Source organism: Carassius gibelio, chromosome A3 (genome assembly GCF_023724105.1).
Source record: "Carassius gibelio isolate Cgi1373 ecotype wild population from Czech Republic chromosome A3, carGib1.2-hapl.c, whole genome shotgun sequence".
Taxonomy (NCBI): Eukaryota; Metazoa; Chordata; class Actinopteri; order Cypriniformes; family Cyprinidae; genus Carassius; species Carassius gibelio.
The window spans coordinates 12,752,143-12,987,880 of NC_068373.1; the positions used below are offsets into that span (position 1 = coordinate 12,752,143).

Here is a 235,738-nt window from a genome sequence, read left to right on the forward strand (position 1 = left end):
TCTTAAAAATTTTACACAACAGAGGACCATTCAGATTAACTTTCATCAAATGAAAACCCTCAAAATAGTGAAGAAAAAAATAAAATATATACTCGCTATCATAAATTCATTTAAATTTTAGCCTATCATTTTGATACAAACAAGTTAACATTCATGTTATTTATCACATTATGCAAAGTTGTTGCTTTTCATGGAGTTATGTGCTAAACAGTGAAGTATTACAGTAATCTAGATGGGAATGAGAGCATGTTTAAGTCGATTAACATTTTTCAATTCTTTCTTTCTTTCTTGTATTTGATATTTACTTTATCTACTAACGAATGCAACATCGGCAGGAAATTTAACATCACATTTATCTATGCTTGTTTGTTTGTTTTCAGGGATTTATAATGAAAATCTCTTATACCAGGAACCTAGGCAACATGCCACAAAGTGCAACTGGCTTTAGAAACTATAAAGAAATAACGGCTGAAAGAAATTGTGAATACAGTAGGCTACAGCTATGCAGTTATACGGTCATAAACCCATTGTGTGAAAGTAAACATTTATGGACAGCAGGAATGAGGTAACCTCGTGTGGTTAGTAATGGACCTTTTCCTCTAGTTTCTAAAATATATTGTGACTACAAAATAATATATTTATGTTTCGGTGACAACAACCCAATGCTAAATAAAACAACATGAAATGCTTTTCTAACGTGACAAGTGCTTGTCTCGTGGTGTTTGTCTCCCTCTGCTGGTAACGGCGGGCAGCGCTTGATGGTGTGGCTGTTCAATAGAACTGTCTGCGGATGATGGTTGTCAGTAAAGGTTGGGTTTAGGACGTGAACTGAATGCCTGAACGCAATACAGAATGTAGAAGTACGATTTCAGTTCCTGGGCAAAACTGAATCAAATTTTACTATAATCTGTTTTTTTTAAATACCATTTTAAAAGTTGTCTAAAGACCACATATCTAGCTTAAAACACAATATAGCCCATATAAAGAAGCTGAGAACTCACAATGACTATTAAAACGAATCAAAATAATTACTGCATTCTTGTAAACGATAAACAATAAACGATGTCCCCTCTTCAATCTGATTTAATTCTATAACCAAATAAACAAAGTGAGTAGATGTCCACACCACTCAAAAAAATGTAAATAAAAAAAATAAAATAAAAAAATTCAAGATTCAACAGCAGATGGCGGCATTACATTTATAATGAATGCAAAAAATTAAAATTAAAACAGCCTTGTAGACAGTCTTGCACTGAAAACTTGTTTGGCAGAAACATAAATGTGTAATTAAGGCTAAACCAGTAACTTGTTTAACATGATGTTGAAAATATGTAAAATAATACAATATTTATCTAATATTTAATATTTTTAATTAGATCTATATATATGCATGTATAATTTCTAGTGTAAACTGATAGATGATTAGATGTTTTGCTTTTTGCTATTACACCCTGGAATATATATTGCTGCTGCTGTGTGTCCTGTTTCAGGATCTTTAGAACCATCTGTGTATATATATATATATATACACTCACCTAAAGGATTATTAGGAACACCTGTTCAATTTCTCATTAATGCAATTATCTAATCAACCAATCACATGGCAGTTGCTTCAATGCATTTAGGGGTGTGGTCCTGGTCAAAACAATCTCCTGAACTCCAAACTGAATGTCAGAATGGGAAAGAAAGGTGATTTAAGCAATTTTGAGTGTTGCATGATTGTTGGTGCCAGACGGGCCGGTCTGAGTATTTCACAGTCTGCTCAGTTACTGGGATTTTCACACGCAACCATTTCTAGGGTTTACAAAGAATGGTGTGAAAAGGGAAAAACATCCAGTATGCAGCAGTCCTGTGGGCGAAAATGCCTTGTTGATGCTAGAGGTCAGAGGAGAATGGATCAACTGATTCAAGCTGATAGAAGAGCAACTTTGACTGAAATAACCACTCGTTACAATCGAGGTATGCAGCAAAGCATTAGTGAAGCCAAAACACACACAACCTTGAGGCGGATGGGCTACAACAGCAGAAGACCCCACTGGGTACCACTTATCTCCACTACAAATAGGAAAAAGAGGCTACAATTTGCACAAGCTCAACAAAATTGGACAGTTGAAGACTGGAAAAATGTTGCCTGGTCTGATGAGTCTCGATTTCTGTTGAGACATTCAGATGGTAGAATCAGAATTTGACTCTTTAATATTAGAATTGAATCTAGCTAATATAGGCTACAGACATATTTTTGGTTTATAATTGTAACCTGAACTTTCTCAACACTCTGTAGCTAACACATTAATATTTAGAGACAGAAATATAATTTTAATGCAAAATACGAATTTATAATTAACAGAGATCGCACTCACAACGAGCAATGGAAACGAGCAACTCACAACGAGCAATTCTTTCCAAATTAAATATTTTAGATAGTATAGAAATTGTGACTTTTTGACTGGTATTGATAAATTGCACTAATGTTCCAATTGCGTGTATTTAATGCAAATTTCTTGATATTTTTAATGACCTTGGGAACCCTGGATGGGCGACTAAGTGATGTGTAAAATCGCATCGTTAAAACAATTTCCATTCACGAGCCAGAGGGGTCGCTTAATTTACACCATGCCCAGAGCACAGCAGGAAGGCAACCTCCCCGCATCGTGTCATTAGAACTCAAGAGAAGTGAGTCAAGAGGCAGCAGCACGACCCGCACGCCCGGCTCATGACGCGAGACTCACTCGAGAGCGCGTGGTGTCACCGTGGGAACCGGGAGACTGACTGGCGGACAGGGGAGGGGCGCGCGCCGGTGTGTGAGTGGACGCACGCTCGCTCTGGCACATCGCCGTTCACTCAGAGAATCATTCATTCAGCGCTATAGAGAAGCGTCATCAGGCAGCGGATGGTGCTCGTGCTGATAGTGAAGATGATGATGATGATGATGGAGGGACAGTGCAGCCGCTGCAAGATCGTGGTGGTCGGGGACACTCAGTGTGGAAAAACGGCGCTGCTGCATGTGTTCGCCAAGGACAGCTTCCCAGAGGTGAACGGATCTTAATACTTTTCTTTCTATCTAAAAAAATAAAATAATAATAAATAAAATAAGTTATTAAATATGACGAATGCAGCGATGAGAAAAGTCAGAGTATGTGTGAAAGTAGTATGACCGTTTCAAACCAGTGAACTGTAAGTTGCATTAAATGTAGTGTTTTTTTTTTTTTAGTTCATAATATGTTATGAGTTAAATCATCTGCATGATGTCTCGTGCTTGTGTATTAACGGACTGGTCACAGTAGAGTGCATGTGGATAGAAAGATGAGCAAGAGGCTCGTTTTTAACTTGGCACCGAGGCGTTCACTGCACGAGACGCAGAAGTGAGACCGCTAATAACCAGGGTGCGAATTGAGTTCGTCGCACGTTTTATTTTTACATTTGCATTTTAATCACTGACGAAAAAAAAAAAAAATATATATATATATATATATATATATATTATTATCATCATTATTATCATCATTATTTTACAAGTTAGAGCCAGGTGGACATCGAATATGTTTTTAAGAAATTGTCTGACAACTCTAAGTTAGCCAAGAGACAATTCGTTCTCAAATAAGAGATTTTTTCCCCAACTGTCTGAAGTAAGAAAAGAAAATAATAAATAACTTGTAATAATAACCAGCGAAATATAACAGAAATCGAGTTTGACGAGTGGGTAACCATAGCAACTAGGCTGCGCCATGATTTGAATGAAAAAATCACTATTTATTGGTTTATTATTTAAACAGCATTTTTCTTTCTTTCCTTTTTTTTTTTTTTTTTTTTTTTTTTTTTTTTTTGCAGAATTATGTGCCCACAGTGTTTGAGAACTACACGGCGAGCTTTGAGATCGACAAGCACCGCATCGAGCTGAACATGTGGGACACATCAGGTGAGATCTGGCTTGGCATCAAAATCGCATTCATTTTTGGAAAATCGTATTTTTACCAAATGCTGGGTATACAGCAGGGCACTGTATACTGTATCACTTGACATAAACTAGAAGTAATGTCAATGTGAAGTTTTATCTGGTTGACTCCTTATCAGTTCACACAGTCAAAACAGATTTGGATTTAAACATTAAATGTGCATGATAATTACACGACACTTAGTTAAATAAACATGCTTGTAATGCAGTCAACTATAATGACAATGTACTCATTCTCTCTCTCTCTCACTCTCTCTCTCTCTCTCTCTCTCTCTCTCTCTCTCTATATATATATATATAAGATCCATATGAAATTAGGCAGTCTGCTAAAGGTAGTATACTAGTATTCCAGTCCAAACATAGCCAGTGATGTACTGTGACTCGAGCATTAAGAAATCTTTGCATGGATAAACAGATAGCAATAGCAAAAGCTGTACTGTAACAAATCCTGGTGCCTGTCTCTTCTATGCCTGGACATGGTTCATTCCTGTCCCTCCCATGGCTTGGCTGACCCCTTGTGAACTTGTATGGGAACGACTGAACATGGCTTTTTTTTTGTCTTTGGTCATTTTCAAAAAAATGTGACGTCTGAACTACAAAGTGTCAGGAAACAGAACTTTTGCTGCTTTGATTTAACAATACACAATAGACAATGCAGGGTTTTTGTATACGGAGTAGGATATGATCCTGTTATATTGCTATTGAGCAATATAATATTGCTATTGAGTCCTGGACCCTATCTGTGGGTGAGATCTATAATATAAATGGCTTTGTGTGGTAAGCCAGAACTCCAGTAATATGTTCAGGGCTGTGAGTAAGTGTTTGTACAGTACTGTCAGTGTGGATTTAAGCACACTTGGTGTTAAGCTACATCATTGCTGACACACACTCATCCTGACGCACACTTCAGGGGGTTTCTCAGCAAGTGTGACCCATAAATCCCCCGCTCTAGGCCTCTGCATGTTCCCCACCCTGCTATAAAAGTCCTTTATGGGAATTTCTTTTCTTGTCATCTCCATTTTTAAGTTCCTGTGGGAATGTTTTCCTCTCTTGCTGTTGTTATTGGTCTGTAGGGCTGTGCTGGGTCAGACTGTAACCCTGTCGAGAATAAATCTTTGCTTAACTGCAAGCGCTCTCATACCACAATCTGGGACACAAGAGTGTTTCAATGTGGACTGTGTCAGCCGGTTTTGATCTCTATCACTGTTTAAAAATGTTGTCAGTAAGCCCTCTTGACAACAGCAGGGCACCCATTGGCTTTGTGTGCAAAAGTATATGTATATGTATTCACGTCTGTTTTATTGGCTGATACATCTTACCAAAGTGACCTAAAATAATTCAAAATTTCAGAAAAATTTGAAGCAAACAGAAATAAAAAAAAAGTGCTAAATTGAAGCTTTTCCCAATGTATGGCCCCATACATTAAATGTGCTTCTGTATCACTTGTGCCACCAAATGCATTTAAAAAACAATGGCTATATTTGGAAAAGCATGGCATACTACTCTTGCTATTTCTGTAGTATGTATACTGTGCAAATCTTTGCAGGAATGGAATACCCAGATGACCTTCTACATTTGAGAACATGTGCAGTATACAACAGAGCTCACTGCATGAAATATTGTATCCCACAATTCAATGAACTTGACTTGATCTTTCAAATCCAGCGTGATGAACGAGCCAGACATAGAATCAGCTACAAAATCTTTTTCTTGACAAATGTTAGTATGTGTTGTTGATTTGTTTCCTAATTAGCAACTGCTTATTGTTGTCTCTTCACATAAAAGAGATAGTTCACCCAAAAATGAAAATGTGATGTTTCTCTGCTTACTCCCAAGGCATCCACGATGTGGGATTGACTTTGTTTCTTTAGTAGAACACAAACAGAGATTCTTAAAACAAACCGTTGCAGTCTGTTAGTCATATAATGCAAGTGGATGGGAATCACGGTTAAAACATACAATAAAAAAACAAAAAACATACACAAACAAACCAAATTAAACCCTGTCACTCATGGCAATACATTGATGTGTAGATAGACATAAAAACGATCAGTCTGTGCAAAAAACTGAATAGTATTTATATAATTTTTTTCCTCTGATGCACTGCAATGCATGAACTTTGACACTCCTAATTGAGTTTGTAGATAGAGTGTCAATGGTCCATTTATGAGATAGGTGGTGGTTATGCACTTATATCTGCGATCCACCATAAAGCAAGAAGAAGATGCCTCACATGCAGGCCGTGAGTAAATTAGAGATAAAAGGGTTAATTAACAAAAAGCATTAAAAGATATGTGGCAAAGTAAATGGGATGGTGAGAATATAGGACTACATTTATATAAAATAAAAATGAAAATAGTTGGAAATGAGAGCACTTAATCAATCATTATATATAATAGGAAAACATGAGTCTGGTCTTTATGTTAAATATGATCTTTCTGAAACAGTTATTTTGATATCATGAAAAGGATATGATAACGAAAGATTACAATTTACAGAAGCACTTCATATAGGAATTAATCAGAACTCACTTCAGAAATTGTTAAATAAAGATGCAACTATACATTTGTTTCACATACCATTTAAGTATCTCAAAGATACAGAGTTAATGAAAAGGATTTAAATAATTATGTTTTTTTTCTTTCTTTCCTTAAGTTTTCCCTTAATTTCACTCTCCATCCTAGCAGGTGGTGGTATATGTACCTAAAGCTGGTTTGCCAAACGCAATAAAATATTAAAGAAGAAGAAGAAAAAATTCCATTCTTTGACGATTAAGCTAAATAAAGATGGTGTCTGACAAGCTGCGCAAAAACACGGTCATATTTTGCTCATGTTTTGGTGGCATCTAATGGTGGCAGTGTAACTTAAATCACCACAAACACCATTTCCCAATACTAAATAGGCATACTATTTTAAATACTACCATTTTATTTACATAAAATATTATTAATGGAATAATAATATTTAATGAACAGTAACAGCCATCATAAAAGTTGCTAAGCAATTCAGTATAAGGGGCAGCGCTCTAATATAGCCTAAAGTTACATAAAATATAAAGTTATGAGGCTGTGCCCTCAGCCAAAACTATTTGCTCTGGAACAAATAATATATCAATGAGACCAAAGAATGCCTGTTAGAGTTACCCAAAACAAATTATATCTCATGTTTAAGCACTATAGAGACACCAGAGCTAGCTGCAGATCTGACCGAGCTGAGGCGGCTGTCAGCGGGTTCAGAAGCGCTTGAACAGCTGCTTTAGCCCTGGAGTTCACATCTCCAAAAATGTCTAAGCAAATAATCGTTATTAACAAACCACATATTTTAAGTCTAAACAACAATATTCTCACCTACAAAAATTAAAATAACATCCTGTGACACAAAAACAGTTTTGTTTATAAAATAGTGGATTTGGTACATTTAGAAACTAATATGCATCTTTTTAGGGCTAAATAAGGGTCCCGCACAGGTACCATTTTTGTGGGAGTGTAGGATAAAAATATTTTGACATGAAAGTGATTCACTTTAAGTGTTCCAAAATGATGTAACTATGTGGATACATCTGAATTTGTCACTTGATTTGTTAGGGATGAATGTGTGTGAAAAGTGAATTTGCAGTTGTAAAATCGAGAGCTGGATGAGTGTTTTGGCCCGGCCATCTGGAGAACTAGGGCAACTAATGATTTGATGACTAATGAGAAATGAGTAATGAGAACGTTGAATGGTAATGAGAGGCTCCCTTTGTTTAACTGCGTGTGATTTGTTTTTCTGTTATATGCTGTGTATGCTTTCTTCAGCTTTTGCCTCAGTATTTTCAGTCATTTTGAACCATCCCCTCAGTTTATATAACCAAACAAACTACATGCTGACAGACATCAACTTACAAAGAAGTCTATAGGACTGTAAACATACAACTTCCATTCTATTATTCGCATATCTGTCAAGGCAGTTTTTATTTGTTTTGAGATACTGAGAGCTGAGATGAAAATGGTAATCGACAGCATGCTGTATATGTTGTTGATAGAGTTTAATGGGAAATTTAAAATGATAATTTACTCATGTCATTCCAGAGCTGATAACGATTTTTTTTTAATGTCGTCAACACTTTTTTTGACAGTCCACTTTCTGACATTCTAACTATATGTAATTTTGCAAGTACATGTCATCTTCCCAGTCATTAGAGCATTAGTAGATTGTCTGCTTAAAATCTGCTAGAGCTTTATTTTGATGGTCCCCCAACAGACATTTTACTGACTATAATTAAACTTTGCAAGTACATCAACTTATTCTATTAACCCTAACCTAACAGTCTACTAATACTCTAATTTATTAGTTGACATGTAGTTGCAAAGTTACTTATATATATCAGAATATGTCTAAAGTGGAAGATATATTATCAAAATGTCCACACAGTGCACTTTCATTGTAAATGCAAAAACGCTTCAAACATTCTTCAAAATATCAAACAGGTCATATGGGTTTGCAATGACATGAAAGTCAGTAAATGATGAAAATTTTGATGAACTATCCCTTTAGGTACTTTCCTAAATTTAGGAATTTAGATCACTTGAATTCTGCTAAAATAGTCAAACATAGGCCATGTACACATCACACTGTCAGTCTTCAAACATAATGAGGTTTTTTTTGCCATAAGTTTGCTCATAGGTCAAAATAGCAAATACCAAATGCACAAGATGGTAAAATGCTGCTTTGGTTACCACTGTGTCAGTCATCAATGATAAATCCTGCACACTGGAAATTAAATGTTAATGCAACATTTCAGTCATACAACCTTCATCAGGCATTGTTTCTGCTGGCATAACATCCTTCTTTTCAGTTTAACCTTTTCATGCATTACCCTTAGGCCTGTTTAGAGCTTCCAAAATGCAAACATAAACACACATTCACACAGGTAATCACGCTGTGTCTCTGATGCTTCTTAATGAGGTGTCTGTCGATGTCTGTGTGAGCATATGTGTGCTGCTACTGAGCTAACTGACACTCTTGTGCTCAGGGCTACATCTTCAACAATTACATTCCATAGAGTTCTGCTTCATGCGCACACACACACACACACACACACACACACGCATCAGCACAGCTGGCGAGAGGTGAATCTAGGGACTGGAAGAGGAGAATGTTTACTGGCAAACATTCAGGTCAGCGTTTCATGCGGACACGCTGTTCTTAACAAGACACAAATTATGTCTAGCACTACAGACATACTCATAGTAATAATGTCTCAAAAATAAAACAAAAAGAAAACAACCGGCCGAGATTTCTGTGGAGACATTTAATAACCACTGCAAACAAGACAGGAAATTAATGTTTTTTTTTTACCATGAATACGTGAATGTTTTTGGATTGGCGGAGGAGAGTGATCATAAATTATATAAATTATAAAGACTTCAAATTATAAAATAGAAAAACAGATAAAAAAAAAGACAACAGGAGTGTTAAGAAATAAGCACACACACATACAAAAGCAAACAGGCTGAGATAAGGAGCAGCTGTACAATAAACACTGTTTCTGTGTGTGTGTGATGTGTGTGTGTGTGTGTGTGTGTGTGTGTGTGTGTGTGTGTGTGTGTGTGTGTGTGGCGGGGGGGGGGGGGTTAATTAAACTATACTTTGGGGACAACTAAATGATCACATACATTTCATGAAATTTGATAAATATTATTTGGCCATTTGTTGTTGTTATTATTATTACTCTGTTGTTGTTAAAGAGACCCCCCCCCCCCCTCAAATGCGTAAATTAATAATAATAAAAAATAAAAAAAAACCAGAATCACTGAGTTGGAAAAAGGATCGCCCTCTCCTAAAATGACTTGTGTAAACTCAATCAGGTGTAGCTAACCACCTTCTCAGTGGCGCATAAAAAGCCATTTGACTTTCAGCTGTGATCAGCTGTGGTCAGTTTGATCAGCTCAGCATAAAAAGAGCTTTCCTGGAGCATTTCAGTCCTTGGTAGTGCAACTGAAGCAAATTATGTGTGGCAAGGAACTGTCAGAAGATCTCCGGGATAAAGCTGTGGAGAGTCCCAAGTCAGGAGATAGATGCAAAAAAAAATGTTTTAACGGCTTTATCAATGCCTAGAAGCAGAGTGAAGTCTATTATTAAGAAGTGTGAGGTATTTGGTACAACACAGACCCTCACTGGATCAGGACGTCACTCCATACAGAATGAAAAAGCCAAGAGGAAACTGCTCAGAGATGCCACCAAAAGACCTACTGCAACTCTGAAGCAGCTGCAGGAATTTATGACAAAGAGTGGTGATTGTGTGCAAGTGACAACAATATCACAGATTCTGCACAAATGTGATTTGTATGGGAGGGTTGAAAAAAAAAAAAAAGCCACTCCTCAAGAAAGGCCTCATGCAGTCTTGACAAAACACATCTTGAAGATTCTGAGGCAGATGAGACTAAAATTGTATTATTTGTCCTCAACAGCAAACAAAATGTCTGACAGAAATCTGATCCAGCTCACAGTCCAGATAACAGCATTCCTCCAGTAAAGCATGGAGGTGGTAGGATCCTGTTCTGAGTGTTTCTCTGCAGCAGGGACTGGAGCACTTGTCAGGATTGAAGAAAAAAATAAATGGGGCAAAATACCGTCTAATTCTTGTAGAAAACCTTCTCCCCTCTGCCAGAAAGATGTCAATGGGAAAAAGTTTCACCTTCCAACATGACAATGACCCAAAGCACACAGCAGAACTGAGCACACAGAGGTTGAAGGAGTAAAAGGTGAATGTCCTTGCATGGCCCAGTCAGAGTTCAGACTTAAACCCCACTGAAAATCTGTGCAACGACTTGAAGACTGCAGTCCACAAGCGCTCACCATCAAATTCACCTGAGCTTGAGCAGTCCTGCAAAGAATAGTGGGCAAATATTGCAAAGTCTAGAGGGCCTATCATACACCTGGTGCAAGTGTCTTTGCTAGTTTCAGCCCGACGCAGTTCTCATTTTCCCATCCTGCGTCGCGTTGTTTAAATAGCAAATGCATTTGCACTCATTTGTGCGCTCATGGTCATTTTTCAATATAAAACAACAAAAGATTAAAATGTAATAGATTATTATTGTGTAGACTACATGAATCTAAAATGCTCTTATATATCGTTAAAATAGGGCCCTACATGTGCAAAGACTACAGGATGTTATTAAAGCAAAAGGTGGTTCAAAAAAATACTGTCACAAAGGGGATCCTTTTTCCAACTCATTGATTTAGTTTTTTGGGGGGGGTTAGTTGTTGTTGTTTTTTGTGACATTGGAGTTGTATCTTGAACTTGGATGTTTTAAGTTTCATTGAGTAAATACAGCAGGATAAAACAAAATCTGTTCGTCTTCATTTCAGGATTCAAAGCAACAAAATATGATCATTTTAAAGGGGGGGATGATTCTTTTCTAAACCCACTGTATATGTAAGGAATGAAAGGAAAATAATTCATACATAAAATAAATGATAAATGTATATATATATATATATATATATATATATATATATATATATATACATACACTCAACAGCCACTTTATTAGATACACCTGTTCAATTGCTTGGTAACACAAATTGCTAATCAGCCAATCACATGGCAGCAACTCAATGCATTTAAGCATCTAGATGTGGTGAAGACGACTTGCTGAAGTTCAAACCGAGCATCAGAATGTGGAAGAAAGCAGATTCAAGTGACTTTGAACGTGGAATGGTTGTTGGTGCCAGACAGGCTGGTATGAGTATTTTAAAAACTGCTGATCTACAGGGATTTTCACACACAACTATCTCTGGGGTTTACAAAGAATGGTCCGAAAAAGAGAAAATATCTAGTGAGCGGCAGTTGTTTGGACGAAAATGCCTTGTTGATATCAGAGGTTGATATCAGACTGGTTAGAGATGATAGAAAGGCAACAATAACTCAAATAACCACTCATTACAACCAAGGTATGCAGAATACCATCTCTGAATGCACAACACGTCGAACCCTGAAGCAGATGGGCTACAGCAGCAGAAGACCACACCAGGAGCTGCTCCTGTCAGCTAAGAACAGGAAACTGAGGCTACAGTTCACACAGGGTCACCAAAATTGGACAACAGAAGACTGAAAAAATGTTGCCTGGTCTGATGAGTCTCGATTTGTCGGGACATTCAGATGGTAGGGTCAGAATTTGGCGTAAAGAACATGAAAGCATGAATCAATCCTGACTTGTCTCAATGTTTCAGGCTGGTGCTGGTGGTGTAATGGTGTGGGGGATATATTCTTGGTACACTTTGGGCCGCTTACTACCAATTGTAAGCCCTGTACCCTGCACAGCCTACCTGAGTATTGCTGCTGACCATGTCCATCCCTTTATGACTACAGTGTACTAGTGATGGGTCGTTCTTGAACGATTGGTTCATTTTGACTTTAATGTGACTCGGGAAGAACAAGTCGTCTCGGGAGTGATTCGTTCAGTCGCGCATGTGCAAAATTCTATAGGCTCTGTACTGGAATTAGTCAAAATCACCTGTTTCAGTCGATGCAGTCTGAGCCATAAAGAGAATGGATTAGTTCATCTATTGAGTATTCAGGTTTTTCGAGTCATTCATTCAACACGTGACAGACCCATAAGCTTTACCCTATACAGTCTGAGCCTAAAAGAGATTTAATAATAATAATAACCAACTCTTTATTACCTTTGTTACAACATTCAGTGAATGGAAAATAACTTTCATGACAGAAATTCATGCATTTATAAACTGTAAGAAGTAAAAAGTTCACTTTACTCACATGGTTTCCACAGTCTCCAGATCTCAATCCAACAGAGCATCTTTGGGATGTGGTGAAACAGGAGATTCACATCATGGATGTGCAGCCGAAAAATCTGCAGCAACTGTGTGATGGTATTATGTCATTATGGACCAAAATCTCTGAGAAATATTTCCAACACCTTGTTGAATCTATGCCACAAAGAATAAAGGCAGTTCTGGAAGTAAAAGGGGGTCCAACCTGGTACTAGCAAGGTGTACCTAATAAAGTGGCCAGTGTGTGTGTGTGTGTGTGTGTGTGTGTAATGCAAAAATATTACTTCGAGTAGGGTTTGGGTGATTATTAATGGGTTTATATAAAAATAGACAATAGAAGTATATTGAATATTCTCATTTAAATAGGTAAGTAAACAAGTTTATTTCCCTATAAAGCTGTTTATAGGGAGAACAAAAAACAAAATCTTCTGTGTCCGTGTGGACTAGGACACTCAACCTTGCGACAAATAACAATGACTTGAATATGACGACAGAAATCACCTGTTTTTCATTCCAGTGTGTCTCTCTGAACACTTTTATTAGTTTCTTCTTATCCTTATTTGCACTCTCATCTAGGAAATTTGATTGGACCATCTTTCCCTGTGGTTAACAGACCTGCCGGAGGGAACTGTGGGACATGCGGCTCAGGGTGGCTCCTGAGGCCAGCCCATAATAACTGATCGCTTTGATCAGCGCTTCAAACACTCATTGTCACTCTCACACTTCCTCTCTCTCTGTCCCTCTCTCTGTCTATGTCTGGATCTGTGTCCTCACTCGAGGGAAGGACAGCAGAGTGAGAGATGGTTTCTCTGTCAGGAAAGACAGAGGCAGTTCACAAGCCCATTCAAAGTACTGAGCATTATGTGCATTTTCTGAATGTGTCCCACTATCCCATGAGCTCTACTTTATCCATCACAAATGAACTGGAAGCAATATAACTGATTTATTTTATTTTATGCTTGTTTACTTTTGATCACACTGCTAAACAAATTAGTCACTATTACACAAAATCGAATTAATAATAGTTATTGTTTTCTGTAATTATAACTGGTCGGTTTAAATGTAATTTGTTGAGGTCACGTGACAACAATAACATAATTCTGGCTACCTGAAATAAATAGGAGGATGTTAGATTGATAAAAGATGATACAAATATAGGTTAACTAAAATAAAATAAAAATAGAATACAAAAACCTGTTTTATTTTAGCTAGTTGCCCAGAAAATATTTCTCTGTTTCATATAGTTGACTTAATGTATTAAATGAACTCAAACTAAACTATATATATATATATATATATATATATATATATATATATATATATATATATATATATATATGAAAAAGAAACTAACAGAAATGGCAAATCACAATACAATTACTAAAGCTGTAACTAAAATTATAAGGGAAAATCTTAACATAAAGACTAATTCAAAATAATAATAACAATAATAATATCTCAATGATACTAAAATATCACTGGTGATAACCTCATCACATTGCATTAATAATGTCCAACTTTTATCTTGGAAATAGAACCATTTATTTTGCAGTTATAATTTTTGGTTTGTTTGTTTGTTTGTTTTGTTTAGTTTTTTAAGATATCTCTGCTGTATAACTTTTGGTTCCTTCAATACATTGGAAATGGAGTAGGAGGTTGGGCACAATGCATTGTGGGAAACAGCGGGTAAACCATGAACACTGACCTGAGCTATGAGTTATGATATTATTGTCAGAATTTGGATTTGTCTAAAATATTTTGACTGTCATGAAAACAATATCATGGCGACTTGACTTGACTCGACTGAGCCCTGGGACAACGGTGGCTTAGAAAATTCATATAATGTGCACAGTATACAGAATACATTATTCTGCAGAAATAGTATGGAGACTAATGTTGAAAATCTTATTCTGAGCACAGCCAAATAGAAATAATTGACTGTGCTGGAATTAAACTGACCTCTCCTTCCGGTTCAGGCACTCACCACTGTAGAAAGATCAGTCTTTTATATCTTCTGCCCTGCTGTATGACCCACTGTACATCATTTGTACATGCCACAGCATTTGCAAATGCCATTAGCAGTGTTTCCTCTTTGATTTGAACATCACCTTTATCGTAATGAAGTGTTTTCATCCTGGCTTGTGTTCTGCAGGGTCCTCGTACTATGATAATGTGCGGCCCCTGGCGTATCCAGACTGTGATGCTGTGCTCATCTGTTTTGATATCAGCAGACCAGAGACGCTGGACAGCATCCCTAAGAAGGTCAGAACTTCCTCTTATTTCCTTTTTCTCTCCTCTTATCCTAAAAAAGAAAAATGTAAGTATAAACTTGCTGAGTGCGTTTTGGAATGACATTATAAGCTCTAGTGGTAAACACACACATACTTGCAGCATTAGTCTCTCGCTGTGAAACACAATGTAATTGTCCACTAAGAGAAGTTTTTGTTTGTGGGTGTTTAGCAGTGGGGGAGTATTACGGCATTGTGGATTTACACAAAAACACAAGCTTTACCTAAACACAGATGCCAACAATTATGTGGTGATGAGGGTGTGAGCCTAGCGCTGAATGTGTTTTTCCATTCTAAGTATTTTTTTTATTATATGTTGGGTGAGAAAAAGATATTCAGATGAAAAGAGTGGGCAATAATATGACACATTGCATGTATACACTGCCATTTAGAAGTTTGAGGTCTGCAAGTTTTTTTGTTTTGTTTTATCTTTCAAAAAATGAATGCTTTTATTGAAAAAGGATGCATTAAACTGAGAGGAAAAAAAATGACAGTGATTTTGTTTTGATAATTTTATTTCCATTTTAAATGAATGCTGTTGTTTTGAACTTTCTATTCACTAAAGAATCATGAAAACATGTACAGGTATCGCAGTCAGGAACTAGTTAGAGTAATAATATTACTTTTTTTCTGTAGTGTAACTAATTAGTAATAAGATTTCAATAATAATATTACAGTTACCATCCGTAAAACAGCTTGCTATTATATTATCAATATAAATCATGTTACTACAATTAAAAATCTTATTACCTTCTGTGATTTCTTTTGATAAAATACTGTCGACAATGTAGCTACAAATAATAGCTACAATTAGCTTCAAGCTACGCATGAAAATGAATACAAAACTTTTACATAACAGTCACTATCAGTAACCATTGAGTATTTGGCAATAACTTCTGACTGCGATACAAGGTAGATTTTGGTCAAATGATGAGGCAGAAGTATATTGTTAGAAACATTTTGGGGGGGGTATTTTATGGGGAAGATTGATAAGAAATGTGACACTGCACACTGGAGTAAAGACGCTGAAAATTTATCTTTGCATAAATTGTATTTTAAAATATCTAAAAAAATAAAATATATTTTCTGGTTCTGTTATTTTGAATAGTAATAACATTTAAAGGTATTACTGTTCATATTGTATTTTTGATCACATAAATGTAGACTTTGTGAGCGTAAGAGACTTTTTTCAAAAACATGGAAAAGTCAAAAGTCAAAAACAGACCCTATATATTTGAACAATATAACTTTTTTTAATTAGAAAAAAGTGATTGTATTTGTAATTATCCCAACATTTCTCCAAAAGCCTTTCATTCTCTAAACCATCACTGTTGTTCTTCTAAATGCTGTTTTATAACAAAGTTCGGGAGGAACAGTCGCAGTTCATTAACCTGATTAACACAAGTGGAGACCAATCAGTAATCAACTCATGACAAGGTATAAATAACAGCAGAACCTATCTCTGTTCATTGACAGTTTTCAGCATCCCTCCTCCACCCCATTTCTCCTCACTTATAGATCCATCTACTCTTACCACAACCGGGGGGAGTACTCTGGGTTCGGGCCACATCCCGAGCTCGGAGCCCTCCACCCGGACAGCACGCCAAATACGCATAAACTTACGGTATTAATATACGTAGATGTGAACTCGTGAACCCTGTCACAGCAGACACACTGAATGTCTTTACACCAGAGACCTCAGCATCTCACCTCTGAGGCCACAGAGGCGGAGCTAAAGGCTGTTGTGGAATGTTGAGAGGCAGGCGGTGACCTCCGATTGGCCAGTTAACAGTGGCATTTAAGGTTAAAGATCACAGCATTGTTTGATGGATGGTTGAACACATTCAGAACTTGTGGAATGGTTCCATAGCTGAGATAGCTGAACCTTTGCAGGGGCTGGTGAACAACACACGCACACACACACAAATACACCATGCATGCTGACACACACAAGCTGTCTGTATAACTGGATTTAGATGGTTCTGCATTAGCAGGAATGTTCCTGAAACAGGTCTTGTTGGGATCATTTTAAGCTACATTGATGTAAAAGTATATTTAAAACCAATGTTGTTTACCATGCTGTGGTTTAATTAGTTAAAAACTGGTGTAAATATTGTGCGATTTGATTGTGAAAGTAATCAATGTGAAAGTAGTCAGATTGCTTCCCTAACTCTCTGGTATGTATGCACAACTACATTATGCACTCATTATGTGCATATAAACTAGCTGAAGTAATGTACCACAGGCTCACTGTATCACAGTGGAAACAACTATTGCAAGTACTGGCCATAAAATGAAATCAAATATTTAAAATGTTACTCCTAAAGCTGTTAATAGCTGTGTAAGAAAGAAAGGTAGTTAAAACAGTTAAAATATTATTATAATTGTAAAATTGTAGTTTTCTATTTGAATTGATATTGAAGTGTAATTTATCCCTGTGATGCAAAGCTGAATTTTCATCATCATTACTCCAGTCTTCAGTGTCACATGATCCTTCAGAAATCATTCTAATATGCTGATTTGCTGCTCAAGAAACATTTATCATTATTCATGTTGAAAACAGTTATGCTGCTTCATATTTTTGTGAGGATTCTTTGATTAGGAAGAATTTATTTGAAATAGAAACTTGTTTGTAACAATGTAAATCAGTTTGGTCAATTTTGTGTGTCCCTGCCGAATACAAGTATTAATAAAAATAATAAATAAATGTGAGCACAAACTTTTGAACAGTAGTGTAGATCAGTACCTAGGTAAGTAGATGGGTCGGTCAGTAGATGGATAGATGCTTTTATCTAAAGATTCTTTCTATCCCTCTCTCAGTGGCAGGTGGAGGCTCAAGAGTATTGTCCTAATGCAAAGTTGGTGGTGGTTGGATGTAAGATGGATATGAGAACAGATGTCAGCACCTTACTGGAACTGTCCAAACAGAGACTCATACCTGTCACTCATGAACAGGTGAGCGTACACACACTCACACACACAGAGGACAAGAACATGATGAGAAAAGAGAGATTGTTTTAGGACATTAGTGTTTATTCAACTGATGCTGCACAAACATAAGAACAAAGATGCATGGTACTACACAAACATGCCTTTACATAGTCTGGAAGTCTGCTAGCAAGTTAACAGAACAGATATACCTTGTAGACTGTCAATTCAAGATTGAAAAAAGATGTGTGCGAACTGTGAAATGTATTGAAGAGCATGTGTGTGAATAAAAAAGTCCCATTTAAAAAAATCTAAAACGAATCTGTTTTAAGGTTAAGCCCCGCCTTCCTCACTGACTACATGAAAATATTGTTTCAAATACTTTTAGATGGAAGTATAGTATCACACTCTGCAGTTGACTAATGTCACAGCTTGAAATGTCATGTCATCCACGTCCCCAGGTTGCGTTTGAAACTGTTTCTTAAGCACGCACAGACACTAAATGAAAGCTCTATAATTACACACAGAAACTGAAGTCCAGAGACAGAAGTAGAAAATGTTTCCTTTATTACGTCAATGCTCTGAGCTGGTCAACTTGCTGTAGCAATATTTCATTATAAAACACCTAGCTCTCTCTGTATTTCTACTCTGTACTGAGAATTAGATATGGCACTTCACATGAAAATGGTGCAATTCTGTGTCCCACAGCTTTCAGTTTAAAAGGATCAGAGGCACAAAGTGTATGTTTTTGTTGTGAGGCCTATTAGACATGTTCATGTACTTTCACTGACCTTTTGTTGGAGAAATAAATGACATTTTAGAAGAGCTTCAGGTCTTATTTATGCACCCTATTTGTGGAAAGTATATGAGAAAAAAAAATAAAATTAGCTGACGTGAACAAAAAGTGCGAGAAGGGAGGGGATGAAAAAACGGTTGAGTGGCATGTTTATTTTTGCTTTGACATTTGGTTCAGCTTTTGCTGTAATTCATACGAACACCAAAAAAGGGTTTCCATTAAAGAGCGTGAGAGAGAGGAGTGACAAGCAAATTGAGAAAAGATAATGTAAATTCACTTGGATGTTTCTGACATGGTACAATTAAGCTGACTTGTTTCTTTCCGTCTATCAGGGGAGCTCACGAGCACGCGAGCTGGGCGCAGTGGCGTATGTGGAATGTTCGTCCCGAATGTGCGTGAACAGTGTCCGAGACGTCTTTCACATCGCCACGCTGGTGTCTGTCAGACGTGAGGCCATCCCGAGCCTCAAGAGAAGCTCCTCGCGCCACGCTCTCAAGCGCATATCTAATCAGCCTCTACTGCCAGTCAGCTCACAAGCCACGCCCCTTGAACCCAACCCGGCCCTCAGGGAGGACAGAGCCAAGAGCTGCACAATCATGTAGACTAATGCACACACAGTCACAGTGTGTGAATGAAGAGATCTGCACAAAAAGAGACAGATTCTCTGTATTTATAGGAGAGTCATATTGTCCCATATATGGCCCATATGGGATTGTACAGCTGTGTGAATACATTATACAGAGGAGCTCTATTTATTAACTTCAAGTTTGCTTTTATTTTTTATCATTGTGGTATTGCTTCGCAGACGTAAGTGTCGCAAACTGTGTAAAGCAGATGCAAAAGAATAATAAAAAAAAGGTTTGGAATTTTTTGTGTGGACAATTTCAATGATTGTCTCTCTTTGGACACACTTTTTCAGAAATCGAAGATCTGTAGCAAGCTCACTTGTGTGGAACTAAATCCCTGGAATTCTGGAGTTCTGAGAATCTTTCCCCAGCATTAGCCATGATTAGCATTAGCGTTAGCAGAACAAAGACATCTGTGACTTCTGCTGTTCGCTCCTTTACATGTGTGACAGCACCATCAGTCATGCTTCATGACATTACAAAGACTTCATTCACACATCACACTATAGTGAAACACCAACGCAAATGCTGTGTAAGAAAAGAGTTACTTTGTGAGCCAGAATTTCTGTAATTACTGTGCGACGTTTGGGTTTTCTAGGTTACATACAAGAAAAGTCCACTCAAAAATTTAATTCCTTCATTGTTTAATCACATTGTTCATTGTTTAAAAACCTGTAAGACTTTTACTGTACAGATTTAAAAACACTGGGACATTTTTCGGAATATTTACTTCAGTGACACATTTAACTCTGTTGATTTCAACAGAAAATGTCATTCAGTTTGTAAAAACACTTTACAGCAAACCACTGCAACGTAGAAACACAACACACTCGGTTTCAAAAATCTAGTGTCACTTCTCAGTGCAAAATTGTGATCTAATTTCGACAGAACAGAAATGTACACACACACTACAAATCAAAAGTCTAGAGTATTAAAAAAAGATCAGTACAGATATTATATTTATACAAAAGATTTCTATTTCAAATAAATGCTGTTCGTTTACACTTTCTATTGATCAAAGAATCCTGAATAGAAGTGTCACATTTTCGACAAAAATATTAAGCACAACTGTTTTTGAGCACCAAGATATAATAATATTTCATAATATTACTGTTTTTACTGTACTTTTGAAAAAAAAAAGAACAAAATCTATGTAGTACAAAATAATTAATATGACTTTTAAAAAAAGTGCTTTGTACATTACCAAAAATATGAACTGGTGTTGCTTGCCCCATAGATTTCCATTGAAAGTTTGATTCTGCAGAATTTATCAAAAGTAAACAATTGTTCCCAGTGGGCTTTACAAAAGTGTGCAGGAACAATTCTACATTTGTTTCAATGTATTTCACTCTAATTTATATTGTAGAGGCCATGGGAATAGGGAATATTGTGCTTTATATGTCTATTCCAATTTGGAATAAAACCATAATCCAACCTCAAAGAGAAGCAACTCAAGAATTCTGGCTTTGTGCTGCATTACAGTGTTCTGGAGACAACAAGCTGTGGTTATTTCTGTATGCAAATTCTCTTGGAGCCAGTTAGATGCACGAAGAAACCACTAGGGCTTCATATCAGAAATATGCAGTCATTGCCAAGGCAACTGTGAACAGCCCTTTGTGACATCACAACACAGTCTAGCATGAGGATATGCTGTTGCCGTGGTTTCTGGAGGCTCTATGGAGAAGTCCATCTATTTGAACAAACAGAGAAATACGTTCAAACACCTGTGCATTCACACACACACAGGTCATGCATCCAGCCCCAAGTGACGGATGTGAAAGAATTAGTCATGTTTGATTAATTTTACATGTTCCGTATTATTGGACATTGCACACAATCATGTTCACTCACCATCTAATGCCTCAGAGACACACACACACACACACACACACACACACAGAAACGTGGCATGATGAGCTCCTGACAGTAGCAGGTAGCTGAGGCTGCTAGCAACAGTCATGACCAGCCAAGCCCTACAGCTCAGGCTGAGTGTAAGAGGATTAGTGTGTGTTTGTGTTTGTGTGTGTGTGTGTGTGTGTGTGTGTGTGTGTGTGTGTGTGTGTGTGTGTGTGTGTGTGCGTGTGCGTGTGCGTGTGTGTGTGTGTGTGTGACAGTTAGTCATCATGTTCACTCTGAATATTCAAAGACACATTCTTCCTTTCAAAGTCCTAACACTGTTTTGACTCTAGAATATGAAATTACCCATCTGCTGAGCAAAACAGTCATGACATGAGGATTTAAAAAGAAGCATGCAATAATGCACACAGTCCTAAAATGATTTGTTAGCCAAAGAATTTGATCAAGTGTGTCTCTAGAGTGTGTTTATGAGTGTATCCAACAGGTTTTGGCTATACTACAGGGACCAAATGTCCGCAAGAGGATAGTAAAACTAAAAATCACTTCATAAACATATTAAACATTTTTAATGACCATATAAAAATGCCGAGTGAATTGCATCAGGGTTAGGAAATGAAAAATATCATTAGATTTGTATACAACAGTGGGAGTCAATGGAAAGACCTGACTATGATATGAAACCAAATGTGTGAGTGTGTGTTGCTGGCAGGTCTTGTTGAATGGCAAAATGCCCTTTTGTCTGCGGGTAACCAAATGAACAGACAACAGCAGTGAATTAGCATTCGCATTAGTATTCCAGACTTAAATTCACTATTTCAACTGAGAGTTCACAGGTGCGACGGAAGGCAAAAAAAACACAGAGCTAAATATTACAAAATCCTCTTTGACAAGGTGACGTTTCTGTTTATTCACTGTGCTTTGTTTATGAGCGTTTGTTTTGCCACCACATGATTTAAGATATTCCAACAACTCTAACCATTCTTATAAAACAGTAATAACAAAAAGTAATCTGCAAGCTGTTTCACTGAAAACAATACATTAATAAAAATGGTATTAATACAAAGCACCTAGATTAAAATGACAGACTGACTAATAAGTTCATAATAAGCAATATCACAAAAGAGTGCTGTTTGAAAGCAGCATGACACGCTTATTTCCAGACCAACAGTGAGTGTGCATTCAGTCTGTTCAACAAACATTATTGAGTAACTTACATGTTAGACACAAAATCATCAGTAAGTTTGGATATTGGTGCTCTGCTCTACCAACAAATATAGTTCCAATTGAATCAAGCAACGGGTCTCCAAGAAACACAGTAGCAGTGTTCATGAATGAATCAGTGTGATTGAATAAATCTGTTGCACGAATGATTAAATGACTCACTCTCTTACAAAGGTCACTTGTTTGGTTCCTGAAGACTTTGTTGTTTTTTAATGAACTAAATGGCTGAATGAGTGAATATATGACCCAGTCTACATTTACATTTATCAGACACTTTTATCTAAAGCAACTTACAGTGCATTCAGGCTATACATTTTTTGACCAGTATCTTCCCTGGGAATCGAACCCACAACCTTTTGCACTAAGCCACAGGAACCCAAGTGACACAAATGACTCTATCAACAACACTTGCCCACACCTGATATAACTAATATGAAAATAAAATAACTTACTGTGTTCACATTTGATTGTTCACGCTAACTTCAAATAACAATGTGCAATCAACTTCTTAGCCAGCAAACAATCAGCTTATTAGCATTCTAGTGAATTTCAATGGCTACAAAGACTTTTGATTTACTACTTAAAATTGGAGTCACATGTACTGTACCATTGTATTATTGTTTGTGTGTGTGTGTGTGTGTGTGTGTGTCGGGGAAATCCAGTCATTTCATAAGAAATCCAAACAATCATGAATTTTTTGTTGAACAACATAAATTAGCTTGTTTTGAAAATGACTGAAGCTGTGCTTCATCCATCACAACACTATTGAAAATAGACCATTTTTGTGCTGAAATTTTACTAAAATGTAACCACACCCCCTATAAAGCGAACAAAACAGACAATAAAAGGCTGGTCTTGGCTGTTTTCAGCAGAGTTTGTATGTGTGCACTCGTGACTGATTATGTCAGCGCAGTCTGATTGTGTTTTGGCTGACCGACACACACACAGAACTTGTGGAACACCCACTGTTCAGACTGAGCTTCATTGACACTAAGTGAGTCTCCAAGCGAACTTTGCTCTCTGCATGTGTCCACAAAAACACACAAACACACTTACAGAGTAAATAAATACTGATGAAACACTTGCTTTCTGTCTGTAGTACTTTGTGTGTGCATGCCTTGACATTGGAGTTCAGATGCCAAATGACGGATGAGAATGTTGATGTATTTTCCAGATGCATTTAGCTGATTCTGCTTTTTAAGTATGCAAACAAGGTCTACTGGTGTCACTCAGGCAAGAGGCCAAAACTGCTGTAGAAAGAGACAAAACAAAAGGAGAAAAAAAGACATGAGAGAGATGAAAATAAAGTCTTTGAAGAGTGACATGGACGCTTGACAGAAACAGCGTCAACATACACAAACACTCATCCTCAGTTGTGGCACTGATTGGTTCAAAAGTTAAAGGTGAAGGCTCAGTGAGATTCTTTTTAGTCTGTCACCAGTCTGTCTGACTCCTGAGACCAGTTGGAAACGAGTCAAGGGTTAAAATGCTGTTTTGTTTTGTCTTTTGACACCAGAGAGGTTTATAATACATGGGAGTTAGTATTACAATTCATCTCGAAAGCAGATCTTTATGAAAGCCAAAAGGTATAGAAGGCATTTAGTCAATATCCATTCTGAATCAAATGTAGCATCCCATTCATTTTTAACCATATACACATTCACTGCGCCATCTAGAAATTCAGCTGGCTTACAAACTCTACATTTCAGTCAAACAAATGCTGTTTTCGCTGGATGCAAACAATATGCATCAAATGGTTATTTATATTTGTAAATATACTTAACTATAATGGCAGGAGAAAGCAATGTAAATGTTGGTGGAAAACTGAATGCAACTTTACAGCACTACAGTTATGTTTCTCTTCTCCGCCAGGTTCAAAGTTTATGGCCACCTAACTTGGAAAATCGGTTAAGCCTATCAAAATGATCTCAGAGTTTCCCAGTTGCAAATATGTCCTTCAAAGCCTTTCATCTCCAATTTCTGACTAGGAGACTTGCATTTACGTTACGTTGCATTGACGTTAATTTGAAGCAAAGGTCAAAATTAAAGAAAAGATTAAACATATACATGGAAAGATCATTCACTATAAATAACATGCATTTCTAAAATATATACTTGAAGTGTAAGTCACTCACTCGGCAGTCATCTTTGAAACATCCCCATTCAGATAAGCAAAGGGCTTGCAAGAGCTGTCTACTTGAATATGGAAATAACAAAATCTCCAAAACTGTTTACTAATCAATATTGTTTTCATATATAAAGTCAGCAATAAAATCTGACAACTGTATAAGACGTTTTGCTTCCTTACCCCAAAAGACTCAAAACAAAACCAAGCTTGTCCTGTGTGTTTGGGAATCCATAAAAAAACAGACTAATATTAATACTTTTGGTACTTTCATGAACATGTTTCAAAGATTGAATAAAGTGGGGGTTTTTTGCACACAAAAAGTTTTCTCGTAGTTTCATAAAATTCATAGACTTCATCTTCATTTGTGTCACTAAGATGAACGAAGGTTTTTCGGGTTTGGAATGACATGAGGGTGACTAAACACACACACACACACACACACACACACACTTTAGTAAAAAAAAAAAAAGACTGCACATTGTTGATTGTATAATAATTGGGGTTGATGCTAATGTTAGTCATAATTAACATTTTACATTTTATTGCTGCTATGGTTTGCTTTTGCTGACATGAATAGTTCATCCAGAAGTGAAAATTTAGTCATCATTTACACATTTTGTTCCAAACCCATATGACTTTTTTTCCTCTGTGGGACACAAGAGTTCTGCTCTTTTCTGAACAATGAGAATGAAAGTTAAAGGTGAATGTGAACTAAACAAGCTCCAAAATTGATTAAAAAAAAAGTAATCTTATTTTGCAACAAAAACTAAACTCTCATTTCTGGGTTACAAGTTATCATAAGCGTTCCTGTAGCTCATCTCGTATAGCATAGTGACAACAGCACGACGGTAAGTGGTTTTGGGTAAAATCATTTCTGCCTGAGACTGAGACAGGTTGAATATATTTGGGCAGAACACCCCGTCCGTCATGGCTTTCAGCCAATCAGATTCCCTCTGCTAGGGGATTGACGCAGCAGGAGTGCAGACACGGCCCCATATCGGCTGACACCGGCTGCTTTACAATATGTCATCCTGTTCCTCCGAGAGCACAACAAATCATTCATTCACACTTCAGACCTTCCTCTCATATTATGATCACTCTACGCTGTTTTCTCACCTCCTGTTTTTCTCTCTCTCTGCATAAGCACACACACATATGCCTGTAAATCTCACAGTGGCAAAACACCAGGGAAATTAAAGCAAATCAGTCAGCCTTCACACCTATGCTTGAACACAGCCTAAATCAACCATATCACTGTCTTTCTAAACACACACGCACATTCTCCTTCAAACCTGCACACACAATCAGATTTACCCTGTGCAAACCTCTTATTCAACCACTCTGCCTCATTTATGTTTGACTTCGATTACACCCTTGAGACAAACAGAAGGAGACACATACAGTGTGCAGTAATGTGCGCCAAGGCTTTGGGGCTGAGTTGACAACCACAACTGCAGTCAGTGGGCAGCAGCTGCAAAAATACAAACTTTCATCTGCTTTAGGACTTTATAAAACTTTATAAAAAATTACTGATATCACCCTAAAAAGCCGAACAGCTCTTTTTCTTTCCTTTTTCCCCTCGATCTTTGCTGAGACACAGGAGATGTCCTCAGTGAAATGCAGTGGTGTAGTATAAGGCAGCTTATGTTGACAGAGCATCTAATCTAACTTTAGTCTTTACTCATACACTTTCACTTATTAAAGTTTCCAACTATACAAAGCAGGAGAAGGTATAAATATATATGACCTGAACCCTAAAGTGGGGTGAACTGAAGAGTCTGGATACTTCAGGAATCTGAAGGATCTGGAGTGATTCTATATGAAGGAATGGTCTCTGATCTCTTGTCAGCTGTTCTCCAAACTCTTTAGGCATCATAAGAGAAAACTCAGAGCTGTTATCTTCAGAAAAGGATGTTGCAATAATTGTGGCCAATGTGAACTAGAGGAAAAACACAAAAGGAGCTAACATTGTTATGTCTATCCAAGTCTGTTTGGTGCCACTAATAGTGCAGAACTGTATACGTCACCTTTAAAGACTTAAGGTCAAAAAGGGGTGAACAATAGTTATATCAAAGCAGTTTGTTGCGGGAAAGAGACTAGAGCTGATCAAGCATCGTCTCTCTATCCTTCTCAACACAAGTCTCTATTTACACTCATAAGCTCTCAGCTGGGCTGTTGTTCATCACTTCACTTGATGAATTCTATTCACTTCTGTTCAGCAGTTCTCTCTCCTCATCCTATCTCCTTGTTGTTCACCATTCATTGTCCAGGTCTCTGTGGATGTGTGTTGGCACACATATATGTAATTAGTTATGATCAGCTGACTTTCTCAGACCACATTGCTAAAACTGTCAGATCCTGCAGATTTTCTTTATTAAACATCAAGAAGATCAAGCGCTTTCTTTCAGAACATGCTGCTTGTTAAAGCTCTTGTTCTGTCCAGGCTGGACTATTGCAATGCCCTCTTGGCAGGTCTTCCAGACAGTTCTATCAAACCTTTACAATTAATCCAGATTAATTTTTAATGAACCAAAAATAATGCATGTCACACCTCTGTTCAGCAATTTTCCAATATCTGCTCGAATAAAATTCAAGGCATTAATGTTTGCCTACAAAACTACCACTGGCTCTGCACCCATTTACCTCAATTCATTACTTCAGACTTATGTGCCTCTAGAAGCTTGTGTTCTGCAAGTGAACATCGCCAAATAGTGCCATCCCAAAGAAGCACAGAATCACTTTCACAGACTTTTAAATTAAATGTTCCCTCCTCTCTATTCTAATTCTATTCTTTAAAAAAAACATGGCACTTTTAGACTCTATTTATCTACTGACAGTTTGTTTTCTTAAAAAAAAAAAAAAACTAGCTTATCTAATCTATTTGTTTTATTTTTTATGTATTAAACAATTAACAAAAGCAACATCTTGCTCTATTCTTTTCCTGTTCTATCTTTTTATTTTATTTTTTTTCATTTTATTTTTATTTATTATATCATTTAAAAAACCTTCCTACTGTACCTGTACTGTGTTAAGCTGACTGAGACTTGTTATAGCACTTGTATATCATTGCTCTTTTGCTGATTTTGATTGCATCCATTGTCCTCATTTGTAAGTCTCTTTGGATAAAAGCGTCTGCTTAATGACTAAATGTAATCATAACTATATAGAGTGTTAATGAGCTTATTGGAGCACAGCAAACACACAGCATACTCTGACACACACACACACACACTCTCGCACACACACTCCTCAGGGGCCGCCACAGGGAAGGGTGAAATTAACATAATCTATCCTATTCATGCTCACATTCTCCTCTTTGTTTTCCGTAAATGAACTCTAACCCTTAACACCATGACTGTAAAACACCCCCATATACCATTCCCGCTTTACAAAGAACAATCAGATATGAAACTTTCACTAAACTGACAGAAGAGCAACAATGACGTGACACCAGTGATATATCATATCAGCAAGACCAACTGAGCCATTGATATTTGGCTAATTTGAGTGTATCAGCTAATAACCTTGTCTGCTTCACAGATTCACCAGTTGGTCAAGGTTTGGCTGGTTAGCGCAGCCCTAGCTAGATGCCATAGGCTAATTATTACACATTTTGGCAATTCATCCACAGGTGCAGGAAACGACCAATAAAGAGAGAGCCCTCTTTAATGTGTCCTTTTCCTTACAGTGTCCCTACTGTTCAAAGCTCCACTGATGTTCCCAGTGCACTCTGGGTAATCTATAATTCTCTGGATAAAAAACATCTGCCAAATGACAGAGAATAAAGGAAGCTCAGCACTTTTTTCTGGGGACCTACACAGTGCTGAAACAGGCACTTCTGTTTGATTGGTTCAGAGATTTGGGAATATAGCACGCACACACACACACACACACACACATATATATATACAGAGGAAGACAAATCTGAAATTAACTGTCACTCATGTGAGATGATGTATCTTGTCACACAAAACATGTCTATATATATTTATATATATATATATTTATATATATATATATATATATATATATATATATATATATATATATATATATATATATATATATAGCAGTCAACATTTGAAATGGATCCAAAAAGTTAATCAAAGTTGTCATAAGACAAGAACGCATTTTGGTTTTAGTTATTTGGACAACTTGGACAAAGGTTTTGATAAATACAGTAAAACTGACAAGATACACATGAAATATATTTTAAAGTTTAATTTATTCCTGTGATGCAGTTTCAGCATCCATAATATGCTGATTTGCTGCTCACAAAATGTTTATTATTATCAATGTATAAAACAGTGCAGATTGTTTTTTTCTTTCGTGATTCTTTGTTCAACTTCAAAGTTCAAAAGAACAGCATTTATTTGAAATGGAAATCTTTTGTAACATTATAAATGTCTTTACTGTCAGTTTTAATCAATTTAATGAACACTTTCTGAATAAAAGTTTTCATTTCGTTAAAAAAATCTTAGTGACCACAAACGTTTGACCAACCGTGAATATTTAAAAGCCAATCCTGCCCCCTAGCGACACATACTATTTAGTGCAATCGCTCAAACAGATAGTGAGCTCCATATTCCAACAATGTAAAGTTTCGAAGTATCCTTATATTTTCTGAATAACTTAAAGGCATAACTCTAGATACTGTCAAGACAAGCATTTTTTTTTATAGCAGTCACATAGTAAACATATTTTTATTTTATGTTTAAAGCAATTTCATAAAACAAAATGTTCAAAACAAACATAAAAATGACAAATTTTCATTGTTTTTAGACGGTCTGAAGTTGATTCATTTCTTTCCATAGTTCAGTCCACTGTTCTGTATTTTGTCTAATTCAATCTGAGGCGCTCATACAAAGTCTTTCACAAATTAGAATGATTGTTTCATAATCGCATGACCATGTGCAATGCCATGGCGGCCGTGTCCGATATCACAGCCTATGTATTTGGTGAAGTCACATAATATAATGCTCTGCATGATCTTTATGGTCATAGTCAAACATGTCATTTCAAAGTTGAGAAACAACTGTTGTTGCACTGCATTTTCAGACCATATGTTGCATTACTCTTTACTTCTGTTCAAATTAACCGCATGGTCAGATAATTTTTTTATAATGATATTAAAGGCCATCTCTATTGTCATAAATAAAACTTAAATACTATGCAAAATGGTGTTTTAACAGTAAGCAAGAAAGTTTAAAGAGAAGAATTGTTTATAAGTGCTGAACTGGTGCCACCTAGTTGTGTAAAAAGCAATGGCATGTGAGTAAAGTTAGTATGGATATATGGAAGCACTGGTTATGGGTTATCAGTGGTGTGTGCTAAAAACAAGAATCTCTATTACTATTCCTCATACTTAGGGATCTGAAACTCCTGAACCCAAATATTACACTTAAAAACTTTGAGGTGAGATCTTTTGAGTAAGCAATTGCATAAAAATGAACTAAAAACACATAGTAACATCCTATCAACCACCGTCGAACCCGGTATGTGATGAGTTTTGCACTGGCAAGCACTATTTACTTTCTTACATAATAGTTCACCCAAAACTGAAACATTTACTGAAAAGTTTGTTACTGAAAATTAACTCATCCGCAAGCCATCCAAGATGATGATGAATTTGTTTCTACATTGGAACAAATTTGGAGAAATTTAGCATCACATCACTTGCTCACCAATGGATTCTCTTCAGTGAATCTCCAGTCTATAAAAACATAATCTCCTGTGGAGTGAAAATCTGTATGTTCGTAAGAAACAAATTCACCATTAAAATGCTTTTAATTGATTTCTTCATTTCACATGTTGTTAAATGATGGACTGGAGTCGTTACTTGTGGGTTATTGTCATGTTTTTATCAGCTGTTTGGACTCTCATTCTGATGGCACCCATTCACTGCAGAGTAACTATTTGTAATATGATGTTACATTTCTGTTGCGATGTTCATCTATATCTTGCATGGCCTGAGGATGAGTGAACTATTCCTTTAAAGGCAATATACCAAATATATACTGTTCCTTAAAACTCTAAGAAATACATGTATAAAGAATGTAATGGCAGCCATTTATACAACCAGATCCATTTGTGATCACATTTTGAGGTGAATTATTTGGCCAACCCATCCACAACACTAAGAATAAGCACAGATAATCGAACCAAGTTTATGTTTCATTCCTTGTACTGTTTGGATTCAGATTTTACGTGAGCTCATCATAGCGGCTGAGATCAAGAAAACAGTTACAGTGAGGTCAGACTTCCTGTTGGGCAGCTCTGTGTTCAACATGTGATTGTTCAACATGTGAGAGAGAGATACTGCGCTGCTTGTGACAGGCTCATTCTCATGCACTTTCATCTGTCTATTTCTGTCCACAGTCTTTTTTTTCTTTTTTTTTTGGTCCTGCATCACTGAACTTCAAACATAGAATCGTTTCATTTGATGTGTAATTATTATGATTATCATTTTCAGATTTATCCATGAGGGACCTGAATTCTGACCCAGAGAACATCAATTTCAGCTGCACAAAAAAAAATAAAAAATAAAAAACAGTCACAGCAAATAACTTCAAAAGTGACAGTGCATTCTCATAGTCCGGAAGTTTTAAGTCAATGTGATTTTTTTTTTTGGGGGGGGGGGCACTTTGTTCCCTTTTCTTTAAGCATAAATTCTCTCAGTCAGTTGTTGCCATAGCAGATTTGCTTTCCTAGGTGCTTTGAATCAGTTTGAACATATCCAGCATTATTGGCCCTGTTCGTTTAACTCCAGGTCTGAAACAAGACCTGCTTCTTCGGAGGGGGCGGAGTTAGTGCGGCTGTACCGAGCGCTGTCATAAGCGCCCGTGGAGCCGAAGCTCCACCTACGATACAGATAAATCCCTCCCACCACCAGAGCAATCAGAACGAGTGCTGCAACCAGGACCTGTGTTAATACATGGAGATGATCGACCGCAGCTGGAAGAAAGAGATATATTCAAACAAAACCTTCAAACCAACTTTTTGTTTTTCATGTTTTTCAACTTTGTCTAAATATTTAAGGTAAATAAATATGAGGTTAAAAATTATTATAACTTACACTGAACTTCAAGCTCTGCTGTGGATCCTATAAAAAAAAAGGTCAACTTAGACAGGATTTTTTGGACAGTTCTCATCAGGCCATTTTCACCTGCTTAGAGCAATACTGTGCTTTTATTGCTGTGCCTTTCAGATTTCTATGCAAACCAGTTACTTTAAAATGATTTATGTGCTATTATTGTACTCATTCATTTTGAACACTGAACAACATTTTGACAGTTTCATGCTCCTAGTCACCCTGGTGTGCTAAAATAATAATAATAATAATATTAATAATATGAACTCATAATTTTACTCATAAGAATTTCTAGGGGTGCCAGTAATTGTGGCAAACTTGCATTTGAAAAAAATATATATATTTTTCCCCCACATGCAATTGTTTTATTTAATTGAAAGGTTTTTTGATGAAAGATTAAAAAGATTAAATATGCAAAATTATTTTCACAGCCACCTTTGCCAATTTTAGTGGAGGGCTCTTCATGTGACTTTCCATACCTCGTGGGCGTTTACAGATGACTCCATGTGTGCCATTTTTGCAGGAGCCGGGGCTCCAGAGGCCTGTGTTGCTCTGAACCCAGAAGCAGCTGTTGGCTGTCAGCATGCTCAGATTAGTGTCCTGCTGCTCCCAGTTACTGTAGTCTAATACTTGACTCTCTGACCACTCCAGACTGCCTTCTGTGGAATCAAACACATACACACCGGTCTAGATAAATGAGATCCAAATTGCAGGTTAATAAAAGAAACAAGTGTTATTCATTTAACTTGCCTTTGGTGTTAAAGATCATTCCAAGCCAAGCTCCGTGGACCTGTTGTTGAAAACTCTGCATGTGCTCCCATACAAAACTGTTCTCATTTTCATCTAATATTGACAACAGTTTAGCACCCACTGAGAAAGGAAAAAACATGATTACTTAAGTATAATGTGTGTAATATGTTCCTCTGCCTGTATGTGATGTTACCTTTGTTACACATGCGTATGGCCTCGTGTTTAAATTTTAGTTCGTGGAGGATGAACGAGTAGCAGTGATTTCTGAAAGGAACCCAGGACCAATTACCTACAGGCTCTGGGCAAAAACCTGGATATATCCACCTGTGGTCTATCCTTCTCTCTGACACAGGGACAGAACAAGCACAACATTCTATTACAACACCCCTGCAAAATTTTTTTGCAAAAATAACTCCTCAGACAGATCCAAGCATACGCAGGTTATCTAAAATAGAATACGGAGCATAATGCACTGTATACACCATTGCAGTTATTGTTAACTTCAACTAAAACTTCTAAAAATAATTTGTGGTCATTTAAGTTGAAATAAAATAAATATGAACATTAGATGAAAGACTTGAACTTAAAAAGAAAATTAGATGTTCTTATAATGTATGAGAATGTTATAATAATATATAAATAATTCTAAAATAAATCTGGTATACACTGAATATTACCTGTTATTATTTAAAACGGCATAGAAAACCTGTGTCCCAATTAAATAATTAGTGAACCTTGGATGACTACTGCAAATTTCAACTAGTGTTGCAGGCTACTTGGTTTGGAAATTCAATGCAAACACAAAACGTACATACTGCATGCCACACAAACAGAAGCATACTCTAACATTTTCCTACCCGTGTTAATTTCACAGATGGCGTTTAATTTGGTATTGCAAGCAGCTGTGGCCCACTGGCCCTCAACGGTCATGTGACCACATCCATACATTTGATTAGGCTCTCCATCCCGCCAGTCACTGAATGTGAGCTCCTCTTCACCCAGCCATGTGTAGCTCTGAGCCTGGAAATACAAGAAGCTTTTGCTGAAGCTCTGACATGTCAGATGAAGAGACGTCCAACACACACACAATGTCTCACCCCGTCGTTGTGTAGTCCGATCCAGGAGGGTTTGCGGAGCGTGCTGAGGACGAGTGTGAGGTAGGCGTGCTGCCGAGGATCCCGCACCACTGCCAGTGTGCCATTAATGGAGTCACACAAATACAGTGCTCCACGCCAGTCCAGAGGCTTCTGCAAAATCCGGTACTGCATGCCATCAAATACTAATGCACCATCTAATGATGGGGGAAGAAGGTCCACATCAGGGGGCAAGGTAGGGTCTGGAAACACATGCACATGGGCTATTTTAGTGGTTCAGGGTATATTATAACAATGCATATTTTTGTGAGCCTGTGAATTTGAGATATCCCTGTACCTTTATCTTTCATGCAGACGAAGCCGTGTTTCTCTGCATCACACCTGCGAGACGCCCACATGCCCATCATTTGGGGAGGACTTCCATGGAGAAGCACTATGCAGTTACCCTAAGGGCACACACATACACACACACTGACTGGTGGATGGCTGGATTTATAAATGATAGATATGTAGACAGACAGATCCAGTACCGGGCTTTTCATTTGTCTGTTGTCCACTGGTTCTCCGGGGGCCCAGTTAGTGTAGCTAAGCAAACCAGGTTCAAGCCACATGAACTGAGCCTGTGATCCTGAAGTGAGCCCCACCCACACATGGAAACTGCTGTTGGGCAGCAGAGTCACCATGAACGCTGAAGAGAGAGAAAGAAATAGATCAAATGCATACAGTAGCTTAGTCAGTTTCCATTCACACAAGATAATGCAACACAAAACAAACTGAGGGCAGTACGTGCCACACACATTGGAGCATGTCAGTCCCAATATTCATGAAAGTTGTCTCTTAATCTTATACTTTCACATTTTTGGTTATTTTTCTTTTTTGAAGTGTGAACTCTCAATTTAATGTAACTTAGCTTCCCTTCTGTGGTGTGTGTGTCATGAGTTTGATTTACCCTGAACTCTGTGGTTGGGCACTGTCACTAGCGTGGCTCTATGTGTCAGACACATGTTGGATGCAGATTCCCAAGTGCTACGACTCGACAGCTCCTCTCCAAACACCTTATAACACTGTTAGAACGGAAAATTCAGAGATTACTGTCATAAGAAATTGTGCAACATGAACATTTCTGAAAGAAAGTCATTATTTTTTTTATTTTTATTTTTTGCTAGAACTGTATTTTCTAACAAAGTTTCCCTTTAGTCTGCCATTACCAATCAATCAGATTTTTACACCTCTCCAAAAAATCTGTCAAATATAGATAACTTTTCTTGATCTAATTAATTTCTGACAAAATCAAGCATATGTATCAATGAATATCCCATTTAACATAGAAATATGTTACATTACAAACGTAAAATGAAATGTGTGACTTTAAAAGACATATGACTGGAATTACTTTAAGTCAATGTAATCTTAAATGTCTTAAAAATATATATTTACAGTTTGTAAAGTTTATACACCGTATGCAAAAAACTGATTATCTAAAAAGGTTCAAATTATCAGCAAAACTAAAATTTTTGCAAAAAAACAGTAGAAAAGGAAAACTTTGTTCCAGCCTTGCAAGTGTAATAATGTATACAAGCGGATGGCGGTAGGAGTGAATTTTCACCTTGTGTAGTAAAGGACTCCAGCCCCGGGAGCAGCCAGCAGGCATGAGAGGAGGAGCAGGTGTGGGAGCGATGGTACCCATCACATTGACCCTTTTACACACATATGGCAGATCGATGTGACAGCTCTGGTCTGACCAGTCACCTGAAAGAACATTAAAGTAATTCACTAAACTCACTGCAGATCAATCACATATCATTCCCCAAAATAACTTCAAAATGCCTGAACATTAAATCTGTGCACTCTCTTTAAGTTTATTTAAAATGTGCAGTCAAAACCGGTGCATGTCAAATTCAAAGTGCCGATGACATATTTTCTGATTCTATATGTGTGTGTAAAAGTAACCAAACCTTTTGAAGCGGAGATTTGGGCACATTTGGGCTCTTTGGTGATTGGTTGAGGCTCTCCTAGTCCCCAGGACACATAATTGAGCACAGAATGATCAGACCACCTTAATCTCCCGTCGTTCTTAAAACTGTGTAAACCAATCCACCACAGGTCATTTTCTTTGCGGGACATCTGGACACAGTAAACATGCAATTCTTGGTTAGTACTGCAAAGACATTTAATACAGCATTAAGATTAAGTGCATATAGCCTTAAAGGGGTCATATGATGATGCCAAACAAAGGAGTTTCACTTTCACACTGAAACACAGAGCTTCTCCACGAAATGGCGCCGGCGGCAACAGATAGAATAAAAGGTACTCGTTCATTCTTTGTGTGAACGTGGGCAGCGTTATGCAAATCTTTCCACAGTGATGTAGACATGTGGGGGTGTGTTTAACCAAGGTGTTTTAGGGGGGTGTAGACAAGTCTTAATTTTGATAAAGAATATCTCTTTGGATTTGAGACTGTAGTCTTTGCAACTTTAAAGATATTCTTTATGCATGTAACGTATGAGCAGTTCATTCATTCGTTGGTTCTGAATTAATGAATCATGGCTCGTTGAATCTAAAACAATGCACTTTCCTTGGCTAAAACCCAAAGCTTTTAGCCTCTGAACTCATGCATATAAACCAAACTCTCTAAAGCTAAATGACTGGCCTGGCGCCAGCATGGCTGGATTTAAATTGTTTATGACCCCCTTGAATGTTAACAGACATTCAACAGTCACTTTTGAGGAGCTTTCTGCACCTTTACACACACACACACACACACACACACACACACACACACAAACGTTTCTTTACACTCATCATGTAAGTCATTACTAAGATGTGTTTGATAGGTTTGTGCTTTGCATAACTGGCTACACCTGTTAAGCGTTTCTCCTAATTAATGTTCTCAAATAGAGTCATGATTTTGTAACACTACCGCTGACCAGGTCATAAAACTTTATGACCCAACTGGGAGAAACAGGAAAGCCCAGCTCGCTGGAATTCTTGTAAGAAAAGAGAAAAGTACCTTATTAAAATGTATTAACTGTATTTCCTTTTTATGCTTAGATGGATATCAAATTGGAGTATCTGCAATTTTATCGTGTGTTAATCAAACTTTAAATGTGTGTAATTCTGCATATGAATGTAAAATTATGTTTCTCCCACCTGCCATTCTTGGTACCTGTTTAACCGTTTTGACTGAACAATTCATACATAGGAAATGTATGTAAAATGTATTATTCTGGAATTACCATCTTACTGGAATATAACTGCTGAATTCTGACAACACCATAATTTACGCGAGTGGGTGTTTCCCCAGAGACAAAATAACTTTTTCCCGAACCAGGAAGCTCTCATCGGCTTTTTCGTCTGAGCACTTGGTCCGAGCATTTCATCTGAGAGAACGTCTGTTTCGAGGGTTCCTTAGGAAGCTCTCATCTCCATTTTTCTTTTATTTCTTTACTAAGTTTATTCGGTAACACTTAAGAATACTGTTTCTTACTTAATACATAACTAATAAGGAATTATTAAAGAACTAACAGGTGATTATTCAGTAACACTTAACTCACTACTGTTAACTACTAAGAAAGATGTGTTAACTAGTCAGTATGTAATATAATTTTATGATTGTGTTAAGTAACAGTTAGCTAATCAGTAACTAATATATTCTGTGATACCTCCTGAAGAACTACTATTAATTATCTACTATTTAGGGTTCAAGAAAAATAACTATGAAGTAACTACTAATGAACAGTTATACGCAAATAATTACTATAATAATCAGGCTGTGGCCCACAAATCAAGTACTTGAGTAAAAGTACAGATACCCCAATAAAATATTACTCCAGTAAAATTATAAGTAGGCCTATTCATTTTCAAAATTACTTGAGTACAAAGTACTACTACAGTAGCAACTTTGTTAAAGTCCACTTATTAGCCTATAATGGAAATGAAATATGGATTTTGTTTGCTTCTAAATGTTTAACTTTTGATTATGAAAGGTTTGTTTAAATAGTTAAAATGTGGGCAGTATACATGTTAAAATAGGAATAAAATATGCTGTATTAAGAAATGTTCTCATCTAAAATAAAAATTGTAAACCAGTTGTGTCGTGTATTTTACAAAGTTTATGATTACTTTTATAGGTTTTTTTTTTTGTCAAAATGATGTAGTTTATTATTATTTACTAATAGGTTCACTTTAGAATACTGGTTCAGGTTCTAAGTAATTCCTGCAGAATTATCTGATAATTCTTTATTAATTGCTTATGGGTTCCCTATGTTTTCACTTTAGAATAGGCCTAATGTTTCAGGTTTGAAATAAGTCCTTCAGAATTATTTGATAATTCTTTATTTATTACTAATTGGTTACCTGTATTTTCACTTTTCCTCAGGCTTTGCCTTACATACAGAAATTGAATTAATGGTAATGTGGTATATGCTGAGGAGGCACACATACAGTACAATATATAAAATATAAAAACTAAAGGTGAGTTATCGCAAGGCACTGGAGTCATGGTGGGGTTCCTATTGGAAATTTATTGCATTTATTAATACTTCATTTTCATATTACTACTACTACTATTGCTAATAACATTTATATGAAAGGGTCACAATTAAATGAAATTGCGTATAACTGTTAATTAGTAGTTACTTCATATAAATTTTTCTTGAACCCTAACTAGTAGATAATTAATAGTAGTTCTTCAGGAGGTATCACAGAATATATTAGTTACTGATTAGCTAACTGTTACTTAACATAATCATAAAATTGTATAACATACTGATTAATTAAGACATCTTCCTTAGTAGTTAACAGTAGTGAGTTAAGTGTTAATGAATAATCCCCTGTAAGTGCTTCAATAAATCCTTATTAGTTATCTAGTAAGTAAGAAACAGTATTCTAAAGTGTTACCGTTTATTCTCCTATTCGCCTCTCCCTACAAGAGGGAGACGAACTCTGAATAAATTTCTTTGGTAGCTTCACGTTCGGTGAACATTTGAAACTTTGCGCCAGTCTGCTATCCCCGGAAGACACTGGGTGATCATTCTGTGATATCACCTATTCTCTAACTGACTTTGGCCATCTGAGCTCCAGAGAGAGCAGCGCACAACTCTAGGTGGGGCATAGATAGACATTTTCGAGGGGCCACTTTAGATCGAGCTAGGACAAAGGTGACATGGACTTCACACTCGTCGGTGACCTGAAGGTAGGCGATTGAACCATATACCCTCTCTGAAGCTTTACAAAAGACATGTAACTCCCTGACAGTGGATGGAGTGTCAGATTTGCCAGTAGAATAAGGTTGAGGGAATTTTAGTTTGGTGATACTTGAAAGCTCTGCAATCCAGGTGGACCATTTCTCTTGCAGATCCAAGGGTTCAATAGGGTCATCCCAGTTTAGGTTGTGTTTCCAGTGGTCCTGAATCAGAGTCTTTGCCCTCGTGGTGAAGGGTAGGATGAACCCCAAGTGGTCGTATTGGCTTGCCAAATTCTTATACAGGTTCCTCATGGTGGGCTGAGCATGCTCTATTACACAGTTTCTATATCCAAGGATGTCGTCGAGGCAATTCCATTGTAAGCCAAGTGTAAGTTCTTGCAGGTCAGTGCTATTCTGAGACAACAAGCACTCACGACTAGCTGATCTGGCTTCTGATGGGAGGTGTCTGAGAATGGATGGCATATTGGATGCCAATTGTTGGATCTCAAACCTTCCTGCAGCAAGGACTGACACAATCAATCTATTATGGCCTTGGTTCATGTTCCTCCAGATAAATCGCAGGACTGATTTGTCACCAGGTAATAAATGTACTTGGTGGAACATGCCTGTTATGTCCCCGCTCACTGCAATTGCATGTTGCCGGAACCTCAATATCACACCCAACAGAGATGGCCCAAGTGTTGGCCCAGGAAGGAGTTGTTTGTTCAAGCACTGACCACAGTACTGGAAGGAACAGTTGAAGACAATTCGATCCTTTCCATTGTGGTGCACTATGTGGTGCGGAATGAACCACAACTTGTCTACCTCGTCTGGTGCTTTCTTAGCAATGTAGCCTGCCGATTCAAGCTTTTGAATATCAGAACGGTAAACTTGTGCTTGCTCAGGATTCTTTGCCAGTTTTCTCTCAATGTTTCTTAGACTGTGGAGCATTGACTTCATGCCTGCGCTAAGCAAAGTGATAGGAGTGTGCCTCAGAGGAGTAGCATACCACTGGACACCGTCCACATTCACTCTGACAGTGGCAGTCTTGAAAAGGTTTTAAAACTGTTGGTCTTGTTTCGATCTTGTGATCACCTTCTCATTGTATGGAACAGTGTCAACTTGTCACAAGCGCTCAACATGCTGATACAGCTCATCACATGTTGGGGCTGTCATAATATGCAAACATTGTTGCAAACCTTTAGGGGGCTGAATTAGAAGCATTGCAATACCCAACCAAGCTTGGTACATATGATAATGGGGCTGCTCTCTGTTCCTTGCACTGGCTGAAATGGCATCAGGAGGTTTGGCATATCAGACCCTATGAGGAGTAAGGGTTTGACGTTATCAACAGGCTGTAAGGGTAGACCTCACATGTGGCAATATGCTTTCTGGATTGCTGCCACAGGCTAAGTATGTTGCATGATGTCACTGGGTGACTAATCCGGGCGGAACTGTAGTGTGGGAAATATTTCCGCCTGGACCAATTTAAGTGAAACATAAGTTCTGTTCCGGTTGGCCCAAGGTGGGGAAATTATCCAAAATACATGTCAGGTGTGGGAAGAGGACGTGTTGGATACCGATTGGAGGATCAGGAAGGATGCAGTGATATAAAAGGGGCTGGTTTATGAACAGGAGGAGGTTTTTTTTGTTCTGCTGTTGTTCCACGGGATACGGAAGTGGCTGGTGTGGCGTGGATGTTGCGATTTACGGGCTGCAACGGAGAATCCAAGGAAAATGGATATTGGAAGTGCGGAGGAAGTTAAGTGATCGACCTTTTGTATGTTGTGTTTACCTCTTATTGTGGATTGAGTTGAAGGAGCGATCCTACGTTCGGAAGGCCCCTGAGTGAAGGAGATCATTGAATTCGTGTTGGGAGAGGACAACACTGTGCACTGGTGGGTGAAGACTTTACGAACATTTCTTGTATATTGTGGAGAGTGAATGACGGATGTGGAGGGAGACTAACCGCCTTTAAGAAAGGATTCCGACTGCATATCTCTCCGTAGCAGTGGAAAATCCCCCCTCCCCTCTTGTGTTGATCTGATAATCCTCAGTGCTTGTGTGTTTACTCAGTGTTGATAGTAGTGCCTTGCGTTGGAGATCGCTGGGAAAGACGGAGAGACTCCGGTGTACGATATATCTGCCTGCTGTGGTCTGCCCTCCTGCCTTTGTCCATCTGACCCGCCCTGTCAGGACTCTGAGCCCGAAACGGGAATACACCACCGATCTTCTTTCACTGAGTGTGTGGAGTGCGGTGAGTGCTGCTATATTGAAGTGTACACACGAGAAGAATTGTAGTGCCTTTGTGGTGTGTGGTGTTTGTCCGTGGTTGTGTCCCTGGTCGTAGGAAGAGGCCTGACGGAGAGGAGTAGTGTATTGGTGGCAACCACAGTCTTTACCTTAAGTAAGCTGGAGCTCGGACGTGTTGGAGGCGCCTCTGGAGGAGGTTGGATGTCGTTGCCCACGCAGCAATCCCTGTAAGCTTTTAAATCAAAGCCTTATCCTTTTTTTTATCCATGTGACGTTGTGTCCTTGGCCCTGTCGGCAACCACCGGCCTTGTGCGTGTCGTCTGTGCTGTTTATTTGACGAGGGAAGCGAAGGACAACAGCCGATCCTCCCCCGTGTGCCCACTTGTCAAGCTGGGCGGGAAGCCTAGTATTGTTTGCAGTTTCATCTGTAAGGCCCACCAGCCGTCAGTCATCGACTAAACCCGTATCTGCTTGGAATACAGACCTCTGAATATCTTCAGTGGTGAGTAGCGCATTAACAGCCCAGCCCTGTGAATACTCGCCTGTGTATTGAACACTGTACTTACTTGAGAGCTAGAACCCCTGCCCGCTAACAGCTCAGCCCTGCGAATACCCACCTGTGTATGGAACACTGTACTTACATTGAGAGCTAGAACCCCTGCCCGCTAACAGCTCAGCCCTGCGAATACCCACCTGTGTATGGAACACTGTACTTACATTGAGAGCTAGAACCCCTGCACGCTAACAGCTCAGCCCTGTGAATACTTACCTGTGTATGGAACACTGTACTTACATTGAGAGCTAGAACCCCTGCACGCTAACAGCTCAGCCCTGTGAATACCCACCTGTGTATGGAACACTGTACTTACATTGAGAGCTAGAACCCCTGCACGCTAACAGCTCAGCCCTGTGAATACTTACCTGTGTATGGAACACTGTACTTACATTGAGAGCTAGAACCCCTGCACGCTAACAGCTCAGCCCTGTGAATACTTACCTGTGTATCGAACACTGTACTTACCTGAGAGCTAGAACCCCTGCACGCTAACAGCCCAGCCCTGTGAATACCCACCTGTGTATCGAACACTGTATTTACCTGAGAGCTAGAACCCCTGTACATTAACAGCCCAGCCCTGTGAATACTTACCTGTGTATTGAATGCTGTACTTACCTGAGAGCTAGAACCTCTGCACATTAACAGCCCAGCCCTGTGAATATCCACCTGTGTATCGAACACTGTACTTACCTGAGAGCTAGAACCCCTGCACGCTAACAGCTCAGCCCTGTGAATACCCACCTGTGTATCGAACACTGTATTTACCTGAGAGCTAGAACCCCTGTACATTAACAGCCCAGCCCTGTGAATACTTACCTGTGTATTGAATGCTGTACTTACCTGAGAGCTAGAACCTCTGCACATTAACAGCCCAGCCCTGTGAATATCCACCTGTGTATTGAACACTGTACTTCCCTGAGAGCTGGAACCTCTGCACGCCAACAGCCCAGCCCTGTGAATACTTACCTGTGTATTGAACACTGTACTTACTTGAGAGCTAGAACCCCTGCACGCTAACAGCTTAGCCCTGTGAATACTCACCTGTGTATTGAACTCTGTATTTACCTGAGAGCTAGAACCCCTGCACGGTAACTGCCTAGCTCTTGCTTTAAACTTACCTGGAATGGAGTCGGCGGGAAATTAAGGGCTGAAGAGGAGTGTTCTTGTGACTGGAATCCGTATTTGTGGATAAAGAATAGTTCGAGTCATCATTAGTTTTAAAGTTTCCTTACCCCTTTCCCCAAACTTTTAAACAAATAAAATTGTTACATTTTAATCTTGGTTGTCCGTCCATTCATTGGGGTGTTGTGGGACCTCCTCGAGGTGGAAGTTAGAGGGAGGAGCGAGACCCGTTGAATTGGTGGTCCGCTCCGGCCTGTGACAATATTGTTTGCTGTTGCTGTATATATATATATATATTCAATGCAAATTACCTCACTAAATATCAAAAAATGATTAAATTAGTCATCACAAAAGAATATACAACTGCCATATAATATATGAATATTATATAACAAAGTAAACTCCAATACACAGCATAACGCAGCATGTAATACAACAACAAGTGTGAGTTCAACGTGATCAGACTAACAAGGTTAATGGGATTAGCGCCTATCCTCCATCACATCACAATCGTCATTACACGTCTCAAAACATTTCATAGATCCCCAGACATTCACAATTATAACTACTAAGTATTAACTAAACAATATTTACATGATTACTCACATTTGTTTGCCTGAACGCACAACACTGAACAATAATGGAGAGCGCATGTTTGGAGCTGGCTATTGCATCAATCTGCTGGTAGTAGCAAGTACAATATCGGTCCGCCAGAAACAGTTGCTTAATTTCCATTCTGGGTGGTCTTTCTGACAGAGACTATTGATTAAAGGCGGTGTACACGGTGCAATTTTTGCTGTCGTACGAGTTCGCATGCGATTTTTTTCAATTGTGTGGAAATCGCGTATGCTCATATGGTCGCCGCTCGTTTCATTTGCGATGAATTACGAGCCGAGCAAGAGTGGCTTACGAGCACTTCCCGACCTCACGATCATTTTTATACATGTCTAAAAAGTTCAAGAGCTATCGGTTTGAATTCGTGACATGTGTGCGGTTGAACGAGCCGATTTGTTGATTTATCTGAAGTTGACCAATCACGAACTAGGAAAACCACAGAAGAAGAAAGACGAAGACGGCAGTGCCATGGCGAACCAGGAGGATAAACTCGCTAGAGTCTGACAGGAACAGTGTGCACTGTATGAGGTTTGTAGCAAAGTGTTCCAATGCCTTTTTAGTTCTCTCTCGCTCTCTCGCTCACACACGCATATGTAGTTTACAGGGACTCTCCATAGACGTAACGGTATTCTATACTGTATATCCCCATACACTATACCTCTATCAATCACAGAAAATGCATGTTTCTAATTTCTAATAAACACTGTATAGTATTTTTTTAATCCATTTGGTTACGAGGGCACAGGATTGTCCTCACAAACCATGTTTACATTGTAATACCTATTTCAGATATTAATAAACCATATACAAGAACACACACACACAGGGTGACCAAACGTCCCTGTTTCCTATTGCTGAAAAATAAACTGTACAGATAGGAAAAATCACGACTTGTATCAATATTTAATATGTAGTTATGAGGGAGGGAGTGCAGTTATATTAGGCGCGTTCGACTTGAAGCAGCGCTGCACAGAATGATCACCTGTATGACATCAAAGTACCGCGAGAGCAATTCGAATGCATTGGATATGTGTGCTCTCTTATCGCCCTCGCTGTACTTTAATGTCATACAGTGATCCTTTTGTGCGTGCAGCGGTGCTTCAAGTTGAACGCGTCTATCAACTTCGTGCGATTGTTTCTGGAATTCGCAGGTTGTAAAATCATGTTGTATATCATCTTGTCTGTACGATTTTCAGATAAACTCACTCGTGTCGTGTGCGTGGACATACGATCTTCCGACCATCCGAATTCGCACCGTGTACGCCCGCCTTTAAGTAGCTGGTTACTTGCGCGCTGTGCTCGGTGCGCAAGAGAGAGAGAGATGCGTTTCATAGACAGCGACACTGAACCGAGCTCTCATTTGTGAAGTTCTCCTTTAAGTTCCTCCTACACATCAACGAACAAAAACAAATTGCAGTTTAAACAAACAGAAAAGGATGTGTAAGACCCCACTTCAGCACCGCGGTGTTCTGGTGTTCAGGGCTCACGCAGAGAGAGACGTCTCAAAACACTTGAACACCAAATTTGTCTGTTTTTGCTCTTGTACCCACAAATACACAAAAAAAATGTGAAAATACCCGTCTTGGATAGTATATCCGAAAAAACGGTCAGTTATGTCTTAAGTTAAAGTAAACGGTTGAGAAAAAAAATCGCATGTGTATTATATTGGATGCATTCATTGTCTCTTAAAAGTGACCACACCTTATTTAGCTACTATAGCTTCTGTAATGTTAATCCGATGAAAGAAAAATGAAAAAATTTAAATGAAAGAAATATAGATTTTTTTACTAGTACATGCATTACACTATTCATTAATGTATGTAAGTGAGTATAGCAAAATAAGAGGGGCAGCTGTGGCCTAATGATTAGAGATTTGGAGTTGTAACCCAAAGGTTGCAGGTTTGAGTCTCAGTGCTGGCAGGCAGAGCAAAAGTGGGTGTTTATCGCCATGTGGGTGTTTTCAAACTGCTGGGTGTTTCTAAATCATGCAATCTAAATGATCCCCCTTACCCAACCTCAGCCCTAAACCTAACGTCACTATGACGTCAACCAATCAGGTATCATGGTGTAAAAACACCCTGACCCGGTAACTCCCATTACTTTCCTGCCAGGACTTGTAAGCTGGAGGGAGTGAATAAGCAGTGCTCTCTTCCACCCTCAATACCCATGGCTGAAGTGCCCTTGAGTAATGCACTGAACCCCAGTTGCTCCCCGGGTGCTGGATATATAGCTGCCCACTGCTCTGTGCGTGTGTGTGAAACTCTGTGAGTTCTTGTAATATTTTATTACCATTTTCTAAACTATAGCAATATTGTTATAAATATATAAACTGATGATGTGAGAAATGTTGAAGGTTTCTGAATAAATTTCTGGTTTGACTCTATATTTAATTTTTACAGTGCTATTTTCCATGTAATTATTCGGTTTCTGTACCTGGAAATTTACAAACTTTAAAAACTTAAACATTGTGTAAATAGCACAAACAAATAAACAGAACGAACATACAAATTAAACACTTTCAGACAGGGCCCACTGGTACAACCTGCACCGGGGCCCCGCAAACCCCTGCTACGGCCCTTGCTAGATTCCTTACCAGGTCAAGATAATATGATCATATTACCCCAATTTTACAGTCTCCGCACTGGCTACCTAACTTCGTATCAGTTACAAATGATCATTACTTTCCTATAAGGCCCTAGATGGTTTAGCTCCTGTATACCTTACTAGCCTTCTACCACGCTACAATCACGCTCCCTAAGGTCACAAAACGCTGGACTTTTGGTAGTTTCTAGGATAGCAAAGTCCACTAAAGGAGGTAGAGCTTTTTCACATTTGGCTCCCAGACTCTGGAATAGCCTTCCTGATAATGTTCGGGGTTCAGACGCACTCTCTCTGTTCAAATCTAGATTAAAAAAAACATCTCTTTCACCAAGCATTCGATTAAAAACACATCCATTTTGCCAAGCATATATATCTTGAATTGTGACTACAGTTGTATCTGATCAAATGCGCATTCTTGTTCTTTAACTTGGGTTAAACTAATACATTTTACTTTGTTGGAACAGCAGCTATGCTAATGATGTCTGTTTGTTTCTCTGATTTACATCCCGTGGTAAATAGGCTTTACACAAGCCTGAGAAGAAATGATGCTGACCATCAGAGGACCTCAGATGATGCTAACCCTGAATCAACAAACAGAACTAACAAATATTGCTACATGTGTGACTGCATCATATAATAATTGCTGTTAATAATGTTCATCGTCTGGCTGACTACGTCTTGTATTAATTTTTCTGAAAAATCCTGTCATATACACACAAACTTATAGTCACCACTTATAAGCTACTACTAAATATTGTAGAAACTTAATTTTCTGTAAAGTTGCTTTGTAATGATTTGTATTGTAAAAAGCGCTATACAAATAAACTTGAATTGAAAAAATAAAGCAGACAACACAAAGTATTAATAACCAATAGCATTTAATGATCGCTCCAAGTTCTGCCCTGTACCCCTTGAATGAGCTCCATCCTCTTCTTTTCCACAAAAAGTTAAACAGGATCAGGCAATTAGCTGTAACACCAGACCTAAACATATACAACTGTGTCATTTTTGAACATATTTATGTCTGTGGGGTTCGATGCGAGGCACAAGACTTTTAGTAAATGAAAAATAAAATCTAAGTTCATCTCCATTTTCAACATTAGATTCTTTCCAAAGACAGGATGTGAAACCAGAACATTCTCTGGGGATGGGTGTCGCCAAAAAAATTATTCATAACATCATAAAGCAAAAAAAAAAAAAAAAGGAATAAAAAAAATAATAAAGAAAAAAAAAATTGAAGTCAAACAGCACCACCTACTGGTAGAGCTCAGCTTTGGTCATAGAATGGGGTGAAAGTGAGCAGGACATAAAGACAAACACCTCCAGAGACAAACATCTGGGCTAGACCTGTCCATTACATCTCTCACACAGTTCAAACATCTGATTCCCAGCATAGAAGATCAGCTAACCTAGAGGTTCGGATGCTGATTTAGCCTCAGCAATTATTATGTGATCTGACGGCAGTTCAGAAAGGCGTTTAACTAGTGTTAACTATTGTCGAAATGAACCCACTGACAGTATTGCTTCCAAAAGTTCATAGATCTGTTCCAGATGCAAAAATAAACAAAAAGGGATAGGAAAAAGAGACCGCGAGAAAGGAAGATGGGCCAGGACGGGCTCTTTGTCAGCAGAGAGCATCTCCAGATTCTTTAGGGATATTGTACACTTGAATGCACATTAGTATGAGTGGGCTTGTCCCATCAACGGTGTTGTCATGTAAGAAAAATCACACTGACCTCGTTATAAATGTGTGTTTATGTGTGTATGCATTTATTTGTGTGTTGTGGGGTGCAGGGCATATACTGGTCTCTTTCACCGGTCTGAGCCGTTGCAGTCCGGTCCTTCTCACAGGTTATACTCCCTCTCGCTCTGGAGCACTCACAGGGCGCTTTTTAGTCCTCTCTCATCCAAAAAATACAATAAAATAAAACAACCCTCCAGATGCCTGGGAGAGGAAGAAGGGTGGAAGGGGATGCTTTGTGTCTCCATCCCTCTTACCCTTTTCCTACTGCTCCCTTGCTTGGCAGGTAAGGGGTTTGAGACCCCTTCCAGTGCATTGCAGAGAGGGGCGGGGCAAAATGCAATTGCCCCACACCGCCTGCTCCGGTTGAAACTAGCAAGGATGGATGGGGCTCTCAATTTGAGGCGCTGCTGTTGGAGGAGCTGGAGGTGGAGGCGACAGCCATGCTGGAGTTACCGGTGGCAGCCACTGACTTCCGTATGTGCGGGAGGAGGTAGGGATCACTGGCCAACTGGTGAACATCGATGCGATCCTCCTTACGGTACACCAAACATCTGCGGATGAAGGCCTGAAGTAGACAAGAAATTCATTAGAAAGTGTTCAGTTTATCTTAACAAGTTCAAGTAGAAAAGCATCAACACCCATGTGTGGAAGTGGTTTAGCTGAAGGCAGGTTTGTGCGATTAATCTAAAAATCAAACAGAATCTACATTTCTAAATAATAAGAGTCAGAAAATAAACATTACTGTTCCAAAGATATGAGCAAACGTTAACCAATCTGACTCACTAAGCGAATAGTCATTATTATAACAAGTCTCCTAGCAACCACATTAATGACAGAATCCCACAACCTTCCTTGTGCCACTGAAGTGACCACAGCATTTGCTGTTGACCAAGGATAACATGGGACAAACAGAGCATCAGAAAGCAAGAGAAAAACACTGAGCAAGACATGCTTTTTTTTTCAGAAATACAATTACATTTCAAATAATAATCAAAATATTTGACCCATTATAAAAAAAATCAGCTGCAGCCCTAATTATTACTCTTACTGCTTTCCCCTTAATGTTTTTTTAAAGTCTATTATACACACTAAGTCTGCATTTTTTCTGCAAAAAGGAGTCAATCCCATAGACTCCTCATGTTAAAATGCCCAACTTTACAGCAGAAAAAAAACATGTTTACAGTCTGGTTCCCAAAATTATTTTGGTATATATAGGTAATTTTGCCCTTCTTGACAACTTTGAGGGGGGTGAACTTTTTTATAACTTATCTGTTTAGATTATATCAAGCCTTAAAGTTCTGTATAATTAGGGGCACAGCCACTTGAGTGACAGGTGGATTGCCACTGCTGTCACCGCTGTTGAGCTAGGTGGGCGTGGTTTCAGCAACCAGCTCCTGCCTTCTTGCCCATTTTCGATTATCCGGGAGTAATGTGTAGCCAAGAAGGCGACGGCCGCCTACGCCCACTTTTGGCTTCAAAAACATTTTTCGGAAACCTATGAGTGACGTCACAGACACTACGTCCATTCCTTGTGAAGTTCACTCAAATTCTTGAATCGATTTTGTTTGACAATCCTCCTAAGGCTGTGGTTCTCTCAGTTGGTTGTGCATCTTTTTCTTTCATACTACTTTGTTAACATGCTTTGATACAGCACTTTGTGAAAAGCCAGCTTCTGTGGCTAAGAATGTTTGTGGCTAACTCTCCTTGTGAAGGGTTTCACTGATTGTCTTCTGGACAACTGTCAGATCAGCAGTCTTCTTCATGATTGTGTAGCCCAGTGAACCAAACTGAGAGACCATTTTGAAGGCTCAGGAAGACTTTGCAGGTGTTTTGAGATGATTGGCAAGTCACCATATTCTAATTTCCTCTGGGTTTTTGTTAAATATGAGCCAAAATCATCACAATTAAAAGAAGTAAAGACTTAAGCTACTTCAGTCTTTGTGCATTGAATTTATTTAATACATGAGTTTCACAATTTTAGTTGAATTACTGAAATAAATTAACTTTTCCACAACATTCCAATTTATTGAGATGCACATGTGTATATATATATTACTGAGCCCAAACATCTGTATGGTACTATTGTAATTATTAATTCAATGAAGGAACTTTCATTTTCTGTGAAGCTGCTTAGCAACAATAAGTATTTGCTATAAAAAAGTGCTACACAAAAATAAATGCTATACAAATGGATGTGAAATGATTTGAACTATTCCAATAAATATGAATAAATATCATAAATTTAAAGAATTTGGGATTAATAATTTGTCAAATGTGGAAGTAAAAAAAAGGTTCTAAATCTTTAGAGATTTGTTAATGGGGCAATGTAAAAAGGAGTGATGGAACCCCAGTAACCCTTGTTTCATGATACTTCACAATCCTGAGACTAAACCTCTGCTCTGAGATCACACCATGTAAGAAAGAAAAAAAGTGAAGTACCTTAGCCTCAGGTGAGACTCCTGGTTTAGGAGGAAACTGCACCTCTGTGGCTTTGAGAATAGTGTTCTCCTGGAGGATGTCCTGCTGGGATTGATTATGACCGAACGGCTGTGTGGTGAAGAAATTTATTTTTTTAAATGAGGAAAGAAAGGTACTAAAATCTCAGTGGACAGTGACTAAACAGCAAGTGTTTGAAACAGTATGTGTGTACGTGTCTCTTTTACCTTCTTCCCATAGAGGCACTGGTAAAAGATGACTCCAACAGACCAAACGTCCACTTTGTTGGAGATCTTAGGTGGCTCTTTACCAACCACAAAGCATTCTGGGGGAAGATACCTGGAGCACAATAAGGCGAGAGATTTGCATTTGGGGCTCAGCTGTATATCCAAACATTCAGACCATAAACTATGTAATACTTCCTTAAAACAAGAGTCCGTTTTAAGTGTTTTAAGATTAATTCAAGAAGCATACAAATCCCAGTCGCAGCAGACCACTCACCAGTATGTCCCTGCCCCCTGTGATGTCAGCTCCATGCCGTCTACCCCATAGTTGTCATCGTCCATAATCTTGGATAGCCCGAAGTCTGTGATTTTTATTTCTCCACATGCTGTGCCATTCACCAGCAGGATGTTACCTAGCCAAACAAGGATCAGTGTTCAACAGTATCATCTTGCACCCCTTTTCATTAAAATGGTGCATATTCTCATGCTTGGCCCGGTACAGAAGAGTTGACTGGTCTGTGCATGTCACACCTGGTTTGAGGTCGTAATGGATGATTGGCGGCCGGATCTCATTTAAGTACTTGAGGGCATTGACGACCTGCATTATGATGGATCGGGCCTCTTTCTCTGACATTAGCTTGTGCTGCTTCAGGTAGAAATCTAGATCGTTCCCCTCACAGTACTCCAGGACAGTGCAGAATCTAGAAACAATGCCACAGAAAACAAGGCCTCTTTCATCTCTCCACTTTAAGGAGTGAAATAATGGAAAACTATTGCAAAACTGTCAAATTAACAACAAAATTAGTGAAAATGACTTAAAGCTTGAAACAGTCTTCAAATCAGAGACAATAATTTGTAAACTGTCCACATTTCAACAGGACAAGTGCAAGTTTACTCACGAGTCAGTGTCCAGAGAGAAGTAGTCATACAGTTTGACTATTCTAGGATGGTCCAACTCCTTATGGATCCTATATTCTCGACAGGCATGCCTAGAAAGCATATCATGACCATATTAATCCAACAAGCAGTTAAAAACAAGCCCCGAATTATCTTTTCATTGACAGAAGACTTTAAATATGTTTGAATAAAATAATGGGTCATATGTAAGTCTTCAAACATTAGAACAAAAAATATAAATATATTAGGGATGACCAATTTTGGTCAAATTCATACATAAAACTCATAAAATTCAATCACAAGAGTTGTTCTTATCAGAGCAAATGAATGTTAATTGTAAAATACAGCAGTCCGGACAACACCATTTAACTCTCCACCCAGTTCCTTTCAATCTGTAGTCAAACCCAAATATCAGGGGCCTCATGTATAAAAAGTGCAGAGCAAATCAGGATTTATAAGGGCAAAAACTGACAGGAAAAAAATTAGGTGTACACCAAATGAAAAGAATGCGTGCAAACATTTTGCACTCACTTGTACCAGAGATTAATCCAACATTGTTGATTGAAATTTAAAGGTAAATAGAGAGTCCCAGTTTGCATTAATATTTTATTACATGCAAATGTAATTTAGACATTTTATAAACCGTTCTAACAAACATTTACAATAAGGATTATTTTAAGCACATCTTTATGAATGAGGCCCCAGCTTCCCACAGTCTGGTTCAGGAAGAACAGCGCGTTCTGGGAAACCAACCACACTTGGCTCCTAATGCTGAATTAAAATGAGCATCAGCTTTTAACTGTTTCCCCACCAGTATTTTTGGAAAAAGTTGCCAGCCACTGCCAGCGATTTTGATGATTTTCACTCAACTTTGATGGCCTCCAGTACGTTTTGCTATATGAATATTTTAATATGCAGTACACCAAAATAAAGATCAGAGCCTCTACTTTATTAAAAATATATATATATATCTGTTTTATTTTAGCTTAAAGTGTTATTTCTTTTCTTTTTTTTAAATCAACACTTGAATATAGGTAGGCTTCATAAAAATGCATAATTTTGAGCAAATCGCATTTTTATCAAAAACTACATCTGGATAATATTTAGCATGATTATCAAAGCATAAATCCAGTAAATTGCTTCCATCAATACCTCGAAAGCTTGCACAGACATGCACCACTTCCTTGATCAACTTTTTACCCCGCAACATTATGCAGTTTTCATTTATATGCTGTCTATTGCTGATGATCGCATTATTTTTCATATCGGTTTACATAAGAGATCACTTGTTTCTCTGTCCTGTTCATGTGTGTTTTTGTTCAGGAGGTTTTGTACTCGTTCAGAAAATGTGTAATAGCACCCCCCCCCCCAAGTGTAAACAGTAAAATCACGAAAAGCTGTAAAAACTCGTCATTGGCCGGGAAGGGTTGTCTTCTAAATGACGAGATAGCGAGATAGCTTGTCAATGGCAGGGAAAGAGTTAAGAAGCAAGGCTGGAAAAGGTGTTTGTGCTTACTTGTGATAGTTTTCCTTCTTCTCATCTCTCCAGTTCTTATTAAGCTGGTGAATCTTCACAGCCACGTACCTCTGCTCCATCAAATCAAAGGCCTGGAGAAACAGAAAAGAACAGGAAGAAAAAGTCAGACTTGAAACAGCAACAATTAATCTAGCAAACCCCTCAGAATGGATGATTTTTTCATTTTATCAAGCTCCCTCCAGCTGATTTTGAAAACAAAAACATCCCATGTGAACCTCCCATGATTTTACAGGTCTTAAAGTCAACCCACAGACTACTTGATTATGAAAATATGTAGATTTGTAAATCCGATTGTTTCCAATCACAGATCTGTTACCTTGTAGACCTCGCTGAAGCCTCCTCTACCCAGCAGATGCAAGAGCAGGTAACGGTCATTTAGCGTGGGGTGATCTTTAAACCTGACAATCGGAGAGACAATTACACCATCATTTAAATCCACCAGAATTTAAACTCAGAAAATTCTCAAAAGCGCTCTAAAAAATAAACGCTGTGCTGAAACCAAAAATGGCAAAAGTGTGGAAATAAACTTTGAAAGTGCATACTGGGAGTTATCTTCATTGTGGATTCTTTTGAGCTCTCGGATGTGAAGATTACGCACACGCTCCAACCGTTCCAGCTCCACTTGAATCTCTGCTTCCTCCTGACACACACACACAACACCAAAACATTAAGACTTATCTCCATGACAACACAAATTTAACCACACCTGTAAAATTAATGTGATGATATGAATACCTTCTTCAGGTGTCCGAGTCTCAGTTTGAAAATTTCTTCCTGTTCATGGTATTCTGCTAAAGATAACCTGTGAGGACACAAATGCACACTTGTTCAGGAAGTAAAGTATCCTGCGCATGTGTAACACTGTCGATATCATTGTTTCCTCAACACACGAGAGCCCAGCAAGCAAACGAGCCCAGTGTAAAAGCCATCTAGGGCTGCACGATTAATCGCATGCGTTTATGAACGTGATATTGCGTAGCTTGTCAGCGAACTGCAGCTCTGTCTATTAAGTGCCACTCCATTTGAAAGCAGTTGATGGACATTTACCGCTAATCACAGAACCGGCTTTACTAACGAGACACGCATTACAGTCGCATGCGATTAATCGTGCAGCCCTAAACTACTCCAAGCCTGACATGCCAGAAAAACATACATCTCGTTCTCTGCGCCATTGCTCTTGCTCTTGCGTTTGTTGGGTTCCAGGTTGGGAGGCGGAGTCTGACTGGCATTGGGTGGTTTTTTCTTCAGCAGCAGTTTCCTCTGTCTTTCTATGTCCTCTCTCTGCCCATTGACTCTCTCCTGTTGTCTACACAAAGACAAAGACAAAGTCATGTTTATTTTACATAACACGTTTCACATTTTTCTTTTCATTTAGTTTCAGTTTCGTCATTCATAGAGTTCTACACATTCTCTGTGTGTGTGTGTGTGTGTTTTTTTTTAAATACTTTAATACTTTCATATACCAATAAAGACCTGTTAAACATTTCAACTGGAATGAATGGGTGCCAATGTGTCTATTCAGATTGACACAAACATTCGCATGCAGTAAATGCCACAGATTTTTATTTCTGTAATGGTGAGGTGTTCCAATCTCTTTTCCATCCGACGATTTGAAGATCTGAGTATTTTGCTAAGCAGAAGAAAAAAAAGCAGAGGAAGAATCCGGAACAGGCTATCTTGTCTTTGCAATGCTGTTGGTGTTGTTAGATAGACACCACAGATCACACAAAAATCTGAATGACTATTTGAAAACACGAGGTTACTTGATGTTAGGGGCTGGGCGATCGTCCCAAAGTATCATCTCTCATCTAAATCGCGTTCTTCACAATTTTGAGATGTACTATTGAGAATATCCAAGCCTATATGACTTACCTTTTTGAACTATTTAAAACACAGAATAGCATTAAACAACCAAAATGGACTTTAAAGCACGTTTTCACTGTGAAGAACAAGTTAACAAGCGAAGTTAAAATACAAAAAAAGTTAGCCATGAGAGTATGCATACAATGTCCATATTAGGGTTGGTCGACTCCCAACCCCTAGCATTGTGGTTTCGAATCTGGAGCCAGCAATACCACGACTTAGGGCAAGGCATCGAACCCCCAACTGCTCCCCAGGCGCCACAGCAAAAATGGCTGCCCACTTCTCCGTGTGTTTGTGTTCACTGCTCTGTGTGTGTGCACTTTGGACTTAGTACATCTCATCTCATGTACAGTTTGTAAAATCTATTTTTTCATTTGAAACAAATCTTGTTTGTGTATCAAGTCCATGTCATAAGGCTCTGTAGGTCAGAGCATATCCTGAAAGCAGCACATTCATTCATCGTCAGACCTGAACAATGTCCTGAATAAGCTTTCAGTGGCGAGCTCTCCACACGCACATGAGTGGAGGGAAACTGACCACATTCTGTCAGCACATGTGAAGTGTGAGTGTATGCAACATCTGACTAGCCTCTGAAGTTCGAGAGTGTGTGCATTTGCAACTCACGTACTTGACTAGATTCTGAAAGGCGTAGCCATCTGTCCACTGCTCGGTAAATGATGCTCCATGACGGACGGTGGTGAAATGGCCCAGACGTAGCCGGTCCTGCATGCTCTTTTCTCTGCATGCAATTTTCTCCTGCTTAGACTGAAACATGCCCACAATTAAGCAATAACAGAGAACACTACCATGTACATGCAATGCACTGTTTAAACTGGATTAAAACTAAATATCCATAATCATAACAAAAACATACATACAGAACCCCACCACACATTAACCATTACATACATTTACCTTTTCAATAAGCAGTTTCTTACTCATGGTAACACATTTATTGAGTCGCTCTTTACATCGTTCCAGCATCTTCTGCTGCTCATCGATCTGTCTGCGCAGGTCACAGTTTACCTGCAGCACATAAAAACCCCAACATAAGCACTGTATTCTCAGCAGTACATCTCATTCATGTAAAAATCTTACTGACTCCAAGTGAAAAGATTCATATTACAGTCACAGCTTTGGACATCAAAAGTGAGGGGTAGGATTTTTTTTTTTTTATTATCATCATCATCGTTTATGATCACCAAGTCTGTAGTCTTTATTGTCACATGAGCCTTCAAAAATCATTCTAATATGCTGATTTGCCACTCTGCATTTACTTGTGCTTTTGTAAATTGAACAGCACCACTTTTTCCACATGCTACATTCTCAAAAAGGGTTTGCAAAATTTCAAGATTTTAATATCGATGCTGTCTGTGACCAAAGCCATACCCTAAGCAAGTCGTCAATACGGCCCTCTTTCTTCTCCAGATCTGAGCTCTTACTGCTCTCCAGCGCTGCTAACTTCTCCATTGTCAACTCAGACTGAGAAAGAGCAAATGAAGGAGGATGTCAAAGTGAGGATCTCAAAGCGTCTGTGAAGGTGAGTGTGTTTTTGGTAGTGTGTTACCTGTGTGGCTTGGTGCTGAGTGTGTGTAGGAGCTGGCTTGTGGGAACAAGAGGAGTGGGAGTGGTCTAGATTTAATGAGCCGATTGAGGAGGGGCTTCCTTGCTGCACCTGTCAGTCAAAACCAAAAACCTATTTCCATCAACACAAAATGCAACCAAAAAGGCTCATTGTTAATGAGACCACCACTCTGCACTAATCATGTTTTTTTATATGCATAATAATAATTACTGCTACTATGACAGTATATGAACAGAAATGTAATTATAACTTCTGTGATTATAATGCTTGTTCTGAACTGCTTCTACACAGCTACAGCAATCACCTGTCATCTTACACCTAAGCATCAGCTACAGCATGTAAAATGTGTAACGTACACTATATTTATCCCTGACTTCTGTTTCATTTAATTTAAATTGTCACGAGAAACAAGAGGTTTGGCAGTAAGAAAGAGACTCACGGCAACCGGAGGGTTTGAGAGAGAGTGCTGTGGAGAGGACCAAGCCACTGGAGGTATGCCACGCGCTGGACTGGTACCAGTAGCACTACCCCCTGCAAACTGTGCACACAAACAAATTATTTAGAAGTTTAAATCAGAGAAAATGAGCATGAAAACTACTTTTTAATATCAGAATGCATTAACTACATGCCCCTACCTCAAAATAATCACTAATTTTGTGTCCTCTCCCTCCTCCTTTGCCTAGAGAAAAAAAGAAAAACAAATCTGAGCCATAGTCATTATAAGAAACAACACTCTAAAAGATAAAAGGTAACATCCACTTGCTAGAGAATCAGTGCATTCACCATCCATTACATCAACAGCATTACTCAAACTCACCCTGGTTGTCAAAAGGGTCTCCTTTCCTTTTACGCGTTCTCTGGTCATTAGATTTCTTTTCTGGTGTCTGAGAGAGGGAGGGAAAGAAAGAGAAAGCGAGACAGAATTTGTAAGCTGCCAGGCAAATGCAAGAAACCATGACATCATCTCATTCCACAAGCCCATTCATTCCAGAAGTTCCCAATGAAATGTTTGAGGCTACAATCTCATACAACCAGAAAGACTGGACAACAGCATCCAAATACAGCAGAGACACAACAATCTCTGCATGTCTGCCTGTTTTTAAATTAACTGCATCTGTTTTAGTTTGCGATGTCTGGTAATGCAGTTTTTAAACAACATGGTTTAGCGTTCTTGATATTCTTTTCCATTTCATTATTTTAAAAACTATTGGTTGATTTATCTGTATTGACCAGTGTGTTCCAACCTAGCTATCGGTAAAATCCACTATCCGCCAACCTCTAATCATGATGTACTAACTGTTTGGCTGACCAATGGCAGACAGGGTCATTATTTCTGAAATTTCATTCATTGTCACTATCTTCCCAGAAATGACACTAGTAACCTTTGCCTGACTGCAACACACTTAAGCATGACAGATGTGCGTTTCACTGATTAACAAATTACAGATGCTAAATATTAAATAAAAGGAGCAACTAAATCCAGAAGTCAAAAAACATAAGAAACAAAGTATTTTCCAACCAGCTGCCCTGGGTGATATCAGTGAGTGAAATAAAACATGGCACCAAATACAACATTTGAACACCGAGCTGGACCTCCCTCACTGTCAACGTGAAACACATCAGTGGACAACTGCATCACACACTCCGGACAGAAACAGAGATACTTGTGACTTAACAACTGTTTGAGCTTCAGATGTGTACTAACCTCCAGCTCTTTGTCACTGAGGGAGCCCACGCTACATAAGCTCTGGTTAGACGACTCGTTTTGTCCAGAACCCTGCGGTGAGGAAGACAACAGATAATAGGATTTGCATTTCCTAAAGGAAAGATCATTGCTAGGACAAAACAACAGCAAAATGTTCAAGTCTTCAGTTCCTGTGAAAATTAGACTAAAACATTTTGATGTTATTACAGTTTTTGGTGATTGTAATAAAAGTATAATAGTAAATAAAGCAAAAGATAAATAATACGCAATAAATAATTGCAGGAGATTGCCGGAAATAAACTTTTTATCATTTCATTTCAGCCATTACTTTTTAGCTAGTGGATTTTCACCAACAATCAGCACAAAAGAAGGGCACAGACTGGGACTTTTCCCTGATCAGTCAGTGCCTTAAACTTGATGTCGGTCTCATTTTCCTATTTCAAACACTAATTCCTTCCCAAATCTGCCTCTAATTCTCTCTCCTCTTTGTGCGTTGACCTAGAGGTAAATTAATTATCTAAAACTGAAAAGTGTTTCATCATTTGGGTGAAGAAATTAACAAAAAATACCCACTAAAGTAGCTCTAGTTCTGTGAGAAAAGGTTCCATATATGCGCAGAGTGGCTTTTGAATCATTATCTCAGTTTTAAATGAATGTTATTAATGAGCCTTTGGTAATTCAAATACGCTTGTGTAAATAAAGCCTTCCTGCTCTGAAAGTGTGACACATGCTGGTCATTCTGGTCAGTTCAGGCTAAAACCCTCCACAATCCAATAACACAGCGATAAACATCCCAGAGCTGCGCACCTACTGACGCTTTTCAATCAGCTCAGTTGTTGAAATTTCTCAGGGCATTTAAATATAGTTTTGTGTTTGCACAAAACAGATACACAAAAATATTAATTCATAATTAATAATAATAAAAAAAAAAGATTTTTAGTTTTAGCTGAAGTTTTTGAAACAGTATACATGCACCAATTTTTGTGAAATAATCCATTTCGGATTCTGAAAGGTCTGTTTATGTGAACAATGAACTTTGCAATTTAGCATTTATGTATTTTGAACAGAACTCTAGAGCAAGTGCCCCAGTCACCACGTTCAGCCATTGCTATAACGTCTCAAGAGCTACTGTGAGTATAATTATAATTATTCACCTTGCCTTAAAGGAAAGCTGATTAATGTGTCTGAAAAGTTTTATTTTTTGGCAAATATTCAGTCTCTTCCACTGACCAGTTCATAATACGTAAATAAATCACATGCATATTTGTTCAGTAAGAAGGTAAAAGTAGTAAGTAAACAAAGATTATTTCAGGTCACATTGATTGAGGGGTTTACATTAAGGCTTTTCAATCCCAGTACTAATAAATTGTTTGGGTGCATGGGAATGTAGATAAAGATGTTAATTACCTTGTCTACAACATATAACTTAATGCGTGAAGCAATCCCAGGGCTTAGACAAAGACACAAATGAGTGAAGATGATGTACCGATGGATGCGGTTTACCATGATGGGGAAGGTATGTGCAGGAATGACTAATTATCATAAACAAATAGAAATAGGAGCAAAAAAAATATCAGTTTGAGACCATGCAGACCTTGGAAACACCGACTCCTGTGAAACGGGCCTCCAGCAGCTCCTGCCTGCGAGGATCCAAGCTGTGCAATTCCTCCATCATGGCTGTGAGAGAGAGGAAGAGAGTGTGCATGACATTATGTAGCCATAGTGATGCTGACAGATTGATGGGACAGTAATGTGTGTGACATGTTGAGTCACGTGTCCTCAATACATGTTTTCCAGAGCTTTCTGAGATTCATGACTCAGCCTCCCTAGCACTATTCCGTCATTAACTCACTTCCACCTAAAGCCATCTCCTATAGATAGCATACGAGGGAAAAAAAAAACCATGATCATGCAAGATCTTCAGATCAATTCATGTCAAACCACATGCAACACGTGGCCTGCGGTGCATTTAAGAAACATTGATTTTTAATCATTCGTACTTTTTTCGACCAGGAAACAAATGCAATCAGTGCAAAATCATACACTATAAATAACATGATCTGAGAAGGTGGCTGACGAGTAAGAAAAACGTTACACAATGAACCCTAAACAACTCTATATAACTTACTTTCTAACCAACCAACCAAATTATACAACGTTAGAGCACCCACCGATTTACATTTTAATTAAATCTCAGCCGTTGCACGTATAACATGGTTTAAACACCTAATTCTACTGAATTTGTTTCCACTTATTCCAGCATATTGCATATCATTTCAAGATAACATGATGAATTGGCATGGTTAATAAGTAATAATACTGGCTCCATCATGTGTGCGATTGATGTAAAGAACGGATAACACACAGAAAAATAGAAAAAAAGGACAAAGAGGTTCGCAAAGGATCAAAACAAAAGAAACTGCATCTAAATACCGTCTCAGTATATCTTTACCCCTGGGTTTTGCTTCTATTGTCTGTTGTTTCTACACTGCCCTGCAAATTATTCTACTAGTCTACTTAAACCGCCACATTTGCCTTTGTACCTGTTTTATTTGGGGTTCTTTTCTCCTTCTTGCCGTTTTATTTGACCTCTTTTCTTCGACCGTTCTCCTCCTCTGGTCTCCCGTCTCGCCCTTCCCGTCTCAGCCCGACATCTCAGCGCTAGGCCTTGGCCGAATCCCCGACGCTCGCCTGCGCTCGGTGCGTGCTGTGTCGCTAGGGGACGCCAGCTCCGCGTCCTACCGTAGTCCGAGGACTGCGAGACCTCCGAGGCCTTGATCTCCGAACCCGCCTTTCTCCACTGGCCTTCTGTGATATCTATGTTCTACCAGATCTGTGGCATGTGGTATCTCTCTGCAGATCCACACCTAATGATTTCCAATCAAAAACGAGGCGATTCGCTTCGAAGTTAGTTAATCGTTGTCTCGTTTAAGATATTTTGTTTCTCGTTTGTCTTCGCAGCTCTGGGTCAGCACCGAACCGGGATCATGTCTTGGATTGACAAATCGACTCTTTAAACTCAGTTCCACCCTAACATCTCTTTTTACAAATATTAGTTGATGCAGATGAAATTATCATTTTCCAAATAAGATTAGCGAAATCAGAATCGGTTCGGTTCTCATTTTTTGCAATGTAAACAATAATCGGTAAATCTCATATTTTCTCGTGAGATTGTGCAAGACATTTCTACCTTTCAACCACGCCCATTTACATTAGCAAACACTTAATGAAATAAAAATAAATAAAATAATTCTGTGCTTTTATTAAAGGATTTTAAGCAGTGCACTTGCAGCTTATATATATATATATATATATATATATATATATATATATATATATATATAGCCAACTATACTGTGGAGAAGTTTTCTGCCCAGCTTTTCAGTCAGAAATTATGAAAGAAGACCTATAAAACCTGAAGTGGAAAACGGTGTATAGTTGAAGCTCATTGGACAGTGACCCAAATTCTCCTGTATTATTGTGATAATTTAGAAGAAAGGACACATCAATGATTGTTATAATGATTAATTACTATTGGTATCATATCTCAAAGCATGTGCAAAATGTAAATAAAAGTTAAATGAGAATTTATTTACTACAATCAAGTGTCAGGAAAATAGTCTGATGAATGAAAAAATGTGGAAGTTCACATTCAATTAATTCATAATCCCTAATATTCATAATATTAATCCCTGATATTTCTAGCTTTTCCATATATGCGAGAATCCAATTTCATTTAGTGACCTCAAAACAAACCATAATAATTGAAGAGCCCATGAAATAAAACATTGGGAGTTTTGTGGCTTTTAGCCATATATTAGCTATGTAACTGGTAAATAAGAAAATAGAAAAGAACAAAAAATAAAAAACAAGAAGCTGATAGTCAGAGAGAAGCTTTGATTTAATACATCATGTAGTTTATTCATAAGATAAAAAAAGTCTTTAAAACATGTGATGTACAAAATGTATTGTCCTCAGGTGCAGCCCAAGTAGGCTGCATAAGATTGAGTCTCATACCAGTCAGTGTGCTCAGCATGTTCCATCCTCCATGCTGTTGCAACCTGTCCATCATCTTTAAAACCACCAGATCACAATATTCTCACGGTCCAGCCTGGATGTTCTCGATCTCTCCAAATAAGCAGTCTTGATTCTAAGGGAGCACCAGGACCTTGCGATACTTGCACTGTACCCAGACTCTGTACATTGTCAGCTGTTTTCCTCTGTTCACCTGTAAGCGTCGATCCACTAAGTTCTGCACCTTCTCCAGGCCGGCACTGGAGAACAGATCATGCAGCTCATCTACAGGAAAAAAAAACAAAGTGTATTCATCAAACAGAGGTTATCAAGTGTGCAATGCAAGTCTGAACAAGCGTTTACCTTGTGTGAAAAAGAAGACACGTGTTCCATCCCCTCTAACGTAGAAATTGTCAGACAAGCACCTCCCTGATAAACAAATGAACAAGCAATTAGAGTTTTGTTGTATTTAAGATTATTGCCATTAAATTTAATAAAAAAATATATATATGACTGAACCAATTTACACATACTTAACTATATTAAACTTGTGATAAAAATTATAAAAGCTTCTCTGGGTTCATCTTACAAAGGAACTAATTAATTAATTAAAAGATAATTTTGTCTTAAGAGAATAAAAGTGCAATATTGACAATATTTTGGCCTGTAAAATATGTAAACGCAGACATTTTACTTGGTGCATTTTCAAGGCATAGACTTTTCATATGGACGTATCATCTACCTTTTTTGAAACGAAGCTGTGCCATGTCATAGCGGCCATAGTCTCTCAATAACAACACTCCTCCAGGTTTCAGCAATCGTGCTAATCTATTAATAGAGTTCTGCATCCTGAAAGAGACAGATTAAAAAGTTAATGCATGGTTATGGTTGACATTGCGAGGGCAGACAATAATATGCAAGTGATGATGCAGACAGATTAATCCGTTATGTTTATTTTGTGATAATGTACTATATATTACCCTACTTATTACATGGTTACACTTGGAATAAATAGACACAAAATAGTTTCTTGAGTTAAACATTTTCAAGAGTGATGCAAGAGATATGAAATTATCACAGCAGTTTAAGAAAGTCCGTTCAAACTAGAAATGATAAATATAATAAAGTTCTGTTCTAATTCTATGATTATAATGAAGTCCCCATCACAACTATAATGATAACAACACAGAAGAACATTATCATTGAAATCACTTTCAGAATGTTTTTCTTTTCTTGCTGATAAACAAATCACAATATTGACAGTCAATCAGAACCCATCTGACTTTAAAGAGCTCAAGCATAATATTGTCAGTTATTGTTCTTTGTGTGAATGGCCTTAACAGTCACTAAGCAAAAAATAAATTACAAAAGAATGCCATGATGGACCAATCAAAATGATATAACGCCCACCACCAGTTTTGATCACTTTCAAGCTGTGGCTTTCATCCTTTTTGACTCCAAGCCTTCCTTTTGTCCAGGGCAATATTTAAATGCCTTCCTATCTAAGGTGAAATGTACTACTGGTGTTTGTGCATTAATAAAAATTAATACATTCAAAAATATGTCAGGTTATCTTCTACCAGTTTTTTTTTTCTTCATTTTAATTAAGATTATGTTAATATAAATACATTTAAATGAGTAAACTCAAACGATTAAGCGCATCGAAAATAAAAGTTTTTGTTTACGTGATACATGCGTGTATACATAGTATATATTATGCATATATAAATACAAACACATGCATGCATATATTTAAGAAAAATATGGTTATTTATTAAATATATTTAGATATAATAAGAATACAAATATATAAATGTATATACACATGTAAATATTTTCAAAATATATAATGTTTGCGTATTTATACATGCATAATAAATATGCACAGTACACACATATATATTACGTAAACACAAACTTTTATACTGGAATGTCCTCCTAGTTGAGGACCACTGCTTTAAAGGTTACGTTCTTGATGAAAACAGATTTCAGCATTGTTCATTTTATTTCTCATTCACGGTGTCATGGACACTCACTTGTGGGGATGCAGGGCAGACAGCACGAATATGAGCACAATGACGTCCAGACTGTGGTCTGGTATTGGATAGTCTGCAGACGCATCACTCATATCATGGACGAACGCATGACAGCGCGACGCGTCATATTCAGGATTTGACTGCCAAAAAATTAATCAAAACATGCTTAAGATCATCTATAAATGCAGAATGCAGATTTCTTAAATAATAATAAAAAAAGATGAATAAAGCTTACTTTGACAAGGTCAACAGCCGTGCTGGAGAAATCACAACAGTAAACGAAGAGTCCTGGATCACTGTAAAGCAAAAATAATTATTTAAGTTATTAAGGTATTTAATCTGTGTAGGTGACAAACACAGGACAGGTTGGGTTGGTCTGTATCTGGACTTACTTGTTAGTTTTTAAGATGGGAAAGACTGTGTTGCCTACTCCACAGCCTACCTAAAGACCCCAAACACACACACACATACACAGGTGAAAATGAGACTGGGGCTTGCTACTGGCAAGGCATTCATTTTCATCACAGAATAGTTGACCCAAAATTAAAACCATCATCCTTTGCGCACTCTGAACATAATGAAAGCTGCCACTGGTCCACATTCATTTTCATTTTATTAAAAAGAGCTTGGACATTCTCCAAAATGTCTCTTTTTGTGGTCCATGTCAGAATTAAAATGTGTCAGGATTTTGGGGTGAACAAACCCTTTAAATGTATCTACCATGTAAAAAAAAAAAAAAAAAAATCACCTCCAGGATGCGATAGGATGCAGAAGCTCCAGGAAATTCGGTGTCATTGTGAGTAGAGGAAACATCTTCACTATTTATCCGTTTCTCCTCAGCGTCTTGTGCAGGCTTCTGTTGAGGGGCCAGCTCAGGAAACTCTGTGAACAGCCAGTGGCGATCCTTGAAGAAGCGGTTCTCATGAATGGTGTAGAAATCGTTCCAGTACTCATTGGCCCTGTTGTCAAACTCCTCTGAAGGAGATACAAACAAAGAGCATGTTTAGGAGAGAGGGGGGGAAAAAAAGATTAAATTAAATAAAAATGGAAATATTAGAATTTAATTAAAAATGTTGGCATTGCAAAAAAACTGAAGTTAAACAAAAATAAATTAAAGTTAAACAGACAACATATCAAAAGCACATCAAATTTTAAATTAAAAGTGAAAGTATAAACATAAAAGCTAATTTTATTTATTTATAGCACATTAATAATACTAAAATAACACTGGATAAGGAGTTCCATCATGAAGAAATGTCTATTTATGGTTTAATGTACTTGTGTTTAAATAGCTTTATATTTTTTCTAAAGCTAACATGAGCAGGTGATGGATGAACCTTGTTTTTCTGCTGGGAGAGGTTGACTGTTTTCCTGCACTTTTTTCTGGGCGGCCAGCTCCTGTTCTGCTGACCACTCCACATTATCCCTACAGGAGGAGAAACACCATTACAGTTAGTGACACAGGACACTAAACAGGTCTTTTAGACAGATGCACAAATATAACAGAACACAACTAGAGCAGCACACAGTTCTGTTATAGATCACATACTGAAGCTACAGCTAATAAATGCTATTCTGTATTCTGTGCTCTGATAATGCAAGTAGAGTAAATATGCAAGTACTTCAGTTAAAACACTCCATAGTACATAATATTAAAAGCTACAAGCTTTTATTTTTGTGATTTAAAATAATAATAATAATTTGATAGACATTCTATATAAAAATTAGAAATAAAACTAATAGCAAATTAGATATTTTATTGAGCATAACTAAAGAATATATTTCTTTTTCATAAGATTTTTCAATGATTAATTTACAATTAAAAATACAAATCTAAAAGTTAAGATACCCTGATAGTTTCAGGTAGGTAACGTTTCTGCTACACGAACATGTCCTCCTCTAGTGTTAGGAGAAAGACTCCTCTAAAAATCTAATTCGCAAAGTGAATATAGTTTGGAAACACCTTATAAGGTTTAAAATAAAACTAATAATTCTATCGAAATGTCAAGAAAAAACCAATGTGAAACTGAGAGCATGTTCAGACAGTGTGAGTGTGAATGAGCCAGACATCCAGTCTAACACACCAGGCGTTGTGCTGAAACACCTGTCGCGGGTCTGTGAGGAAGCGAGTGCCGAACTGCGGTCGTTTCTGGGCTTCAGCGGATTTCTCCGTGGGTCCATTAGCAGTTTCTGGCATGTTTTCTGCGGAGAGAGGTCCAGCAGCTACAGCAGGAGCCGCCATGTTCATGTGAACCGGACGCACATGATGGTCGGTCAGTGTCGCAGTTCCGCAGCTCGCCAGGAAACATCGCCACCTATCGACCATTCTGAACTCATCCGCACAGACATTGCGTGAGTGTTTTTGCATATTTACCTAACCCCACAGTAGCCCTTGGGAGAACCCATAACAAAACCCCCCCCAACAAAAAAATATATAGCATGACCCATAAACATAAGCATCTATTTTTTTATTTAATTTAAATGTAATATTGTATAACTTATCAAACCAATAAATCTTAAAAAGACAGAATTATATAAGAACTAATTTATAATTTTTCCTTTTTTCACAATGCCACTGTTAAGTTAACTTATGGGGTAAACTTATCTTATTATTCATGCCATTTAGATTTTAGTGGAGCTGTTTGGCAACTGGTTTCTAGGGATTTATCAATATGTTTTTTTTTTTCTTTTTTCTTTTTTTTTCTAACTCTAAAAAAAAAAAAAAAAAAAAAAATTTAACCCAAATTGTAATATCTGGTATTCATTTTATTTCTCTTCTTTATTTCTCCAGAAACTATTTTTTTTAAATTGGAAAACAACAGCAGAAACATGCTTAGTAATAGAGTTGATTAATTCTGTGAGGTTTACCTTTTAAATATACCTGCTGAGTAGCTATAAGTTTTTCAGTATAATAAAACTATAATTTAGAAAGCTTATAAGTGCCAGAGCTTGACCAGAACATATTTTTGAAAGTTTAGAAGGCCTATTTTTAAAGAATACATTTGTTTAAGTAAGTGATAATGTACATCCAGGCAGCATTTGTTTTTTTCCACTTCAAGCACTACTTTAAACAAACCTTTTACTGAACATTAATTGCATTCATATTCATTGTTCCTTAAAATGTTTACAAATACATTAAGGATACACACATATTTGCATTTGTGGCTTACATGGACTCTCCATATAGGCATAAACCTACCCATCACAGAAAACTATGGTTAGTGTAAGGGGATAAAATATACAATTTGTGGAATTTTAAGGAACACTTAATACTAATGCAGTTAATGTAAATGTTGTCAAATTGCAAACATGTCAAAGTAAAGAGATGTTTAAAGCACTTAATTAATGACATTTTCAGATTTGACCTAATCTAAAGTGAGAACTATTTATTGTTAAGTTGTTAACCAAGCATTATCTAACTCTTTACATATGAGCTAATTAAGCCATAATAATTTGTTAATTACAGTGTCAATGAATGAAGATCTCACTATTTGTTTAGAGTCCATTAAAGCATTGTACAGTTTAGAACACTATAAATTAACAATGACTAACAGTTTGCAAATTATTTGTAAGTAGTTATATACTGTGTAATGTGTTATGTAGTTATAGTTATAGACAGTTTGGTATATTTGTACCTCTATACACTATAGTGTAACTGCTGCCATGGAAACAACAGTTCCAGAAGAGTTCAGTGAAACTCCAGAAGCAAGTGCATGTCTTGTATCCATGGCAACAAAACTTTCAGAGGCAGCTGCAGTCTATGCAAGAATGTGTCAAACCAAGCCTGGAAGCGATGTGAAAGCGTTTACCTTTTTCTGTCTTGCTTTGTACATTGTGCTGACACTTCATGCATTAAGGTGGTCATTCTGCATATTCATGCATGCAGAAGAGCGTTCCTATTAGAACAATCTTTTCTTTACATATATTTTCTCTGTGGGCTTTGGCACTTCATGCATTAATGTGACAGAGACATGGAATGGAGTTGATATGATCATTATCGGTGACTGACTGGAATATGACAGTCCCCACTTCAAAACACTTCAAACTTGGCATATTCACAGCAGTCTGTAACATTCCCTGTGAGTGAAAGCAGCAACGGGATAGCACAAGTAATAGAGAGACCACCATAACATCAGCATCCTTAGGACAAAACATAGACCAGCAATGACAGGTTAGGATGTATATAGCAGTTCATACGAGGGTCTTAGATGTGAATGAGCAGAGCATTCCTGAAAAATATCTGACAACTTCATGCAACACGACCTGCATCTCCCTCACTGACTTCCTCCCTCTCGCCTGGTTCTTTTTATAGTGTAGGGAAAGGATTATCACTAAAATCATGTAGGGCATCTTCATTTCCTCTTTATTATTTAGATAATTTATTAAGTAAAAAGCTGCACGTTTATAATAAATTAAATTAAATTTATGCATTTAGCAGACGCTTTTATCCAAAGCGACTTACAGTGCATGAATACTTAATATAATAAAGACATCCGTCATTAAGGAACTTAGTATTAAACCACTGCTTCTGGCCAAAATTCTAGTCCATAATACATAATAACTCTTCCTCCAGTGAAAATGTCTGTCTACTGTTGTCCTCTCACATCAAAATCCACTTATACATTCTGTTCTGGACTAGTTTTCGCTTGTAAATGGTGCGTGATTTGTGCATATTTCTCTCTTGATTCAGCTGAGACAACTTTTACACTGGAGAAAGCAATTGTTGATAGGACTCATATTTTATTTGTTGAGGTATTTGTTTCTTACGAACACAGTTTTTCGCCTCACAAGATGTTAAATGATGGACTGTAGTGGTGTGCATTACTTGTGGATTATTGCTGTTTTTATCAGCAAGTAATGTAATGCTCAATTTGTCCAAATCTGTTCTGATGAAGAAACAAACTCATCTATATCTTGGATGGTAAATCTTCACCAAATGTATATTTTTGGTTGAACTACTCCTTTAATAAATGAAAAACATTTATCAAAAAGGAGTTAAAAGAATAGTTATTATTATTAAAGGGATACCCCACCCCAAAATGAACCCCCCAGCTCTTCTGTGTCAGCCGCTACACGGATGCGCTGTTTTCGTTCAAATCAAAGCGTAAATACACGTAGAAAATGTATCCTTTTATCGTGGCTGACACCGAATAGTTTACATAGTTTCATGCTAACCTAACAGAGGCATGGGAAACCAAATCTCCTGAAGCCTTCAGCGTATGTCACAGCTGAGAACCATGATTTGCATTTGCTTTTCAGAGGCAGGTGGGCTTCAGATCTGACAGACACACACAAAAAACCTTATTAATAACATTACGTCTGAAGCAAATTTGATGTGCAACCACAGCAGGGTCTTACACAAGTGTATCTCCTGTGAGTCACTTACAGGTGTGTTTGTTTGTGAATGTGGATGAAACTGTGTTTATTACCTCCTGAAAGATCCAGGCACAGATGGATCGACAATCTCTACAGTCACTCAGTCACATGGGATGTGTTAGACAGATAAACAAACTGGAGGTAGAATCTGCTGCTGTTTCTACACAGAGAAGTGAAATCTTATGTATGCAATCCAGAATTTCACATACCCGTTTCATCAGGACTCAAGGAAATGGATTTATAAATTGTCACTGGGAAAGACATTATCTGCTTTGCAGGGATAGAGTCAGTGGTACGTCCCTCTATTTGTTCTTTTCACATTGTACAGGAAGTAGCAAAACGATTCCCATTATCTAAAATATTGTTGCAGACGAGTTTATTTTTCCACACTCCTTATGATCATTATGAGCCACAGTGAGGGACATGATATTTTTGTCTCTATATATTAATGAGGGGATACAAGAAAGTATTTCTTGAACACTGGAAAAAGTTATATACATCCCTTAAAAAAATTAAATGATAACATGAGAATCCAAGTTTAAAAGACACTTTAATACACAACAAATGAATACCAGCAGTGCTACTCAAAGTGATTAGTGCAGAAATGCACAGTAAGAATGGAAAAGTCACACCAACCTCAAAACAGCATTACATCATTGTCAAGATTCATAATGAATAAAATAAAACAGCAACTGTTTATGTAACACATATAACCCTAAAACCGTATTCTGGACAAATGTGGGCAAAATAATTTTGATTTATTAAAAAAAAATACTTCCCCTGATCTGAGCGGTACAAGACTTGGTTACTTTTCCTAAGTTTGCCTCCTGAACACACACACATTTTTTTGATTCAATTCTACAATGTTAAGTGGGTGAAAAAAAAAAACTCCTTAATCTTGTATTTGGGTCAAAAATGGGCACCCATAGAAATGAATGGGAAAAACTGTAATTTAGAGCATTCTTCTTGATTTTTTGGTAAAAATAAATTAATAGATCCATTACAATGCATATTTAACATACACTCAAATGAAGGGCTGATCCTGTACAACATTCTCATCATGGCAAAAACTCACACTCATACACACACACACACACAAACAATGCATTCAATGAGCCTGTGACAGAGCTGGGCTAATGTCTGACCATGTTTTTTGGTATGATCCAATCATCCACCTGGCTCATCACCCTCTCTCTCTCTCTCACACACACTCACACACACACACTCATACACACTCACACAGACACAGACACAGACACACACACACACAATGCATTCAATGAGCCTGTGACAGAGCTGGGCTAATGTATGACCATGTTTTTTGGTATGATCCAATCATCCACCTGGCTCATCACCCTCTCTCTCTCACACACACACACTCACACACACACACTCATACACACTCACACAGACACAGACACACACACACAATGCATTCAATGAGCCTATGACAGAGCTGGGCTATTTTTATTTATTTTTTTCAAATAAAAACTGAATTGAATGAGCCAATGTCTGACCATGTTTTTTGGTATGATCCAATCAACCACCTGGCACCTCACACCTTCAGAGTCAGATCAAACTGCTACTGCAAGGTTTGCTGTTACTTCCAAACAAAACGTTTATGTAGCATATGCTACCTAAACCTGCAGTGGCAGTTATTTTCTCAGTTCACTGCAAGCAGCACAATGAGAAGGTTTAGTGCAGCAGAAACCCTGGATATTCTCCTGGAATCCAGTGGGGAAGAAGGAGACCAGGCAAACTGTGGTTTGGAGTCAGCAGAGGATCAAGGATCTGAACAGTGATACAGTGGTTCATAGAGTTCAGCCTATATATGCAGCCATTAAGTACTATAGCCATCTAGTGGCTATTGATATTATTGTTTTTTGTTAATTTAATACCAAAATGAGACACCAGGTGACAGCAAAGTCACTTCATCTTTAGGTTGTAGCTCTAAGAACTTATTGAAATGATATTTTAATGTAGTTAAAAAATTTAAAAACATAAAAATAAGCATAATTTACATAGAAAATATGGTACTTTTTGAGGTAAATAAATTCAAAAATAAATGGATAGACAAAACTTTAGGCTATAGAAGACAGTGATATAACATTTATAATAAATAAAAAAATAGGATCACACCTGAGTCCTCTGTGCCCACATTTGTCCACAATTACAGGATTAAGGGCTATAAAGTAAATACGGTTTGAGGGATAAAAGAACATTTGTTGTTTTTATTATTAAATAATTCTATCATCAGGAAAATGTAGAAAAATAACTGTGCTATAAAGAGGGGAAAAAAGACTTCTGTTATTAATTAAAAATTGTAACTGAGGTCTCACTGAACATGTTCACACTCTATAATTGCCAATCCTATTAATATATAATTGCCAATCCTATTAATCCTGTTCGGGATTTATCATCTTATAAAATGAAAGAATATTCTTATTACAATATTTACACTACAGCAATGGAGAAATAACAGGTAAAATAGGTTTCAAATGGCCAAAATACACATTGCCATTCAAAAGTTTGGGGTCAGAGAGGGTTGTTTTTATGTAAGTCTCATATGCTTTCCAAGATTTGTTCCATTTGTTCAATCCAAGAAAAAAAGTAAATGTTTTGTAATTTAATAATAAAATAAAAAATCAGCAGCCATAACTCTAGTCTTCAGTGTCACATGATCCTTCAGAAATCATTCTTATAGGCTGATTTGATGCTCAATAATCATTTCTTATTACTCTGATGTTGAAATGTTTCTGGTGCTTAATGTTTTTGTGGAAACCATGATCGCTTTTTTACATTTTCTATGATTAATAGAAATGTTAAAAGAACAGCATACACTTGAATTGTAAAAATGTTATTTCTTTACCATTATAACAATTTTTAACACATCATTGCTGTATAGTACTCATGTCTTTAAAAAAAAAAAATCATACTGACCCCAAACTTTTGAACAGTAGTGTGTTCAAATTATCTAATGATATTTCTAAAAACATTGTGGTACATTCTGCATTAGTCGCCACAGTTCTAGTCCCATGGCTGTGTGAACCCAGCTGTGATTGGCTGAGATGATCAGTGGCTGTGCTTGACAGAGGAAAAGTGGCGTCTTTCTTACCTGCCACGATATGCTACATTTGGGAAGGTGCTGGCGGGTCCTTCGTAGAGTGGATTATTATCCTAAAAGATGAAAGAGATTTTTATTGATAACCAGGGAAGCAAATATATATACACATGTAAATAATAATGAGATCACCAGCACATCTGTAATTCCCACTTTGACCACTTGGTGTCGAGATTGCGTTCTATCCAGAATGTTGATCATAATCTTTTCACATATCTGTGATTCTGAGTTATTTTGCCTGAGATAAAAATGTGTTGACTTTGCATGTTAAACAGTTTGAGAGGAAGTAAGACTAACCTACAGAAAATGCTGATAAAACTCGACAGGATGTGGTTGGTTTAGCACCTTCCAAATACAGCCTTACCGCTTCCCATCTAGCTCTGGCTTTCTCCTCCTCAAATTTGGCAAATTCATGACGGTCGTGAATAGTGATCAGAAGCTTCCAGACCAGGAGCGCAGCCAGTCCCAACAGCAGGATCGCACCAGCAACCGAAAGAGTGACCACCAAGACATCAGGACCCCTAGGACACTCTGAACATAAATCAGCCATGATCAAAGATTCATTCTTATAGAAAAGATCATATTATATGTTTAGTTTCTATTTCAATTGATCTTTTTAGTATCTATTATTCCGTCCAGTAATTCTAAAAGAATTAGAGACAAAGAGAGTTTATCAGCATGAGTGAAATTTGACAACTACGTGTCACATGTTGTCTCTCTCTGCCCTGTCTTTCCTCTCACCCGGTTCTTTTACAAGATAGAGGAAGGATTTTCCACTGGCATCTTCATAATACTGGAAGTTCTGAATGCAGTCATCCTCATCCTTGTAGCTGCAGTTCTTTTTATGAAAGACTGGAGAGAACCGATGATAATTAAATGAACAAAATATACTGCATGAAGAACTATAGTCACATGCAAATAATAAAACCTATGGTAAATAATGGATAGACTGCAATTATAGAGACATAAAGAGATGTATCTATGTATTATGGATTGGTTGGAGGAAGAGATTACCCAGCTTGTCCACCAGCTCAATCTCATCTCTGCAGACGTGATTGCAGTTCTTCTCATACAGATCCCCTCTCTTATAATGTTTACACTCCACACACTCCCTGCAGAAACACACAGCTCTTAAACATACTTACTGGCTATATATTATATATATATATATATATATATATATATAAATATATAAATATAAATATATATAAATTATGTTGAAAACACCATTTTTGCATATCATTGTAAATGACTAAAAGTGAATCATGGCATTATTTCATTTGTTTTTCCGGTTCTGCAATTATTTTAATATCAGAACTTTCATTCTCACCAATACAGAAAAACATGCCAGCACACACTCACTTTTTGATGGAGCAGGCATCTGGGCAGGTGGGACACTTCTCACAGGTTGGTCCATAGGCTCCTGGTTGTGTGCACTCACAGACGCCACACAGACAGTGGCCACGATCACTACACAGCATTCCTCCACTTCCCATGCAGGCGTCTGTGTGGGTCGAACAGTCACAGCTCTCGCCGGACCACCCGGAGCTACAGTGACAGATCCCACAGATGCACTCGCCATTGCCTAACAGACACAACAAACTGGCTGTTAATGACCTATGGGAAAATAAGGTGATCATGGGGTTCAGTCAAAATGAACATTTGAAAAATTTATGTATGCTGTACATTTTTCAATGGAACACAGAAGTAGAATTGTTGAAGAAGCATCACACAGCTCTTGCAATTAAACAGCCATTTATATCGACTATGGATACAAAAATAAAAAATAAATCAAATTCTATATCCCACAACTTCTCAATTCATAAAATAGCTTTGCATGACCAAAATGTATTTTCACTGTTAACGTTTAGATATGCATCAGAGAACATTTAATTTGAGAGCTGGCAGCCAGAGGAGGGAAAGTTTTGGCACAAAATGAGGCTAAGTAAACATTCACTGCCATTCAACAGTTTGGTGGTGGTTAAGATCATTTAATGTTTTTAAAAGAAGTCTCTTATGAATACACCTAAGCTGCATTTATTTAGTCAATACGGGAAAACAGTAATATTGTGAAATAATATTACAATTTATAATAACTTTTCTATTTTCATATACTGTTAAATTCTATTGTAATATATGTAAAATCTATAAATAAAGCCGAATGTTTAGCAGACATTAATATCACATGATCCTTCAGAAATAAATCAAGAATGATTTCTTATTTTAATAAAGTTTGAAAACAGTTATGCCACTTAATATTTTAGAAGGAAATGTGACAGTTTGTTTTAGGATTCTCTGGTGAATATAATACTAAAAAAACAGAATTTATTTGAATTGTAAAATCATCGATGTTTTTACTGTCACTTGTGGTCAATTTAATGCATCAAAAGTAATTAAACAAATCAGTTTCTTTAAAAAAAAAAGAGAACAAAATCTTATACTGACACCAAATTTTTCAGCTGTATTGTATGAAAATATTTACTCCACAATTCGTTCCCCAATAAGTGTGTCATTTCTGATGAATTATGAAACATGGTGTCACGTAATGCTCACGTAATGTTTGTTACTGAAGCAACATCAATTTCCCCAGCCAACACATTCATTTCAACACAGAGCATACATAAAACCAGAAGCTTTTTTTTATCTATTACATGCCTGTTTGTGTGTTTTACTGTGTGTATTTTTTAAGTTATTTATACCCAGGGGCTTTACTTGCTGACTCTGATTCTTCATGTAGCTTAAACACCCACCTATAAACTCAAAGATAATAAGCTATTGTGTGAGAAAACAATTGTTCACAAGGCAGTTAAACAGCAAAACCTATCCTGCATACTACTGAAATCTCACTTTTCAAATGAACATATCATTTTATGCATTCAACTTGTTGTTTAACTGAACAGAAAATAAGACGCAAACAATCTGAATCATGAAACAGGCTTGAGGGCCAGGCTAAGCAGGTAATGCACACAGACATGCAAAACTGAAGATCATTCATCTATCAGATCCAGCACATCTGAGTCAGACGGAGTAAGTTTGGCTCTAAATGTGGACTGAATTGCCTAATAAGGTGAAACACTGTCTCTGTGATGAGCCAAGAACAAAAAGCAGTGTGTAATTCTCACAAACACACAATGTTACATCTACTGTAACACCTGTTTTTCTTTTTCTTCAAGGCCAAGTCATGTCTAAACTCACCTGAACACATTTGTTCTTTGGAATGGAGGCAGCTGAAGTCATCACATTCACAGTACGGCCCCCAAACCTTCCCAAAATCAGTCGAGCGACAGACACACTGGCCGCACACACAGTCTCCGCGCCCACTACACACCAGCGCAGCTGTGTCGGGACTACAGCTGTCTTGTTGGGTGGGTTTATATTCATCCTCAGAGCACTCGCATCGAGCCCCCAGTCGGCCAGGATTGCACAGGCACATGCCACACTCCAGGGTACCATTGCCGTGGTGACAGGAGGGGCTGGCGGGTATGGAAGACTGCTGACAGTCACATCCACAAGCAAAGTCCACAGTCACCTGAAGGATGTCTTTAAAGCCTATTGGCTTCACCTTGAAGGTCCGGCTCTTCTCTTTGGGGCAGCTGTGAAGTTTTGCCTCGATGCTAAATGAAACCTATGGAAGAGTAATACAATGGAAAGATAAAAAGAAAAAGGTCATGGTTTCAATTCCCAGAGAATGCATGAACTTATAAAATTTATAGCTGGAACGCTATAAATGCAAATAAATTCCTTTTTTAACAAAATAAACAGTATTTAGACATAACATTTAATCTCATAGGAGCATTATTTACCAATAGGTACACAAAATATTTAGTAGAAAACTTTCTACACTATAAATAAATAAAAACAAGTTTATTGTAGTATGTTTTACCAAAACAAAAACAAAAATAACTTTTCAGTCGCTTTCCTTTAAAATGTCATGTTTAATTCAATGTGTTATTTGTCATTCCTTACTTAAATATTTTTTTTTATTCATTGAGTTACCTTTTCATTTGATGAGACTGACAAGATCTGCTCTTAAGCACAATGTTAATCACAAAAATCTTTAATAACAAATTATTTATATTAAACCTTTAAATATATAAGTGGACTGAACCCAATACAATTTTGATAAAATGCTTAGCAATTGTGTTGCTTTAGCTTATTTTAATTAAGTTAACTGAACAACAAGCAAAAACAATTTTTCCAGTGTATGAATCAGATGCTGACCATATCTCCGATTTTGAGTCCAGCACATGACCGGACCCCTGCAATTTCCTTTCCATCCAGGCATGTTGCATTGATAAACAGAGATAACTCATCCGGCACACCCAGCAGCTCCAGCTCAACCTTAGACCTGATCTTCTACAAAGACAAATCATGCAGAGATCAAAGGTCAACCTGTCTGAATTTTCTCTTTATTTCATTTTAACCCCTACTGGCTTGAAATGGTCAAAGATATCAAAAAAAATATTCAAACGCAAACCAACAAATTCTCACAACTCAGAGGGCCCTATTTTAACGATCTAAACGCAAAGTGTAAAGCGCACGACGCAGGTGCAACTCAGGGCGTGTCCAAATCCACTTTTACTATTTTAACGTTCAATACACCAATCAGAGTGTCATCTCCCATTCCCTTTAAGAGCGAGATGCCCTCGCGCCATGGCAGATCGCTATTTAAATGGCGGAGTTTTTAAGCGGAAAAGCTGAACGCTTCTCAAGCGAAGGAACCGATCTGCTCGTGCGCAAAGTTAAAGCGCCCTAGCAGATCAAGCAGAAATCCACCAAAGCTTCCCGAGGTGAAAAAGGCGTGGAATGATGCGTTGGATGCAGGCTTTCAAATAGCTCCACGCGATGAGTCAGTTAATATACACTCACCTAAAGGATTATTAGGAACACCATACTAACACTGTGTTTGACCCCCTTTCACCTTCAGAACTGCCTTAATTCTACGTGGCATTGATTCAACAAGGTGCTGAAAGCATTCTTTAGAAATGTTGGCTCATATTGATAGGATAGCATCTTGCAGTTGATGGAGATTTGTGGGATGCACATCCAGGGTATGAAGCTCCCATTCCACCACATCCCAAAGATGCTCTAATGGGTTGAGATCTGGTGACTGTGGAGGCCATTTTAGTACAGTGAACTCATTGTCATGTTCAAGAAACCAATTTGAAATGATTCGAGCTTTGTGACATGGTGCATTATCCTGCTGGAAGTAGCCATCAGAGGATGGGTACATGGTGGTCATAAAGAGATGTACATGGTCAGAAACAATGCTCAGGTAGGCCGTGGAAATTAAACGATGCCCAAATAGCACAAAAGGGCCTAAAGTGTGCCAAGAAAACATCCCCCACACCATTACACCTCCACCAGCCTGCACAGTGGTAACACTGTAGAGTTCAGGAGATTGTCTTGACCAGGACCACACCCCTAAATGCATTGGAGCAACTGCCATATGATTGGTTGATTAGATAATTGCATTAATGAGAAATTGAACAAGCATTCCTAATAATCCTTTTGGTGAGTGTATATGTGTGCGTATTGGCACGACTGTTCAATTAATTAGTAAATTAATTCATCATTATAAGTAGTAATAGGCTGAACTGCAAATAGGTAGCCTAATTCTAATACACGCAATGAGTATCCATCATTAAATTTTTATATTTATGTAGCCTACACAATAATATTCTTTTACACTTTAATCCTTTTGTTTTTAATATTTGGCCTGTTTGTGTGTTGCGCATCCCTGTGTGAAATACGCAAAGTCAACGCACACTGTGGACCCGCCCAGAGGCGCATTTTCTACTAGCACGCTCTTTAAATAACAAAAATATATAGAACTTTAAACCAGGTTTGAGTTGGTCTATAGTGCAGTCTATTTTCAGCTCCTTAAAATAGCAATGCGCCAGGACTGCCCCTGAACACACCTCTTTTTTTAGACCAGCACAAATGGGCGCACAAATGGGCGCAAATGCATTTGCTAATTAAATGACGTGGCACTCGCCCACATCACTATGATGTCAGCCAATCAAGTATCATGGTGTAAAAACACCCTGATCTGGTAACTACCATTACTTTCCTGCAGAGACCTATACTTGGGACTGAAACTAGCAAACACACATGTGCTGCGCCTTGCATTGTATTGTGCCGGGTGTATGATAGGGCCCAGAAGTTGTATGAAATCCTGGCAAAGTGAGCTACCGCATATGCATCCAGGATGAGATGCACAACATTTCCAGAGTCTCTGGAGAGCGTTCCGACTGCAGAGCCAGGAATCAGCTCGCTGTAGTTCTGTGAGGATAGAGGAAACATGATAACATCCCATAAACATGTAGAAATGTGTGCATGAAAGACACAGAGACATATTGTTCATATGTGTTTGACAAAAATATAGAAACTCACACTATATAACGGTATCATATACTTGGCTACAGCAAAGATGAGGTTGATGTCATTCTCAGATAATTTGTCCGTGATCATACCAAGTGAAGGATAGTCCTACAAAAAAACACAAAAAAATCAACGTTTTGTCAATTAGCCAACTCTCTCTATCTCTCTCTCTCTCTCTCTCTCTCTCATTTGTTATTTTACTAGAATGCTCATCAAGGCTGCATTCATGAGATATTTGCCCAGTAAATGTTTGGCTGACCAGTATAGTGGACTTGTCATATTCATTGTTGTTGTTGATGTGGCACTCTCCATCATGGGGCTGGACGATTCCAGCCAGCCTGGCATCCAAAGCTAAATGACTTTTGCCATCACTTGTGAAGATCAGCAAATGAGATGCATCAGGCCTCCATCCAATTTTGTCCTGGGAAAAAAGAGAAAGGAGGTCATTCACAAATGTATAAAGAACCAACACAGAAGGCTCTCCGGAAGGGTTCTCTCAGGAATATCCTAGGGTTAATTAAAAATTGAATTAAAAAAGAGACTTTGGGACTATTAACAGAACTTTGTATTTTGTGTCACCTTGCATACAACTGCTTGCATGATAGCATCAAATCCACCCTCAGGGTCATCTCTGTTTCTGGACACTTTCTGTTTCTTCACTTCCTCCGTGAACCGCTCTACCTGCTCCGTCAGAGACAGAACATTACGGTAGCCGAATTGTGGTGGGCAGGATTCAGGAGACCTACACCAGTCCGAACACAGCAGGGAGACAGGAATCACTAAACTTACTCACTCTGTCTGTCAGGTGCTTTTCTATTGTGAAATGAAGGTGAGCTTACTTATAACAAGGATTCTGGATGGCTTTTTCAGGGTAAGTGTACATGTAAGGTGCGAGCGGTTTGTCTACAAAAGCTCCAAATCCCATGCGCAGATTACTGGTGACGACCCGTAAAGCACTGACCAGATCTTTGCCCAGTGTTTGAAGCTTATGCAGGTCGTCCCTCATGGTATTGGTCATGTCCATCAGGTAGTACAGGTCCACTGGGTAATCAGCCGTTTGCTTCACAGTGACAGTGAATTTCTTTGAATCGTCTTAAAGAGAAATGGGACAGAGGAAAAGGTTAAAAGGTTTTTATAGGATTTCAGTTTGAAGACAACATCATTCTCTTACATATTTTAGCAGAAATGAACATAAATGTTTTTAATAACAGGACCTGTTTGGGATCAGAGAGGCCCCCATGCCCATTTACTAACTCAAGAAACACTTACTGATTTCACCTCATGACTTCTCCTACTTGTATGATTTCATAAACAGTTCATAGACGGATCTTGAAATTTAAAACCAGTCATAACATGCTGTAAAAAATACTCTGATGATAGATTTGTTTATGAAATCATACAAGTAGGAAAAGTTCAAATTTAAAAAGCTAATAATGATAATAATAATAATAAAAGGAATTATTTTTTTTACTATTAAAATACATTTTTATAAGTTAGTATGCGAATGTGGCGTATTCCTCTTCTTGTTCTTCTTCTTCCTATCAAAAAAACATTTATGCATGTTTTTTAAAAAAAATGTAATTATTATTTTATTTTATTATTAGTTATTAAACATGATCATATGGAACCTGAATTCAAGAACATATAACATTTATTTGGACATGAATAATGTCTAATTGTTTAGAAAAAGAAAGAAAAAGAAAAAAAAAGAAATGTATTCAAAACTATGCAATGAGAAACATGTAATTGGATTGCACTGGGAAATATGACTTCATATATTCAGGAGGTATGTATCTGTTATGAACATATATCATGTTTTGTTGTAACAGCATACCTGGCCTGAGGGTCAGGTGGATTTTTTGTGGTTGGATCTGAGTGATTTCATCTGAACCCCCTGCCCTGTCACTCAGGGGTACGTTCTCCAGTATCCTCATGCTGCTAACTGGAAACTCAATAAACTTCACGCCACAACCAGACTGAAGGAGACCGTCTCGGGGACCACAACGGAACAAACTCGAGCCTCCCTTTCCAAAGACCTGACAGATCCACATACATATATTGAAAACAATCAGAGGGAAGCATTTCCAGCAGCCTTCTGAGTGTCTGTGCAGGACTGTTCATTCTAATGTGGAGGGAATGTAGTCTCTTACCTCCTGAGAGCACCAGGCACAGCTCGGATGTATCGACAAACATTCTCTGCAGGTTCTCACTCCTCTGGAAGTGCAAATGTTTGAGCCTAGAAACAAGACCATCATTCATTTTAAGTGGCTTCTTTCTGTTTAGAAATCTCTTAAAGGTCACATATTTACAGATTCTTGACTGTGTTGAAACAAGCGAAACAATAATCAAATGCAAGAAAAAAATAATCACAGCAGCAGCAGCACACACATTCTCTTATTTTTGACTCATTAACTAAAGAGACAATAACAAAAAAGCAAACTTACAGGCAGCTATGGAAATTAGAAGTAAAATTGGCATCCAAACTTCCAACAAATTTAGTCTCATTTTAATAGATCCAAACTATTGAAGGCCTCCAGCTGTAGTAGCTCTGTTTCCCCTCTGATGTACCACCTGGGAGTTTAAAACATATATGAACACATGACCTAATGTGTTTTTTAACATTTATCACACGCAATCTGTTTCATCAAGACGCAAGGAAATGTGTAACCACAGGCAAGTTAATACTCAACAAATAAACATGGAATGACAGCTTGGAGGCTCTACATTTTACGTGCACATACAGATAAAGGTGCAGGATGGAATTCAATGAGTTCTTTTAGATTAAGTCACTGCTTTACATAGAATCATCAAAACAAATCATTCGTTTTGATGAAAGAATCAAATGTATTCTATTTGTTTGTTTTAATGATTCATCCATTTATTATGTATTAAAGATGAACCAACGGTTTGGTACCATCTAGTGGTCATATTCATGTTGCAGAAAAGCGTTCCAAACATTCACCTCCACTACAGCAAACTTCTGCATTTCTCTCCTGCATCAGGTGAAAATGTTACTCGTAGATTTGACTGAAAATCACATCCTTACATGATTATAGCTCAAAACTTGTCAGGTAAAGCAGTAAATAAAAGCATTTAAAAAGTATAGGGTCATGTATAATGAAATATGTAGAAGGGTAAAACAGTAAAAACAGAATAATAATTTGGCTGTATACTGTTTAAAAATTAATTCACAGTGAAAAAAACTAATTCATACTTGAAAAAAAAGTATAGATATATTATTATTATTAATTATACATATTCTTTTTGGAGTATTTGATTTTTGCATTGTGAGTTATATATAAGATAGACAGATGTTTTTAATTGTGCATTAATTCATGTGTGCATGTTCCTGAATTTTTTATTTGGCAAATTATTTTATATAACCATCCAGCGCTGACACTGCTAAGCTGATTCACTGCTTGCACAATTTAATATTTTATGAAACAGGTTTGCTCTGTGAATCTCGTTATTTTCCTCTCTGTCTTTACATCCCTCTACTTATCACCATTTTTAAAGTCCATTAAAAGAAGTGGAAATGGAGGAAAGGATAAGAGGGCAGTAAAAATCATATCTCAGCGCAGAGCAGGAGACAGAAGTCTGTGACAGTGCTCAGATCTCCTCTACAGAAGTATAATGCCATACGCCTTCCTCGCACTTCTCCCTTCCTGTTTTCTTTCCTTCACCTTTGCTGGTTTAACATTTGTTGATATTGCTTTATGTTTATGATGTATAATGTTGTTTATTACTCATTCTGTGGCCCTCATGATACTTATGCTGGTGTGTATGTTACGCCATATGAATCTTAGAATAATTCAGACTGCTCTTTAAAATGCAAATGTTTCAAATGATCACTATACTAAAATGTTGTTATATTTACTTAGTGGCTTACATCTCTTACATCTCTTGTGAAAGGAACATTAAGTCTGGCTTAGATGGTGAGATGCTTTTGCATGCAGCATAATTATTATTATTTTAAATCAGTTATGATCAAAGAATATTTTTTCTCATTTTTCTCATCAAAGCCGAGTGAATAAGCCTTGCTATTTGCTTTAGAGAGTTAAAAGGAAAAATTAGGCAACATAATTATTGCTTTTGACTCTGTCTAAACACAGCCCTTCTGTGAACATTTCAAAGTTGCGTCATACTCCACAACTCGCTCAAGTGAAGGTCTTTTTTTAATATAATGCATAAAATACCTACATTTTGCCTGCACCTCAGGAAAATAGACTATCATTTTGTATAATGCTAAAAAAAAATCATTTATTTTCTCTGACTTCTAAAATGTAAACTGTTTTTTCATGTTTCATGTTTACTTTCATGCTATTCTTTTCTAAAATCACAGTTTTCTTAATGTCAATGTGTTCAATTCATAAATAAAAAATTAAAAGAAAAAAAAGGATTCCCACAAATAAAATGCATCACTGAATGACAAAAACTTATTAAAGAAGATGAATGAAGCAAATAAGCAAGATATGCATTTAACCATGCTTTCGTATGCAACCTTCTTAAGGATTTTATTATATATATATATATATATATATATATATATATATATATATATATATATATATATATATATATATATATATATATATTAAATATAAAAAATGTACTACCTTAATCTTTTTGTATTCTATCCATTTGTTTTTCATTTATTATACAATTATGAAAAGTACACTAGCTTGATCTATTCTTTTTTCTATTTTATCGGTTTTCTTATTATTTATTATATTATTTTTATTTTAAAGCCCTTGCTACGTTTAAGCTAACTGAGACTTGTTATAACACTTATATCACACTTGTATCACTGTTCTTTTGTTATATTTGATTGCTTCTATTGTCCTCATTTGTAAGTAGCTTCGGATAAAAGTGTCTGCTGAATGACTGAATGTAAATATAAAGAAATACAATTAATTGTTTTAAACAGCTTTATTCAATTCAGCATGCTGCACAACTTCAAGTTTGCAAGTCAATAAAGTTCATAAAATACTCCATGCAGCATTGATATCTTTACCTAGAAAGTGACACCTCACACACCGAGCACGCGCATGCGATCGGGGAAGTGCAAGTGCGCCACCAAATGAGCATCTCCCCCCTCACGTGCTCTCGGCCACAAGTTAAAACTGAAGAAAAATATACGATTACATCTTCAAAATCAAAACAATTCAAGCTGCAATTCAAGGTGCAAAAGTCACCGTTCACAAAGCAACATGCTTTTGAAAGTGATTGTCTAGCTACAAACCAGGACGGTGGGATTGGGGAAGTCTGAATATTTCCAGTAATGGCTTAAACCCCTCACCACCAAAAGTGAGTCAAATATAAGATTGTTAGAGTTTTAGTAAATTAACTTTTTTAATGCAATCATATAGGTTTCAATAGGGTTTTCAGTAATAATAAAAGTTACACCGTTGGTAATGTGCTATATTCCGCTCACCAAATGAAGTCACCAAGACAACATGTCTCTTATGTGCTTTCCATTACGACTAATTTTGTGCGGGTCCTTCGGACGTTTATTACTTGTTAAAAGTATTTTAGATAACCAACTTTTAGAATTGTTGCACCAAAGTAGGCTACAATTTGCGTTTCGCAAGAACAACCCCCTCGATCCCGGCCTATAATTTGCTAACTAGGTATAACAAACAAAATACAATAAATATGCCTACATAATTAGATTTTTTTTTTCCTGAGGTAAAAACGTGTAAACACTTAAAATCACAAGCAAAATTACCTCAAATACAAAAAGCTACGTTAACATTGATAATACATTCTTATTTCGTAAACGTGCAGCCATATGTCATCTTTGCTTCAGTTCATCCACCTCGCCTTTTCTATTCCAGAACGCAAAGGGAGTGAAAATGTAAGTTGCATATCTTCGGATCCCAGTCTGAGGACAGCCGGGTGTCACGCGCCCCTGCAGCCCGGTTACAGGTGACACCCGTGACTAACTCAGTCCGATCATCACCGCCTCCACGTCTCTGGATGGTCTCCGGTCCTTGACCAGGAAGTTGATCATACTTTCGGACTTGATCATGAGGTTGCAACCGAGAAAGAAGATCCCGAACATCACCGTGAGGGAAAGAACGCACAGCACCGCGATCTGCACCACGCGCGTAACGAACAGCTTGCGTTCCTCCTGAGCGAGAACTAAAGACCCGCCGCCGTCGTTTGCGGTTACCTCGCTCCCGTTCCCCGTGCAGCAATCAACTAGTGTCCCCGCGAGCTCTTGACTGCGGTTGAGCAGAGCGCTGTGCGTAAACACCGTGTGGTTAAAAAACGTTCCGTTCATCCTGAGCGGAGACGCAGAAAACTGAAGCTGAAGACAATCGTGTCTTATGGCATCAGTTCACTTTCTGCAGCTGCCTGTTGAATCGAGTAAGTTTCATGAGGAGAAAAAGTGATAAAAGTATCTCCTAAAATCAGTTGAAGGTTCATACCATTAAACTACATGCAAACTGGACAAAACGGTGCTTGATTCTCTCACAACTAGCAGTCAATAAGATGTCTTAACGAACATGATGAGCGCTCAAGGCACTTCTAAAGCAAATGCTACTGAGCCGAGACCTGCGCGCAGGTTTGGTGCGCGCTTGTGTTCCATGTGGAGGAGGGGGGCTCGGGAGAGTGAGCGCGCGCCATCAGCCTGGATGTCGCCACGGAGACCGTTCTCTGGCAGCAGAGCTCGAGAGGGTTTTCTAATCAATGGGATTTGATCCAGTGGTCAAAAATTTAAACCCAAATCACCAGAAGCCTACGCCTTGAGCTGGACGCAACTCTGATTTTTAAAGTAAAGCACTTTTGGAAGAGATTCCAAACTAATTTAGACCTTGTCAGACCCAGCGTTTATTTCCAAAGGACCTCTTGTAGCGTTTCTGAAGTGAAGCAAAAAACATTTATTTTTATTTTATTATTATTATTATATTTTTTTTTTGTGAATATCGTATTCTTAACATACATCCTGCTATACATGCTTTTATGGCTCATATAGCATAAGTTTATCATACTCCAAAAGGATTTAAAAAAAAAAAACTTATTCAGAGGCCAAAACTAATCAAACTTATGCACTCTGGTGCTGATATTTATTTATAGCAGACTACTTACATAAAATGCATAATAATATAATTTGTCACTGTATCTCCCAATAATATGTCCTAAGATGATATTTAAATGCTTAGTTTTATGAATAAAACTCTGTAGTTTTTATTGTGGAGGTAATGCAATACAAGACAATGCAGATTGAGAGATTTTGATTCAGATTTAAAAAATCTGTAAAAATTTCACAACAAAAAACGTGTGTACCACGACAAGGCCTTTTATTTGTTAAAGGGGTCCATATGATGCTTTAAAGCTTATTATTTTGTGTATTTGGTGTAATAGAATATGTTGACATGCTTTAATGTTTAAAAAACACAATATTTTTTAAATACTGTAAATAATTTTTAGGTCCTCTATGCCCCGCCTCTCTCAAACACAAATTTTCTACAAAGTCCCTCCTTCCGACAAGCGCAGTCTGCTCTGATTGGCCAGCTGACCCAGTGCATTGTGATTGGCCGAACACCGCAGCTCGTATGCTTCAACACTAACCTCAGTTACTGAAACAACACCTTCTTTCCTTGCGTGAACATTTGGCGACATTACACAAATATTTCCACATAGTGACGTAAACATGTGGGGGCGTGTTTAACCGAGGTGTTTCAGAGGGCGTGGCGGAGTCTTAACTTTGATAAAGAATATCTCTTTAGTTTGAGACTTTAGTCTCTGCAACTTTACAGATCTTCTTTATGCACCTTTGTTTGATCATGATTCATGTCTGTCGTGCTTTAAAGCCATTTTAGTTTAAATTTCTGCTATAGGGTTTTCTGAGCAAACACATCCAAAGCACTGCAAACTGGTAGATGTGGTACACCGTTGTCCCTGTAAAAACACAATGGCGGCACCTAGGTGGAAATGTGCATATTAAGGGGTGGTGGTATTATTATAAGATCCCTTTGCCACGTTGTCAAAATCTGACTCGCTCGTTTTTCAAAAGCTTAGGTTAACCTTTTTCACATATCCTGGGTTGGTTGATGCACCAGGGACCCATTTACTGCACTTAAACAAGAAAAAAAGGTCAGATTTTCATGATATGTATCCTTTAAAGTGTAAAAACTCAATCAGACAACATAAAGCATGTAGGAGATTGCATACAACAGGATTTTGATCATGTTGATCATTAAGATGCCTTAGAAATTCATGTAATAAATGTGATACAGTAGCCTTTATAGGGTTAAAGTACTCCAAAATAATACTAACAGTTGTAAAACAAAAGTGCAAACAATAGCAACGGGTCTTACTGTTGAGTTCAATTTTTTACACAGGACATATACACTTTAAAATGGTGTTCATTGTGATAGATGGTGGGTTTTAATTTATGTAAAAGAGGTACAAAAAAAATTAATTTTCATATAACATCTAGCTATATTAACTGCTTTAATCAAATAAAAATATAATGTAATATTGCAGAATATATTTACTTAATATTTATGTAACCTTATGCCATCAAAAGCTATGTTCAGGTTCAAATCAAGCTATTTGTCAGTTTTGCAGCGTACATCTTAAAGGGATAATTCACCCAAACCTAAATTATTTACTCTCCCTCTTGTCCTTCAAAATATTGTACTTCTTTTTTTTTCTTTTTTTCAAAACAAAAAGATTATGTTTTGAATAATGCTGTAGTATTCCCATGGATATAAGTGAGGTCCACAACATTGGACAACACTGATTTTGTTTTGTACAGACAAGCAATTTTCTTCAATGAATATAATTTATGGTTGCATATAGAGGAGAAATAAAGCACGGTAGGATAGATTGTAAAAAAAAAAATCTATTTTTATATACGGCCAGCTTGAACATAATTAGGGTCTGAGCAGATAAAGTTGACATCTGGTTTCGCAAGAGATAAGGCCAGTGCCAAATATCACAAAAATTATTAAACAAACATTGATTTAGACAGAGTACAGTATTGTCCATTTAAACAGTGACAATAATTAGAAAAAGTGAGGACAGCGCATGAGATGTGAGTTGAGAGCGTGCGAGCGGCTGGCAAATGTCACAGTGACAGAGAAAACCGTGGGAGAGAAGAGACGGGGATGAATTAAGAAACAAAAGAAAGTGTCGATAAAACCAGAGTAAACTTTTCTGCGAAAGTCGAGCTGTTCTGTGCACACTATTGATTCTTCACTTTCTTTACCAAAAAGGGAGAAAAAAGCCTCTTTTAGTTAATTGAGGCACTGAAATATAATAGCAGGATTATAGTATTATTTTACTTTCAAGCAAATATCTGCTTTCTACCTGTCAGGAAGCCTGCCTGAAAAAAAATATGATTTGCTGTTTAAACAAAAGTGTTTAATTTGTACAAATGTCACTTACAGACAGACCTTAATCCCCAAATCATTCAGCTTTATGATGTGGTCAAATTAGATTATTGTTTAGAATGCAATTAGCCCAGCTGTTGCTATAAATAAGACGGCAGTCCCACGTTTTGTGCTTTTCATCATTTATTGCATGGATTAACATGAGAAAAGCTAAAGAGCGTAAATCTACTTGCTGCTTATATCCCACACAGTTTCACTGGACTTCACACATTACAAACCTCCTTTGTGCCTTCTCTTGCATTTCACAACGCACAATTATTCATCATCCTGAGACACGCAGACTAATCTAACATTGCTATTCCTAGGAGTCCAGCGTACGACCAAAATACTTAGATATTGATGGATCTTCACACTCCTTAGCAACAGGCAACCTTCATGCATGGCGACAGATGGTTAGTTATTTTGGCTGGAAAAACAGAAAGAGGAAAGGAATGAGACGCATGGATAGAAGCAGAGATGGCTGCAGGGGGAATGGTCAGAAAAGTGGGGAAATGTTTCCACCTAACTGAGGGGAATTGGCAGCCTAGCAACAAAATTTAAGTTAAGATGTCCCCCAGCAACCTAGCTTCACTCCCTTTTTTCTTTTTTCTACCGCTCACACACTTGCACACAGAAAGAGATGAAGTTCAACATTGCAACCAGACACACAGAACTGCACACACATGACATGCAAACAAATATACACACTGTTTTCTATGCATTCTTTTATCAATTATTGCAGTTGATTCTGAAGAAAACAACGGTTTAATCTTCCTTTGCTACATCGTTACAACTGTTTGTTGTCTGTGGGGGGTTCAAACCTCCTCTCTATCTAAATAGCACTTAGCCAAGATCACCCAGCGAGTGTGTTAGCAGTCTAGTGCTCACTAGAGCACCCAGAGATTAGTTTCTGACTTTATTACAGTTTGTGTGAGAGACTTAACATCGCTGACTTCAATTGTTTATTAAAATTTATAAGAATCATATATTTTCAAAGTTTATTTACATTTTAGCACCATATCAGCATTAATAGCTATAATCATGGCAACATTTTCCCAGAGCTTGTAGTGCAAACACACACAAGCAAGCTTTATAGAATATTTTGTCTCCAATCAGCCCTCTACCTCTACTACACATCTCACACACTCGCTTCATGTGGCGAAAGATCAGTTTCTCCAGCAGAGCTCAATCCAAACACACATTATGTGTGATTAGCCCATGCTGACCCTCGGATCAGGTCTGGAGTTCAGGGGATCTGTCCTAAACACAAAGTGCATGAATTGAAGTGGAGTCACAGGTGAGCAATGGAGATTGCTGAGGAAGTATTGTCAGGAGAACTGAAACGCAAACATCTGTGCGCACACAATGGCACAGATCAAGCATGTGTACTGTGGCGTATCCCTCTACCTCTCTATCTCAAACACAATTCCAGCACACTAGGCAGTAACTAAGCAACAGGCCAGAGATGGGGAAAGAGAGAAAAGAGACACGGAAGGGATGGGGTGGCAGAGTTACTGGGTCCATTGGTCTCTGCGGTTTCTTTAGCATTGATCTAATCAGGACCCATTGGTCTACCTTTTATTTTTTTTCTCCTAACCTCTATCCTTCATAATAGAATTATTGAGATCTCATGATAGGGACTGTTCTGTCTGATAGTCTGCAGGTATGTGTCTCAGCTAGACAAAGATTGAACGATTGCTTTATAATACAGTAGGAGAGACTGCTAGTTGTCACACGTTTTACTCCAGTGAATACTACTGTTCAAAATTTGGGGTCGATAATATTCTTTAATGCTTTGAAAGATGTCTCTTATTATCATAAAGGCTGTTTTTATCAGATCACAAATACTGTAAAAAATGTGTTTATAACATATTTAAAATCGTAGTTTATTCCTGTGATGGCAAAGCTGAATTTTCAGCATCATTACTCCAGTCATTCTAATATGCTGATTTGCTGCCCAAGAAACATTTCTTATTATTAAATGTTAAGAATGTAATATGTAAAATATTATATCTTTTGTAATATTGCAAATATCGTTATTATCACATTGGAACAATTTAATGTATCCTTGCAGAAAAAAAGTCTTAATTTCTTTCGAGCTATTAAATACTGACCCCTAACTTTTCAATAGCGGCACATTTCACTGGCACACATTACATAATCAAGTTGGAAAGGTCACGAGTGGTTAGCTCTTCGTCTGCGTGCTTCAGAAAGGTGTGGTAGGTATCGTACGACATTGCTGTTTTACCTTGTTTTGTAAGGGGCGTTTGACTTTCTTTGCACGTTCGCTTTATAAACACTGGGTCAGTACTTCCGCCTACAACCTCCGCGTGACCTTTTCAACGTGACCAAAACCTGACGACAGAAAGACATGAACAACTTGGATGACATGGTGGTGAGTAAATTATCAGGAAATGTTTAATCTTGAAGTGAACTTATCCTTTAAGGTCTTGGCTACAGAAATCTATTGAACATTTCTACACATATTGCACAGACAAAAAGATACGGTTCTTAAAACACAAAATGAAAAAATAAGTTAATTTATGTAATATAGCCATTTAAAAAAAAAATTATACAGAAACAGAACAGTTCACAAAACAGCAAAATAAAATGTATAAATGTATAATAACATATTTTCTCTTTATTCATAATATTTTGCAGCAATACTGTAAACTGTAATGTAGAAAGAGAGAGGAAAGTCAATCAGAATATCATCATTTATATGATTTGAGAGGATGACTGGTGTTGGCTTTGGTTTCTTGCCCTTTGACTCCATTTAAGATGTATAATTCAGTTTCAAGCACTGAGTCTTTTCTGTTTCTCCAGCATCAAAACATTTGACCAGCAAGTGCCATTTGATTGTAATTCATCACATCAAGCTGTTATTTTCCTGCTAGAACAATTTAATGCAAAAAGAGCTGCAATGTTTTAAAAGTGATCTGAAAGATGCCCATTCTCTTGCTTGGACTGGAAAATTGCTTCCACAGGGTTTTCAAGGTCCTTTGACTGAAAAATCAGTCACAGATTATATAATGTGAATCAAAAGCTCTTCATGCTATTGAACAGTCAAAGACATTAATCATGGTTAACAGGGTACAGAAGAGGGTTGTACTTCTCTAATATGAGTGCTCAAAGAATCAGGATGTGACGAGTGGTGTGGGGCCGAGAGCCGCGGGAAAGGACTGAGGCGTAAATGATAATGAGCGACACCAGCGACAGAAACCAGTCTCGAGTCCCACGGAGGAGCTCCGGAAGGACAAAAGGAGGACTGACGATGGTGCACGATGAGAGCTGGACTTTATGTTATGTGTGGTTTATATTTGTACGTGGCAGTTGTTTGTGAGGGGCTGCTGCGTTACTTTCATTTGGTTGATTATTTTCTAATTAAATGAATGCTCACTAGTTCCTGGCGTCTTCTTCCCTGAACATTTAAACCTGGTTACATAGGACTAATGGGTTCCTTGAATAGACAACTAGTAATCAAAGTGTCAGTGCTTCCAGGATGTGTTGTAAGGGAATTTTAGCCATCCAAAAACATAAAGATCACTTTTAGTCCGTCTAAACCTGAACCACTGAAAACCAGTCACAGGCAGTGTCTCCATCGTTCAAGTACTCTGAATACTCTCTGTCAGGCACAGTAACGTCTCTAAACAGACAATGTAAGACAGTGAGCTTAAAAAAAATCGAACTTACAATGAACTAATTCATAAGGAGTTCCAGTTCCTGGGGGCAATTTAAATTGGTTTTCTCCTTAAAAAACATCCTTAAAGGATTTACAGTAGCTTGCACGATGTTCACATGAGGTAAAATAAAGTCATGGATGAATTCAGTCCTTGTTATTCCTAATAAATCAATTGTGATTGACTGTATGTGCAAAAAACAAACAAACATGTATTTTCATGTTTACATCTTTACAAAGAAGAGAAGAGAACACCGACATCCATGTCAGCCACAGCTGACTGCTTTAACAAGCGTGTGTTCAAGTGAGAAACTGATATTATGATAGTGGATTATGTGTGTGTGTTTTTTATATTTATGCATGCTAAGTGTGTGGGTTGTCTCATTTTTGAAGGCACATGAGTGACATCATGTCTTTTCAAAATAGTAACTGCAAGTGAACTCAGTGTTCTTATACCAACATATAAGCACACACACACACACACACACACACACACACACACACACACATAGTATCATCACCACCTAAAGCCTGCATTGGCAGGCTAGGGTTACCATAGCAACCAAAAGAGATAATGGCCAAATATTTGGGCACATGCTGAAGGGTGTGTGTGCGAGTGTGTGTGTCAGAAAGAGATGTCTGTGTCAAAATGTCACTGACACTAAGTGGATGATGGCTAGTAATACATAAACCTGTTTAGACCTCAGCACTGATCTGAACAGTGAATGAGTGAATAATGGGTTTTCATGGTAATTATTTTATAAATACTGATAAGGAATAGAACGGTGACATCCATATTTTGGCATGAATCTAAAGCTTTATATAGAAATCTGTAAATATAATTTAATGTTGTCACTGACTTGCATTGATCTACCATCATACACAGTCAAACTGACTAGTGTTGAGTTAAACACACACTAATACTAACACCGTGTGATAGTGATTAAAGTTGACATCAGTCTCTAACATGAGATTCTGCTGGGACGCATGATGAAAAGCTTAGGCTTAAAAAATGTAGAAAATTAGAAATGTTGCATTGGAAATTATCATAAATGAGTTAAAGTACTAAATAATATTATTAGTAAAAATTAAATTTGTTTTAAATTAATCACAAAATAGTAAAACTTTTTTTTTTAAAGTGTAAAAAAAAATTTAGTTGACATCATTAAATAGTTGACCCAACTACTTATTTCAAGTAACATGCATTTGCAAAGTTTAGTTGAAATAGGTTCAAATTTAAAATGTCAAGTTAAATGAACAAATTAAAAAAACAGCAAGTTGTATCAACTTAAAAAAAAAAATTGAAACAATTAAACTGCACAAAAAAAATATAATAATAATAATTTACGGTGTGGTTTGTGCTGACCCAAAAGTGTTTTGCATCGTAAGTTAATGGCTGCTGAAAGCATGAAACGGATATCAAACACTCAAACTTTAAACACTTGTAGATCATAATTTTTTAATTTAAATGGTAACAAAGTGTACAGTAGGCTAAATAATGGATCTGGGGATCAAACGATCAAAAAAACATACTCTGTACGGTAACAATTACAGGTTAAAAACTACTGCATTTACTGCTTTAAGTTTTCAAGGCAATTGTGTTTGTGAAAGAGTGAAGACTGTCTCTCTGGAGATATCATAAAAAGGGATAAAGAGCAAGAAAAAGAGGGAGAAAAGACTATGTATCTCATGTATCTAGATTCCTCTTATCACCACCTTTCATTGATTTTTTTTTTTCTCATCCAGAATTTAATAGAAGTGTGAAGACATAAGCAGCTCAAATGGAAACACTGAGCTAAATGTTTAACTTGATATCTCAGAGCCAAATGCACTCATAATAAATGAATCTGTCTTGTTTTTCCTCTCTCTCTTTCTCTCATCTTGTTTCTCAATGCCCCCACAGTGACAGGGCTTTTAAAAATAGCCGCTCTTCCTCCTGATTACGATTACGTCTTGATTAATTACAGTGTTTGAGGTGTTACTGTGGGGAGGGTGTGATTGTTGTGGGAGATGAGCATTGAAATGAGTGAGAGAACAGGAGTGTGGGAGCACACCGAAGGGAATATGCAGCTCTTTATTGAACACTCATGCCTCCAAAAGTTTGCTGCAAAGCACTCACTGATTCAATGACTGGCCCTTGGGTCCAAAAGTTTGACAATCAATCATTCAAAATCAAATTTAATCCTGGAAATAAATAAATAAATATTTTAGGAAAAACATTAAGATGAAAATCATTTTCAGAGTCTGTACCCTTTCTACTTTATTAATCCGATAAATAAATGTGTGCCACTGACAATGTGACTCTCAAGATACTCTTTGGATCCTAAATCATGCTGGCGATCACCAGGTGTACCATAAATCGTGGAGTTCATCCAGTTTGATTGCTGCTGTCATAAAAGCAAAATACATGACAATCAAATACTAAGGCATTCTGTAATTCAAGTTTTTTTTTTTTTATGTTTGTAATGACAAAAATATGAATGGTTAAGTCAAATGGTAGGAAATATTACTTATTTAACAACAAAAATATGAATATGCCTTGTGCCAATAATTAAAATGTAAATGACACTTTGAATCAGCTGGATGACTGACTCTCCTGTATCAGAAATTATTTAGATTTTCAATTAAAGCAAGGGTGTCAAACTCAGCTCCTGGAGGGCCACAGCTTCAACCCTAATTAAATACACCTGATCCAGCTAATCCAGTCCTCCAGGCTTATTTGAAAACCACATGTTATGTGTGGTGCAGCAGGGTTGGAACTGAACCTCCAGGAACTGAGTTTGACACCCCTGTATTAAAGGAATATTTCAACCAAAAAATGAAAATTTCTTGAAAATTTGCTCACCCTTAGGTGACGGTTTGAAGTTTAAATCATCTTGATTAATTTGTTTTGTTGTTGTTGTTGTTGTTTATATATGCAGCTTTTTACTTCACTTCAGTTATTAATTGATGGACTGGGCTGTGTGGGTTACTTGTGAATTACTGTTATGTTCTTATCAGCTGTTTGGAGTCTCATTCTGATGGCACCCATTCACTGCAGAGGATCCATTGTCGAGTAAGTAAGGTATTGTTAAATTTCCCCAAATCTGTTTTGGATGGCCTGAATACATTTTCAGCAAATTTTCATTTTTGGGTGAACTTTTCCTTTAAATCATGAACACCAGAAATCAAGGTCTATTACATGACTATTACATATTTATTTCTCTTGGCTTTGAGCTCTTAGCTTTTCATGTTTAAAACTATACACACAATCTTTCCACGAAATTGTGCTAAACAATGCCTAATTGTGTGGGTTCTCAATTTAAAATTGCATACAGTGCCCTCCATTAATATTGCCCCCCTTGGTAAATATATGAGCAAAGTTGGCTGTGAAAATTAATCTGCATTGTTTATCTTTAGATCTTTTATTTTTCTAAAAATCACAAAATTCTAACCTATCATTGATCATCACTTTTCAAACAATGGAAAGTGGAAAGAAATCTCATTATGAAATGTTTTTCTCTAGTACACAATAGCCACAATGACTGGCACCCTATTATTGCAACGTCTTTTACCCAAAATAACAACTCTGAGTTTTACATTTACATTTAAAATGTCATTTTGGAGACACTTTTATCGAAAGCAACTTACAATTCAGGGATACATAAAGTGATTCTTCTTAAAGAGGCAAACAGACACAGGAAGTGCTTGTAATACCGAGTTTTAGACATTGTTCAATAAGTACAAGCTAGAAAAAAAGGGAATAAATAAATAAATAAATATTTTTTTATGATGGTTAAATCGAGTAGCGTCTCAAGAGATGCTGTTGCTTTAAAATTGTGAGGGATTCAGTATTCCAGATAGGGGTGGGAAGATCATTCCACCAGTCAGGAGCAGTGAAGGAGAATGTTCTGGAAAGTGATTTTGATCCTCTCTGTGAAAGTACCTCGAGACCTCACTCACTAGAGGATCTCAGACTTCGGCCGCAACTGATAGCCAGTGCAAGGAGATAAAGAGAGGTGTTACATGGGCTCTTCTGGGTTCATTGAAGACACATTCTGAATAAATTGTAGAGGTTTGATTGTGCTTGATGGAAGTCCAGCCAGAAGAGAATTTCAGTAGTTCAGCCTAGAAATGACAAGGGCCTGGACAAGAAGTTGTGTGGTCAGAAATGTTGTGCTCAGTGACACGTATTTGTGTTGATTTTGATGTTTGTTTTGGATCATTGTCCTGATGGAAGATCAAACCAAGGCCCATTATACGATTTCTAACAGAGGGAGTTAGGTCAAGATTTTTTATCTGTTGGTATTTGATAGAATCCATGATGCGATATATCTGAACAAGATGTCCTGGGAAAATAACCTCACACCATTAAAGGTCCAGCGGTATATATAACTTTATACTTATACAGGGGTACTTTTTATCCCTGTTTGCACCAAACACATCTTCTGACCATAGAAGCCAGTCCCGTTTGAAGTTCCAGTCATGTCTGACAACTGAATATGCTGGAGTATGTTTTTGGATGAACGAGAATGATTTTTCTCAAAACCCTCCCAAACAACATGAGCTGATGTAGGGGCAGTTAGATTTTTTTTTCGTTTTATTTTTAGGCTTTCTGACCCCAAGACTCAACTAATCTCTGCAATTCTCCAGCTGTGATCTTTGGAGAGTCTCCGGCCACTCCGGTGCATTATGACCATATAGACACACCTCCTCTCCAAGGCAGATTTGTAACATATTTAGTTGATTGGAACTCCTTAATTATTGCACTGAAGGTGGAAATTTGATTTCCATTGCTTTAGCTCTTTTCTTACAGCCACTTTATATTTTGTGATGTTCAAAAATCTTGTTCTGCACATCAGAATATATTAGTTGGTTTTACCCCTTGTGATGGATGATGAAGGGAATTCATTCTTTGTGTTCCTCATATTTTTAATCATGTGGAACAGGAGGTCGTGGATGGACAATTAGTCACCCTGGTGAACTAAAAAAAAAAAAAAAATATATATATATATATATATATATATATATATATATATATATATATATATATATATATATATAAATATATAAATATATATATATATATATATATATATATATATATATATATATATATATATGAATGAGAATATACTCCAGCCAAGGTTAGGATCCAAATGCAGAAGTTTAACCTCTTCACACTCAAAAGCAGAAATAAACCTTATATCGGCAGAGGTAAAAAGGTAATGAGGAACAGGTGTGTTCAATCGGGCGTAAGTCCAGGTAGTGGCTTGTGGAGAAATAAAGTCCATTACACGAGGAATTTGTTTGCTTTTACTTTATTACAATGTGATACTGTGAATAGTTTATTTCCTTAATTCCAGTCGAATTCATTTCTTCTTTAGCCTTCCACAGAAGAATAATAAATTAAGTGAGTTATGACAGATATTCATATTTGAGTGAACTGAAAATGTAAATCTGTCATAAAAATTTACTGTTGCTTTATGTGCAGCATTTGTACAAGTTCACTAAACACTTCTGAGACATCAGGCGTCCACTGGTCTTTTATTTTGTCAAAAATAATTCTATTGTGTCACCTAGTGGCATACTTTTAGTATTTCAGAGCACTAATATTTATTGATGAATGAATGAATGAGGATGTATGCAGGTAATGATAAAGTGAAAAGTGTAACGTGTCAAGTAGTGATGAAATGGCAGTGTAGATGAAAATGTAGTGTTTAGAATGTCACAGCAGGCATAGACAAAATAAGAATTTCATTGTACTATAGTTCAGATAATAAGGTCTTGACTCTCTTGAAAAATATATTCCTTTTGAATTGTGATTAGTTGCTTAAATATTGGCATAGCATTATAGTGATTCATCAAAGTTCATGTGACTTTACCCATGTCAATCACAACCAGCTCTTTACAGATCGGCTCAAAGGGTGAATGCATCACAAAACAAGCAGCATCGTGATGTTTTACAGCAATGTACACAGGAATTATTATTCTAGTGAATATAAGAATAGTACAAAAAATATATAGTTCACAATGTAGAAGTTATCAGAGTGAGTTAATTTCTTCACTTTCACACAGTATGCATGCAGCATCTTTTCTTTAAGACTGATTCACAGGAATTTGATGGTTATGGCTCTTTGATGAAGAAAGAGCTGTTTTTGCTTGCATTAAAATACTTTTTCTTTTAAACTTTAAAATTGATTTGCAGTTAGAATCTGGAATCATCACTGGGGTTGTAATAAACCATTGATTTATAAAGTTTAAACCATTCTATTTAACAATAATTTGATGTGTTAAGTGCTTTATGTATTTACATTAGGCTATTTAAAATTATTACACTTTATACATTGTGTTTTTACTTCAATTTTATTTTGGCACACCTTTCTTTCTGAAGAAAATTTACTTTTTACAATGTACTTCTACACTTTCAAGTTTACAACCAAGCTGTTCTCTGCTATATAATCAGTTGTTTTCCTTGAAAACATGTACTAATCATTTACTATGCTGGAACCACTCAAAATAAAATAAAATAAAAAGCAAGTTAGTTTTGAGAATGCACTCCGTCTACATTGTAAAATCAACACACTACAGCCATTTACATCAAGTCTTAAGTCATTTCTGGGACAAGGAGGAGAAAATGTAAAACAAATTCAATATACATTATTTTATTTTCAAAGCTACATGAAACATCATTTTACACATTTGAGACATTTAAATATAAAGTACAAACTAACAATTGTAAAACACAGAAATAGAGAGAACAAACTTACTAGAAAGAAATCCGAAGACATCCAACAATAACAAGATGTAGACATAAAATTCTTGCCAACGTACCAACTGGTTCATTTGAGCAGGTTTAACTTTTTTTTGTTTTTACAGTTCATTGTGAATTAGAAAAAGGGTGAACTTAAAGACTGCACCGTGTAATGATGAAACAGATCATAGGGACAGGCGCTTGGGGTCTAGTCACTCTCTCCATCATCACTGATGATCCCCTGCAGGTTGGCCCAGGCTGCTCCTCTCTTGCACCCTGTGTTTGTGTGGCTGTCTCCACTATCTGAGTCGGAGTCCACAACACGTTTATAGGCAGAAGGCGGAGGAGAGACATTCTGTGTGGGAGGCCATGCCGCCACCGCTGCTCTCCTTTTGGGACGTCCTGAAGAACAACGTGACATATCATGAGTTTAAGGGGCGAACAAGATAAAAATCACAATTTTACAATTCCCTGATTTCCAGGGACTCATGTGTGTCGGAATACTTTAGCCCTTGATTTTAAATGTATCTTAAGAAATCCAGCATCAAGCATCATTACCCTGAGTGGTGATGATGTTGCTGACATCCAGCTCAGCCAGTTCCTGTGCTTCTTCTCTCTTTAGTCGAGCTCTCTTACACTTCTCTATTGAGGGATTACCTGGGACAGACCAATTCCACAAGTAATAAGAGTGTGTTTTTGAGAGTTTTTTTAACATATGCATCATATAAATCTCTCAGTGTACAAAGGAAAATACACAGGTTATATATATAAGTGCATTGCATCGACATGATTAGTTTTTTTTCCATTAACACACAAGAACTCATATAGCCAGAGTTGAAAATGCATTGAAAGGTACCCAAAATACTCCACTGACACGATGAAAAACAGGATTACAAATCTGCAAGTGTACATTTTCTCATAGGGACACTAACCTTCCACACCCAGCTCCTCCAGCTCTTTCTTCAGCACAGCCACCTTTGCCTTTACTGATCGGCAGCCGTCTAACAGCTTCTTGTAGTTCCGTCTCACACCACAGAGGGCGATGTAGCGCTTCAGCCTGGACACAGCCTTGTGTTCTTCATCCTTATGGTCAAAAATGATAATAATCAGTTCTTATAAACAATGCGTCTCCAAGTAAAATACAAAAAATTGGGTTTGATAAGAGGCATGGACAGCATGTCGTCCATTTATGTCAGAAACTATTGAAATTTTCACTCTGAGCAATTCTGAGTCCATTACAATAAGTACATGTAAAAATAGCCCACAAAATATCACTTTACTTTAAATCTTTACTGTCACTTTTGATCAATTTAATGGGTCCTTGCTGAATAAAATAATTAATAAAATACTTTAGTGCTCAAGTCTTTCATACTCAATCAAAAAAAAAAAAAAAAGGCCTGACCCCCAAACTTTTGGACAGTAATGACCGTATGGTTGAATCACGGCCATGCTGATACTTAGAATTGTTTTTTTTTTTACATTACTTGAATATAACACACAGCAGTGAAAAGAAGTAGTTTGTGTGCTGTTGAGCCGTTCTCAAACTCATCTTGCCTTTCCTTTGCTTGTAATCTCCTTCTCCTCGCTGCGCTTTTTCTTTGCCAGGCTTTTCTTTCCCTCCTTCTTGTCCTTCTCTGGTTCCTCCTCGTCCTCCAGTGAGGGAAGAGACGAGGAGTCGGAGTCCTCTGCTGCCTCCTCCTGACGGTCCCGTACGTTCCCATCTGTCAGGGAAAGGCAAGATGAACAATATAAGGAGAAAGGTTTAAGTGAGCACCCGCTTTGACCTCGGAGGGATTCTTACCATTTTTCTCCATCTCTTTGGAGGATAATTTAGCAGCATCCTCTTTTTGATCTTTTTCCTCCTCACTGTCTTTCTCAGAGTTGCTGCTGTTTTTTACTTTAGCGCTCTCGTCATTCTCCTCTTCGCTCTCAGAGCTGCTCCCGAACACTTGCCTCTCTACTTCTTTCACAACATCCCTCTCTACTTGATTCTTTTTAATGACATCTTTTCTTTTGCTCTGCGTCTTCACTTTTTCATCCTCAGAATCACTCGCGGACAGTTCATCACTGATTTCCTCCTCACTGACTGAATCTTTTTTCTTTTTCTTCTCTTTCGATGGTTGTTTTTGCCTTGACTCCTGCTCATCATCAGAATCCTCTGACTCCTCGTCTTTGTCACTGTCTTTCATCTTCCCTTTTTTCTTTGATTTCTTTTTCTTCTCACTGTCCTCGTCCTCTTTGCTTGGTTTGCCCCGTCTCTTATTCTGTGGTTTTCTCTTAATTACTTTTTTCTCTTGCTCCTCGTCACTGTCTTCACCCGTGTCTTTATCACTTTTAGCTTCTTCCTCTTTTTGATCTCTCTCATTCATGGCCTTCTCTATTCCAGAGTCGGGGGAATCTGGTAAAGTGAGATCATAAAGTTACTTGCGTATCACCCAATGAGAAAATGAAACAAGGACAAACTCAGTAAATACTTCAGTTACCGGGAGAAGACTCCTCCAGTCGTGATCTTTTTGTCTTTCCCACCACATTATTCTCTTCATCTCCATCATCATCCACCCTTTTCCTTTTGCTCTGGCTCTTCGATGGATTCACGCTCTTAATAAGAGGCTCGTCATCACTGCTGCCCTGGAAATTGACAGAGGTTTTGACATGAGCCTTGACTTAAAAATGTTACAAACAAATCACATTACTCTTCACCATATTCTCAGACAAGCTTTCGCTCTATTCTATTGTGCATGTTTGTAAGATTTCCAACAAAATTGTGTTAAAATGTTGCACTTGAGACTAAATAGTGTATAGCGACTAAATGTTTTTAACTAAATTTCGAGAAGTGCATGCTGTAAATTAAACAGTTTCCATTGTTATTCCCAAATAAACGCAACTGTCCAAAACTTAATGTTTAATATGTACATTCATTTAGATTACAGTAAAGATGTTCACAATACCAAAATAAGTTTGCAGAACAGTTACAATTCATTTAAATCCATGTAGTAGTAATTTCTAATCAATTTTAATCACTCTGAGTACATTCACAAAAATATGCTCTGTTAAAAAAAAAAGCTCTAAGAGAAAAAGTGCTTCACTTCGTTACAGTGTTAACCCCCGCATTGCTGTGCCAAAGATCCACAGTCTGAAAAAATGCCGTGTTAGAATGTTACGACTAGATGCCAAACAACAGACCATGTACCTCAAATTCACGTGCTTTGGACAGTCACAGAAACACGGGAAAGTGTATAAAAAGTGAAAAATTACTCATTTAATTTACTCTACAGATACTTTCTGTGTTTAAACCAGTAACCAAAGGGCCGGACTTAAGCATCGAGTTACTTTTTTGACACATGAATGTTAAAATCACATTTAAAGGCACAATATGTAATTTTTCGTAGCTAGAGGGCACATATTTAAAATAAAAAATGAGTGTTGAATCATGGGAGTTGTGGTCTTCATCACCACAGCTGACGCAATCTTGATGAGACTCGGGCAGAAATCATGTTCATGGATAGTAGAATGAAGCTGGGTGAAACGAGACCGCTGAAAGAGCGTAACACACGGTTTGAAAGCAGTGGAGCTTTTATTATGCCACAGTGGAGCGCTTACGCTGTTTCCGGTCGTGAGTATGTGTGGTAAAGCGATGCTGTTTTATCATACTAGATACATTTGAAAGCTCTGTTATAATGCTACTCTGTGCGGCCGTCACCCGTCTAATAAAACGTACCACATATTAAAGCGTCTTTAGTGTTTCCAGGTTTTCTAAAAAAATTTAATAAAAAGTCGAAGGGTTATGATGTCATTGGCAGGCAACACAATGACACAATTGACACGGTCCGTATCACTAGTTAAAATTGCTTATTTCTCTGAATTTAAACATTCTACAAAACAATTGGGATATCGTAAGTACACAGGTCAGCAAAATATATAACACTATTCTAGTGGGTTTTGGATATTTTAATTAAATAAAATCTTACATATTGTGCCTTTAAGGTATCTTCCTCACCTGCATCTTCAAAAGTTCCTCCTCTACAATTGTCTTCATCAGCTGTCGGTCCTTGATGCTGAGCGACTCTCTCCTCACCTTCTCCAGGTATCTCCTCCGCAGAATGCCTAAAGTCAGAGCACTGACAGGTGGCAAAGGAACAGGAAATTAAACATGCAAATAACTGCACATTCTGGTTGAAGATATAAATCAATGAAAATGTCACATCGCTTAACACAACGCATGTTTCGTACAAAGCAAACAGTTACAAAACGCATGCATACTTTCACTTTATGAGGCTAGTGCATGGACACGAGTGTTGTGATGCAGACACATTTTGTGCTGTCTATCTGTCAAACCGCTCCAGCATACTACTGAACTACAGTAACTGTTATTTGAACTACAGTAATTTAACAGTAAGCTCTTTTAGGTAAGCTGCGTCACACATCACTGTAGTGTCTCTCCACCACATTTATTTACGATAGAGTAACGTTAACTGCAAAACAAAAACTGCATCTCATGATCTGACCGGCTTCATGCAACAATCTTACACTGAACACCATTACTCACTAGCTATTTAGGAGCCGACGTGAGACCTTTTTTTTTAGTTTGATTCAGCCCGAACTTACTAACAGCGTTCTTCTCTGATATGTAACGTTAATGATGCTAACATCAGTTTTGAGAGCACTTCTCGACACTGCCGTTTACTATAGTTTACCTGAGGTCCGAACACGTGTGCAGTTCTCTCACAACGAACTTTCGGATCGCGTCCTCTTCTTTAGCCATGTTTTTTTTAACACATTTGCGCCACTCTTTGCAAAACTGCATGCTGTGTGCGCATACTAAGCGCGCCACCCTACCTTGGCGCGCTTTGCTGCTGTGCACGGCTACGTTGCTTTACGTCATCGCGCAGAATTTGCGATTGACGTGTTCACGTCATAGATATTAACATAAAGTTGGTCAGAACGCTTCTTATGTCCGATTATTAAAACCGACCTTGTTCTAACGTTATCGTTTTCTTTCATGAATTCACCTATAAATATGATTATATTTGGACAAGTCTTATACAGCCACTTTATATGCTCGATTTTTAAGTTATTTATTATTCTCATATTTACTGTTTCTGGTATCTGGTATCAATGTCATTTTGAAACTTTATTATGACCTACTGTATTTTTAAGATAAGTTCCCTTGTTTTGGAACAGGTTTTCTTTGCTATTTTTAAAGAAGAAAATAAAATAACTTGACAAAAAACTATACCAAAAAGCATGTTTATTGAAAATGTTAATGTAATATATTAATAATACAATATCTGGACGGAATTCAATGTATACTAGCTTAATTGGCAGAATTAAAGGGGTGTTTTTGGTCTAGGACAGTAATAACATACATTTATGGTTTACAATGGTCAATAAAACAATATTGTGAAGAGGTTTTTCGCCTATTAGCAATGTGATTCAAATGAGCCAACTTTGTCTAGAAATGATCCTTTTCTTTCACTGTGGCAAGAAGTCTAACAACATTAAACACTACATTTTTCTTTTAGAATGTATTTACATCATTTAAAAAACTAATGTGATCTTTTTCTTTTTAAACTAAAACAACATTAGTTTTAGAAATACTGTTTAACACACCCATCAACCATGTACGTCTCAAGTCAAGCGTACATCACAGTTTACCACAAAAAAACGAAAGATAAACTTTCACACGGCCCATACAAACAAATCAAAGCAAAAAAAAAAAACACTTATTTCACATTGAATCTTGAAAAAGTGAAAATTCTGGACAATAATTTAACGCAATAATAAATAAAATTTAACAAAAATTAAAAAAGGTAAATGTATCTCATAGAAAGATTCAAATTGTACCACACTGTGGCAACTTCAGTATTGTTTATAAACTAGTCTATAATTACCCCCCAGCCCTCCCATTTCAGTGCAGCATTGAACATACCAAAGTTGTCTTTCTTTCCTCAACCAATCGTTCTATTGTTCACATGCATATTGCTAGTACAATGTATTTGTACCATTCTGATTCAGTCTTTGTAGACAGTCTGCTGTCCGTGACCCCTCTCATCATGCATAATATGTCTCCGCACATGGATACGTCTCACCCGCCTATCCCCGCCTCCCACACCTGCCCCTTCCTCCTCCGACTGGCCAACACCTGGCGACAGGACGCCCCCTGTCTCCAGCAGGGCCATGCCTCCCAAACCTCGTCCGTTTTCATAGATCAAAATGTTGAGCGTCTCCTCGAAGATACGAGCCTCTGGGAACTCAACCTGTGTGAACACATGAAAAATAATGTTAGCAAACAAACATATCACAGACGAGAGTTCAAGTCCTTTTTGCTCACTTTGGTCTGTTTCTTCTCAGTGGCATAAACAATAGACGTGCAGCAGACTTCAGCAATCTTGCGTCCCTCGCCGTAAAAAGACCAGCAGCATATCTCATCACCCAACACATCTTTAATGAACAGCACTCTGCCGTTAAAGCGCAGCCCCAGCTTATCGAACAGCTCAATGTTCTTCAGAAGGTTATCATCAGAGTTGCTGAGGAAACAAATTGTACATTTTATTGAACAAACGGCACCTCCCACACACATTTGGCACACATTTCAAACTCATTTTCTTACTGCTTCCTACAGTAACCAGGTATAATTAAAAGGTGTCATTGAGATACATAGCTTTTGCCAAAACGTGAGGTGTGTGTATGACTAAAATTATTAATTTAGATTCAAAACAGTATTTGAATAAGTCACATTATGTTTCAGCGAGGCTGAATGTACCTGGTATAGGAGTATTTATTGTTCCCTCTGTTATTCTGCAGTTTCACCACTGGCTGTATTGAGGAAAAGATTACATATGAAACAAAGACCACTAAAATCTTATCACTATTATTAATATCAATGTCATTTTCCTCAGTTCCATACTACATGCCCATATAAAGCAGCAGAACGTTTAATTTGGGTCCTTAAAGGTTGGAATACGCTACATGACTTTTAAGGCAAGACACCACCGATGAATAGAGTTGAAAATTTAAAATAAAAGATACCACCTAATGGATATAATTATAATAGATAACTAATAGATATCACCATACTTCCCCAGCTGATTAATCATGGGACATTTAATTCTGTTCATTATCTAAATATTGTTCATTATCTGGCTCTGCGTTCATCTCTCTCTTCACAGCAGTTCAGTCAGTGTACTGTTTGAGTAAATTAATTACTCCGGGATATTGGTTTATTTTAACTCAGAGGGAGTGTCAGCCACATTAAAAAAGTTAACAGCTTAAGTCATTTGTGGATTAATGCGTATTGGAGACGCAAACCATTTAAAATGATTCAGTTCAATTTGGTGAACTGGTTCAAAAAGATCCGGTTACATCGAATGATTCGTTTGTGAACCGGATATCATACACTGCTTTGTTTTGATCTCTCTCTCACAACAGACACGGAAGAGAAGACAATGATGAATAAAGTTGTAGTTTTTGCTATTTTTGGACCAAAATGTATTTTGTAATAAAATGTTATATAAATCTGGAGAAATATATAAAAGCAAACCATGTTGGTTTAATTACAGAAACAGCTTTCACCTCATACAGCATGCCAGAGTTAAAATTCTATCTTTATGGGCAAACGTGTTGCCCTCGCATTGTGGTGGTTGGAGTTGGGGGGAATCAGATATGTATATTTAGACGTAGGTTGGATGTCCAGATATCGGATGTGTTTCTGATTTAAAACCACATTTGGATTTGGCTCAGATCGAATCTAAAAAAAAATCAGATATTGTGTGGATTTTTGTCTTTACAGGTGTGCAAATTCCGATCTGTGTCAGATGTGAGCAAAATAAATAAATTAAATCAGTGCAAACAGCCATAGAAACTTACACCACATTGCTAGGTGATGCATGTAAAAATCAACAAAATACAAATTCTAGTCTCAGCCTCGCACACAGACTGTTGGCTAAACATCTGATGCATATGGGACACAAAAGTAGAAACACCTCAGGAATGTCGAAGTCATCATCGGATTTCTAGGAGACGTGTGTGTCACGTTTTTTAACGTTCCACCTGGAAACAAAGATACCATGACACCAAAGCCCCTCACAAATAAGAAAGCTGTCATGTTTAAAACTGTGATGATGAGCGCTTATCCGGATCAACTTAGAGCTGGATTCTCAAAAGTATGTAAAATATTTAAATTTTGCAGCATAGAATCTTTAAAATACATCCGAGAGCTTTACACACCGGGCTGTTATTGTGGTGACATTTCTACGCCCCGAAACATGACAATGAAGGAAATGAACAGTGATTGGTTTGACAAGTCGGTCAAACGGCCTCATGTGCGGGCCTTGGCCAATGAAATCTGCCATGACGCGAGACTAGATATCTTCTGACTCCCACTGTACACTACATGATTTTCACAACCGACCAATATCTTCAGACTGGCTCTGACTTCTGGCAACAAGAGCGGACTTCTCCAGTCTGTGAATCAGGGAAAATCTCTGGGCAAAAGTTGTGTATTCCAGCCTAAAGAGATCTCATTTTTCTTGTTGTTTTGGTCTAAGGGGGAAGTAAATATTCCATTCTGTTATCTCACCTTCCTACAGGTGGCTATCATCCTCTGTTCCTCTTTGGCTGAAGTGATCATAGGAATGTGACATCCCCTGCAGACATCCCTCTGTTTCTGCATCAACACCAAACAAGCCATTAGCAAGAGACAGACAAACCCTCAAACACTTTCCTTGGCTCAAAGAAGCAATCCACTTCTCTACAGACATGCTATTTTAGTCCAACACTGATGGTACAGAAACACGCTCCAATGGATCCTCTGACCTGTAATGTGCTGAGGCAGTGCTGCACAAGACCCTGGAGCCTGTAGTACTGCGCCTCCTTCAGTACCTCCTCTAGCTCCCGTGTGCTTTCTGGCAAAGGAACCGTCCCGTCCCGCAGGAAGTTCAGCACCAGGGAAAAGTGTCTCCCACATCTGTCCAGTACCATCCAGCCTTAAAAAGCAAGAGTTATTTAAAAAACAGTTATATTATATTGCAGTAATATTTATTCATATTTACTATGCTTTTGATCAAATAAATGCAACCTTGAGGCATTAAACCCTACCAACACCAAACGTTTCAAAGGTATCGTCTAACATCACATTCTCATGCTTTTTCTTACCCTCAGAGTCTATGGTGACCTCTGTGCTCCCGTCACAAATACTCCTGAGCAGACTGTCCTCCTTGCTGAGCGTCTGGACCGTGGTGTAGTGGAGAGTTCCCCCCACATTGAGCTTCACATACTTACTCCCCGCCAGGCTCCTGCCAGCCTTTTCTTGCCCAACATGGCTGGAGGAAGATGCGGCAGAACCGGACACAGTCACCACATTCCCACAAGATGAACCGGATGCATGGGCAGACATCAGGGGAGTAGAACTCAAATACTACTTATCTGCTGCATAAAAATATAAAGCACAGAAATACAGAGAAGACAGAATTTCAGTCTAGTTGTTATGCACAGTACTACTGAATCATTCTGAAATACAGTGGTTAAGGAATCGTTCATCCAAACTTGAATACTTCATAAATGTTTACTCACTCTCGTGCCATTCCAAACCTCTATCATTATCTTTCTTCTATTGAACACAAAAGGAGAGTTTCTAAAGGATATTATACTTGTTTTCATTCAAAAAGCAGCATAAAAGCATAACAAAAATGGTCCACATTAATTATGCACTATTTTCCAAGTATATATTCTACAGTCATACAATAGCTTTGTGTGGGATCAAAATTTCAGTCAGTTATTGACTAAAAATCAGCCCTAGCTCTCTTTGGTGTGTTCACAAAAGTTCATGAAAGAAGTCCATGTCCAATCTGTGAACAAAATTGTTTTTTCGTGTTTCTTGTCAGATCTTTTAAATCAGTTGATACAGTTAATAAAACTATTTTTATCATTTAGGATGCCTGACAGCCCCAGTCCTGTCCAGAATATTTTCAAAAACGCATCTTTTGTGTTCTACTTTGGAGATCAAGGCGTGCAGTTTTGAATATAATAGCAAATAATATCAGAATGTTATTTTCTGCCTGAACTAATAATGTTATACACAGTCATAAACTGTGCACAGCTTATGTGACAACCACTGTAACTTTTTCCAAAAACATAAAAGACAACATCCAAAAAGCACGAAACATAACATATAAAATATAAAGCAATGCTTTTAGCATCTGTCATTGAGCATCCTTTTTCATTAGTCTTCTCCACTTGATGTCATCCTTTTATTTACCTTGTGCAATGTCACAACAGAAAGCCTGTCACTCATTCAGTGTTTATCATGGCGGAGATACTGTTGACAAGAACCAAGAACAAAGCATGATTTCCAATGCTCAGGTGAAATTCTATAGTAACACTACAAATCTGTGGAAGCTTTTGACATCACGCGTAAAGGCACCATCATTTCCACAATGAATGAATGAATAATGAAAGGTTTTGTTTACACAAACGTGGATGACGCTTGCGCGTTGTTTTCAGCTTCTGTCGTCTCACTATGATGATATGAATACAAATTTCATTTCCAGCTGCTTTGAGAGTCACTTCATTAGCATTTTATTGTTTAATTTGACAAAACTACCATCATATCACATACACAGCAGCTGCAAGGTCCTCAAAATAAAAGTTTACTTAAACTTGAAGAAACTGCCAAAAATATATTACTGTTCAGCAGTCTTATTCTTTATTTTTAAAGGAATAATCACATTTGTTTTCTTTTTTAATTTTAACAGTAAGCAGCACTTGGTTTGCCAAAAAAATAAATAAATAAAAGGGTTTTCATTTGATTAGGTTAAATAAAATTGCCTTCATCTGATGACCAGAAAAATTGTAAATAACATTTTATATGGCCCTATTATTATTTAATAAATTCACCATTTGTAAATTGATGTTTATTGGGTTTTTTAGTTTTTTTAGAAATGTCACTAGCATTTGTATAAAAACTATATTCACTGCATGCAACACTATATATATAGAGAGATAGAGAGAGAGAATCGAACCGGGACATCTGAATCGATATCAAGACCTAGAAATATAACACCCCTTTAGTAGTACCCTGAGACTTCTGAATATCTGTCCAGTCAACTGGGGAAGCCTAAAACTGTGCTTCTGTACTGATATCAGAGGAAATGGACAGAATTAGGTCAACCCATTCAGTATGATTTTAACTCCAGTTGAGCGATCTCGCTAATCCTCGTCTAGACCATTCCAGATTAATTTCCCAACATTCACTAGTCATTTACTTGACAACTGGCGATTAAAGGGAAACACATCTACATAACGTGTCAAATGAATATGATGTCTGTGTCTTATATTGAAAAGCTCATTAGCCCCTGAGCAAGCTCTTGATAACATTAGTGTGACTGTCAATGAGCAAACACTCACCGAGCTGGGTCCCCGCGATAAGGTGCACAAAATACACAGTATTCGAGGCGGACTGTTACATCTATTACACTAAACTTGCCGTGATTTTTAACCAAATCATATTTTCCTCTGTTGTGATACAGCGCGACTGTCTTCTTCCTCTTTCTTGCTTGTTGTTGTGGATTGATGGCTGCTTCTCCTCTCGCGAGAAGTGTCTTTCGTTGACTGATTGGTCCACATCAACGTCAGTCAAGAGAGTTAGTCCCGCCCCCAATAACAGAACAGAAGCGCCGCGTAAAAAGCGCTGTTTCTTTAGGTCAGTGTATTTTCTTCTAACACAAAATATCATGTCAATTTTAAAGCTATTTCTCCTGTCTTGGGAACGTGAAATACGTAAATTAGGGGACCATGTGATTGTTTATACAATCATGCAAATGTGTGTATGTGTAATTTATCTATATTGTGTGTATTTATGCACACACACACACACATACAGTACTTATATACGTTGAACAATGTATACATACAGACAAATATATACTTTTGCTGATGGCAAGAAATACCAGTATGTATTATCCATTAAGTTTTCATTTATGAAAGACACATTCACCATCCAACAGAGAATTTTATTTAATCTTAAATCTTAGCAAATAAATGTCTTTGTGACAAGTATATTATGTTGATAAATAAATAACAATCAAGTAATACTATAATGCAACAAAGCCCTCCACAACATGGGCTCTGGTAATGGCACAATGGAAAAGACGAAACTCACTGCATGTTAACAAGAAACCATGAGATAAATAAATAAAAAATGCAATTCATAAAAAGCATTTCAATTTGATTACTGCATCACAGCAAACAGTTTTTTTTCTCCTGTATATATTTTTCCTCAACATAGTGCATATGCGACAACATCAACTCTGATAACAATGACAGTAAGTATAATTGATCATGAATCCTAAGCTGAAGCGGTAAAATATACAATCGTTGCGTGCTGTAAGCGAGAGGACATTCTGCGCCTCTGAAACATGGTCATTCAACATCAAGCAGAAATAGATTCTTAAGAAACAGCAAAGAACAATATGAAATGCTGGCATTGTCCTCATTATTACATTATGATGTGAGAAATACTATGGCAACCAGTGAAACGTGAAGTGATGTCACATTATAGGATGTATTTTGGCACCGAATCTGTTTTATACTCCATATTCAATCAAAATATTTACATTCAGTATGTTCCTGTCATCATGTATATGTGTTTGTAAATGTGTGGCCATGTGTCTGTATACAAATATGGTAACATGAGAGTATAGTTTTCATATTTCAGATTATATACGTGCAGTATGTGTACTTATCTTTGTCTCACTTGTGTCAAAGTCTCTCTCTTTCTCTCTCCCCATTCAATTTCTTTCTTTCTTTCTGTCTTTGACTCCATCACTTTACAGTTCCTAGAAAACATGCTTGACTGTGGGAGTCATACTCACAATATGTACTTACAACTATTTTGTTGTTATTTTCTGTATTTCTGATGTACATATACAGCCAATAACATACAAACACGTAAACACACACCAAGGCTACGTTCACACTGCAGGGCTTAATGCTCAATTCCGATTTTTTGAAAAAATTTGATTTTTTTGCAAGGCCATTCACATTTCCAATTAAATGCGACCTTTTGTGATCTCCTGTGTGAACGTGAATTGACCCAGAAGTGACCCGCATGTACAGAAGAGTACTCAACGGTGATCGACGTCACTCGTTGTTTGCGGAAGTAGCTAACGATAAACATTGATGTCCAACAACAGTGTGGTCAACAGCGGAGCTCTTTTTGCAATATTAAAGTACACAATTACAATCTTCTCGTTTTAAGAAGAAAATTAAAAAGAAGTAGGAGAGCAAGGTTTTTGGCCATGGCGTTTTGTGGAGCAGAGTGTTAGCAACGTCGGTACAGAGAAACGTGTGGGTGCAGAGTCGCCAGGAGTGGTGGGATACTGATGTGAGTGGCTCTTCTCTTTCCCGCCTATTTCAACGCAGAATTATGACGTTTGTAGCGTATCAATGACGTACGGGTCGGATACATGTGGCCTGGCCATTCAGACGGAGGTCGCATTTCAAAAGATCGGATACGTATCGGATTCAGGACCACATACCCAAGTAGCCTGGGTCACATTTGAAAACATCGGATCTGTGTCGTTCAGACTGTCATGAAAAGACCAGATACAGGTTGCATAGGGGCAAAAATATCGGAATTGGGTCGTTTCAGCCTGCAGTGTGAACGTAGCCTAACATACTACACAGGCACCTGCATAGACTCATGAGTAAACGCACTTGATTTGTACATACATCAGTGAATCGACAGAGACGGAGGAGAGAGAGACTGTGTAGAGTGAGATTTATGTGTTGTAATTAATTGAATAAAACAAATGAATGTCTTGCAGAGAGAAAAAATAACAGTATCCTTCCTTTTCTTCTCCTTTTCAGTCACCCAACATTAGGATTCATTTGCCGACTCCTGTCTCAGATGGACACTTCATACTCTCGTGTGTCCTACAGTGAGAGAGGGAAACAAAACGCACTTTACTAGCAAATACAAAAAAATCATCATCTAAAGCATAGCAGTGTTGCTTGGTTTTTGCTTTTTTTATTAATATATTGTAATACAGATAAACTGACACTAAATAAAACAAAAAAGATTGAAAAGACCCTTTTTTAAATGTATATGATGATACAGCATCATCTGCACTACAGTTTAAAAGTCTGGAGTCAGTATGAACTTATTGCTTTAAAAAAGAAACAGTTTTATTCAGCAAAGATGCATTATATTGAGTAAAAGTAAAAAATAAAAAAGTAAAAAAAATTAAGCTGCACAACTGTTTCTTGAGCAGCAAAGCATCATATCAGAATGATTTCTGAAGGATCATGTCACACTGAAGACTGGAGCAATGATTCTTTGTCAAATAAATAATAAAGTAAATAAAAATAATAATTTGAAATGTAATATTTCTTTTTGATCAAATAACTGTAGCATTGGTGAGCATAAGAGACTTCCAAAAACATTAAACCCAAACTTTTGAATTGTAGTGTAACTATTTCTACAAATAAAATAATGCTGAGCTGGAAGATCTGCACGATCGAAGATAGCAAACAGACTATGATTCCCTAAAGAGAAAATACATGGGCGGACATGGCTTTGTTTTATTGGTGTTCAGGTTCATATTTGTAAGTATATTTTGTAAGTACAAATTCTGCTAGGATGTGAGCATCTTACCCCTGCTTCATAGAGAGGGTTGTTAAAGTCAGACTCCACTGTTATGGGACTGTAGGAGTGAGTGTGAGAGAGAGACTTCCAGAACAACGGTTTCCACTGCCACCTACACACACTGAGAGAGACAGGAAGAGACGACCACAGAGGGGTGAAGAAGGGTTTGACAATCGGGGAAAATCACAGTTTTTTTAAAGTCAACAAGAAATTGTACTAGCAAACCATTCTGCTTTATTACTTGTATAAATTTCAGAGTCAAATTAAAAGCAGGATTTATTTTATCCATAGGAAACTGGATTAGCAAAATGTGTAAAGTGGCCACTCCATGCCATGACTTCCAAAAAGTCAGAGAGCCACACCTTTCTTTCTTTCCAATTTCCAGACCAAGAAGCAACAAAAAAATGTTTTCTGAAATAAGGTGTTTTAATAAATTATGCAAAATAAGAAAAAAAAATCCAAAGTTGATTCTTTTAATTATTTACTAACAATTTCTCAGTGAAAACTGTTTAAATAAAGCAATTTATTCAAACAATTTTCCCAAATGTTTGTTCAGTGTATTTAGTTTGATTCCATGTTAACTTTTAACACAAATGAAAAGCAATGAGAAACCCAAGCATTCCAAACTTACTTGGTATAGTACATGTAGATACCACCAATCAGAAGGATGACCAGAATGATTGGCAGGATGATAGCCAATGCAATGTTCTCACTCAGCATTTGATGAGAGGCTTCTAATGACTGAGAAACTGCAAAGAGTGGAAGTTAATAAAATGGACATCATAATGTGACACAGTGGGCCAAATTATCAAATATAAATAGTACTTAACATTCATAATCAAAGTTACCCTCCAATTTATGATCATCCAGTAGCCCTTCATAGGCCACTGCAAATAAATAAAACATGACATTTACAGACAGACTCTTCAATCAGAAATGCTTACTCTCTATGTATTAGACTAGTTCACATCCACATACCTTTACAGAAGGGTGGTGGGCTATTCCACTGAGAGGGGTGTCCTGGGACACAGTTGATGATGACTTCCCCAATTAGCTCATAACCCTCATAGCAGAAGAAACGCAGCGTCTCGCCTGCCTGGTAACTGTGCTTGTACAGAGTCTGGTAACCATTGTCAGGCACGCCAGGGTTTGGGCATGGATCATATTTCACTGTTTAGCAGGAAAATAAAGGGTAACACATTAATACATTAGAGAGAACTCCTCACTGGTACTTGGGAAAAAATATTTAGCTGTATTTGTAATGTTTTATCCTGCATATACTAGCATTCACAAGTTTGGGGTCAGTAAGAGTAAGAGTGGTCAAAAGTGTTTTTTAAAAATCACTTAGTGCACCTTTAAATCCATACAGAATCTTTTCTCCCACCAGACACAATCTCCCACATACCTCATCATGTGCACAAATATAACGTGTACTCACAGACACACTTTGGGCTGCGGTCACTCCATTTGGGCATGCCGGTGTCTCTTCCATGGCAGGAGATCTGGTTCGGGCCTTCCAGCTGATAACCTTGGTTACATGTGAAGCGTACCACTGTCCCCACAGCAAAACCAGACTCCGGATGTACTGAGCGTGCTCCATTGACCACTTCTCCTGGATCAGGGCACTGTTGGACTAAAGAGATATCAAAGCCAGGAGAAAAAGTGTTTGTACATTATTAATCAAATAGTCAAATGATGAATCTACTAAAGCAAGTTTTCCACTGCGTGGTACGACTCGGCTCAGTACAGGGTTATTAGATTGGGCATGATTAGAGTGGGCGGGATTATTAAAATGTTGCTATAAAAACTTTTTAATTCTATGTCACCCCATGAAGCTTTCACTGGATCTGCTCTTCAGCTGTCAACAAAAGAAATGTCTACTTCCTCAACAGAGAATGAAACAGACATTTTTTGATTGTTAAAAAAAGGTGCACTCATTCAAATTAGTTCGATCCTTGTGAAGCAGTTAGTGATGATTCTCTCCAGCCAATCAGTGATCAGCAGAGTTTACACGTCATGTTTTGGTAACAGTATGGTTCACTTGGATCTGGAGGTGGTACTGAAAAAAAAGTACTAGGTACCAGGAACTGTAACCAGTGGAACCCCCCCACCCCCCACCCCCCTAAAAGTGTACCGTACCATGCAGTGGAAAAGCGCCATAAACGTTCAAAAGATGAACCGTTAAACACCTCAATGTGTTCTAAAGTTAAACATAACTCAGCTCACTTTTCACACAGGTGGGTGGGTTGTTGCTCCAGGAGAGATCCCACTGGCAGGTGATGATGTCAGAGCCAACGATGTCATAACCAGGCTGACACTGATAGGTTAACACACTGCCTCTCACCAGAGATGGGTGGGAGGAGCTGCTCCAGCCAAACTCAATTTGTGGAAGCACAGGACATGTGTCATTTGGTTCCACCTCTGCAAGAAATAAAAGGAAGCGGCTTCACTGTAAGCTACAGCACAAAAGATACAGGAAAAGGACAAGCCCTTTGACATTTACCTCTGTAGTGAATGAGGAAACCTTGGCTCAGTATAAATGTAGAGTCATCGGGATCACTCTGAAACTGAATGGTGACCTCTGAACCTCCTGATACAGCCCTGAACCTTTCTCTTGAGCCCAGGTACTGGCCAATCACATGTGACGTCAGATCATGGCCATCAAACAGAGTTAGAATGTCATTATGGCGGATGTTAAGTCTGCAAGCAAAAGACAGGAAAATATAGAATTAAACCAAAACCTGAATTGAGCACAAACAGTTTCAATCGAATAGATTTACTTACATTTTTTAGATACAAATTTAGATACTTACATTTGTACATCCAGCTCAATGCGCTTGTCCTCGCTGACATGTATTTGCCACACACAGTCCTGCCCCTTAGAGTAGCTCTGTGGCCAGTCAGGAGACAACACAGTTCCCACTGAGTCCGTGAGCTCCCCGCCGCACAAAGCTGAGAAGAAAAGAAAGAGATGGAATCATATTACAACAGCTTCATATTATTAGGCCAGAGTGATTACTTAAGTTGAATGCCTAGTAGATACATTTTAAGACTGTTGTGAAATTTGCTTTAGGACAGAAGGATTAACCTATTCTTTATAATTCACACTAAATGAAATGAATGAAGTAAATTGATGGTAAATTGACTAGGATCAGTAGATGACTTAACACCACCTTTACATGGCATAACACCACCTTTCATAAGTTTGAAGTCGGTAAGATTTTTAGACAAAAATAAGTTTTGTCTACCAAGGTTGCATTTATTTGATTACAAAAACAGTACATATTGTAAAATAGTGAAATAACAACAAAGTTTACATTATTTTCAGCATTCTTTGATGAAGTACAGCATTTATTTGAAATAAAATATTTTTGTAACAATGTAAAAGACTTTACTGTCACTTTTGATCAAATATGTGCTTGATGAATTGAAGTATTATTTTCTTTAATGAAAAAATATTTAAAATTTGACTGATCCCAAACTTATGAATGGTAGTGTACAGATATTGTAAATATGTAATATATGGCTACCTCTGCAGACAGGTTCACTCTCATTCCAGTGAGGGTCATTGGGGTCAACACACTCCATAACTCCTGAGCCTTGCTCCATGACGAAACCAGGAGAGCATGAGAAGGTTACTATAGTACCCAATGGGAAGGTGATGTCACTGCTGCTGAAATTCCCATGAGGCAAGTAAGGTTCATAACAGTGTTCCCCATCAAAGGCTGAAAGAGAGAGAAGAGGAAGTAGGTTAAGTTATTAAGTAAGAGAGCGGAAGTATTCTGCATTCCGGTAACATTTTACTGTTGTTTACTGTTAAATGTAAAAATAATGACAAAGTTTATAGTACTGAAATCTATTTTGTTGAATGTGTACCATGTTATCTTACCCTCATAGCGGAGTGCCAGCAGTAGTGGGATGGAGGAAGAATCTGCTGTGAGCTCCACATAGAGAGACATTCCCTCGCTCACGAAGCCTCGTTCTGGAATGTCATCCAGATCCGAGTCGAAGAGGAGCGGAGCTGTAGTGCTATTCCCACTACGCACAATCAGCCTAGGAAAGGGATGAAGGGGAATGGAAAAGAACATTAAGAAAATTGTGACATTAAAAGAAAGTAAGGATCCACAAAGTTGTACTGGAAGTATTAGTAGATCTCATTTGGTGTTCATTCATCAACAGAAAATTCTGTTATACAGTATTGCAACTACATGAGCGGAGACAATAATCAAAATAAGTAACCTAATACACAAGATTAAGGAAGACATGAACTCTTACTTGTCATTGTCTTCATCAAGAGCCACCCTCTCAAAATGGAGGTGGAGCCTGTGACCTTCCTTGGCTTCCAGCAGCCAATGACAGCTCAGGTTGCTCCCGCTGCTATGGTTACTTGCAGAGGGGAGGGTTGGGGACAGAATGCGTCCAACAGTAGCATTTCTAATCCACCCTCCACAAGATACAGCTTTAATTTACAAAAACACATGTGAATGCTTATACACATGGCAATAAACAGAATTGTCTTCAAGCAACTGTAGATAAAAATAATAATAATAATAATTAAATAACTGAACGTAAATCACAACCCACCCACACACTGGGGTTCTGGGGTGCTCCATTTGGGTCGGGTGGAATTCAAACAGGTTGCAACCTCATGACCTCTGACCTCAAATCCAGGATCACAATGGAAGTGAGCCTGACCCCCAGGATGAATATCAGTTACAGTCACTCCACCGCCCTCAGGGGAGAGAGGAAACGAGCAGGACAGGAGGAACGCTGGAATGGGTTATTAACAGAACAAGACAACTCTGTCATTCCTCTCATGTCAAAACAGAGAAACTACACTTCGCTTACAGTACAGGTTAAAAGTTTTGGGGTCAGTTAGTTATTAAGAAATAAAGTAATTAAGAAATTAATCTTTTTATTTGGCAAGGATGCATTGATTGATCAAAAGTGACAGTAAAGACACTTATAATGATGAAAGATTGCTAATCCAAATACATACTGTTCTCACTCATACTGCAGCACCACTATTTTTGACATTGATAATAATAAGAAGCGTGTATTGAGCACCAAATCAGCAAATTAGACTGATTTCTGAAGGATTAAGTGACATTGAAACAGTTATTTTAAATTGCATTAATATTTCACAACATTGCTGTTTTAATGTGGCTTGGTGAGTTTTTTTTATTATTATAAAAAAATCTTACAACCCCAAACTTTTTAACGGTAGTCTGAATCTTTGTTACAAGATAAATACCTTGATAGTGAAAGCTGAAAACACCATGGTTGGCTTGCTTCAGGCTCTTATAGTGGATCTGCACTTGGTTGGTTGAGCTACGAATCACCTGACCTTCACTCATTAGTGTCTCATTGGCCAAAAGCTCAGGCGCTGTCCCACCCAGCTCCAGAATGGTAAGTGACTCCTCCTTGGACAAGTTTACTTTCTTCACCTTTAAAACAGACAGACAGGTGTTACCCTAACAACAGTTAATGATGTTGTTCAAGATTGTATCAAGGGCAAAGATTTCAGAACTCATTAGTGTGATATCACCCATGCAAATGCCAACAAGAAGCATCAGCTGTGGTTAACGGCTAGTAACCATGCTGAGGTAGAGAGAGGCTATCTGAGGTTATAACAGAAACCGTGGTAACAGTGAGGTTATCTCACCTGTATTTCCACACCATATCCAAGATACACGGAGATGCTGTAGGTACACTCCAACGGGGAAAAGGGTGATGAGGAGGAGAGGGGATCAGGGGACTCGACTATTCCCTCCATTCCTGACAGACTGGCATTGCACTGAACTGGAGAGACAGTTTCATAGTTTTAAAGACAAGTTTAGTTTTTTTTTAACAATCACTAGGACCAGTTTCTTAATAAGTGTGCCACTTTTTCAAAACTTTTCAAACAGTGAGAACAAGAGCAGTCTGTGTGGGCCAAACTGTGGCTCATTTAACATTTTCCATACAATTAATGACTACATCTTTAAAATTACACTAATTATTTTATCAATAAGACATAAGTACCTACTGGACAATTTGCATCTTTATAATCTGCATTTTTTCAAAACCTTTCATCATAATACATTACTGACAGCAATTGCTTAGTTTCTACAGTACTACCATTTTAAAGTACATTCCAAATCTTAAAAATTAAATACTATCAAAACAAGTTCATACAGCTGAACACCTAACAAGTGTTAGCCTTTCAGTTTAATTAACATCTATACAAAAGGGGACAATACGAATATTTTTGTATTGTAAACATAGCCCATGTAAAGGTCCCCTTCTTCGTGATTCCATGTTTTAAACTTTAGTTAGTGTGTAATGTTGTTGTTAGAGTATAAATAATATCTGTAAAATTCTAAAGCTCAAATTTCAATGCCAAGCGAGATATTTGATTTAACAGAATTCGCCTACAAAAAACGACCTGTTTGGACTACAGCCCTCTAGTTCCTTCAGTAATGACATCACTAAAACAGTTTTTTTGACTAACCACCGCCCACATGAATTCACAAACAGGGGGCGTGGCCTTGTTGCGCTCCGAAGGAGAAGAAGGAAGAGCTGTTTGTTTTTGTCGCCATGTCTTTGAAACGCTGTTTTTTTTTTTCATCTCTGAGTCCAATCACCTTTGTTTGGGCTTCCCAGGAACGCTGTACATTGAGATTAATGGTTACAATTTATGTTTAACTTGGTTCCCGAGTTAAATATGCACATTTAAAACTATGTGCAGCTCATTTTGCTGAGGACAGCTTGCTGAGGACAACTTTCTCAATCTCAATCAATTTAATGCCGGATTTGCACAAAGATTATTCTTGAAAGATGGAGCAGTTCCCTATTTGTCTGGACCACAACTGGTAAGTGTATTTTATTATTTAAGTGCGTTTAACAGTTTCTGTAACTTATTACACAAAGGGCAACGCTGTTTAGCTTTGTTAACTAGATGTTAGGGCTGTGCAAAAAAAACAAATCCGGGTTTTCATGCGCATCTCGTCAGTAAAAAGGCTCCTGTGACTATAAATACATCTCCAGCACGTGCGTTCTAGCCCAATCGTGTTACCAGGAGGGCAGCTTGCTCTCAGCTGCTGTCGAATCACAGCACAGGACCCGCTCGCCCAATCAGAACCCGTTACGTATTTCTGAAGAAGAGGCTTCATAGAACAAGGAAGTCATCAGCCCGTTTTTGTGACAGTGGAATAAGCAGTATACAGATAGGTGAATTGTGTGAAAAATACTGTGTTTTTTTAAAACGCGAAGCTTGAACACATGTTATATTGCACATTGTAAACACAATCAAAGCTTCAAAAAAACGCGTAAAACGGGACCTTTAATATATACTGCATAGAATACTAAAAAGAAAGATCTCAAAACAAATCACTGTACAGTGCTACCTGTTATTACCATTTTTAGGTCACTGTGTTATTATTAGTGACAAGGTGTACTTGTTGGGTGACAATCTTTGATAGTGTTGCAACATATATGAAGAGTTTTGGTGCATTTTGGATGTAAAATTTTACAGCTGTGCCAAGCTAAAAGTTGGTTAGGGTTGAAGAGATTGAACAAGTGACTTTAGTGTTAAGAAATGTGTCCTGGCAATTGTAAAAAACAGTAAAATATTACTTAAAATCATATAAATGGCCTGAGGCCCATTAAAGGACGTAATCTGTAGCATTACTTGATGTCTCCAACTGTTATGTGCTTTGTTGGTTATGATACCTGGTGTGTGCACCGTTGTTATTGTTGTTGTAGTGATAAGAGTGGTTGTGGTCTCTTCTTCAGCTGGTGGTGATGTCACAGCACTCCCAAAAACTGATTGACCTGCTTGAGGTGCAGCCGATGAGGTCACTGCGGTGGTGAGGATTCCGGGTGACATCACTGTGGAGGCAGGATCTGATTCTCTGATGGACGGGACGGCCTGGGTCGGGTTAGTAGTTGTACCTGTGAGTTAAATCCCAGATTTAGATCATGGTAAATAGTGATGACATAGAACTGCTTAAATTATGCAGTTTACTGTGTTCTCTTTAGGAGGGACTGACCTCTGCTACCAGGGGTGTGTCCCAGGTACTCCTTACTGAGAAGTGCAGCATGGATGAGTTCTCCCAAGGGGCGGGGACTGGAGGTCGTGGTGGGAGGAGCCTCAGGATCTGACGTCCCTAAAGATAAACCTAAAAAGCATGCACCAAGGAACTGTCAAACTTAGTTTCTTTCAACTAAATAGGTTCTGTAAAGTAATCTACATATATGATGTGCATTCACCTCATGTGAACAGTTAAACATACAAAAGCACACTCACACAAGTATGTGCACATTACCTGAAGCCAGGTGCAGCAGTGTGACAGACAGTGTCACAGCAAAAACTGTGGACACCATTTTTTTAAATGAAAGGATAGCCTGGGTGCAAGCAAACAAGAGAAAAAAGAAGTAGTAAGAGGGAAAGAAGGATAAAAATGGAAAGAATAAAGTTAAGGGAGATAGTAAGTCATAGGTTCTTGAATCTTGAAGAACCCATGAAATCAAAACAAGAGTTTTGAGACTTTTATTTCACATGTTAGATCAAGTCAAATGTATGCTCATAAAAGTTGATATATACATAACATACATTCAAAATAAGTCTTTGACTTTCTATGAAAATGCATCAAACGTTTTGACATAATTTATTAAAGATTCCAAAAAAAATTTAATCATTGAATAATACTGAAAAAATGTCACATCAGCATATTGCAATGATTTCTGAAGGATCATGTGACACTGAACACTGGAGTAATGATTACTGAAAATACTATAATGTGTAATAAACTAACATTGTGTTATTATAAATTGTAATAATGTGTCACATTATTATGGTTTTTACAGTAATAATGCAGCTTTGGTGAGCATAAGGGACTTTCAAAAACATTTTAAAAAGACTTTTCAACGTCAGTGTAAGTCATCACATACTAGTGCATTCTGTCCAAACAAAAGCTCTCTAGAATGAGAATGTCCCTCTCTCATACCTAAAACTCACTAGTAAGTAATAAACACATGTATATGCAGCTTATTAGCTATTGTTTTAAAGCATGGAGTACTTTGATGTGACCCGCCTAAACTTTCTATTTCAACAAATAGGAAAATACGGGGACAATAGAAAGAAAGACAAAAATGATGGGGTCTTGAGCTAAAGTTCGTTAAATGAGTTAGTTTGGTGAAAGTTAGGTTTTTACCACTTCTATTATAAGTCATGATGATATCTGGCTGAAAACAATGCAGTTCCTTAATTCAGAAGTTCAAAGAAAAAAAAATAAACTGCAGAAATGCGTCATCTCGTAAAATATTACATAAATGTGACTGGGTCTCTAGTCGTCTATCAGATCTTATGGGCCCGCTGTGGCCCTCCATGCCTGGCAGTGCACGAGACATATGCCCCTGATGTGCCCACGTTCAGTGATCAGTGATGTCACCGATAACACGAGAGACAGTCAGGTAACTGAGAGAAGGTCTGGGCTGCTAGTGGCCCAGTCACCACCTAAAGCCTCATTTAGTATTTACCGCACACGCCGATGCTGATAAAACAAACAAACAAACAAAAAAGGTTTCGTGATACGAATTAAAAAGATGAAATCATACTGAGGCTCGTTAATTTATAATAGCAACACTGACGATAACCACGACAGAATATGCGGGCAGATGAAGCTGCTGACACTGCGGGCAGAGCCTTCAGATCATTTATTCAGACGCTCTTCTCCTCGTCTGCTTCAGAAAACATTGCTATGACGCAAGAAGCCCATTCCCCCCAAAACGCATTAACAAGCCGTCTAGACTGAATAAACCTGTATTTCTTTCTACAGTAAAGCAATATTGGATTTACAATACAAGTGATTTACAATGATTTCATGAACGCATCCATTGCATGTTTATGCAGGTGGATGTCGCGCGAGGTACCAAGCTCGCGAAAACACCAGTCTGTCGGAGGGAAACAGAACACATACGCACCCGCAATACCCCGTCTCTCTTTTTTATTCGTCACAGTGTGTCCTCTTGGTTTCCTCCAGCGTCCTGTTGATTATTGTAATATTTCGTGCGTGTTTTTCTGTAGCACCACTCTCGCTGTTTCTAGCGCGATCTCCACCACCCTCCAAAATACCACGACAGGCGCTGCGCGTCAAACGGATTCTACAAAATTATTTGAACGCTTCCGGCCCAGTTATTGTCGAATACGAGCGTTCCATTCGAACGCAAGGAGAAGATGGCATAACGGTTTCGAGTCCAAGGAAAAAATCAGTTTGCGTCCGTTCTTGGTTTTATATTTAATTCGTTTATTTTTGTCGGTTTAGGCCTGTGGCAGGCTAGCAGTTGAGTGTGGAACAGGCATAGATAGCAGCTCCTACCGTGGTTGGCGCGTTTACTGTCAATAGATCGTTTTGTGAGTCGAATCTTTTTAATGAACAGACTCATGAAACAGACTGAGCCTGGTCCGAGCACTTCTCGAGTCAACAACAGACTCACAGACAAAAACAACAACAAACAGATTTAAAAAAATAAAAAAAAATAAAAAATAACTTCGGAAACAATCCGTTGTTGTTTTTGTCTGTTTAGGTTTAGGCCGTCGGCAGGCTAAGAGGAGATCGAATCGTTTTTTGAGTCGGATCTTTCTAATGAATCGATGCACAAAACAGGTCAATGCACGAATCGGACTGAACAAATTTTTTACGAAGCGAACTGAATTTTCAGCATACTGAAAACGAGTTTTACCAACACACATATGAAACAGTTTTTTTCATAAAAAAGTTTAACAAAGTCTTTTGATGCTTTTTTGTAAATTACATTTAGATTCTAAATGATGTTTTATGAGCGAACTCATTGCTGCAAACTAAAACAGTAACACTGTAAACAACTGTATGTGCACATGACTTTACCTTAACGTTTTAAATCACGCAAATATTTCACGCAGTGATGTCAGTTCCCAGAACTAGTTCATCAAAACCAACTGAAAGAACTGATTCACCAAATGCCTCGGACTACCCATCAGTACAGACTGGTGCTTGGTTGGTTTAATTGTATTTTGTGTCCATCTCACTTGCGCCGCACAGTGGTTGAACTGCAGTAGTGCAACGCTCTGCATAGGAGCTGTCCAGTGTCTCGGTGCTGAAACTTGTCCAGTCGGCTTTTGGCTAAGAGGGGTGATAAAATTATAGAATAGGGCTTCACAACCCAGCAACGCGTCATTCAGATGCGTCAGTATATGGACAAAGGTAATAAAAACGCATCTTTGGTCTGTTCTGTAAAGAAGGAGGAGTCGTTCTTCCAGCCTCACGGAAGCGCTGAATGCGGAATCTACTGTATTTACAGGGCTGCAGATAAACAGAGGAAGGGACGTGGTGACAACGACGGGGGAAAGAGAGACTGATTAAGACGTGGAGAAGTTGGTAAGAGAACACACATATACAGAATAACCTTAAATTTAAGAAATTTGCTCTGCAAGTGTCTGACTGATAACTTGTAATGTTCGGTAAAAATCGGATCTTTCCGTCGTCACGTTCTCTCCGGACATCCGTTTCAGCAACGTGAATACTGTCTGAGAATGAAAGCGACCACACAAACTGACTACAGCATGAGTCATTATGCAATACAGCGTGAGATATTTCACTGAGTGAAGCCCTTACCTCAAATCGATCAATATTCATCATCTGTGGTCAGCTGATGAATGAACTATAAACAGGGATGAAGGGAAATAAGTCAGAGAGTGTATAGCCAAAGTGTATTGATTTTACACACTGAAAAAAAATTCTCATGTAACAAACACTTACGAAGTTCATGAAGATCATGATTATTGAATCATTTCTTTATTTCTTTCTTACTTTCTTTCTTTCACCATAAGCTCATTATGCCCTGGTCTCTGGACTCGGTGCTGCTTCCCCCATGTGCGTTGCTGGGTGGTCCTCCCCTCAGCGGGCTGCTCTGGACCTTTCTCCTCCTCTTCCTCTGGTACTGCTACCGAGTGGGTTCTGACCCACCATCCCATTCTGGCATGCTGAAAAGTGGCTCCGGCCGATCATCATTCTCTCGGTCATCCAGCTGTTCACCGGTTGACCCCAGACACTCAGTGCCTAAAGCATCTGCGGCTATTACCATGGAGATGGTGGAGGAAGAGGAGGGCACAGAGAGCTACCTGACACCAGTGTTGAGCCACGCCCCTTTCCCCACCGAGGCTGCAGCGGAAAGCAAGAAGCTGTATAGAGCACTACAAGAGTATGCCAAGCGCTACAGTTGGGCTGGCATGGGGCGAATTCACAAGGGCCTGCGCAATCAGGTCAGAGATGAGAAAAGTAGGATAACTTGAGGCACTTTTCTAAATATTTGTGTTGTATCACAACATTTATGTCACTGTTTGTCCCTCGACTTCTTCCTCGCTGATGTCTAGGCCAGGATCAATGATCGGCCATCCATTCAGAAGCCTCATCTCTTCTACCTCCCAGATGTTCCCAGCATACCTTTCTTTCCCAGGGATGCTCATCGTCATGACATTGAGGTTCTGGAGGCCAGTTATCCCATAATCCTTGCTGAGTTCCAAGCAATGTACCAGAGGGGGATTGATACAAAGCTAGGGTGGAGCTACCAAGGACCAAAGGTGACTAAACATACTAGGCTCAGGTGTTTCAGCTATTTCAATGGGTCAAATAGACTATTGTAAAAATCACAGTAAAATCTGTTTATTTTATTTTTATACATCTTCACAAACTATACATTCACAGCTCACAAGAATAGATAGACAGTCAGAGAGACAGACAGATAGATAGATCCTCTACTTCATTCAGCACACACATTCACCAAGACTCTTTCATTCTCTGGCTGTCCTTGTCACCCTCTCTTAATGTCTTGCAGTCATAATCTGTACTGCACTGCTGTTAGGAATCTGTTTGGATCCAATTCATCATTCTCGTATAATAATCAGGCTATAAAAATTCAAGTTATACACATACAACCTCACAGCTGAGCCTGAGAAAAGAGAGAGAATGTGTTATGTGCATATGCATGTATGATGATGAGCTCATGTGTTGATCTCTCAGGGCCAGACTGTGTTCCCGCTCTATAACGCTGGAGTGTGTGTGGCCAGAAACTGCCGTGCGTGTCCGTGTACGTACCGAACTCTCCTCTCTCTCAGAACCTTCATCAGCAGTAACTCTCTGGGATCTGCTGGCTTCTGTCTCCTGGGTCCTGGGGCCACACTGGGAGGGGCCTATGGCCCTACAAACACACGTCTGCGCTGCCATCTGGGTAAGTCACAATGCTGAAAGCACAGAAAACTGTTCTACACAGAAAAGCATTTGTAAGTTCGGGGTCATTAAGATATTTTAATGTTTTTGAAAGATATGTCTTTTGAGCAACATGACTGCATTAAAAATACAGTAAAAACAGCAAAACTGTGAAATATTCTTACAGTTTAAAGTAACTAGTTTCTGATTTACTATATTTTCCAATGTAATTTTAAACTTCAGTGTCACTTCCTTCAGAAATCATTCTAATGTGCTGATTTGCTGCTGAAGAAATATTTCTTATTATTATCAATGTTGAAAAGTGTTGTGCTGCTTAACATTATTGTGGAGACCATGATACATAGTTTTTTCAGGATTCTTTGATGAACAGAAAATTCAAAACAATAGCATTTACTTGAAATATACTTTTTTTTTAAAAAACAATGTAAAAGTTTTTAATGTCACTTTTGATCCATTTAATGCATCCTTATATATAAATGTACTGACCCCCAAATACTTTTAATGAAAGCTGCTAAATTATTTGAAGTAATGTATGGGAAAATACTGTACAAAATTTTACACATGCAAATGCAAGTGTTTGCATACAATTGGGGAAAAATAATTCGAGATTATATTATTTTTGTCATTCTTATGTAAGTTATGTGTTTCTGTGTGTCAGGTCTGCAAACTCCTGCTCAGTGTGAGCTGGTGGTGGGTGGGGAGCCTCAGTGTTGGTCAGAGGGACACTGCCTCCTTGTGGATGACTCCTTCCTGCATACCATCTCGCACAATGGTCAGAGAATCGCATCTTACAAACCTCATTAATCATAATCAAAATACGACTAAATGACTGAGACTCACTGATAAGAGCTGTTACAGATCAACAATCAGCTCACCAAACTTTATCAATACCTTACATATGTGTAAGACATGATTAACTGAGACAAAAATTGCACATGGATCATTTTTATCAAGTATGATGCTTCTTATTTGTGTCAACTGGTTCAGAGATGTCTCTTTTGAAATCCTTTTAAATAACACAACTTGTTATTGACATATACTTTTGATTCACTTTTGATTAATATAATGCATCCTTGCTAAATAAAAGTATATACCCCTAAACTTATGTTAGTGTAAAAAAAATTATATGGATATTTTACAATTACATGGGAAATGTCTGCATTCATATCAAGATCTTTTTATTTCTATTGGATTTTGAGACATTGTTGAGACTGGGATAGTATAATCTTATAAAAAATGGTTCATTATTTGGTTCCATGAAGAACCTTTAACATCCATGGAAACTTTCCATTCCACAAAAAGTTCTTCACGCAAAGGAAAACATCAGTTCTTTGAGGAGCCCAAATGGTTCTTTTATGGAATCACTGCCAAAACTTCCTTATTTTTAAGAGCGTAGACTCTTCTGACACTCTGTAGGGCACACATTACCACAGTAGAGACAAACTGAGACAAAGAAATCTATGCAGAGATCTCAATTATTTATTCATAATAATTGTTAAAAAAAAGAGATACTACAGTACAGAGGTCTCCTGTGTAAGCAGCATCTTTACGTCTGTCCTCTAGGGGGAGCTGAAGATGGTCCCAGAGTTATCTTCAGTGTGGACCTGTGGCATCCTAACGTTGCTGCAGCAGAGAGACAGGCTCTAGACTACATCTTTGCCCCTGAACAGTAATTCCAGCTGCATTTCCCAGGACGCACTAGTCAAACCCACTTCATGTGGGTTCAATGCAGAAAATGTTGTTTTAAAGTTTGCAAAACATCTTTTGGTTTAGTTAAAGTTCATAGTGAGGATATTTATCATTTAACTACTAGATACTTTCATGTCTGACTCTGTTCAGCCGAGACCTTTGAAATGTTTCAGACAAATGACTTCAGTCAGAACTGCAGATTATCATACAGATCAGACGACAGATCATACTGTGACGACACGCGAACAATTTTCGAAGTTCATATCTATGTTTGACTTGTGCCTGTCTTGAGAATCCCGCGCTCCTGTTCTATGGTTTTTGTGCCTGATTTCTCCTCCTTACCTCTCTGATGTATACTGTGATACATGGTTCACCGTAAATACTGTAGATGTGACTCACGGTTATGCTGTATATTTTGTTTTATTTAATCAGATGGCAATTTAATTTCAGACCTGTGAAGCACACACCGAAGACAAAATACTGTATATGAACAGATTACTTGCATGTGTTCTGATTTTCGATATTGTTGCCAACAATGCACTTGATGACTGTCCTGCAAATCAAGTATGTATTCAGCGGAGTTCAATTCAAAAATAAAAGATTTTGTCAAATTTAATCCCTCTAGTCGCTTCAATGGCATTGAAGGTGGAGGAAATATCAGTTTCCACTCACCTTCACACACTCATAGTGGGACAGATACACTCAGCACCCAAACAGACAGCTGGGGTCGGAGGGCTCCTCTGTCAGAAATTCTATCTTCCTGCATTGAACCCTGTGTGAGCAGAACAGAAAATAAAAAGGATAGAATATCACAAAGGGGTTCAGGGGCCTGAATACTATCAAAAATGCACGAGAGACCACATAAGATGAAGAGGCAGCTAGAAAGAGATGACTAGGACAGTGTGTTTAGAAACAATCTGTTTAGTACTGGCATAATACAGTGGAATTACAAAATGCTGCTATACATATATATATATATATATATATATATATATATATATATATATATATATATATATATATATATATATATATATATATATATATATATATATATATATATACACACACACACACTGGACACACACAAAACATAGTAGTATTTATTTGAATAAGCGTTTCAAAAGTATGAGGTCGGAAAAACTGCTTTTTGTTTAGAAAGAAATTAATATTTATAGTCATCAAGCATGTCTTAAGTTGATCAAAACTGCCAGTAAAGACTTTAACATATTTCGGTTTCAAATGCTGTTCTTCGAAATTTTCTATTTATCAAAGGATCCTGACAAAAATGTATCACGATTTCCACAAAAATGTTTTCAACATTGATCATAAAAGAAATGTCACTTGAGCACTTGAGCATCAAATCAACATATTTAGAATGAATAAAAAATTAGCTTTGTCATCACAGAAATAAATTGCTCTTTAAAATATATTACATTACATTTACATTTAATAATTTAGCAGACGCTTTTATCCAAAGCGACTTACAAATGAGAACAATAGAAGCAGTCAGGTCAACAAGAGAACAACAACAGAATACAAGTGCCATGACAGGTCTCAGTTAGTCTATAGAACGCATAGCCAGGTTTTTTTTTTTTTTTTTTTTTTTATAAATGAAAATACAAGAAAAGAAAAAGTGCTAGTGTTAGTTGGTTAAGTGCAGGCGAAAAAGATAAGTCTTTATATGTTTCTTGAAACATATATTATAGGAATCAGTTATTTGAAATTTTACACAACATTAGTGTTTCGACTGTTTTGGTCAAATAAATGCAGACGTGGTGAGCAGGACTCAAAACACTTAACAGTAGTGTAATTATAATTATATTTACAAAATATATGTTTAGCATTATAGCTATATTATATGTACAGTATAGATATATTATAACTATATTCATAATTTAATATAGAATAATTATATAGTAATAAAATAACCATTTATAATGATTAGAGATTGCCCTTACCCTAAAACACAACTTTTCAGTTGAAAAAAAAAATAATAATAATGATAAAATATGATAATATATGTTTTTGTTAATCTTGATTGTTTTCCTTCCCATTTAAAGATGTATCCAGATAGTTTTCTTTGCCTTGTTGTCTTATTTTGTTTGCACACTTTTGATACCAAAGAGATGTTTCTGGTGTCCTCTTATTCTTATCCATAAATTATTCATATTCATATTTGGTCCTGTTCGGTAAGTTTGATTCAACAGAAAACAGACTGTGACGAATACGTTTCAAGATGTCAAAACATTGTGATCGCAGTTTCACCATCAATCGCCATAGTAACAGTGAGGTTTTTCCTGTTTATCTATGCATTTCACATCTCTGTCTAACTAGTAGTTATTCCTCCACATCCTCTCCGAAAATCATTCCTTCTGCTCCTGCTTGTCGATATACCTCATTCTATCATTTGATCATTTGATTTTTTGCTATCCAACTATTCTAATCCTCTTTTCTGATTAGACCAGTTTACCCCCACCATCTCTCTCTGTCTGTTGAGCAGTAATCTTAGCAGACAGTACTAGTAATGTTGGGGAGTGCAGAGAGCTCCGGGATTACTGGGCTACTCTTATGCAAACACAGCAGGATTCAAGAAAATGCTGTGCATTATCATTTTACGTAACAAATAATTCATGCATGCATGCGAGCATAACATACTGACATGGACAAACATGATGACGGTGTAATACGTCATTATATTCAGTCCTTTTATAAAACACATACACATTTGGGTTATGATACATTTACATCTGCAGCAAAAAAAGGGACACAGCTGCATTAATCAGCATTTAAGGTAACCTTGTTTTGCATTTTTAGCCAAATGAATTAAAAAAAATATTTATCTTATTAATTTAAAAAGATTTTCAATGCATCAGATTTTGAAATTTGTTCATTATAATAAATTATAAATGAATGCAGATGTTTTTTTGGACACTTTTTTTGTAACATGCAGACTAAAGAAAAATCAGTGGGGGAATATAAATCAGATGCATGTCAGCCATTTGCAGTCACAGGAACTTGTTTTGTCTGGTTCTGTTTAAGAAGCTGGATTTGATCTCTCAGACTCTGTTTCTCTCTCACTCTTGCTCTCGCACACATGGGCTTCTTCTCTGACTTTATTCCCTCTCTCTGTATCAATGAATCATTCAGGAGCCGTTGACTGACAGTGAGAAAGGTTTGTTCTTGCTCTGAATTGAGGAGCAGGGGGAAAGAAGAGTTGGCTGACAGAAGCACCACGAAGCAGAACAAAACTTGGGAGGACTGCTCTTCCTTCACTGCTTCCTGTGAACAGAGGAGCTGACAACTGAACAGGTCAGAAACTTCACCTCGGAATTCCAATATATATATATAAAATAAAATTATAAATACACAGGTTTACTGTACTATTATCTTACTACATATTTTACACATATTTATTCTGTTAGTGGCCCTTTACAAAAAGGTTTCATTTGTTAACATTATTAACTATATAAGTTAACGCAAACTAAAAATGAACAACAATTCTACAACATTATGCTAAACTTAACTTACTTTTGTCACTTACTAATTCATTTTTAAAATTAAAAGCTGCATATGTTAACTTTAGTGAACAAACAATTAACAAATTATTTTAATTATCTTAATATAATTATAACATATATTGCTCACTGTTTGTTAATTTTAGTTAATACAATAACTAATGTTTACTAATATGACCTTATTGTAAAGTGTTACAATTCTAAAATATTTCTACCAAAGACTAAAATGTTATTTGGAATGTATTCTTTTTTAAACCGATGTATTTATTTTGTACATTTGTTCTCTGTTTTATTCAAGAAATGTCTCCGAAGGATATGTTGGAGTGTAAATCATATTCATAATCAATAAATAAAATGTGATGGCATGTGTATACAATTTGGTGTTATATTCAGAAGTTGCAGATTTTAGTTTAAGTAATGTTCACATTACAGTATGTTAAATATTTGAACATTTTTAGAGACACACAGAAGAAGCTGTCAGATATGAGTCTGGGGCCTGCGTGCATTTTCCTGAGAGGAGCTAAAAACATCGTAAGTCTATTGACTTTTATCGATTGTTTTATTTATGTTTTCTGTTTGTCCTGTACTATACTGGAGTGATACAGATTACACTGCTACATTACAAAATCCAGCAATTCCAAGCAGAACTCATACGAAAGCAATCAGTTAAGTTATACATATCTGAACTGCTCTATCTAGCAGAAAAATGTCTCTTCATGCCAGTGGATATGAGTGATTAATGAGCACCTGCAGGAAACATAATGATACATATCTGAGAGATTGATTTTAAAATATATTTTGTAAAAGTTATGTAAAGGTCATGCAGTTCTGCTGAAGACAAAAATGCAGGTAAATGTGTAAAACTGATGCACACATATACAAAGAGATCCTTACTGCAGCTGTTTTACAGGAGCGTCCGCTGGCTGATGAGGAGATAGATGGTAAGCCATTTGTTTTACTCTGTTTACCCCGAAATAAAATACAAATTAAACCATATTTAAAACCAACCATTACAAACAGATCTAGTATAAATATAAGAGAGTAACTGTTTTAAATGATTGTAAATGAACTAATCACTTATTTTGTTAATGCACAGCCCCCTTTTCTGGTTCATTTATATAACCAGATTAACTTTACAGAATAAAATGCAAACCAGATGTGAAATGCCAGATGCCAATGCAGTTCTGTGAAGTCAGCGATCAGAATCTATTACTGAAACTGCTTCTATTTGATAAACTTTTTCAATTTATGATAACATTTGTTGATGCATTAAATTATATTATCATCAGTTTAAGTGAAAAGCTGAATTGAGAAATTGGAGCTGCGTGACCTCCACAAGTTTGATTTGAGAATGATTAAAATCTGAATAAATAGTCACATGATCATAGTCACAGATTTACTTGTTTGATTAGTGACCTAGACATTTGGACCTTTTTTTATAATAATAATAATAATAATAATACAAACTTTCTTTTAAGAAGTTTTTAAAAAGTTGGTTATTTAGAGGCCTGTTGATTCAGTGTTAAATCTGTGTGTGTTGCAGAGCTGCGCGAGGCGTTTGCCGAGTTTGATAAGGATAAGGATGGTCTGATCAGCTGTAAAGATCTGGGCAACCTGATGAGGACAATGGGCTACATGCCCACTGAGATGGAACTGATTGAACTCAGCCAGAACATCAACATGAACCGTGAGACAATGTTTTGTGATTTGATGCTCCAGTCAGTGCACTTTGTGCTAACGTCTGTTCATCATGCTGGCTGAAACACTGTGGATTAATCTTAATCCATGGAAGTTTCATTTATTTATTTATCTTTTATCTGTCTCTTTGTCAGTTGGAGGAAGTGTTGATTTCGAGGATTTTGTTGACCTCATGGCCCCAAAGCTGCTGGCGGAAACTGCTGGAATGATCGGACTGAAAGAGTTAAAAGATGCATTTAGAGAGGTAAGAAAATGTGCCTTTTTCTTTCAATTTCAAAAACATATTTCAAATAAAACCTACAACTTGCTGTAATATTTAACTGTAATGTGTTCATATTTGTGTGTAGTTTGACATGGATGGCGACGGCACTATCACCACTGAAGAACTGAAGCATGCCATGCTCAAACTGCTGGGTGAAAATACAAACAAGAAAGAAATAGAAGCAGTGGTCCGAGAAGCAGACAACAATGGAGACGGAACCGTTGATTTTGAGGGTAACGTAGATTCATATTTAATCGAATAATGTAGGCAGCATACTTTTGTTGACCCATTGTCATAATTTACTCACTGTCATGTTGTTCCAAACCTGAATGAGATTTTTCATTTGCTGAACACAACAGAAGATATTTCAAAGAATGCTGGTAACCTAATAGTCTCTGATTTCATATTTTTCTCCTTCTACTATGGAAGCGGATAGCTACCAACAACTGTTTGCTTACCAGCATTCTTCACAGTATCTTCTTTTATGTTCCACACAGGTTTGGTACAACTGTAGGATGAGTAATTGATGACAGAATTTTCATTTTGCTGTGAACTGTCTCTTTAAAGTTTAAACATAGGATCATCTTGTCAGGAATCACTCGACAGAATCCAGTAGCGAGTAGAAATAAGGTTTATTTCAACAGTCAGTAGACCAAACAATTGCTTGCAGACAACGGGCACCAAGCAGGTCCTAGGGAACACAACAGCTGTAGTGTAGACTCCAAGCAGGGCAGACCAGAAATGTGACGTGCTGAGACGATCCTCAAACATAAGCAGACCACAGATCAAGCAGACATATAAGCTGGAACTCCGAGCAATCCAAGAGCGTGACCAGAACTGCACAGAACAGAGATCAGAACACAGACAGCAACCCAAACGATCTGACACTGAACCTGACTGACACAGCCCTACATATAGGACTAGTAAACGAGACACACCTGCGACTGATCTGATTGCTCGTCAGCGCAGCTGGCGCTGATAGGCAATCAGATCAGTGCAGTACACACAAAATGAGCAAGCAAACCTGCGAACCGTGACACATCTTCACACTCTGTTCTAGTTTAGCACTGCCACACATCTGTAACACTGACAGATCTAAAGTACTTTTCCATATGTGAAAATGCACGGAAAGGGATTTTTAGACACCATCCTGCTAGACTGACCTTATTTAGTAATTATTTCTTTAAATTTTTTAATATATTAATGTCAGAGCAGTGGAGGTGTTTCAGTGATTAAACAACACCCATTCACCTGCGCTGCTTTATCTACAGTTGGCCCAGAGGAAACAACGGGTCATGTCTGTATAGAGTGATCAGTTTAGCTCAAACGTGCCATGAGCGTGAGAATCGACTGAGAAGTCAAGAAGATGCGCATTCTGAACCCTGATACTAGAAAAAATACACATTTTAAATTTGCCCACACTTTTTTTATATAAATTAATTTGATAAAAAAAAAACTTAATTACATAAAATATTAAGCAGATATATTTTTCATACCATGTTAGTATTGTTTATTTTTTACAGATGTATTCTTAAAAAAGGAACAAATTTTAATAAATTCCTAATAGCGTAAGAACAATCTATTCAATTCAAGATATATTCTCTGAAAACGTGAATTTATTTTTTTACTTTACAATGTTTTACAAAAATATGCATGTTTCCACATATCAGAAACCATTTTCTAGATTCATATTTTGGTCAGCTGTCTCATGGACAAGAAATCTGAATTACTCAAAACGAATAAAGGAAATATTTAAAAAATATAGAAAATAATAGGAATTCATAACAAACATTCAAATAATAATCATTCAGAATAATAATTCTTCTAAAATGTTCACATGATGCTGACTGTTTGGAATTGAGAACTAAAGATAAAAATAATAGATTTTAGAAACATCTGTTAGTTATGGACTGTATACTAAGACTTAATCTGACAGTATCAGCTTTGACTCTCCAGTTAAAACTTTGGTCTTTTTCATCTTTCTTCTTCAGAGTTTGTCAAAATGATGTCAAAAAATTGAGAACAACCCGAGATATTGAAGAAGACCTGAAAATCCCTGCAAAGAACAAACCATCTGACTCTGTTAAAAATTCAATAAAATCACTGGAGACGGTATTATGCATATGGAAACATTATTTTACACTTCTTTGTTTGTGTATATTAATACTCTTTGAGGGACACTTTGTTTTGCTTTACTGTTACATGACATCAAACACTGAATCTTCCTTAAACTCTGTAAATTATAATATTGTCATATATCAGTATTATGTAACAATATTTCAGTACATGTCTGATATATGTTCGGAAATGAATTGTGTCTTTCATTGGACATGCATACTTGAACTTTTGGCATAAAACCAAGTTAAAACCCCTCTTGGACTGTTATTAATTTTACATCAGTGTGTGTGTGTGTGTGTGTGTGTGTGTGTGTGTGTGTGTGTGTGTGTGTGTGTGTGTGTGTGTGTGTGTGTGGCCTGATATTGCTGTAATTTGATCATCTAGGCTTTAGTTAAGCTCATCAGTGAAAAATGTCATCAGAGGATTGCTGTAGTGCATCAGTGTGTGTCTGTACATACCCATAAAAAGACATTTCAAATTGAAAGCACACTGCATGAGTAAATGTTATGAAAGAAATAGTCTGCCATAATCTGCCTCTCATTTCCCCATGCAAGTTCAATCAAGATTTACATGAATTCATTTAGCGGCAACTTTTACCAAAGTTACTAACAAATAAGAGTAATAGAAAAGGATGTGTTTTTTAAATAAATAATAATTTTAAATAAATGATATCAGTAATGCTAATATGAACATTTTAACTTAATGTGTGTGTGTGTCTGTGTGTGTGTGTGTGTGTGTGTGTGTTGGTGTGCGTACACAAAAACCATTTTTGAAATATCTTATGAGGATAAAGACGTGTGATGTTCCATCCATGACTTTTCAGTTTAATAGAAAGTGTAAAGTATAAAATAAAAAGTGAAACATCTGTTTAAGTGGACTGGAGGACATTCTGCATTAGACCAATAATCTCAATATTGACACAGATTATTGGCACTTGGATATTGCACTATATGGCCTGAAAATGGCATTAAAGGCAGAGGTCACTGGGGGAAAAAAAATATAATAATAAATATAATCAGATCCTGCAGTCCACTAATCCCTTTAACCTCATCAGCTGATCACGCATTTCCACGAACTCCACAGCAAATCTGCTTAACTCACGCTTCTCAAACTGATCTGCTAAACCTGTGCTGCTCTTAAGAAACATCTGCTCCATGATGAACCTCTGTGCAGTCACCATGCTGACTCCTCTACCTTAACTATCCAAAACCCTGCTCCCTTTTAATACAGTGAACAACACATATCTTCTGACCTGTAATTAAATTCTTCTATTGTTTCAGATCTGGCCAGGCAGCAGCCCAGATAAACCTCTGTGCCAGATGTGCTGAATGACCTCACTAAGCCATTAATGATATCCGCTCTGTCAACGATCTGTTTCTCTTGGAACGCAACAAGGAGAATGCATACACACGCACAGATTTACACAATATTACATCATAACCTGTGCATTTGTTCCAGGGTTCCTAGTAAATCATATGAGGCTTATTTGCGCTGCTGATTATTTTCAATGTTTATGAACAGGGTATTTAGGATTATGTATGGATGTCTTATGGAGTCAGTACATAAAGATTATAGCCTTAATGTTATCATCTGAAATAAACAAATTAGAATTAAAGCTGCAAGCAGTGTTGAAAGGACCCTTGCACCGGAGCCAGTGAAAACAGTGAAAGGTTGGCAATATGCATTTAAAGTGGTTTATATTGGAGGAAAATGTCAAAGTAATTTCTATATGCCAAATTTCCTGCTGCCAGCTGCTGACGTTATGAACTGAATATGGGCATGTAGATATCTTCAGGCCAGGACTCTTATCAAACAAGAAATTTAGGGCAGATCAGACATTTCGTGTTCAAGTTAGTGTAAAACAAGTAGTTTCCAGTAGCCAGCAAGTGGCTGTGATTGTGTTCAGGCCAGCACTCTTATCAAACATGTGTTTTTTGGTGCAGATTGGACATTGTATGGCTGAGTAACAACAACTTGCTTTTCCATGGCAAAACATTGAAATTTGGCAGGCTACCACAGACATGCCCTTTCGTGAAAGTTCAAGATCTTTATAAACTTAACATTGCAAGGGGCTTTAGATTAGACTGACCAAATCTGGTGTCAATCTGATTAAATCTCTAGGAGTTCGTTAAAATACAATGCCTGAAAATGGCAAAAAAGGAACATATTTTGCATAAAATTAAAATTTGAATTTTGCATCAGACTTTTTTGTAGGTTTTGGTATGTTACATGTGTGTACTGAATTTCGTACATCTACATAAAACGTAGCTGGAGGGGCACTTCATTGAAAGTGTATAAGTGGTGCTATCAAGCTATTTTGCCACACCTAAATCTGAAACTTATACGTACATTTTAGCCATTTCCAGCGTGTGTGCATGTGCGCGTGTGTGCAAGGTTTCATGAGTTTTTGAGCATGTTCACACTCAAAAAAATACGATTTCATTATTTCATTTCAAATATTCTGGACTAGTTCACTAATCAAATAAACAAACGCATATGGACGTATACTATGATATATACGGTCTAATGTGTAATGGGGAAAAAAACTATTATGCAAAATAATGCATAAATGCAATAATAATATGATAATAATTATTATAATAAAAGCATTTACACTAGTCTCTGACTTTTGGCACTCATTCTAATTTTTATTTGTTTCTTTTTAATATTTTTTTTTTATGTAGAGAACATACAAGGTCAGTTGTTAAAAAAGGCAACAATTTATTTTAAGGACCAATTCTGACTATTAACTGGCATGCATATTACTTATTGGCTGTTTGTTAGTTATTATAGTAGTTATCATTATAGTTATTAGTAATAATAAAGCACATATTCTGCATGCCTTATTCTGCATGACCATATTTTAGATCTTTTAATTCTACTCCATACCTAAACTTAAGACTTAGTATTAATATACAGCAAATTAGGAGTTTATTGAGGCAAAAGTTGTAATCAATAGTTAACAGAAATTAAAGTGAAAAATTAAACCTTAAATTAAAGTGAGACCAAATTTTATCTGTGATTTCATAATGTGATTTATTATATATCACATACATTCACAAATATACGGTGCCCTGTAAAAATGGGTGTAGAGAAACCTTTCACTACACAGAAATTACTAGTAAATTTTTTTATGGGTTATGACAAGTAAAATTGTGTGCAAAGAAAATTTGTTCATTGTTTTTGTTGTTGTACAACTTGTTATTCAAAATCAGTAAATGTAAACTTCTATTAACCTGAAAATCATATTAAAGTATTATAAATGCAAATATTACATGTATTATTAAACATTAATATGTATCAAATTTATTACATTTAGCAAAGAAACAAAAATATTTAAGATTTTCACCCTTATTAATGTTTCCTATCAATCAAGTAAAGGAAGATGTCATGGCCAAACCCCAAACATCAAGAATAGTCCAAAATGTTTTCTTTACGAGACTCCAGGACTTAAAACTATAGCATATATGATTTCAGAGCAAGTCACTGCATGGATGCCATATCGAAAATGAAAATGAATAACTGGGTCCTATCATAATAGATGAACATAATGGGTCCCTCTGGCTGGAGCAGAGACAATGACAGACATGGAGTCAGAGCAAGACTGAGAGAATTTGTAAAGATAAATTACATAATGCTAACCTACTTTCTTGTTTGTTTATTTGTATTGTTTAATCCCACTATAGGCATTTTTTGTGCTCTGATGCTACATAATCCTTTATTTTTATGTGACATTCTCCTTCTGTCTTCCACTCATTGTATGCATCTAATCCAGTGTTAAAGTATTTAAAGCGGGATGATTTCAGCTTCTTCAAATCTTTATGATATAACAGGTTTGGTGTTCTGCTCAGTCTCTTCACCTCAGCATGTTCGGTGTGTCACATTTTCAGGAAAGAAGTTTTGTTTATAAAAAAAGTCTAACTTTTTTAATATAACATATAAAATGCACCCAAATGATAAACTGATTAACAATTTTTCCAAAAATATGTGATAAGTGCTAACCTTTCCCAACACAAACGGTCCATCCATTAATAACACTAACAACCATTAATGCTAAATCTGCTACTTGTCTCTGTTTAGTCTTCTCCACTCTTTTCTCTCACTATAGTCCTCTTTTGCTTTCGTCCTTTACATGAACAAACTTGATTGCTAATGTTTGTGCATTAACCAGTCAGCACTTGCAATTTTTACGCAGGCTCAAGATATATGGGGTGGAGAACAGTATTGTTACTGTCAGATCAGATATTGAATCTATTATATGTTATAATTTTACAATATGGTTTGGTAATTTAGGTCACAACTACAAAATGTGGTTAGGAGAGCCAGTGCTCCTAACTTCCCTTCAGAAGATTTTTGAGAGGTCTGTGAACCAAGTCATATTCTCCATTAATAAGGAGAAGCCTATGAGCTGATGCCCTCTGGTAGGAGATATACTTGTAAGATAAATATGAACAAATTCTCCTTAATTACATTATAAATTACATTATTAAATAATACCAAATGATCTCTCTGCGTGGGTATATGGGAAATGGGTATTGTGAAATGTATTTAGTGTAATATTAATATTGTGAAGTAGAAAATTTGTAAAGCTGACCTGCTTTCTTGACTGCTCAAGACAAATTTCTCTTTATGGAGACAACAAAGGATGCTAAACGAGTTTTGCCCTAGTTTGCCATTCAATAGCTTACCTTTACATCCTTAACCATGTTCATTGCCTCAATATAATGACTTCAAATTATCTAATGATTGGTTTACGAGCAAACAAATCACCCCAAGATCATCTCAAATGTTGCTATAAAACATTTAAAACTTACTTTTGTTTTATGTTTCACTGGTGCACAGAACTTTCATGAACACCTGGTCGAAATATTTAAGGCGTTTCACATAATTAGGTTACAAGGACCTATGCTTTGTAAATGTAAACGATTCTGTAGTGAAACATGTCACTGTCGACGATTTAACATGTATATATATATTTTCTGCAGTGTTTTTCAGATTTAAAAATAAGAAATTGAAGGCGGACTACACGAAGACCTAAAGGACGTCAGTACCAAAGCAACCCACGAGAGGACGCTGTTGGTCACGTGGTGATAGGACGAGGTCACGTGGTGCCACACAAGCGCGTTCACGAACCTGCAGATTATGAATCTAAATGAAGGATTTAATCTGAGATCACATAAACGGCAACATGCTTTATTTATATCTTAGCTTTTTTACCCGCTAAAATAATATAATATATTAAAAACAAATGTAATTTCGAATAAGTCAGGGCATTAATAATGCTTGTTAAATCAATGTTTTTACAGAAATCTACAGAAAAAGATACAAGGAAAAGCTTACAATTTAAAAAGGCCAAAATCTGACACCTAAAAACAACAGTGCAGAAGAATCAATGGATGCACACAGCTCATGGTAGTCAATGATGTTTTCTTTTATTTGTTGTTACAGTATTGTAAATTGTACTTAACTCTCCAAAAATTCAGACCGTTCCCACCCGAGCGGAGGGGCGTGGCCTGTGGCATGTCAGTCAAAGGTGGGAGGGGCTTCAAGGCTCTTCCACTCAGTTTAAAAATGAAACCATATCCATCCACTGCTCTCAAGGACATCCGCACTGCAACCAGTGCAGAATCAAACAAGTAAACCAGAAAACCGTAATGCTTGAAGTCGCATGAGTTTCACAAGCCTTTCATCTCAACTTATCTTTAACCTGACATCAATGATCCTACCTCTCGAGGCATTTACAAGCTCTACCAATATTTCCTGAACAACGTGACAAATTCAACAGAATTAAGAAGTAAATTACTTAGTCATTTATTTATGTTCAAAATACATGTAGTGAAATGTTTCCTCAGACTCTCTGCGGAACGGGCTTGGGATTCGTTACTCCACTGGTGCACTCTGTAAAAAGCTGATGGTTGCAAAATGAACCAAAAACCATTAAACAGTTATAATATTTAATTATAAAAAGAAATGCTGGTATCACTTAACATATCTTAAGTGAATCCAAAAGAATTTGGCAGCAAATGATGAGGTTTAAAGTCAGACTGCACAAACCACGGATACACATGCATACTGTGCACATTCACGCTCATGGAAATGGACATGTCCTGGGTAAGGGATGACAGTATCCTGTTTGGAAGGGCTTGATGATGTGGCAGGTTGTGATTGGCCACCAGGGCTGAAGGAGGTAAAATAAAAAGTAGCCTCTATTGTGTTTCTTCTATTCTTATGGCTCTCCCTAGTCCTCGCCTGCTTTCATCCCTCGCACAGACCCTTGGCTACGCATCTGAAAATTAAAACAAATAGATTTAATAATCTGTCACATGCAAGTTTTTTTAAAGAAAGAAATGAAACTTTTAGTTAGGACAGATTAATCAAAAGTGATTGTATGATTTTTAAAAATGCTTTAGAATTTTGTTTTCATCAAAGGAAATTTTTTTTATCTTGATTTCCCACAAAAATATTAATCAGCACATCTGTTTTTAAAATTAATAATAAGAAGAAAATATTCGCTAACACTTTACAATAAGGTCTCATTAGTTCATGTTAGTTAATGCATTAATAAAACAAAAAAATAACAATGAACAATACGTTTGTTAAAGTATTTATTAATCTTCATTTAAAAATAAGTTTATAAAAATGCAACTCTTCATTGTCAGTTCATGTTAGCTTAGGTCTATTGAAAAATATTAATGTCCAACTTTTGATTTGAATAATGCATTAGTAAATGTTTCAATTAAGTAATTTAGTTTGCATGAACTAACAATGAAAAATTCTAGTTATTTAAAGTTAAATAACAAAACATTATTGCAAAGTGTTAAATTATTATTACTGTATTTTTGATCAAACACAATGCAGCGTTGGTGAGCATAAGAGACTTTCCAAAATTGACCGAAAATAATGATTAAAATACCTTTGGAACAACAAAGTCCAGCTTTATGTCACATAAAACTGATAAGAGTGTAACTGCAGGTATAAATCATCTCCATTAATCCGGATATCTTGCAGTCATTCTGTCGATGTGAGCAGAACTGTGTTGCATGGTTTCTACAGAAACACAAACCTGGTCCAACTCCCTCTGTGTTTCTTCCTCCATCCTACGAATGTCATCCATAGTGAGGTCCACCCAGCGGTCCAGCCAACAGAAGAGCTGCCGATGGAAATTAGTGAAAAGCCTTTTCTCCTGCTACTCAAACAGAGAGAGAGAGAGATGGGGATGATATTAGTACAACAGGATTAACAAAGACTTATTAACACCTCACAAGAGCGGTCACCAAAAATATTGTCACATTGGTCTGAAAAGTTATAGGAACAACTCCCAACATCAGGGCTGATTTCATGTAGTTTGCTCATACTTCACAGTATATTCCACTCTGTTTTCCATTTGTTATTAATAAAGGAATTAATTAGTAGCTTTAGTTCTATAGGAGTTATTGTGCAAATTTTGAGGTCTGCTGATAATGCCTTTTTTGCAGCAGTCTGCTTTCTCATTTGCTGCAATTCCACAGAGCCCAGGTATCCAACCAGCACAAATAAGTAACAAGTAAGTAAGTTAAGTGTTTTTGTGCTGGTGCCATATTGAATTCTTTAGTACTGATGGATCACCTTATGAATGAAGTTCTCCACACGTCCCTGCAGACCCCACCAGCGAAAGTGAACCGTCACCAACTTGTACGCTGTCATATAGGGACAGTTACCATTATGAAGCTCTTTCTGCAAGAGACAGACATGGGTGGGTGCATGAGGAGCAGATATTGCAGATAATCACTCACTTTGATAGCTAAATACAATCAATGTGAACAGAAGCTGTGCATTCAAGACTGAATGAGAATATCAATGACAGCATTAGCTCAGTTCTCAGAAAAGAATAAATCCAAAATGGCAGACAAGGCAAGAGAAATATGTCGATATCAAATAAACCTATTTCAGTACTTAAAAGTATCAATAAAAAAGTAGCTTACTGTAATTTAAACTGTTTAACTCTCATGTCATGCCAGCTACAATAGATATACTAAAGGCAAATTATTTGCAGTTATTTCAATAGAAATCCACACAATCTGAAATCGTGCGGGAGGACAAAAGATTTCCCCACGTGGATTTGGTGTGAAAGTGAATTCTGTGTGTGTGCTGTGCATTATGTATCACTACATTATTGACAATAAGCAATGAACCTGTAAAAGGCAGCTTTCTATGTAGGGAGTACTCATCAAGGAAGCTCACTAGGGGTTTGTTCTTATATGCATATATGAATATGGCCTTTTGTGTACCTTCCATTCAGGTCCCAGAGGTCCTCTCCCAGTTTTCTCCGAGTGGTAGATGGCAGGGTCCTCTTCTGGTTTATAATCCTGAGAGATGAATGAAACAGAGATGGAGGGATGAGGAAGGAAGATGAGAAATATAAAAGCAAAATGGCAGGTCAACAGAGAATTCTGTGCTTATGTATGGATTTGATTTAAATCTGTAGGATTTTAATGAACTCGACATGAAGTAGAATAAGATTAAGACCTGGAGCGTCTTTAGCACTAATACAAATTCTGGACCTATAATTTGACAAACACAGAAATGCACTTGTCTATTTCAACTCACCACATCATCCACCTGAGAGCGATCAGCTATATCGATCGGCACAATCTCAATGTCCTCCCACTCCTCAGGAGGAAGACCATGAGGCTGCACGAGAGGAAGAATACAACATTTCAGTGGAATTACTTATAGACGTATGGGGGTAGAATTTTGTATTATTCCAAATTAATAGATTATGATCCACAAAAAACGTAGAGAGATTTACAAAAAATTAACATATTGACGAATAAATAAAATAGGATCCACAGATAAATCTCAGAGTTTCACAACAATTAATTAAATTCAATGTTAATAAACAGGTTAATAAATAACATGATTGACAATAGCGAGAATGTGCTATGATTGGTCAGTGAAGTGTGGCCGTTATCTGATTGGCTCGAGTAGACGGTGGGAGGAGTTTATACTTTTGTGGACTCTCAGCATCTTGACATTAGAAATGTTTGAAATATAGCTTTTATTTTCAAATCTCATTTTATTAATTTGTTTAATTCTTTGTAAATCTCCTGACATTTGTTTGTGGTTTATCCATTTATGTGGAATAATGCAACAATTCTTTCCCCATATAGATTTAGACTTTCAAATGGACCTATTCATCGTATGAACAAACAGCTTAAGTCAGATCTCTTTTCTATTCTCAACTGTGAATAAGCCTGTAACAAAAATGACATCTGCTAAATAAATTTTTAAAAAAGAAGACATAATACAGGAAATTCTTATCAAAATTAACATTATATTTACGGTAATAAATCTGAGGCGAAAGTTTGTTAATCAACCATCCATCTTAACCAACAGCAGCTTCTAATGCTTTTTATTAATTTTTTTATAATGTCTGCATTTGCAGTTGAATAATGTCTCCATTTGCATTGCACGCAGACTAAAAAAATATTAGTGAAAGACTCTCTGGTTGAAAGACTCCACCTGTAGCATCTGTCGCAGAGTTATTTGGCACGTAAAGTTGCTGATAAACTGTGAATTAACACTCACATTCTCAGTTGTTTCCATGTCTGGTTTATGCCAGGTTTCAATCTTAATGAAGAAATCATCCTTCATGTATTCATTCTGAAAAGCAGAAGGAGAGCATCACAAACTGAATTCATTTTGAACACAGTATTCAGATCAAAAGAGTGAGACATGCTGACTAAACTCTGATTCAGCAAAAACAACCCATGAGGAGTCTAGAATGATCTCAGAGCGTGATGATTTCAAAAACACACTTACTGTAACAACTGCGGTGTCCCATGATTGATTCAGTTGTGGGAATGAAGAGAACAATGAAAAGTGATTTTTTTTTTTGTATAGATCAGTAATTGATCAATGTATTAAAAGCAAAAGCAAAAGAAAAAGGTAGAATTATTCACTCTCATTCATATTTAATCATTTATTCACACATGCACAAAATAATTAGTATTTACTAACTAGTGCGACAGTATGGATAGGCGTTCCAGGCTTTCTCATGAAAAACCAGGGCTCCTTCAGGGGCAAACATCTGAATAAAACCGGGAACCTTGCTGTAAAAGAAAATTAATATTCATAATATTGCTTGGGAATAGTTGTAAAACAGAGTTGTTGTCACAAGGGCTGCATCTCATTAATTATAAGACTCAGAAGACCAATTACACAAAAGCTTGTCTTCTCTAAAAGTGGTTAAGTATATTTATTTTAAACAATGCAATAATTAAAATTAATTTTATGAATATTATCCTTCAAACGTAATATTTCTTTGATAAAAAAGCAAACACAATCTTTGCAATTGTTTTATCGTTTACATTTAGCTGAAAAGTCTATTATTGTGACTTAACTCATGTAATATGACAACATGTCCCATGAATCAGTCAAATCTTTTTATTTTATTTTATGCAATTTCAAAATATTTTTTTCCTTGATGAGACAAAGTAAGAAGTGTGGAACTTGCTCCAGACTTCCCAAAACAGTACTGATTGGGGTCTTTTAAAAATGTCTTTATATTTTTGAAAGTCTCTTATGCTCACCAGGGCTGCATTTATTTTATCAAAAACACGAAAACTGGAATACTGCGAAATAATATTTATAATAACTATAGAATATATTCCATAGAATTGTAATTTATTCAAAGCTGAATTGTCACATAATCTTTCTGAAAAATCCTTCTTATTTTCTGACTTGGAGCTCAAGAAACATTTCTTATTATCAATGTTGAAACAGTTCTTTAAAGAACAGAAAACATAAAAAAAACCAGCATTTATTAAAAATAGTTAATTTTGTAACTTTTGTAACATATACTGTTATATATAATGACTCCAAGTTAACGGCAGTGTAAATTTCACTCCATATAACTAGAACAGTAAGTGTATTTGCTAAACAGAAGATGTTTCTGCTAGAGCTTCCTACAACAATTCTTGAGACGACAGTCTTATCTTACTGATAAAGTGCAACCAGCATGGCTGCCAACATCATTAAAGCCTCTACACATGCTCTCACCTGTGTATGTGGTAGATCTTGTGGGTGTACTGGCCCTTCTCTCCGTCCTTCTCATAAGGTTCATTTCGGAGGACCTCGATCCCTTCTCCTCCTCCTGTGTTGTTCTTACTGGCCTCTGCAACCGAGTACAGTTGGCCAACCTGGTACTGAGAGTGGGGCGAGCGGGTGTTACATAAATTACTAGTGTCAACTGCCCACCAGTTCACAGCACAACAGAGACAAACAATGCAATGCTGAAGAGGTGCTGCTGACTCCATTAAAGTGAAGGAAGCTGTCTAAATATTTGCTTAAACAGAAACACAGATACCCAGCTGGCCACAGCAGCCGGTTACTGAAAAAACAGGCACTCTTACCTCTTCTACTGAACATGGCAACAGCACCTGGCTGAACAGAGAAGTGAGCAGAGGTTAAAAACCGCTCAGACTCATTTATTCTCTCATATCAATAACAACAGCCTCGCGTCGCGCCTGTATAACGGGTGTGTCGTTAGCCGGCCCCGCTTTATTTGGCCATTAAACGGCATTTAAACATCAAGCAGAGTCTGAACTCAATATATAACTCTTATTAAATACCCATCCTATCATGCTGTGGTGAATAGCGGCGTCGGTGAGGACGCGGTCTATTAAACTCTATAATACTGTATCAGACAGGCTAACGTTAAGCGGCTAGCGTCACATCCAAATCACGGGCTTAAAATTATCTGTTTATTATGCCATATGGTCAATTGTTTAAAATACGGCAGCCGCTAACTATAAAATACAGCGTAACTGTATCTAGTTAATGTATACAGTGAAAGCCACTCACTATTGCTTGATGAGTACCATCCCGAATCTGAGACAGAACAGTACATTCAACAACAGACTGCGGTCGCCGGAAGTGAGGCACGCGCGTCATCAGTGGAGAGGGGCGTGAGGAGGACACGCAGGGGGTTGAGAAGAGAGAGAGACCATGATGGGAAGGGAATTTCGTGGGACTAACAGTCTTGTCTGTTATAAATTAAACAGTAGAGACTGAGTATTCTTATTTTTCCTCATTGTGAAGTCTAAAGTCAGATAGATGGATGGATGGATGGATGGATGGATGGATGGATGGATGGATAGATAGATAGATAGATAGATAGATAGATAGATAGATAGATAGATAGATAGATAGATAGATAGATAGATAGATAGATAGATGACAAGTAATGCGAGTTATGCAATCAGATTATTTTTTCAAGTAACTAAGCATGCAGAACTGGGAAGTAACTGATTAGGCTACATGTAATCTGGATTATGTAATAAGATTCCAAAAATTAAGTAGGCCTACTTGTGATTAGATAAAATTACATTTGAAAATACTCATAATCAGTAACATTTTTATTGATTACATATTATTTCACACAATAGCAGTGTTCATAATTTATTGATTCTCCGTAATTTTTCTTTTTAATCTTTTAATTTTTTCTTTCTAAAATATCGTAGCAAATTCATTCAGAAAGTCTTCCAGTTTTGTGGACATTCACACAAAAGACCAGTCACTTATCAGCTGGGTACAGCATTTGACCACTGGGTTTACAAAAATCATTTTCAGGGGTAAGATGCATTTCAGCTTTGCATCAAGTACTTATGGACACATTCATTTTTATCTGAATTATGGTGGGTGGGTTATTTAACCATGTATAACCATCTCTTTGGAAGGCTTTTGTCTTTCAAAAACATAAAAATGCACATATTCATGTTATTTACATGTAATACATGGATTTCCAAACTTTCCTGTCATCTGAACCTCTTTTACCTATATTTACATGAAGTTCCCTTGAGATTTGAAAATAAATATGTTGATAATTAAGTGTAACATTTGCATGTTCACAGTTCTATGAAGTTGGTTAATGGTCACATGATGCAGGTAAACAAATTTCATATTTTTAGTTAAGTGATTTATTTTGACTGATGATATTTTTAAACAATTTATTTTAATTTTACAGTATTATGATCTAATGTTTAGCTTTTAATTAAACTCATGAACCCCCTGCAGTTGCTTTATGAACCCCAGTTTGGGAATCCTTGATGTAATATAATGTTTAATGCACTTCATGTTGTTAATTACATCAAATGGAATATATTTTCTTACTCTTACTCTATTTTTATATCAATATGGTACAAGATTGTCCTGTTTAAATCAATGTGATAAACAAGTTTGGTAATAGTAATCTAAAAGTAATCAAAAAGTTGTCTGTTATGGATAAATTTATAACTATAACTATGCTAGTAAGGTAACACATTACTTTTTCATTTACAAGAAAATATCTGAAATACTTTTAAAATAAGTACTGGCAGTTAATTTGTTTTTCCATTTATTGACTGACATCTCTCTTGTCCCTATAGTGCAGAAGTTGTATGTGCACTGTGTAAACATGATGGTTACTGTAGTTCTAGAATAAATGTGAACATGCATTTACTCACTTGCACAAAAACAGATTCACTATTCTTCAAAATAAATTCAATTCAATTCAAGTCTATTTGTATAGCGCTTTTTACAATACATATTAATTGCAAAGCAACTTTACAGAAAATTAAGTTTCTACAATATTTAGTAGTGGCTTATCAGTGTTGAGTTTCAGTTTATGTGCATATGACAGAACTGTACAGAAAAATTAATTAAAGTTGTAATAAAACAGATGATGAACACTATTAACAGTGCAATCATGCAATCACTCTTGGTGTTCTGGATCCAGACTGAAGCTTGTGTAAATCCTAGTTACTTTTTTTTCTCAGTAACTGTAACAGATTACAGTTACAGTTACAGTTACATTACTGGTTTTGTCCCAACACTGATTTTAAAGACTGTTGACAACCAAACCATTTCGGTGACCCCCAAAAACATAGATATTTATCAAAATATATGGTTATGTTCCACAAAAAATGTAAGTCATACTGGTTTGGAATGAGATGAGGATGAGTAAATGATCCCAGAGTTTTCGTTTTTGGGTAGGCTGTCCCTTTAAAATTAATAAAAACATGAGCTCTGTAAAAATTGCAATAGTACTGTATTTAGTTAATGTTATTAGTTTCTATTTGGTTTATATTTATTACTCTCTCTTTAACCCAGACTGCTTTAACCACACTCTGGAATCTGTAAAATGATTTTATCTTCATGTTATATAATCGATTAGTTACTGTAGATACGGCCTTTATGCATTTCACTGTTAAATGATAATCAAGTAAGCCTATAATAATCATTGACATAGTTAATTAAGCTTTGGCCAACTTAAGAGTCAATCAATTTAAGGCATGCATACGCATTTGAGAACATTTAATTATTTGAGCATTTAAGTAAAAAAAAAAAAAAGTCTTTTGTAATATTTTGTTTATATTTAACCGTTTATTGTAATGCTCAGATTCTTGTAAAAAAAAAAAAAAGTCTTTTGTAATATTTTGTTTATATTTAACCGTTTATTGTAATGCTCAGATTCTTGTAAAAAAAAAAAAAAAAAAAAAAAAACACTTTCATATGGCACAACATCAATGCCTACAATTTGAATTTAAACACAGAAAGAAAAAAAAAATCACATTTCAACATCTCAGCATGCAAAACACTTTGTATTTATTTCTTAAAGTGCAGATAACACATTGAATACCATTAGAGGTCTTATAGATGTACAGTATACATTAGCATTTCATACAATGTAGCAGAACAGATATACAAAAAAAACAAACAAACAAAAAACTTTTATATGCACTCTTTCAAATGTAAATGTTCAACTCGAATCTTTGAACAATATTGTAATATTCTCCAAAAAAAATTTGAATGTAGCATACAATGCACCAGAAAATCAGCAGTAGTGGTCCACAAGAACATCCAAATAAATGCTCCAAAAATTCTTAAACAACAAATAATTTAAATGGAATTACAAAGAAACCTAACCAAAATTAATTACACTGCTCATCTCTTACTTAATCCACCTCTTCAATAGTGGGCCCCTGAGCACTGGCCCCTGATCCTCCACGTGTCTGAGCTCCACATCCTCCAGCTGGCATCCCTCCCTGATACAGTTTAGTGATGATTGGATTGCAGACTTTCTCCAGCTCCTTCAGATGATGTTCATACTCCTCTTTGTCAGCCAGCTGGTTGTTTTCTAGCCAGCTGACGGCCTCGTTACATTTCTCAATAACTTTCTTCTTGTCGTCCTCGCTGATCTTTCCCTTCAGGTTCTCATCTTCCACACTGTTCTTCATGTTGAAGGCGTAGGACTCCAGAGAGTTTTTGGCAGCAATCTTCTCTCTTTGCAGATCGTCTTCAGCTTTGTACTTGTCTGCTTCCTGCACCATCCTCTCGATCTCGTCTTTACTCAGTCTGCCCTTGTCATTGGTGATGGTGATCTTGTTCTCTTTTCCAGTGCTTTTGTCCACCGCGGACACATTTAGGATCCCATTGGCATCGATGTCAAAGGTCACTTCGATCTGCGGGACTCCACGTGGAGCAGGTGGGATTCCTGTCAGCTCAAATTTACCCAGAAGGTTGTTGTCTTTTGTCATTGCCCTCTCTCCCTCATAGACCTGGATCAGGACCCCGGGCTGGTTGTCTGAGTAGGTGGTGAAGGTCTGGGTCTGTTTGGTGGGGATGGTGGTGTTGCGTTTGATCAGTGGCGTCATGACTCCACCTGCCGTCTCGATGCCCAGGGACAGTGGAGCCACATCCAGCAGCAGCAGGTCCTGGACGTTTCCAGATGTGTCTCCCATGAGGATGGCGGCTTGGACCGCAGCGCCATAAGCCACTGCCTCGTCTGGATTGATGCTCTTGTTAAGTTCTCTGCCGTTGAAGAAATCCTGCAGAAGCTTCTGGATCTTTGGGATTCTTGTTGATCCTCCGACCAACACAATGTCATTGATCTGAGACTTGTCCATCTTGGCGTCCCTCAGGGCTTTTTCCACAGGCTCAAGTGTTCCTCTGAAGAGGTCCGAGCACATCTCTTCAAAGCGAGCTCTGGTGATGGACGTGTAGAAGTCGATGCCCTCGTACAGTGAGTCGATCTCAATGCTGGCCTGAGAGCTGGACGAGAGGGTCCTCTTGGCTCGCTCACATGCTGTCCTCAGCCTCCTCAGGGCCCTCTTGTTCTGACTGATGTCCTTCTTGTGTTTCCTCTTGAATTCTTCAACAAAGTGATTCACCATGCGGTTGTCGAAGTCCTCTCCACCCAGATGAGTGTCTCCAGCCGTGGCCTTCACCTCAAAGATGCCATCTTCAATGGTCAGGATGGACACATCAAAGGTGCCTCCTCCCAGGTCAAAGATCAGTACGTTGCGCTCTGAAGCTTTGCTTTTGTCAAGGCCGTAGGCAATGGCTGCAGCTGTGGGCTCGTTGATGATTCTCAGGACATTCAGTCCAGCGATAACTCCAGCGTCTTTAGTCGCTTGCCTCTGGGAATCGTTAAAATATGCAGGAACTGTAATAACAGCATTCGTCACCTTATTTCCCAGGTAAGCCTCTGCAATCTCCTTCATCTTCACCAGGACCATGGAAGAGATTTCCTCAGGGTAAAATGATTTGGTCTCTCCTTTGTACTCAACCTGTACCTTAGGCTTTCCTCCATCACTGATGACTTGGAAAGACCAGTGCTTCATGTCAGACTGCACAACTGGCTCATCAAACTTCCTGCCAATCAGCCTCTTGGCGTCAAACACGGTGTTGTTGGGGTTCATGGCCACCTGGTTTTTAGCTGCATCTCCAATGAGCCTCTCGGTGTCTGTGAAGGCAACATAGCTGGGTGTTGTTCTGTTCCCCTGGTCATTGGCGATGATCTCCACTTTTCCATGCTGAAACACCCCCACACAGGAGTAGGTGGTGCCCAGGTCAATCCCAATAGCAACTCCTTTTGCAGATGACATCTTTTTCACAGGTAGTTAAGAGCTAACTATAAGAAATTAGAAATCATTTAAATATGTATAATTAAATAAAACATTTATACATTGTGCAAAAAAGCAGTAGGCAAAAAATATATATAATATTAATGTAATTAGTAAATAAATATATGAATCAGGAAGGTCTATGGAAGGATCTAGAGGCTGACTAACTAAATACCAAATGCACAAATAAAAATTATTATTTTTATAAAGTTCCAATTGATGTTAATAGTGTTCACGAAGCGTTAGAGAACCAATATTGGTGTTTGAATATATATTTAATTTATCTTTAAGACACAAAAGCAGATATACACACTTAACAGTGAAATAATACAGAGATTAAATAAGATAAAAAAGAGAAACTAAACAAGAATAATTTGCAGGGACACGTCAATAGAACTGTTTATTTTTGTTTAAATCAAAGAGGTAATGAATTTAAGCTAATGCGGAGATAAAATAAGATAATAAAGAGAAACCAAACAAGAATACTATAAATATGCTTACCTCAAAATATTGTATTAGTAGATGCACCGTAGCTTCTTCAACAGTTTTGATTCTTCAGAGTCTTCACTTTCGTTTTCTTCGCAGTAATCGTAGCTGGTCCTGCAGAAACACTGAAGCTCTCAACCTCCGCTGCTGTTTATATAGACGTCTGTCTCCTTCTTCCAAGTTCTAAACATTTCTCGAAGGCTCGCGCTGAACTGACCAATGAAAGGATGAAACACAGAAAGTTCCGCCCATGGTTGCTGTGGCAGCATATAGGAACATTCATGTATTTTCTGGAGCCTTCGCTAAGATTCTAGTCATAAAAATGAAAAACTTGTTTAGTATTCGTATAGACTGCATGTACAGCATCATCAACATTCAGAAAACTACTTATTATGTAGCTATAAAACACATCGGATTTATTTCTGACAGTCAATCCAAACGCTTTCTTCTTCTTTTTTTACAATAATTAAATACAACATTGTATAATATTTGATATCTGTGATTGCCGTTACCCTGATGGATTTATTTATTTGTTTCCAGCATGATTAATTTTCTAAGTTTAATTCATCATTCAATTTAATTCATGAATTCATCATTCAACATATCATCCAGAGCATACAATGATTTAATGACTGATATTCATAAATCACATTCCCGGTGAAACACTGATGTGTGTCAAACGTAATTAGAAGAAAAATCAATTTAGGTCAAATGTTTTCATGAAAGCTAAAATGTTTGCCTATCTTGTCATTTTAATCTTAAATGTTAAAGATCTTGTTTTGTTAAGCCGTAATCAATAGAGGGCACTAAATGCACATGAAAGAGAGACAAATGTTTCTTTTGTGACAAACACCTGTCTGTTCATGTACGTTAAGATCTACTCTGGTATGCACTATAATGCTTTTTCACTGTTCTTGACAGTCTGCTGATCTGGTCATTATGAGTGAAAGGCACATTTACCGTTTACAGACAACAAACGTGTGAACAGAGATTGTAAACAGCCAACTACACACTGTCCAAAATTATCAGAAGTGATTTGTAAATAACAATAATAATCAGTTTTAAAAAAAATACCAATGTAGTTATAGTATTTAAGAATATATACATTTCATAAATATGAAAAAGGATGCTATGCCTTAGATCATTATCAAAATCAGTCATGAATGAGTCTTTTGCTACCTTATAAAAACATTATATTATCTTTATATTTAACACTGAATGAACATCACATTAAAGACACAGATCCCTGCTGATCTCTGATGACAATACTAGCTCATCATCATAAGCTTCAACCAAAACAATACAGTAGCCTATTCGGTGGGAAAATAGTAGCCTTTTTTCCTTTCTACTCTGCTGGGAGACTAATGTTTACTGAGTGAGGATAAGAAACTTTACTTTAAGCAGAGTCTCCGTATTTAAGCCTAATGAATGAAATTTGTGCTTTATTCCACTCCAGAGCTATAATTATTTACCTCTTTGATATAAACAAAAATAAACCGAATATTCTATTGATGTGTCCCTGCAAATTTTCTATGGTTGCACAAAAAAACACGCTCTGAATATACAAGAGGTAAAATGGGGAGTGGGAGCACCATAACAGTAAAAAAAAAAAAAAAAAAAACTATATAAAAAAGCTCGGAGATTTTGAAGTCAAAATAGATCTGATCTTCTACAATTATGTAGCTGATCAGATAAACAAAAGTACATTATCAAATTATTATAGGTTAAACATTTGTATTTTAAATGTATTTTACATAGCATTTCTAATTTCTCAGTCCTCTGAATAGCTCTCAGTGAGCACAGCTTCTCTTACTGGAATAATCAAGAAGCAATCTCAAGTTGTGTGTATTACAGCCTCCATATATGACTCAGCCATCAGCCTGAACAAAATCCATCCTGGTTTCTCTTTTTTTTACACAACTGTCCAATGTGGCTTCTCCAAAAAGTGCACATCCCTCTTCCTCAGATGTTTTTTGTCCCATTGAAAATCCCCCTTCTCCAACACTCCCTGTCCCCCAAACTACACCCTCTCCCTCTGTATCGCGAGAGACTGACTGGGACAGCAGGCACAGAAATATTCATATACCTGCAACACGAGCAGTTGCAAACCCTTTATGAATAAATAGATTCCATTTGATTCATCAATACGTTTAGCATCAACGGGGTACAGCCAGACGGAGAGCAATGAATAGTAATTTGAATACTGGCAGACACACTGCCTGCTTAGCAATACAGCCAGCTAGCTGACCAGCAGCTCAAACTTGAGCTTTTATTAGCAGTGCTGGTCTAGCTATTTAGCACCAGGCTTGTTCAATATACATTTGCATTTCATCTTGTTTGGATTTCACTCACGCCAGCGAAAAATAGCGTCTTTTGTGCAAAAAAGGTGAGTTGATTTGACATTTTATTTCTATTGCATGAGATCGTTAGCAAACTAGCCAGCGTTTTCATTAGCTAAAGTTAACAGGCTAGCCCGAGTTAGCTTGGTGTGTTGACATTATCAGCATGAGACCGTATTATGACAGTTAACTTAAATTTTTTTCAGTCAGCTAGTTCATCGAAGCGTGTTGTTTAGCCTTGTATGATTTCCCATATTGCGTAATTTTAGTGAAACTGCAGATGACAGGGATTTAAGCTTGATGTGTTTTCCTTTCCAGCTAACTGACTGCACCGGCCTCGCGTTACACACTCGCCTGAAGATGGTGAGTTATCACCGGGGCTCATGAGCATCACTTCAACATCTTCCGCTTATGTAAATCGTCTGGTTTCATATCAGTGTCTCGGTCTCGATTATTTTTGGCTCAAATGCTCAAGAAGCTCCCATTCTTGGTTGTATGTGGCTCTTTAATAATATAGATGAGAAATTAGCACTCAGCAAGTTTTGGAGATATCAGGTGTATTGAGTCTCATAACTAAACAACACCCTAACTATAAACCTATAAATGTAACATTTGCATCATTGGAAGTGCTGCAAAGCTTGTTCTTAGATTGATCATGTTCATGAAATGCTTAGCGATAACTGTTAAAGCCAATTTTGATGAGACATTTACTTTTTTTTAGGACACTTTTGTGCTTAAAAACAGAACCTAGACTTAAACATAGTTCTATAATCTGAACAGGATTGTAATGTTAATGTAGATAAAATATAAGTGAGCATTGAGCACATTTAAATTATTATTACTATTATTATTTGCATGACAGGAGTCACACTGGGTCAAGAGAGAAGTACTGTGAAGTTATTTATTACAAATACTTTGTGCTTTTATAGATAGATAGAAAATTTTTATTTATTTTCATGATTTTTCCAAACCTGTATGACTTTCTTCTGTGGAATACAAAAAAAGAGATGTTAAGCAGAAAGACAGCCTCAGTCTCCATTCACTTTCATTGCATTATTCTTCAATCCAAGGAAGTTGTCATTCTGCCATTTAACTCCTCATACAGGTTTGTAACACCATGATGATGAGTAAATATGACAGAATTAAAATTTTGGGGCAAATTATCCCTATAACCGTAATGTCGTTATAATTTCTGTTTTTTTTTCAGATTACTTTATTGATTATTAACTATTATTATTATGATAGATTTTTTAAAAAATAACAGTATTAATTTTATAATTTTTTTCCCTTTATATTTGACATTTAGGTCACAAATCCCTACCACAGAATCTTTGCAGAGCCTTGAAACGAACGGAGATCACCCGAGAACCACCATCAGCTCAGCCTGCTGCTCATGACATGTTTTAGTGATATTCCCCAAACATACATTTACACATTTTGTGTAGAATGTGAACTATTTTAGAGCACCAGACATTGGCGTTACAAAGTAAAATAATCTTTAAATGGGGGAAAACAAATATCAGTCATTTTCAGGCTACAAATTTATGTCTATTCTAAAACCGTAGCCTGATGAGCAGATCGCGTGCCCCCCAAACACACATAGATCACGAAGACCCTGATGTCCCTGATGATCAGTTGGTCTTAAATCGGGCACTTATTTGTTAGTCATGAACGGCTCTCTCTTAACCCCGCCCAGTCCACGGGCTGCGGCTGATTCGTCTCCCCTTCCACCCTCCCCATCTCCATCACCTTCTCCTCCATCTCCATCACTGTTGCCCCTCTCCACAAGACCCCCACCACTGCCTCCTCCAAATCCTGCCAGTCAGCCCTTGTCATCGTTATCTGAAACACCCACACCATCTCCGTCTCCCTGCCTCAGCTGGACCGAGTTCTGTGAGCTCCACGCCCGAGTAGCCGCCGGTGACTTCGCCCGGCATTTCCGGGCCTTCTTGCAGGAGAACCCTCATTACTCCCCTGATTCGGCAGCTGCTTTTTGCCGCCGCTTTACTGACCGATTCGTTCGACATTTCGAGAGCGAGCTCGAGGGGACCGGTGTGGGTAGGGAAGGAACGGTGTGCTGGGTTGCCCAACCCGACGTTACGTCGCTGGAGGAGGACGCAGCATCTCCGTCCTTGTTGTTGCCAGAAGCCGCCACCCTATCCCTGCCTACTCACACGCGGGCTGCACCCAAACCAGTCTCAATCCAGGAGGGCCGTGGCACAGAGCAATTCCAGAGTGCCGGAGCATTTCAGGACTCGTATGCTCATACTCAGATTCTCCCTCCGTCCTCCTCTTCTTCATGCTCTTCCTCTATGGGTGGGAATAATGGGAGGAGGGAGGAGAGGGGAATAGCGGTCAAATATAACCAACCTGAATACAAAGACCTGGAAGAAGAAGACGACAGCTGGGTTGGGCCTGTCGCTGGAGGGGAGGTGGAGACAGATGTAGTAGGAAAAGACAATGAGGACGAGGGTGATATGACTTTGGATAGAGCCGATCTCAGCCAGACTCCGACATGCCCCAGTCCCTCTAGCACACCAGCAAACTCTGGGTCAAAAGGCAATGGGACACCCATTGGGGGTCACTCTAAGAATAAACTAAAAAAGCGGTTCTCTTTGCGCAGCGTGGGCCGCAGCGTCAGAGGGAGCGTGCGAGGCATCCTGCACTGGCGCAGCTCCTCCAGTGACTCTCCTCCGAACTGCAGCTCTGGTAATTCTGCCCCGCTTCCCTCCAGTTACAGCTACACTACAGGCCTGCAAGACGCCAAGAGGAACTCCGCCTCGCAGGGTGTTCCCACTTCTATCCCTGTCTCTCTCTCCCTTCCCCTCTCTCTCCCTCACTCGTCGTCCTCTTCATTGCCCCCATCATCCTCCAGTAGCGCCACCTCTCTGTCGCTCTCTGAGGCCCGTGACTGGCGGAGAAGCAACGGTGATGGGGAAAAGGAGAAATGGAGTCACCGGTTGGAGAAACTGCGGCTGTCTCGCTCACCGCCACCGACTCTGTCCACAACAGCTCCACCTTCTTCAGCCGTGTCGCCCTCGGCGTTACCCCCAAGCAGCATCGGTGCCCCGAGGAAGATGGGCAGGCTGGTACGGGAGGGAGGTGTGACCGTGTGCTCCTCTTCGGACGAGTTTGCCAGCACTCATGGATTCCCAGGATTTCCCTTTGGACTGCTGCATCACGGCACAGACAGCACAGCGTCAGGACATCCCACGGCCATGGGAGGAGCTGCAGACGGAAGGGGTATGCGTTGGCACAAGTGCCGTCTAGTTCTGAAAGAACGAGATAAGGATGGAGGGGATGGAGGGCTGGAGTATTTCCTGGAGTTTTACATCCCACCTAAGGTGAGTGAGATGATTTCTGCTCTTATGTAAATTGTGTGGAAATGAGTATTTACATAGATTTACACATTTTATATATGCACCACCATTGTTCATAAGTTTAAGGTAATGTGATGATTTCATGTTTTAGAAGGAAGTCTCTAATGCTCACCAAGGCTGCATTTACTTGATCAAAAATACATTGAAACTTTAATATTGTGAAATATTATATTTTAAAGGGACCCTTTTCTATTTTAATATATTTTGAAATGTAACATTCCTCCAATAAGAGAGTAGATTTTTTTCAGTCTCAGAAATCAGTCTAATATGCTGATTCGCTGCTAAAGAAACATTTATTATTATTCAAAATGTTGAAAACAGTTGTGCTGCTTAATTTTGTTGTTACAACTGTTGATACCTTTCTTCAGGATTCTTTAATGAATATAAAGTTCAGAAGAAATGCGGTTATTTGTTCTTCTGTAATGTTATAAATACCTTTACTGTCACTTTTGACCAGTTTAATGCATCCCTGCTGAAGAGAATATTAATTTCTTGTAAAAAAATCTTCCTGACCCCAAACTTTGAGTAGTGCATGTGTATTTATTTAGTTATTTGTATTATTATAGTTTAAGTTCTGAATCATTTATGTATTATGATGTTTTTGAATACTTCTAGTCGTCCAAGCCCAGAGTGACTGTCCCATGCTGCTCGACTGTTAATGTGAGGAGCACTACAGCTATAGAGGTGCCAGACAAAGAGAACACCTTCCTTCTACAGGTACGTCAGCACAACTCTATTTTTGGTGGTTAAAAAGCAACAAATAATATAGAAATATTCTACAAATATAATATAATTAAGATCTTTTTAATATTTTATACAGAACTGTGTTTGCACGTCACTTTGCATTCAGTTACATCCTGTGTTGTACCACCCATCTCACAGATCCAAATCATGAAATAAATGAACCCTTTGTATATCTGCACCTTTGATCTCTTCAGGTGGAAGGTCAGGTGCGGTACGTGATCGAGACCAGAGATGCGGTTCAGATGAGAGCTTGGCTTAGTGACATCAGAAACGCCATTTGTTTGAGGTAAGTCTTCATGTCTCGGATTTTGAATCATTAAAAAGTGAATGTGTGTTCAAAGGTTATAAAGAGATCATTCTTAGTAGTTTGCTTGCATGTATGACAATCAAAACTCAGATCTCAAATGTACTCCTTGACCTTTTCTCATCAGTGAGCAAGAGGATGTTGAGGGAGTGTGTGGCAGTGCTCTCAGCGAGCTCAGCGGTATGACAGAATTCAACGACCGCCTGTCTCAAGGTAAGCGTCTGGAGATGATGTCACCAAGATGTGGTCAGCTGCATTCAGGACAGTATGTGTAATGGGACATGTTCTTACCATCATGTTTGCCAGAGCTAGAATCGGCCCACAAAACTCAAACTGCTTAAATGGAGGGGAGCAATTTTGTGATTAACAGGGATTTAAAACATCTGATCCTGAATTCAATTATTTATATTTGACAGCAAAAATGAATATAAAGGCTTATCAGTAACTACAGACGGTGATATATGAGTATGTGTCTTCACTATAGTGTGCTATGGTGGAGTTGGTGGTTCGCCCCAGCTGGAGCCCCTACCTCCTGAGTTGCCACCCCGTGCCCCTCTTGATGAATCAGACAGTCGACTGCTTGGTGGGGGCGGAGCTAGTCTTGGCACACCTTTTGCAGAAACTCCTGATGCCACAGGTGCTTTACTGTGTGAAACACGCACACATTTTGAGACCACAATGACATCTATAGCTGTGTTTACATGGGCCCTACTAATCAGATTGTAATAGGACTAGAAGCACAATCGGAATAATAATGGCACATCTTGGCCAGATCCAACTAAAATTTCGATCGGATTGTAAGAGGTGGTTTATTCCTTTTGTAATCCGGGTGAGTGGACATGTAAACACTTGATCGGATTGAAAATCGAAACTGGAAAGTACTGTGCATGCAAAGTGACGTAGAAATAGTGTAATGATGTATGATGTATCTGTTCTTCCTGGTGAATTATTATAAAACTCCCCTTTCACTCAGCGTCTGTGAAGTGGAGCAGGACAACGTCCACTAGTCCTTGTTTAAGACTCTCATCAACAGACGACTAGTTTTGGGTGCGGGAAGGGGCACTTTTACTAGCTTATTTTTATTTTTATTTTTTTCAAGTAAACAAAACGGCACAACAGTTTATGTCCTGGTCGTCGCCTAATTAGGACCGGAAATAGATAAATATCAAGTGTGCTTTTTAAAACCGTATGCGACAGCAGAAGGGAAACTGTATATTCATGTAGAGTGCACGTCAAAAGAGTAAATCCGATCAGAAGCTTGTGACATATAAACACACACATCAACCCGATCACTTTATTTATCGTTCATGTAAACACTACGTTCGGATTCGTCAATCAGAATGAATTCATTCCGATGGAAGCAAAAGGTGTCCATGTAAACACACCTTATGTTACTCTAATCCTGTTAATATTTAATGCACTTGTAAATATTTCATGATTAAATAGGGCACAGAAGTCAGTGTTTCAGTCCAAGCTGCTTATTTAATTTCTGCGAAAAACAGGGATATTGAGAAAACAATTTGCAAATAAAGCAGAATCCCTTTATATCCCTGAATATCATTTTAGCTACAAGGAAAGGCATGGTTGCTATTTCAATTAAGTCAGCATGAAATAAAATGCACCTATTTATTTTCTAATTCCATCTTATTGTGAATTATATCCATGCGTGTTTTCTGCTTTTAAGAATTTTTTGATGTTCTAATTCTTAATAAAAAGAACTGGATCATCAGGTGAAATTACAGACTTCTCTCTGGTGACGTATGCTGTCTGGCATATTTTTTTGTTTTGTTTTTTTTTTATCCATTGTCTTCTCTGAGCAAATTATTTAGTAACATGGCTCATATTTTTTTCCAGTATTGCAAAGTCCAGGTAGAAATTCACTATATGGACAAAAATATTGGGACACACCTCTTAATTATAGAATTTAAGTTTTTTAATTCATGCATTTAAACCCATTCCCACATGTGTATAAAATCAAGTACCTAGCCATGTAGTCTGCAGATTGCACAAACATTTGTGAAAAAAATTGTTTGTTCTGAAGAATTTGATTGTGTTACTGTGATGGCATGCCGCCTTTGCAATATATTAGTTCATAAAATGTATTTCCTGCTAGATATTCCATAGTCAACTGTAAGTGGTATTATTGAAAAGTTTAATTGTTTAGGAACAGCAGCAGCCATGAACCAGAAGACAACGTAAAGTCATAGAGAGACGTTCTGAGGTGCATGGTGCGTAAAAGTCACCAACATTCTGTTGATTTCATAACTGAAGATTTCCAAACTTCCACTGACATTAATGTCAGCACAAAAACAGGAGATCGGATTCAATCGGATTCAACATGAGATTCATCGAATGAGTTTACAAGGCTGAGCAGCTGCATGAAAGCCTCACTTCACCCAGTACAATGCCAAGCATAAGATAAAGTGGTATAAAGCATGCTGACACTGGACTGGAGCAGTGGAAACCTGTTCTGTAAAGTGACGAATCAAGCTTCTCTGTTTGTCGATCTAATGGGCAAAGTGGGGATTCCTGACATAACCTGAACACTACGTGTATAGACAACAAACTGTATAGTTTGAAGTAGGGATAATGGTACAGGGCTGTTTTTGAGGGATTAGGCAAGGCCCTCACACAGAGCCTTGACCTTAGCCCAATCAAACAACTTTGAGATTATGAGCCAGACTTTGTCGTCCAACAACCTCACAAATGCTGTACTAGATAAAAGGACAAACGGTTGTTATCAGCTGGTATTTAATAATATCTATGTATTTAGAATGCGATATTCTTTAAGTACCTCTTGGTGTAATGGTCAGGTGTCCCAAAACAATCTCCACATAGAGTACACAGATGGAATCCCAGCTACTGACATTAACTCTTATTCTTATCATAGACCAAGATCAGAGGTATTCAGTTTGTTCCTTGTTTTCCACAGGGTCATTCCTGTTCTCTGAAGGTTCTGTTTCAGAGACGGTGGAACATCCTCTGAGTGAGTGTCAGTGGTTCCACGGCACACTGTCCCGTCTTAAGGCAGCCCAGCTGGTGCTGGCGGGCGGCATGGCCAGCCATGGAGTGTTCCTTGTGCGACAGAGTGAGACACGGCGTGGGGAGTACGTCCTCACCTTCAACTTCCAGGGCAAAGCAAAGGTAAATGTGAATGGGGTGTTGTTTTACACTACCATTTAAAAGCTTGAAGTCAGTAAGTTGCTGCTTCCTTCTGTTTTTTTTTTTTTTTTTTGTATTTTATTCTCACCAATGCTGCATTTATTTGATCAAATAGAAAGATATTATGAAATATAATTAGAATTTAAAGTAACTGTTTTCTTTTTGAATGCATTTATGTAATTAACTTCAGTTACTTCAGAATTACTTGAACTTTCAGAAATCATTCTAATTCAAAACAAGTTTATTTGTAAAGCCCCTTTTACGATACAAATCATTGCAAAGCAACTTTGCAGAAAATTAAGTTTCTACAATATTTAGTAGTAGCTTATCAGTGGTGACCCAGTTTATGTTAATATGGCAGAAATGTACGGAAAAATAAATTAAAGACGTAATCAAACACTATCAACAGCAATTATTATACAATGCAATCACACTTCACACTCTGTATGTTGTTTCAAGGTTAGCATCATCTGAGGTCCTCTGAGGCGTTGGCATCATCTCTTTTCAGGCGTTCTGGATCCAGACTGGAGCCTTTGTAATTCCTAGTTACCAAGGGATGTAAATCCCATGACAAAACAGAGAAACCAAGAGAGACATAATTAGCGTAGCTGCTGTTCCAACAAAGTAAAATGAATTTGTTTAACCCAAGCTGAAGAATAATAATGTGCATTTGATCGGTTATAACTGCAGTCCAAAATTATGAGATGCGTTATTTGAATGCTTGACCCAAGAGATGTGTCTTTAACCTAGATTTAAACAGAGAGAGTGTATCTGAACCCTCGAACATTATCAAGAAGGCTATTCCAGAGTTTATGAGCCAAATGCAAAAAAGCTCGACATCCTTGAGTGGACTTTGCTATCCTAGGTACTACCAAAAGTCCAGCGTTTTGTGACTTTAGGGACCGTGATGGATTGAAGCATGGTAGAAGACTAGTTAGGGTACGCAAGAGCTAAACCGGTAAGGGCCTTTTATAAGTAATAATATTTTGTATCTAGATATGTGCCGGTATTCGGTAATGCGATATATCACGGTATCGTGGGCACTTCTAAATACCGTGAATAATTATATATTACAAATGATTCATAATTTGGAATGCATTTTAAGAATACCTTTCCCATTAACTGGTCAAAATGCACAACACTGCTGTATGCTGCTTGAAAGAGTGTGTGCTCCTGTTTTATACAGTCTATGGTGCACTCTGATGTAAACAAGCACGCCTGAGAAGCACATTGGGGAACAAGTGAGAGATGCGCAGATGGTGCTAAACTGCAGAAAATGTAGCCTTTACTCTGGAAACCAGAGTAAATTTTAGAGTAAACTTTTGCACTACTTTCTAAAACGTATTTAAATAGCCATTTAAATTTGTGGATTTGCTATTGTGTTCATCACAGTGCCAAATACTTAAATATTTAAACTTAATAGGCTATTATTTTCAAACTTTTTTTTTTCTATTTTAATCTGGACTACAACATGCTCTAGATATTGTTTGAAAGTGTTTTGATTCATTATTGTTTATTCACACTTTACATTAGGGCTTCATTAGTTAACATTAGTTAATTCATTAGTTAAAAAACTGCCAATACAAAATTCTTCTGAACATTCCTTACTCTTAGATATTCCAATATTTGATAACACATTGTTAAAATCGAAAGTTGCAACTGTGATATTTATTTTGTATAATGTGATAATAATACCATATACCATGATAAAAACATGAGCAATTAATTGCAACATGAAAATTGGATACAGGCATATCACTATTTGTAAATTATACAGAACTTAATAGGTAGACTGTGCAGAGACCTAGAATTGGGGTAATATGATCATATTTTCTTGACCTAGTAAGGACTCTAGCCACTATATTTTGGACTACCTGTAGCTTGTTTATTGTAGATGCAGGACAACCACCAAGAAGTGCGTTACAATAGTCCAGTCTAGAGGTCATGAATGCATGAACTATCTTTTCTGCATCAGAAACAGGTAACATGTTTGGTAGCTTGGCAATGTTTCTAAGACAAAAGAATGCTGTTTTGTAATATGGGAAATATTGTTTTCAAAAGACAAGTTGCTGTCCGGATTTTTGAATGTAGAGGAAGTAACAGTTCATCCGTCTAGATAAATACGTAGTAGAGTATCATCAGCATAACAGTTGAAACTAATCCTGTATTTTCTAATAAAATTACCAAGGGGCAATTGAAAATAGCAGAGTACCTAGGACAGATCCTTGTGGCACACCATATTTTTTAAATAAATAAACAAAGTTGTAGCGATCGGACATGTAGGATCTAAACCATCTTAAAGACTGCCCTTGAATACCTGTATAGTTTTGTAATCAATCTATGATTATGTCATGATCTATGGTGTCGAACGCAGCACTAAGATCAAGTAAAACTAGAAATGAGATGCAGCATGGATCTGACACAAGAAGCAGGTCATTTGTAGTGCAGTACAAGTGCAGTTTCTGTGCTATGGTTGGGCCTGAAACCTGACTGAAATTCTTCATACAGATCTTTTATTTTTAATTTTTTTTTTATTTGACAGAAATTGAAAATTTTAAATGGGCCTATAATTTGCCAGTTCACTAGGATCTAGTTGTGGTTTCTTAGTAAGAGGCTTAATAACCACCACCTTGAATGGTTTTGGAACATGACCTAAAGATAACAAGGATTTAATAATATTGAGAAGCGGTTCTTCTGCTACAGGTAACAACCCTTTTGGTAATTTAGTGGGTACAGGATGTTGTTGGTTTAGATGCAGTGCTAAGTTTATTTAGCACTTCCTGTCCTATAGTTGTAAAGCACTGCAGTTTATCTTTGGGTGCGATGGATGAAACAGAAGTATTAGACTCTGTAGAATCTTTATTTATTATTTTATTTCAGTATATCAGTGTATATCAGTGAAGAAATTCATAAAGTCATTACTATTAAACATTGATGGAATATCAGGTGACGTCTGGTTATTTGTTAATCTAGCCACTGTGCTACATAAAAACCTTGGATTGTTTTCATTATTTTGAATGAATTTGTGAATATGCTCGGCCCTGACAGTTTTTAGAGCCTGTCTATAGCTGTACAAACTGTTTTTCCACACAATTCTAAAAACTTCCAAGGTTTTCTGCATTTGCGCTTAAGACTACAAGTTTCTTTCTTGAGAGAGTGGGTATAACTGTTATACCATAGCACAGTACATTGTTCTCTAACGATTTTCAGTTTGATGGGGGCAACAGCTTCTAATAGAGAAGAGAATCGCTTCTAAGAGAAGATAGTGCCCATGTTCCCAGTCATTTCGTCTAGTTCATGTGTATTTTTGGGCACAAAGAGCAGTTGAGATAAATCAGGCAGGCTATTTGTGAATCTGTCTTTGGTGGCTGGAACAATAGTTCTGCCCAGACGGTAACGCTGTGCCGTATATTTAATATTAGTGATACGCAGCATGCACAATACAAGGAAATGATCAGTAACATCATCACTTTAAGGTACGATATCTATATCAGAAAGATTGATTCCATATGATATAACTAAATCTAATATCCTTATTTAATGCTCAGAAAACATTTCTTCTAACCAGTCTTGAAAAAAATTTGCTCGATCAATTAAACTGCTTAATATTTTTAGAAGCCAATACTTAGTTTTCAGGATTGAATAGAAAATAAATATAAATAGAATGTTCAGAAAAACTGCATTTATTTGAAACAGAAATTGTAACATAAAAGTCTTCACTGACATGTTTATCAATTTAATAGTGGTCTACTGATTAATGTTCATGTTATCATTATTGGTAAAATCCACTGGTCCATCTCTAAAATTTAATGCATCCTTTCTGAATAAAATTGTTCAATTCAAACTTTTGAGTGGTAGTGTCCATCTGATGAGAAGTATCGGTATGTGTAAAGTAACATACCTATACAGTATAAAGTAAATACCTCTTCCTTTTTCTTTGGCATCTTTTTCACAGCACTTGCGTCTCTCCCTGAACGAGGATGGACAGTGCCGTGTGCAGCATCTCTGGTTCCAGTCCATTTTTGACATGCTGGAGCATTTCCGTGTGCACCCCATTCCCCTGGAGTCTGGGGGTGCCTCTGATGTCACCCTCATCAGCTTTGTGGGGGCCACGAATGTCCGGCAAACAGGTATTGAAGGCTGGGCTCAACTTTAAGGCATGAGGGTTTACAGCATAGTATAAATAACAGGGAAATGCTGCATTTTTTAGATGACAGATAATTTCTGAGAGCACGAACAGGTGATCACGTGATCACAGGTGCCACTTGCATCTCCCTCAGAACAGCTAAATGGATAAAAAAATTTGTATAAATACACTGACTATACATCCAAGACTTTTAGTAGTTTATTTGACAACTTTATATTTTATACACTGAATTATACATGTTTTTTTTATATAAATATAACACTTGGGATTAAAATTTAGAACAATGTTAATTTTTTAAGCAATTATTGGCATGTATTTAATTTGACAATTTAATAATTCTGTTCTGAGAGATTTTTAAAAAGCTCAGAAACTTAACAGCTGATTGAAAGAAAGCTGGACGAGAAAAAACATTTTTATAGGTTATTCATTTATAAATGAAACCCAGATGATATATTTTGCGAAGGTAAAGTCATTTGCATTCTTAGTACGGTGAAAGGAAATTATTATTGATACTCAAGGAGTGAAATATCACCAAGAGTGAATCACAGTAATGCATAGAAATGTTAATACGTACACGAGTCTGCACCTTCACACCACATGTGACATGACATCCATAAACTATGACTCGGGTTGTTTTACTGTTGAATTATTATATCATATGTTTGCATTTCCTGTGCATTTTGATAACCATTTCAAAAATATTGACTTGTTTTTGTGAGGGAGACTAGTATGACTTCATTAACTATGACAAAGTGATTGATTACTTAGTTGACAGCCCTTTAAACAGCTGTTTTGGGGGAGATCACGGTGGGCCCATGAAAGGAAACAAAACAACAAGAAAGATTTCTTACAAGGCATTCATCTCCTGTCAGTTTGATTGTCTTTAATCCTGGGATGATTTAAGCGACACACACGGTCTTTGGCACCGAGCTTGTGTGTGTCATGTGAGTGGGATGAATCTGGAGAGTGATCATATGTGTATTTGTGTATGTGTGTATTCATAAACAGCATGGTCACCGCATGAGTTGTTTGCACCTGTCACAGAGATATGACTAAATGTGGGATCACCCCGTGTGTGAGATCACTTCCTGTCACGGCATGCTTTTGAAAGGACGCATTGTGCAAGCATCTGCTACAACTACTTGAGCACACACGGATTCATCGCTGCTGCCGGAGTCTGCTGTTGGATGGCTGCGCATGGCTTTGCTTTTTTTTTTTTTATTATTCAGTGATTGTCTCTTTATTAGATTTCTGTGTGTGTGACCTCTTAAAATGTTCAAAACATTCCTCATCATGTCCTCAAACCTGTATTTCCTTTTCATTACATCATATCATCTCGATGCTACAACTATACTTCTCTTTCATTGCATCTTTTCTCCTATTCTTCTGTTATATTCCATTCTTCTTTCTAACATGAATCTATTTTCTTTCCATAACCCGTTGCCTTCCTTCATTTTGATCTCTGGTCACTCACTAATTCGTAGTGTACCTCTGCTCGTCTCGTCCTGCTTCAGCCTCTGGCTTTCTCCATAGTGCATATCAGAGCTCTGATTGGCTGTTTCTGTTGTTGTTTGTCGTTGGGTCATCTTCGCAGGCCGGGAAAGGGCAGGCAGCCGCCCCACAGTCTGTGATGTCATCACCACGCGCCACCCCGACTCTCCATCAACCCCCATCTCTGACTGTGTGTAAGTGAGACCAGATTCAACAGAGAGAGTTAGACAGAGAAGGTCTGACAGAAGGAAATCAAATCATGCTGGTACATGGGGGTTAGCAAATTAAACACACAAAAATATTAAAGGTATAGCACCAAAAACAGCTTGTTTGATTCTAAGTGTCAGAGACAGGAAGGAAATGGTCATTTGAAAACGAAATTACTGTACCGTTAGCAGTTATAGCCCAATGATAAAGTACAGTAACACAGTAATATTGTGAAACATTAAAACAATTTTTTTTTTCTATTTTAAAATTTAATTTAATGTTCTGATGGCAAAACTGAATTATGAGCATCAATACTCCAGTCTTCAGTCTCACATTATTCATCCATTATATTTTATGGTAATTAGGTGCTCAATAAACATTTTATTATTATTATTATCAATGTTGAAAACATCTGTGCTGCTTCATATTGTCTGTAAACTATTTTGTTAAATGTCTTAGATGCATAAAAACATTTTAATGTAATGTATAACTTTTTTATTTAATGTCTTCACTGAAACTACTAATTTCTTTAAAAAAAAAAAAAAAAAAGCTAACTAACCTCAAATAATAGTTGTGTATTTCCTAGTGGAATAATATATTTAATGAGGAAATGTAGGGTGGGCCAGGACTGAATCATCAAAGTGACCGTCATCATGCAAATCATTCATTTCCAATGTACAGAGCAACTACATTTCCCCCAAATTATGCAAACATAAAAACAGTTTTTTCACATTTGCATAATAAGATGAGGAAACCATATTAAGAATGTAAATAGGGTCCATTTTAATTTCATGGCAGCTGCTATAGTAGATGACAGAGTAAATGGTGGGAAACATTTTGAGGAATACAGGATGTGAGGAAGAGGAAGCTTGTTAGAATAAGACAGAAAAGAGGTAGCGACAGGTCATCCGTTCACTTCAGTGCACATCTGTCTGCTTAACTTCCTCATTCACAACTGGGTTTCAGTTGCACACATCCATCCTGAAATGTGTGTCGCAGGGTAACACATTCATTTAACCTTTGCTCATTATAGCTTGCGTTAATAGCAATCTTTATTAAATGTCACACATTTGCAGACAGTGAGCTCTGTCTCCATATAAACGTGATTCAGTATGTAACGAATGCAATCAATCGATGACTCTTTACAGCTGTTTAGTGGAGGCAGGGTGTGAACAGTCTGTGTGCAATGTGTTGACCAATTCCATTACTAGCATGTTTCATAGCTGAGATTTCCTTGCATCTTATTGTCATTCCTCTCAGTTTTTTGTCTTGTGCCCATTCAAATGTCATCCCTCTCACCTCCTCTCTCTGTTTGCTGTCCTCAGACTTGACCAGCAGACCCCGTAGTCCTCCTCAGCCACCTCCTCCCCCTCTGCCTCCCGGACGCCCTCCGCCCCCAACCCCGCCGCAGGAACGAGGGAGCGAAACGGAGGCCGCTGGAGCAAGCAGCGGGGCGGAAGAGTGCGAGGAACGGGAGCGGGACCCGCCCCTCCTCCAGCTGGAAGGGGTGGAGGGCGAGGAGAGAGAAGGAGGGAGAGCAAGAGCCGTCGACAACCAGTACTCCTTCTTCTAAAACGTGGAGAAGAATGAGGTGGGATGGAGGAAGAAGAGGAGAGCCCTTCACAATCAGTTTTCAGTATTCTCCAGCGGAAGAACTGACCGATGGGTCACACGACCGAGTTATTAACACTATTAAGCATTCATGGTACGAGAGAGAGATGGAGAGAAAGAGAGAGAGAGACACCCAAACACATAAGCATATATGATACTGACGGTACAATTTATTAAAACACTAAGTAATGGTACTACACTAAACTGGAGGTGCATTGTGAAAATGTTGGTCATCTTTTACTCATTGGTTCTCCAGTGTTTGTCAGTGCGAAAGGTCCTCCTCTGGTGCTGCTGCAAGGGAAGGTACGGAAGTGTGAGCGCCGCCACTGAGCTGGTGTTGTGTTTTTAGCAACTTATTTCTTGAAGAGTCCTTCACGTCATCGCAATGTCAAGTCATTACAGTGTCGGACTCACTTATTGATTTAGATGGCTAGTATTCTTTGACCCTTCGCACTTATAGAAAAGGAGTTTCTTTTTTCCCTCAGGTGAGAGGAGATTGTTACCCACCAGCACTCTTGTTATTATTAGTAGTGTTATTATTATTACTGGAGCTGTTTAAGCTGTTTTCTTTTTGTTCTGCCACTGACAAACTACGAATGTCACAAAGTAATAACTTTTTATCTTGTTAATTTCAATTGTACTGATTTTTGCTAGTTCAGTAGCGGGCATTGCCTCGAGCCTAACAACGTCCACTTTTGCCAAAAATTTTCAAGCCCAGTCCTCTGAAGTCCATTAGTATTCTTCTTCTTCTTAAGGTTAATTACCATATTAAACATCTCCATAGACTCCATTATTACCTCAGAGTCCTGATCTGTCGCCTGGCTCCTCTGCTCTCTCTCTCCCTCTCTTTCTCCCTCGCTGTCTTTGCATCCTACCCTTCCTTTTAGCTTTACAGTCTTTGGTTTTATTGGTGCGTTTATTTCTAAGATAGATTCCAGAGGAAGGAGAGAGAATGTCCTTCATTAAAAAAAGAAAAGAAAGAGAAATTATTGAAAAAACGATAATAACTGATGATGGTGATGATAATAATTGTCCAAATAATAGTAGTTTTATTTTTTGTTCGTTTCAAAATGCCTTTATTTTTGTTGTTTATAATATGAACGCATAATATTTGTTCTCCAAAATCAGTTTTTCTGTTTCTAATTTGTTGTGCCTTCTTATATCTGTTCTAACCTCACTCTGTCCCACTGCGTTCTCCTTCAAACTGTGCTTCGGTATCCACAGATTTCAGGAAAACTTTTGAAAAGGAAAAATAGATAAAGAGCCCCTTTCTTCTTGTGCCTTTTCATGTTGTTAATTGTCATTCCCTCTTGTTTCGTGCCAGTCATTCTTGATTTTGTGCCTCAGTCTGTCTTTTTGCAGTGTCTGCCATCCAGTTCAGTGCCTGCATCTGTATTCTCCTGCTTTGTCTCTCTCGTTCTGTCTCTGCTTTTTCACTTGTTCTCTTCTTGATCCTACAGATCATTTGTTATGATTTGTTTTCTCTCCATTTTCCCTGTGCTCCCCCCTTTTACCCTTTATTTAAACCTCTTACTGTGCCTTCTCTCTCTTTTCACTTCTCTCTCTGTCTGTATGTGCTGGGACCGTGTGTTAAGGTGGACATTGTTGCCCACTCTGTGTAATTAGTTTCAGGTACTACATTGAATTAAATGATGATGATATGATATAATATAATTATTCTGAAACAATATGTCTTGGGTTGTGTTTTTGATAGATAGATAGATAGATAGATAGATAGATAGATAGATAGATATACTTTACTGAACTTTACTTATTAATATGGACGATTCTTTTGCAAAGCACGCTTAACGTTTGCCTGTCGACGTGATACGGGTCTTGTACGCCATTGCGTCATCGCTCTACGTTTTACGGCGTCGTCCAATTGTTATCGAGGGTTTTTGAAAAAACCCAGCCTTCGCGTTTATCGCTGGCTAATTCGCGAGACGTGGTGCCGGTAACATTTAATAGAAAATTAAGGCTTATCTCTTCGTGTCCTGTTCGTGACAGAATATCGGACTGAATTGGACTTCGGTCTGTAACGGAGATCGCGCTCGTGCGGATCTGAGAACGCTGCGGAAAATCAACAAAAATAGCACCGCGGGCAGGCTAGTCTAGCTGCTAGCTTGTCGCAGGCAACAAGGGGAATTTAGCGGGCAACTCAGTGGCTAGTTATGTCTTTTCGCCGACAGAACGTGAGTACCACATCTAAAAATATTTACCAATTATACAATCAAGAATATTAAAACTCATATTAGATGTTATGGTCCAAATATTGTCGTTCGCCATTAAGCTTCCACTTTCTTATTTAACGTGACGCGCTAGGAAACCTGCTAGCCTTTACCACTCGGCTAGACTTTTAAATATACGTACATTTGTTAAATACTTAATTTGTGTCAGCATTTAAGAATCGTTATGCTTTCTGACAGCAACCTGGACCCGGTGGCCGCAAAACATCCAATGGGACTTCAGGATCAATGGCTTCATCCGTCCCGGGGAGCAACTCAAACAGACCCACCCCGGGCAGGTAACGCACAAGTTGGGCTGTCCCGCTCAGAAAGTCCGCGGATTGTCATTTCAACACGAGGCCTACCGGTCAAAGTGGGCGTGTCCATAGCGCATACTTCATCTACTCCCTAGAACGCCAATTGTTTCGAGCCTTGTTAGATTACCAGGAGCACCGGCCAATCGCAGCGAAGAATTTTTGAGTGACACAATTTTGAGCCAATGGCTAAAAAGATTGTTTTAATCGGTACACATCCACCCAGAAATAATATTGTCAACCAATAGAATTTAGGTTTTAATTGACTGCCATCTTTTCCAGCTTATGACTGCTCTCGGAGGCGGGTCATGGGGAAGGGATCAGCAGTGTTTTGTTGTTGTTTTCCGATCCCATATGATTCAGGGTTGTGCTCGACTTTCAGCTTGAGCCATTTTAGACACACGCCTTCAAAGAAGAGCCGGGATGCATGTGACAAAAAAGTACAAACATTCTTATTTTATAATCGATTTGATTGATTGAAGCCAGGGGTGCGAAGTATGTTCGTTTGCGCACGTTAATGTGACTCTGTTTGTCTTGTCTTCGATACGGCATTAGCTTGTGTTGTTAGCTGTCTGACGTAATAAAAACACGCGCCTGGTTGCCTTTGTTTACACATTAACATTGCACAACATTGTTTTGTCGTGATGTGCAATCAGATTCAATCTGATCGTTATTTTGTTGCTCGTGTATGATTGTTCTTTTGTTTAAGCTCGCGCTTCGCGGTGTTGTTATTGTCGTCCACACATGTAACAGCAGAGCAATGACTGCAACACCGGAGCTGTGTTTCACATTCTAGTTATATGCACCCATAGACAAAAAAAATGGTCCGCGTTCACAAATATTTGACGTAACTCATGAATACAATAAATGTTTAATATACAGAAATCTCTTTTGTTCCGTTCCTGTTGATTTCCATGGTGAAACACACACACAAAACGAATTATTGTTTTCTTTTTCTTTTTTTGTCATGAAGAAACAGAAACTCTGTGAAGACTCCCTCACAATCACCACCAGTACGTAAATCCTTACACATTTTTAAACTCCCAATTTCCCATTTAAGATAAAATGCCTTGGTATCCTCTAAATATTTGACTGCATTTTTGGACCACCAAATGCTCAAAGATTTTTTGTATGTACCTCTTTTTTTTTCTTCTTTTTTGAAGGTGTTTGAGGGTGTGTACAACAACTCCCGGATGCTCCATTTTCTCACAGCAGTGGTGGTGAGTTTGGGATAAAATTGTTAAACTTTTTGCTTATTTAATGGCTGAATAAGATAAGATATGGCATAACCTAACTATATAATGTTTTTTTAAGCCATTATTACCATTTAATTAATTTACATAATGTTCACAGGTCTGGAAACCACTTTTTTTTAAGTAGCCTATCTGATATATCCAGGCTTGTCTAGACATTGGGAACCCTGTTTTGTCCTTTAAAAAAAACGAGAGGGGGGGGGGGGGTGAAATTAAATAAGAAATATCTTGATTTTTAGTTGTTTTGCCTTTATTGTTATGCTTGTTTGGATTATTTACAATTGTATATGATTTACGCCATCACTTCTCTAATTTGGTTTTAGCAATAAACAACAAAATACTTTACACACATGCAATATTTCCCTCAGGGCTCCAGGTGTGATGTTATGGTGAAGAACGGCAGTTTATATGAGGGCATCTTCAAGACGTTAAGCTCACGTGTAGGTTTTTTTAAAATATTTAAATACCTGAAATACAGAATCATGGGCTTTGTTCAAAATTTGATCTTTGATATTTACTTTTTTTTTGTGGTCTATATGAACAAAGCATCAAGTTTAATGTATGATAAAGTCTCACTCGGGTGTCTGTTTGTTTAGTGTGAGCTGGCAGTGGACGCTGTACACAAAGTTAAAAATGAAGAAGGAGATGGAGGCGGTGGAGGAGGCACACCAGTCCATCCCAGGAGAGAAGAGATCACGGACACCATGATCTTTGGCCCTAATGACCTTGTCACTATGATCTGCAAAGATGTGGACCTCAACTATGCTACCCGAGGTGTGTACATGACTCTGGAGAAGTAGTATACATGTACGGTGTTGTAAAATATAGAAATATAAGGCTTTGTGTGCATGTCTTCAGACACTTTCACAGACTCTGCAATCGGCTCAAAAGTAAATGGTGACCACAGAGAGAAGGTGCTTCAAAGGTGGGATGGAGGCGATAGCAATGGCGAAAATTTTGACCTAGATGCAGATACAGTGAGTTCAACCAACATGCTTGTATATCCAACCATATGTGATCACATATTAGTATGTTTTTGGAATCAGTTTAAGTTAGTTTTACAAACTTGAAGCTCTTTACAAGGCCTTTTCTGTCTTTCAGTCTAATGGCTGGGATGCCAGCGAGATGTTCCGCTTCAATGAGGAGACCTATGGGGTGAAGTCCACCTACGATGCCAGTCTCTCCATGTACACGTACGTTGATGTTCTGTCAGGGTTTTTTTCTTTCCAGAGAGACTGACCTTTGAATGTTGGATGTGAAAAATAAGGCTGAAAAGATTAGTCGACAATGTCAACCATATAAAATTGTCTACAAATTAGGGAAGGGGTGATATGGCAAAAATATCATAGAAGGTTTTTTTTTTTTTTTTCAGGAATATTACAATTGTCACTTTAAACTTAGTCTTAAATTAGATTTTTTCAGATCTGATGTTCAAAGAAATCAAGTAAATATCGTGTTCTGTTGCCGATCTCTTTTAGGGTTCCTCTGGAGCGGGGCAGCTCTGAGGGCTTCAGACAGCGAGAAGCTCGAGCCGCCCGATTGGCCAATGAGATTGAGGCTAGTACGCAGTATCGTAACAGGGTGGCGCTGGAGAATGACGACGGACGAACTGAGGAAGACAAATACAGTGCTGTGCTACGGGACAGAGACCGTGATGGAGGAGAAAGAGGGAGAGATAGTCCTGGGTTCTCCAGTTCTGGGAGCAGGTTCGAAGAAGTCCTTCTTCCCATCACGCTCTCATCTAGTCTTTCTCCTGCGTATACTGATGATCATTGCTGTCTCTATCTTTGTTTTAGGGAGGGCAAGTACATTCCTCTACCCCAGAGGGCAAGAGAAATGGGAGTTTCTGGAAGGGGTGAAAGAGGAGCTGTATCCACCCTGCCTAATCGAACAAGTAGACCTGGTCCCTCAAGCTCCTCGCCTAGACCTCTCCCCTCTGGTAGTGGTCAGACACTTCCTCCCACTGATAGGAGCAGCCCTCTGTCCGTCAGAGGAGGATACTCTGCACACCAATCACAGAGCAGCCCCACTGCACAGCCCCGCCCCTCAGAGCCGGGTCACGCCAGCCCTCCTTCCCAACACACACTCCCACATTCACTCTCACACCCGCAGTCTCTCTCAGACTCGGCCCGGCCTGTCAATGGAGGTAAGTTTTGTATGTTTTCGATGATTGATTATGATGGTTTCCGGTCTGTGTGGTGTTGAACATTGTGTCATTCTCTTGTAGTGTCATCCAGAATGTCACCGAAGTCTCAGAGGCCTGGACAGACCAACAGAAGCATGCGTACCTCAAACTCTCACTCCTCCCCTACAGGTTAAAATACACACAATATACACATCCCTTCAAACTACTCTTTAACATTTAAAATTGTTAGCCCAGGGTAATCATTACCTTTTTATCTTAGCCATTGTTGTATGCTTTATATTTTACAGTGGGTTATTAATAACTACATATTTGTCAACTACAACAGTGCAACCTTTTAACTGTTACTTCCTATATGCAAATTGAGTAGAACACCCTCAAGTGTTTATTTACAGTTCAGCAGTGATTTAATTATGCTTGGTCCAGTTATAATATAAAGTTTTTGTTAGAAACAAGTCAATTTGTCACAGGCAAATTTTTTTTAATATATATATATATAATTTTTGTATTGTTCAAAAGTTTGAGATTCGTAAGATTTTTGCACCAAGGTTGCATTTATTTGATCAAACGTACAGTAAAACAGTAATATTGTAAAATTATTAGTTAACCTAAAATAATTACTTATTTAAACAACCCATTAAAATTTGTTTTAGATTTTGTATTTTTATATATTTTAAGAGGTAATTTACTGGCAGAGCTGAATTTTCAGCATCATTCCTGCAGTTATCAGTAATCCTTCAGAAATCATACCGAATGTTTATTTGGTGCTCAAGAAACGTATCTTAAAGTTTAAAAATAGTTTCCTTTGAAATAGAACAGTTATTTGAAATAGAACTCTTTTGTAACATAATTTTTAATCAGTTAAATGCAAAAAAGAAATAATAATTTAATGTTTGTATTTCCAACCTCAATGCCCTTTTTTCTCTTTAAACTAACAAATTACCTTTCTCTCTCTCTCTCTCTCTCTCCAGTCTCTCGTTCCCCGAAACCAGATGCTCATTCCCAGGACCCTCCTCTGTCTAATCCGGCCTACTTGGATACCTCTTCGGTTAATATGGGGACCCTCAAACCCACTGGCCCCACCCCTCTGTTCCCTGTAGATGGTGAGATGTGACAAATTTGAGTAGTTACACTCCGTTCAATTGTACCTGCATCCAAGAATCTGACTCTCTTGTCATTTCAGTGAATGAAATCCTGTCGAAGGAAAGGACTGAGAGTCCAGCTAGTCCTCAGGAGGGCAAGAGCAGCAAAGGTAATCCTGAAGTTGTATTACGCTTTCATTCATTTCACTGTGTGCTTCTCATTTAGCTAAAAATGTTCTTTGCTCTCTTTTTTGTAGCCTCTTCAGTCCAACAGAGACCACAACTCGAGGAGCTTCGCACGTTTTCTAATAATTTTATTGTGAGTGTCATTAGTCTCGTATTTATTTTGTAAATGAACCTTGGAACAGCAGTCACCCAAGAATACCATTAGACTCTGAGCAAAATATTTATATGCTATAATTTAAAATCTATTGTTTCTGTAGATATAATCACCAGCTTAAGTTCTTTACCTCACAAAAGCCATTAAGTACAGTCTTGTACCTTTGTGTCCAATTTCCAAATATGAAAAATATTTTCTGCACAAACGCTGCTGAAAAAATGGCCATGCAGTAATGTACATTATGGCACCCACACAGAACACTTAAGCATTGTGGCAATTTTATTTATTTATTACGTTTTTAGAACAGAGTTTGAAACCATAGTGTAAGTGTCTTTTTTTTGTTGTTGTTTTTTTCTTCTGATATTAGCTTACATCTAGCCCCAACCTCTCGAGTCCCAAAACTGCGACCTCGGACTCTGCTCAAGCAAACCATGCCCACAACACACAAACAGACCCCGCCCCTCTAACAGAAGCTAAAACAGCCCCGCCCACAACTCCAACTGCAGAGCTTCCAGCAGAGGAGAGGAGTAGAGAGACAAATGCAGAGGGGGCAGCAACCCCCACCCCTCCACCAGCCACATCCACCTCTGCACCCTCTGCCATACAAAATCCAACTGCAGAAGGGCAAACATCAGGCACGCCCCAACCTGCAAGGACCCCAGGCAGTGATGAAGGCAAACCGGAGTCCTCTGAGAGATCCGAGGGCATGGCTGAGTGAGTAGAGCGTTAGTTAGTAAATAAGTCAAATCTGACAGCTGCTAGTATTAAATCTGTTGGTCATGAATATATTTCATTGTTTTCCCACAGTCAAGTGAAGAAGTCTACACTCAACCCCAACGCCAAAGAGTTTAACCCCACCAAGGCTCCTCTCAGCATGGTAAAAGCACTGATCCCCCCCCCCCCACCCCACCCATTTCATTTCCTCTATACAGCTGTTGAAAAGTTAAATGTGCCGAGCCAATGTGTCATGTCTTGTTTGCAGGTGAAGCCCTCGGCCACCCCGACCCCACCACGACCAACTCCGTCCAGCCCCACGGTGGTGCTGCAGCCCCCTCCAGGCCAGGGAGCCATTTACAACACTCCGTACCTGAGCTATGTCTCGCCCATCCAGATACAGGGCCACTCTGTACAGGTCTCTTTTCCTGCTGCTTATGGATCATTTTAGACAAAATTCACAAACTTTCTAGAGAGTTTTGCAAATTGGATGTTATGTATTAAAAAAAAAAAATTCTTCTCTCCCCTTTTCGAAGGCACCTCAGATGTACCAGTATTCCATGACAACTGTTGGTCAAGGGAAGTACCCAAGAACAAAAGGTAATGCTTTCATTATTGCTTGTACTAATGTTGTAATTGATATTAATTGGTATTTGCATAAACTTAGCTTTTACCTTTTCTGTATTTAGTTGTTGTTGTTGTTATATAAATATTAACAACAATAATAATAACTGGGGCTGAAACTTTAAAATGCTTATTTAATATTATTATTATCATTATTATTATTAAATGTTTAATAGAGAGGTTATTTTAAATACTTTTATTGGTATTGTTAAAGTTTTTTTAATTTTAATGTTTTTAATTGTAGTTGTATAAATTTTTTTTTTTTTTTTTTTAACTATTTAATGGTTATTATTGTTGTCATTTGAAGGATCTAAAACTTTCTTAATTTTAATATTATTATTATTATTATGGTTATTGTTACTAATATAAAATGAAAACGTTTAAAATAAGGGTGTCAGGCCCTTTTGTGCACTGTACTCACGGAAAGAGTCTCAGACTGGTGTAACTTTACCGTTCTCAGGTTCTGTGGTGACTCCTCGTCCAGACCACAGCTCATCAGCGCCCCCTATGATCCAGGCTGCAGCTTCAGCAGCAGGACCTCCTCTGGTGGCGTCTCCTTACCCTCCCTCGTATCTGCAGTACAACCAGGTCATACAGGCAATGCCCCACTACCATGGACAGGTACCAGCCTACACGTATTAAGTAGAACAAATGCTTCTAGTATTTTGAGTCCAAAGAATTCCACACCATTCCTAGATGGGTAATTAGTGAAGCTGTAATTCATAGGCAGGGAATGAGCATGCATGCTCTATTTACAAATAATTGGCATTCATTACCATACACGCATTTAACTATTAAATGTGATCTTTATGAAGTATTTGTGAATCCAGAGGAGAGTTTTCGGGAAGGTCCGGTTAACATGTAAATTACTCAATTTACTCGTGTACAGAATGATGTTGTCTCCTCTTCTCAAAAAAAACCCTTTTATTTCTCTCTGTCTCAGATGTACTCTATGCTCCAGGGTGGACCACGAATGCTTGGATCAGGAGCGCACCCACAGACCCTGGGACCCCCAGGCCCCCAGTACCCTGGTCAGAATGAAGGACCAGCCCCTCAGCAGGGGATGTATGGTAAAGTGTATCTTTTTATTTTTTTTTCATAGATTTGGATTTAGTTCATTGTGTATTTAAATCCTTTACAGTGTTATCACCGGCTTTTCTTTTCTTTTTATTTTCTTCTTTGTTGTTCAGCTCCGCAGTCATTTTCTCATCACTCTGGTTCCATGCATCATCCTCAGCCCTCCAGCACCCCTACAGGCAGCCAGCCGCCCCCTCAACATCCCGCCCCCAGTCCAGGACAGGTACATCAGCCTGCCAGTCAACCAGTCCACCCAAAACTGGCATATCAGCTACACATCTATTCCGTAAACTCCCACTCAAAGAACTTTCTTTAAATGCTTGTATAAGAGATCCCCTTAAATTTCACATGCTCTCAGTTGTACTAAATATGTTCTGTATGGACTTCTTTTTATAGTCTGGTCAGTCTGGTCCTCAGCCTCAGTCTTTGTATCACTCTGGGCCGCTGTCAGCCCCCACGCCCCCTAACCTGCCCCCAGGACACAGCTCCCCACAGGCCTCCTACTCCCTTCAGGGCTATAGCCTGTCGGGACCCCAGCCCATGGCTCACCACTACCCCTCTCTAGGACAGCTGACACAGGTAACCACACACACAACACCTCCACAACAACAGTCACATTTCTGAACAGTGCAGTCCAAAGGAAGAAGGAAAAAAGCAGCAGTTCAACCCTACTAACCCTAACTGAACCCAATAAAAAGTGTGTGTGTAGATAGATAGATATAGATAGATAGATAGATAGATAGATAAATAGATAGAGAGATATATATATATATATATATATATGGGGTTGCACGACTACTGATTTCTACTAGTCAATTTATTTAAAAAATACTCAAGTTACTTGACTCGTGGTTCATGATACTGTAAATGAAAAGACATTATTTAAAAAAAATTTTTATCAATAAACACTTATTAATTCATACCCTTATGCAACAATTACATATATAAATTGTCAAAACTATTATGACATTACATATTTACATTTTCATGTAACAGCCAGTATTTGTGTCTGTAACAATCACAACATTTGTCGTATCTGCATTCGGATACAACGTCGTACAGTACTTCACATAAGACCGTTATGGCTATCTTTTTTTTCATAGTTATCACTGAACAAGTATGCAGTGTTAAACTAAAATAATTATGAATTTCTAAAATAATATTTATCATGCAGGCCGAGAGCTGTCATGACAAACATTAATTGATCATTTGAACACAACTGAATCAATTCAATGCGCACATTTTCATTACATTAACTCTTTAAGCAAGTCTTAATGTTTAGTGAACTTCACTAAAAAAAATTTGCGTGTGCCGCGCAAACCAGCAAAATATAAAGATGCAAACATGTAAGACAAGTAGAAAATGTGTCCATATCTAAGTTGATTATTAACCTGCACTCTCTCTCGGAACTGGTTTTAGAGAGACTGATGCGCAGCTGTTTGATTTTGCGCGCTGTGCTTAATACACTCATTCATATCATATCGTAGCCTAAGTTTTAAAGGGATACTCCATCGTGTTTTTATATTAAACTGTTTTTCCCTTACCTAAGACGAGTTGATACATACCTCTCTCGTCTCAGTGCGTGCACTCAATCGTTTTGGCGCACGGTGACACTTTGAAAGCACTCAGCTTAGCCCATTCATTCAATATGGGCCGAACAGAGAAGTTACCAAACACCTCCATGTTTTCCCTATTTAAATACAGTTACCCGCGTAGTGTAACTCGACCTAGGACGGTAACACAAAACAAAACGTTGCGCTTTTCTAAGAGTGTAAAATGGATAACTATATTGTGTGGCGGAATACCATGTCAAGTGCTTGTAAGCACTTCGTCTTGGCGCAGTAATATCTTCACTAGAGGGATTGATTTTTCACGAGTGAAGATATTACTGCGCTTTCAGTATTTCATATTTCACACCTGCTTTCAAAGTGTCACCGCGCACCAAAGCGATTGAGTGCACGCACTGAGACGAGAGAGGTATGTATCAACTCGTCTTAGTTAAGGGAAAAACATAGTTTAATATGAAAACACGGTGGAGTATCCCTTTAAAGCATTGCCTTTTAAATATATACAATAGAACATGTATGATGTATTATTATAGGTGATATTATTCTTGCAAAGCTCTGATTTCTGAGAGATGCACAGAGAGAAAACAGAAATGCTGTGTTTGAGTTGTGCTCTTTTCACTCAAAGTTTACATTCATTCACTTTACACTCATGACTTTAGAGGTCTGTGTATAATATTGCGCTGATCCCCTGGCACACCTGTTATCTAGCAAACTCTGGACTTCGCCAGCTTCAGACGAGTATTCAGGCAGAATTATTCCTTGTCTGTTATTCATTTTTTAAGCCATTATCCATGCCATTCGGTGTACATATAAGTATGAATGTATAAAAAAATTCTTTTTATTTTTTTTTTTTTTGACCAACTTAATTTTTTTGCTTATTCTTTCAGACCCATGTTCAAGGTGCTCTCTCGGCTCCTCACCACTCAGGAAGTCATGGCCCACCGCCTGTGATGTTGCTTCATGCCCCACAACCTCCCCCTCAGCAGGGCTCTGGTCCCCAACACGGACCTCCACCCCAGCAGGGACCCCACCAGCACTTCACCTTCTTAGGACCACCACAGAGTGAGTTTCTTTGCAAACAAACAAAAAACCAAACCGGTTTCTTTTATGTTGCAGTCACGTAATTTATGAAAGCTACTAGCTTACAGAATCCCATTCAGTTGAACATTAGATTTAACTGATATCTAATATACAGATATGTGCAAATGCAATTAGCAAGATTTTATTTGTATTAATTGATTATTACATGAATTGGTATTATTACAAAGTATTAATCAGTGTTTTTCTCTGCTTCCATCAGTGCAAGTGCAGGCTCATCCTTCCCAGCAGATTCAATTCCACCCTTCTGGAAACTGACAGAGCGACTGAGACTGTACGGATCACCACAGTGTGACAGAGCGCTTCTGTGTGATCGCATGTTCACTTGTACATAATATCCACCTGAACAGATTTTGTTTTAGATACCTCTGGCAAGACTGAATGTGCTCGTTTTATTTTTTGTTATTTTTAATTTGAGTGGACAGGGACACATAGTGTCTAAAGCAGAAAGAGGGAACGAGTGAGCGTGTAAGACAAAAATGAGGGACATTTTTATAAAAAAAAATACAAAGGCCTCTCCTTTTTGTCCTCTACCCCCTTATTAAATAAGCAAATAATAAATGGTTAAAAAATGAACAAAAAAAATAAAAAACAAAAGTGCATAAAAATAAATTTTTAAACTCTCCTTATGTGTGTTGTCTTGTTTTTAATGTTTTTCTCTAAAACGTGTTGATATTTACTGCTGGCATTTACTACATTTCCTATTCATATTGTAGCACCATACACCATTTGAATTAGTTAAACTTTTATTTCCCCATTTACAAACCAATAGCTAAAAGGTTTTTGAATTTTTATGACAAAAAGCTATATATTACATGCCGGAGTTGAAGAAATTTCTGCTCATATTTAGAAGTAAAAGCCAGGATGCAGTACATTGTAAACAGCAACTGTTAATTTAAAAAAAAATAATAATAATAATAAAAACATTCTCAGGTATCGTCAGCAAATCTGTCGAAAGGATTGAGGGAGGAAGTTTTCCGAGGTGACACTGGTTCAATGCTTTCTTGGTGATGCACTTCAAAATTCAAACCCTAGTTAACTCTGGAAACTCCTCTGGCAGGCAGGATGATGCTTGGGCCTCTGACCTCATTAACTCTTTATTTGGTAAAAGGCAAATTCTAGAGAAAAGGAAAATGGAATGAGATTGTAGTATTCTACTTTTGCTTCTATTTAATGGACAATACAAAATGCATTAAGATATTCACATACAATAAAATAAGAGCACTACATAGTACCTTGATTATTGTAAATTAGGGCCTGTGTTGACATAATCCGAGCTGTCCCGGTCATCACTGCTATGACTTCCACGGGACAGACCTGTTGAGAAGGAGAAACAAAGAATAAAGACTAGTCTCTTTGTCTGAATCACTTCTACATCTGTCATAAGAGAAAGAGACTCATTTTACCTGAATTCACCTGATTTTATTTTTTTTTAATGAATAAAAAGTGCTACTTTTTATAATTATTGTTTGATAAATTAGAAATCATAGTACATTTTATGATTTTACTTATTTTTGTAATACGTTCTGCTATTCTTGTGTTTGTAAAACACCAGCCCTTTATTTATTTATTTTTTGGCATTTATCAAAGAGCAGCTTGCTTTATATATGTTAAGAACATATATGTATGTTTGTTGGTGAGGAGTGAAAGGCAAAGCAAGTGAAAAGGGAAAGAAAATATACTTTCACTCCTCCCCAGCAAACACACATATAAAATAAATAAATGCTATTAAACCAAAAACACTTACTTTTTTTTCTCTGGCCTGGAGAATTATTGAAATTTTCATAATCAGGGATGTCTGTAAAATCAGCATACAAAAGATAAGGTTAGGACATGCATTGTAGCGGGGCTTTGTAGTCATTATTTATTTTCAGCATGTAGTACCTGAATCTGATTCTTCCAAATACATCTCATGGTTGATTAGCTCTTCTTCCCGTGCACTGACATCGTTATTATCTACATTAATGTAGCATTCTCCTACAAAGTTAGCATCAGCATTGTCATTATAAAAAAGCAATGTATTTATAATGAAGCAAATATGAATAGATTGCTATTCTTGTTTAATCTCAGCTCTTCTACCTGAGCTCAGGGATGAAGCTCTGCTGGGTCCCAGAGACTGCGTGTTCGGGGAATCGGGAATAACAGTTCTGGAGAAAAGACATATTTTTTAGCATTTTTATATGGATAATGACTCGACTTAAGAATAAGTAGTTTAGAACAATTTGTGAAGATTCGTGTTGAGGCACACGCGCTCTTACATGTATTCACTTGTAGGCCGATTACTCTGCTCATCACCACTCTCTAGAGAAGAGTCACAAATTCAGCACTATGTTCACATGTGTTTCCTCACAAAGAGTTTACAGTTAATCCAAATTCAGCTAAGAATGTGCACGCTACTCAGAAATACAAAAATTAGTCATTTGATTTCTGACTATGATGATTGACATGAATGATGATTCCCTCCTCACCGTTTTGATTCACATAACTGGCTTGACTTCCAGCTAGGGAGACAAAAACAGAAATGCATGTTTCAGTAATAATGCTCCTTAAATTTTACTTGCATATTACCTTTTATACTAAAATGTAGCTCAAAGTGCTTCACAACTTAAAAAAAACACTACAAATTTTTTTTACAATGAAATACATTAAAAGAAAAACTGAAATTAGTTATCATATATATATATATATATAAATATATATATATATATATATATATATATATATATATATTATATATATAAATATATATATTATATATATATATATATATATATATATATATATATATATATATATATATATATATATATATATTATGTTATAAAGGTTTGAATTGTAGTAATGGAGCAATAGAGTGGTCAACACTGAGTTCTTTTCGCACTGTAATATTTGAGATATTAGATTATTATATTGTCTCACATGCAATGATGAATGTATGTTACTCACTTTCTGAGGGAGGACAGGAGCGCACCTTTGTGACAGTAATAGATGGTGAACCAAGAGAACTGAGGAAAGAGTGTTTATTAACACGCTAAAGAACAGCACAGTCTGTGTGTACAGTATATCTGTGTGTGTGCATGAACTCACTTGGAATGTTGGTAAGGTATAATTCTGGTATGGTCCATATGGGGCGCATCTGAATAATAAGAGATGAGACTATGTATTTATGTAGATATTCATATGAATTATGCAGATACAACAATGTGTGAGTTTTGTTGTGTGTCAGCAGAGGAAAATATATTTACATGTCGACACGGGATGCCGAACCACAAAACCTGATCTGTGTAAAGAGAGACAATGTTGAGCCAACAAACATGTAAAACAATGTCTTCACCTTGGAATTATAAGGTTCTATCTGCATTCTGAGCAGTTTTGAGATTTTGAGCTTTAAAGTTTTTGCATTCCATATAATGATGTGGGATATGGGGAACAAGTCTCTTTTATACATCAGTCCCAAAATCTACACAACTTCAACAAAACGTCACATAATGTAATAAGAATATGTGAATGACAATTTTGACAAAAATGGCAAATAGAAACTTTTAATTAAGGTGACAATATACATATGTAAGAATGCATATATATATATATATATATATAGAGAGAGAGATATATAAGTGTATATATCTGATCCTGTAAGGCACAGGCTATGTGAGATTTGATTTCTTACGCTGGGGGGTATTCTGAGTCACTGGACCTCTGATGGATGGATGCTATAAAGGAAATAAAATATAGCCAATAAACAAACTAAATCATCCCATAAGACAAAATGTGTTTTTAATATATAATGTAAACAGTGAAGCTAAATGAAATAAATGTATGAAATTTAAAATATATTTAGTTTCAACCATATAATTCAGAATGTATTTCAGAGGCAAGAAAATACATCTCAGTTTCTGTAATATAGCCTACATTTAGGCTAAATGCAAATATGGATGGAAAAGCCTATCAAGACTAGATTGTTAATGATTTAACTTTTAATAATTTAACATGTGTGAATATATTTTCTTGGACTGGACTATATGGAGGCTAAAGTATATTGATTAATACGCAAATACTTAAAATCATTAATAATTAAATTCTTTTAAAATGTGCATTTCCTCAAATTTATTTTCAAATGTATTGTTGAAAATATAAGCTACAGAAATGGCCCAAAAATACATTTATATATGTTTTTAGGAATTTGGGCTAACAGACTTAGATACTAATAACTGCTGGTCGGCTTCAACCAGCACATACATCCAATATTTCAAATATTTCAAGAATGAGTCATGCATCACCTGTCTCTCTTACTGAGCATGTGCAGAACGGCAATGTGATTAACTGGCCACAGCATTCTGCGCATGCTCAGTAAAAGACAAAAATAGGCGAATAATATTTTTATATTTTTAATTACACGGGTGTGATGTGCGGCACATCAGCAGCTGCTAAATTCAAATCTGGGATCGCTGTCTGGAGCAGAGCCAAAGACAGATGCGTTTTTACAGTCCTGCGAATTAAAACTAATCATACATGATTCTGTTGAGATTATGAATGCAAAGTCAAATCAGAGGTGTTCAGATAAGTCATCGCTGAAACACCGGTGTTTTCACTGCACGCATTGTTGACTGAATTCTGCTCTCTGGAACTAATTTTTGTGCAGATTACACTAACATTAGTTTACTTTGTCCATCGCCCGGTATAGATCAACTTAAATGATCTATAAAGGTGCAAAATGCATTTACTACACATATTTGAGAAATCCAAGTTGTTTCACTCAGCAGCCATCTTTGAAATGCCTCTTGGGCCTGCAAGTGCAGCTCCTATCTTTTTGAATTGGAAAACATTAAACTCTACAAAACTGTTCCCCAAGTTTAAGATTAAATTTCATAATTGAAATCACCAACAATCTCACAACTCTCTCATGTTGTTTTACTTTCTCAATATTGAGCTTTGCATCTTCCCCCATTTAAAACTATACAAGTGACACGTCTTTGTATGTATTTATATATGTATGTATATTGTGTGCGTGTGGGTGTGTGTGTGTGTGTGTGTGTGATATATATATATACACATACAAAGACAAATAAGGACAAAAAACAGGCTGATCTATAGCATATTAAATGGTGGTAGCCTTTTTCACACTCAAACAAGTATTTAACGTGTTGTTGAAAATCAACTTATTTTGGCCCTTTTGGCCTTCCATAACCACATATTCCATAGATCGAATCATGTTGCATGCACTAATAAAAGCCTGACCGTGTGTTTGTTGAATTTATCCCTCTGAGAAATTAATTGACCCATTAAAACTGGCATTAAATTCCAGTTCTAATATCAATATGTAGGCTAATAGAAGAATAATGTAGCTATACGAACTGCATATGGCAAATATTTTATAATTCCTGAAATAATTGTTTTCTTCAATTGTTTGCTTCTATGACTGGGTATTTAAAACCGTAATTAAATGATTCGGAGTGAAAACTCACTCGTAAAGTAAGGTCAGGGACTCAGGGGTTCGAGCATTCTGACATGAAAGATGAATCGCGCGCATGATTGGACAAAGTGAAGCTTCGTTTGTCATTTGTGACATGATTTTCTACGCTAGCACAAGCCTCACACCGAGGCGTCGTCTGATGTCTTTACTTATTCTCGACACAAGTCTCGGTTCAAATGTCACATCACTGTCGGCTGTAGTGCGTCATGTGTTGAACAGAAAGATGGTTAGAACAGCTCGACTACACAAAACACCTTCTTTAGCTCGTGTATAAATGTTCGTGTTGAATCGTGTAACGTTACATCATACAACTCTTTCACAGGGTTAGTGTTATAGTGGTTCTAAGCCATGTTGTACGGTGAGTTTTACATACATTTGAACTGAAGTATACCACAAACATCCTTTTAAGCATAAAGCTTTGATTAGACAAAAAAATATTGTTATTACACATAAGACTTGGGTCTTACTTGGTTGTTTATGTCCCCAACAGTATGTACAAAGACTGGTTACAAGGATGATTGACAGGAGGAAAGCCCCGCCCACCAACGACAGCAGCGTAGTGGAGTCCATAACTGAGAAGACGATGCGAGAACATTGATTTATATGACATTATCTGGCCATAGCAGAGAGCAACATCATTCTTCTGATTCAGTGGTTTTAGGTTAGTGTGACTGTGACTAAACCAGAGAAATGTTTCCATGCGCTCATTTTGCATAAATGAAGCCGCATATGAAAGGTCAGATGAACTCATTTCATTTGGTTTTGTACCTGTTTTAACTATACAGCTGAAAAGACATCAACTTATCATTTTGTTTCTTAATTTTAGCAATAAGTACTGGTCTCTAAAGTCATTAAGATATCTAATCATTTAATACACTGTTCTTAAAAGCGAAGAGCTGCTCTGATCTCCACCATGGACATTTAGTTCTCTTAACTATCTTGCATCTTTGTGGGTTGTTTTCTTGCAGAACTTGGTGTTGATGACAAGTTTGTCTAATAGTCCTTTGTACGTGTATCATCTTGTTTTCCAGTAAAAACATCTTAGCATCTATAAAATAGGATACATTTAAACGAGAAGCCAGAGAAGTGATGTATGAGGACTTGTTTTTAGAGAAAAATATTGAATATAAATGTGTTTCTTCAGCTATAACAATTTTAATTCCAAATAATCTTTATTCACAGTTTCAGAAAATAAACTCTCTCACTATTTTAATTGGTCTATTAACAATGTCAAGAAGTTCATATACTAAATTCTTACAGAGGCATTATTTCACAAATTATCTATTGCGTTAGATTTTGTTTTGTGGTGAAATTGCATTTAAAATATTTTTTGTAATAAAATGATGTACTCCCGTGCTAAGGATAATTTCTTAGCTTGCATATTTTCACACTTCGCAAAATTCTACAAAATGTACAGCTCAACTGGAAATAATATATCATTTAAATATTTGAATAACATGCTATTTACTTTGATTTCTCTTTATTCACACATCATGTCTAATTTTACAACAAAAAAACCCTCCTTTGTTTATATTATTAAAGATTTAAATAAGTAATTTTCAAATTTTGATGATGTATTTTCATGTATTAAAATGTAAAGTTTGTGTTTGGACATGGCAAAAAAAAAAAAAATTTTAAAAAGCAAGAAATGTAAATTTTGAAAGTATGATTAAAAAAAAAACTTTTCAAGAACATTTTAATGTGACAAAGCAAAACATAAATAATAAATTTCATGAAAAAAAGCATACAAATGTAGTGCTCACTAGTTTTATTACAAATCCGGGACATAAAAGCATTTAAGCTGAAGAAACAGCCTTAAGTGTGTATTTTATCTGATTTTTAGACCATTTTAAATATATAAATACCTTTTTTCTAATAGTAATTTTGCAATACATTATTTATTTGCTTTATAAACACCATCTTCTAATTTGAACACTTAAGTATAACACTCAAACGATAAAATAAACTCCTGATTACTCCAGCATGGATCACATTGTGCATTTTAACGGATACAAAAAAACTCTTCTCTGTAACATTTTAAAAAATCTCTCGAGTGGCCGAAACTTTTCAGTTAAAACGTTTTGCCAGTTTTAATTAGGCAAATTCTCAATCTGCGAAATTTCACTCAGCATCACCTGCCATGCAAGTTTTTACACATCTCAATATATGTGAGCGTGTGGCTGTCTGTGGTTATATTGAGTGCCAGGAAACGGATTTCCTGTATTTTGCAGCGAAAAAACGATGCATTATGAAAGGTTTGGTCCTCACTCTAATCCCAGAGCTGTCAAGTTTTAGAGAACTACTAACCTGAACCCAAAACACAGGGCAAATGGCAGCCTTACCTACATTTTCTTAATCTAAGTACAGGCAAAGTTGCCTTGAGCTACAAACATTACTCTGATAGACATTTCATAGACACTCATGAACTCTTCAATATTATAGTGCACTTTATCATGCACTTTTATTATTCTAAATCCAACAAAATAGGACTCATTTATATGCATAAAATGATTCACATAAGTAATATGGTTGTTCAGAAGTGAAAAAACTCAAAGCGTGCATGTTAATGTAATTGGCTTGACGAAGGACAGTGAATGTGATAATGAGGGTTTTTTTGCGGTTGAAGAACTCTTGACCCTATGATTGTTATCCAACTACAGCCACATTACAAACCAGCATTTAGAGCAAATTAGTAAGTAAATAAATCTATTTGGCGAAACGTTATGTTTGATGACTTGCATAGGCAATGTGTTTTGAAACATTTACTGTCTTAATATAAAGTGATCACCCAGAACTGAAGAAGATTGATAATTCTGATAAATTTTCATGGCAATTTGAAACCTTTTGTCAATCAAGTTTGGTGCTAAATGGCATGTTACATATACAGAAGAAACACAAGGTCATCTGCACTGATTGAAATTGACGGTTCATATATTGTAGGATTTCTTCACAGTTTGTAGAAACAAGATTTGTAGAAAAAAGGTTGATTAGCAAAAAAACAAAAAACAGTATGAATGAGTTTTACTGTATTCCAACTCAAGCTCTTTGTATCATAGCACAGAAAACCTTCTCCACAAAACGATGAACCAGTTTTACTTGAAGAAAAAATAAAGTAAAAAGCTTACCAGTATCAGTAGCAGCAATCAGGTCAATCATGAAACCACACGTTCTGCTCAGCAGAAACCTGCAATTAAACTGCCGACCAGTTCACACTCACACACTCACACACTCACACACACACACTGCAGTTTGTAGAAATCACACCTAGCTCACAGCTCACACTGAAGGTGCCACCATTTTCCTCCCTCACAGCTCACTCCTTGTTCCTCAATTTCTTCCCTTTAGTTCACTTCCCAACCCAAATTTAAGCAATCCCAGTAGTCAGTTGCTTAATGCCAGTTGCTCATATCTGCTGAAGTTATTTCCTTGAGTTTTGTTATTTCATATGAGCTGCTGAGGTGTGTCCTGATCTACTGGGCCTTTGCCGCAAAGAACTTCGCGTTTAGGTTTCTTTCCTCGCTGCACTTGCTCTCTGCCTCCTCATAGGCTCACCACAGTTAGCATCTTTTTTTCTCTTTTCATCTTTGTAACTGGCTGCGCTCTTGCTCATTTCACCTCCCTCCTCGTCTCATCTCTTATATCTGAAGGTTTGGTTTCTTGCCTGGTTTTCTGCCGCCATGCAGATTTTGTGAATTTTTTTCGTCATTTGTCAGACGTTAGACTCTGAAGATAAAGTCATTAAGACATTAAACCTTATAGAGTTAGAAAAGCATTATGTTCTCTTTTCAAATTGATTTAGTAGGGTGAGAAACTGACATTTGAACAGTTTTGTGGTGTCCCATTGCTAGATTTACTGTCAAATAATAATTGGTCATTTAAATAATAATAATAATAACAATCAACAAATGAGTTATAGTTCATGCTATATAATGTTCGTAAATAAAGTGTCACATAACATAGATGCTTCCCTGCAGTTTAACAAGAGAAAGAGAGTAAAATAAAATAATTTATGTATGAATGTTTTCTGATTCAAACTGTGTTGCTTCGTTATGGCGGAGAGTGAGTCATAATTTCTCAATCTTGCCTCCCACTCTTGTGGCATTTTGTGGTGTTCTTGTAACCTACACAAACAAACTACAGGAATGACATATTGCAGGTTCATTGTATTCCCACAAGCACAACATCATCCACCGAATGTTCCACTGCAATGACAACGCGTGCTTCGTTTCAGACTTCAGTGTTCACAATTCATTCACGAGGCTAATTTTCACAGCAAATTTACCAAACAGACCTGCATCTCTAGATCCTACCTACAAACAGGAAACCACAGCAACTGAAAAAACCTTGATCATCGTTCTTGCCACTGCAAAGAGAGAGAGAGAGAGAACGCAAACTTGCAAGAGACAGTGAGAAAGATGAAGATAAAGCAGAAATAAAATACTCGCCATTATTTCAATGTGCTTTAAGAAGAAATGAGAACCGATTTAAAACAACTATAACACAAGAAAACTGATTAAAGACAACTTGGATTAGATTTCTCATTTAATTTTTTTTTTTTTTTTAAAGGTTACAAAACAAGATTAGCAAGCAATATTTTGCTAATTATTCCAAAAGAATAGCCTGGTAATTTAATTTAATTTATGCATTTAGCAGACGCTTTTATCCAGTGCATTAAAGCTATCAATTTTTACCTATCATGTGTTCCCGGAGAATCGAACCCCCAGCCTTGCGCATGATAGCGCAGTGCTCTACCAATTGAGCTACAGGAACACTGTAGCTTTGGTAAACATCCAAAGCAGAGGGAAGCTGCCTTCATTAAAGAAATGTAAAAAAAAAAAAAAAAAAGTTAAAAGGGCAGATTAAGACGAGCCACAAACCAGACCCTTGCTACATGTAAAAAAGAAAAAAAAGAAAAAAAAGAAAAAAAAAATCTGCTTATAAAACATATAATCAAGTTAATATCTGAATCAGGCTACAGTAGCATTAGTGTTTGTTTTTGGTGTGTTTCCTGAAAGACCCCAGAAGCTCAAATGTTAGCATAGAAGAAAAGACTTTAGTTTGCAAAAGCAGATCACATACAGAATTCAGTCCGACTCTGCTAGTTCTTAGTCACAGTCCTGCGTCGATGAAAACAAATGCAACAGAATTCCGAAAGTACCTTTGTTTTAGTTAACTGACTTAAGAACCTATAGTCTGCCAAATCAATCGAGATCCCCTTCAATAAAAACATCTAAAATATAATTTACATGAATCCTAAAACACATCTTCAGGCGTTTCAATAAAAGGTAATGAAATGTTCCCAACATATACCCGCTTTGCTTTTTTTTTTTTCCAGGACTACCAGGTAAGATGTTAATGATATTTTTTTTAGTGCAAAATGTTCCCAAATCAATAACGGTGTTAAGGATATAAACAAAAACATAAGCACAATAAATTACTATAAAACTCCTTATTGTGGAGATAGTCCAATCAGTGTTTGCTGCTCCAGGACTGGCTCTAGCTGCCTGCTCCAATCAGAGTGCTGTTCCCCGTGATGAGAACAGTCCAAATCCTTGTGCCATCTCAAATTAAAACACTTGACACTGAGACTTTAGTGGACCTCCCTCTCTTTGGAACAATAATTGGTGCATCATCTGAAAAATAAAAAAAGACATGTCATTATGTTATATTTCCAAACCATCTATAAAGACTATAGTGAGTGAGAATCAAACATGAAGAATTAGCCAAACCCACAAATGGAAATGATGACTTATAACAGTTAGTCAGCCTTTTGTTTAATGAGGAGACTGAAAGGAATATTTACAGATTCGTTAAAAAACATGTTTACAGTAATGCACTTGTGACAGCAAGCCACAAAATACCATTGCTAGACCCTGAGGCTGTATTCAACCAGCAGTATTTCTTTCAAAATGCCTTCTTAAAAGCAGGAATTATTAGTGGCAATTAAAACCAATCCATCGTAAAATACACAGAATAGAACAAACTTATATATATATATATATAGAAAATTTATTGAAATAAATATCTAAAAATATAAATATTAAATAAAAACCGTAAGTTTAAGAAATGTTGTCCTTGACAGGTGCATAAATTACTAAAACTTTTACTAAATATAAATACTAAAATAAACTATCAAACATAAATGGGACTTCCAAGGTTGTCATGAAATATGGATGACCTCTAATCTAAGACAAGACTGTGATGTCATCAGTGATGTCACGCACCAGAGGGGACGTAGTTCTCCGCCAGATGTCGGTCTTTTTCAATGAAGAGGGCCGTGGCGAGGAAGAAAGCTCCACCCACCACAGCCACAAAGGAACACAGCAGGAGTGACATCTGAAGTGAACGAAAGTCCCACATGTATGAATCCGACTTCTTTATTGAGTCCGACACCTTACGAGAAAAAAAAAAAAAACACTTTAAAAAGAACTTAGAAAGAATTTTTCTGTGCAACTGTGTGACTGACGTACCACTCCTATGAGGTAAGGGCTGATAGCGTCACCCAGCAAGTGTGAGAGGACAATCTGAAACGCTTCCGCCGTGGAGCGCCGTGTGGGGATCACAACATACTGAGAGAAGAACGAAATGAGAACCATAAAGAAAGAGAAATCATGTTGTTCCAAACACATATTTCATTAGAACCTGAAAGAGGACATTTTTAAAGCATTGCAAAAACGTAACTTTTTAACAACACAGAAAGTGTTGAAATTAAATTCATTAAACAATTCATTTTGTGATTCTGTTAGATTTTGATTTGTAAAAAAACAAAAACAAAATCTTGTCCTATTTAGAGTTCGACAATCTGTGGACACTAAACACTACGTCCTTGAATGGCAATAACTGTACAACACTCTTCAAACAATTCTATTCGATTTAAGATAAAACCATCTTTACATTGTTCTTTTTAATTGGTAGTGAAAAAATGGGATGAAATGGGAGGAAGGGAAACTCACCAGTAGGATATCCGCAACAACAGCCCAGTTCATAGACAGGAATGTTTCACCCAGGAAAATAAAGATCTGATGGCAACACAAAATGGTTAACCAGCATAAAAGTGCTCTACATTCAACACTAAAGGTCAATATTGCATTGAAAACGCTTTCTGGGAAAAAAAAAATACTTTTTTGGATAAAACAGGGTCAAAGGTGAAGTCAAATGAGTGACTTACATATGTGGCCACAGTGCTAGCCTGAGCAAACATGATGGACAGATAGAGAAAGGGAGCAGCGAGGAGGAGTCCTGCAGCACACACTAATGGATCGGCTCGAGGGGTCCTGGTCCTCAGCTTCTTGCTCGCCTGCACTCCACCTGCTACTCCCAAGATGCCTGACACAACTGTGATGATGCCAAAAATCACACTGCGGGGCGAAAGATATTAGAAGAACATTGTTAGTGCATGTCTTAACGGAACAATATTTACAATACAGCATGTACAAGTGCACTGGTATGTATTGAGAGAGTGAGGTGGTGTGTATGAGGGGCTGACACCTGTCAGAGTTGTCACAGGGGGCTTTGAAACATGGCTGCTTCTCTCCAGTGAAGACACCCGCTCTGAATAAAAAGGCAGGGGCCCACAGGGCTAGTGATCCTGTCACAAAGGCCACAGTCGTGAAGCCCAACGTGGACAGAAAAAAACTTGGACTGCAACAGAAACGAAGAGGGAAATAGAGAGACATTTAGTTCAGAAAAGAAACAATCAGCTATTGGAAATAATTACACAACAAATAGCTCAAGAACTATATACTTCTGACTTCTTGCTATATTACACTACAGGTCAAAAGTCTGCAATAATTAAGATTATTAAATTGTTTTGATAGAAGTCTTATGACCATCAAGGCTAAATTCTTTTATCCAATATATAATAAAAAAAAGTAATATTGTGAAATATTAACATTTAAAAGAACTTATCTATTTGAATATACTATAAATCTAATTTATTGCTGTGGTTGCAAAATTTTCAGCATACTCAAGTCTTCAGTTTCACATGATCCTTGAGAAATCATTCTAATTTGCTGATTTGCTGCTCAAGAAACATTTCTTATTATCAATGTTGAAAACAGTTTTGCTGCATAATATTTGTAAGGAAATTGTGATACACTACCGCTCAATTTCATGTTTTAACATTGATGATAATTATTAATAATAATTGAGCACCAATAACTGATAATAATAACTAAGTAGCAAATCATCATATCAGAATGATTTCTGAAAGACCATGTGACAAAGAAGACTGAAGAAAAGGCTGCTGACAATTCAGCTTTGCATCACAGGAATATTTTAAAATATAATATAGAAAAATGGCATTTGAAATTGCAATATTTCACAATGTTATCAATTAAATACAGCCTTGGTGACCATAAGAGACTTTTTTTTAAAATATGTTAATGATACCAAACTTTTGACTGGTACTATACACACACACACACACACACACACACACACACACTTTTTATATGACCCTATTGACTTCCTATGCAAAAACTTGCTGAAACATTACTGAAAAATATATTTCTTTAACAGCAGTCACAAAGAGCAGTGGTTATTACCCTTATATCTTTAAAAAAAATCACTTATCATTGTGAGTGATTAGATACTTTATCATTTCCTTGATCATATCAGATAGAGGCTGCAGTCACCATTAATTTCCTGTTAACTGAAGAAAAAACCCTCCACCCTCAATCCAGCAGCATGATCAGATATAGAACATTTCCTTGCATAAAATCTAAGGCAAAACATGCGCTATATTTATCTACTTCGGGTCCTGATTAGGCGACGACCAGCACATGAACTGTTGTGCTGCTTATCTTTACTTTAGCAAAAAAACAAAAAAAAAAATAGTAAAATAGTAAAAGGGCCTCTTCCCACACTCAAAACTAGTCGTCTGTTGAAGAGAGTCTTAAATGATGTCTGGTGGGACTTGGTCCTGTTCCACTTCACATATGCTGAGTGAAAGGGGAGATTTATAATGACAGGACACTTATTTATGACACTTTATTCACCAGGGAGAACACCTCGTTCCGCGCGTCATACGTCATTATGCTATTTCTACGTCACTGCGGATGCACAGTCCTTTCCATTATTTACATGTCCTCTCGCTCGGATTACAAAAGGGATAAACCAACCTTTACAATCCAATCGGAATTTTTGTCGGATCGAGCCAATTCAATCCGATTGACGTGTTTACATGTGCCATTTTTATTCTGATTGTGCTTCTAGTCCTATTACGATCGGTTTAGAAAGGTCCATGTAAATGCAGCTACTGACTCACTTCCTGCAGAGTGCTTTGATGTCCGTCATCCAGCTGGTTCTGTGCAGCGTGTGCTCTGGACGAGCTTCGATCGCACCACGCTTCGGTTCCTGAACTACCAAAAACAAGAGGATCACTGCCAGCAGCCCCAGACCAGGGGTCACCTACAAAAACACGCAGAGAGCAAATTAAAGTGAGAATAAGAGTGAGGACACTACAGAGAATTGTTATTATATTTAAACTCCAAATGAGATTAAAGCAATAAGCATGTGTCATGCAATCCACCCAGAGACAGATAAACAGAGAGGTTTGGTGCTGCAAACGTACCCGAAGAGCCCAGTGCCAATCACTAGCCACCTCATTCACCTTTGAGCCCACGATATAACCCAGACCACTGAGGAAAGAAAGCCCAGTAGATCTGAATGAAAATCTGCAGCAGGCCTGGTCCAGCTTATGCTGTCCATTTAATACAGTCAGCTCTTTAAAATCATGTTTTAGGGGCACAAACTAATGTTCAAAACAAATTTTTTCATTTACATGAGAGTAAAGAAATGACAATGTGCTATCTATTAACAAGGCTGTAAGTACATTTTGGAAATGTATTGTCAAATAATCAATATATGAATCTATTTAATTATTCTCATAAATGTTAAATATCCAAGGACTAGTTCTTTCGCAGAAGTGCTTAACTATAGCAGCCTGAAAACATATAAATGCAGCTTTGTTCGGTGTGGAGAAACCGTAACTGCATGCGGCAGAGTGTGAGAACGTAACCATTCAGTGAATGTGCACAGAGCTTAAGTGTGAATATATCCTAAACACCAGGATTTCCATTGAGTGTATGTTTGTGCATTGTCCCACCTGCCCACTGGGATCGCAAAGTAGAAAATGGAGAGCATGTTGGTCCTCATCTCCTTGACAAACAGGTCAGCGATGATGGTGGGAGCAATGGTGGAGTAACTGGCCTCCCCAACACCCACCAGCCCTCGCGTCAACAACAACGCCCAGAAATTCTGAGAGAAGATTTATCCTATTAGTTTTATTCTCCGAATAACACCGTTCAGTATAGAAGACATCGTATCAGAGACTAAAAGCATGAAAGAAATGAAGAAAGTACTGTATGCATTTGCAAAGTCTGAAAGGTTTCACGTTGGACTTACTTCTTTGCCAATGAAGGAGCTGGCTAATGTCACTAGGGACCAGAAAAAAATTCCCACACACATGATGTACTTCCTGTTATACCTGTCGCCCAGGTATCCAAACACAGGAGCCAAGATCATGTAACTGCAGATGAAGACTAAAAAGGAATAAAGAATCAAAGAGAGTGAAATGTTAATAAATAATTATAATGATGATAAAACGGATCACAGATGGTAAGAATCCACTTGCCTGTCTGAAGTAGTCCTGATTTTCCATCGCTCATGCTGAAGAACTTCTCAATGTCTGGAAGTACACCTGTAAGACAGGAAGTTCACTCTTATCATGATTTATTAAACGACCAGTTAAAATACCATTGCACATTATACGTTTTGCAGAATAAAACAATAATGAAGTCTTTCTATAGATATTTATAAATTAATTTTTGGAACAACAAATATCTTTGCTTTCAACAAGGTCTTTACTACCGATGGAAAAAATATGTTTATATGTTTAAGATTACTGTAAACTAAAACTATTCAAAATAATTTCCCTTAATTTAAATAAAGTGAAATAAAAAAAATTGGTAGCTGAACTTAATTGTAAAATATACGAATTAAAAACGTTGCAATGGCAATTAACTGAAATAAATATGAAGTTTAATTTATAAAATGACAAAGTATATAAAAAACAACTAAAATTCAAATGGAAATATAAAAAAGTAAGCGGATTTAATTTTTTTGATAAACAATAGTATATAAATAATACTAAAATAACACGCCATCAGACAACAATACCTGAACCTAATATTATTGTATTGTTTGAATTCAAGATGGGATTTAAAAGGCTTCTGATTCAAAAAGAAAAAAAGTAAATCATTTTATTATATCAAATTACTGTCATGTTGTGTATCTTTGTCTTGCGCATTTGATCTGGATTAAAAGGGACCCAGCATTGTATAGCAGCACTGATGTGCTGAAATCTACTAGTGCTGGTTACCTGCCACAGTGAATCTGTCCATATAGTTCAGTAGATTGATGTAGCAGAGTACAACCACGGTCACTTTAGCTCTTCTATCAGACACTCCGCTGGCAGACTCCTCCTCCTCGGGCGGAGGTGAACCCACCCCATTGCCAGTAGGCCCCTCCCCCTCATTATCATCTGAGAAGAAGGGTGTTGTGTCGGCAGAAACATCCGTCAGTGACATCACTGCTGCAGAAAAAGATTAAAGTTGAGGAAGAACAAAAAAAAAAGCCAGTGTATAGTTCAAATCAACAGTTTCACATTTACATTTTTCCAATGGGCAGATGCTTTTGACCAAAGCAGATTACACTGCATTTTATCAGTTAAAGGTCCATATTGTCAAAACTGGAACTGCACGGTTTTTTTTAATGATAACTGAGGTCTAGGGACTATGTAACTACCATAATAGTTTCAAATCAGTCAATCCACAGTCAAATGCACACATCCCACATAAAGTAGCGGTGCCTTTCCATGAGTGACTTCCAAAAAAAGGTGACGTCAAAACTACTTCAGTCACCACCATGAGCACTGCCCACCGTCCCACCAGACAACATCGCGTCTGTGCCATTGCTGGTCAACAACCCGGAAACATGTCATGAAAATACTGTTCTGTCGATGGATGTTAAAAAAACTACATCATTGAACAGGATTCTGAACAAGTTTCATATAACAGACCAGAAGCTAATGTTCATTGATTCGGAAATACCACAGCAATTTAGTTTGAACTTAACCGTCTGTTCTGCACATTTCACAAGTGACTGCTACATCGATCAGAAACAGTTTAATGCCCGTTTAACAGTTTAATTTTCAAAGAAGCTAATCATTAAAGATGCTGCAGTCCTTACATTGTTGGGTCCGACCTCAAACCCTTCAGTAAACTTCTCACACATTTTATGTTACATTATGGAGCCAGCATAATCAGAAATGTAAAGTTTGTAAACTGTTATGCAATGCTAATGTGAACTTACCGTGTCAGTAGGAAAGCAATAGTTACATAGTGGGTTGTGACAGTGAGGAATATTTCCCACCAGTTAATCAACGTGTAACAACACCGGTTATACTGGTATCACCATGGGGGCAGGGCGTTCCCTCTTTTTCTTGCTTTCCTCACTCATTATGGGAATTTTACTTTCACTTTCAAATAGCGGCAATTCGTAAAGCAATTGTTCGTTTTTAGTTTGTTTGAATTTTCCATCTTTTCCTAGCTTTTAAACAGCTTAAAAGCACCGTGCATATTTTACTTTCACTTTCAAATTAGCAGCAGTTCGGCATCAATTGCTTGAATGCAACAACAAAATGTAACATCAAACTCAATTTAGCCTATTTATAAAACATAGAACTTTTATTAACAAAACAAATAAAAATACACCATGTTATAGGGCATGCTAAATTATTTTTATTACTACAAAAAAAAAATCAAAACAACGGTGGGGGTCGGTGCCGTGTGGGCAAGTGACATAACGAGTGTAGCGACTTAAAGGGTTATTTCACCCAAATATTAAAATGATGTCATTAATAACTCACCCTCACGTCGTTCAAAACCCGTAAGACCTCCGTTCATCTTCAGAACACAGTTTAAGATATTTTAGATTTGGTCCGAGAGCTCTCAGTCCCTTCATTGAAACTGTATGTACGGTATACTGTCCATGTCCAGAAAGGTAAGAAAAATATCATCAAAGCAGTCCATGTGACATCAGAGGGTCAGTTAGAATTTTTTGAAGCATCGAAAATAAATTTTGGTCCAAAAATTGCAAAAAAAATTATGACTTTATTCAACAACAACTGTGTTCCGAAGATGAACGGAGGTCTTACGGGTTTGGAACGACATGAGGGTCATTAATGGCATAATTTTAATATTTGGTAACCCTTTAACAAAGGTATCACCATCAGCACAGTCTATCGCAGCAAGCCTATAATAGCTTACTGCATTTGGTGTTTGAAAAAGAAAAAAAATTAGGTAAGTACAATTCTGAAACATCCTGTTGTAAGCGATTTTGAGGAGGAGGTTGGTTGTCTCCTGTCGCCTTTGATTCAGGGTCGGAGTTCAGCTCAAACATGTAAGCCCAGACAACATTTCCCTCAGCAGTGACCATCATTATAGGTGCTTCTAGTTACCTATCACCAGGCCACAGCAGGCTACAGCATAAATGACCCGTCAGTTACCTGTGGTTGGCCTGGCCATGCATCACTCAGAAAACAACAATCCAATCAGAAGAGAGGATCATGAATATTAATTAGACTGGCCAAAATCGACCTGTTCTTAGTAGACTTCCTGAAAGAGGAGCTGTAAAAATATATTAAGATGGTTTTTGCACTTATACTTTAAATATATATTTTTATAAGGACATCAAAACCTAAAATAAAACTCCAGAAAGGTGTAAAATGTGCGTGACCTTTTTTTTTTTTGTGCTTTGGGAATGGGATATTGCACGTATACAGATACAAAACTTTTCAGGAACATGGATGGTTTGGTCTACCACAATCAGAGATCATTATGGGAAGCAAAACCAATGACTAACACCCTGTTTTCGAGCCATAAGGCTTAAAAAAAATAAAAAGACCAAAGTCTATCACTGATTACACAGACTATTGATCACATTCTAATCGCATCCTCACATGAGGATGTACAATGGGGTTCAAAAGTCTTCTGAAACCTGTCAAAATGCTTCTAATTTGCCTTTTTAAAATGAAAACAAACATTTATAATCTAGTTTGTTTGTCAGGAGTTTAGACACACAAGGAAGACAGATGGGGAGGGAAGTAGGCACATGCTCGTGATACGAATTAATCTTAATTCCACAATATCATGTGATTACAGTGATGAAGAAAAACAATATTGAAAGAGAATTTACACTATGAGCTCAGAAAGTTGTGCATGTGTGCACATTTTTTATAAATGATATATGAATGTGAATGTTAAGGTTTAAAACTTTCAAGTGACCAAACCTACACAACTATGTGGGTTAACAAGTCAGAAGTATCCTTATCAACTTTCAATAATTTATATCGAAACTCAGATTATAAACTGAATCCAACTAAAAACAACAACAACAAAAAAAAAAACTGTTTTTGCTGACTGATGACATGTGATACTTGATGTTGGCCAATATTAGTCTATGTACAGACATTTAGCTGGTTAGGCAACATATTTCACTGACAGTGGTGCCAACAGTAAATTAATAAATAAATAGTGTTTCCTCAAAACGTGGAAAATCAAAACATTAAATGACAACTATAGAAGAGCCTTTCATTTAACACTGTTTACGGAGGCATGCAAATCCCGAAACATATAGAAAAAAGGCTATGAATCTCTCCCGTATGATATATCCGAGACTTTGTTTACTGCTCTTATAAGCAGTCCTCACGCTTAAATTGTTGTTTAAGTTACCTGGAAAACGCAAAGCGACGTCAGAGGCGTCCTCAGAGCTCTTCTCCTGGACGCTGCTGGGCTCCCTCCGAGTTGTCAAGACGTTTCAGGGGTTTTCTTTACCTTACCTCCTGTGTGGGCATTTTTGAATCTCAGTGGAGGGTCTGAAAGCTAACTGTGCAGTCGACAGACTTTTAGTTGTGTTGCTGATCTACAAACTCAGCACGACGCCATATTGGAATGACGCAGTGCTTCCGCTTCTCAGTCATGTGAGCGGCGCGCCTGCTTCCCCAAGCGTTGTTTTCACCTCACTGCGCAATTTTGAAGGATAAACTCAGGCCAATATAAAACCATGAGTGAAATTGATATTCTGAATTGTGCCCCTAACTAGCATTAAGCAAATGACTAAGAGGCTAACAAAATCACTAGTGAATCTGAACCTTTCATTTCTCTGCTTCTCGTGCTGATGAATGCGGGTACTTTATCATCAGACAACCCATTGTAAAGCAGTGATTAATTGTTAGAGTTGATCAATAACCTGAAATAACACGAGTTCACGTGAGTGTGAAGTTAACTTTTGCTGCAATCTAGGTTTTTAACGGAGTTAACGGTTCTGAAAGTGACAAAATACCCCACGCACCCTCATTTTCCTTATCTAATATTTCAGTATAATCTATTAGGCCTATTGTAGGTTTGTTTCTTGGATTGTAAATACTGTGATGCCTACGTTGTCACCACAGTATTTACAATCTAAGGATCAAATGTTGTTCTATTTACAAGTACTTTAGCAATTGCTGTTGGTTTATTTTTATATGTAACTGCTAGAATTGTTCCAGTTGATAACTGATTTCCGTTAAGTTGAATTACTTGACATAAATACTTGTGATGTTTTATAAGATAAAAATAGTATGCTCTTAGGATAAAAATACCCCTTTAAAATAACTTCAGGGAGAAAATATTGCCCTTTAGAAAACTGACACAAGTACTACATAAAACAAAACCATCTAATACATTTGTAATTTTATTATAATTCTTTCAATTAAATAAATTCTTTATATAAAAAAAAAAATTATTCTTAAATAAATCCGGTGTATATACACAATGTAAAACTGCATTTATATTGTTTTTGCACGTCCTCAAACACAAGTCAAATGTGTATTGTTCATGAAATCTTAAATTAATTATCTGGTCATGTTTTAAGTGATAAGAAAGTCTAAACAGAAGTATGAATTCCTCTACAAATCTTTATCTTTATCCTTGGGAACCACACAAACTGTACAATTTTACATGTTACAGTGCATCCAGAATATGGTTTAAAAAAAGTACAGAAATCCCGACATCAATAGTAGTTAGGCCCAGACTTCAATGACGTCACCATCCTCCATGTCTAGGTCAGCTGGAGTCTGATTGTGTGTGACCCTTGACCCATCAAAGAGAAATCTGGCTTTCCGTCTAGCACTGGCGCTCAAACCAGAGACATACTGAGACAGGATGGACCCTAGAGGAGCATTCTTTAAATAAAAAAATTAATAAATGAGTACTAAATTAATTTCACATAAACACAAGAACATCCTCATAGATGTATAGTACAGACCTTTTGGAGGGAAAACTCCTGCGCCGATGCTTTCTCTTTGCCTTGCAGTCGCACAGTAATGACATTACTTTTGTCACTCTCTTCTTGTTTATTCTCTGTTACAACACAATCTGGGAAAGACAGTCGAGATGAAGAAGAGTTGCATGAAGGCTGCATTTTTTTTATGAATCGTTTATCATTTCAACAATAACAGAGCTCACAACTGGTCTGTCTTTAAAAGTTTATCTTTTAGCATTAATTTCCCTGTGGAGTTTTTACATCTGGAACCTGACTGGTGCACTCTTATAATTGCACTGTGATTCATGCTAATGAACTCAGCTCAAAATCACTACTGCTTTCTATTACCTATAATGTCAGCTATGCCGAGACCCAGCTCACTGATGGACGAGTGAACAGGGAGATCAAGATCTTTGTTTAATAACAGAATTTGGCTGGGTGGGACATTGAGTTTGTTGGCCAGCTGTTCCACAGCTTTACTCAAAGGAGCCGTCTGCAATCAAAAGGCACATACATACAATTACAGTCAAATTTAAAAACTTTCTTTTTCCAGTTTGAATAAAACAGGAACTCAATTGACATTTTCTACCAAACAAATATTCCACATGTTCAAACAAAAGTGTTTATTCCACTTACAGACAGTATTGGGATTTTGTACAACTCTGTTCGACAGCGAAATTTTAGTGAAATTTCTCGTGCAGAGCCTCTTTCCTCAGTGTTTAGTGGACGTCTTTTCTTTTTGCTGTCAGAAGAAACGATGATGATGTCATCGTCGTCATCATAGTCATTCAAAGGAGACGGAGAGTTTCGGTATTCAACCACAGGCTCCAGAGGCTCCGGTGAGAGACACACCAGAGAGCCAATCGCATCCAATTTCCTGTTGATTTCTCTAGGACAGGGATCGAGAGAATGTCAGACCTGTTCTCTTATCTCTAGCCTATGTGGAAAACGGCAATATTGACTGTGTCAATATTTTATAACTATAAAAACTGCATGAGAAAGAAGTTCAGTCTAAAAGAAGAGATCATTCAATGTCTTATTTCATCACTAATACGTCACTTACTGTATTTTTTGGTTTGCCCGTCTGCTCCGTTTCACAGGTGGACTACAAGGTGGAGGGGGTGGAGAAGGGGAATGAAGGATTTCCCTTTAGGGAGGTGAGGAAGACGATGGTTTAGATGGCTTAGGTTAGGCTGATCATTCATCAGATGATTAATGGGCAGGGCTATAATTCATTTTAATGTCAAGGAGCTATTTTTGAGTCAAAAAACAAACAACATTGATTGTGCTTGCGTAATGACACACTTTTTATATGCCAAGGTGAAGTAAATTCAGTCTGTGTACTTACTGAGCTTCACTCTGTTCTGGCTCGTCCTCAGAGCCACTCAGATCAATGCTGATTGGCCGTTTCTCTGCGCGAGGTGGGGATGGAGACCACAGAGGACCACCCTTTTCCTCATCTGACACAATAAATGAAAACAGTGAGGATGGTGCGGATAAATCCCACTCACAAAATGCTAATTATCTACAATGAAGATAGGATGGAAGCATTACATAAAGGCCACATATACACTTATCAGTTTGGAGTTGTCATTAACATTCTTAAATGATTTTTTGAAAGAATATGCTTTTTTTTTATCAAAAATACCGTAAATCAGTAATATTGTAAAATATTACTGCAATTTTAAACTTTTTAAATAATTACATTTTTAACATTTTTTAATATGTAGTATATTCCTGTGATTGCAAAGCTGAATTTTCAGCATCATTACTCCAGTCTTCAGTGTCACATGATCCTTCAGAAATCATTCTAATACGCTGATCTTCAACTCAAGAAACATTTATTCTTATTATCAGTGTTAAAAAGTATTGTGCTTCTTAATATTTTCATGCAAAACTTTTTTTCAGGACTCCTGATAAATAAAAGAAATTCTAAAGAACAGCATTTCTTTAACAAAGACCTTTTTTTTTACACTATAAATGTCTTGGTCATTTTTTATTAATTTAAGCAGGTGTATAAAAATCCATTTCTGGATGGCCAGAGTTTAGTTCCAACCCTTCTCCAACACACATGCCACGTTAGTTTTCAAATAAGCCTGAAGGACTTGAGTTGGATCAGGTGTGTGTAATTAGGGTTGAATCTGAACTCTGCAGGGCTCCAGTCCTCCAGGAGCGGAGTTTGACAACCAAGACGGAATGGATCCTTGCGAAACTAAAATAAAAATGTTAGTATATAACAAAAAAGTTTTGATACCTGTGAGAGTGGTGTGTTTGAAGGTTATTGGCTTCAGATTCAAAGAGCTGTTAACCTAAAACAGAATAATGTAACATCTGAATCATCTTTTTTAGCCTATGTTTGCACCTTGTAACACATCATCCCAATGCATTTAGAATACAGACATATTTACAGACAAAGATATTCAAGTATATTATTTCGAGTCATGAAGGACTTTTAAGTCAAGCAGTATGGGAGGCCGTTTCAGCATAAAAACGTCCCAGCGTTACTCGTCGTAATTATATTTTTACTAGTAACAATTCAATTAAAGAGCTCTATAATTTAATTTGTACTAGTAACAATTACAATTATAGAGCTCTATAATTCAATTTTTACTAGTAACAATTATGATTGTAGAGCTCTCTAATTGAATTATAGAGCTCTGCAATTGTATTCTTACTAGTAACAACTGAATTAAAGAGCTCTATAATTCAATTTTTACTAGTAACAATTCCAATTAGAGAGCTCTACAATTCATTTATTACTAGTAAGAATACAATTGCAGAGCTCTGTAATTCAGTTGTTACTAGTAATAATCCAATTGCAGAGCTCTACAATTCCACTAGAGAGCTCTCTAATTCAATTGTTACTAGTAAAAACTGAATTACAGAGCTCTCTAATTGTAATTGTTACTAGTAAAAACTGAATTAGAGAGCTCTTTAATTCAATTCTTACTAGTAACAATTCCAATTACAGAGCTCTATAATTGTATTATTACTAGTAGAAACTCCTATTCATGAGATGCAAAACAGATTGCAGATATCCCGCCTACAACAGTGCGTTTCAAAATAAAAGCCCTGTAGCGTGGTTCTAAAGTATCCTGAAATATTTTACAGACTTAGGTAACATTAATCATGTTCACATTAAAGCAAAATTAAGATGATGCCTGAGATGAATATTTACAGTGTTTAGAATTGATATGCAATAATAGAATGATTGTGTTTGTTGTTTAGTAAAATAGAAAACATTAGGCCAAATAGTCTTAAACTTTTTTATAAATTGTGACTCGAGGTTAAATCTAGCCTAAAGTTTTTTTCAAGTTTTTTTTTTTCTTCTTCTTTTTTTCTCCAGGTTGCAGTATTTTTTTATATTTTGCCTTCAAATAAGCTTATGCCTGTTGTGGTTGCATGTGTTTGTTGTTAAGTAAAATGAACAAGAGAACACTGAGGAATTCTGACTGTGCATTTAACTCTTTTGTATATATAAAAATATATATTATCGTTAGTCTCATATCATAATTGATAAAAGTTATATTTCAATGTTTTTGGTAAACAAGAAAAAACTATTTTTTTAGAAATCACATTGTTATTTTTTATTGATATTATAACAGTACATTCAACCAGATGTGTGAACAAGTATGCAAAAAGAAAAAGATCCATCATCAATTGCCTAACCAATAAAAGTGACTTAGGCAGAATATGCCATGACTTTCTCTTACATATAAAATGCAAACATAACAAAACTTGTTTTACTCTCCTAAATGTAACCAAGATGTGTAACTTGTGAACCCTAACCAAGTTGTTTCTTATTAATGTCTAACCTTAACCACTGTTTTCCTTTTCTACCCTTAATCAAAGTTCCACTTAGATGCTGTGCAAACATAACCAAAGTTTTTTTTATTCTCCTAAATATAACCAAGATGTGTAATTTGTCCTGACGGCAGTAATGGGATGGGACTGTAGGCAGTCCAGAGAGCCATTCTTTCAGGAAGGTCTGGTCAACATCTGATATGGGCACACATTGGCCAGTCTTGTTGATCTCGGGTTTACACGGATCAGTTTTGGATTTTAACCATGATCCGATGGTTCTGGGGGCGATGCAAAGTGTTGAACAGAAAAGATTCTTACACACAGGTAGTTTACGTCTATCTGCCAGTTGCAGGTGGTATAATAGGGACGTTGTTCTCCAAGATGCAACACCACCTTTCTTCTGTTTTATGGGCACATTTTGGACTAGAGTCTGGATATACAGCTTGCGTGTCTCCCAGAAAGGCATGGACCAGAAATTGTTGAAGATATCTGTTCCATGCTATTCAGTCAGTTTCTCTGACTTTAAGCAGTGATGTGATGTGCAGGGTGGGCCCATGGTCTTTGGTGGTCTCTCCTGTCCCATTGGATTCTTCTAATTCTCCCCCTTAAGACGCTTCTCCTTTATCAGCTCTCTCGTCCACATATCTGGCCTTGGGCGCCTATGACGTTGAACAGCAGAAGTTTCAAGTACATCTTCTGCATCTCCTTCACTGACAGCTCCTTGAGCTGTGTCTGTATCACTACCATTATCTGGGCTGTCATCTTTCTCAGGTGTATAGTCCTCATCCAAGACAGTGTCATCGATTTCACTATTTGACGATAAATCAGGATCTGATTCAGCTCTGGAGGCTTTACTGGCCGTTTCCTCTTCTATCTGTTGCCCCATGTCCACGCCATTACCTTCTTTCTCAGGTCTGCTCTCATCTAAATCCTCCAACTCCACTACAGTGGTATCAACTTTATTTCCTGACATTAAAATAGAAAATGGAGTGCTGTTGAGTATTTTAACTCAGTAAATCATGTTAAATTCATAGGTCCACTGCAAAAAAAAAAAAAAAAAAAAAAAAAAAATCTTACCAAATACTTCTTATGTCTAGTCAAAATGTCTAATTTATATATATATATATAAAACTATTTTACTTTTTTATTTTACTATTTTTACTTTTATTTGCATTTAAAATAAAAAGTAAATCCTTGAAAAATTACTTCACTTTATTTTTTCCAGCATCTTTGCATATTTGAACCCTTTCCAGCAGTGACTGTATGATTTTGAGATACATCCTTTCAGACTGAGGACATTTGAGGGACTCAAACACAACTATTTAAAAGGGTTCAAACATTCACTGATGCTCCAGAAGGAAACAAGATGCATTAAGAGCTGGGGGGTGAAAACTTTTGGAATTTGAAGATCAAGGTAAATTGTACTTAATTTGTGTACCGGGAAACATACAAGTATCTTCTTTTGCTTACGAAGGGCAGAACTAAATGGAAAACAATTATATTTCAACAAAATAAGAAAAATTTGGCCATATTCATCGTGTTCAAAAGTTTTCACCCCCAGCTCTTAATGCATCTTGTTTCCTTCTGGAGCATCAGTGAATGTTTGAATCTTTTTAAATAGTTGTGTTTGAGTCCCTCAAATGTCCTCAGTGTGATAAGGTGTATCTCAAAATCATAAAGTCACTGCTGGAAAGGGTTCAAATATGCAAAGATGCTGGAAAACTGAAGAATCTGCAGGACCTTAAAGATTTTTCTGAAGAACGCTGCTCAGTTTAACTGTTCAGAACAAACAAGAGACTCATGCACAACCATCACAAAACAGAAAGACAGTCGAGGATCATCAGGTAACAGAACACAGTATTAAGAACCAAGGGTTCCCAAACTTTTAAGTGGGGTTATTTTAATAATTTCAGGAATTCTTTTGTCTTGTGGACTAAATGTTAATATCTTTTATGCACAATATCTTACTCAGGACAGTACTAAATAAAAAATAACATGCATTTAGTATGATCTCTCTTATTTTTTGAAAATTACTCATATTTTCACAGATTCTGCAAGGGGTGCCCAAACTTTCGATCCCCACTGTAAAAACATAAAAACTATCATATTGTATTATTTGTCTGATGATGTTCAATTATCAATCAATTCATCCATAACCAAGAGAATTACTAGATGATTTTCATTATCATTATTATTACTATCATCATTATCATAGATTTTGGCCTTTATCATAGACCTTTCAGTGTCCCACATCAAAAACAATTAAATGTTGGGTTTAATTAAAAATATTATGTCACCAGGTTCAACACAATTTGTTTAACTAATCTCAACAAACAATAATTTAGTTCATTTTACAAAAGATGTTAAAGTAAACTTAAATTAACAAACCTTAGTAGAATCAACAAACAATAATTCAGTTCATTGTACATGAAAATTGTGATTAATGATGACAAAGAAAAATGACTGATTCCACTTCAGAAACGCCGCCCCCTGCAATAAGGATTTTGTAAGACTGTAACACCGAATCAATAAACTAGAGTGCAGTCGCCCAATACAATTCAACACCAACATTGCTTCTTAGTTAAGGTTCCTCAAACAGACCACAAACAGACGTTTGAAATGCAATGTTACATTTCTAACAACTTATTTGTGTGATTTGTTCTAAATTACATTAGAACAAGTTCATTAACTCAACTGTGATCTGTTATTACTCAGGTACCTATCTAATGGTGCTACACTTCTGCAAGAGGGTGACAGAACAACAATTACCCATAATACACTGCAAAATCCTCAGCCAATGAGATTCAAGTCTGTATTGGTTTTATTAATCTGTTACTTTTATGCAACAGTTATGTTGGCTGAACAAATCATTTTTAAGCTGACAATACACACTTTTTTGTTGAATGAACTAGACTAAATTAAGTTCACATTGTTAAAGTAAATTGGCAAAAGTGAAAGTAAATTTTTTTGAGTGTAGGAAGCACCAGATTGTTTTTAGACAACTTGCAGTAAGAGCACTAATATGTCTATAATTTCTTTTATGAATGTGTTATCTGCATTTTCTCTTTTTATTTTGTTAGGAGACGTCCTGGGGATTTAAAATGGTATTGTGTTTGAATTTAATGTTTTGGCTACAAATCGCAGATATTGCAGACTGCTCAGCCCTGCCTCTCCACCGTGTACTTCGTCCATGTCAGCTGGGGGCGCCAAAATTTCCCGCCTGCCTGTTTATATACCCCAGTTGAATATGCATAAGGCACGATTTGCATAATGATATGTCACCGATTACAGAGCTCTGTAATGCAATTGTTACTAGTAAGAATTGCTATTGTAGAGCTCTGTAATTCAATTTGAACTAGTAAGATTGCAATTACAGAGCTCTCTAATTCTAATTGTTACTAGTAAGAACTGAATTATGGAGCTCTGTAACTTAATTGTTACTAGTAAGAATTCAATTAGAGAGCTCTATAATTGTAATTGTTACTAGTAAGAATTCAATTAGAGAGCTCTATAATCATAATTGTTACTAGTAACAATTGAATTATAGAGCTCTATAATTGTAATTGTTACTAGTAGAAATTAAATTATAGAGCTCTTTAAATGAATTGTTACTAGTAAAAATATAATTAAGACGAGTAACGCTGGAACGTTTTTTTGCTGAAACGGCCTCCCATAAAGCAGGCGAGATCTACTCACCTTGTTGGAATAAACAGGTACTGTTGTGAAGGAGGAGGCGTCGAGGATGCGTCGGCGTTTGGGAGCTTGTTTTGGGGGGTCTGATACGCCCACGTCACTGTCTGTTCCCTGAAATAAAGAAAAATATTTCCAATATTATCTCATGGGTTTAAACGGAAATTATAATACATTTAGGTAATAGCTAGCTGTATAGCATGCCAATCGCAACTTAAGCAGAATTATTACAACTTATAGATCACAACACATATCAAAACTGTTCACTAAACGCCTAACACAATGTTTTAATGGCTATTAATAACTCCAAATGAGAGTGAAACAAATGTAAGTGTTCATTTAAACACATGACCAATCGTATATAACGTAATTTTAAACTGGTGCTCTGTAAGTTACGTTACCGCAAACTTGAAAATAAAACCTGCACATTTACTTGAATAAAACCAATTAGAGCGCTTCACATTTTCTGTTGTTGTTGTTGTTGTTCATTAATCGATATGACAACTGATTAGCTAGCGTGCTATTGAACAAGGCAGTTATAGATAATATATATTCAGGTTTTTTTTTTTTTTTTTTTTGACGCTAACTATTCAAACATTATGCCCCTGTAAAATGTACAGAATTTGAGTAGCAATAACTCTTTAAACTTAGCATTGAATGAATAACTGCTAATAGAGAACTCACCCTTTCAGCCATGGCCCGTTTCCGCGCGCTCATTACCGTGCGCGCTCTCGGTGGGTCGGCGTGACGTCACGTAACAAAGGCTCGCTCCCTGAACACTTTATTCCGTCGCGAAAAAAAAAAATTAATAATAATAATAAAAACTTTATTCCGTCATACGTATATAAATGATGCTTTGCATGTAATGTCACATCTTTGAATAAATAAAACACTTTATTACGTGGATTATTAGATTGATGATGAGGTGAATATTTAAGTGAATATAAAGTACGATAAGATGAGTCGTATAGCTATTTTAACCAGAAAACAGAATATAAATTATTCATAACAGCTTCATTCCATAATACAATACTACAGTAGAAAAAAGGTACTAGCATAGACTAGTGAGTTATATTAAAAAAAATTTAATTTATCTCAAGATCAAGGATGTAATTATATATTCATATGAATAATAATAGTAATTAAAAAAAAAAAACCTTCACAGAATCTGCTATTTAAAAATATTGCCTGAACATCAATTCTGAATATTAGGTGAACTTGTAAAAGGTTACAAGCCTTTTACAAGACCCAGTTTTAACATTTAAAGCATGTATTATTTATTTAGCCTTTATAAATAAGAGGCAATAGATTTGTGTACCATTCATTCACACGTAAAGGGTTTATTATGTTAGCACAATTCACTTGCAGTTGTTGTTCTTGCGCCCAAATGCACAAAAACATACAAAAGATGCAGTATAAAACATACCAATACTATGTACATGTTAACAGGAAGGGGGGGGGGGGGGGGTCACATAAAACAGAATCAATGCTCAATTTCTTGTTTTCAATCACAACAATCATGCAGGGTCTTTTTGCAAACAGTATTTCACATTGTATATTGCTGTCACTTCTTTTTGTTCTCCTTGCAGGCCACTACATATCGCTGAGCGACATTGAGAGGTGGAGAATAGCCATCAGCATAAGATGTGTCCTCAAACAGAACGGAGTAGTCATCCTGGGGCTGGAAAAGATGCAAGATGTGTCAAATTACATGGAAATAATTATTCTTAGTATATAACTGGTCTAATGATGTCACAAAACAAATAAAAAAAATACATATTAACATTAATTCTATGACTTTCAAAGGGTTAAAAAAGTATCCCTGAATCCTCTAATCCTACACTTCAATCAGTCTTTGAACTCTTTTTGTCCTTCTTGTTGCGCTCACCCGATGTGGCGGCGTGTGGATCAGAGCTCTGTAAAAGCACGTGGTCTGTGGATAGAGGGCCAGCACCAGCTGATCCTTACTGAACAGGGCCTCTGGGTCTGTTTCTGGGTTTGCTTTCCACTGCGGGAGAGGAATTATTCTCCTCCGACTCAATGTGTGTCTCCTGAACAAAACAGAAAAAGAGCTCATTTGAATAAAGCATTCCTGGAATTACATTACTGTTCAAACGTTTGGAGTCTCTAAGTAAAATAGTGTCAGTTGATATTTGAATATATTTTTAAAATGTAATTTATTCCTGTGATGGCAAAACTGAATTTTTCAGCATCATTCCTCCAGTCTTCAGTGTCACATGATCCTTCAGAAATCATTCTAATATGCTGATTTGGTGCTCAAGAAACATTTCTTATTATCATCAATGTTGACAATTTTTTTGTTTTTTGGAAACTGTAATGCATTCTTTTTTCAGGATTCTTTGATGACTAGACAGTTAAAATGTATTTATTTTAAATAAAAAATTATAATTTGTAACATACATTTATTAATTGTAAATCAATTGAATGCATCCTTGCTAAAATAAAAAATAAAATAAAAAAAAGAACAGCAGTGTATCATATGTGGGTTGAATAATGGAATTGTACTTACTCTTTACCCTCTTCATCAATGTCATCCACTTCATACCTGATAAAAGATCATATCATAATGTTACATTATCATTTCACACAATCAGGTTTAAAGGCTAAAATGAAATCATTATATAGCCCTGTAGCTGAGCTCAACTGGTAGATGATTACTTGTTGGTGGAGTGATTGTAGCTGACAACTTCGGCAAGAATCCACTGTTCATCACCATCGACGGCCTTCACACGCGCCGCCACCTTGTCGCCCTGCTTAGCCACATAGTCACTGCTTGCTGGTATAGCGCCACACAGTGGTGGTGGACTGAAGGAGTAAGACAGGGATGAATGTGTGAAATGTAACAATTGTAACTCATTATTCACCGACTAAAGAAGCATTTCTAAAGCAAAGAAAGCATAATGTAGGTGACTCTGCATGGTACCTCTCGCCAGGTTTGCCGATCCAGAGAGGAAGTGTCATGGCTGACTGCTGTAACAGGGTCATCAGGACACCTCTGCGCATGGTCTTTCTGGGTGGGTCGGTGTCACTGTACACCCCTGCCATTCTGGCAGCTGGAGAAAAGAAGGGTTTGATTAGCTTCCACAACTGTCCAGATGCACACGTTTACAAACTAATTTCCAAGACTTACCAATCCGTCTTTCCTCCAACAGGGATTTAATTTCTGCAATCTTGTCAAGTGCCCGTCGAAGTATACTGTGGGAGAGATGCATATAAATCTGATCAATTAACACTGTAAAGCCTGACATGACATAATGGTCAGAAAAATAAAAGTAATTGAAATGGATGTTATTTGGGGAGAAAAAAAAACATTTTTAGTATCATATTTGATATATCAGGCTTTTATGGCTCGTTTTGTATAATATAGGGGAATATGGAGCTCATACTCAAGGAGTACCTCAATTTTATTCAGATGCCCATATTGAGCAAAAATATGCAGTTTGGTACAGCTGATATTTTCATGCCCAAAAAGTAAGATCAAATTCTGATAGCATGTAATATAGGCTCAATCAATTAAAACAATCAGGATAGCAGATAAATTACATAAAATGCATATAAATATCAAGATTTCACTCTAAATGTCCAAATAATATGTCTTTGTATGATGACATTTAAATGCTTAGTATTATAATTAAAGCTGTCGTTTTTATTATAATGCAATGCAATAATGATTAGGATATCATCAAAAGTGAAAAAAACATGATTTAATTAACTAGAACATAGAGTGATAATATTTAAAAAATATTGTATTTATCCGTTATAGAAACAATAAACATGGCTGATAGGGATTAGAAGTTAAAAGGGGGGACAGTTATATTTTAAAGCATTCATGTGAAAACAGCCCTGTAAAGAGACGTGAGGAATTGGGGAGAAAAACAAGCCATTCTTGGTGCATTCCAGTGAATAATTCATGGTTTATATCAGAAATGAAATCAGAAACATTCCACAGATGTGTAGCATATGTTGTCTTTTTTCATAACGTTTCAGCAGAATACAAAGGAAACATAAAAAAATAATGGGAAGGAAATAATGCAGTGGACTAAGAAGAGCTCTTAAAGGGATATTCTTGTTATACCATGTCACATTAAAATACAAAGTGTTATAAATGTACATCTCGTTCAGTTAAACTGACACATAAGGATTATTTGTAGTGCACACATCTGAGCGCTTTAGACAAAAGTACCACAAGATGGGGCTAAACAACCACAAGATGCTCAAGATCTTCCAGATGTTTCTTGTCAAGACAAAAACAATTCATTTCAGAACAGATCATTTTGTGAATCATCTCGTGTATTTCAGTACTGATTTGTGTATTTTAGTATTTCTTAAAGTCAAGGTGCACCCTTTGCATTGATGTAAAGTGGTGCAAAGGGAAGCCAAAAGGCAGCAGCTTACCTACATTCAGCCTCAGCATCAGCTTTAGCTGTAGTGTAAAGACCCCTCAGTTTTGTCCGATAATATGGAGAAGCTGAAGAAGTTAGAAGTAGATTAAAGGATATCAGATGAGAAATTAAATTCATAAATACAAATACAAGAGAGATCTAGTTTGACAATAATGAACATTACTTATTCTCTTAATGTGTTTATTCTTACAGTAATTAACTTAACATGAATGTGACTTATTTTCATTGTAAACAATGCAATAGGAATTCATGTCTTACTCTTATTTTCTGTCTGCATCCTTTCATGTGTTTTCTGGATGTTGAGAAGGTTGTGTTCACTTCTTGATCGCTCTTCCTGTGTATTGAAGAAAGATTAGGGAAGAAAGACTGGGTGGGTGTAAAGTGTACGAAAAAGGATGTCCTTCCTAAAGCATACAGACTCAAACTACAGTGATCATGCATGGGACAACAGAGGAGTGCTCACCTGGGTTTGTTTTATGAGCTGATGCAGCTCATTCAGCAACTCTCCGATTTTGGTGTCTGCTGACACTAAAGCCATTGTACCTGCAACAACAAGAGTTATATCGGTTAGATTTAACTAACATTATTAAGACTCCAATCAAAATCTAAATGTAAAAGAACCTTAATAAAGATAAAATATAAATATTACAATTACAAATAATACAATTAAACGGTACCACTAACATTGCCCAAAACTAAAATATCATTGCCATAATACAATAATTCTAACAATAATGTATTTTACGTGTGATTTATGTAGCTTAAATCCATGTATACTACAGAGCGCCATTGACTGGACGTAACTCCCGCGTACAGATTAACAATAAAAGCGTGACTCTCACCTTCAAACACAGTTCAGCGACGCGCTCCAGATTCACCTCATGCATATATACACGAACTATGAACGAAAAACATCTATTTGAAACAGTTTCACTTTCCTTAAAGCATATTAGGATTTTTTTTCTTTCTTTCTTTCTTTCTTTCTTTCTTCTTCTTCTTTGGTGTTTTATTGGCGGTTGAAAAACCAGCTTAAGGTGCATCGCCACCGACTGGACTGGAGTGTGGATCAACATACATGCATATAAAAGGATACATAGGATGCGAAAAAGCATAATAATAAGGATAATAAATAAATAAATAAATAAAAACTCTATCTTACTTTACTGATTTTCTTTTATAAATTTATTAATAGCATCATATATCTTACTAGATGTTTTCCCTAATAGACCTGATAAAGAAAAGTCATGCTGTTTTACCTTCTTCATTGACCGAATTAGAAGATATCTCTCATTGTTGTATTTCATACAGTGAAGTAATACACATTTGACTGCTTCTTGTTGACATTCCCCAGTTGGGTGCTTTCCAATACAAATTCTAAGGCCGGTTATGATAGTTCCTACTCTCCTTCCTCCCAGCATAAATCATTAATACTAATAGTTTAAATGATGGTACTATTTCTAAAACGTATCCTATATGTTGCCACTATATGACATAACACACTTTAAAATCAAAAGATAATGTAAGGCCTATGTACTGTGCCACAAAAGAAAGGATTATCTTGAGGTATCTTCAGCATTATCATCACTATCACCACACTAACCTAAATATTTGGCTAGTTCGATGTATCTAGGGTTAAGTTTAGGCCCATACATTTGGGTTATTTTTTTGTGGGGTTGTTCTTTATTTTAAATGTTGTTTTATTTATGTATATAGATATTATTATGTCACATTAATTTATTTATAGCATTTAGATGTCTTTTATGTTCATTTTTGTGTTTAGAAAAAAAATGTCTCTACATCCTAACAGTGTTTATTTCAAGAAGGATTCATGCGTAAAATGGTTTCAAGGTTTCTGAGGTTAAAATTCGTTGTTTCTTGTTTAGCGGGTGCTATTTATGTTTTTATACTTTTGCAAAGTACCATCATGAGCAAACGGGTGCAAGTTTAAACACACGGCAAATGAGAGGTATGGAGAAAAAAAGCAACTGTAAAAAATGAAATGAAAGAGTCAGTCGAACATTCAGACAGTAGTAAGCCCTCATATGTCTGACTTTGAGGCTGTGAATGCTGAAATAATATGGAGTTCATTTTCAACAAAGAGGCTGTCTCAGACTGGTGAGGGCATGTGGAAAACAAAACAGACAAATTGCGATAAACTGTGGTTTATCTGGCAAAATATTCCTGATCTGAGCTAGAATGGAGAAAAACAGAGAGATTTGTTATGTCTTCATTGCTGAATGCATATTGGCTTAGCCAATAACTTTGTAAATATTTACTGTACAGAATGCCTCACTCTCACATGACATCAGTTTGAGAGCCAAGGCAAACAGTCAAGGCAAAAGAGGGAAAGCAAAGAAGAATTTGTACTAAAACAGAGCATAAAATTAAAGAGAATATAGGGAAAAGAAAGGTTTTATGGGAGAAAACATAACCAAACATATCACAGATTGATATGGTTAGAGAGCTACAGAAAAAAAAGAGAGCAAAACACAATGTGTTCTGCTCCTGTGCTCCCTCAGCATTGTTTATGGCTCTGAAAGAAGAAATACATTCTGTAATGTCTAGCCTCCCTTAGCTCATGCGCTCATGTACACAAGGCTACATCATGGAAAATTTGAGTGCAGTAGAAAAACTGAATCTTTTGCACTCTTCCTCTGTCATTACAACAACACAGAACCACAGAAGTCTTACTGTAAACTACATCACCCAAAAATATCCACAGCAGTCATCACAACAGAGCTCTGCCAAATTCCATTGTATTGAGTAAAGAATATGTGCTTGTACAATGGAGTGCAAAATGGGAGCATGCCGGGGGAAAAGTAAAACAAAAAGGGTTTAGAAATAGAAATAAAAAATGTAAAAGTTTTTTTTTTTAAATGTTGTAGGACTAAAAAAAAAATGTGGCTAGTAAAATTGCTAGTAATTTGGAATGGTTACAAAGAAACAGCAAAAAAAAACTACAAATAACACACTGAATTAAACATTTTATATTAAAAAGACTAAAATAGTCAATCTTGTAAAATACATGGGTGAATTTTGAAGACTGCATTTATTTGATCAACAACTAGAATTGTTTTACAGTTATTGTGAAATAAAATTACAATCTAAAGCAAGTTTTTTAAATGTTAATGCATTTTAAAATGTAATCTATTCCTGTGATGGTAAATGAATACACTCTTAAAAATAAAGGTGCTTCACGATGCCATAGAAGAACCTTTTTGTCTAAATGGTTCCATAAAGAACCTTTAACATCTGAAGGATCTTTCTGTTTCACAAAAGCTTCGTTTTGGTGAAAGAAGGTTCTTCAGATTATAAAAAGGTAAGAAAGAGATGGTTCTTTAAAGAACCTTTGACTGAATGTTTCTTTGTGGAACCAAAAGTGGTAATCGCATTGTTTGAAGAACCTTTTGAAGCACCTTTATTTTTAAGAGTGTAGAACATTTAAAGATATTAGTATTCCTTTTGAGTGGCTTTCATTGGGAAAAGATGTTTTTTGGCTCTCAGAATCTCACATAATGGCATCAACAGGGACTAACTGGGTTGTGCTAACTAGATTCTTTTTTTTTAAATGTCCTATAAAAATGTTATTTAGTCAATGAACTGCAGTAGGGTGGAAGCTTTAGTCTGTTAGTCTTTGCTTTGATGGTGCAATAACGATTGCCTGATGGCAAGGAACAAAACAGCTTGTGGCTGCAATGAAACTAGAATGATGGATTGGGCTTCCCCTTTCCCAGTGGAGGAAGTGGTTTTTCCAGCTGTGACAGACTGCATCCCACAATCCTCTATGCTGATTACAGAAGCCGCTGTCGTGCATTTTGTCATGCTTGGTTACACACACACATTTGATGAGTCTGTATAGCTATTAGGCACACAAGCAGCACTGACACACAAAATAAACTGAGAAAGGATTAGACATTGTGAATATTGCCAGTCACACTACAAAAAAGAGGCATTTCTTCTGCTCTTTATCCCAGCAAGTGCAATTCAAAGACATTTCCTATAATCAGTCAAATATAATACAGTACCCCATTTTGACAAACTAATCATCTGGAGTAGATCTCCAACAGTGAACAAGCAAACCTTTTAGACATTCACACAAAAGGCTACTGAAATTAGTCTTGCACTCTCTAAAGACAACAAATGTGCATATAAAATGTTTTCCTTACAATAGAGTATGTTAGTAGGTCACAGTCCACAGAAGGACGTGAGAAGTCTGAACACAAAGTCAGGTGCAAATAACAGAGGGACAAACATTAACTAAATTAATCTAATCTGTCTAATCCTTATCAGATATAAGCAAACACACTCAGAGGGAGAAAGAGAGTTTGTGAAAACAGAAATATTAGACTAATTTAAATGTTTTTTCTCTCTCTCTATTACTGAAATGAAGAGGAAGAAGAAAGGAACAGCATGCACAGACAGTGAGACCTAAGTTCTGAGATCCTTATCAAGTGAAATTATGAAACAAAAGTGCGAGTCAAAACAAAAACAGTGTCATCTGCTCTGAAGGACATCCAGTCTAGAAGTAGGTGAGGTCTGCTGAGGGTTGCCAGGTCCGCGGAATAGGGATTTTTTGTTTTTTGTTTAAACGTGTTGAAACGACCAAAATGAAATTATATTTAGCCAATTAAACGTGTATTTTTTTTTTTTTTTACCATGGAAACCAACCAAAAAACAACAACAACCTTGTAACTATTTTTACCCTCCGCCCAGGACGATTGGTTTAAGTTTTGAGTGCCACTCGGGCGGGTTTTGTTGTGACAGCCTGGCAACCCGCTTCTGCTGATTAAACATCAACTCACATCTGATGCAATTTTTCTTCCCTCAGGTCAGGTTGACCCATCCATAGGCGGGAACTGAAGGCGGAGCGACGTCTTTAAATAAAGCAACTTTACAGGCTCATAAACAACACTTGAACCGAGGACAAGAAAGACGACATCTAGACACACATCTATAACTGAACATCGCACATTTCCCAGCTCTTCATAGTTGAACGTTTCTCTGCTGTTGGTCCAGAAGTTTTCTCTTCGCTGACAATATGAGCAACCACGTTGACGTGAAAAACATTGAACCGACCACTTTTGAGGACCGCTACTACGACGAATATGAATATTATAACTTAACAGACCGTTATACAGGTAAGTTTTTAAAACGTTTTATTATTATTATTAGGTTATTATTATTAAGCTACCCTAAATGTTTAGAAAGTGAAGTTTTTAGAGTTGTATAAGACGCAGTGTTGTCGTGACGGCTTTATGGATTTGGCAACACTAATTGGTTTTTAAAAGTTTTTCGTTCATTATCATTGTTCGTCAAAATGTATTAGTTCTGAGTTGAACCCGTACTTGTAACTGACTTGTTTTCTGTGTTGACTACAGAGTGCGCTAGTCGCAAGGGCAGGACGAAGAAGGAGGCGAGCTGTAACACGAACAGACCCAACCCCGCGGGACACGAGCGCAAAATCGTGGAGAAACTCCAGAACTCGGAGAAGAAATCCAAAGAGTGACGCAGAGGAAGTGTGTCAAGCATCTTATCTTCTCACATTAACATCGAGAGAGAGAGGGGCAAAGAAGTTAACTGAACAGTCATGTTTGTCTTACAGATTCAATCGGACGGCTATTACTGGAAACCGACCACAGGTGTCTCTGCGGGAAACGGGCGCCGAGCTGCAGCAGCTCCGCCTCGGGGTGAGATGAGCGGGCCGTGACCCGTCGAGAGGACCGTTTTGTCGGCCACACCGCTCCGTGAATGTTGTGGACCCTGCAGAACGAGCACCTGTTCAGAGGAACCGATGTTATGCTTGTGATGTCGAATGTAGAGTTTTAAACCGTAGCTTTGAACACGTTTGGTGTCTTGGTACATTTTAGGAGTTCTTTTAATAAAGACCACTTTTTCAAAAAATAAATCCCCAAAAATTGTCTCTTTCTTTGACACCTTCCAAATAAAATGTGTAAGTAGTCAACATTCGAAGTGGATCAAAAGCTTTCATTGAGGTTGTCCTCAAACCAATAGGCTACCCATTCTTGTCTTGCATGGGGCAACTGTGAATTTTTTTTCTTTTTATCCACTTCAAATGTTGACCGTGAAGTGTGCCAAGTGACTTCGTATACCATTAAAATCTAAAGGCTGTCATGTGCTAAAGCCACATGGTGAAAGCAATCTCTCGCGCACAAAATCTGACCTCATCTCGAGACAGAAAGAGGGCAGTGAAGAGATGTGGAGCTGAATTTGAGACGTGTCATGAGAAAATGACATTTTCACAGAGGGAAAACTATGTATCTCATTTAAGAGTGTTTTGAAAAACATGTGCACTATAGTTCAAAGCAAATATGACTCCCTTTTTAAGTGGTCTTTTCAACAGGAGCGAGAAGTGCAATGAACAAATGCAACCACTACACCCACACAACTTCTCATGCAGAGATTGAGCTTTATACAGTACATAAACCATACTTCATAACATACTTCATAAACAACATTCTTCATACCAAGTCAAGTATTTGTAATTGGACACTGAAAAGGACAATTATACTCCCAGAATGCACAGTTGTGGCTGCTTAATACTGCTCACAGTTTCTTAAGCAAAGCTGTTCGATAAATGAACTGAATAAGAAACAGAAGGCAAATGAAATTGAAAATTAGTTTAGCTTATGGTGAGTTATGTAAGTACTTTAAAATGGAGTCCATAAATGTTGAAAGATATATAAGGCTAATTTAACATGCAGATATGCGCACTGAACCAAAGCATTAGTAGGTCACATAAATCTGTATGTTGAGCAGATTTTAATTCCTTTTCTCTTTCCAAACATGCTTTGAATTATATCCGCATGTGAAGGTCAAGAGTAAAGAGCTGTCATCTGCAACCTAAAGGCTCAAAAAGGTTAACAGGATATATGTATATATGTATAAACAAGAGGACTGAACAACAAAAGGAAACAAAAGGAAAAACTATTACGCAATATATAAAAATGTAGGAATATCTCAAGTCTTAGAGTAAATGACACATTTAGCAGCATGAATCAAATAATAATCACTAAGATATTCAATAAGTCAAATGTACTTAAATTTACATGTTTAGTGAAAAGCTTTTATAAACTAATTCAAGAAATTTGTAACTTAAAAAAAAAATGTTGCCTCTGACTATAATATTGCTTTCTCCAGTGAAAATGTCTTATCATCTGAATCAGGAAATACATATTTTCAAGTAAAGCACCATTTACAAGCAAATGCAGAGCAAAACAGATGTCAGTTGATTTTGATATGAGAGGCCATTTTTGAGGAACCATTATTATGGATTATGGACTAATATTTTGGGAAGAAGCAACAGTTAAAACGGAATGTGTATATTTTGTTTGTAATTTTACAGCTGTAATGCCATTACATATTAATCAAGTCTGAAAGCGACACTTTTCTATCGCGAATGTGCTGAATCTGCTGATGGAATTACAACCGCTCGTGCCTCCGCTCGAATAGAATAGGCCTAAGATGGATATAGTTTACAACAGCAGTCGTCTTAATTAAATGGCACTACAGTCAGCTCTCTTTTAACACAGAATTTTAAAGAAGGGATGGATGTTTGCTTCAAGTGATAGGACAGGTAACGTTAAGGGAAATTATATTATCTTGCTGTATGCGTGTCGTTTTCTTTACGTTTTCTCCTCTATTTTAAAACCCATGAGACGCCACAGCAAACCTACAGCTTTTCACATTACGAGATATTAAAGGGATAGTTCGCCCAAATAGCAAAATTATGTCATTAATAACTTACCCTCATGTTGTTCCAAACCTGTAAGACCTCCGTTTATTTTTGGAACACAGTTTAAGATATTTTAGATTTAGTCCGAGAGCTCTCAGTCCCTCCATTGAAACTGTGTGTACGGTATACTGTCCATGTCCAGAAAGGTAAGAAAAACATCATCAAAGTAGTCCATGTGACATCAGATGGTCAGTTAGAATTTTTCTGAAGCATCGAAAATAAATTTTGGTCCAAAAATAGCAAAAACTACGACTTCTCTTCAACTGCTGTGAAGAGAGAACTGAAGATGAACACCGAGCCGAGCCAGATAATGACGAGTCAAGAACCGTTTCTGTCAGACGCGAAAAAGACCCGGTGAACCGTTTTCTTCAACCGGTTTATTGAATCGAGCTCTCCGAAAGAAGTACTGGTGATCCGAAAACCGATGCAACCGTTTCTTAACTCGTGAACGAGTCATTATCTGGCTCAGCGTTCATCTTCAGTTCTCTCTTCACAGCAGTTCAGTCAGTGTACTGTTTGAGTAAATGAATTACTCCGGGATATTGGTTTATTTTAACTCAGAGGGAGTGCCAGCCACATTAAAAAAGTGAACAGCTTAAGTCATTTGTGGATTAATGCGTATTGGAGACACGAACCGTTTAAAACGATTCAGTTCAATTTGGTGAACTGGTTCAAAAAGATCCGGTTACATCGAATGATTCGTCCGTGAACCGGATATCACAAACTGCTGAGTTTTTAACTCTCTCTCACAACAGACATGGAAGAGAAGACAATGCTGAATAAAGTCGTAGTTTTTGCTATTTTTGGACCAAAATGTATTTTTGATGCTTCAAAAAAATTCTAACTGACCCTCTGATGTCACATGGACTGCTTTGATGATGTTTTTATACCTTTCTGGACATGGACAGTATACTGGACACACAGTTTCAGTGGAGGGACTGAGAGCTCTCGGACTAAATCTAAAATATCTTAAACTGTGTTCCGAAGATAAATGGAGGTCTTACTGGTTTGGAACAACATGAGGGTGAGTCATTAATGACATAATCCATTGGCGAGTAAGTGCTAACTTGCTCAATTAAAAGCTAAATCTCTTCTAATCTGTTCTGATGAAGAGGCAAACTCATCTATATCATGAATAAGCTAAAGTGAGTAAATATTCAGCAAATGTAAATTCACTATAACTTTATAAATTTGGAACGGATTTAAAAATAGATGCAAACATAACAGAGTATCAGTAACTTTGTGGAGTAGTTTTAAAATGAAATTTAAAGTATTGTATCTATCTCTCAACCCATTTCCCTGCATCATATCACCACGGCCAGAGAATCTCCTCTTGTTGCCTAGCAACAAGCCTTTGGAAATTCCAAAAGAGACCACAGAGACCATAGTCTACCTCTTATCATGGTGCATGTGTGCGTGTTAGTGAAGACGGATGGGTGGAAAGAGTGTGCGTAGAGTCAGAAACTTTGCTCCGTATTTCAGATATGCAAGTGTGTGTGTGTTCGTGTGCTTATTTGTGCATTTGAATGAATGTCTCTTCAGTTTGAACATCTGGCGGGCTCCTGCTGTTGCAGTAAGGATGTGGAGCCCATGCCAGTGTCAGCTGGTGTGAGAGTGAGGGGTTATATTAGACAGCAACCAGTCTTTTGGAAATCATATTTCCCATGTTACAAAAACAGCATTCTTCCATCTTAGAAACATTGGCAAGCTACGAAACATGTTATCTGTTTCTGATGCAGAGAAGCTAGTTCATGCATTCATGACCTCTAGACTTGACTATTGTAATGCACTTCTAGGTGGTGGTCCTGCATCTTCAATAAACAAGCTACAGGTAGTCCAAAATGCAGTGGCTAGAGTCTCTGCACTGGCTACCCATTAAGTTCTGTATCAGTTATAAAATATTATTACTTACCTATAAGGCCCTAAATGGTTTAGCTCCTGCGTACCTAATATTCTTCTACCATGCTAAAATCCATCACGCTCCCTAAGGCCACAAAACGCTGGACTTTTGGTAGTTCCTAGGATAGCAAAGTCCACTAAAGGAGGTAGAGCTTTTTCGCATTTGGCTCATAAACTCTGGAATAGCCTTCCTGATAATGTTCAGGGTTCAGACACACTCTCTCTGTTTAAAACTAGATTAAAAACACATCTCTTTTTGCCAAGCATTTGAATAATGCATCTCATAATCTTGGACTGCAGTTATATCTGATCAAATGCGTATTATTATTCTTTAGCTTGGGTTAAACTAATCAATTTTACTTGGTTGGAACAGCAGCTATGCTAATATGTCTCTATTGTTTTTTCTGTTTTTGGAATTACACAAGCTTCAGTCTGGATCCAGCCCTTACAAAGACCTGAGATGACCGAACACCGGAGAAGAGATGATGCCAACCCCTAAGAGGACCTCAGATGATGCCAGCCCTGAAACAACATTAACTTTGCTAAGTTTGATTGCAACATATAATCATTGTTGTTAATAGTGTTCATTGTCTAAGTCATCAACTGAATTTTACTGTACATTTCTGCCATATGTGCATCAATTTGACAGTCACCTCTGACAAGCTACTATTTATATTGTAGAAATTAAATTTTCCGTAAAGCTGTTTGCAACGATTTGTATCGTGAAAAGCGCTATACAAATAAACTTGAAATGAATTGAATTAATCATGCATGAGACCACTTGGGTCAGCACTTGTGTGTACCAGAGTATGTGGTTAGACATTCATAACACACTTTGACATGATCCCTCCTATCTGCACACATGATCAATGTATTAATGTGCCTGCCTGATAGTCTTCCTTTATATGTTTGTGTGTGTGTGTGTGTGTGTGTGTGGTTGTGTGCGTGACTCACATATGTCCATTTCTCAGGGGGTCTCAGCACCCAATTTTTGTATTAGCCTCTACATTACGTTGTAGAGGAGCACTTTTTTCCCCAAAATATTTGCATGATTGCAAATGTGATACTCATTTTATGCAACTGTTTAATATTGTGTTACATTTTAGATAAAATATTGTCTGTTTTTTTGTGTCTCCGAATAACACACAATGGTGTTTCATTACTGAATGAATCCACATTTTTGAATGAATCGAATGATTCAGTGATCCATTCATAAAGATTCATTTGCTTAATTTCTTTTCTATTTAACCATTCGAACAAACCGATTGACTGAATGACTAATTAAGACTTGCTGACACCTACTGGCGGTTTTAGTTGCTAATTTAGAGTATCATTTAATAAAAATAAAAAAAAAGTGTTAAAACAACATTTATTTCTAAATCTAATCTTTGTTATGTCTATTAAATGTTTTTCTCTTTTAACACAATGACTTTAAATGATCTTTTTGGGGGTAATTTTTCATCTGTGATGAATTTGGAATTCATTTATTTAATCGGCACATCATGTAATTAGATTTAAAAATAAAAAAAAGAATCACTTGACCGTCAAATTATAGACATAAACTGTATATTTATATATATATATGAGAAGCTATAAATATAATTTCTTTAAAAAATACTCTAAAAACTGCTGGGTTGAAAACCACCCAATCTGGGTTATTTTGGCAACCCAACGCTGGGTCAAAAAGGGACGAACTCAACTCTGGGTTATTTTAACTCAAGTTGGGTTGTTTATGGTGTAAAATTACTACATTGAAGGGTTCAAAAACCAGAGCGGGTGTTTTGTCACTGTATTTCAGAAAGAAAACTACTGTATTTAGAAAATGTTCGATTTCATTTCGCATGTGCTTGATGTGCCAGATGTACCAAACAGTCAGAAGGGAGCTTCAGAGGAAATAACTTTGCACCAGTCTTCTGCAGTTCAATCATTGTACTTCCTTGCTGAATTTCAGTCTGTCTTTTACATTTTTCTTGGAATGAAGTGGTTTATTTGGTCCCCTTCTTGACATCAGACTGTTGTCCAAAAGTCTTGTCCTCACTGTGTGTGCAGATGCTCTCACACAAACCTGCTGCCGTTCCTGAGCAAGCTCTGCACCTCTGGAGACATGATTCCTCAGGAGGAGACGGTCCTGGTGCTTGCTGGACACTCTGGGACGTACTGAAGACTTCACTACATTTGAACCTCTCTCCTTAAAGCTCTTGATGATAAATGGTTCTTTCAGGTGCACTTTTCTTTGTAGGCTATTTTGATGTCTGCTCTTACAATCTAATTAGTATGAAAGTTATTTAACCTGACTAGTAATCATTCACACTTTCACATGTGATGCTGATATGATTACACAGTTAATGTTAGCTGCTCATGTTGTGTCTATTTTGTGAAATTATTGTTATTTTTATATTTTTTTTATGAAAAGTTCATTTTGTGTCCAATGAAGATTTAAGCAATTCTTTACAATGCATCTGATCACTCTACACAATAATCTAGAAACAATGTGAATGAACCCCACAAGAGCTTAAGCAACAATCTCTGCAAAACCCCAAATTTACAGTATGTCACTGCCAAAACTTTTGGCCATTACTGTATGTGTGAGTGTGTGTGTGTGTTTTTTTTTTTTTTTTCATATAGTTTCTCAGACATATTTATACACACATACATAATTTTTTCCTATACACGTATATGATGTTGACAAGTAATATGTGTTTATTTTTTTACTGTTTTAATGCCACTTAGTCATTCCAAGCTGCTTGCACTTTTCTGTTCACCTTCTGGCTCTCACATGTTATTTGTACCAAACCAATTATCCATCAGTTTCTCTCTCATTCCATCATCACCTGTAACTTGTTTTCTTTCTGCTCAGTAAGTACTAAACAGCTGGTTGACAGTGCTAGGCTGAAATAATGGTACTCAGCACTATTAGATTCTAATGGCCTTTAATTAATTGAGAGGATAACAATCCAGTTTTAATTTCATACACATTAATGTGCAATGCTCTTAGACCCTTATGGCTTCTCCTTCTCTTCCCTCTATCAAGACTGACCCCCAGCCCCTCCCGATCTAACGTGTCCAATTAACTCTCAATTTGAGTTTTGTTTGACTAAAAGGGAAACATGAGAAAGTGAAGTGAATGGCATGTATTCTAGTGCACTTTAGTAACAATTGGTAATGTTGTGCCACAACTCATTACCATGGTGACAGCCAGGTCGTGTTTAGGGGACATGACATCATCACTTTGATGTCTGGTAGTGTCAATGTTACTGTCACTTAAAAGAAACCGAGGCTCTCCTCTATATCTCACTTGTGTCCTTTCTTTGTTTTCTCCTGTACAATACCGAAAGCTTAATTTGACACCTCTTTTAATTTAATTCAGTCACGTTCTCGTTCAAAAGAAAACCGTGAAGAAAATCAACTCTATAATGTGTATGTGAATGTCCTGTTTTCTTTTGAAACAAAGACACAAATAAAATAAAAAATGTGTTATGGAATCAGTTGCACTTGAGAGCTCATACAGAAAACTAATTTGAGTTTGAAAGGACGAGGCGCTAAATTATCTCTGAAATTCTTTGTGCATTAAATTTATTTCTAGCTCATTCGTCTCCTCAAACTGAAACATGGCTTTGCAAGAAAGGAGACTAGACAGCATGTCTAGTAAAGGGGTCATATGATGCTTTTTTTTAAAGATCATTATTTTCTGCATTTGGTTTAACAGAATATGTTTACATGCTTTAATGTTCATAAAACACATTATTTATCAAATACTGTACATTATTGTAGGTCCTCTATGCCCCGCCTCTCTCAAAGGTGTTGTTTTCTACAAAGTCCCTCCTTCTGACAAGCGCAGTCTGCTCTGATTGGCCAACTGACCCAGCGCATTGTGATTGGCCGAACTCAACAAGCAGGTGTCGGAAATGTAACGGCCCTTTCCATAATCGCAACAATAAATGTAAAGACAGTTAATAATGTCCTTAGTTTTACCGTCAGTTCAAGCCCAAAAGGGAACAGAGACGCGTGACAGACACAGTGATGATGAAGCTCGTATGTTTTTGCAGTACACAAGCCACGGATCGTTAAGACAGCTGACTCCAACTGTTATGTGACCTTATCTCTCTCTCTCTCGCTCACACACACACACACTAGGGATGGGCGATACCACATTTTTTCCATGCGATACAATGCCGATACTTTTTGTTACAATGTTAGCGATTCCGATACCGATATCGACACTGCTTATAATTTTTTTTAAAAATAATCTTAATTTTATATATATATAACGTCAAGCCAACTTCATGCCTTTTTTTTATTTTTGTTTTACTTTCTTTAGTTTTCTTTTCTCTGCGCCGGATTGCTGATGTCCTTTACCTGGGCATAGATGTCCATCCATCAATTATGAACGTTCATCCGCAAACATGATGTGCGAGCGGTCGCGAGCGCGGATGGGAGAATGGTGCATGTTTTCTTTTTGGGTTTTTTTGAGCAACTGGGATGGTGCCCCCTCTGGGAGTTGGTGCCCTACGCAGACTGCGTATTCTGCGTATAGGGAGCAGCGGTACTGCTGTCATCTTTTGCGCAAGTCGCAACCTTGCATGCCGTGTTGTGATGGTGAATGGTACATTGCACTGCGTGCAGCCGCAGACCAATCGGTGTTAACGTCATACCACCGTGTCAGCGAGACCATTTCTTTTTATATCATTTACACACTGTCCCGATGTGCCTGCACACACTGCTTAAAACATTTACTTATAAAGAAATTATAAATATAATTAAGTATCGATACTTTGCAGAAAATATCAATACCAAAATAGAAGCTTCTGAGTATCGATATATCGATACTGCAGCATCGATGTGCACATCCCTATTGTAGAGGTAGAAGACACGAGCAAAGTATAATGAACGTAGATGAGAGATATTTAAATTAAAATATCGATTCAATTACAATTGTATCGACCTGATACCAATACCAGTGTTGGTATCGATACTATCGATACTTAGATCGATCCGCCCAGCCCTAACACACACACACACACAACAAAACTCTGCATTTGAACAGTCAATAGCAAAAACTTAAACTAATAACAAAACATACTTACAGTAGCTGATTCAGAAGCACCAGATTGTCGTAGCAAAGTCAGAATTACCTCCTCCTCTAGGTTCACGAAACGGTCATCCATAAAATGCATTGCTGTTCTGTTGTGAGTAATCTCAATGATTCCTAAATGCATCTACTTTCGGAAGGCCAAATAAAGTGTTTTGCTTTCGTCTAGATACACACAGCTTCTCCCTGACATGGTTACTTCAACACTAAATGCAGTTACTGAAACAACGCCTTCTTTCTTTGCATGAAAATTTGGACAACATTATACAAATATTTCCACATAGTGACATAGACATGTGAGGGTGTGTTTCAATGAGCCATTTTAGGGGGCGTGGCAGGGTCTTAACTTTGATTAAGAATATCTCTTTTGATTTAAGATTTTAGTCTTTGCAACTTTACAGACCTTCTTCATGCACCAAGAGCTTGTAACACTCCAAAGAGAAAGGAAAAATTGAAATCGTATTATATGACCTTTTAACATTTATTTTAAATGTCTCTATAAAGAGTGTGCCATTCTTCTCAGCCATGATATTTCTAGTTTTTATTAAAACATGAAATGATTGATATGTTATACAGGTGCATTTAAAAGAATTAGAATATCATTAAAAAGTGCTTTATTTTTATTTATTTTTATTTTTTTTATTCAAAAAAGCAAACTATCTTATATTCTAGATAAATATTAGGTGAGTTGGCTGGCTAATCAAGGACAGTAATATCATGGTCAGCAAACCACTTGGAAGTGGTTTTGGCAGTGTGGGCAGGTGCTAAAGTTCTGCTGCAAAATGAAATCAGCATCTTCATAAAGCTTGTCAGCAGATGGAAGCATAAAGTGCTCCAAACTCTCCTGGTAGATGGCTGCATTGACTTTGGACTTGATAAAACACAATGGACCAACACCAGCAGATGTCACGGCACCCCAAATCATCACTGACTTCAGAAACTTTACACTGGACTTCAAGCAACTTGGATTTTGTGCCTCTTTAGTCTTCCTCCAGATTCCGGACCTTGATTTCTAAATGAAATGCTAAATTTGCTTTAATCTGAAAAGAGGACTGTGGACCACTGAGCAACAGTCCAGTTCTTTTTCTCCTTACCCCAAGTGAAATGCTTCTGATGTTTTTTTGTGGTTCAGGAGTGGCTTGATTCTAGGAATGTGACAGCTGTCGTCTCCACTCCTTGTGAAGCTCCCCCAAGTTCTTGAATCAGCTTTTCTGACAATCTTTCCAAGGCTCTGGTTATACCTTTTGCTTGTGCACCTTTTCCTACCACTCTTCCTTCCTTCCAGTCAACTTTCTATGAATATATTTTGAAACAGCACTCTGTGTACAGTCAGCCCTTTCAGCAATGACCTTCTGTGGCTTACTCTCCTTGTGGAGGGTGTTGATGATTGTCTTCTGGATAAGTGTCAAGTCAGTAGTCTTTCACATAATTGTGGTTGCATGCTCTGATTCTGAACTAGCCCAAGAGGTACCCAGTATTTATCCTCAAAATGGAATATTCAAATGTTTTGAGATGCTAAATTAAAAATTTTCCTAAGCTGTAAGTCGTAACCATCAGAATTAAAACAAAAAAATCAATTTAAACTAAAAAAACTCCATGAATCTAGAATATAAGAAAGTTAGCTTTTTTTAAATTAAATTACAAAAAATAAAGACATTTTCCATGATATTCTATTTTTTTGAGATGCACCTGTATATAACATTAAACAATCTGCTGATTGACAAGACACCAGGTATGTAAATTAATATACATTAACTGTAAATTATTATTTTGTCTGATTACACTGTCTGATGAAGAGCCACATGGCTCGACACATTACTTTTGATGAGAACATGCTATAAATATTGTTATATATATATATATTAGAAAGTAGATATTTTTTTACACTAATCAATAGTAACAAAATCCACAAAAGGTGAAAACATGCATTAATACCCAAAGTTCGTTATAAAGGACATTAAAATCACTAGCTTTACTGTGCAAGAAAAGTTAATATTGTTGCATTTCTATCAAATCTAGAAGAAAAAAAGTCTCATTCAAACCCACAAACATTTGGCATTTCTGAAAAGCACATGTCCTTTTTAATATGCACCAAATCAAATAAAAACGAGACAAAACCAATGGATATTTCACAGGAATATGGTTGACCTATAAATACAAGGAATCTTTGATTAAATGTGCAGATTGAATTGAAACCAAAACCTTGTTTTAATTCCAAAATGTGAGACATCACCAAAACACAACCAAGTCACAAACGCTCTTAAAGAGGCAACAACATATTGCTTTATATTTTGTGCAGGTTTTATTGATGACAGATAAGGTCTATTCTGTGATAGCGATCTTGTAATATCCGCATGCTACAAGTTATGAAATATAAATAATGACTACTACAACAAAACCCATGCAGTCAATGTCCACTGAATTTGAACTCCACTAGTTTTATTCTTCTTAATAGCAACTCCAGTCCACCATAAAAAAATTAACTATCCCCATGCCTTTTTTGATTGAGTGCTGCAGCATCACTACCACTTGACCTCCACGGTATACATTAAATTAATAGAAAATAATTAGAGCGGTTCAATTAGACATTGATCTGAGTATGTTAACAGCAGCACTTTCTCAGACAAGAAGATCATGTACTGAAGCTGCGGGGCTGATTGGTAGCATGAGGCTGGTTAATTGGGAAGGTGGGCCTGCGCAGTATAGCAGGAGGCTTTCTTTGCCATGTACTCTCAGGCGCTGTGCTCAGCTTTCATTACATCAGGGTCGAAGAGCCTCGTGATAGCATCCTAAAAAGAGTTGTATTAAGAGAGAGGCACAACACGAGTGATTTCACGAGCAGCCAATATAATATGCCAAAGAGGCGGACGAGTCAAGGTGATATGAAAGAAAGAGGCGGAACTAAACCCAGAAAGATATTCTCATTCTATCCATCGCAAACGCACACATGCATTTATTTAAGCATGCCGGAGAAAGAGACAAAAGTCCTCTGTGAGGAGATGGAAAAACGGGGGAGACAGAGGAGTGGGTGAAAATGCAAAAGAGAGAAAAGAGAGAAAAAGGGGATCAAGCCAAGAAAGATTTTTAATGAGGAAAAACTAAGAAATCAAAGACTGCTCATGCTACAGACCATCTTTAATCCCCACAGACTAGAGTGAGAGAGTTAGACAGAGAGTTGAGATGGAATAAGATCAGTGAGTCCTCTTCAAAAAAAATTAAATCTTCTGAGGAAGTGTGTGTTCTGAATTTACAATGCGTGTGTGTTCTTATATTGTATTGTGCGCAGGAGTGTGTGTGTTCTCACACATGTATCATTAGGCATCATTAGAGCAAATTATATAGAAGGAGAGAGACAGATGCTGCCCTTGGCACACGTAACTGTTGAGAACCCTTACACCACTGCAGCACGCTGCACGGACAGCAGCTAAGACCTCAGAAACACAACATGCATACACACTAGTATGCAGAAATACATGCAAATCACTTAAACTGTATGTATAGAAACAGTACTTATAAATACAGATTATAGGGATAGTTCTCACGCATACTGTGCAGTGTTTGCAGTGTTATTTTAGTCCACTTGCATTAATTTTCACTGTCAACATTAATAAGGAGGGCTTCTTTATCAGTGACTGAAAGGATTTAGTTTCCTCTTAAAGGGAAAGTTCACCTAAAATAATACATTTACTCATCCTCGTGTCATTCCAAATCTGTACGACTGACTGTCTTCTGTGTAAGACAAAAAAGGATATTTTTAAAAAATGTCTCCACAAAGTGATTTTTGTTTTTCCATACAATGAATGTCAAAGGGGTCAACAATGTTTTCTTATTATGAATACTTTTGTCTTGTTTTTAGTACAAAATTCTAAATATTCTTAAATATAAAATCAATACATACTGTTAAAATGATTAAGTGCGTTTTAATATAAACATTAATTAAGTTTTCCAATTGATTTAAGTTTATTAGACGATTTCTCAGAAAACAAGACTTATATATCTCGTCATTTTGCTTCTCATGTATCTTTAAGATTGTTTAGTTCTTGTATTGTAAAACAGAAAATACTGAGTAAGAAAAGTTTTTTACCCTACTAAGTTTCATTATATGGACAAGAAACATATTTTTCACAAAGCATACAGGTTTGGAACGACATGAAAGTGTAATTGTAATTTTTTAGGTGAACTATCCCTTTAAAATAATTCTAATCCTTCATTCACTAATAAAAAGCCCTGCTTATTAATGTTGACAGCAGAGATTAATGCATGTAGACTAAAAT

The 235,738-nt window shown here is 37.2% G+C and overlaps 20 protein-coding genes and 1 long non-coding RNA gene across 35 annotated transcripts; 7 read left to right on the forward strand and 14 right to left on the reverse strand.

The window, feature by feature from the left end:
* The first annotated feature begins 2,627 nt into the window (after positions 1 to 2,627).
* On the forward strand, positions 2,628 to 19,699 carry LOC127947165 (rho-related GTP-binding protein RhoN). The gene is made up of 5 exons (XM_052544170.1): positions 2,628 to 3,031; positions 3,829 to 3,916; positions 14,880 to 14,989; positions 17,836 to 17,970; positions 19,072 to 19,699. Exons 1-5 carry the CDS (start codon positions 2,891 to 2,893, stop codon positions 19,339 to 19,341), a joined length of 744 nt encoding a protein of 247 aa, XP_052400130.1. The 5' UTR covers positions 2,628 to 2,890; the 3' UTR covers positions 19,342 to 19,699.
* Positions 19,700 to 28,894: 9,195 nt separating this feature from the next.
* LOC127947172 (C-type mannose receptor 2) lies at positions 28,895 to 35,629 on the reverse strand. Its single transcript, XM_052544174.1, has 12 exons — positions 35,461 to 35,629; positions 35,112 to 35,254; positions 34,455 to 34,569; positions 34,036 to 34,193; positions 33,843 to 33,951; positions 33,509 to 33,747; positions 33,269 to 33,431; positions 32,605 to 32,754; positions 32,412 to 32,531; positions 32,141 to 32,320; positions 31,647 to 31,673; positions 28,895 to 31,525 (listed from the first exon to the last, which is right to left on the reverse strand). Exons 1-12 carry the CDS (start codon positions 35,627 to 35,629, stop codon positions 31,314 to 31,316), a joined length of 1,785 nt encoding a protein of 594 aa, XP_052400134.1. The 3' UTR covers positions 28,895 to 31,313.
* Positions 35,630 to 40,189: 4,560 nt separating this feature from the next.
* LOC127947183 (uncharacterized) lies at positions 40,190 to 42,775 on the forward strand. The gene is made up of 2 exons (XR_008151235.1): positions 40,190 to 41,170; positions 41,290 to 42,775. It is a non-coding gene; the product is annotated as an uncharacterized LOC127947183 (long non-coding RNA).
* A 3,921-nt stretch (positions 42,776 to 46,696) lies between these two features.
* LOC127947186 (serine/threonine-protein kinase tousled-like 2) lies at positions 46,697 to 61,010 on the reverse strand. The gene is made up of 21 exons (XM_052544176.1): positions 60,372 to 61,010; positions 59,423 to 59,505; positions 57,829 to 57,900; positions 56,941 to 57,007; positions 56,759 to 56,802; positions 56,563 to 56,661; positions 56,106 to 56,213; positions 55,928 to 56,020; positions 55,454 to 55,564; positions 55,167 to 55,303; positions 53,829 to 53,981; positions 53,411 to 53,477; positions 53,218 to 53,315; positions 52,992 to 53,073; positions 52,655 to 52,746; positions 51,141 to 51,230; positions 50,773 to 50,942; positions 50,519 to 50,654; positions 50,245 to 50,356; positions 50,021 to 50,128; positions 46,697 to 48,146 (listed from the first exon to the last, which is right to left on the reverse strand). Exons 2-21 carry the CDS (start codon positions 59,501 to 59,503, stop codon positions 47,973 to 47,975), a joined length of 2,094 nt encoding a protein of 697 aa, XP_052400136.1. The 5' UTR covers positions 59,504 to 59,505; positions 60,372 to 61,010; the 3' UTR covers positions 46,697 to 47,972.
* Positions 61,011 to 61,723: 713 nt separating this feature from the next.
* Positions 61,724 to 66,215, reverse strand: LOC127947194 (tRNA N(3)-methylcytidine methyltransferase METTL2). 2 transcript variants are annotated; one of them, XM_052544189.1, is made up of 9 exons: positions 65,983 to 66,215; positions 65,216 to 65,304; positions 64,627 to 64,853; positions 64,271 to 64,320; positions 64,114 to 64,174; positions 63,879 to 64,018; positions 62,585 to 62,691; positions 62,206 to 62,271; positions 61,724 to 62,127 (listed from the first exon to the last, which is right to left on the reverse strand). In XM_052544189.1, exons 1-9 carry the CDS (start codon positions 66,057 to 66,059, stop codon positions 61,979 to 61,981), a joined length of 966 nt encoding a protein of 321 aa, XP_052400149.1. In that variant the 5' UTR covers positions 66,060 to 66,215; the 3' UTR covers positions 61,724 to 61,978. The 2 variants fall into 2 exon arrangements, with proteins under 2 accessions (XP_052400149.1, XP_052400143.1); XM_052544183.1 differs by having other exon boundaries at positions 65,963 to 66,156.
* A 5,210-nt stretch (positions 66,216 to 71,425) lies between these two features.
* On the reverse strand, positions 71,426 to 81,440 carry LOC127947213 (integrin beta-3). The gene is made up of 15 exons (XM_052544193.1): positions 81,204 to 81,440; positions 80,910 to 80,995; positions 80,594 to 80,795; positions 79,599 to 79,851; positions 79,339 to 79,501; positions 79,019 to 79,180; positions 78,772 to 78,867; positions 78,571 to 78,660; positions 76,597 to 76,731; positions 75,571 to 76,000; positions 73,738 to 73,960; positions 73,390 to 73,487; positions 73,117 to 73,227; positions 72,740 to 72,906; positions 71,426 to 72,431 (listed from the first exon to the last, which is right to left on the reverse strand). Exons 1-15 carry the CDS (start codon positions 81,262 to 81,264, stop codon positions 72,366 to 72,368), a joined length of 2,343 nt encoding a protein of 780 aa, XP_052400153.1. The 5' UTR covers positions 81,265 to 81,440; the 3' UTR covers positions 71,426 to 72,365.
* A 3,260-nt stretch (positions 81,441 to 84,700) lies between these two features.
* Positions 84,701 to 85,045, reverse strand: LOC127957073 (reprimo-like protein). The gene has a single exon (XM_052555437.1). The coding sequence runs from the start codon at positions 85,043 to 85,045 to the stop codon at positions 84,701 to 84,703; it is 345 nt and encodes a 114-aa protein (XP_052411397.1).
* A 13,407-nt stretch (positions 85,046 to 98,452) lies between these two features.
* LOC127947219 (HIRA-interacting protein 3) lies at positions 98,453 to 103,421 on the reverse strand. The gene is made up of 8 exons (XM_052544207.1): positions 103,252 to 103,421; positions 102,555 to 102,675; positions 101,041 to 101,185; positions 100,359 to 100,955; positions 100,112 to 100,278; positions 99,490 to 99,640; positions 99,116 to 99,214; positions 98,453 to 98,959 (listed from the first exon to the last, which is right to left on the reverse strand). Exons 1-8 carry the CDS (start codon positions 103,359 to 103,361, stop codon positions 98,766 to 98,768), a joined length of 1,584 nt encoding a protein of 527 aa, XP_052400167.1. The 5' UTR covers positions 103,362 to 103,421; the 3' UTR covers positions 98,453 to 98,765.
* Positions 103,422 to 103,788: 367 nt separating this feature from the next.
* LOC127947228 (BTB/POZ domain-containing adapter for CUL3-mediated RhoA degradation protein 1) lies at positions 103,789 to 110,137 on the reverse strand. 5 transcript variants are annotated; one of them, XM_052544245.1, is made up of 7 exons: positions 109,957 to 110,137; positions 107,711 to 107,983; positions 107,438 to 107,541; positions 107,136 to 107,222; positions 105,321 to 105,373; positions 104,889 to 105,084; positions 103,789 to 104,814 (listed from the first exon to the last, which is right to left on the reverse strand). In XM_052544245.1, the coding sequence occupies exons 2-7, from the start codon at positions 107,949 to 107,951 to the stop codon at positions 104,569 to 104,571; spliced, it is 927 nt and encodes a 308-aa protein (XP_052400205.1). In that variant the 5' UTR covers positions 107,952 to 107,983; positions 109,957 to 110,137; the 3' UTR covers positions 103,789 to 104,568. The 5 variants fall into 5 exon arrangements, with proteins under 5 accessions (XP_052400205.1, XP_052400199.1, XP_052400190.1 ...); XM_052544239.1 differs by having other exon boundaries at positions 107,136 to 107,216; positions 107,372 to 107,541; positions 109,957 to 110,136; XM_052544230.1 differs by having other exon boundaries at positions 107,372 to 107,541; positions 107,711 to 107,980; positions 109,961 to 110,135.
* A 407-nt stretch (positions 110,138 to 110,544) lies between these two features.
* Positions 110,545 to 123,609, reverse strand: LOC127947259 (seizure protein 6 homolog). The gene is made up of 19 exons (XM_052544258.1): positions 123,168 to 123,609; positions 121,511 to 121,589; positions 121,235 to 121,363; positions 120,915 to 121,136; positions 118,867 to 119,003; positions 118,456 to 118,648; positions 117,786 to 117,971; positions 117,477 to 117,660; positions 117,091 to 117,254; positions 116,732 to 116,926; positions 116,015 to 116,153; positions 115,705 to 115,901; positions 115,428 to 115,622; positions 114,640 to 114,834; positions 114,180 to 114,371; positions 114,050 to 114,088; positions 113,833 to 113,950; positions 113,211 to 113,322; positions 110,545 to 112,489 (listed from the first exon to the last, which is right to left on the reverse strand). Exons 2-19 carry the CDS (start codon positions 121,566 to 121,568, stop codon positions 112,460 to 112,462), a joined length of 2,685 nt encoding a protein of 894 aa, XP_052400218.1. The 5' UTR covers positions 121,569 to 121,589; positions 123,168 to 123,609; the 3' UTR covers positions 110,545 to 112,459.
* Positions 123,610 to 124,283: 674 nt separating this feature from the next.
* Positions 124,284 to 128,753, forward strand: LOC127947265 (aspartate beta-hydroxylase domain-containing protein 2-like). The gene is made up of 7 exons (XM_052544272.1): positions 124,284 to 124,426; positions 124,524 to 124,600; positions 125,053 to 125,484; positions 125,596 to 125,802; positions 126,242 to 126,449; positions 127,107 to 127,220; positions 128,012 to 128,753. The coding sequence occupies exons 3-7, from the start codon at positions 125,059 to 125,061 to the stop codon at positions 128,119 to 128,121; spliced, it is 1,065 nt and encodes a 354-aa protein (XP_052400232.1). The 5' UTR covers positions 124,284 to 124,426; positions 124,524 to 124,600; positions 125,053 to 125,058; the 3' UTR covers positions 128,122 to 128,753.
* Positions 128,754 to 130,719: 1,966 nt separating this feature from the next.
* On the forward strand, positions 130,720 to 135,986 carry LOC127947273 (calcium-binding protein 5-like). Of its 2 annotated transcripts, XM_052544279.1 has the most exons (8): positions 130,720 to 130,931; positions 131,288 to 131,449; positions 132,114 to 132,186; positions 132,566 to 132,596; positions 133,199 to 133,342; positions 133,488 to 133,597; positions 133,701 to 133,848; positions 135,607 to 135,986. In XM_052544279.1, exons 3-8 carry the CDS (start codon positions 132,139 to 132,141, stop codon positions 135,633 to 135,635), a joined length of 510 nt encoding a protein of 169 aa, XP_052400239.1. In that variant the 5' UTR covers positions 130,720 to 130,931; positions 131,288 to 131,449; positions 132,114 to 132,138; the 3' UTR covers positions 135,636 to 135,986. The 2 variants fall into 2 exon arrangements, with proteins under 2 accessions (XP_052400239.1, XP_052400248.1); XM_052544288.1 differs by lacking the exon at positions 130,720 to 130,931 and having other exon boundaries at positions 131,231 to 131,449.
* A 5,154-nt stretch (positions 135,987 to 141,140) lies between these two features.
* Positions 141,141 to 147,716, reverse strand: LOC127947285 (phosphatidylinositol transfer protein beta isoform-like). Its single transcript, XM_052544299.1, has 11 exons — positions 147,578 to 147,716; positions 147,127 to 147,157; positions 146,774 to 146,919; positions 145,733 to 145,824; positions 145,535 to 145,542; positions 145,301 to 145,375; positions 144,320 to 144,403; positions 144,001 to 144,078; positions 143,339 to 143,446; positions 142,797 to 142,919; positions 141,141 to 142,019 (listed from the first exon to the last, which is right to left on the reverse strand). The coding sequence occupies exons 1-11, from the start codon at positions 147,595 to 147,597 to the stop codon at positions 141,972 to 141,974; spliced, it is 813 nt and encodes a 270-aa protein (XP_052400259.1). The 5' UTR covers positions 147,598 to 147,716; the 3' UTR covers positions 141,141 to 141,971.
* A 2,619-nt stretch (positions 147,717 to 150,335) lies between these two features.
* LOC127947330 (heat shock 70 kDa protein-like) lies at positions 150,336 to 153,348 on the reverse strand. The gene is made up of 2 exons (XM_052544376.1): positions 153,160 to 153,348; positions 150,336 to 152,666 (listed from the first exon to the last, which is right to left on the reverse strand). The coding sequence occupies exon 2, from the start codon at positions 152,638 to 152,640 to the stop codon at positions 150,709 to 150,711; it is 1,932 nt and encodes a 643-aa protein (XP_052400336.1). The 5' UTR covers positions 152,641 to 152,666; positions 153,160 to 153,348; the 3' UTR covers positions 150,336 to 150,708.
* Positions 153,349 to 155,168: 1,820 nt separating this feature from the next.
* Positions 155,169 to 172,219, forward strand: LOC127947319 (SH2B adapter protein 1). 3 transcript variants are annotated; one of them, XM_052544352.1, is made up of 11 exons: positions 155,169 to 155,530; positions 155,802 to 155,846; positions 156,790 to 158,827; positions 159,479 to 159,580; positions 159,802 to 159,893; positions 160,039 to 160,124; positions 160,396 to 160,548; positions 162,844 to 163,055; positions 167,029 to 167,203; positions 168,815 to 168,905; positions 170,244 to 172,219. In XM_052544352.1, exons 3-11 carry the CDS (start codon positions 157,151 to 157,153, stop codon positions 170,263 to 170,265), a joined length of 2,610 nt encoding a protein of 869 aa, XP_052400312.1. In that variant the 5' UTR covers positions 155,169 to 155,530; positions 155,802 to 155,846; positions 156,790 to 157,150; the 3' UTR covers positions 170,266 to 172,219. The 3 variants fall into 3 exon arrangements, with proteins under 3 accessions (XP_052400312.1, XP_052400304.1, XP_052400323.1); XM_052544344.1 differs by lacking the exon at positions 168,815 to 168,905; XM_052544363.1 differs by lacking the exons at positions 168,815 to 168,905; positions 170,244 to 172,219 and adding an exon at positions 168,229 to 168,807.
* A 200-nt stretch (positions 172,220 to 172,419) lies between these two features.
* LOC127947296 (ataxin-2-like protein) lies at positions 172,420 to 183,592 on the forward strand. Of its 4 annotated transcripts, none has more exons than XM_052544307.1 (24): positions 172,420 to 172,721; positions 172,956 to 173,053; positions 174,042 to 174,081; positions 174,232 to 174,288; positions 174,690 to 174,761; positions 174,918 to 175,095; positions 175,180 to 175,298; positions 175,423 to 175,514; positions 175,800 to 176,027; positions 176,118 to 176,467; positions 176,549 to 176,635; positions 177,436 to 177,567; positions 177,648 to 177,716; positions 177,804 to 177,865; positions 178,254 to 178,600; positions 178,694 to 178,763; positions 178,869 to 179,018; positions 179,137 to 179,200; positions 179,685 to 179,845; positions 180,168 to 180,294; positions 180,415 to 180,587; positions 180,698 to 180,880; positions 182,757 to 182,931; positions 183,170 to 183,592. In XM_052544307.1, the coding sequence occupies exons 1-24, from the start codon at positions 172,701 to 172,703 to the stop codon at positions 183,223 to 183,225; spliced, it is 3,111 nt and encodes a 1,036-aa protein (XP_052400267.1). In that variant the 5' UTR covers positions 172,420 to 172,700; the 3' UTR covers positions 183,226 to 183,592. The 4 variants fall into 4 exon arrangements, with proteins under 4 accessions (XP_052400267.1, XP_052400275.1, XP_052400283.1 ...); XM_052544315.1 differs by having other exon boundaries at positions 180,415 to 180,524; XM_052544323.1 differs by lacking the exons at positions 172,420 to 172,721; positions 172,956 to 173,053 and adding an exon at positions 173,382 to 173,508.
* Positions 183,593 to 183,695: 103 nt separating this feature from the next.
* LOC127947349 (uncharacterized) lies at positions 183,696 to 192,218 on the reverse strand. Its single transcript, XM_052544436.1, has 13 exons — positions 191,566 to 192,218; positions 188,908 to 189,012; positions 186,638 to 186,680; positions 186,213 to 186,247; positions 186,055 to 186,103; positions 185,914 to 185,972; positions 185,436 to 185,468; positions 185,226 to 185,268; positions 185,047 to 185,114; positions 184,852 to 184,944; positions 184,715 to 184,765; positions 184,203 to 184,284; positions 183,696 to 184,085 (listed from the first exon to the last, which is right to left on the reverse strand). The coding sequence occupies exons 1-12, from the start codon at positions 191,594 to 191,596 to the stop codon at positions 184,208 to 184,210; spliced, it is 687 nt and encodes a 228-aa protein (XP_052400396.1). The 5' UTR covers positions 191,597 to 192,218; the 3' UTR covers positions 183,696 to 184,085; positions 184,203 to 184,207.
* A 365-nt stretch (positions 192,219 to 192,583) lies between these two features.
* LOC127947332 (protein spinster homolog 1) lies at positions 192,584 to 203,503 on the reverse strand. 4 transcript variants are annotated; one of them, XR_008151275.1, is made up of 15 exons: positions 203,236 to 203,502; positions 199,824 to 200,036; positions 199,077 to 199,142; positions 198,848 to 198,984; positions 198,549 to 198,700; positions 198,015 to 198,081; positions 197,709 to 197,851; positions 195,929 to 196,081; positions 195,609 to 195,798; positions 195,394 to 195,459; positions 194,911 to 195,009; positions 194,665 to 194,833; positions 193,879 to 194,073; positions 193,132 to 193,250; positions 192,584 to 192,803 (listed from the first exon to the last, which is right to left on the reverse strand). XR_008151275.1 is itself a non-coding variant. In XM_052544410.1 (13 exons), the coding sequence occupies exons 2-13, from the start codon at positions 200,029 to 200,031 to the stop codon at positions 194,003 to 194,005; spliced, it is 1,521 nt and encodes a 506-aa protein (XP_052400370.1). In that variant the 5' UTR covers positions 200,032 to 200,033; positions 203,236 to 203,503; the 3' UTR covers positions 193,474 to 194,002. The 4 variants fall into 4 exon arrangements, 2 of the variants coding, with proteins under 2 accessions (XP_052400370.1, XP_052400353.1); XR_008151274.1 differs by lacking the exon at positions 192,584 to 192,803 and having other exon boundaries at positions 192,963 to 193,250; XM_052544410.1 differs by lacking the exons at positions 192,584 to 192,803; positions 193,132 to 193,250 and having other exon boundaries at positions 193,474 to 194,073; positions 199,824 to 200,033; positions 203,236 to 203,503.
* A 714-nt stretch (positions 203,504 to 204,217) lies between these two features.
* On the reverse strand, positions 204,218 to 213,059 carry nfatc2ip (nuclear factor of activated T cells 2 interacting protein). Its single transcript, XM_052544423.1, has 9 exons — positions 212,984 to 213,059; positions 212,306 to 212,413; positions 207,060 to 207,114; positions 206,154 to 206,265; positions 205,869 to 205,952; positions 205,442 to 205,694; positions 205,154 to 205,298; positions 204,809 to 204,918; positions 204,218 to 204,725 (listed from the first exon to the last, which is right to left on the reverse strand). The coding sequence occupies exons 1-9, from the start codon at positions 213,014 to 213,016 to the stop codon at positions 204,564 to 204,566; spliced, it is 1,062 nt and encodes a 353-aa protein (XP_052400383.1). The 5' UTR covers positions 213,017 to 213,059; the 3' UTR covers positions 204,218 to 204,563.
* A 564-nt stretch (positions 213,060 to 213,623) lies between these two features.
* On the reverse strand, positions 213,624 to 217,746 carry LOC127947359 (SAGA-associated factor 29). Its single transcript, XM_052544447.1, has 10 exons — positions 217,566 to 217,746; positions 217,187 to 217,266; positions 216,982 to 217,057; positions 216,716 to 216,788; positions 215,451 to 215,515; positions 215,244 to 215,373; positions 214,979 to 215,125; positions 214,830 to 214,865; positions 214,188 to 214,350; positions 213,624 to 213,980 (listed from the first exon to the last, which is right to left on the reverse strand). The coding sequence occupies exons 2-10, from the start codon at positions 217,259 to 217,261 to the stop codon at positions 213,864 to 213,866; spliced, it is 882 nt and encodes a 293-aa protein (XP_052400407.1). The 5' UTR covers positions 217,262 to 217,266; positions 217,566 to 217,746; the 3' UTR covers positions 213,624 to 213,863.
* A 3,832-nt stretch (positions 217,747 to 221,578) lies between these two features.
* nupr1b (nuclear protein 1b) lies at positions 221,579 to 222,628 on the forward strand. The gene is made up of 4 exons (XM_052544457.1): positions 221,579 to 221,673; positions 221,745 to 221,861; positions 222,102 to 222,239; positions 222,326 to 222,628. Exons 2-3 carry the CDS (start codon positions 221,762 to 221,764, stop codon positions 222,227 to 222,229), a joined length of 228 nt encoding a protein of 75 aa, XP_052400417.1. The 5' UTR covers positions 221,579 to 221,673; positions 221,745 to 221,761; the 3' UTR covers positions 222,230 to 222,239; positions 222,326 to 222,628.
* The last annotated feature ends 13,110 nt before the right edge of the window (positions 222,629 to 235,738 follow it).

What these genes read in the sequence shown, in the direction of transcription:
- LOC127947165 (XM_052544170.1), top strand. Translation starts at nt 2,891, where the DNA reads ATGGTGCTCGTGCTGATAGTGAAGATGATGATGATGATGATGGAGGGA. An exon ending in GAACATGTGGGACACATCAG is followed by an intron (nt 3,917 to 14,879) that starts GTGAGATCTGGC and finishes TGTGTTCTGCAG; the next exon opens with GGTCCTCGTACTATGATAAT. An exon ending in TACCTGTCACTCATGAACAG is followed by an intron (nt 17,971 to 19,071) that starts GTGAGCGTACAC and finishes TCCGTCTATCAG; the next exon opens with GGGAGCTCACGAGCACGCGA.
- LOC127947172 (XM_052544174.1), bottom strand. Translation starts at nt 35,629, where the DNA reads ATGTCCCGCAAAGAAAATGACCTGTGGTGGATTGGTTTACACAGTTTT. An exon ending in ACAGACAAATGAAAAGCCCG is followed by an intron (nt 33,952 to 34,035) that starts GTACTGGATCTG and finishes GTGTGCCCTTAG; the next exon opens with GGTAACTGCATAGTGCTTCT. An exon ending in AGCAGAGCTTGAAGTTCAGT is followed by an intron (nt 31,526 to 31,646) that starts GTAAGTTATAAT and finishes TCTTTCTTCCAG; the next exon opens with CTGCGGTCGATCATCTCCAT.
- LOC127947186 (XM_052544176.1), bottom strand. Translation starts at nt 59,503, where the DNA reads ATGATGGAGGAATTGCACAGCTTGGATCCTCGCAGGCAGGAGCTGCTG. An exon ending in GTATTGACGACTTGCTTAGG is followed by an intron (nt 55,565 to 55,927) that starts GTATGGCTTTGG and finishes TATGTGCTGCAG; the next exon opens with GTAAACTGTGACCTGCGCAG. An exon ending in AATGGCGCAGAGAACGAGAT is followed by an intron (nt 53,478 to 53,828) that starts GTATGTTTTTCT and finishes GTGTCCTCACAG; the next exon opens with GTTATCTTTAGCAGAATACC.
- LOC127947194 (XM_052544183.1), bottom strand. Translation starts at nt 66,126, where the DNA reads ATGAACATGGCGGCTCCTGCTGTAGCTGCTGGACCTCTCTCCGCAGAA. An exon ending in GTGTTTCAGCACAACGCCTG is followed by an intron (nt 65,305 to 65,962) that starts GTGTGTTAGACT and finishes CTCCTCCTGTAG; the next exon opens with GGATAATGTGGAGTGGTCAG. An exon ending in CATCCTATCGCATCCTGGAG is followed by an intron (nt 64,321 to 64,626) that starts GTGATTTTTTTT and finishes TGGGGTCTTTAG; the next exon opens with GTAGGCTGTGGAGTAGGCAA.
- LOC127947213 (XM_052544193.1), bottom strand. Translation starts at nt 81,264, where the DNA reads ATGAGACTAAATTTGTTGGAAGTTTGGATGCCAATTTTACTTCTAATT. An exon ending in TCATCCTGGATGCATATGCG is followed by an intron (nt 76,732 to 78,570) that starts GTAGCTCACTTT and finishes TTGTCTTTGTAG; the next exon opens with AAGATCAGGTCTAAGGTTGA. An exon ending in TGAGCTGGTGGACAAGCTGG is followed by an intron (nt 73,228 to 73,389) that starts GTAATCTCTTCC and finishes GGTTCTCTCCAG; the next exon opens with TCTTTCATAAAAAGAACTGC.
- LOC127957073 (XM_052555437.1), bottom strand. Translation starts at nt 85,045, where the DNA reads ATGAACGGAACGTTTTTTAACCACACGGTGTTTACGCACAGCGCTCTG.
- LOC127947219 (XM_052544207.1), bottom strand. Translation starts at nt 103,361, where the DNA reads ATGCAGTTTTGCAAAGAGTGGCGCAAATGTGTTAAAAAAAACATGGCT. An exon ending in ACTGGAGGAGTCTTCTCCCG is followed by an intron (nt 100,956 to 101,040) that starts GTAACTGAAGTA and finishes TCACTTTACCAG; the next exon opens with ATTCCCCCGACTCTGGAATA. An exon ending in CAACATCATCACCACTCAGG is followed by an intron (nt 98,960 to 99,115) that starts GTAATGATGCTT and finishes GTTGTTCTTCAG; the next exon opens with GACGTCCCAAAAGGAGAGCA.
- LOC127947228 (XM_052544230.1), bottom strand. Translation starts at nt 107,951, where the DNA reads ATGTCTGCCCATGCATCCGGTTCATCTTGTGGGAATGTGGTGACTGTG. An exon ending in ACTGCCTCAGCACATTACAG is followed by an intron (nt 107,223 to 107,371) that starts GTCAGAGGATCC and finishes GTGTTGATGCAG; the next exon opens with AAACAGAGGGATGTCTGCAG. An exon ending in AATAAATACTCCTATACCAG is followed by an intron (nt 105,085 to 105,320) that starts GTACATTCAGCC and finishes TTGTTTCCTCAG; the next exon opens with CAACTCTGATGATAACCTTC.
- LOC127947259 (XM_052544258.1), bottom strand. Translation starts at nt 121,568, where the DNA reads ATGGTGTCCACAGTTTTTGCTGTGACACTGTCTGTCACACTGCTGCAC. An exon ending in CCCAGAACCCCAGTGTGTGG is followed by an intron (nt 117,661 to 117,785) that starts GTGGGTTGTGAT and finishes TGTAAATTAAAG; the next exon opens with CTGTATCTTGTGGAGGGTGG. An exon ending in ATTGAGCTGGATGTACAAAT is followed by an intron (nt 115,902 to 116,014) that starts GTAAGTATCTAA and finishes TTTTGCTTGCAG; the next exon opens with ACTTAACATCCGCCATAATG.
- LOC127947265 (XM_052544272.1), top strand. Translation starts at nt 125,059, where the DNA reads ATGCCCTGGTCTCTGGACTCGGTGCTGCTTCCCCCATGTGCGTTGCTG. An exon ending in ACGTCTGCGCTGCCATCTGG is followed by an intron (nt 126,450 to 127,106) that starts GTAAGTCACAAT and finishes TCTGTGTGTCAG; the next exon opens with GTCTGCAAACTCCTGCTCAG. An exon ending in GCATACCATCTCGCACAATG is followed by an intron (nt 127,221 to 128,011) that starts GTCAGAGAATCG and finishes TCTGTCCTCTAG; the next exon opens with GGGGAGCTGAAGATGGTCCC.
- LOC127947273 (XM_052544279.1), top strand. Translation starts at nt 132,139, where the DNA reads ATGAGTCTGGGGCCTGCGTGCATTTTCCTGAGAGGAGCTAAAAACATC. An exon ending in GGCTGATGAGGAGATAGATG is followed by an intron (nt 132,597 to 133,198) that starts GTAAGCCATTTG and finishes TGTGTGTTGCAG; the next exon opens with AGCTGCGCGAGGCGTTTGCC. An exon ending in TAAAAGATGCATTTAGAGAG is followed by an intron (nt 133,598 to 133,700) that starts GTAAGAAAATGT and finishes ATTTGTGTGTAG; the next exon opens with TTTGACATGGATGGCGACGG.
- LOC127947285 (XM_052544299.1), bottom strand. Translation starts at nt 147,597, where the DNA reads ATGGTACTCATCAAGCAATA. An exon ending in ATGGTACTCATCAAGCAATA is followed by an intron (nt 147,158 to 147,577) that starts GTGAGTGGCTTT and finishes TTCTCTGTTCAG; the next exon opens with CCAGGTGCTGTTGCCATGTT. An exon ending in ACATGGAAACAACTGAGAAT is followed by an intron (nt 144,404 to 145,300) that starts GTGAGTGTTAAT and finishes CCTCTCGTGCAG; the next exon opens with CCTCATGGTCTTCCTCCTGA.
- LOC127947330 (XM_052544376.1), bottom strand. Translation starts at nt 152,640, where the DNA reads ATGTCATCTGCAAAAGGAGTTGCTATTGGGATTGACCTGGGCACCACC.
- LOC127947319 (XM_052544344.1), top strand. Translation starts at nt 157,151, where the DNA reads ATGAACGGCTCTCTCTTAACCCCGCCCAGTCCACGGGCTGCGGCTGAT. An exon ending in AGTTTTACATCCCACCTAAG is followed by an intron (nt 158,828 to 159,478) that starts GTGAGTGAGATG and finishes GAATACTTCTAG; the next exon opens with TCGTCCAAGCCCAGAGTGAC. An exon ending in CACGAATGTCCGGCAAACAG is followed by an intron (nt 167,204 to 170,243) that starts GTATTGAAGGCT and finishes TGCTGTCCTCAG; the next exon opens with ACTTGACCAGCAGACCCCGT.
- LOC127947296 (XM_052544307.1), top strand. Translation starts at nt 172,701, where the DNA reads ATGTCTTTTCGCCGACAGAAC. An exon ending in AACAGACCCACCCCGGGCAG is followed by an intron (nt 173,054 to 174,041) that starts GTAACGCACAAG and finishes TTTGTCATGAAG; the next exon opens with AAACAGAAACTCTGTGAAGA. An exon ending in GCCAGTCTCTCCATGTACAC is followed by an intron (nt 175,515 to 175,799) that starts GTACGTTGATGT and finishes GATCTCTTTTAG; the next exon opens with GGTTCCTCTGGAGCGGGGCA.
- LOC127947349 (XM_052544436.1), bottom strand. Translation starts at nt 191,596, where the DNA reads ATGATTGACCTGATTGCTGCTACTGATACTG. An exon ending in GATTGCTGCTACTGATACTG is followed by an intron (nt 189,013 to 191,565) that starts GTAAGCTTTTTA and finishes TCGTCTTCTCAG; the next exon opens with TTATGGACTCCACTACGCTG. An exon ending in AGCTTCATCCCTGAGCTCAG is followed by an intron (nt 184,945 to 185,046) that starts GTAGAAGAGCTG and finishes CTAACTTTGTAG; the next exon opens with GAGAATGCTACATTAATGTA.
- LOC127947332 (XM_052544410.1), bottom strand. Translation starts at nt 200,031, where the DNA reads ATGTCACTGACGGATGTTTCTGCCGACACAACACCCTTCTTCTCAGAT. An exon ending in ATTGGCACTGGGCTCTTCGG is followed by an intron (nt 197,852 to 198,014) that starts GTACGTTTGCAG and finishes GTGTTTTTGTAG; the next exon opens with GTGACCCCTGGTCTGGGGCT. An exon ending in CTAGCACTGTGGCCACATAT is followed by an intron (nt 195,460 to 195,608) that starts GTAAGTCACTCA and finishes TGTTGCCATCAG; the next exon opens with ATCTTTATTTTCCTGGGTGA.
- nfatc2ip (XM_052544423.1), bottom strand. Translation starts at nt 213,016, where the DNA reads ATGAGCGCGCGGAAACGGGCCATGGCTGAAAGG. An exon ending in CAAACACACCACTCTCACAG is followed by an intron (nt 206,266 to 207,059) that starts GTATCAAAACTT and finishes TTATTGTGTCAG; the next exon opens with ATGAGGAAAAGGGTGGTCCT. An exon ending in CGGCATAGCTGACATTATAG is followed by an intron (nt 204,919 to 205,153) that starts GTAATAGAAAGC and finishes TGTCTTTCCCAG; the next exon opens with ATTGTGTTGTAACAGAGAAT.
- LOC127947359 (XM_052544447.1), bottom strand. Translation starts at nt 217,261, where the DNA reads ATGGCTTTAGTGTCAGCAGACACCAAAATCGGAGAGTTGCTGAATGAG. An exon ending in AGCTCATAAAACAAACCCAG is followed by an intron (nt 217,058 to 217,186) that starts GTGAGCACTCCT and finishes TTCAATACACAG; the next exon opens with GAAGAGCGATCAAGAAGTGA. An exon ending in TACAATCACTCCACCAACAA is followed by an intron (nt 214,866 to 214,978) that starts GTAATCATCTAC and finishes ATCTTTTATCAG; the next exon opens with GTATGAAGTGGATGACATTG.
- nupr1b (XM_052544457.1), top strand. Translation starts at nt 221,762, where the DNA reads ATGAGCAACCACGTTGACGTGAAAAACATTGAACCGACCACTTTTGAG. An exon ending in CTTAACAGACCGTTATACAG is followed by an intron (nt 221,862 to 222,101) that starts GTAAGTTTTTAA and finishes TGTTGACTACAG; the next exon opens with AGTGCGCTAGTCGCAAGGGC.